General features: G+C 39.7%; 14 protein-coding genes across 47 annotated transcripts; 4 read left to right on the plus strand and 10 right to left on the minus strand.

The window, feature by feature from the left end:
* Nucleotides 1-1,325: 1,325 nt before the first annotated feature.
* Nucleotides 1,326-4,310, plus strand: foxe1 (forkhead box E1). Its single transcript, XM_086157286.1, has 2 exons — nucleotides 1,326-1,452; nucleotides 1,610-4,310. The coding sequence occupies exon 2, from the start codon at nucleotides 1,623-1,625 to the stop codon at nucleotides 2,718-2,720; it is 1,098 nt and encodes a 365-aa protein (XP_086013412.1). The 5' UTR covers nucleotides 1,326-1,452; nucleotides 1,610-1,622; the 3' UTR covers nucleotides 2,721-4,310.
* Nucleotides 4,311-4,422: 112 nt separating this feature from the next.
* On the minus strand, nucleotides 4,423-15,980 carry spag5 (sperm associated antigen 5). The gene is made up of 24 exons (XM_086157285.1): nucleotides 15,899-15,980; nucleotides 15,696-15,812; nucleotides 13,410-15,613; nucleotides 13,067-13,259; nucleotides 12,844-12,960; nucleotides 12,514-12,606; nucleotides 12,301-12,435; nucleotides 11,924-12,043; nucleotides 11,724-11,816; nucleotides 11,326-11,460; nucleotides 11,139-11,232; nucleotides 10,789-10,936; nucleotides 10,623-10,673; nucleotides 10,267-10,441; nucleotides 9,290-9,423; nucleotides 8,181-8,349; nucleotides 7,522-7,657; nucleotides 7,004-7,235; nucleotides 5,633-5,765; nucleotides 5,406-5,486; nucleotides 5,133-5,282; nucleotides 4,927-5,001; nucleotides 4,728-4,808; nucleotides 4,423-4,594 (listed from the first exon to the last, which is right to left on the minus strand). Exons 1-24 carry the CDS (start codon nucleotides 15,935-15,937, stop codon nucleotides 4,523-4,525), a joined length of 4,977 nt encoding a protein of 1,658 aa, XP_086013411.1. The 5' UTR covers nucleotides 15,938-15,980; the 3' UTR covers nucleotides 4,423-4,522.
* An 862-nt stretch (nucleotides 15,981-16,842) lies between these two features.
* On the minus strand, nucleotides 16,843-20,781 carry trmo (tRNA methyltransferase O). Of its 2 annotated transcripts, none has more exons than XM_086156197.1 (6): nucleotides 20,604-20,781; nucleotides 19,832-19,968; nucleotides 19,535-19,709; nucleotides 18,827-18,984; nucleotides 17,568-18,143; nucleotides 16,843-17,370 (listed from the first exon to the last, which is right to left on the minus strand). In XM_086156197.1, the coding sequence occupies exons 1-6, from the start codon at nucleotides 20,690-20,692 to the stop codon at nucleotides 17,135-17,137; spliced, it is 1,371 nt and encodes a 456-aa protein (XP_086012323.1). In that variant the 5' UTR covers nucleotides 20,693-20,781; the 3' UTR covers nucleotides 16,843-17,134. The 2 variants fall into 2 exon arrangements, with proteins under 2 accessions (XP_086012323.1, XP_086012324.1); XM_086156198.1 differs by lacking the exon at nucleotides 16,843-17,370 and having other exon boundaries at nucleotides 17,705-17,838; nucleotides 17,919-18,143.
* A 799-nt stretch (nucleotides 20,782-21,580) lies between these two features.
* hemgn (hemogen) lies at nucleotides 21,581-24,927 on the minus strand. 5 transcript variants are annotated; one of them, XM_086156260.1, is made up of 6 exons: nucleotides 24,801-24,913; nucleotides 24,500-24,554; nucleotides 23,610-23,720; nucleotides 23,227-23,305; nucleotides 22,203-22,804; nucleotides 21,581-22,065 (listed from the first exon to the last, which is right to left on the minus strand). In XM_086156260.1, the coding sequence occupies exons 3-6, from the start codon at nucleotides 23,671-23,673 to the stop codon at nucleotides 21,953-21,955; spliced, it is 858 nt and encodes a 285-aa protein (XP_086012386.1). In that variant the 5' UTR covers nucleotides 23,674-23,720; nucleotides 24,500-24,554; nucleotides 24,801-24,913; the 3' UTR covers nucleotides 21,581-21,952. The 5 variants fall into 5 exon arrangements, with proteins under 5 accessions (XP_086012386.1, XP_086012385.1, XP_086012382.1 ...); XM_086156259.1 differs by having other exon boundaries at nucleotides 23,215-23,305; nucleotides 24,496-24,554; nucleotides 24,801-24,912; XM_086156256.1 differs by having other exon boundaries at nucleotides 23,215-23,305; nucleotides 24,801-24,911.
* A 989-nt stretch (nucleotides 24,928-25,916) lies between these two features.
* Nucleotides 25,917-32,793, plus strand: anp32b (acidic (leucine-rich) nuclear phosphoprotein 32 family, member B). 6 transcript variants are annotated; one of them, XM_086157289.1, is made up of 7 exons: nucleotides 25,917-26,112; nucleotides 28,514-28,663; nucleotides 28,754-28,876; nucleotides 29,483-29,675; nucleotides 29,863-29,993; nucleotides 30,075-30,141; nucleotides 32,090-32,793. In XM_086157289.1, the coding sequence occupies exons 1-7, from the start codon at nucleotides 26,059-26,061 to the stop codon at nucleotides 32,170-32,172; spliced, it is 801 nt and encodes a 266-aa protein (XP_086013415.1). In that variant the 5' UTR covers nucleotides 25,917-26,058; the 3' UTR covers nucleotides 32,173-32,793. The 6 variants fall into 6 exon arrangements, with proteins under 6 accessions (XP_086013415.1, XP_086013416.1, XP_086013417.1 ...); XM_086157290.1 differs by having other exon boundaries at nucleotides 32,093-32,793; XM_086157291.1 differs by having other exon boundaries at nucleotides 32,096-32,244.
* Nucleotides 32,794-39,335: 6,542 nt separating this feature from the next.
* coro2aa (coronin 2Aa) lies at nucleotides 39,336-70,497 on the minus strand. Its single transcript, XM_086157288.1, has 12 exons — nucleotides 70,234-70,497; nucleotides 49,393-49,593; nucleotides 46,631-46,747; nucleotides 46,120-46,269; nucleotides 45,544-45,723; nucleotides 44,442-44,558; nucleotides 43,192-43,296; nucleotides 43,015-43,111; nucleotides 42,134-42,246; nucleotides 41,948-42,038; nucleotides 41,077-41,336; nucleotides 39,336-40,273 (listed from the first exon to the last, which is right to left on the minus strand). Exons 1-12 carry the CDS (start codon nucleotides 70,246-70,248, stop codon nucleotides 40,154-40,156), a joined length of 1,566 nt encoding a protein of 521 aa, XP_086013414.1. The 5' UTR covers nucleotides 70,249-70,497; the 3' UTR covers nucleotides 39,336-40,153.
* Nucleotides 70,498-72,798: 2,301 nt separating this feature from the next.
* uso1 (USO1 vesicle transport factor) lies at nucleotides 72,799-89,997 on the minus strand. Of its 5 annotated transcripts, none has more exons than XM_086157296.1 (26): nucleotides 89,784-89,990; nucleotides 88,968-89,054; nucleotides 88,705-88,769; nucleotides 88,334-88,410; nucleotides 88,027-88,038; nucleotides 86,634-86,734; nucleotides 86,450-86,552; nucleotides 86,245-86,300; nucleotides 85,988-86,108; nucleotides 85,692-85,870; nucleotides 85,474-85,614; nucleotides 85,298-85,386; nucleotides 85,032-85,186; nucleotides 84,468-84,673; nucleotides 84,285-84,305; nucleotides 79,607-79,717; nucleotides 79,082-79,200; nucleotides 78,307-78,488; nucleotides 78,092-78,213; nucleotides 77,836-77,974; nucleotides 76,431-76,597; nucleotides 75,578-75,643; nucleotides 74,721-74,813; nucleotides 74,530-74,634; nucleotides 74,150-74,365; nucleotides 72,799-73,680 (listed from the first exon to the last, which is right to left on the minus strand). In XM_086157296.1, the coding sequence occupies exons 1-26, from the start codon at nucleotides 89,847-89,849 to the stop codon at nucleotides 73,612-73,614; spliced, it is 2,868 nt and encodes a 955-aa protein (XP_086013422.1). In that variant the 5' UTR covers nucleotides 89,850-89,990; the 3' UTR covers nucleotides 72,799-73,611. The 5 variants fall into 5 exon arrangements, with proteins under 5 accessions (XP_086013422.1, XP_086013421.1, XP_086013423.1 ...); XM_086157295.1 differs by having other exon boundaries at nucleotides 74,715-74,813; XM_086157297.1 differs by lacking the exon at nucleotides 88,027-88,038 and having other exon boundaries at nucleotides 74,715-74,813; nucleotides 89,784-89,997.
* Nucleotides 89,998-94,335: 4,338 nt separating this feature from the next.
* Nucleotides 94,336-104,476, minus strand: g3bp2a (G3BP stress granule assembly factor 2a). 9 transcript variants are annotated; one of them, XM_086157304.1, is made up of 13 exons: nucleotides 104,288-104,476; nucleotides 102,499-102,617; nucleotides 102,312-102,393; nucleotides 101,681-101,854; nucleotides 99,549-99,639; nucleotides 99,318-99,423; nucleotides 99,039-99,219; nucleotides 98,238-98,339; nucleotides 97,469-97,571; nucleotides 97,273-97,332; nucleotides 96,982-97,113; nucleotides 96,778-96,896; nucleotides 94,336-96,085 (listed from the first exon to the last, which is right to left on the minus strand). In XM_086157304.1, the coding sequence occupies exons 2-13, from the start codon at nucleotides 102,591-102,593 to the stop codon at nucleotides 95,801-95,803; spliced, it is 1,530 nt and encodes a 509-aa protein (XP_086013430.1). In that variant the 5' UTR covers nucleotides 102,594-102,617; nucleotides 104,288-104,476; the 3' UTR covers nucleotides 94,336-95,800. The 9 variants fall into 9 exon arrangements, with proteins under 9 accessions (XP_086013430.1, XP_086013428.1, XP_086013435.1 ...); XM_086157302.1 differs by having other exon boundaries at nucleotides 97,451-97,571; XM_086157303.1 differs by having other exon boundaries at nucleotides 94,788-96,085; nucleotides 96,769-96,896.
* A 3,551-nt stretch (nucleotides 104,477-108,027) lies between these two features.
* Nucleotides 108,028-118,777, plus strand: pkd2 (polycystic kidney disease 2). 2 transcript variants are annotated; one of them, XM_086157310.1, is made up of 15 exons: nucleotides 108,028-109,031; nucleotides 110,062-110,175; nucleotides 110,872-111,005; nucleotides 111,653-111,903; nucleotides 112,098-112,322; nucleotides 113,044-113,272; nucleotides 113,541-113,711; nucleotides 113,804-113,985; nucleotides 114,086-114,206; nucleotides 114,294-114,392; nucleotides 114,482-114,603; nucleotides 114,716-114,833; nucleotides 114,926-115,089; nucleotides 115,723-115,870; nucleotides 117,825-118,777. In XM_086157310.1, exons 1-15 carry the CDS (start codon nucleotides 108,602-108,604, stop codon nucleotides 118,032-118,034), a joined length of 2,718 nt encoding a protein of 905 aa, XP_086013436.1. In that variant the 5' UTR covers nucleotides 108,028-108,601; the 3' UTR covers nucleotides 118,035-118,777. The 2 variants fall into 2 exon arrangements, with proteins under 2 accessions (XP_086013436.1, XP_086013438.1); XM_086157312.1 differs by having other exon boundaries at nucleotides 114,929-115,089.
* A 118-nt stretch (nucleotides 118,778-118,895) lies between these two features.
* abcg2d (ATP binding cassette subfamily G member 2 (JR blood group)) lies at nucleotides 118,896-131,062 on the minus strand. 5 transcript variants are annotated; one of them, XM_086157317.1, is made up of 15 exons: nucleotides 130,717-131,062; nucleotides 129,870-129,929; nucleotides 129,657-129,771; nucleotides 129,419-129,571; nucleotides 129,159-129,316; nucleotides 127,464-127,615; nucleotides 127,254-127,352; nucleotides 126,925-127,175; nucleotides 123,953-124,035; nucleotides 122,008-122,097; nucleotides 121,745-121,866; nucleotides 120,607-120,761; nucleotides 120,054-120,143; nucleotides 119,883-119,950; nucleotides 118,896-119,652 (listed from the first exon to the last, which is right to left on the minus strand). In XM_086157317.1, exons 1-15 carry the CDS (start codon nucleotides 130,926-130,928, stop codon nucleotides 119,505-119,507), a joined length of 1,956 nt encoding a protein of 651 aa, XP_086013443.1. In that variant the 5' UTR covers nucleotides 130,929-131,062; the 3' UTR covers nucleotides 118,896-119,504. The 5 variants fall into 5 exon arrangements, with proteins under 5 accessions (XP_086013443.1, XP_086013442.1, XP_086013441.1 ...); XM_086157316.1 differs by having other exon boundaries at nucleotides 118,896-119,644; nucleotides 119,860-119,950; XM_086157315.1 differs by having other exon boundaries at nucleotides 119,838-119,950.
* Nucleotides 131,063-133,851: 2,789 nt separating this feature from the next.
* ppm1kb (protein phosphatase, Mg2+/Mn2+ dependent 1Kb) lies at nucleotides 133,852-143,489 on the minus strand. Its single transcript, XM_086157318.1, has 7 exons — nucleotides 143,354-143,489; nucleotides 141,987-142,518; nucleotides 141,366-141,466; nucleotides 138,727-138,892; nucleotides 137,593-137,737; nucleotides 137,144-137,278; nucleotides 133,852-136,433 (listed from the first exon to the last, which is right to left on the minus strand). The coding sequence occupies exons 2-7, from the start codon at nucleotides 142,454-142,456 to the stop codon at nucleotides 136,302-136,304; spliced, it is 1,149 nt and encodes a 382-aa protein (XP_086013444.1). The 5' UTR covers nucleotides 142,457-142,518; nucleotides 143,354-143,489; the 3' UTR covers nucleotides 133,852-136,301.
* A 1,062-nt stretch (nucleotides 143,490-144,551) lies between these two features.
* On the plus strand, nucleotides 144,552-166,474 carry herc3 (HECT and RLD domain containing E3 ubiquitin protein ligase 3). Of its 2 annotated transcripts, none has more exons than XM_086157319.1 (25): nucleotides 144,552-144,604; nucleotides 145,786-146,134; nucleotides 147,791-147,950; nucleotides 148,547-148,623; nucleotides 149,170-149,391; nucleotides 149,812-149,903; nucleotides 150,081-150,211; nucleotides 150,600-150,751; nucleotides 151,319-151,374; nucleotides 151,940-152,064; nucleotides 152,474-152,533; nucleotides 154,204-154,315; nucleotides 154,971-155,160; nucleotides 156,278-156,441; nucleotides 156,584-156,697; nucleotides 156,890-156,913; nucleotides 157,034-157,135; nucleotides 157,291-157,461; nucleotides 157,570-157,713; nucleotides 158,863-159,029; nucleotides 160,007-160,073; nucleotides 161,141-161,223; nucleotides 163,011-163,194; nucleotides 163,586-163,688; nucleotides 164,771-166,474. In XM_086157319.1, exons 2-25 carry the CDS (start codon nucleotides 145,912-145,914, stop codon nucleotides 164,977-164,979), a joined length of 3,132 nt encoding a protein of 1,043 aa, XP_086013445.1. In that variant the 5' UTR covers nucleotides 144,552-144,604; nucleotides 145,786-145,911; the 3' UTR covers nucleotides 164,980-166,474. The 2 variants fall into 2 exon arrangements, with proteins under 2 accessions (XP_086013445.1, XP_086013446.1); XM_086157320.1 differs by having other exon boundaries at nucleotides 157,037-157,135.
* A 1,908-nt stretch (nucleotides 166,475-168,382) lies between these two features.
* On the minus strand, nucleotides 168,383-219,385 carry fam13a (family with sequence similarity 13 member A). 6 transcript variants are annotated; one of them, XM_086157322.1, is made up of 26 exons: nucleotides 219,107-219,385; nucleotides 214,292-214,487; nucleotides 212,534-212,740; nucleotides 210,124-210,301; nucleotides 208,406-208,553; nucleotides 204,376-204,453; nucleotides 203,634-203,714; nucleotides 200,856-201,103; nucleotides 194,666-194,707; nucleotides 189,774-189,815; nucleotides 189,459-189,668; nucleotides 187,983-188,166; nucleotides 183,758-183,831; nucleotides 183,537-183,579; nucleotides 177,543-177,702; nucleotides 175,473-175,541; nucleotides 173,761-173,977; nucleotides 173,541-173,682; nucleotides 173,337-173,418; nucleotides 172,977-173,182; nucleotides 172,721-172,804; nucleotides 172,053-172,148; nucleotides 171,120-171,203; nucleotides 169,938-170,134; nucleotides 169,664-169,765; nucleotides 168,383-169,544 (listed from the first exon to the last, which is right to left on the minus strand). In XM_086157322.1, exons 1-26 carry the CDS (start codon nucleotides 219,131-219,133, stop codon nucleotides 169,421-169,423), a joined length of 3,321 nt encoding a protein of 1,106 aa, XP_086013448.1. In that variant the 5' UTR covers nucleotides 219,134-219,385; the 3' UTR covers nucleotides 168,383-169,420. The 6 variants fall into 6 exon arrangements, with proteins under 6 accessions (XP_086013448.1, XP_086013447.1, XP_086013450.1 ...); XM_086157321.1 differs by having other exon boundaries at nucleotides 187,983-188,169; XM_086157324.1 differs by lacking the exon at nucleotides 204,376-204,453 and having other exon boundaries at nucleotides 187,983-188,169; nucleotides 219,107-219,384.
* A 1,461-nt stretch (nucleotides 219,386-220,846) lies between these two features.
* LOC147228954 (ovochymase-2) lies at nucleotides 220,847-240,954 on the minus strand. The gene is made up of 25 exons (XM_086156183.1): nucleotides 240,807-240,954; nucleotides 237,931-238,046; nucleotides 237,297-237,390; nucleotides 235,975-236,115; nucleotides 235,667-235,764; nucleotides 234,061-234,175; nucleotides 233,021-233,191; nucleotides 232,263-232,478; nucleotides 230,926-231,066; nucleotides 229,904-230,149; nucleotides 229,567-229,752; nucleotides 228,349-228,458; nucleotides 227,193-227,293; nucleotides 225,913-226,190; nucleotides 224,964-225,127; nucleotides 224,690-224,873; nucleotides 224,373-224,591; nucleotides 223,517-223,651; nucleotides 223,171-223,392; nucleotides 222,884-223,066; nucleotides 222,487-222,599; nucleotides 222,310-222,404; nucleotides 221,876-222,165; nucleotides 221,638-221,798; nucleotides 220,847-221,166 (listed from the first exon to the last, which is right to left on the minus strand). Exons 1-25 carry the CDS (start codon nucleotides 240,952-240,954, stop codon nucleotides 220,966-220,968), a joined length of 4,128 nt encoding a protein of 1,375 aa, XP_086012309.1. The 3' UTR covers nucleotides 220,847-220,965.
* Between the last annotated feature and the right edge of the window lie 7,749 nt (nucleotides 240,955-248,703).

Below are 248,703 nucleotides of genomic sequence, written 5' to 3' on the forward strand. Positions count from 1 at the left end.
TAGAGCACATATCTACGAATTGCAGTTGCAGTGGAAGCAATTTAGATTTCTTAATGCAATGAAAAAACTTCCAGATTGAGATTTGATATCTGCAGATTCTTAAAACTTAATGGCATGGATTGGAGGTTGTTTTTTTAATACAAAGGATATTCTTGGGTAATACTTTCTTCTTCTTAATAAGCTGCTGGTTCTTGGGTCCTTCAAGCCCAGTAGAGCTGTGTCTAGCCCTCCCCAATGGAGTTAACCTTTCATCAAGCTGTTGTGTGAGCAATTCCAAGTGCTCTCTCTCTCTCTCACCGTGCGCTTGCTCTGACACATGCCCATAGATTTAACCCAGCCTGGTGTTGAGTGTTGGAAGTGGGCAACTGAGTTCTCCTCTGTTTGTTTAAGAGATTAAGGTGGTGAACCCCATCCCTCTGGGGTCCGCAGACTTCATACCAGCTGCTCAGAAAGTCCGCGTTGTTTACATCACTGGTGCTGGTGAAATTTGATAGGTCCTCGTAGCTAATTTTGAAACTAAGCTTTGGCCCATTTCAATCCAGAACTGTTTGTTCACTGCATTAATGAAATTGCCAACACGCAGAAAAACATAATTCAATTCATCCAATAAATGCGATCACTGATCCCTCGAGCGCAGTCGCAATCAAAACATGTATCAGTGTATCATGTAGAAAGATGGTTATTCGGGTCTCTCGGGTTGCTTTCAGAGTTTATGTTGGTGGCCCTGCTTTGCATGCTGAAATCACGAGACAGCCTTCATCTGAAAAACATTTACATCTCTTAACACAGCTGTCTTGCCCTGCCACTGGCTTAAAGCAAACAAGGAAACAACATAGAAAAACAACCCATGTGCACCACCGCTAAAGAGGCCTTTAGTGTTAAGCATCAAAAAGATACAGACCATTTTGGCGACTTCGAAAATAAACTGCGGTCGACTTCGGAGGAGGATTTGAATTTTACAGAACACTATGTTTTGACTGCACCGATCATGATTACAAGAAGTTATACAAAGTTTACCGAGAGGTTCGGCAGAAATGGAATCGGGGGGAAAAAAAAAACACATCGAAACTAAATAGAAAATTCATATTTCCAGGATTTGATTTTGAATATGTTACAATTTACATCAAATTCTGCTGAAAGACCCAAAAGTGAAATTCCCACCCCAAAGTATGCAGACTTAAGTGTTGTGTAGTGAACAATAGACCCTTATACAGCAGAGGTATGTCAAGAGCATGTGATGCTTCAGGGGGTGTGGCCCCTCAGGTGCTCAGGAGAGGTAATCTTCAGGTAACACACTGAATCACTCATTCACACACATATCGCAACTGCCCTGCATGGCACACACACACACAACCACACAACGGTCTCCAGAAATACATTGAATCAGACATCAGCTTGCGACACAGGAATATTTCGTATTTTCAAGTGCTGCTGGACTTGGACTCAAATACAGTGAGTTTTCTTTTAAAAGCAAATGACATTTTTCTAGCGGGATTATCTGCTGGGCACTTCTCTTGTTTTGATCTCGGTTCCCAGAGACTGGAGACGGACCAATACCGCGTAGCTTCGTGAAGTAAGTTTACTGACTTTGTCATTTTTCTTTTTGGAGGGTTTTAGTGACAATGCCCGTGGTGAAAGTGGAGAAGGATTCTCCAACAGAAATGTCCTTGGCTTCCTCCAACCCTCCGCCACAGACAGATGAGCAGCCCAGAGGTCGGAGGAGGAAGAGACCCCTTCAGCGTGGGAAACCTCCCTACAGCTACATCGCCCTAATATCGATGGCCATCGCTAACTCCCCTGACCGGAAGCTGACTTTGGGAGGGATCTACAAATTCATAACAGAGCGATTCCCCTTCTACAGAGACAATTCCAAAAAATGGCAGAACTCCATCCGTCATAACTTGACCCTCAATGATTGTTTCATCAAGATCCCGCGGGAGCCGGGCCGCCCTGGGAAGGGCAACTACTGGGCGCTGGACCCCAATGCCGAGGACATGTTTGAGAGCGGCAGTTTCCTGAGGCGCAGGAAGAGGTTCAAACGCTGTGACTTGAGCACCTATGGTTCGTACGTGCACGAGACACCGACTTTCTCTCCCGTGCAGATCACTAGAACAGCGGCGTACCCCAACTCAGTCTACCCTAGCATGACAGTCAGTCCATCCTACGGGCAGCAGATCCCCTCCGCCTACTACCCGTCTTCATCTCCTCCTGGATTTGGACCTGGTCAGACCCGTATGTTCAGCATAAATAATCTCATAGGACACCCGACCCCGGCCAGCATGCTCGGAGGTCAAGGTCCTGAGGGGATGCAGCAAAACAGCCGGAACTTCAGTCCGGAAGGGCTACCTAACGGATCCAACCACTGCGGTCTCGGGCCACCGGGTTTCCAAAGTCAACCATGTGGAGGGACAGTGCCTTCCCGCTCTACCACACACCCGGGGTTCACCTACTCCGGGCCGAACAGCCACCCGCATCACCATGGCCCCCAGGGCATGTCGTATGGACAACCCCACAACCAAGTATACGGAGCCACTGGACGTCTCCATTCCTCAGGCCACGGGTCTGCAGAATCTGGGGACCACTATGGAAGGGTCTCCCCAGTGCAGCTGGGCACCTTCACTCAGTACAACAGCACTGCAGGTCAAATCGCCAACACGGGGGGTTACCTTAGACATCCAGCATACCCCGGGAACATGGACAGGTTTGTCTCTGCTATCTGAGCGGCTGCAAATACGACCAGAATTGCATTGCGGCATCTGTAGAACGATACATCAGGTACTTGATACATTTTTGTGCACAAAATACATGAGTCCCCTTTTTGACACCATTGAGGACTAAAGTGAGAAGCGTTGTTAAGAACTCCTCTGCGGAGGACAACTGTGATTTTACACATTTAACTTTAATTAGCTTTATGCAATTTTGATGCTATTTCACAACTTAGGTGCAGATTGTTGGTTTTAACTTTTAAAGGACAAGGTCTCTCATCGCATGTGTGTAAAAATGTTGCTTATGCGTGCAGTTGCAAGCATTATTTTGTCGGAATTCAAGGTGCAAGTTTAATATTTGCTGGTGTGTGTGTGTGTGTGTGCGTGCGTGCGTGTAGGTATAATTGGGACTTTGAAGTGTTCAAATAAGTTATTGTGCTTCACGGTCATGTGCTTTGCAATTAGCGGCTTGTATGAAGAACATCAGCTTTTGTACATTGCATGTTTTTTTCGTTTCTTTTGCATAATAAGTTGCCATTTTGAAAATAATAATAGCACTTTTTTCCCTTCAAGAATAAAATATTTAACTGGGCTGAAACATCACACCAAATTAGTTTATCACTTCCACAGGTAAACTTGATGAAAATTAATGAAAACAGGTGCTATCAAACTATATTTCATTGCTTTTACCTTTTTTCTTCAGTTGTTTTCTGGACGGTTTCACCTCGTTCAATAACTGACACCTTGGGAATGTTTGGACATTGATTGACAAATTATGTTCAGTTATGAAAGGTTATCACACTAATAAAGAAAAAAATACTTACAACTGGACATTTTAGCCAATGAAAGTTTTTTTCTGTGAAAATCCCCTTTCCCCACAAAGTCCGCACATCTGACAAGATGAGACTCGTACGGGAAAAGCTTGTCAGAGTGAAACAGTTGGCTTAGCTTGCAGGAGAAAAAGAAAAAAAGTCCTTTGTCAATGATTTGGCATCACATCGTGCTCAACTAAATAGCCTGGAATAAAAGGTAATAATTATTAAGTGTCATGGAATCTCAATTTTCAGATTAAATTGGATAAGAGTAATCAGCAATTGTCAGGAGACTTGCAAAGCATTTTATTTTCATAAGGGATCAAACAGAAGTAAAAAAAAAAACAGACTGTGGAACTTTATATTTGTGGATTTGTTTTTAATTGTACATCAGAAGACAACTAAAGGTATTATATTTAATGTTTATCTTCTTCAACAATAAAGCTTTTCCATTTTGCTGTGACACACGATTCCTGCACAAGATGAAAAGGCAGTACGCAGCAACCCAGCCGGAGCTGTTTCGACCGGGCGGGATTCATTTTTCTCAGGAGCAATTAGATATGTTAAAATGTGTATGGTTATCATGTACATGTTATTATGACCCATTATGACATAAAACTTAAGAGTTTTGTATCACATCTAAAATAATATTTGATCTGTGTGGTCAAAAAAGACAATTATGAGAATATTCATCAACTTGTCTATAGCAATTTGTGTACTGTAAAAATAAAAATAAAAAAAGTGCTGACAACTGAATAACTTGTCTTCACTGTAAAATAAGCTGCATTTAAACTTATGTGACTTCAAGAATGTTGTAAATATTAACAATAAACTGTATACTAAAGAAACTTTGAATCAGACAGTGTGAATGCTGGTAGGGTGAATGGAGCAAAGAAACTTCTGAAAGCTTTAACAAATGTTTATTTAAATCGTACTAAAGATAAGAACCCTTACTTACAGACAAGACAAAATTGAATTATGATACACATAAATACAACATGCATGTCAACCTATGTATTCAACAAGCTGTTGGAGCGGTTCACAGTTCTTCACAACCTCTGGCAAAGACAGCAGCGTCTGTGTTGAAAAAAAAAAAATGTTCAATTACTTAAAACACTTCTTGTATTTTGTATAGTGTGTGTATTCTCTGGGGACAGGAGCGAAAGTGAAAACTGTGAACTTTAAAAAAAAAAAAAAATGCATTTCTCACCTCTCTGACTTTATTGATCATGTTGTTTAACATGTGAAGCTCATTTTCACTCTTTAGTTGGTTGGACTGGTGGATGATTTGCTGTAGAACCAAACACATTTTTCACAAGCTTATTTTATTCAGAGAAAAAATAAACAGAAGTAGTGTATGTGCAAAAAGTGGAATCCTTGTGTGTTTAATGTATAGTTTTTGCCCTTACGTGTCTTTTCGCTCTATCCAGAAGTTTAATTCTGGCCTGTTCCATTTCCTGTAGGTTCGCCTTCAGCCTCTCCACCTATTATTGAATCAAGGATATTTGTGAAAATGGGCACAAGAATACCTTAGGATGTTTGGTAAAGAAGAAAAAAAAAAAAAAAAAAAAAGACACATCTCATTCTGTTACCACAACCACACAGATAGTCATACCTCTTTCAATAACTGGATCTTCTCTTCCATGAAATGTCCTGACTTTGTCGAGTCGCTGCCAGATTTGAGCAGCTCCTTCCGCAAGAACTGACACTCCGCACTGGACTGTTGGAGAGAGCGACGCAGATCCACGACCTCCTTCCAAAGCTCCTGTGATTTGATGACATTGTTTTTATTATTATTATTCATATGTCACTGAGCATGACTTATATTATCATTTCCAAAAAAATTTTTTTTTTTCTTTTTAAAAATAAATAAAATCTTTTTTCTTACATTGTAGTCCGTTTTGTGTTTGGCAACAAGCTCTTGGGCCTCGTTCATTTCTGCCATCAGCCTTGTTACCATTTTCTCATCCTGTGAAGAGATGAATTATTTTTAAGTATTTTAGCCTTTCATTGTTTTTTTTTCTCAGCCTAACAGTCATATTGCAGTGAATCTCATACCAAAGTTGCGTAGCTAATTTCACCTTTGACTTTTATTAAGCACAAGCCGATTCTCACCTGAGCTTTTTGCTGCAGGGCCTGATTACCTCTCTCCACCAGGCCGTTCAGACAGGTGAGTTGATGCTTTAATTCGAACACCTCATCCTCATGTCTGCTGTTTGAAATCTGCCGTTTCATCTCCATGGAATGGCTGGAGGATTTAAAAATGCGTAAGAGCAAGGATAATGCACATAACCTTTTGTATTTATTCATGTAAACGGACTATCACCCTAACACTGCCGAACTCCTCAACAAACTACAAAAATGATCTAAACAAACATTTTGTTTTGTTACCTATATTCATGAGCCGACATATATGAACAAGAATTTATAGGAAAATATTTTTCAGGATTCTGCCACTCACTGCAAGTCATAGTTTCTAACCCTATTTTTTTCAACTTGCTTCCCTCATTGTTCTGAGTCTCATACACATTTGACTGACAGCCCCCTTTGACTGCAATCTTTATCACAAACATGCTTTCTGTTGAGATGTGTGTCATGGTGAATACAGCAAGTGTTTCTGTTGATGGCAATGTGCTGGCTCAAGCCGCTTTTGTTCTGCTTTTCACATTTTCTTCCAGTGTATCTCCAGCTTTTCAGTCTCTCTTCTATTTCACTGCACTCACAGCCACCTCTGAAGAGTTATTCAACTGTGCTCTGTGGGACTAATATTGTTTTTTTTTTTTCTGTCAAGACATTTTTGCAGGTTACCAATTTTTTTGTGTATCATTTAATGATAAAACTACTTGGGTGCTACTGTGCTGCCCACCACTTTATTTCTGGATGTGAAAATTGTAAGTAGTTTGAATGAGAAAAGAACAAAATTTAAAAACTAACTATTGCATTATATCGTTCCTTATAACAAAGGCACCAGTTGAACTAGTGTATCACTAGCGTTCATTGACACCAAACTAAAGTTATTTGTGAAAACTTTTTTTTTTTTTCAAGTTTGAACTATTCACTGCTTCATATATAACCCTTATACAGCATTCAAATTCTAGGTGCTATACAACACCAATGAAGTTAAAAAATGTTTAGTTGATAATCACTGAATTCATTAAGTTTTTTAAGAACATTAATACTTAAAAGATGTCTTTGGGTCTAAGTTCAGTCATTTTCTTTGACAAAAGACAGTCTGACGTCTCACATTCTCCCATGTGAGCTTTACACCCCTCGATAAGAATAGGAACGAAAATCAAACGTGGAATAATCACCTTCGGGTTTTTCCCTTGTAATAATTTCTCACAAAATTATTATCAAAGACCTTAACATCTTTCTGATCATGACGATAAGCATTAGTCATTCATAATATTATCATAAGGTAAAACAAGTCTCAGGTGAAAAAAATGATTTCAAACTAAATTATATGAATGTATCTGCAGCACTTACATGGTTTGGCGAAGTTCTTCCAGCTGACCATTTTTCCGTTCCTGTATCAACTTCAGTGAGGACGCAACCTCTGTGACAGTGCTACCGAGCTCTGCCAGCAGATCAGCCGCAATGGAGTGATCCTCCTCTGGCTCAAACTCCTGTGGCGCCGTCTTTTTCGGGGTAATGGGTTCTATACGTGTAAATGCGCTCTTTGTGCTGAATAAAGGCTCACTTGGGGACTCTGCCACGTCTGTGAGGCCACAAGAAAAAAATTGCACTTTCGGTTCACAAAGTTTTAAAAACACAAAGTCATGAAAAGGATGTTGTTAAGAACGCTTTTAAAATGACATTTGCAATGCAAAGCTGTTGATACGGGGATCTGAAAATCGCTAGAAATAGACAATACAATGTGAAATGTCTGTTTCTCCTGTCTTAAGAGTGTTGAAATGATAGACTTCTTAATAATGTTGAAATGTCAATACAATCCCGGATGGAAACCGGTGTTGACTTTCATAACAAGGGATGAGATTCAATACCTGGTCCAGCAGGTGTCTCCATTTGCTCATCTTCCTCCTCCCTCTCAGTAGTTAATGCAACCATGATACTGTCCACAAAGCTAGAGGGGTGTCGATGTTCCATTGCTGGCTGGGCATTTTTCCTTAGTTCTGGATTCTTATTTAGAGAAGAAGAAGAAGAGAAAGACAAGCTCTTTATGTTATGATAAAGCAGGGTATTGTGGTCAAATGATACATCTAATCCTGGTTGAAAAAAAGGGAGGAATATAGAGACTTTGCCATGCCAATAAATTACAGGTGAGATAGTTGAAAATAAACTTAAACACTTAATCACACTGTGCAACACATTCTGCAAACATAGTCATTTGCATCAGTCTGACCACATGTATGGTTTCACACTGTTCATTTTAAGGCAGCATTATCACAAACTACCCCTAAAGCATATGCTACTCTAGTTGCCTCTTTTGATTCTAAGTGGGAGCATAATTTACTGATTTAATTTACTACCATCGTGTTTAACAAATGACCTAAACTACTCATTAATGCCACAAACCATAAGCTTAACAAAATGTTCTTGTGCTCAAACTCAAGTGAGATGCATGTTTCACCCTCAGTGTTATAAATATCAATGCCTTTTGCTCATTGTTTTTATACATTTTGACCAAAACATGGGGTGTCACCTCATCATTGAGATCCGCACGTAGCTCATTGGCCACGCCTCGCAGTGTGTGATGGAGTAAGGTAATTTCTGTGACCGCATGAGCAAACTTCTCTCCTAGCTCCATTTGGGATGCGCTGGCACTGGATCTCAAGGCTTTCAACTCCTCCTGCAAGTTCTTTTTGTCCAGCCTGTGAAGACATATCAGATATATGTAAGTAGCAGCATACAGGATAAACATTGGGCAGTGTTACGATAATGATTAAAATGATCTTGCTGTGAGATTGGTATGAGAGGTGTTGAGTTTTAAAAGTAACTGAGTTGAACTGTGGTGTCTGCTCAAAATGTAAGCATTCAACAGACTTTATATCGCATATGAAATAGTGACCTAATGAGTTGATCTACAAAAAAAGTTACTGAATAAGATGTTTAATATTGCGTAGGAATTTATTTATGCCACTCTTTTTTGGATTGCCCACCAAACAGTAATCATGGCATGGAAAAGAGAAAACCATTCAAAGTCTGTTCTGTTCACTTGCTTAATGGCTATAACTGCTATGAATGAAAGTGTCATGAGGCAACCATGTTGTGATTTTGCACTATATAAATAATTATAAATCTGACATGTCAAAAACTGCACACTATTCCACTCAGTACTTTTATATGCAGAGCTGTGAAAATATACTTACCGGTATGTTAAAAATATACTAATGTTAACAATCAATCAAATATAGAGAACAAGAAGTTCCCATTGGCGTGCATATACTCCAGGCAATTACACCTTTTAGAGGCTCATGTGCAAATATGTCGGACTAATAAATCGGTTTGGCCTAAGAAATAAAATTTCTTTGATAGAATTTCGATAAATATGATGGGACGGCTGTGCCTCATTTGGTAGGGCAGATGTCCCTCCAATCCAAGCTCCTCATGTCGAGTGCCAAAGGGTCCTTGAGCAAGACACTGAACCCCAAGTTGCTCTCAATGTCCTGGTTACCTCCTTGCATGGCAACTCTGCTGCCATTGATGTGAGTGTTTGTTTGAATGGGAATCTAACGTAAAATGCTTTGAAACCGCAATGTGTGAAAGTGCTGGATAAGTTGAAATCATCTTGAACAATACACTGTAACTTACTGAAGTTGAGCAAGTTCTGCCTTAAGGTCCTCACACTGGAGGTTCCTCTCCCGGAGACCCTGCAGGTTGGTCCTCAGTGTGAGCTCACTTTCTGACAGCTGCTCCCTGTTCAGCTTATTCTCCATCTGTAAAAACTGACAGGAACAACAGGAAAGGTCAACAATAATACCCTACAACACACAATAATTTACCCAATTAACTAACTGCAATGTCAAAAGTTTGACTCTGAGGACTGTGCAATGTCAAATATTCAGCTGGGTTTGGAGTATGGCAATCAACTTCCCCCAAATTGTCTCAAAGCTGCACCACTAAATGAGCACACAAAAAGGCTAATCTTCATCTTCCTGACAAACCCCACAGAAAGAGCAGGTAAATAAATCATTTTGACATGACGGAGAATTGTCGGACACTATTTCAAAGGCTGAAATAAATGTCAGATTTGAAGAAAACCAGTGAAGAGGGAGATAATACACTTGCCGGTGTTTGCTAGAATACAATTCAGGAATTACATTTAACTTGCTGAAAAATTCTTACAACAACGCTCTCCTTTCTTAGGTTCTAATTACATGATAATTTAGATGTCTTTATTCTTTGTTAAAATCTTTTCCTGGCAGCTACAAGAAATATAAGTCCAGTTAACACGAAAAGATTTTGACAAGGATTGACCATGACATGGATGACTGAGAAGCTCCACAGACAATTTGAGATATTGATTTTCCCTCTGAAACTGCATCATAAATGTAACATAAAATAAATAAAAAACAATATATTGCTCTGCAGCAAGGACAAACATTAAAAAACAAGTGCTTTCTCTTGTGACATTAAATATTTACATAAAGGAAGTCTGCAACTTTTTAAAATAGTAAGAAGAAAAATCTGTATGGATAAAACACAATCCTATCAACCCACAACATGCATATTCATAACATGAAACAATACAAATACATTCTAAAGAATTACACATGCTACTGGCTTACCTCATTCATTTCTTGCACACCACTGAGCTGTGTACAAGCATCCTGGAGCTGCTGGATCTGCATGCTCTGAGAGTGCAAGACTGCCTGCAGCTGGCTCAGCTGTTCCTCAGTCTCAGCCAGAGCCTGACTGTGCTGTGACACGCTCTGCTTTGACTGGCAGAGCGACATCTCCAACCTGGACACCAGCAGTTAGTTCAGTGGGTGGCAACATTTCCTTAAGTATCATTTGACATGTATCAATTGGGGGGGGATCACTTATTTATTTATTTATAAATACAGCTTATTTTTGGTTTCTCCATTTTTAACTATCAACCAACTATGTTCCTTATTGAAAACAAAAACATTCGAGCACTTACTGATCAGCCCTATCTTTGGCTTCGCTCATTTCTTGCTGAGCCTCCAGCAACCTGAAACAATATTTTTGAGAAATTAACTACTTGTTTCCTTTATAAACAATTCTCCACTTTTTTGGGGGAAAAAAAAGGCAATCAGTATCATCGAGCAATGTTGTAAAGCTCATACTTTGCAGTCTCAGCAGCAAGGGCGTGCTCCAGGAACGTATGGGCGGCCATTGTGGAAGAAACTGTGGCAGACATCTCGGTCACGTTCCTCTCCAGCTGCGCCCGTTCTTCTTCTCGTTCAGTCAGCTTCTGACGTACCACACCCATCTCTGACACGAAAAAGGACAGAGGTCACAAATTCAAAGAATCTCGACAGGAGATCCACTCATATGATTCATAGCGAGTAATTTTGCTTTAATACCGACAGGGTATAGAACAAATGATGACACACACCAGTTTGAACAGTTAAAAAAAATCTGTATGTGCAACTATGTTATGATGGGTGATCCAAAAAACAAAACAGGTTCTTACCTGAAGTTAGAATTGTAACTTGCAGATTTAAATCACCAATCTGTTCTCTGGCAGTTTGAAGGTTCAGTTGAGTTTCATTTAACTCCTCTTCAAGCTGGACAGTGGATTCAAATTTAAGTAACAGTTCCTATCAAAAAAAACTATCATTGTTGCTGAAAGTGTAAGGAAGTGCACAAAGATTTCTGACCTGCTCTCGCTCTTCAAGAGCTTGGTCTCTGGCAGAGAGATGTTCGTCCCTCTCCCTCAAAGCATCTTCTGCCTTCTCATTCAGCTTCAGAAGAATAGGGGCGGTCTTTTGCAAAAGGCTTCGGACTGTGCTTAGCTGGGACAAAGATAACGATAAATCAATGTGACTACGGTCACATTACCATCACGTTACAGTTAAGTATTTAAGTATTTATTTCTACAGTTACAACTAACTGTATATTGAAATTTTATATTTAGACTGCATTAACAAAGTTGTCTAAAGTTGCCAAATAAACATGCAGAGCATGAAAGTTGTTTATACATATATATATATATATATATATATATATATATATATATATATATATATACATATATATATAAACACACACTACATACCTCTCTCATCAAACTGGACTGTTCCTCAACAGTCTGTGCCAAAAGCTCTGAAGCGGAGTCCAGTATTTCTGTGTGAGCCTTGTTTAAAGCAACCTGGATCAATGGATCAATGGCACAAACATAAGCCAAGTATAAACATTTGTATGGAGATTCTGTCAGTTACAATCAAGTGGTGTCATTTGGCTACTGGCTCTTTGGACCTGTTCTGGGTAAGTTGTGTTCAAGGCTGCCAAGAGTTCTTGTTGAGATCCCACACTTTTCTGCAACTCTTCCATTTCTGTGGAACAGTGTGCCCTCAGCTGGTCCATGGCACTGAACGCCTGGGGATAAATCACAGTTTAAGCTTTCGGAAATGATAGCCATTGCTGAATAAATATATTTTGTGTTTTTAAATATAATTTAGAATCATTTTAAACCAAAACGAATCCCCAAGTTGTACTCTCTTGAGGTTGGAGGTGCTTGCTGCATGGATATACAATACATAATTCTGATGCAGCTTGCCTAAGAGCTGCTGGAGCAAGAACCTCCACAGAAACATCGAGGGACATGACACTTGCAGACAAGCCACTGTACTTACAGCTTCCTTGGCTGTAAAAGCCTCCTCCATCTGAGTTTTCATGTCGTCTTTTTGCTGGAGAGCATCGCTGACCCTCTGCATCATTCGTATTTGTGTCTCCTTTGACTTTTCCAATAAAGACTTCATCGTAGCATACTAAAGAGAGAAAAGTATAAAAATTGCGTGCGGTTCGAGAAACTGTAAAGCAATGTGCTAAAAGTCAGGTTCACATACGTGTGAAACAAGGCTCTGATGATCCTCTCTGACAATATCCTCCATGTGGCGCATGTTTGAGAGTGCAGCATCCGTGTCATGAGACAGAGAATTCTGTTGGGACAAAGTCACAGAAACTGCCATGTGACTATTTTAATATTTACATCATGTTAAGGGTGAGGTCATAATATATATTTTTTCTGCATAACAAGAAAATGAAACAGTTTAATTGAACATAAAATTCAGAATATGGCTAATGTTGCAAGGATTGTGTGAGATCCAGCATCCCAGGTAATTTTAATAATACACTGTGAAAAAAAACATGGATTGGTACAGTTATGAATTTCTCACCATGGTGACCTGCATGTCCCGCATAGACACAATGAGTTGCTGCAAAGAAGTTCCATCGAGCTCCAAATCACTAATCCTCTTTAAGGCCGCCATGTATAGGTCTCTGAACATTGTGGTCTTTATCAAAACACAAAGGTTCAAATCCAACAAATTACAGAATTCATGAAAAATAATCCAGGCATTGAATTGAGAAAATCAGTCATAGCTCTTCCAGTATCCTCACCTGGCTTAGCTCTGTGTGATCCGTCTGCACCAGTTTATCTCTGAGGTCTGAAGGTGAAGGAGGGTCTGAGGAATGTCTTTTTGTTCTAGCGACAGCCAACTGCTGCACCAAGGCCTCTACCACGATCACGCTAGACTTCAATCTCTGTTCCAATTCTTGTTTTGAAAGGCACTCAAGGCTACCTGGAGGTATGCTGAGTTAACATTAATGGGAAGAAGAGAAGGAAGGAAAAAAATAATTAAAACAAATAATAATCCGAAACTTTAGACACAACCTAAATGATAAAGGATAATCACTAGCAATAGAGGAAGTTAAACTAAATACATTTACATCCAGAACTTACCTCAACAGAAGGGGGTCAGTAAGGGTGCAGGCATCAACAGCAGAAAAATCCCTTGATGTATTAAGGCTGTGGTCTATCACTTTCAAAGGAGTGGTGCCCACACATGCACTGCAGGATTCTACACGAGCAGCCTTTGCAGGTGTGACTGATGGAGCAACAACAGGCAGGTCTAGAGCAGGGCCCGCAGCAAGGCCTAGTTTTCCTGATGCTAAAATGAGAAACTCTGCCATCTGCCGCAGCTGCTGCTGCAGCGGCCCATCCTGAATCAAAGGATTATCCAAGACTGGATTCTCAGCTTTTGGCTCCGGCATCACACAGAGCTTCTTGCCCACATCACTAACTGGCAAACTGACTGGAGTCGACTGAGGCTTGTAACTCAGAGCAGTAGAATTGAAAAGAGGACGAGGCATGGGGCTTTCCAAGCGTTCTCTGAATAGCCCGGTGGGATCTATACTAACAGGCGCCAAAAAGCTCCTCTCACCATCACCAAAGGTGTCAGCCAAATACTGATCCATGGGTAGTTCCCTTTGCACAGACTGAGAAGCTCTCCTGAGATCAGGGGTGACAATTCCAAGCTGCAGAACTGATGCTATTGAGGGACATTCTGACAGTAGTTTCAAAGCATCATGGATAGTCTCAGCAACAGGTGTTTCTTCTGAGTTGGAGAGAACGGGTAGATGTCCAGATGAACCAAGGGCACTGTCTTTAGCCTCACTAGCCTGACCAATTTTATTATTTGAATCCTCTTGTAGACCATTTTCTGGATGCTGAGGCAACTGTACCAATATGGGACTCTGGGGTGAAGCCACGACATTGCTGCAGTCCATAGACTTTGATTTCACAGGCGAAGTCACAATGTTGTCGGGGTGCACGGAAAGCTTCTCTAGTGTTTCAAGGACTTTTAAAACAGCTGGTTCATTATTCAAAGTCACTGACGCTGTGTCATTCAGTAGAGATGCATTAGCAACTGATTGATGAGGTTCTTTCTTCGTGTATACGTTTTCTACATTGCTCATCACATGTTCATGGCTCTCTTGCATTTCATCCACAACATTGCAGATCAGTCCTTCCTCTTCAGATAGGCAAGTCTTCTCAAGTGACTTGATTCCACCTGAAAGTTCACCATTGACAGCATCGATATTTTTAACTGATGCACCTTCATGGCTCATTCTATCTCCATTTGGTAAAGTTTGGCTTGGAAGATTAACATTGCAGGGTACTTGGGCAGTGAGTGGGTTTCCACTCGGAGCAGGGATATCACTTTCAATGTTACAGTATGGATGATCTATATGAAAACTGCCGTGTGGAACGTCATAATCACTTGCTAACGTGCTTGAATCCACACCACCACCACCACCACGTGACTCGTTGATTGTTGTTAAATGGTCAGCTGGTAGAGGAACAGTCTCATCTACAGTTTTAATGCCATCTGATATTTCAATCTCACCCCCAGTGCAGTTAAATTCTTTGAGGGTTATGTCTCTCAATCCGTTGACAGATGTTTCAGATTCAATTAGATTTGAAGAGTTGCTGACGACAGCGATAACATTTTCGCCACAATAGTAAGGATGGTCAACATGTTCTGCATCGCACTGCTGGCAAGAGTCAAAGAAATTACTTGAATTTACAGTGTTGTCTTGCAAAATTTCTCCGGGTACTGCAGTTGAAGAAGAAATGGTTTCTTCAAGTGGCCTTGTGACATCTGGCACTTCGACTTCACCCCCATCACAAATGAAAGATTTCCAAGTAACATTGTTCTGGTCAGTCTCAGTTTCTTGGACAACTTTGAATTCTTCTGTGGAACATTTCCTATCCAGGTGACCAGTGGACAGTGAAACATCTGGGGTAACACTAAGCTTTGCTTCAATGATTTCCTCAGAAGATAAATCTTTCAGGTCACTGTTGCAGTAGGGATGGTCAGCGTGTTGACTGCATGATTCTGCTATGATGTTGTCATTAATGACTGCATCCTCAGTTACACTGGTGTTGGTCACAGTTTGGTCACTGTCCAAGAAAATACTCTCTCCCATACAGTCTGAAGATTCTGAAACCTCAACCTCACCACCAGCACAGTTGAATGATTTAAACGTTACATTTATCTGTCCACATTCTGTGTCGTCAACACAGGAAGCACTGGTGTGTATCACTTCACTTCTTGCAGGATCGTGCAAGGGTGCTTCTGGGTCGTAAAAGGATGTACCATTCTGTTAATTAGAATTCATTGAGAGAAATAAATTAGCTGTAAATTTAAAATCGATCAATCTTGATGTATTCGGGTCAACGCACCTTTGTTGATTTGAGAGGATCCGTACTTAGCTTTAGCCTTGACAAGGATGTTGACCGATGCCGGATATCATTTTCTAAACTTCGCAATGGTGTGCGCTCGCCACACCTGCTCGAAAGCTAACACCAAGAGAAAACAAGCCCGATATTAGAAACTTGCTTCATGGTGTAACACAGCCCATAACGTGTAGAAGAGTGAGTCTTACCGAGCTTTCAACCGGGGAGCTCTGCATCGCCGAGGACATGAGTTGAGGACAGCCTGCTCGACAGCGATTAGTAAATTATCCTGTGAAATAATGCGTTTGTAATGGTAATCCTATATGCTCAGTGGTATATGCAACTGTATTAACAAGGACATACAATAAAGAAAGCGGAAATCAGTTAACAGACAGCGTTTTTAACAAAAACAAAGTAACGCTAGCTGTCTAACCTGACCTGTCTGTCACTGAAACTGTTACTGGCAAGTGTCGCAAAGCTAGTCTTCCCATCGTTTTTCCAAACATAAATCAAACGGTGTTGTTTTTGGACTTAACTAACGGGCTCTACCAATAAAAATGCTGCAAATTCGTAAAAAAAATACTTTACCTCTCAAATTCCCTTCCAACTTTACAAATTGTAACGGGAAATGGGATTCTGTGAATCGGCTGTTCAGCTGTCGCCAGCCGCGTTTCATTCAAAAACACAAAACACAGAGCTGCTATTGGTCCGTTTACTTCTTCGCTTGTTGTGCAACGCACCAATCATAGGATGCGTAGTGAACACGTCACTGGTGCTGCCCCCTGGAGGAAATGCTATCAGTCATCCATTGTTTTGTTCAACCATAGAACACAATGAATAACATTCAAGCTGTGATACTCAGTGATGAGGGTCGACTGAAAAGTGATGAAGTTCAATAGCCCAACTAGAAAAAGTGAATATTTGTGCATTGATGATATTGAAAATGCACTAGTGGTCCCTCTATTTTTTTGTTTATAAATGTCCAACTGGATTTCAAAATGAATCTCAGGATTTTTCCTGCTGAGAGCGCTATATGGCAAACAAAAACCTAACAGAGAGCAACACATCAAGGGTCATTGGGTTTGTTGTTTACAATAAAAACAGAGCTAACTCCTCTTTAAACAAGAAGACCATATATGTCATTAATTGCAATTTATTAACAAATACATTTGCTTTTTGATGATATACATATATACAGGCACATATACATATATAGTTGAAAATATTTGTGGGACGCACTTGCCAGCCTTTATCATCAGACGGACCTCAATATACCATAAAACACCTTTGATATAAAATACGTGTAAATAAAATAACAGCTATTACATGTTACAGATCGTAATCCACATCTGCCTTGCTCTTTATTTTTATCTTTATAATACAGACTTATGGTGGAAGCAATAACAACAAAATTTCTCATGACATGATTCCAAGTGTATGGTTTCTCATTTTAAGGCAATTTGGCGCTCCACTGGTTGAACCTGCAGTACTTCCACAAAGTCTTGTCCGAACCAGCAGGTTATATGTGCTGTGTCCAGGGTAAAGAAGAAGAGCCTGTCTTTGCAGCGCTTCCTCCTGTAGACGGACCGTGGATCTGCTGACAAAACCCCTTTGATGGCAGCGGCAGCCTCCTCCAAACTCCGCAGAAACTTGAACGCTATTCTTTCACTTTTACAAGGCTCTGTGTGACAGAGGGTTGTTTGGTTTTTAAGTGATGTCACAGCGCTCTATGTTGATGACTTTCAATGCTAATCTCTGACACAACAGTACCCTCTTGTGGACAAATGCGCGACAAAATAATTTCTATTCTGGTACGATCAGCTTGATTAGATTAACAATCATCGCGATGAAACATGCGTTATTAAAAAAACAGCTTACCTTGCATGTGTGAGGGAAAGAATTCTGCCAATCCCTTCTGAGCATGGGGAGTGAACCGCACATGGAGACTGGTGACGGGAGGATGTCGGATCCAATCCGAAATGGTACTATAGGTCTCCTCACCATAGCTAGGATGCTCCGTTGTCAAATTTTGTGGCTCAGTTTTCTGCTGGTCTAAAACTCTGCACTTGGTCTCACAACTCAAGAGGGAAAAGCCACTTTGGGTAACATAAGTCTTCACTTCCTCAAGCACATGAAAAGGGTCTTCAGGCTGGGAGAATGAATTGGTGATTGGTTTATCAAGTAAAGATTTCTCTTTTTTGACTTGACTCTCAGAGTGAAGGCCCTCACTTCTTGCATCTTGTGGGTTTGACTCTACATCTGTTGCAGGGCTCGGCATGGCTGGTGCCCCGTGTGGCACAGACATTTCCACAGGTTGATCCATGTTTAAATCCTGAGGCTCAAAGTTGTTTATCATCCTGGTGCCAGGGTAGTCATACTCGGGGATGTAGGGTTTAATATCCAAGACTGGAGTTCCAGCAATCATGTCAATATCCGACAGATAAATCGTATCACCTGGAATCAAATAAAGAAAAATTCCTTGGTCTAACAAGCAGATTACTCGAAAACTGAGGCTGAGATCACCCATGACATCCGGAAATATTTAATGTAAGAATTAAAATCCTATCAAAATGTGCGCAGGATTCCCAAGTTTCAGGTCCTAAACGTTGTTTCTGTTGTGTGCAAAACAGATACTACTGATAATTTGTTGTTGCACGTACAATGAGTCTTACTGTTACAACAACAAAATAGCAGCGTTAAGTGTGCAAGTGCGTGCGCACACACACACACACACACACACACACACACACACACACACACACACACACACACACACACACACACACACACACACACACACACACAAACAGGTAATGCTTTGGCAAATGATGCATGAAATGTTCTCATTGTTTTGGAAAGAGTCAAATGAAATCAGCAAATCAGCAAATCAGAAAACCGAATTACTCAAAACACTGTCAAATATCAAAGATATTTAATGATAAAATATTAATTGGTTCTAATTTTGTCAGCAATTATGGATATAATAGGATACTTCAAATAATAAATAAAATCAATTAATTCAAATCAAACCACCACTTTTTGAACCTCATGATAGGAGTCCTCAGCATTTCAGATTACCAACAAAATATAAAGTCAGCTCTTCCACTCTGAAAAGACACTTTATAAGTGATACTCACCAAGGATTTTATCCAGCTTAGCCAGTGTTAGACCTATAACATTGGGCCGGTGCGGGCTGCGCGTGGAGTACACACCAACCCTTTGACCATTCAGTCGAGGGGGCTTCACTTTTGCTTTGTAACTTAGGTGTCCATTTTTGTGAAAGAGAAAGATAATCCTGTATGGACCAAATAGTAAAAAAAAAAAAAAAAGCATGGGTGGCATCTCTTAACCACTTCCATTCCGTGCCGGTAGAATTCAATTGAAAAGAGCCATGTTTATTGTTGATCGACAGTCCTGACAATTTAAAGAGAACTTTTCCTCACAAATTTTTAAGCAGTCTCAAAATGTTTCATGCATATAAAATGTAAAAAAGACACACATTCAAAGGGGAAGAATGACATTAGGAATGGATTTGTAAATAGAAAAATTCCAATATATGAGGGTGACTTAACAGCATTATCAGTGGAACTTTGATCAGACATTTTAATCAACTGTGAAATTAAGAACTTGACATAGTTACAAATGATACCTCCCTCTGTAAACATCCAGAAAGGTTCAATAAGTTGACTATCTATATATATATTCCTGATATAAATCCCTACATTTTGACAACAAATATGAACGGAAGACTGAAAACATTTGATTTGAGTATTAATTATTTAGAAATCTGGCATCAAACCTTGATAATTAAACACATTCATCATTAGGCAAAATATGCAACCTACCAGACATGGGAGTATTGCTCCAGCCCCATAAGAGCATGTTCAGGATTTGCAAATACACTCCGCTGGATGCACAGCTCTGCTCTGGAGGGGCCACAAATTGTTGGTTGTCTGGGTGTCGCATTCTTCACAGAGAAACAGGATTTAATGTAACCAATAGGGACCGTCTGGATGTTTCCTGTAATATATGAAAAACTGCATTAACTGCACATTTGAACGAGTCACAGGGACACAATTAATGCAGTGTGACACAGTCTTTACTCATATGGAAGGTGGTGCATTTGCTCTAATAATGTTTACCCTGCTCTAATGCCGCCTGCGGGGAAGCTGGTGAAGGTTGTGCAGGTGGTTGGGCTTCACGTCCAAGCTTCGACACAGCTGACTCGATGGACAACATATGTTTGCGTTGAGTTCTTGCAGCAGTGTCCAACACTTGCCTGAAAGACAAAAACTAAATGGAAATTCTTCACAAGATAACATCCTGACATGTCTAAAATACATGTGGTCATTAAGCCATATGCTGAGGCTATTTCAGAAGATAATTGTACTTTTGAATCATTAAAAAAATCGGCAGGACTTTTCTTCACTTGAGGATTTTTCACAGTAAAAAGTCTATAAATTTATAGAATAAGCAGCAGAAGATGGATGGATGAAGTCTAGAAAGTGATGCCTTGAGGCAGCATTATTTGTGATACCCCAAATATTTTCTGATGGAATCCAGGTCCAGTTTACAGAGTGTAAAATTCAAGCATATTTTAGCACAAACCCTACAGATTCATATTGTGTATCGCGTTGTTTTTCATTTGTTCATATAATCGATGATTTCTTATGAGGAAGGAGGATCATAGACGTAATAAGAGCATCTTTATAACCAGGTCAAACACAGAATGCACTAGAATATGTTGATTTTAGGGCCAAGTGCTCTCTTGTGTTTTGAGAGCAAGTCGTAAAATGTATATCAATAAAAGTAGCTCGAGTTAAAGCAAATAGTTCAGCAGAGATGTTTGCTTTTGTCGACACCTAAGTTCTGCTCTGGGTAACATGACAACAAGTGGAGAGGTTGCTAGCATACCTCAGGTTCTTTATTTCCTTTCGCATCACAGAAACCTGCTGGTTGAGTTTATTGATAACTCCTGCGCAACAATCACACACGACACTCATATTTCGAAGAAAGAGAAGAACAGATGGCGGTAAAAGTGCCGTCTGTTAACCGTTTCTAGACGCCGTCGTCGTGAATCTGTTACATTGGATGGAGGAACACGTTTGTGACGGCTAACTTCTTATTCTTCGTGTCATTTCCACGAAGGAGATTTTGCCTCTCGACACACTGCTGCCTCCTGCCGGTGGAAAAGGAAACTACCTGTTTACGCTGGTTTGCAGCACAAAACTTTAACCGGGTGCAAGTGAAGCGTTTGACAAGCTTCATTTTTTTGGTGGACCACAATTATGGCTTTTGTCTAGCTGGAAGTCTGTCACTGTATGTTTTATCCATTTTGAATAAGATAATTAGAATACAAGAACAAAGAAAAAAAACATCTCATCTTGACATCCAGTTGTCATTGTCCACTTTTTCTGTCAGGACACAGTTTTAACTTTTTTTTAAATTATGGTCATATCATTTTTTAAATATTTTTTGGCGACGATTGAGAGGTCTTGTTTTGATTCAATATCTTTTAATGTTGCTTGTTTGTTTATGTTTCATGTGATATATTGCTTGGCTTAGGTTTTGGCAAAACAATTACCTTTTGGAAACTATTTTGTCACCCATCATATCTGTAAGTGTGTGTGTGTGTGTGTGTGTGTGTGTGTGTGTGTGTGTGTGTGTGTTTGTCACGGTTTGTGAATGCGACTTAACAATATCGTTCTCCATGCCTTTTTTTATAACAAAGCTGCCTTTTGAAAAGTCATTCATAATTACTTATTAGATTCCAAAATGAATATCAAACTGTTCAAGAGACTCATAGTCTGGAGAACAATTTAGATATTGTTTATGCATCTGATTGAAACTATCTGATAATTCATTGATTATAGCAATTACAAAGACTACTATACCATATACATTTTATTTTATTTGTTTAAAACAACTTTTACAATATTGAACCAACAAAATCCACAACTACAAATGTTATTGCTGGAAAGTAATATAAGATAATTTGATGCACATTAAAATCAAAATACAAGACAGAATCCCTTAGCAATGCACTGAGACACAAATAGAATAAATAAGCCTGTAGATTTGGTTTGAATTAATTCATTATTCAAATTAGCTACATATAAGTTCAGCATCTTTGTGTTCTCTTCAACAAACAGATTGCGCACTTACGAAAATAATACTTGGGCACAAAATGTGACCAATAAAATAAGTAGTCTTGTTTGAATATTTTAAACTTCTGCAGTTTTCTTCCAGTTGGTTTTAGAAAATTACAATCCACTTTCTGGGAGATATTCTTGGGGCTGAAGCAGCGAAGACAGGGATGAAACAGGGAGTGGCCTATTTTGTTCTTGCAAGTCGTTCAAGGGTATCTCAATCACTTCTGAAAAATAGCACGGCAGATGATATTTCAAATTTGAATTCATTATACATTTCTACAGTACACTTTATAAGAAACTTTATGAGATTGAATTGTTTCAAAAGATATTTTTAGCGCTATTCAAACTCCACAATTACTACCTTCATCAGCTGTTTTTTCTTGATTTGGAGGGATGTCCTCTTCCTCATCAGGACCAACATCCTCAATCAGGATCTGATCAGGGGCTTCTCGCCTCTGTGACTCGGTGAAAAAAGTCTCCACCTTTGGAGGATCTGAGGAGGAAGCTGTGTCTAACTCTGGAACATTGGTTTTGGATAGGCCAAAGACTGAAAAAGCAGGAGCTGGAGAAACATCTTGGGCAGAGACTGGAGCTTCTGCTGAAACTTCAGCAGAAAAGGAGGTTGTGGCTGAGGGAGAAACGAGCACCGGAATTGGGTTGACTGGAGCTGGAGAAGTGAGTGGAGAAGCAAAGACCGGGCTTTGCTCAGATGCAAGCGCTGGTAGAGGAGCTGGGGTGCGTTGGACAGATTGTGATTCCAGTGCTGTCAGGTCACCTGATATTTGAACTGGGATGACATCTGCAGGCTCAGCTATCACCACGACAGCTGGATCATACCCAGCCTCTGCCTTATTTTCCTGAGTGACAGAGGTTTCCAGTGTAGGTTCAGTCTTTTTGGGCCTTCCTCTTTTTCTTGAGCTGCTCTTCTGCTGAGCCCTTGATCTTTTCCACACACTCTCCTCTCTGAAAGAGCGCAACAATTATAATCAGCTGCAACAACAGTGGACATTGATACAGCTCTTTGTGATACATTTGAAAAGCTAATAGAACAAAGTCCTTGACCTGGATCTGGGCTGTCAATAGGAAAACCAGAGCAACCTTTGGTAGCTTTGCTTTATACTCGGTACAAACAGAGGAAGCAACAACCATCTCAAGTGGTAATAATGTTTTCACTGCATCATGATACAATGCATGTTCGGGAGCCACACTACACTTCAATATAGGTCTTCTCTCTGGTGGATCATACTAATTATCAACTCAATCATTTAACGTTTAGAGCGCAAGGACGTGCTACTCTACTGAAACACTAATAGCTGCTCTACATGAGTAGTAAATATACTGGACTAGTTTATTTTGCTTTTTGGTGAATTTACCCAAAAACCCACTGGTTAGTCTCCTTCTCTTCTGCCTCTGCCTTTCGCTTCTTGAGAAGGTCCCTGTCCCGTAATCGGCGACGGATCCCACCTTTTTTAACAGAAGAAAGCTTGTTGGTGAGAAGCAACACAACACTGTCAAACATGTTTTGTTAAACATTACTGGTTAATATGAATGACTGATCCTTTCTCCAAGGCCAGGCCTTTGAATATACGACACACTTAAGTTAGATACACTTGAGGCTTATTTTCATGAAAACCTCTCGAGACATGTTCGAAATCAGCTGGTCTGAAGATAACACATACAATTGATGTCCAACACATTCTAATTTTATTTTCTGGCGTAAAAATATGGAGGTACTTGATTTAAAAGATAGTTAAAAAATAAAAGTTACCTTGCTCCTCATTTGGACTTTTATATTCTAACTCTTTGGTCTCCTGCTGCAACGTATCGTCCATTGTAAGTCCTGGTGCGGTTTGAAATCAACTCATTGAAGGCGGGCAATCTTAAAAAAAGAAGACAGAGTAACGTCTGACTGTTTTCTGTTCCCACCCCTAAATGAATTATCAGGTTAAACATTACCATACAGCTGGGAGAGTTCCTACAGTGTCAGTCTTATCATATTTGTAAAGCTGTAGGAGTTGGCACATCACTGGTGAGTTGTGGGTGGGTTGAGTGAGTAATGGATAAAATAAGAAGTTACTGAAGGAAATGCTGGATTATTTGGGTGGTCAGCTTCTGAGGTCAAGAAAGGACTTTCTTTTGACACACTAACTAGCAGACATTAAAGAGATGTGAACATGTGCATTGTAGACTGATGGTTAGTACAACAGTGGCTTTTCAACAGAAAAAGGGACATAGCCGATGTTTTTAAATAATGTCTTTTATGTTCAACTGTCAAATATATGTTTGGCTCAAGTATTAACATTTCATCAAGTTCTCAATAAGATCTAAAGAAATACTTTGAAATCTGTTTTCATTTAAATATAACTTTTTTTTTCTCAGTCTGACACTACTTGGACTATAGTGAATATATGTGGCAAATATGCATTAAATTGCCACAACACATGGGAGAAATGTGGGGCATATTCATCTTATCTCTGAGAGGGAGAGCTGCTCAGTTGGGGTGTGTTCTCAATCTTCCCACAGCATACCGACTCCCAATATGTGTGTTTGAGCTACTCAAAGAGGGAGGCTGTCCAGCAGAGTAAATAACACACAACTGCCAATTGCCTCCAGCACTATCTTGAAAATGTTGAAGGTCCCCTTGTTTAACTTACTCACTTCTGCATTGAAGATGTTCTCTTTTCATGCAATCTACACATTCTCACAGGATTATCTTTCAATTCAGGATCAATAATCATGCAAAACCATTCATACACACACACACACACACACACACACACACACACACACACACACACACACACACACACACACACACACACAGAGAGAGAGAGAGAGAGAGAAAGAAAGAGAGAGAGAGAGAGAGAGAGAGAGAGAGAGAGACATAAACACAGTTGTGTAAGAAAAAATCAAATCCAAAAGTGGCTTGAAAACATCTTAAATGCCTTAAATACCATACTGGGTACAGTTGATTCTTCCACCAGCAATAGGACGGGCTCCTTCCATATTCATTTATTTCCAAAACGACTGGTTATTAACGGTAATACTGTTGCAACAAAATGCAGAGGTTATTATTCTCTCACACACACACCCCTACTGTTGCACAACAAATTTTGAGGAATGTCAAATCAGACAAAATAGTGCCATCTTCTGGTACACTAGCAAACGCTTATTTAAAAACAGTTGATACTGTATGTACTGTACATGTTATCTAACACAAAGCAAAAAGGAAAATAAACGGGATGCTGGATAATGTGCCAGGGGAAACCTCGTAGCTTTGTTATAGGCTTAATTAATTGGAATTTTTTTTATGTGGGGGGGGGGGAGGTTATGATCTAAATAAGTCAAGAGCTTCAGAATGTGATTTAAAAGATATCAACAGCCCATTCTAGGCAGAGCTTTTTGAGGAAGCCGGTGTCTCTGGAAGTTTTGGGGGGCAGGGGCACAGGAACCCCTGCCTCCAGGCATATACAATGATCTCTTTACTCCAATCTAAATAGTCCCATACTTTTCCAGCAATGTGTGTAAACAGTGAGAATAATGTAGAGATAATTAAATACAACAAACTTCATCGGTTATGCAGTTTATTGATCAATTTCCCACCATAACAATACATTCAATAAATATAGAACCACAATTACAATATTGTGTTTTGTTTACAAAACGAGAGAAGTTGTCTGTAACTGCTGTGCTTTATTCCTTTTTATTAAAAACACAGTCATTCCATACAGACATGTACTTCAAATATAAATGGACAACATTAAACGTATCAGAAGTTTCCAACTTTATTTACTTGTACAGATAGTTAATTGTATTATCAAATTGACTGAATAGTTTCTCGTCAGATGTATACTTTCCAGTTTCCTGTGCGGTCTTTTAATGACATTCGAATTTCAAAGGCTCCTATGTTTATAAAAACACATGGTACTTTCCTTGCAGAAATGAATTGCACCAGGAGCTGTGTCGAGGCAGTGTCATGTTTTGTGACTGCAATGCCTCTTTGGCGGCGATGGGCGTTTCTGGACGCAGATGGCGCTGTTGAGCATATATTTTGTTTCAGTCCCGTTTCCCTCCATGGTTTCTCCTCTCCGACAACTTAGCGTTTGGCTCAGTTCATTATACAGTCCTATATTCTCCCTCCATTAGGGCATCTCTGCCTTTAGACTGAAGATCCCACCAAAACCCAAGAGAGAAAAGTTTAACTTTCATTGGGCAAGATGGAAATGAAAAGGAGGATCCACTTGGAGCTAAGAAACAGGACACCGTCTGATGTGAGTCGTGCTTTTTTAAAACCAACCATTAGTTTTCTGGCTAGCCTCGCTAGCTAGCTTGCTACTTTTTTGCTTTGCGAGTGACCTGTGTGGCTAACGTAATGGTGACCACATGGGCTTTAGACACTGTTTCTCGTCTCTAAGTGTGGAAACACTCGCACTATTAACACGCTTAATCCTCGATACCGTTCCGACTGGGGCGTACAGGGGCGAGGAGACGAAAAAACCTACATTCAATCGTTACTTTGAAACGGCAATTCCTCCGCTTGCTGGCATTATTGCAGTGCCTTAACCGTTTCGCAGCCTCCCTGCTCAGTGGTGCACACAAGAATCTGCTCGCATCCAACGTTCGGGAACAATTTCGTAAACTTATTTTTTTCGCTGATATTCGAGGAAATTTCCTCCCCCCGTGTCGCGTTTGGCATTCACTTAGCGGTATATTTTATATAGACCCTTGGAAGCCATGTTTGCTGCTAGCACAGCGTTAACCATTAAACGGGGCGCTTTTTAAAAATCACAAATCCGCTCCCCAACTCCAGGCTTTTCGAGGTTAATTGTAGTTTTGGAGGCGTTAAAACGGCCGATTGCCGAGCACGAGTTGCGTCTGAATATATCTTTACAATCGCCTTCGTATCAGCGACCAGCTTTCAGCAACGACAACAAAAAAAATACAGACACTTGGTTCACAAGTCACCCAGTTACCACTCAACGGGGTACTTCTAGTCGTCGCCTGTTTATATTAACGCTCAAACTATGTCAGATAGTCAACTATTCCCCCCCGATCAATGTGTTGAAAGTCTCAGTTAAAGGGGAGTGTACACCGGTTAATGCCCTAAAATAGCGTACACGCTTTCACAGTAGCGGTATTGCCCTTTAATATCCTTGCAATTATCACAAGTGTAAATATTTTATACTTAACGTTGTTGGATGGGAGTCAGGCGATCGGGCGACTCGTGTTGGAGCCGTGCACACAGTAGCCACCTAACTTACTATTTTTGTTCCCGCCATATTACCCTCTCCGCCACAAATGCTCAAAAGACAACGAAAAGCACCGCGCCGTGGACTCGGGCGACAGATGCAACGATTAACCCCCTCCCCTCGTCCTCTTAACGACGGTTGAACAACATTCGGCATTGTTTTTGCCGTTCAACTGATCGATGTGTTAATCGGCGGCTTTATTAACCGAGTCAGCCTGCCGGGGTGACGCGGTACACAGCTCTTGCTGCGTGGCCGGCCGAAAACTCGACGCCCGGCGGTTCCCCTCTTCTCATGCAGTAATAATACAAAAAAATCGAATAAAGATTGTTTTAGTAATGTGTGTATACCCACAATCGCTCGGCTCGAACCACAGCTTTCGCTAACATAAGAGCTCAGAGAACTGCATACTGTATCTGAGGAATCGCCATGTTGTCATTCTGTCGTCTTTGAAGCGCTGGAAGAAAGGAACTGTCTCCATCTTTGTTTTTACTAAATTTCCGTTCTCAATATATTTCCTTCGCCACTTCGACACGAAAACGACGCGCTACCCTGTAACAAACCGCCAATATCGGTCGTTCGCTCGACGACAAGGAATATTCCACTTCCCGAGTGAAAGTCGCTTTTACGAAAAAAGAAAGGGGAAAAAAAAGAAAACGGAGTCTGTACTATGGGTGTATTCGCAATCCTTTCCGTTGCTGTTGTGTTGGCTAATGGCGGGCAGACAGACTTCTCTAGCTGCCAGTCTACCGCACGGCAGCGTTTAAAAGGGGCAATGGCTAGCCTTTAGCGAGCTAGCTCGCCAAAATCATTGCATTTGTCATTAGCGGCTACATGAGCGGGCCGTTGGAAGCTACTGTCGGGCTCTTCCTCGTTTCGAACCCGCAGAAAACCGCTCCGTGCCGGCAAGGGTATATAGCGGCGGGGTGTTTTAGGCGGAGAGAAGCGTCGCTTTCGACGTTTTTTACTGGGGGAATCGTGATCTTTTGACGCCTGGCAACAACTTTTAGCATCATCCTTGTCCCACGTTGACTAGCGCAACCGGTGTTAGTTTAAATTGACTCAAACTAAACCCCGCCTTCGGAGCCGTTTTTATAGCGTTTTGCAACAAGTACAGAAGCATTTTGATTATTTTATTCACACTTTAGGGGCGTTTTGGTGATACACAAGATCCAGTTTTAACAGAAACGTATCATTTAGCAGGATAAAGTTTTGCTTCAGTCGCGTTTATTAGACTTGACAATTGCTCGTGTTCATCTTATTTGACAGAAGTAAAGCATTTTGCGCACCCACAAGTTGACGAGTTGCACTCAAGCAAATTTTAATAAAAAAACAAAAAAAAACACAAGGTCCAATTGAAAGGTAACCTGCATAAAGATCACTGAAGAGTCACTTTCACACCAAATCCCTATTTCTATCCTTTTAGGTACGAGAACTTGTCCTTGACAATTGTCGTTCAGCCGAAGGGAAGATTGAAGGTCTCACACCCGAGTTTGTCAACCTGGAGTTCCTCAGTTTGATAAATGTTTGCTTAATGTCAGTGTCCAACCTTCCCAAACTAGTAAAACTCAAAAAGGTAAGATCCTGTTTTCACCTCCACATGTCCCTTCAAATGTTTGACATTGCCAAGCGCGGTCTCTTGACATCCACCCTGTCTGCCTTTCAGCTGGAGTTGAGCGACAACAGAATTAGCGGTGGCCTCGACGCTTTAGCAGAGAAACTACCAAACCTCACACATCTAAACCTGAGTGGCAACATATTGAAAGACATCAGCACGTTGGAGCCCTTGGTACGTCTCGCTGAACGCGTTTGCATGCCCGGAGAATGCAGAGCCGTTATTCCTTTTCAGTCATATTCGAACTTAACGCAGCGCGTATTGTGTAAAACCTAAAGCGAAATGTGTCGAACTGGCGGTGTGTCGCACACGACTGTTTATAAAAAGTGTGAGTTGAATGCAATAGCCAAGGAAATCCGTGATTCAAATAAAAGAGGTCTTTGTTTTTTTTTCCCACTCCGACTTATTATACAATGACACTGCTCATCATAAGCTATAAAGTGTCAGGGTGAAATCAGGTAGGGGGTCAAATTGAAATGTATCAACGGTCAACTCTAATTGTTCAACAGTACATTTACACGAGACCAATTATAATTGCCTGTACGAGTTTTCAGGTTATTCGCGGACATGACAACCCAATGCAAAAGTTTATTCAAGTCTGAAATATCAAACCACGCTTCACCATGCCGATACTAAATTATGCAAGGCGGGTGAATACTCGAGATTATTGGTCATGACGCAGGAAATGTAAAGCCTGCTCAGAGGGAACTCTGTAGCCGAACGTCCACCTTCGCCGTTTTTGTGTGTCTCATCGGTGTCTTTTCTTCATTTGATCATCAGAAAAAGCTGGATAACCTGAAGAGTTTGGACTTGTTCAATTGTGAAGTGACGGGCCTGAATAACTACAGAGAGAGTGTTTTCAAGCTCTTGCCTCAGCTCACCTACTTGGACGGCTATGACATAGAGGACAGGGAAGCGTCCGACTCAGACGGAGAGGTTGACGGCGATGGTGTCGACGATGAAGATGATGAAGGTAAAGAATCGCTCGGAGACGAAGACCGACGCTTGATGGCTAAATGCGGTAAAAAATATGAAAAATATGGGGTTCTGCAGCTTTGGAACTCATGATTATAGGGTGATGTAATGTACTTCACTTATCTACTCAAATGTGTAAGGTACATTTGTGGTCCTTTAGAGTCGACTTCCTTTTTGCATTGCAGAGGGAGAGGAGGAGGAGGAGGAAGACGAGGACGGAGAGGAGGAGGACTTTGACGAGGAAGAGGAGGACGAGGAAGATGAAGAGGAGGTAGAAGGGGAGGAGGACGATGAGGAGGTTAGCGGAGAAGATGAGGTAAACAGAGTAAACGTTTTGCCTGCCTGAAGATGAGACGACTCCTTTGATTTATTTAACTCTTTTTAAATTTTTACTAAGGAGGAAGAATTTGGACAGGATGGAGAAGTCGATGAGGAAGATGAGGACGAGGATGAAGATGAGGACGGTATGTAGCGTTACTCAATGCAGTGGCGTATATTAAAGTGAGATGAACACTGAATTAATCATGCTTTTTATATTTAAAGCACCTTTTAACCCATTTCCACCTTTTTTTCATCAATTATCACCCACAATGAGTTCTGCTTATACTTAGGTATTGGTCAGAATCATTACTGCCTCTATAAAACACTGACGGTCAGATGAACCATAATATAACCTTTTAAAGGTAGTATAGTCATTTTCAGATGTAATTTGAGCCCAAAACCTCTGTGTGTTACAAACAAAAAGACCACATACCTGTAAGCCTTATTCAGACTCACCTCCCCGGGCCGGGACCTAATCACTCCTTCCACTTGTGCACATGCACTGATGTGTAGATTGAGGAAAAAGTAGGGCTTTATTGGGATAAAACGAGAGGAGGTGTGGAATGAACGTGATTGCGCATATGAAATCACAGCAGAGAAAATTTAATTAACATTTTGTATGAATACTACAAACACACACAAAGAAAACATTCACACATCTTCATGTTAAGATGACTGCCCACTATTGTTATATATGGCCTTTTTTTAATTTAGTCAGCTAGATTCAAACAAATCAGGGCCAGTTTTATGTCTAACCAGGACATGAAATGGAATTTTACCACTGGAGTTGGGGTCAGGTGTCCTCTCCAGTTTAATTACAGTTGGAGGGCAGTAACACGCTACTGACACCATCAGCTACAGCCGAGCGCACTAAAGATAAAGTGAACATCACCCGCACCCTCTAAAAGACCAGTAAAGACGCGCGCTGGTTTCTTAATTCGTGCAGTTTTTTGTTGATGGGTAATAATTTAAAGTTTAAAAATATTTGGTTTGCAGAGGAGCCTTTGGACGTCCGGCTTGTCCTTGTACACATCATTTTTTTATGGAGCCTCTTATACCCATCTGGAATTTTGTGGTTATTGCATTTATGAGCCCTGTGATCACTGGATGAGAATAACCTGGAGAATTCTTGCAGTGTAAGAGTAGAGGTCCTTTGTAATCTTAATCCCGTACAAACCAACCATGTCCATAGTTTGTCAAAAAAACAGGCTCTAGTTCCATTGTGGGGTTTCAGGGAGTCCCTCGCCAAGTAGTTAGGGTGCAAACCACATAGCAACAAGGTGCCAAGCAATGTGTCTGAACCAATCTTTACTGCCTGAAAATTATCTTTCATCTTTTGCCAAAATAAAGAGTGTATGCGTATGAATTGATATATCTGCTGTTTCCCCCTCCCCTCCATCAGCCAACACAGTTCCCACTGTGTTGCAATTTGTTTGTGGGAACAAGAGATCCAATTGTGACCCGAATAGGCATCTATATCTACATCCACCTTTTTGTTAAACCTGAGGTTTCATGTTTTTTTTTTTTTTGCTGTTTCGTTAATAAGAGAAGTGTGACAGAGGCTTGACATCATGGCTTAAATTGCCTTTTAGTGAGACCGTAATAACAGGGCTGGATTGTATCGTCCTACACCATCACATTTGTTTTTATATGCTTATTCCGAGTGTTAATATTAATACCGCAGAAAAAAGGGGTACATGCTTACAGAGGATGTTATTAAATTAAGTGGTGGACATATCAGGGGGGGCTGTGCCCCATCCAATAAATAGCATTTTAGTTTTGTTTTTTTTTTGCACTTAATTTAAGGAAAGTTATTTGCCCCGTCATCATTTTCCTGCACTTCCAGTTGAAGAGTGCAAGTGACGCGATTTCTGAACATGATTTGTTGTCAGTTAATTCTATTTCCAGTGCACTTGATAAGATTTGCTGTTTATTAAATTTCTCTCTCTTCCTCTATATTTATTTATTTATTTATCTATTTCAAACTTTTGCTTAGCTTTCTGGTTTCCTTAGGGGTCACAATATTCTACCATGTTACTAATTCACCCCTTGTACATTTTATGACCTTGACACCCCCCCCCCTTTACCCAGAAGCAGAGGCTGGCAGAGGGGAGAAGAGAAAGCGGGACCAAGAGGATGAGGACGAGGACGAGGACGATGAAGACGACGATTAAAAGCAAAACTGAAAACGAGAGCCGAGTTACCCTCCCCTACAAACCTGAACATCCGCCGTCTTACGACTCACACCCCCGTTATACCCCAGGCCTACATATCCCCCAGCTCTGAGCTCTTTCATGGGGCAAGACTGTACCGGATGGGTGGACCGAGTGGAGCTGCCCTCTCCTCAACCCCCTCACCCTTTTTTAAATTTTTTTTTTTCTCTCCCCCCATGGAACTGGGAGCCACCCCAACACCCATTTCACCCAACCCACGGCCCCGAGTTTCTCAGGCAGCCCACCACTCAGCATTCCACATTTTCACTGTCAATCCCTAATCATGTATTCCCGTGTGAGGACTTTGGGACTGGTATCTAGTTTTGGGTCTGTGCTTTTAATATTTTGTTGGAAGAATTATTTTTTGTTGTTGGGTTTGTTATTTCTCATTTTTTGTCTGTTCCTTTTTTTTCTCCCCCCAATAAAATTATTGCTATAGCAGCTGTGCAACAAGTGAGCCATGATTTTTTTTTTTTTCTTATTTTTTCGGGTGGCCACCTGTTGCACAAATCAAGGTTGTAGCTACATTTTTACTTTCTGTATGACAAGAAAACAACTTTGTAAATAAAATGTTAACATTTACTTTTCTTTCTTCTCGCCTCGCTTTTTCTGGTGTCCAAAAATCATCCTAAAGTACTGACACGATGGCTCCAGCTCTGTGTAACATAGTACCTTGTTAGGTCACATGCCAGACCGGAGTAAATCTTGCTCAGTGGAATTCTATCTGCTCGTCAACCGGCCACAAAGTTCATTTGTTGTCTAAGCTTTCAGATGAAAATCCTCTGTTTCGAAAAAGGGGTCTCATAGTCAAGTAAAAGGGTTCTTGAAGTTTTCAAGACCCCGTTCAGGGTTGCTGGAATCTTAAATCTTCTTGTGCATGTGGATTTCGTCATCTTTTTTACTTCATAGTAACAGGGAGTTATTTCTAATTAATTGCCATTTTAAGGAGGCTTGTTGCTCATACGTCCTTTCATGCAAATGTATTTTATTTTTAGGTTCTGTTGTATTTATATATGTGGTACATTTGGTGGTATGAGTTCTTATCAATTATGTATCACTCTGGTGATTTTTAGTATCATCACGTGAATTTGTAGAGGAAAACAAAGCACTTACCAATTAAGAAAAACATTGGCATTTTCCCCTGATCATGCAGCGGAGCAGGTGTCTTCAGGGTCTTGTTTTCCTACCAAGACAGGGAAATGAGATGATAAGACATAGTCGTACTCATTTATACACACACGTAAGCCTGGACTTTTCAAAAACTGTAACGGTCTCGTATTGGTCAAATTTTATGTGTGATCAGGGATCAGGGATCTTGGTCTCCAGGCCATCCCGGCACCTCCTGTATGGACCGGTTGGACGGTCCAAGCTGTCCCTGTCTTGATATTTTACTCAGATTTGTGTTGCTATCATCACCATTGTCCGTCAGAAACGTAAAGTTTTATTTTGAGAGCATTTTTTTAAGGATTGAACTTTTCGATACTTAATGAAAAACAAGACTATCTAACCGTGTGTAAGGAGTTTTTGTTTCCGCTTGTTCCCTTGGGATGTAAGGCGATTACCTGTGTAGGATTTTAACTTGAGGTCAAATGTCTAAACTTCTCCACTGTGATTTAAGGCACTTGAACTTGTTTGCGGCTGAAGCTTGGGAGCTGCAGTGTTACTCAGGGTCATTTCTTTGCAATCATAATGTGCAGAAATGAATAATACTTGCGTAAGAACATTGCATGGTAGAACAGAACATTTAAATTAGCAGAACTGCTAGAATAAGCCTTGTGCAAGTGAGTGACACCAGGTTTATTTGTTCTATGTGGTGGTCCGTCAGACAACGCATGGATTTTCATAATCCTTTTTTTTTTTAATTAAAAAAAAATTTAAATTACAAGAATAAACTTGTTCAAGTTTTATTACATTTATTGACATTCAATGACATCACAATAATTGCTTTAAATACATCTATATCAGGCACGGTGAAGCTCATGAACTCAGCAAAACCCGCAAAGGAATGGTTCATTAAATCATACATGTTTGTTGCGGTGAACGCTACCGTTGACTCTGCAGCTGCGTTATTGCTCCAGTATAACATAAGAGTGTCAGAGAGTGCACACTATAACACAGACAGATTGTTATTGTTTTTCCTATTAGGTTTGTCGAAGAAAAAAAAAAGAGGAATTGTTATTGGTCACATTTATAATGGAGAATTTTTCTGTGCTGTAACACAATCATCATTGTACCACGAGGTTGTAATGAAAAAAGGCGAAGAAAAAAAAGGAAAAAAGGAACACTGTTAAATAATTATCCATGTACGATGTGATGCAATCACACACTGATGAACCACCACAAGAATCAAAAGGATATGACCGGATATCTGTTCCAAATGTCAGAGAGTATTTCTCTCAACTCACCCAGAACTATGAATATAATGAACCACAAACAGGTACTATCTTTTTGCAGCTATGTAGCTTATGATATTCTGACAATCAGTTGCAGGCCTTAAGCGCCAAATGCCATATCCTACATTTCCCATAATGCCTCCAACAGCATCTCTCCTTTGGAAACTACCGTAACTTAAAACTGGAAGGGCCTCCACTCAAAGTTTGGAATGTAGGTTTAGTTTAGTCTGGAGCTGCAATAATTCATATACTGATCATTTGCATAACGTCTCCACGCTAACATATCATTTTGAGTTATATTGCACAAAAAAAAAAAAAAAAAAACAATTATTTGCTTCTAGCTTTTGAAAAGGCTATTGCAGAACATTTTTTTACTCTGTGCGTGCACTCAAGAGGGACGGTTTCCCACGTTTCGAGACTGAGTAACCACGGCTTCATCATTGAGCGATGTAGGATTTGAACCCGGGAGCCTGAGTCAGTTCCTGTGTTCCATCACATGCAGTTACACCCTCATCTTACACCCAAAGACACCCCAGTGTTGCGTCGCGAGTTTACCCGCCTCCTCGGCAGTGAGTGGATTCAGACTGGGAACACCAGGAGCTTGAGCTTCTACTAAAACTCCACATAGAGGGGCTTCACTTCATCAATGCGACTATGCTTGAAAACCGAAGCCATTCGGTATCTTGGTCTTAATAAATAAAAATGAGCATTCCCACCATGCCCTCTCCTGTCATGGACCAAATGACAACCTTCAAACTTTTGATCAGGTTCCTGAATACCTACCATGTTCACAGTAATGGTTTTCTTTTGAAGCCAACACAAACTCAGTAACCAGGAGGTATCTTCATCACTTTTGACCATATAAGATATGTTAAATAAGTGAGTCCTGAAACATATATTGATTTTAAACTCAAGAAATATCTGGAAGATATATTGAAAAAAAAATCCCCCAAATCACTATGCAAATCCAGTTTCACACATTTTGGCTCTTTATTTTGACAATCATGTAATATTCTTTCACCTCCCTTCACTAGCTCCCCGATCAAAGCAGCAGGAACCTCCCTGAGGAGGCCCGGCGTGCACTTTGAAACCCTCTGACTTGCAAGTGTCATAAACCGGTTCGCACAGGAGTTTTTCCAAAGTCTCCACAATATACTCCTTATTTCAAAGACAAGTCTCTGAACTCAAATGAGATCAGTTTTATCAGAATAATCCAGACGACACAGGAGGGGATTTTTTTTTTTCTTTTTTTTGGTTTATGCAGCCAAGGAAATGAAATCAAACAAAAAAAAAACCCGTTCCAAGAGGAGAAAGTTTCCTCGTGAGAAATAAACCAGTTATGATGTATACATTCAGTGAAATGTTGCCTTAACAATAACCCTGTATACTACAACATGAATTCACATATTTTAAACAGTGTGCTATAAAAGTTGTGCGTGGTGTGTGTGGCCAACCCCCCCTCAACTGGCACAGGTAAAAGGTAACACATCTACTACTTGGGTTGGTTTGTTAATTTTGGTCACCTTTAAATCCAGCAGAGCTCCTTCCTGAGCACAGGTCAATGAATAAATCTAGAGATTCAAAATGTGTGTGTGTGTGTGTGTGTGTGTGTGTGTGTGTGTGAGCTCAGCATGTATAACACCAGACAGAACATTGCAAATCGCCAATAACTGCAAGTGGATTCATTTTAAATTGTTAGAAATCAAGAGCCTTTTTTTTTTTTTGCTGAGGCAAAATTTCAAGCGTAATAATGCCACACTTTTTTGCAAGCTCGTACTCCCGTGCACATCCCGGTGATATCATGAACGGGGCAGTCACATTCAACCACATATGAAGAAATAACTGTCTCCAATCGACAACTTGATCGCTGTAAATCACTGTGAGAGAAATGGGCTCAGTTGGCATCTGCTGTTACTGCAGAGAAAGTGGTTTGCAGTTTTTTTTCCTACAGCACAATTTTGTCCTGTGATCAATAATGCTGAATTTAGTGCAAAACTTAAGATTAAATTCTATAGTATTTCAGGGATGCAACAACCTCTTGCTGATTTTTAGGAAGCCTTTAGATAATTAGACCCTTTTCTAAGTATTCAAGAAACCTTTTGTTAATTGTGAAAATATCTGTTGCATAAACACTCTGAATTTTTCCCATTTTTACCAGCATATTGCTAAAAAAAATTATAAAAACTAAAAATGTTACCATGACTACATGTCTGGATGCAGGGAATTAAAGTATCCCCAGTGCACTTTTGTATTTTCTTTATAATATTTATAATATTAAAGTTAGATATCCAAAAATATAACACTGGTAGGCCCATAAAAGGCCATAATTAAAATTCAGTAAAAAACGTGGACATCGCAATATTCAGTCAATTACATCAATTGAGTATTATCTATTGAATATGAAAAATAGAGCCTTGAGCAGGTGGACTGCAGCCACCAGTGGGGGCAGGTTGAGACTTGTCTACCAGCGGGGTGAGGATTAGCTTGTCCTGCCTGACCTGCTGTTGCTGCTCCTGGACAAAAGTCAGCCCGGGATGAAACTGTGCTGGAAGCGTCCAGCCGGAGGTCAGCAGGGTCAAAGATCACAATTGTATTGAGGCCAGTTAGTCTGTGTGTTCTGTGGGTTGACGTGGCATTTTCCATGTGAAACCTTTCTATCCCCTGAGAACTGCCGACGAAATTTATCACAAGTCTAGAGAGCTGTTACGGCAGGGTTTCCAAATTGGGGGTGACAAGTCTCAAACTGGACAGTTGCAGGGTCATTTTTATACAATATGATTATAAATAGTCAATTTGTGGTAATTGTTTTGAAAAGATCTTTATCTGAAATCGTGCATCAAATCGTATCATTTACAAGAAATTCCCCCAAGATTGAGCGATAAAAAATTAATATTAAGATTTGACCTGAAAATCAGCAAGAAGCCACACCCCTGCGTGGCGAGGTTTGCCCCTCTACCTCTCTGTTTTTATCTCGGGCAGAAAGCGGTCATTTCAATTCGTGGATCAAATTCTCTCGACAAGCAGGTCAGAGACCAGGGATTGTGTTCTCTCCAGTCGCTGCTGGAAGTCTTGGTTGGCCATCGCAGCCCTGAATGCTATGAAATATTAGAAAGTTGTTTGATGGCACCCTGGAAGATAGAAAGTGGCTACTGAAGCACCCTGAGGGGAAACACGTTCCCTTTTAAAATGAGTAGAGACATCTCCATCAGCCTGATGGTCATTCTTTTGAGGAATAACAAATTAAATGTTTCACATTTTCCTCTATTCCCCTTATCTTTTTTTTTTTTTTTTTTAAAGCATTTTGGCAACGCATTTAAAAAATGAACAAAGCTGTAAATCACTCACTGATGAATATGCCAGCGATAAAAATGCAAAGCTTGACCAGCTCTTGGAATATCATTTTGAATGAAATCTCCCATCAAGAATTTTTATTTTTGTTATCTAATGGTGAAAGTAGAAGCAATTTAAAAGTCTCCTCATTTAGTGAGAGTTGCTAAGTATTGACCTTGACAACTCCTACAGTCAAAAACAAAAGTATTCAATGACACTTCTTTTCATCTATACTCCATTGTGAGAACACCTACAAGCTTTGGGATTATGGATAAAACTTAAAAAATGTATTCAAAGATTGGATTGCCATAAAGCTTAGTAAACATAATAAAAAATATATATGTGAATGATTAAAACCATTGTGGAAAGTTGCTCTGATCACAGATTTCATGAAAAAATGGCATATACAAAAGGATTGTAAATGTATTAGTAGCATATAATGGCTTAAAATGAATTATCAGCATGAACAGGCTGATTGATATTTCTTTCATACACACACACACACACATATATATATATATATATATATATATATATATATATATAGGCAGAAATATTCTGCAACATGGTATCTGAAATGTGAAATGTATGCTTACGTTTTTGTTTACCAGGGGAATGTTTACATTTTGAAAAGCCACTGTATATTATATATTCTATGTTAGTGTTGCTGGGCATCACGAGAGCAATGTGTGTAATAACATCTTCATCATAATGTAGAGGAGACTTGATGTTCACTGTACTTAAGTGGGAAAAAACTGTCATTAAATCAGTATGAGTATTGATCATTGGCAAAATATTATGCATTACCTTCCAGCACACTTTCCCAGAGCCACATATTTTTATGTTTTGAGCCATCTTGGTTGAAATGGAAAGATTCTAACCAGACAAAAATGAACGCTGGTTTGAAACGCCACTAATAAAGTTATTGGCTTTGAGTGAGCGTGCAGGTGTCACTATTTCCATGAATGCTGGTTTATCGGGGGTGTTCATCTCCATGAAGTGCCTTCTAACTACTTTCCCTTTACATTCCTGATTCAGTGAAAAAAGTTCTCTTTAATCTGTCTCTTTTGCCTCAAAAGAAGTCCTGCTCATTCATGTTCAAATTTGTGGATGAAGTAAAGTGATATTGCTGCACGGTTGTGTGACATACATTTATCTGGCAGTGGAAACATTCATATATTATGCTCATCCTTATGCTAATCCTCAGTGATTAGAAATCTCTAGAAGAGGATGGGCCACAGAATGTTGCTTTTGTAGAATAAGTATTTCATCATTGTTTCCTTTTCAAATGATTTGGCCAAATGATTTCCAGAAAAACCTGAGGACTGCAAAAGTAGATCAAATATTTCCGCCTATTTCAGTTGTCGATAGAAAGTCTAACTCGGAGGTGGAGCTTTGCAATGGCTTTAAACAGTTTATTCACAGTGACTCCACCTGAGTAAGTAGCAAGTTGTCTTTAAATGCGCTGTATTTTTGAGCTTCTGAATCAGAATTACAACCTCTTCACTAATAAAACTGATGTTTCTGTCAATACATTTAAAAATAAATTAGACATGAAGACTAAAACAGCTACACGGCATCAGGTAAAGACTTCTGCTATAAAAGGGGTTGATTATCCAATAAATTTCCCATTGTTTAAAAACAAAAGCTAAATGGAAAGCCAGCCTGAAGCATGACGATGTCACTCGCTCACTGAACTCTCATCCAAGCACACTGAAGTCTGTCATCATAAGCACCACAGCCGTCTCAACTTACAGTAGTTTAAATATCAGGGGGCGAAAAAAACCACCAAGCATAGAAAATAAATTCTGTGTTATCGTACAATCACACTGGGCATCTGCTTCTACCCTGTAATAACATTCAAACAAGCAGACTGGCGCATCATTCAGTTGAGACAGGCACAAACACTCGTTTTACCTCTGCTACCAAGAGCATAGCAAAGCTAGAAATGACAATAAAACTTGCATAGCTGTGAAGCATAGAAAAAGAAATGGGAGAAAAGGTGCAAAAAGTTTTCAAACAATGCGGGTCGTGGTCGGTGTTTGAGTACATTTACACCGGAAACGATAGGATGGAAACACAAAGTCAATGGTGATGGTGTGTTCAAAGAGCCCCTTAGAACAAGTGTGTGCTGGCGTGAACAGGGTAATGTGTTTGTACAGAAATGCACGTGTCCTGCAAAGACATGGAGGTGGCAGTCCTTAAAGTGAACTCTGAGGCTAGGAATTTTTGATGTTCTTAATCTCCAGCTCCAGCTGCTTGATGCGCACGTCTCTTTGGTTTAGCAGCTCCCTCAGCCGGCGGATCTCCTCCTGCTGCTTGTGGAATTTCAGACGCAGCTATGGGAAAAGCACATTGACAATGAATTGGGGTGTATCGCAGGGATGATGTGGACAGGACACTGAGGATGGGATGGATTCATAACCAGGCGAACCAGAACGGGCTACTTTTTGAAATCATAATCGTTAAACAATATGACCTTTTACTGATGGTCAAACATTCTCACTAAGATAAGAACATAGAAGCCCCAACTGTGACCACCTTTAAATCAGAGCGCATGTCATTCACGTCATGTCGTATCATACCATGTCATTTAAAAAAACATGTAATGAATTTGAGTTGTAATATGTCATTGTGTTTTAAGCGCAGTCTCAAACAGATTTACTTTTCCCCCCACACTTTTTATCCCAGAGTTCTTTCTGTTGGTTTAATATTGCATATGAATCTCTGGTCTACATCTCTAATTTACGATGATATTTTTGGTGCATCCTGAAGTATAGAAGTTAACAGCAGCAGAGAAACTGTTTCTTGATTTCTCATTTTAGGACTTTCAGTTCTCTATAAATAGGTTTATATTTCAGGGATTTTTTTTCTATAAACCTCAGATTCCATTGATGTATTTGATCACTTTTATGGCGTTGCGCTTCTTCATTTTAGTTTCCATATTTGGTTTTCTGTTAGCAATTTTATGAATCCTAAGCTGGGTCAAAAATAATCATGCACATAATAAATGTTGCTTGTAAAATTTGGCTGAAAACTCACAAGCTTTATATTTGAGTATTTCAATGATTTAAGTGATCAGTGGCAGGAGATAATTTCAGGCGAGGATTTTGTCAGTAATCTTATAAACACTGGTCAGTACCTCATTCTCTGTCCTTGGAGGTGAGCAAAGCCCCAGGTCTTCTCCGTTGCTAACAGTCACCGGACTCCTGTCGTCCTCAGCGACACCGTTGCCCTGATTGGTGTCTTTGGTGCCCAGTTGGTTCTGGATGTACTCCAGCTGCAGCAGGCCGGGTCGGCTCTGAGACCGGCGGGTGTCCAGAGAGTGTGCGAGCCCTTTGTTCTGCTCTGCATATGATTCTGCTACTTGATGTCCAGGCTTAAGTGACATCAGCACCGGACCTGGGAGATACAGATGAGTTTTTTTTTACTCATTCACTCAGACCTGCATTGAGTAGAGTAAATACAGTTTGCAGTAATAACGTGGAATCCAATATCTTGCTATTTGTGATACTTTCCGCAAAGATTCAGTTTTTACCTGCAAAAAATGTGATCTAAAAATGTATGAGTATTGAAGAATACTTGACTCAAGAATAAATGTTGAGTATCAAGATCCATTTGCATATGCTTTAACTCTATACAATATTCTGAAGATTTCTACTTTATTCTTTTAATGCGAACTTAAGCAATTGGTCTCAGTTGTTGTTTTTTCTTTTTCTTGGATGTCACAGATAATGAAAGTGTTAGACTTTATTCTGAGTTCGAAACACACACACACACACACACACACACACACACACACACACACACACACACTCACACACACACTCACACACACACTCACACACTCACACACACACACACACACACACACACACACACACACACACACACACACACACACACACACACACACACACACACACACACACACACACACACACACACACACACACACACACACACACACACACACACACACACACACACACACACACACACACGGTTCTGACCTTTGTCGATGCCACTGAGCCACTCCTCTGCAGTCACAGCGGGCTTATTACCAGCTGTCATCGGATAGATGTCTTCCTGGTATGACTCCGACTGAAAACACACAACAATGATTGTAATTGACATGGGTTTTCATTCAAATCTTTCACGATATCGGGTCATATGTTGTGTGTTTCATGTGTTCTCACCCGGCGGGGAACGATCATGGACAGAGGCTCAATGAGACTCTTGAATGTCACTAATTTGTAGAACCTGAAGACCTCACACGAACTCACATCCAGGCCTCTCTTTGGCATCACGCCTGTTGGAGCACAATGGTGGAACAATACCGGCGTTTAAACTTTTTATATGCATGGCCTGAGCTCCCAGAACAATGTGTATGTAAGCGTTTATAAAAAGTGCATTAATGTTGTCTCGGTCTCTTGTGTGCAATTGTCTTTGTTATTTATCTTGTCGTCATCTGATATGTTGACTTTCAGGATTCTTTATATTGAAGTGTGTAACTGTGCTGTGTATTGTATTGTATTCTTTTTTCCAAGAAGTACCATGCATATCTGTCTTGTAGAAAGAAGAAAAATATCATCATTAAAAACACTAGTAACAACAAAGGAATCATTATAATGAGTTAATTAATAACTTCAATGTTCAATCACTGAAATGCCAGTCCCACTTTGCAATAGAGTGGAACAGAATTGCTGCTGATGTTTATCACCCAATTACTGATTAAAAATAACAGGTGTAAAGCTAATCCTCACCTGAGCCCTAAGAATATCATATATTTTATTTTCCTTTTACCAAATAATTAGCTCTGTCTGTGTTTGCAGCAGTTGGCTCTTGCGACACTGTACATGATTTTGCTTTCATCAGCTGGTTTGGCTATTCAAATAGAGCAGGCTTATTTGCACAGCGGCTTTGCCTACAGGTGTAAGGGTGTCAGCATATCCATAAGACAGCCTTAAAAGTTGTTGTTTTGGCACGTTACGCAGTGAAAATTTCACTTTATCTTTTGGTGTTATTCAACCAGAGTGGGATCAATTTATGCATATTTGTGTTTGCATTCCTCTCTTACCCATCCCTTTCTGAGGCACGTTGGAGCGGTACTCTGTTAGAAAGTGAATGTATGGTTTTTCCGAGCTGATCTCGTAGTACCGGATGTTCCCATCACCCTAAAGAATGAGAAAGGGGGCGTTCTGTTCCACCTCGTTTTTGAATTTGTCACATATTATGTAGGTCTTCAGAGACTAACCTTCCCAGCAAGGTAGAGCATGTGTGTGTCAGGATCATAGAAAGGAAAAAGGATCCCAGAGGAACCATCCAGGTTATCTTCCAACAAAGGCACAGACAGATCATCCTGCAGACAAATCAGAAAGTTCGCATTAAGAGCAACGCTCTGTGACAATTTCTGCAGATGTCCAACCAAAATATCACGAGTCACAATTAATACAATTAACCCATTGTTTCCTCATCAAATGATCAAGCAATATGTAAATATTACCTGAATATCAAGAAACTACCCAAAACTAGGCGATTATCAGTAAAACATAGATATAATATTAACTGAAGCAATAACTTGGCAGAGAATGGCAGAGTAAATCTCAGGAAATGATGAAAAAACACTTACAAAAATATATTTACAAGCCCTAAGCCCTAATTCAGCATCACTTAATATTGAGTCCATGATTTAAATCCATAGCGGCATAAGAAGTACTCCCCAGTGCGAATTAAAACATTGAGCACACAATCTCTAATCCGAGCTTCTGCCATAATCTGCCAGCCGCAATGGACTCATCAAAACACATCAGCTGGCCACACCAGAGCAATTCTAGACCAACGTGGATGTTTATCTGAGTTCCTTGCCATAAAGAATAAATATCTTTGGTTTAAACTGAGAACATTTTCGAGAATTGCAAGAATCCTGGTCGGGCTTGCTCAAAATATGTCCACTAGATGGCAGAGTTGTGCGTAAGAAGTGCCGCAGCCGTGACGCTGAAATGTGTGTGCGTTTCAAAGATGAATGCACACTAAATTCCAGCATCTTTAATAATTCCTTTCTATTTGTATCGATATTAGGGGTGGCTTAGTACTGTTATATAGTTCAAACAAAAGGACATAAAAATACACTTGTATAAATTCACTTGTTGAAAATATATCTAGAATCATCACGGTGAAACTGGAAAGTCTTTATTTTGCCAACCTGATAGAAAAAACACACAGCAGGATTTTCACATCCAATTGAATCCAGAAATTTTGAAAGATAATTTCAGAATCTTTATGAATGTGTTTTTGAAAACCTATTTTTCCCCCTTTTCTTTCTAAAGACAATGTAACTTCAACCATTTGCTCAGTCGAATATGACAAAAACGTGATATCAAGACTGATAATTTACACTACTGACCAGTTCCATTAACTAACAAAACCATTAAATCTACAGAAAAAAACATGTGATTAAATATCTCTGCATTGTTGCTTTTGCTGTCAATATGTTGCATCTCTCACCAGATCCCATAGAGCTATCTGTCGATCGTTCCAGCGTGAAGTGCCTGATGTAAGGAGCAACTTGAGGTTCCCCAGGATCAGCACTTTATTAGCTTTGTGGGTTTTGTTGTTAGCCTCCTTCACATGAGAAACACAACACGCATTGGGTCAACTGCTGAGGTAAACGTGCAAATACAGTAGGCCTATGCATTTTTAAAGTAACACCTCAATGACAACAGACACGACACATTGTCCATAGGGTAACACAGCCATGTTCTTTTTCGGTCTACACGGTTGCAGGAGCAGACAGACTCAAGGAGAAAAATAAGTTGCCAGTTAGTGGCCCAGAGGTCTGTTGAGTTATGCCGAGGGCCAGGACAGGCAGGAGGTGTGAGTTTTGGCTGTGTGGTGCTGGATGAGAGCCTCGGTGTCCTTGCAGTGATGAGGTAAAGGAGCAAAGCATTGCTACTCATGCGAGATTGGCTGACCTTTCTTGGTTCCCTTCAACAAGTGCTCATGACTTTTAGATTTGGGCTTTTTATGGAAAAATGAAGCAGATTTTTCAAAAGGGTATATCAAATTAAAAGTATCAGTCGTGTTCAAAAGAACTGTGTAGATTTTTTTCTTTTGGTATGGAAAGTTGAGTTATATCACAACTAAGGTCTTTGAGAAGTAATGCAAACGATGAAAAGGAAAGTAGAAACAGACAAATGAAAAAGGGCTCAATAACAATTTGGAAGGACTGGAAAAACTATAGAAATAGTAAAAAGGACAACATAAACTCACATAAATGGGGAAAGCCCTAGTCCAATATTTTGATATTGGCGATGGCAAACAGATACGCTTCAATTAAGAAGAGACCGAAGGTAGAGGTGAAATGAGAAATTCACATTGGCTGAAGATTATGCAAGACAGTATCAAACTATTTGCGCAACAAGGGTGTGTATAGTCACTCAAAACATATTTTGAAATGGCCAAAAAATGTTAATGTCTTACACAAAACAAACAAAACATTGCCCTTAGAAATAAAAGAAAATGATCTTGTTTATTAAGACCGGCATTACATTGCATTCCCTAACTTTGCACACCATGAAGTACACCTTGAACCGGCGGACTCCAGTACCTGCAGTAAGTTCCCTGAACGTGGCTCCATGAGTCGGACTCTCCTGTCTTTGCATGTGGTGGCAAAGAGGCTACCATCTGTGTTGAATGACATGGACAAGACCACGTCTGTGTGATGGCTGATGGTCCGGACAGGATTCTTGATCACCTGCTCGGGACAGTCCAGGTTCCAGATCATTACCTGGAGATAGAGCGCTGGATTTAACTTGATTTTACCCACTAGTGACCATAAGCAAGAGTAAAAGTGCCGCAACAAACGGTGTAATAAATAATGTGTCCAGCTCGAAACCAACAAAACGAACCATTGGTATTAATGTTAAGTATATAAAGATTATAACAAAAACTCTATAAAAAAAGTACAATTGAAATAAAAGGAAGGTAGGGCTCGATACCAGCAAGATCACACGCTGAAAACAATGGTCCAAGACGTCATTTAATTTTTATTGGAACATGCCTGGTCTCTAGGGGACTATAATGTGCAAACAAATGCAACTTGTTGGGCTGCATTGTAATATTCACTTACAATGTATCTGTCAGATGCAGTCACACTGTGTGTGTGTGTGTGTGATTGTATTACCTTGTAGTCATAGGCTGTACTGAAGAGAATGTTGTTAGCAGTTGGGTGCCATTCAATGAGGCCCACTCTGCGGCTGTGACCCTGGAGCTCCTTCAAGGGAACCGTGATGTTCTTCAGCAATCCACGTGGAGGGATTTCCCATACTTTTACCTTTGGCCACACATGCAAATTCACATCAACACAAAGATAAAGTGGTTCACGTCTCTAAAGATATGACAAAAATGCAAAACAGTGCCTAAGTCTGGAGGAGAAACTCTACAGCCCCTTGACACACTTTAGAGCGAGCGCCAAGAAGAAGCAAAACCTGTCAAATCTTCTATTCTCTCTTTGTCACTGTGCAGTGATTTGCTCTGAGCTTTCCTGCCATGTCAGAGCTGAGGAATGTATGGAATGCCCTCTCCTAAAGTTCTTTTCGATTTCTAAAGCGTGAGCCAAAATAAGTTTTTTGCTGTGGAAAACATATTGGAGGAAAGATAGTCAGTGTAGAACTGTAACCATGTGATTCACCAACCGTCGTATCCTCGGAGCAGGAAGCGATGCGGTAGTCATTGAAGGGATTCCATTTGATGTCTAAAACACTGCCTCTGTGGCCTGAGACTCGAGGGTGGTGAGGGTCCACTTTTCCGGTCTGCCAAAAAATGAGAGCGATGATTTGAGTAGCCCACTAAGTTGAATTACAAATAAACCTTGAACTACTCAGACCATGCAAATCAAATTTATGTTTGCTAAATGTTATAAGATGCACTGGCATAATCAAAAGCTGGTCATTTGTCTTCTTCTGTTAGATACATTACATGTCCCATCTGCACACAAAGGTTAAGTTAAAGAATAAAAATGCAGGGTATGACACAAACATTTGACTGAACAATGGGACAATACTACTTGTTGCTGAAATGAGGCCTTGAGTCAGAGGGTCATTTTTTTGTGACAGCCTTCAATTAAACACATAAAATAAATACATTTTGCATCAGGAAGTCTCTGCATGTGTCTTTGCTGTGGGGGATGAGGGGCTTCCTATGATAGAGCGAGCTCAGATGTCACGGGGGTGGAAACGCACAGGGGGGAGCACTGGAAAAGGGAAGCCATGCCCATCCCCTGCTCCTTGCTTCCTGCTATGTGTTCAGCTGAGTTATTTGATACCGCTATTAGCTAAGCCAATACAAGATTCCATCGTCTTAGAAGTTGCAAACTCAGCTAAGAGACAGGTGAGTATTACTCGACAGTGGTGCTTAATCTATAAGGGGGTTAGTCTCTACCTGGGAGATAGGCACTGACAGGCTGGTGGATTAGTGATGCACAAAATGTAGGTTCGCCTGGATAGTTTTTAAAAACTCGGTCAGACATTTGCCCCTTTCAGAGTAGAAATATGAAAAACATTTTTAGTAATAACATTATATGAACAGACAAGAGCTCAAATGAGACATTTTAGGGTGGTACAATATTTAAATAAATGGTTTTAGATTGAGAAAAGCATTCATAAAAAGACTAGCCATTGCATATACTTTACACCTGTACACAATTATGTAGCGCAGCTAAGGACGGGAAGGACACTAATCAAACTAAATTGATACTGAATTACACAAAATGTGTGCAATGACAGAGACACACACACACACACACACACACACACACACACGCGCGCGCATACACACACACACACACACTCATTCACTCACCCAGCCACTCGCCCACTCAGGGTGTTTACAGTGTAGGGAAGGTGTATTTGGACAGACACATAACAGATTGGACTTTGGTACAAGAGGATGGTGTAGTGGTTATCAGAAATTCCAGTAAAGCTAACAAGTTTATATGTGTGTTATCTGCTTTTGCCATCTAACAATAGTCCATTTGTGTGTCCACAGATTGTGGGATGCAAAGGTGGTGGTTATGGGACTGCTGACGTTTCACCTCTTCCAGACAGGAAAGGGGAGGAGGTACCGATGAGTTATGTCATTCCAAAGCATGTATGCAATTCCTGTCAATGCCAGGAAGGTGGTGAAAACCGACCAGGAGGTTGTGAATATAGAGACAAATGTACAGAAGAATAAAAAGGGTGAGATACTCAGACTGATGGCTTTCTCTGACAAAGATACAGCTTGACCGAAAAATAAAATCTGTGCTGACCTACATTGCTATAAATAACATTTAGTGGCTCAGATGATATGCACAATACTGTCTCCAGTGTATGTATAGTATGTAAAATCTATTCTATAAAGAGATTTCTGCCATTGCGCTATCTATACTCTTGACAGAGGAGATGTGTGCTTTGTATCAACGGTCAAAGACAGTAGTCGATCAATAGTCAATCAATGTTTCTTTAAAATCAAAATGCCATTTTTGAAAATGTACTTGTTCTGTTGTTCCTGACCAGTTAGGATGGGGAATAGAGAACCAGTTCTTTTTACATGATTCCTTAGAGTCATATACCCCAGAGTTTATGAAGTATCAAGTTTAATGAGGGTACATTTTACATAAATTATTACGTAAATCAGGGGCGGCACGGTAGCACAGTGGTTAGCGCTTTATTCCCACAGCTCAAAGGACCCTGGTTCGACAGGGAGACCTTTCTGCGTGGAGTTTGCATGTTATCCGGTTTCCGCAGTCCAGATTAATTGGAAAATATTAGGAAAATTGCCACGAATGAATGAGTTAATGGCTGTGTCTCTATGTATGTGGCCCTGTGATTGACTGGCGACCAATCCAGGCTGTAAAACACCTCTCGCAGATGACGGCTGGGATCCCCCGCCGCCCTGAGTGCAGGATAAGCGGCAGAAGATGGATGGATATTACGTAAATCTATCTACCTTTGCTGTAGCCCTGACAAGGAATTGTAGAGGACATAGAAGGTGACTTTTATTGCTGCATCCTATTTTGAAAAGAGTTATAATACCACATGTCTATCCATACATTTAAGACTGTATACACAACACCTCAACAATAATTGAGATTGGTGATTTCTGCTTCTTCTAAATAACAACCAGCTGCTGGATCAACCTTGAGTTTGATCTCTATTCATTTTTATACAATCATGAAAAAAAGAAAATCAGGATGCAACTTAAACTGTCCTGATTGGAGTGATACTGAGACATCAACAAAGATGATGATGACGATGACTATGACAACGATAGGGGACGATTACAAAGTAAATTCCAATGGACGGAATTAATCACAGAGACTCTTTAAAATACATGTCTGAAACTGCTCCTATATTTTGACTAGAATATTGCACACGTCACAAAAAGTGAATGAGATGAAATCCGTAGAGCAACTCACATGATGCATAGATAGTACAAGGAAGGCCCCTCCACCCGCACACTCAGTGATGACTGCCAGGAACAGGGGGTTGACAGCACAGAAGTTGTTATCCTGGACATTGCGGGTGATGGGCACGCCATCATAGCAGCTCTCTTTGGTAGCAGCTTTACCAAACACGTGCCGGAACTTGGAGCTGCGGTACTGAGGACGCCATGTCATCTGAGAAGGAAACAGATATCAGAGTACATTCAAGGAGAATCATCAGTTACTGTTGACGGGCTTGTATAGGCTATATATTTCTGCTAATTCCTCACAAGCAAAAAACAAGTTGGACAGCGAGAGAATTCTGTAAGATCTGACGGATGTATTCAATTCTTTGCAAATAGAAATTTAGCAAGAAAAAAACAACAGTTGACTAAGTATCACTCTGGCATTCCTCATTAAAAAAACAAGTTATTTTGAAATGCTTTTTATCTTTTATAAAATCACTTTTGGCAGCCCATGTAAATGTCACAAAATGAAATTAGAAATGACATTTAAAGAAATTAAATTCCGTGCTATGATAATGATTTTCAGTAATTACAAAATTTCCAGCAACAGTATTCGTATTTGAGTTACAAATATTTGACATAATTCAGTTGGGTGTAGCTTTGTAACTTTTTGCTGGATTACTATTATTTTTGTTGAGGAGGAGTGGTTTTAGGAACATTTTACTGATAAAATCAGTTACTCAGTCAACCACTGTAGATAATAATCAGGGAAAGAGACATCCAAAATTCAGAGTCTGTTTTTAGCTACTTTTCTTAAGCTTGTCGATGCATATGTCATTATTGTGAGAGATAAGTGGCTCTAGTCCATTGGGACCAAGCCTGGCGAGCCAGCATGTCTGCACCACTACTCTGCCTGCCTGCTGCACCGTCATTACTTATGAATTAGGGGTGGATGAGGCTGATGGACAAAAATAAAATGTAAATGTAAAAAAGAAATGTAAATTCATAGGTAAATATAAAAATGCAGCCTAACAATTGATTACACACAGAGAAAAAAGAACTTAAAAGACAAGACAAAACAGCCATTACATGAGGCAGAAATCTGCCAAGAACAAGACCATACATTTATTTCCAAAGTACAACCTGTAACAGTTCCATCAGTTTTCCTAATTTAAAAAGCAAGCCGGCTTGCTTTAGTTGTACTTAAAAGATAGAATGGCATCTGAATGAGTCAGGTAGGAAACAGGATTTTTAGTTTGATACAGGTGCAGCAGAGATAGCTGGAATGTGAAGCACTGTAAATGCAAGTTTATAATACTAAATGTGTTTGAGGAAAAATAACACACTTTCAAAATGACACAAATAAGATGGGTGTAGGACTCTTCACATTTCAGTTTATGCAACTACCTCTCACTTTCATTCCCAGCAAACTCACTAACTGTGAGGTGTTTTTAATTATATAGCGTTAGTTAAATAAGTGAAATACTTCCAAGGACCATGTCCATCATTTGTACAATGTTTATTTTTGTTTCCTGAAGATCCAGAACTTTTAATCTTGAAGGGTTTTTTTTTCCACCCGACGAGGTCACACAGGAATGCCTCATCACATTACAGAATAACCATTTTATCTGTCCTCATTAAGTAGCTTTGTCTGTAAAATGTCAATGAACACTGAACATTCTCCGACCGAATTCTGCAATTTCATCCAAGGATTTGTCCTAAAAGGTTTGAGTCTCATAAATAATCCAACATCCCAAATATTCAGACTATATCCTCTTAGAAAAAAAACGTGTGGAACATTGATGTTGCTTGAACACCCAATAAATTACTGTTGAAAGTAAAGTCTAAATTTTGCGGCATTCATCTTATTAATAATGTTAACCACTCCCTTCATCACCACCAAGCACTCCTGCTGGACACAATCCGAGCGGATATAATCAACAGTCATGTCTTGCTGTGGCTTATAAGACCAGAAAGAGGCTTTCAGGGTTGGAAGCCAAGTACACATTGGACATCTTTCAAAGTCATCTGATGACCGTAGTGCCCAATCTGCCCAATAAGTTGTCAACATCCAGTCATCTTAACAGACCAAATGGCCATATAGGACATTGCCTCATTCGTTTTTTTTTAAACAAACCTGAGAATGTGTATAATGTTATGTAAAAAACAAACAAACAAAGCTGAGAGAGACTGGTTTGTGATGTCTTATGCAAGCGTTTACAATCTATAGCTTATTTACAAATGTGTTTCGTGGATTTACAGCCTGTGCTTTGGGGTTAAGCATCAGTGGTTTGCTTGACAGTACAAGTCTAGAAACAGCAATTCCTATCACCTCAGATGACCTTTGGGTATGTTTGCCCTCGCTCTATGTCTAGTGCTCTACTTAGCCTGAAAAATATTCAGGATGCATTGCGACCCATTGGCGAGTCTCTCAGCTTTCATCTTTGAGAGGATCAAGCGAGCACTCAAACACAGATTTTTGACTGCTGAGTTTGCACTGCCTCAATTCTGATTTAGATCTTTTATGCCACAGCACCAAAAGCACTGGTAAGAAAAGAGATGACAGAGAAATATGAATCTGACTTTAGTAAGTCAGCTTCGGGTGTCTGTCATGGACATGGTTGATTGACAGCTACCTTGAGCGGTTCTGTTTGACACGGTACACAACGGGCACAAAATAATGTAGAACCTGTGTTAGAATCCATCCAGTATCATTTGTAGGATAAATGCATAAAATCCATTAAATGTGCTGCAGCAAAGCAGCTTGTAAGTAATCTAGCCTGCAAACTGCAACACACTCTTCCATGGTAAAATTTTGTTGTGGTGGCTTTTAAGTAAGCTTAGAGGCAGGGAAACACATATGTTACTGATTGTACATTATTTAGGAGACTTTAGCGGATAAGCTACAATAATGTGGGTTGATCAGAGACTGGCTTTTATACAGCAGTTGCTGTCCTTCTTGGTATGACGTCTGTTCAGCCAATGATAGGAAGCTGCAATACCACATTGAAGATTATTTGATTTTGTGGCCTCCAGCTGTTTAAGAACAACATTTCATCAAAACAAGGTGGGGTATAAATCACAAACAAGGAAAACACATGTTTATGATATTCACAAATATCTGCATAATGCAGAAGAGATTTTGCATTGAACAACAAGGCAGGCCAGTTGCAGCTTCCTTTCAGCTGTGTTTGGCAGCAGGTACACAGCAGGCAACATGGTGGGTGGTTTCTCTCTGTTCTATGCAGCACAGATGACGAAAACAATATTCCAGCTATTTTTACACTGGATTCCAGCTGATCAAAAGAAAGTCACTCACATTCAGTGACAGTCGCATCTTTGTTAATAACTGAGAAAGCCGTTTTTCATGAGGGGCTTTAGAAAGTGTCTGACAAAACAAAGAAAGATCTTGTCTTTAACGTGAGATCGAATTTTATTTTTGTTCAAGAGCAGAGTCAAAGCAGTAACTGTAGTACAGTCTAAACTAGAATTGAATTCAAAACACAGGTAGGACTTTCAAAAAGCAACATATGTTACATCTGGTGTCCAAAAAATGGGAGTGTGATATATATTTTAGCCTGTGCATGGATGCACATGCACATGATGCATGTCAAAACACAAACATATTCCACACTTGGAGCTGACTCAAGACCCTCATCATATTCCAGTGCCATCAGCCACTCCTGTCTCTTCTCACCTCTTCCTGCACAGAGTTCAATCTCTCCTTGTGACTAAGATATCAGTTACTGCGGGAGCAGAATGCCCAAAGCTATGACCGGCAAGAATTTTAAAGCTTCAAATCTACTAATATCATCGCATCCACTGATCTTCATATCAATGTCTTCGTCTAGTTTTTTGACTTCAAACTGTCTTCTGTTCTAACAATCGTGATCTTGCCATCTAATCCGAAGGCCCTAAACCTATAAATCCAAGCACGCTCTGTAAGAACCCACGGAGTATGAAAATGGGATGGCTTTTTTGTCAACTCTCAAAGTGAAATTCAAGACGAGGAATGTACAGGTGTGAACAAATGTTGATTTACCTCATGTACAAAAATGAATAGCGAATCTATGCATCTTTCTGTACTTAGAAAGGACTTTAAAAAGGGGTTTTACTAACTGAATGTGAACATTTGGGGATAATGAGATTGTTATGCTAATGTACTACTTACCATGACTTTCATGTAGTTCTTATTAAGTTTAGGGCTAAGTTGTGAGTTTAGGTAACATGAGGTTAGGCATAAATTGGTTCAAGTAAAGGGTAAGAAAAATCGTTAAAAAAGTGCAACCTTGATAATGTCATTGTGAGATGTGTTGTCATCTTCATCGTCATGAAAGACAGTCGAAACACGTTGATCTCACTCACAGAAAAGTTGTTTTTTATACAACTACAAGTGCTGCTGGATACTTGACCTCTTGCAAAAGGATAACAGCCACATTGGTAATCTAAGGACTTGGTCACCGCGATGGAGTACATGTGAATGGGTGTAAAGTCTGTTTACCTGAAGAGCTGCTTAGATTTCTGCAGAGCATATATTACCAATGAAATGAAACAGAAAGCAGCAACAGTTAGTGCAGCATCTACAAGAAGATTCCTATGTACTGTACAAGTACTCACGTCATCAGGCACATATCCACAAACATGCTTTTTTTTTTCCAGTTTCTGTTTCATCAAATCAATGCCAGAGAACTGTCTATAATCCTGCCAGAGTTTCATGTACATCACTTCAGGGTAATCATTCAGTCAGTTAAGCTTTAAATCAGTTTTTGCAGATGTTTGCCATCAATTTAGATTATCAGATGAGTTCAAACTATTCCTTTACTATGGGAGGTTGTTTAAAAGGTGTATGGATTCAAACTCAAGTGGAATTAACGGTAAAATGGCTTTACTGTGGTATTTTTCACTATATCTTGTCGGAAAAGCTGTAACAAACAAACTACACTGGTTGACCATCATCGAAATGAACATATCACACCTTCATTAGTCTCTAGTTTGGAGTTCCTGTTTGGTTGCTGAGGGACAATGGGGACTATGATACAGGATGAAACTCAAATGACATCCAATTAAATGGTCACCGAGTTCAAAGTTGCTCATCACTTAAAATATTCTATAGCCTGTAGTGTCAAAGACAACCATTAGAAATACCAAGGTAGGACTTTATTGAATTAATCTCCCTGTGGTGGGTTCCCATATTTGAATCATATCATATTCATACATTTTTCCAAACTTATAAACAAAAAAAGATTTTACCCCAAATCTCTTGTCATAAGCCAGAAAAAAAGTTTTCACTTTAAAATGTACTTCTATAAATGAGCCATACATTTTCCAATTTTGTATAAACAGTTTTGAATGTTTCTTTGTGAGTTGTATCATCAGCACAAAGTTGTTTTCTTTCCATCACACATATTCAATTTTTTTTTTTTAGTTTCTTCACTGTAAGTGCATTACTTGGATTACAAAAGTGATCAATCGGTCGCTTATTCATGTTATCATTCCTGTTCTCTCACGAGTGATACCTCTCTCACGTACCCTCCAACACCACTAAAAAAGCAACAAAAAACTGACAGACTATCTGTGTAGAAGGACACAAGAAGGGAAAACTACATCACCCTGAAACTAGGTGTGAAGCAGAAGAGTGCATGTTGCTGAAATACAGCCAGGAGATGTGAAATATTTCTGCCTGCAGGGCATCAAAAGTCATTGCGCTGCCTCGCAAATAAGCTGAATAGATTTTACTTTGCCCAATCTTGTCCAATTTTCCACTTTCCTTTTAAGATGAATGAAGAGCAAAGCATTTTTCAACTGGGTATACTTGCTTTACACTTCTATAATTTTTTTTGAAAAATACATGCATGTCCACAGGAAATAAAACACAAATATATAATTGACGAATAAAGACAGATGTCATGACTCATAGTGTAAGCCATCAATAAGAGGGCTTACTTTAAATAGAGATGTATCTTTGTTTCTGAGGGAGAAACTGTAAGCTTAAAAAAATAAGAAAGCAAAGATTTTTGTGACCTTACTCAAGTGCTGTAATTTGCCTGGTGTAAAAAAAAAATATATGATCAGAAAGGACTTATAAAGCCTGATGTCATACCTGACACAGTCACACACATCATTCATTACTCAACAGCGTCAGAATTCAATACTACGTGCAATTTATTTGGGCTCAGTATACACACACACTACACCACATGCTCGAAGCTAAAAAAAAACTAAACAAGGACCAGAAGACAAAGGTTAATGAAAAGACCTCAAACTGACTGTGATTCAAACCCAAAATCACATATTTCACTCAATGGTAGTGTTTTACAGGGTGGACGCCTCCTTAAAAAGACATTTGAGGTTTGAGATGACTAGACAGGGACCGCAAATGATGTCACTATTACTGTTGTGGAACAGCTTCAATTTCATATTGACCTTTTATTTTTCAGCAAAAATAGAAGATACGTCCACGCTTATGGCAGGGAATGAGTAGCTCCTCATCCAAGTTTCAGGAAAAGCAGTTATGAGAATATGAGAATGACTACAATTCAAGAAAACACGCAGGGAGAACATTCTAAAATATGCAGACTCAGGCAAAATTGTGTGTAAAGAAGAGATTCATCTTGTTCAAGCCTGTCTCGTCTACGTGCTCAAACACCCCCCAACCCGCTGTATGAATTGCCAGGGGGAAAGGTGAGCTCACACACACGCAATTGTGGACTCCAGAGTTGAAAGACTAAAAGATCAATGGTGGAATGTTAAGTTCAAGAGAACACTCAAAAACAAATGGACTCTGGAGAAATTAGGAGACAAATACGGATACGAGAGAAAAATGCAACTGATCAAGCGGAAGTGTGGAAAAGGCATAACTCACCCTGACGAGAAAGTCAAAACTGGGAGCAGGTTTGTGATATTTGTCCTTGAGTGAGGAGGTACCACGGGAAAGATGTAAAAAAAATAACAAAAAACCTCCAATTAAAAAAAAAAAGAAAGAAAAAAATGTTGCAAAAGTACATACAGTAAGCCAGTTCTTTACCACACACAAAAGCTAAAAACCAAAATTAGCTCCTCTTCTGTGATGTCCACAGTCCTGGAAATCATAGAGGATGGTGTGTGTGTGTGTTTGTGTTTTTGTGTGTTTGCGTATGCAGCATGGGGATGAATACATGTGTGGACAAGCAGGGTGAGAGAGCAGGAGTGTGTGTACACTCCCTCAGAGGGGAGGTGACTAGAAGGAGAGAGAGCAAAAGAGCAGCAGGTAATCACATTCCCGCTCCTTCTAGGAGTGCCGTTCCCTCTCGTCACTCCTCCACAGTTTGCTCAATCAGGATTTCTGACTCAGTCCATGGATGGGTCAAGAGGGCGGGAGGGATAGAAATACTAAGGCTGCACTTCAAACCTTGTTGCACAAGAACAAAGACTTTTTAGTTAAGATTAACGAAGATATTCATCAAACAAATCAAAAAGGAATTCAACTGAAGCAATCATGTAGAGTGGTATGAAGGTGGATTTAGATGCAAATGGCGTAATCACAGCGTACCGTGTTTCCTCTCTCAATTCTCGTCCTTGTTTTATTGTTCTGTTAATAATTGATAAAATGCATTAAATGGTGAGTTCCAGAATGGCTTTTACTGCATTTCTCATTCATCAAAATGTTGGGAGTATATAGTATGCTCTTTTAACCAAACTATACCCGTACAACTGCACGACAAGGAAAGTAGTAAATTGTTTTTACAAACCGGGTTTCCATTCTGCTCCATTATATTCCAGAGTGAGCAGATTTCTCAGCCTTGAGATTTTTCATTTTTGGCAACTCACACCAACAGATCCCATTTATCTAAACAGAGATAATCTGTCTGATGGCAATGAGACCTCAGATACTGCATGGATACCGGTGTTGCCAGCAGAAATTTTCATGCCTTTCCCTCCATACTCTGGTGTTGACCAACATGGACCGTTTACCTGCTTGCAGTGCAAGGGCACTCAAACATGACGGGCGGACAACAAACAGAAACCATAACGTTTTCAGCTTTGCCATCTTGCTGCACCAACAGATACTATACTCATTTGTAGATGATATGTCCGTCTTTACATGATAGATGTGTTAATACTAATGAACGCTAAGGTTTTTTTTTTCCACAACACATTCACCCATTTCCCCTGACAACCTCTAAATGCTGTCGAACTTGAAATTCCTAAAACTTAGCTCTATCAATTGGAAACAAATAACAGTGCATAATGATAGATTGGCTCATTTGTATGCCAGAATAACAAACAGCCATACCCCACTTACTTGGCTTCAGTTTGACAATGACAATAATAAATGTAAGTCAGAGTGAAACCTTATGTAATGGCACATTTGCACTAGAGGTTAGAAGCGCTCTGTCTGACAGGTCGATAAGAGAGCAATCAGTCATGGGGGAAAAAAAACGGTTGCTGACAGCTGGCCTTCACGTGATCAAACAGGGGTGGAGAGCAGAGGCTGATCAATTCTTGATGTTTCACAAATGTGCATGCCTGTTTGTAAAAGGCAAGATACAATCACAATATTTGGAGATCTGTAAATGATTATGTCTGACAAGCATTGGAGTTGCTGAAAAAAATATTAACATACAACGCTACAACTTTAAAATGCCACGGTTAATCTATTTACACTGTTTATATTCTTTTATTTTCTTTATTGTTATACTTTTTCAGATATTTCTATATCTTACTGCTTGAACATTATTAACCACCTCTGCTCCACTTTCTGCTGCATGAATTGAAATATCCTCACTGTGAGATGATTAAATGATTATTCTATTCTATTTAAAAAATGCATGAGCATACACATATTTTTCATTTCATGAAAAGTCTTTCCTATAGACTGACCGGGTAAAATTGGCACTATCCTATCTCAATGTGACACAGTCTTCTGGTTTGGAACTTATTGTGTAGTGTCCTACACAACCATTTATCTATCCATCCAAACATTCAAGAGGGAAAAGGGGAGGGGCGTTGACAACTTCGAATCGAGCTAGAAATACCAACTGCACCAAAAGGACCTTAAATGAAGCACCAAGACCAGTGTTATGAAAGCAGAAACACTAAAGTTAATGGAATTTATCCAAAACATGCACTTCACCTCCACACAAAGTTGTGAGTAGTTTGTTTGCAATTCTTCTGATGCAAGTTGAGCACTCAAAGTGCAAATTTCTGTTATTTTATCCCTGAGATGCTCATCAACTGAACAGAGGTAAAAAATCACTTGAGACCAAGAGGTCTGTAACAAAGTACTCCACATTGTACTGTATTATAATCAATGCAATTTTATTTTAACAGACTGTTTAAAACAAATTGGCTTCAAAACTCTCTCAAAACAATCATAAAAATATTCTTGCACTGCTTCCAAATTCCTAAAAACAACTTGCAAAAACTTTTTACAAGTGGAAAAACCTTTACTTAACTTCTCAACTGTTCTATATTTCATTTAGCATTATTTTGAATGCAGAAAAAAGTACTTCACATGACAGTGACTAACCATTAGTGTAAAGAAATTATGTAGAAACACAATGTAGCCATAAACTGAGACGCCCTTATCATTTTACCAAAAGATTTGTCAAGAAACAATCAGCCACAGACTAAGGTAGTTGTTGTTACCCAGTTTCCTTTCATTCAAGCCACTTGTTTTGAGTCAAAGTTGAGACTGCTGATCCATAAAGACAGGGAGAGAGTCCTAATAGTGTCTGTCCAAAGGGGCTTGCTCTCTAATCACACCTGCGCAGACTAATATTTGGCTGCTCTTTGAAAACACAGCATTGCAGTGACCTTCCTTTCTCACTCTGTCATTTCTATTTAGCTGTCTGACTGGGTTGTGACTGCAGGACACCTGTATCACTGTCATGTGCAGTCCTGTGCTTTAATTTAAATGGCTCTAGTGGGGATTAGGCATTTTACTCAAGTACACTGAGGGGAGTAAACAATCAAGTGCTCTTCAAGTGATCTAATAATGCAGGGCTATAGACAGACATTTGCCCAGACAGATTCAGTCAATAATTGGATAGGTCATCAGAACCCAGAGTACACAGGATGGTCATTTGGGAAGCAAATTCAGAATGAATCGGGAGACACCTTTTTTGTCAAGTGAGTTCCTAGTTCGTCTCAAAATATGAGGCAGATAACACTTTAAATGTTTCCAATAATCAAAAATATTCACATTTCTCCTGTTCAGGTTTCTATGCTTCAGTGTGTGCAGATTAGAAGCCATAATTTCTTCATAAGTTTTCTATGCAAACAAGGGTGGCTTCTGAAATATTCCATCCTTCTTGGATAGGACATATTAGTACTTTCCAACAGAAAAGCAAGTGTAAAACCTGTATTTTTACAAAAACTAAATGAACCAAAATTTATCTCATAGAATTGTTGGAGAGAAACGTTATATCATGCAAACACTAGCCCAGCTCTCACAATAAAATTCAGTTGTGGTAGCAACCAAAAGACAAAAGATCAGTATTTAATGTTTTGAATATTATTATAGACAGAAATACAATCAAATTATATATTTATACCATTTATTTATTTACTGATCGAGTAATGAAATAACATGTTGAAAAACATCCCAAGAATGGTTACAAAAGTATGACTAAAAGTCCAGCGTTTTGGTCAAAACGGCACGGACGTCATAGAATCTATCTCACAATATGATATCTATATTGTGAGAAAAAAAGACTGTCTCTTTTCAGATTTATACAGTTGACCTTTTTTTTTTTCTCAAATAAAATTAAACCAACAATGTTTTTTTAGGTTGATAGAGAAGATGGTTTAGATGTATTTTTTTACTTTTGATGTTTTCACTCTTTCACACTGAAAATTAACACTTGTTGTATGTACAACACATATTGTATGTATTGGATACATTAACAGTAATCTGAATCAGAATTCAATTATTTTTCAATTAATGTAATCATTAAATCACATTTAAAATGCAATATATGTATGGCACTCTCTGTTATCTGCTTAGTAAGAGAGTAGCACCACTGAAACAGGAATGAATCCCTAAGTCCTGTATATCTCATGGTCGAGTTGTAGCTACCTACTTGTGTTTCAACAGTAAAGGTGTGGTACTGAGTCACCCACAAAGTACCATCTTTGCCAAGATGTCAACCCTTTAAGATTTTTTTTTTTTTTTCAAGATTTTATATAGCAACATGAGACTGAGAACTGATAAATCAACAGAGGAGACTGGAGGGACTAGGTAATTGGACAATAATCATGTCTGCAATGCTTTATCAGAAGGACAGCTATAGGACATGATGATCTCAGCTCCATGTCAAAATGCTTGTACAGTGCGAGCCATTCTTTCGTGCCTGCTTCACACCAATAATGTCTGAAACAATTCCCAAGTGGTGATATCACAGCCTTACCCACCTGCTTACCTTCACTTTGGCACAGAGTCTAGGACATACAGCCAACAACTGCTGGAGTTACATCAGAGAGAAATGCTTCATTTGCTTTGGTGAACATAATAAAATCTGTTAGGACTTTATTACTTTTCTTTGTTTCACACTTGACAATTACATGAAAAATTTAACATCTAGCAGTCAAAGGATCAGTCAGCATACAAGTCAATCGGGGCCCTAAGCATGAATCAACTGAATAATTATAATCATGTGGGCAAGTCCTTGGATATTGTATTGTATACTCCTGAATATTGTCTGGGGCTATAACTAATATGTGTGTATTTCTCTTGTATTAATTAGACCAAGTAAAGAGACACAGTCAGTGGAGATTGCAGCTAAAGCGCCAGCTAAAAAGAATTAGGTTCAAAGGGAAAGGAACATGCCAAAGCACAAAATAAGGGTTGATGCGCTAAAATTAGCTCAAGCAGCTCTGCCAAAGGAAACTAAAGACACACATTCACCAGAATCTATTTGTTGAGTGTCGTTTATTTGATATATGTTACATGACGGAAAGGCCAGATAATGATATTTAGCAAAGAGCTTCTCCAGAAAACAAAACAAGAAACAGTGATCCTTGTCACTTCAATTAATAGTGTCAGTGAGCCTCACCAGATAAAGGTAGTCCATCCCTTCTAACCATAGTAACAGTAGTCAAGGTGAGTTTCACTTTCTGGGACTCAAGGGGATTAGCTCGTCTTTATATGGGCTCAGCTCCTTTATAAACAGTACACAGACGCAGCACTGTTGCAGCGTACAAGCTACTATCAAGCAGAGGGAGGCCACGGCTAATCAGATCACTGTATTGACCAACAGCATTAATGTGTTATGATACTCAACACACAGGACGTGCAGCTCGTGAACAATAAAGAGTCGATGCACTCAGCAAAGAAAGCATTTCTGTAAATGGAAAGGCAGTCATTCAAAAATAAGACAACTTACTTGTAATTTGTTTTAGCACCTGTGATACAGTCTTCATATCTGCTTTCAGGCCACTGTTCAAACAATGATTCATGCACACATCTCCGCAAAGATTGTGCCTATACATGACACTGACAGAGAGCACTGCAAACAACAGCTGGCTTTTGTGCAGGAGCAGATCACCTCCATGGTAATTTACAGTATTATAGAGACAGGGTGATATAGGTGTATGTGATCCCATTAGGTTGCTTTTTCTTCATCAAAGTGGCCCCACCATAGTCCGCTGCGAATATAAAGTGGAAGAATATGACAACTGCATGGAAACAAGACCAGATGGTGCTGAAATAAGTCCTGCAATTTATATAAGGTTATGTTAGGGAATAGTTCAATGTTCTACGAGACACAGATGGGCTCCATGTGCCACTTTTTTCACTGAGCTGATACATCAGGTGATCACAAAGGATAGATGCAGCAGAGCCTTACTATTCAGTAGTCCATTCTCATGTATGTGAGTGGCAGAGTGGTAAGTAGTGCACAAATGACAAAAAACATGTATATGCGGCAGACCATTTGTCTACCCAAATAATTGTATATAGGGGAGATTCTCTCAGATGTCTATGTTTTTTTTTCTGCACGTACAGATGAATTGTCACATTGGCTCACTTTCTGCTACAATGCAGTGTCACAAGCTGAATGAATGATTGATTTCTGAAATATATTCATAATTGCTGTGTGATTTGAGTGAGAGATAATGTGATTTAAAGTTAAATAAATACATATTAAGCATAAAACCTACATAAATTATAACATTTTATCTTATTATCTTACATGTGGGCAGATATTTTGTTTAAATGTGATCATCATCGCTAGAAGGGGCCAACTCTTAAGGTAACCTCCCAGAATTAAAACACACACAAATGTAATATTTATACAACAGAAACTCAACTAACATGATAGGCAATAAATATGGTTTTGTTTTGTGTCATGGGCCAAATTGTTGGACAACTTGCACTTGCTCTGAAAGTACACTTTATGAACTACAGACAGAAGGGCCACTTTGGGTTTCAGGAATCAATATTGGTTAGCGTTTACATGCACACATACACACATGTTCGCGCACACAAATGCAAGTGTGTACATGCACAGCAGAGAAGGTAGCCCTCCACTTTTCCCCATGAATAATGAATCAGACTTTGCAGACCCATCTGCCTCATGATCAGGACCCTTAAGAAACAACAAGGTCTGAAAGGCTTGAATAAATAACATCCTGTCACTAATGATTTACCTCAATAAAAAAGCGAAACATATATTGGACGTAGGACTGGATGAAAAGGGAAAGGAATTAATATTAGGATTTACAGAGGCCCTGTTTTGGAGCGGATCTAATAAGTTAGATAATCAATTCTACATTTAGCATTTATTTGGACACCATAATGGTGTATCACAAATGATACGGAAAAAAAATCCAAAGCATTATTGCTGTTGTGAAATGTTCCATATTAAAATTTCTGTCACCCTTAATTAGAAATTTCACATATCTAATTCAGGGAGAGGGTTCAAACAACAACTCATTTTGAAACCTTTAATTTGTTTATATTTCTAAATTTTAACGTTGGAAACTGAAATAACTTACTGCACATCGTAATATCTTGCAGACAACTCAGGATGCATTATTTTCTTATTAGTGCTAGATTAAAATAGATTTTAACACTTATTTAATGTTTACAGTTATCTGTACTCCTAATAATTCTAAATAATATGAAAGGAGTATCCAAGTAATTTAAAGTTGGGGGACTGAAATTCTGGGGGTATTATAATTTCCAGATTAATTTAACTTTAAATGAGTTCTGGAAAAACAGAAAAACCTAGTCCCGTTGTCTGCATCACAATCAAATTTACAGGTAAATCATGGTATGGCAAAGCCAATGTGCACTTATACTCACACTTTTATCTCAACAGGGTATTGAGATAAATCAGTACAATTATAGAATCTAAAAAAGCTGGCTTGGCTTAGAGGTTTTATTTTCAATGCTAAACTTCCTCAAAGCATATTGTTAACATTGGTCAATGTACTCTGTACATTGCTGGTTGTCTCGTGTGTCAAAAGGATGTGACCTTGTAATCAAGTAACAAGGGGGGGGAGGGACAATCTTTTTAGGGTGTCGTCTTTTATACATCTGATACCAGCCCCCATTTACCCAATGAATAGCCAGCCAAGGAGTGCTTGACATTGAACAAATCCACACTCTATTTTTTTGTTTATTTTTTTTCTTTTTACATAATCCCCTAGCTGCGCCCCCACGTGGGAGCAGCAACAGATAATCCGCACATAGACAGCTGTCATGTCAGAAATGTGCAGGACGACCTGCCACGACTGATCTGAGTGACGTAACCATGAATACAAGACGTACAAGGGTGACAGTTTTCCCTAAGCTGTTTGTTTTAAAGTCATTAATGGAACTGCAGTGACAACGGACACAACCAGAGCTGCACCAATAAGGAAGCTGTGTGGTAGGACAATAACTGTGAGAGGCTCTTCAGTCACATGCAGACTCCTCTTAGATAAGAGCATTTTAGGATTTCCAAACCATTGTAAGGACAAGTAGAGTAATCATCCTTAACATGCACCAACAAAATGTTTGCAAACTCCTGTGCATTTAAAGCAGAATTGCTTCCTTTGTGTGCAACAGATGTGCTTATAGAAAGAAAACAAAATCTGTATTACGCAATAAGCAATATTACATAGATGTTTTTTTCTATGTGATGTTTCTAAGGGCACTGAAATTTCATGTGCATGTATTTGTTTTCAATTTTTTTTCTTCTTTATTGAACTCTGTTCCTCCTCAACAAATGTGGAAGATGATCTTAAGATTATATAATGGACTGCATTCAAATGCTAAAAGTTCATTGTAACGTATTAAGGAGCAGAGGGTCTTCCTCTACTACTTGTGTAAAAACAATGTGCAACTTTTTATTGTGATTTTTTTCAAGAATCGATTCAGTTACAACACAAACTGAGAAGTAATTAAATTCAAACACGTGCTGTTAGTAAATGCTGTCTTTACTGTATCTACAATTGTTTACACCGCAAATCAAATTGCATTTTAATCGTTTACTTATTTCAGTTTACTTCACAGAAAAATGTTGAGAAAGCTGGGAAACGACATATGTCTATATCCATCCAAGGATCTATTTAAAAATGGTAGCATGTTTGTTCAATTTTAATTTTGTTAGAATTTATATGCTATGTAATTTCTGCCTTCAATCAATCACCAAAAAATGAAAAATAAATAAAAAGCTGCAATGACATGACTACAAATCGTCAGGAGAACAATTTTCAAATGTACAAAGTATTACCTTAAAAGGCGCAAGAAAATAATCTAAAAATCAGCAAGCAATCAGTATGCAGTTTAATGAGACAATGTTTAAAACTGATGTCATCTTGAGCTCTGTGAACATGTTTCGCTATTTTCAACCTTCTGATTCATACGGCTGTTTTTTTCTTTTTCTCCAGAACTTCATGGTCCAACTGCTGGCCTCTAAACTGGTTCTGACACATCTGTTTGTGTTCAGTACTAATAGTCTGTCAATATGCCAAAGATGTGACACATTCTGTGCCAGAAACACTGCTGATCTTCACTTTGGACCATCACACTCTCATAGTGGACAGACATGCAGGTCGGTTTCTCAGTCAATTGTGTGGTCTGCAAATGAGGGAACTGCTCAGTGTGACATCTCGTAAGAGCTTTCTTTCATGGGGAAAAAAATCTAATTGAGGAACTCTAGTGCTATTGTATATAGAATATGGTGAAGCAACCAGTCCATTTTAGCTTTCAAATTTCTGCACTGATTACAAGTGTGTGTCTGCCGTGGTACATGACTCAAAGTTTGATCTTGAACAACACACTTGTGGCATAATCAACAGTACAGCTTCTACCTCTTAATGTCAGCAATCACATTATTGCACAACAGCAGCCAGACAGAGACATATTGGCTGTAGGGATATAAGAACCAGGACATCAGGTTCAGGGTCATGTTTGCATCAAAGCACACCTTCACTAAGCTGTTATTACAACAGGTTAGACTTTGATACCTTCGACCAGCAGCTCACATCAGCTCAGAAACCTGTCCTAGTTTTGACGTGACAGAACGATATAGTACAAGATAAACTGAGAAGAATGTATCCGTCTCTGAGGAAAGAGATAAGTCAAAGTGGGAAAATTTCAGGTAACAGGTTAACAGTGTGTGGTAACATACCGCGGGTATAAGTTAGTGTGTTGTGACCTGACATGAAAGTGTAACACGGGTTTTACTACAGACTGGGCACGGATAAACAGAGGAGACTAAAGTGTCATCACACACACCACGAACTCCTCATTAAGTCCTTCAAGATGGATTTTCTACAGTTCAAAAGGCACCGACAAGAAATTAAATTTATTTTGGCAGGGAGTTTTCCATTCCCCACAGTGAAAGTGTGTTGAAAACTCATTAGTCTAATGCTTACTTTGGCAAGTGTTTGCCATTAGGATGATCATAGGCCTGAGTACACTGATCCAGTGCTGGCATGACACTGCAACGCTCCGAACAACTCGAAACGTCAAGCCTCATTCCCCAGTAGCGCAGCACACTGCTACCCTTTGCGGAAAAATGGCTCACCTTTGTCAATGCAAAAAGGTAACACAACTAGGAAATATAAAATTACAACATGGACATGGCTTAGATTAGCCCTTCATATATGAGTGTAACAAACTAAAAAAACAAACACTTAATACATTCTAATATAATTTGTGTTATACATTTCTGCACCAATCTTAAAACTCTAAATCTGTATAAAATGATTAAGCCAAGTATCTGGATTTTTTTTTTAATGCAAACTTCTTTTAAGACATTTTTATAATTTTCTAGCAAGTAGCAACTCAGCTCAAGAATAATGCATTATTAGATCTGTGATATAAGCGGATTCCAAGAGACTAGAGACACAGTTTTTAAGCAAATTTTTAATTGCAGATATAAAAACCTGCATAGAAAAGCCAACAAATTCACAAAAACGTGCATTGGTTACATCACCTTTTACCCCTGGAGTTTCAACTTTCTTCGAAAAAGTGGTAATGAGCTTTATGAAAATAAAATGAAAAACAACCCCCAGTCACAGTGGAATATTTCAATGAGGGAGAAAAAACAACACAGATCTACCAACTTTTATTTGAGAGCTGGCTGCTTACAGAAGTCCGTTCCAGCACATTTATACAGCTTGGACTAAAAAAAATTCAGAAAATTAATCCAAGCACATGGCGAGACACTAAGGTGCTCTTTTTTTTTTTCTAATTTAGAGGGCCTGCCATTAACGTGTGGATACAGGGCTCCATTCATTTATGTAAACTTGTTTAGTTATGCTTGAATAACATAAAAATTAGATACATTACATATGACAGAAACTATCATTGTGCAGCATTTTAGAGCAAGCACAAAATGCAAGAGTCAGAGCTTCATGAAATGCATCTAATGTTTTTCAAACCTCCTGTTGAGCCCTTCACTAACATGAATGCAGATTAACTTATTTGTTTCTGAAACTTTACGTTTGTTTATACACCAAGCAGACCAAATTAAGATGATTGTGATGCTCACAAAAATTGAACTTATTTTGCAACAGCTTGTTTCAGAATGTAAGTCCCTGAGAAAAAGTATTTGGGGCCAGTGTGCATAGTGTCAACAACGCCATACTTGAAATTCCACTGATTTGCCTCAATGCCCCAACACTCCTCGTAGCGGCTATGGTCTCCGTGTTTTTTGATATTGAGGCCCATTACCACACTGTAAGATAACAATCCACATTCCGCTTATACATGTTGATGATGCTGAAGTGCTGGTATACCAACAGAATCTTCGTTTTAGGAGAAGGTAAAGTATAGTTGATGATATGGCTCATGCAGAAACATGCATCCAAAAGCATCCAACAAACAGTCATTTGCTTATTTTGTGAGTTCTCTTTGATAAAATAAACAGTTTAATAGCTTTCCATCATCAATACACAATTTAATGATAAAATCAGCCTGCAGGTGCAACCAAGGGGCTGCTTTGGAAGGGATGTGCCACCCTGCTTATCAACAAGAACCACCTGGCACTGAGTCCTCCATTTTCTCCCAATGCTCTACATGTGGTGAGCATTAGACTCGGGTCATTACACTCTGAGCTCTCGAACTGCTTTTTCTTTTGTCTTAAGTTTGTTTACATCCATACAGACCAGAATGATAAAAACAATGGGTCCAAACCATCTGGTGAAGTGGTGACCGGACACAAAACAGCCACCCATGGGGCTAAAATAATAGATTTCACTGACAATTGACAGCGTTTGCAGACATTTCAGTGACATTCAAGGGTTAAAGATTCAGAATGCATCTAAGGATGCTGTTACTTGTTGGGACATGTAAAGCTTTTCATTAGCATTTAATCTGCTATTTATTTTACCTGTCTCTTGGGGGCAGAAGTGCACGGTGATGTATTCACAGGTAGTTTTGAAAACACTGCTGAAGTCAATTTTCAAGACAAAATAAAGAACGGCTGTTGATCACGATCTGTGCTCGGAAAAATTACTTTGCACCCGAATAACAGATTAACCAGGTTTGGGCCATTTTAAAATTTACATCTACAAAAAAACGAATCCAAATGGGGAATTATGTTAATTTTCAGCTAATATAAATAAAGTAATCCAAATGACAAAGATGGAGGTCAAACACGAACAAATAATAGAAAGAGCAGTTTTTTTTGCAACAACAAAGCATACGATTGAAGTCATAATAACAAGTGGTATCATGGAAGACATCCAAAAACATTGATGTTGTCCTTCATTTCCTCCATCTCATCATACAAAAACAAAGTTGGTTAGTTTCCCATGTCGAGTTGGAGCCTTCAATTGATTTCGATTGGGTTGTGTCATTTAGTTTGGAGCTAGAGAAACCTGTTTCCACATTCCAGTCACCACTGTCTGGTTCTAGGTTCATTTGTCATCACATCATTTATTTTCTTCCACCAGCAGAAAATGGTCAAAGATCAGTTTTGGTTTTGTTTTTAACACATTTACTATATCTGGCCTCTGGCTGAAGTCAAACATATTTCAAAATTTGTGCTCAAAAGACCACCATTTTTTTCATTGATTTTCTGATATAAAAAGTCAACCTGTCTACTCTCCTTATCCTAAACGATGGGAAATGTGGACACATTTGGAAGAAAATATTACAAAACAACCTATTCGTTTACTATCATTATACTTTCTGAGCCAGCTCAGGAAGTTCAACCTGCCTCAGGAGCTGTTGATTCAGTCTTACACTCTGCTCCTTCGTGATCGTCGATTCGGCCACCAAACGAGACAGGAAAAATTTGAAAGTGACAATCATGACTACGGAGCAATAGCCAAACTACCCTCTCTTCAGGACCTATACACTCCTCAGAGTTAGGATGCAGGCACAAAACATTACTGCAGAAACCATCACACCAAGGAAATAACACATTCTTCTTTCTCTCCTCTGGGAGGAGGTACAGGTCACTGTACAGTACCAGACATAAGAGTAGCTTTCTCCTGCAAGCCATCGCTCTAGTTCATACATGATCCCCATAGCACCTTGCATTCCTTGTCATGCACTAACAATAGCATTTGTACGTGATAATCGCTATTATTTTATGGAATCTTTAAACAAGTTCACTGACCACATTACTCATATGGCTTATCACCTTATTACTTAAACAAACCTTGCTCACCTTAGTACTAAAACTAACATGGCGCTATGTAATTTGTATTTTGAATTGTGTACAATGTTCTTTGTCCAATCATCGCTCATCTCCACGTCAATGCGAGGTGAAACTGTCAACCATAGCTAAATTCTTTGTATGTGTGAACGACACCACTGGTCAATAAGGCTGATTCTGATCACGACCAGGATTCAAGGAAATAAGTGAAATTGAAATCACTGCGTGCTAAATCATAGGAATTATTTTGAATAGATTTAAAAACTAGGGTAGCATGAAGAAAACAATTGTGTTTATCAGCAGGGCGTTTTAGCGCCCCCTAAAGGTCAGATGATGTATTACATCACTACCTGCTGCCCAATGTAATTATATATTTATCTTTGTTTGTTTTTTGAAGTACGTCGCAGGAAAAACTCTAGGGTGATTATCCAGCTTCGGATAACTGAAGACATCTTCTACCGGAAACTTTTCTTTGCACTTCAAATAAAAATGAGCAAAAACACACCGGCGTGGAGACACAGAGCATCATTCCCACCTGCGTCCCACTATGGAGTTAGTTGCCTTCACCTGCTTCTCGAAGTGGGACTACTTTCGGTGTTTCTTTACGGTCGTTAGAAAGCGAAGCTGCCACGCGGTTCACCCAAAACACACACACACACACACACACACACACACACACACACACACACACACACACACACACATAGACGGCTACTTTCACCCGTCCACTACACGCGTGACCGGAAAACAGGCGAGCGAAAAACGCCGTGGAGGTTTCCACTCACCTTCGAGACGGTCATGCGTTACGTGGTGTGGCGGCGAGTGGTGATTCGGCTCTTTTCGGCTCGGTTCGGTTCGGTTCCCCCTCCGCGAGTGGACTCTCGGTGGAGCTGCGTCAAAACGCCGGTGTCTGTTTCCGCTGCTGCTGCCTCATGACGCCGCTCTTTCCCAGGACCGTCCCGTGGAAAAGCGTCCTTTTTTTTTAAATAACAATTAATTCAATAAAAAAAACCCGAGTGGAAACAGCGGGTCAGAGGGAGAAAAAAAAACACGAGCGGGAGGATGAAGAGGAGAGATGGGAGCTCAGGATGAGCAGGGCGGGGAGGAGGAGGAGGAGGAGGAGGAGGAGGGGCGAGGCCTCAGCCCTCCTCATTCATTGAAACCATTAATCGTCGTTAGACTATAAATTATGACGTGATTTTTTTACTATTTTTTATTATATTTTTCTATATATATATTTTCACAGATTATAACTATTTCTATAGAATATGTCTTATTTATACACTCTGTGGCAATACTTGTGTCCGTATTTCTACAATATTAAATTAGAGTGGCAAATTCTAATTTTAAAAGTAAAATACTTGTTTTTATTCTGAAAAGTATTTAAATTCTTTAGCTTTTTATAATGTAAATTTCAGCACTGTATTCGTTTTTAGTAAATTATAAGATTTGTGTTGCTTGGAATCACGCTTACTCAGAAATCTAATATTCCAAACGGACGAAAACGAGATGGGATGAAAATGAAACTCTGAATGGCAATTTGTTCCTGAAATAAAAAGTTACAAGAAAGAACTTCGAGTCCTGATAACCTTGCCGTAATCTTGAACATCACAAATATTAAGACTATTTAGAAAATGTTGATTTTAATCCTTCTTTGACGGTTATCTGTCGCCCTCTAGTGTTGACTTATAGACACTACAACAACACTGGAGAGGAGGAGGTCTGTCAGGATCTTTAAATCATCTGTCAGAAATTTCCTTGAAAATATTTAAATCGAGATTCTAGGCGAAACTAGGTCAGTCTGAAGATTTTTAAAGACCTCTTTATAGAAATCTGTCAGTTAATACATATGGAAATCACATAAGAAGAAAAGCCAAAGTTTAAATATGTGAACAAATCTTTGCATTGGTGTCTCTATGAGAAGAATCGTTACTCCTTTCTTGTTCTTTTTATGTAACATGGCTACATGTTTACAACTGCATAAACAGCACCTGTTAAATGCCTGTTTCATTTATAAACCACTCAAATAATCAATATAACTTTATTTCATCTACTTTGCTTGTGCAAGGATTGCCCCCGGCTGGGCAGAAGGCCTTTAGACTGTGAAATACTGAGTTTGCTCAAAATGGAACGCATGTACTTCCATGTATTTAGTGGCATTTCTATGCGTGGTTCAACAAAAACAAGTTTAAAAAAAAAAAAGAAAGAAAAAAAACACAAATGTGAACTACTATTTCTGTTACATTTTCTAACCCGCTTGTCTTGCTTGGACAAGTTGTCTCTTCAGGAATCTTGTCAGACGGGACACTTCTGTGCCCACGCATATTTAGTCTTTGCTTTTACAATCCCTCAAAATGTGTTTTCCTAAAGAAACACGTGAGAATGTTAAAAAAAGGTGGCAACAATAATAAATCATGCAATACTGAATGTTTGTTAATGGTAAGTAAAGGATACACTGGTTTTCTAGGACATGGTAGAATAGGAGAGTATGATTCTATCCCCCAAACAATTGGGATTTTAAGTTTTACCCTAAAAAGATGAAACCTGAAAGGTTTTTGTGCACCGGATAATTATTCAACAGTGTATTGAATCACTGTTTTATACAAAAAAGATGCAACTGATTTACACAACAACTTGCAAGCATAAACATGAGTTGTATAGGACACCCTGTCTATTAAAGTTTGACGCACTCACATGTCAAAACCGACCACAGCAACTCTATTGAGTCCAAAATGACAGGTTTTGGCAGGACAGGTGGAAGATCAGTGAGGTCAAAAACTTAAAACAGGTCCACGGGGGGGCATGGGGTCATAATAAAGGCTCTGGTTGTTGTTCCTTTCCAACAAATCATTGAAGTGATGGGAAGATTATGTGGGATGTCATTTATTTATTTTCATTGAAGGCAATGATATGGACAGTTACTCTCTTGAGACCCTAACACTTGATTTCATTAAGTCTTTAATTTGTGACGGTTTTTGATCAACTGGAAAATTAGAACACGTAATACATGGCAACTCATAAAATTAGACATTGGAAATGATTACTGGGTGATGCACTAAATTGTCGTAGTAAGAGCAACCCCAAGAATTGGCATTGTTTTTTTTCTTGACATTAGAATCAGATTTTTCCCCAAGTTCAGCTGCTTAATAACATTTTTAAACTAACCACGTCCTCTTGTTAGTAGGAAAGTCACAATGTTTTGATGGAAGAGTTGCTCAAAATTAGCTTTGCTACTAGAATACATTACATTGCAGCAGATATTCAGAGGTGCCCTCTAACAGATCAATGCAGAAAGTTGCAGTTGATTTAGTAAAATTTAATTTATCTACAATTATTTCTCCATACAGGCATTCAGACCAATAGAATCTTTATTCATTCAATGTGGCTCATAAATTGATAAGTTACACAATATCATACAGAAGCTGGATGCCAGTACTGGACCAAAAGTTGCAAAAATATCATTTTTGTGTCTTTACACCTTTTTCATGTCAGTGTTGTGCAGCATATTGCAGAGCGGTCAGGTGGTGGCTTCGGAGAGAAGTGAAAAACGACTCTGAGCGTCGAGGTATTATATCACTGACTGATGAGGACTTCAGCACAAGGGTGCGGGGCAGTTGGAAGAGGCCACAGTGACGTGTTGCCAGGTGTTCTAATGTAAATAGGTGAGCGTAAGAAGAAGTGAAGTAATGGGGGGAAGCTCACCAGCACATTTATGACAAAAAGAGAGAAAAGACTGCTGGATATATTTGCATTTACGCGACGTTTTAAAAAGAATCCCCTTCTCTAAACACTCCACAGTATTTGTGTTAAAATTAACCTAGCTTCTTCTTTTTCATCCATTATTTATATGGCAATACAAGAAACACAAAAACTGGTCAAATCTATACCAACTGAAGATAAAATGTCGGAGGTGAATGCACTGACAGAGATTTTGCTGAAAACAGTCACTGCAAAGAAAGAACCGAATTTTGGATGAGAATCAACCCAAAAACTATGGTGATGAGACAGAGAAGTAAAATGGAGCAGAGCATGGCAGCTGCAAGGAGAAACTGCTTCACACACAAGTCCTTTCATTCAGTTTCTCATGAGTTTTGCCTTTTCTGGCCGCCGTTCCGCCAGACTTTTCGGTTCTCCTTCCCGCTTTTTCCCTCCTTCAGTGTTTTCTAATCCTCATCTTCCTCCTCGTCTTCGTCTGTTTGGTCCCTAGTGTCGAGGTCGTCTTCATCCTCCACCTGCAAGGAAATTATCACAGTCTAACTAAAGCAAACACGCAAAGCAAAGCTGAGTGTCTGGAGTAAGAAAAAAAAAGAAAAAAAAAAATCACTTTCGGAAAGAAACTGGGACCCTGAGAGGAGGAGAGGAAAAACTCTTCTCTGTCTCTCAGTTGCATCATAAGAAAATGAAGAAAGGATTCACGACTTTTACAAATGATTTTACAACTTCTTTTTAGTTGTTTGTTTTTTTTTCCGAGTTGTTACTTCCTTACCAACAAGAGTTTGCCTTGACATTCCTGGTACCTACAATATCAACCTAGTGCATTGCTTTTCTTTTAGGAAGGTCTTCTTCACTGAAGAAAAAAAATATAACTGCTGTGAAAAAAAATAAGACTCCTCAAGAGCATCATAACCCAAAAGATCTGACCAGACCTATGACTAAATTTGTGTTGGTAACTTGAAAATACCACAGTAAGAGTTAGTATACCGTCTGTCCCAGGCCTTTGAGTCTTTGTTTGAGGCTCAATATATTCTGATCCTGGTCGGCCAGGAGCATGAGAAGGTCATCCTGCTCCTTCTTGGACTCCTGGACGTCGTTTTGCAGCTTGGCTTTCTCCGCCTCCAGGATGGCCACCGTGCTGGTCGCTGAAGCCAGCTGCTGCTCCAGCCCAGCCCGCCCTTCTGAAAGGGTCCTTGCCTCCTCCTGAGCGAGGGACAAGGATGGTGAGGAGGACACAGGGGAACAAGGCATGAATGAAGGAGCCATAAGAGGAGGGTACCAAGGAGAAAAGAAGGCTTTTGGAATAATGTCTACTTATCACACATAAACCAGAATGGGGGATGGTGTCGTACAGATATTGCACACACCTTCAGTCTGGCAATTTCAGAAGTCTGTGCAGAGAGTCTACTTTCCAGCTCTGACATCTTCACTGTGTCTAATGAGGTTTCCTTGCCAACCGTTTCGTCAGAACACTGAGAAATCAAAGGTTGGCTGTTTTAGAATTTGAAGCAAAACAGGAAATGAATGAGAAACTGCAGTCATATTAGCACACATTTACTTCAGCTCTTCGGAGCAGGTCTTGATTTTCCGTCTTCAGCTGGCTGATCTCTGCTGACTGACTCTGGACCTGACTCCTGAGCGCCTCCAGCTCCTGCAACAAACAATAAGCTTACTTCTTGTAAAACTACATTTCAAATATATATTCACTATCTATGAGAAATCCACACTGTAATTTCAAGAAACAAGGCATGCAATACATTACTGACACCACTACTAAGTAAATATTAGTTTTTCAAGTCCAAAGACGATGTTGATTAATCAAAATCAAACCAGTAATTTCCTAAATACAATCCTTGCTTTCAAAAACATTTAAAGGTGACATTCATATGAAAGAAATGTTTGTTCACACCCTTCTTCCATGACGCAATCCTAATTGCTATAATTACTATTTCTATCAGTGTTTGCTTACTGCTCTTTTTATAACAACTCTCCAAAACAGTTTGAAAGTTTTTTAGAGATGGAAAATTTTATCTAATGTAAGACTTGCATCTGAAAAGAAAGAAAATCTACCTGGGGAAATTTTTACAGTATTTCATGATAAAAAATATAATTTACTGAAGTAGCAAATAATGGGACTATTCAAGCAATATGCATTAAACTGTTGTCAAACATACTAGTTGATAACATGTCATTCTATGGTAACATTTTTCATCCAATTTAGTTTTTATACTTATCAAAAATATCCTCTTATGGAGTGACTCATCACAATTATGAAAGAGAGTCCTGTGAATAAATTGAATTAATGTTACGATTTATCTATTTCCAACACCCACAATTTCAAACAACAAACTGAAACGATGACAACAGCAGCACCTGATTCATTAAAAATGCAGGTAAGCGTGTGTTAAATCCTACTTTAAGAAGTTCACCGTTGTCTGTTCCTCCCATCGAGCCTTCGGCTGTCTGCGCTGCCTCCGGCCTCTGCAGTCATGCACAGAAAACGTACAACATGCTTTAAAATGGTTTTTTTTTTTCTGAAAACTGCTTTCCTCTATACTGATAAACAGGTGTAATTCTCATTACTGATGTTGTTGTAACACAATCAGTGTATTTGTTCTTCTCAAAACATGTAACAATTAAATTAAATAACAGAGAACAAAGATGCAAAAGAGAATAAAAAGGAGGCAAGGGAAAAGCACAAAAAACACTGTCAATGAACAACTTAATTCATTGCAACTCTAGACAAAATGTGTATGCTGTTGCAAAATAAATGTCTGAAAGTGCTGCACTAAGAGTTTGTTTGTTACTGTTGTTGGGAGTTTTTGTTTGCCTTAGAGCTGCTGGCACCACCTCTACTCTGTTGCCTGAACACCAGAACTGGTGAGAGCTTTGAAGGGTTGTATATCATCTATTATTGAAAGTCTATCTGTGGTTTAATTGTTTTCTTCTTGTCTGTTTTGGATGTCCAAAAGTACTCACCAGTCCTTACTTGCAAGAAAAAAAAACATCTAACTGTGATTATCTTTTCCCCTACACGTGAAGAACCAGTTGAAAAGAGACACTCTACAGTGTGTGACTGAATTGCACAAGGAGAGTTTTTTTACTTGTTACCCGCAGAAACAAATATTTACATTATAGGGAAGATGCAGATGTTTCCAGGCTCTACAAGGTGTGAGCTCACACTATCAAACTATGCATGATGATGTGAATATTGCCCCAGTTATGACACTCATAAACATGTTTACATATAGAAGTGGAGTGTACTGACCAAGGTGTTGAGGAGTGTGTCCTTTTCGCCGAGCTGTGTTTGGAGGAGCGCATTTTGACTGCGTAGCTCCTCCAGCTCCTCTTGAAGTTTGGTGAGCTCCTCTGTCTGCAGCCCGTTCACCTGCGAGCCATCTCCCTGGCCGTGAGTCTGACCCTGGTTCTCCTTTCCTAGAATCAAGATCCAGCACAATGTTACATTTAACATGGCTTGAGATGCAAAGCTTGAGTATAAAGGAGGTCTGAGCAGTTTGCCAAACTAGCAACAATAAGAGGACAGTAGCACATCAATTAGCCAAAAATACAGCCCCACTGTGATTTTCTCTCATAATCAAAAACAGTGATGCGCATCTTTATTGCTCACATTCAAACATGCATCATTGCTGTCTTACAATCTTATTTGTTACAACTTTCTCAAAAAATTCTCTAATAAAAATAGCATAGCTGAATCTGAAATTGGACAAATGGGAGTTTTGAGGTTTAGAAATTCCCAAGCAATTGCTGAAAAGCAGGCAAGACATTACATTTAAATCAGAATTTATTTGAAAACGATCCAATGATAAAGTATATTACCTCAAAAAAAAAACCACTGAGGCCTGTTATTTGTGTTGTCCATCAGTGATTTTTAATGCTAAAATGAAAACCTGATAACAAAAGGTGTTTCCTGTACATCTTGATTTTCTTATTTTTTGCAAAATTATACAGTAATCGTTGCAAGTTTATGCACCACAGCCTTTCATATTGCTTCCTTGAAGCCTTCATAATTTGCTTTCTGTTCAAAGCATCTTAAAATTTAATATACCTGTGTTAATATATATCACATCCTGACAAACATTTAAAAACCAAATTAGGGTCAATTCTAATTGCATAGTTTTAGATGATACATGTGGTTAGAATAGTCTGAAATAGTCTGTAGAGACAAAACAAGAAAATGCTGATGATGACTAATCCCAAACTGGGAGCTCTTTTCTACTGCCTCTGGACTGCCAGTGGCAATTGTGCAAGACGTGAAAAAAATACTTTAAGGTTTAATAGATCTTAATGTTTGTTTTCACCTTGCATACTTTGAAGTTAATATTCCAAAGTGAACTGTTCATTCCTTCAGAGCAGTGATTAGTCAGCAAGTTCACTAGATAAAGACTCATCAACTTTGGAGTTTTCCTTCTGAAAGCTATTATCCATCAATTCAAGCTGCAAAGAGTGTTGTTACTATTAGCATGTGCAAACAAGCAGAACGGATACTTGTTGAAACGATGTAAAATGTTTTCTCCATTAGGATGCCTTCAACAGTCTGACCCAATTGTAAGGGTTGAGCATTTTTAAACCAAAATGTCCAAAATCGAACTTTTCCAATTCTACTTTTAAACAAAAAACAGCTTTATAACAATATCCATTCCTCTTAGACTGACCTAATTTCACTTTGAGGATGTTGTACTGGTCTTTGTGCTGCTGGATCTGCGACAGCTGCTGGGTGATTGTGGTCTGCATCTGTTCATTCTGTGAGGACATGGTTGCTATCTGCTCCTTCAGCTCCTGGATTTGAGCATCCTAAGTGACATGGCAAGTTATAGGCACATGAGAGATGATCGAATCTCTAACTGATACACAAAAAAAGCACACCCATGATTCCATGGCTGCTGTGTCTGCATTGCTCTATCTCGTTACCTGTTCTCTGATCAGCTCCTTGTACTGAGTTACAATGTTGTCGTGTTGCTCCAGTGTTTTCTTGACCTCCTCTTCCTTTTTCTCCTCTTCACTTGACTTGTGCACTGCTTTGGTTATCACACCTATTTTAAGGAAGAGAGAGATTATTCTCCAGAAATGCCATGACTGTTAGAGAATGTATTATTGTTGGATACAAAGAAAGGTCTCTGACTGACCTTCCAGTTCTTTGACCAGTTTGGTGAACTCATGGTCAAACAGCATCTGCTCTGGTGACAGGAAGACAGGCTGGGGTTTTTGGGCAGCACGCGAGTACAGCTCATGCTTGGTGATGAAGCCAAGCTTCTCAACAAAATTTTCTTTTCCGATTCGCTTCTCAATCAGCTGCTTTAGCTTCTCTCTGGAGGAGGAAACAGAAACCCTTAGGATGCTGTTGCACAAGAGCTATAAAAATCAAGGCAGTGAAGCCCTGGTGTTTAAACCACATACTGGTTAGAGCATGTAAAGTTGAATACCTGGATTTGTTGGAATGCATAACTGATGACTGATGCATAAGTGATGAAGCAGCCTATCGAGTCAATTGGTCACTATTTACTTTCCCAAACCAACTAGTGGCTCTCTAGCTTGGAATGTATACAGAGACGGGATTCCGTGTTCTCTCCATAGCATATGGAGCATGGCTAAAAAGCATGGCCCTCCAAGAGACCATGACCAAATATGATCGTGAGCGTCTTCAAATTCAGTCTATTGATTTGCGTATTCACTGAAGTAACAGTTTGGATGAACCAGGTAGACTTTCAAAAAAAAGGTTTCTATAACCTTTTAGGCATAGCAATCAGAGTGTTGACATTATGTATGGAAAACATAAATTTTTCATCATCTGAGTGCCACTGAGAGATAATTTTTGCTATACGATGTTTTTGTTCTTTTTAAGTGGTTGTGTGTGTGTGTGTGTGTGTGTTTGTGAAAGAGAGAGAGAGACCAGACACCTACTTGGTGTAATTCTCCAGGGAGTTGTCGTTGTAATAAATGCAGATGCCAAGCAGAAGAGCACACAGGCCCTGCACAAGTCTTTCATCCTCTCCCAGATTCTCTGAGATCTGTGCTGTTAGCTACACAATTTGTTCTGTCAAGGATTCATTCAAATAAAAGTTAAGCTTAAAAGCAACATCTCAGCATGAAATTTGACATTGCTTTTTTCTGCAATGACAATAATAAAATCCAGAGGTGTCCCACCACAAACATTTTCAGTAAACAATCGGTAGAAAAAGGTGAAGGCGTCAACTGTTGTGCTAATGTGGGGCAAACATTGAAAAAATAACAATTAAACATTAATCTTCTTCCACAAAGCCATAAAGTACACCAAGATTTCCTACTTTATATCTCTGTTTTACAGCCTTATATTAACAGTTTGTCAACTTTAGGAGACAAATTCATTTTGACTGCCAATGTTGTAATAAGGACATTTACTGCACGAGTCCAGACAGGCTGATTATTTTCAAGGTAGCTCAAGGATACAAAGGGAACGTTTTCCTGATTGTGGAGAAAGTGTGTGACTGCTATTGGGCAATTGTTGATCCATGTACACAGCAGCATGAGGAGGCCCACCCTGGTCTGCACTTTGCTGCCCTGTTGGAACACAAAAACAACAACAAAATAAATAAATAAGTACATTTTGTCTCACTCCACTATGATGTGAAAATCACTGAGCTATAAACTTTCACGAGAAGTGTGATGTAAAAAGGTTGTATGCATCACAGCAAATAATCATGACTTATATCATTTTGAATAATGGACAAAGAAAGTTGCATGTAGTTCACATTGGATTCATTCAATGTCAGATATGTTCTTTGAAACTACATAGAGGCGTAACAGAGGTGGGTGATATGGCAACAACCATCAATTAATTACTTTGCATGTTAGAACAGTACATCATGTTTCCATGTCATAACAGTGACCTTGTTTAGAGTGTGTGAAACTACAACGAAGTAGAAGTCTGTCGCTTAATTACAATGTAGTCAAAATAAAAAATGCAAAATACCTGAAATTTATAGGCTGAGTTCATGTTTTATACGGTGAAAAAAACTAAGTATTTTCAATGATAAAGTTCTTTGAAAAGTTTCTTTACAGTCTGATTCCACTACATAGTATTCATAATTTTTTACCCCTTAAAAAATGCCTTAGAGACTGGCAGCTGTCTGTTGCTGTGGCCCTGAGGGATACAAAGCTCCTTCCTAAAGCTGTAAAAAATTACATTAAAATTGATCTTTCAATACTTGTAGAAGTTCTACTGAATACTGCCCTATAATATCACTTTAGTGTGCAGAATCAGGTTTGAGGGTATCTGACGAAGGCAGACAAAATCTTGTAAACTATAGGTAAAAATTGCCATATCAACCAAATCTACTGTGAAATGAAAATGGAAATATATATATGTATGTATATATATATATATATATAACAAAGCGAAATAAGATTGATTCGGGTTTTGGATTCATCTGGTTGACATTAAAAATCATATTCCACTTAGCAGTTAAATATATGACCCTATTAATGAAATCCTGCACTTCAATCACATCATCCATTAGTTGTTAATTAGGTTAAGACAAAACACAGATAAAAAACAGTAAAGTGAGATATTCAGACAAGGTTAGCTTCAAGAGCATGCCGCCTTTTAACAAGTCCTTGAATCATAAATAATATTTACATACAGTATCAATATCTAAGTTCCCACAAGTTCAATTTCTTCTTAATGCTTTTACTCTAAAAGTAATTTCTGACCTAATCAAACGTTTTTTAAAAATGCTGCTTTTGGCTATGTGTCCATGCAAAGCAAAAGTCACTTTTAAAGATTGAAAATAAAAACAACCCACCCTGAGCAAAAAAACAAAACAACCCACCCTTAAATAATAAAGGCTCGCAAAAATGACCATGCATTTCCATGAAAACTACAAAGGTCAAAAGAGATTCAGAGACTAAGACTTCAGCTGTTTTCTTTTGCCTTCATTCCTGCAGTGATCCAAGATGGCACATTTTCAGGCGAAACTAATGTATCTCAATCTCTTGTCAGGTAAAGAAAGATGGTTTTCATGGAGCGGAAATGTAGGATGATAAAAACATTTGAATAAATCCTGCTCAAAAAATAGTGCAGAGGCCGGTAAAAGCTATAAAATATAGTGTTGTTTCACGCTGCTAATAAGCTGTTGCGTAACATGCTTTACAAACAGCAGACCTGATTCCTGAAGGAGGTCTGAGCAATGGTGGTGGGGGTAATAAACGTATCAGCATTCCATACTACAGAAACTTACGAAATCACCTTTTGAGATTTAGACTCCAAATGGAACGTAATGCAAAGATGAAGAACAAAGGAAAGGGAAATGGTCAAGTATTAATTGTGCAAACATTATCTTCAGGATAAATTCAATACTATGTGGTGTTACATTTTCTTCAGATGACTGTTAAACCTCCAGACAGCGATAATCTGTGTAACTGGAGGGTTGGGCTTTGTATCATTTTCACCTGCATACTGTCTGTCCATAACTCTTTCTACAAACTATGAGGGATAATTTCATCAATTTCGGCTGTGGGGTGGAAAGTAATCCAGGAAGCCATTGTATTAATTATCAATTATATTTGGATGGTTTTAGCAATGTATGATCTCAATATTCTGTTTCCCTCAAAAGTAGAAAACTCATTATAATTAAATTGACAGAGCTAAACAGCTCCAGTGTTAATTTGTGCTTGCAAACATGGTATAAATTACATATAGACAAATTAATTTAATGAAAAGCCAGTTCTTAAAATAATTAATACATGAACTTTCAGTTTTAAATTAATTTCCTTAAGGTTCCTACAGATCCTCCTCAACCCCTGGAAACACCTCACTCAAATGTAGGCACGGCCTTGTTTTCATCAGGAAGGAGTAGCACTCCTATTCCGGACAAACAGGTAAATCAATTATTACACAGCATTTTGCTGATTCGACAATAAATCTTTGTTGCGCCAGGCTTTGCTACCAGCAGCCCTGGTGCTCCTCACTGACAATCCGAGGAAAACCGCAAAATGTTTATTGCTTTACTGTTTCAATTAACATTCATTGCATCCAATAAAACATCCACTCGATCTCAATATAATATATTCTGGTCTAAAGTAGGACTAAAATATTACAAAAAATTACAAAGGGGAAAAAAATGTAACGTCCTGGAAAACAAAGTAAAAACACATTTTCCGAACACACCTGGATAAAATTGCAAGGGTCAAGTATCAAATGTCTTGCTTGTTCAGACAGGTTAAACTGCTGCACCAAACACCAACCATTGATTGCATAAAGTTAAACATCCAAAGTTCAAGTTCAAAGTAAGTGTTGGTGCCATATCAAACCCAAACAATCCACTTCATCTCTTCCACATCTCAGCGGTTCTCATTTATGGCAAGCATGTCTAATGTCTATCCCCCTGTTGGCCCATTTTACAAGTCTCACAGTCTCTCAAAATGAATTTTAATCGGCACATGTAATAATAAAGAAACAATCAGAGCAGAACAGACACCGTCGTAACAGTAAACAAATCGCAATGATTGAAAGCGGTCTGTAACTCTGCAACAAACCAAGCTGCCATCAGAGCGGAAATCACTGAACACTTGGGTAAGAACCCGAAGATACAATGTAATTAGTATAAGCGAGGAAACAAAACTGACGTTGAGGGTTACTGAGTTCAGGCACATTGCTTGTCAGTGATGTCAGACAAAGCTCAGATGCTTTATTTTTTTTAAGAGAAATTTGACATGAATATCTCTGAGGATGCAAAATAACTCCCGAGACAGAGGTGATGTGCCACAGAAAAGCGGTGGCTTGACAACATGAGACTGCCATACAAAAAAGTGAGCTTTGACTATGATGAACAATGCGGATTAGCCCCATTGATATGAAAATTTTGCTGAGTGCAACAACAAAGTTCACCTCCACTGTACAATTCAACAACTTATGCATATGAAAATGTGACTGCTACCACACTGTGAGGTGCAGACAGTTTTTCTTCTATCTAAGGGTGAGACTAAACAGTTATGGACTAAAAAGAGGCAGCCAATGAGAGCATGATGAGATCACTCCTAGCTGTCAGATTTGGCTTTTACCCATTTCAATACCCTACAAATGAAGCGAAAGGTCAATCAACAATATGCTTGCATCACAAGGTTCGAGAACTGTAGTCTTTCAAAACACAGCTATCACCCAGGGAGCTAAACACACTTCCCCGCACAATGAAAGCAACGGACAGGTTTACATGATAAAACACTGCCGAAAGCGGAAAATATGCAGCAGACACATTCCTCCCTGAAGACTTCAAGGACTGGATTCAGTATTGTGCCAACATTGAGAAGTATACACTTGTTTGAAAGGTTTCCTCTTCTATGTGGATTCCGATGATGGGTTCAATAAGCTGCAGGTAATTTTCTACCAATGAGCTCACACTTTTGCTTATTACATAGTCACACAGATTTCTGTGTTTGACTGTGCTCCTTGATAATAAGGATCATGGAAGTTATATGTCCCTATCAACATGGGGTCTTTTAGGAAAATTAAGTTCTTAATTACCGTAATATAACAGATCATTATAGGTTGGGATGCAAAAACTTTGCAATTTGGGATAATTTTTTCTAGAAATTTTACTGGGGAAAAAATAAATGGGGAATACTGTAGATCAGTATTCAAAGATTGAGGTTCGTGAAATATTTTGTTGATACAAGTATTCAAGTATACAAGTATACAAGATTCTGATTCCAATATTGCATTTGACATCCATTTTCTTTCATAGTGTAGAATATATTTATAGATAAACCAATGATCATCAATTGAACAGGTATCCCACAAGATATCTTGAGGTTACCCAAAAAGTTGTGCCCCAAAAGGTTGTCTTGAGTTCAGACATGGCTTATTTTCTCCTCTAATGGTAGCAATTTAAGCACCTCTATTGTCAGCTCTCAACTATGTGGAGAGGAACGCACCACTTGTGAGAAAGAATGGGGTCATAAGCTGCAGGTTAGGAAAAGGAATACAGAATAACAAGAAAGAAAAACCCCCACAAATGGGCCAACAAACCCCTACTTGAAATGCCAAGCCAAAAAACAAACAAAAACGACACAGGTACCGCCCAAATACACAAGCACACACATAAACACAGTGCTTGAGCACTTTACTCACCCTCCGGTTGATCTTATCGCCCTGCAAAACCACAGTAATGTGACACTGTTCTAATCACTGATGTTAACACTGAGCCAGTGACCATTTGTCAAAAAAAAAAATCCCATTCTTTAACACCCTTTCTGCTCAGACACACAGTCTGCATCTGAATCCTTCATAAGAATACCCTCTTTTTTTGCCTACCTGGGAAAGAATGTTGGTGCACTGCTGCAGCAACGACACAGGAGGTTTGCCAAGGCTCGTAGCCAGTTGAACCCTCAACAGTTGCTCCTTCTGGGTGAGGTTGTCTTGCAAAGCGTGAGCCAAAGCGACCGCAGCGCACCAGTTGGACAGGGAATCTGCTGAGAATAGGCCTCCGCAAAGCAGCTGGCCTGCTGAGATGGAGTTAGCTGAGGAGAGAGGTTTAAGTTCCTGGTGAATGTGTGAAATTTAAAATTATAAAAGAAAAGTAATACATCTATTAAACATGGTTCAAAAGAAACACTGGCGTGCTGGTTTGTAATTTTTAAAAGTTTTATGGAGGAGCAGGAATATATAAGAAAACAAATTTAATGTTATTTCTTTACAGCTTGTCATTAGTAAAAAGACTGTAATAAAAGCAGCAATGCAATTCACTTTTTGAGAGTGCCTATCTATCTTCAAAGCTTTTTAAAACTACTAAAATTTAATACTCAAATTACATTAGTAGAAAATGCTAGCTAAAACATGTGATAATGCTTAAAAAGTTCACAAGTTGTAGTTACTGACCATCAATAGTGGAAGGCAGGAGTGTCGCCACTATCTCCCCCTGTCCTTTCTGGTTTTTATAGAGGAAACACTGGAAACAGTAGAGGACTGCGCAGCGAAGCACAAAGGGCTGTCTCTCATTGACCATTGACATGAGCAAGACTACGATGGCAGGGCTAGGGACAGATTAAAAAATATGTTATCATGACTGGAAATATTTTCAGTTGGATTGAACATTTTTCTGTCTCCAGGATATGTACTCCAAAGACTGTTGATTTACATCTTACCGTGGTGGGTTTGACGGTGCATTGACAGATGCAAAGTAGTCCTGGTTGACTTGTGAGCCCCTAATAACCTCTGATACAGTGTTGATGGTCTGAAAGAAAGAAGCCGCAGCTGATTTGAACAAAACTGACCCTGTTGGGGAACTAGTATCTGGTTGCTGGAGGTTGTAAGACATTACCTCAGTCAGGATGTCAGCAGGCACACCAGTGGCCATGAGGATTGTGCATAGTTGCTGCAGAAGGCCACACTGATACATGGACTTCTGACAGCTGGCTGTGGCTCCCGGAGAGTTCACCGGAGACACCATAACACGCACCAACTGGGATTAAAACCACAATAATAACCCTTCAGCATTGACTAGTCACCTGTACAATAACTGGAAGTCATATGTGTTACCTGCAACATCAGGTGGAGGTTGGTGACTTTCTGTGCGGACCAGCCAGAGTTATCATCACCAACTTCAAACCAGGGCTTCATTCTCTGGATGTAAGAGCCCTCCTTAAAGAAGTTCTGGTTGGAGCTGTTGTTTTTCAGCAGATTAAGCAGCAATAGCAAACAATCCTCCACAACGATACCTTTTAGTTGACAAAAAACAACAACACATAATTAGACAAACATTACTTTTATTTACAGAAGTTCAATTATTCTTTTTGTAGTACAAGGCAAATTTCTGCACAAAAGTTTTCTTTTACCTCCATCACTACTGCCCTCCTCAGAGATGATATCTAGAAGACGCTCAAAGGCATTTTCAAATGCCACAATTTTTTGAATGGCAGCATTGCCTTTAGTCAATTGCTGAAGCAGCAGCAAGCCCTGTTGGAAAGAACCTGGTTGTCAGGCAATTACAAATTGTATTTTCTAACATAATAAAGGGCCCTGCATGCAACAGTAAGTTTCAGAAAGTACCACATATGTCTTTTAATTTTGTTTTTATTACAAAAGTACTCACATCATTGCGAATTACTTCTCTAGAGTCTGCCAACAAGTCCATCAGTCTGGAAACCCCTATAAATTAAAATACACATACTTGTTAGGAAAACAAAAATTAAATTGAGAGACAGCCATGACTCCGGCTTCCTCCCACAGTCCAAAAGCATGCAGTACGTTCACTGGAGACCCTAAAATCAATGTTTAGCACAAAGTGAGAAACTCACCCATGGGGCTGACCAGAATGATACCCTGGACTTTTGCACCCTCACTTTTCAGGAGCGCCGTCAGTAGCTTCACCCCAGGCCAACGTACATGGAAGTCGAACTCCTAAAATTATCATTTGCATTGCTCATGTGGTTGATGTTGGCAGATAAGACAGATTCTGCAAGAAAGGGACAGAAACAGTACCTCCAGCAGAGTGAGCAGCAGGGTGATGTGCTCGGAATCCTGAATGAATGTGTTTGTGAACTGGGCTCCCAGGTCATCTGCCTGCTTCTGGGCATTCTCTTCTGTAGAGGGAGGGTAAAACCATGCAGAAACTTCAAAAAACAATTTGTCAATAGGACAATTATCTAGATGAGGCAACCAGTCTGTTTGTTCACAGCAATCAGCCTGAGTGGGACACTTAATGATAAGTAGTTCAAATTCACTAAAGCCCTGTTGGCGGTTTTAAGTATTACAATAATGACTCTGAAATAACTGCATGTTTTTTCCAATACACATGCTCAGGGGGATACTTGTAAACATAGCTTTGGGGGAAAAATAAAAAGATATGTACATCTGTGATCAGTATAACCAGATGTTGAGGTGATTGGGGATAATCTAATGCCACTGTAAGAGCAGTTATACTGCATGTTAAAACAAAGAAAGAAGCAATTCATTTGGAATAAGCTGATAGTCCTTGTGTGGAAAGATTGCTAAAAAAAATAAATGTGGTATACAAGCTGAATACAACCAAGTAAAAACAGTTCGACACAAAGCCTTCAATGGTAAGTATTTGGGAAGCACAAACTATCAAGACAATGGGCTAAGCTGTTTTTGAAGGTAATTTCAATTCACAAAAAACTGCACTTATTAGAACAAAGCAAGTTCATTGAAATCTTACACTGTTTCAATATGATTATGCTCCATTCTTATATTGCTATTACAATGGAGGGTAATGGAACTAGAAGTACAAATGAATCACTTGCTCCACACTTCCCATCAGCTCTGTCAGATAAGGAGGTTCCTCTTGCTACGCTGTTATGGTTTGTACTGCCAGCTGCTCTACTGCTTTAAGTGTCCCGTCTCTCCTTGAGCAATAACTTGAAATTTTAGTGACCAACAAATCTCAATAAACAAACTGTACCATTTCACCAAAATATGGAAAAATTATTACGATCTTCAGCGTAAAAGAGAAACAAGGAATATCATGTTAGAATTCAGGCGTGGCGTGTTGTTAGTGAAGCATTTTGGATTCGAAATGGTGACTAATTTGAAAAAAAAAGTTAGTTGTACACAGAATAAGTGTTTGTCTTATGCTTCCCTGAGACAGAGATATGGGTTACAGTGTCTCGGAGGACAGGTGGAGGGGGAAGTTTGAAGCCTCTCCCACAAATTAGTATTTATTTCAAGAAAGAGTAAGATCAGCAGTTTGTTTCTTAAAAGGACATGCCAACATCATAATATTTGACATTTTTTTGATGTGAAAAGCACGAGGGATGCGCTCCTTCTCAACAACCCAACCAAGAGGAACCTATGACGTGAGGCCTGCTGTTGGGTTAGGGCAGAGGTGATATCATGCACAGTGAAAATGTTTTACCTTCGGATTCATCTGTAGGGTTAAAACATGGAAGAGAGGAGAGAAAGAAGAACATAAAATGGACATTTTCAGTGAGTAGAGGGGGGATGCCAATTGAAAGATTTCCAATTACCACGAATGGAGCTTGTGTACACGTGCAAACATCAATAAGCATCAACATCGAGACATTTTAGAGTAACCACACAATCACAAGGAATTATTTTGGGAAACTTGGAATTAATGCTTTTTTTTCATCTCTTTTATAATCAACAAAACTCTGGAGTGAATGAGAAGATTTACAAAACAATGTTCAAAGGTGTAATAATACCTTGCTCTTCCTCCTCATCATTGCAGATTATATTGTAGAGTGTGTCCAATGCATATCCAAGGATTTCTGAGTCAGATCTGTTTTGACGTACAAAGCAGAAATATCATGAATAAAATTAACCACATAAGTTAAATTATTCACAAAATTTTAAAATTAAGAATTCCAAAGAAGGGTTCATGTTACTTTCAGAAAAGGGAAACAAAGGAAATGGAGGGAAGCTTTACACACAAAATAACACAAATTAGATCAAAACTGACAATACAATGATACTGTTAAACAAGATTCCATTCATTTTCTTTTAAACATATAATATTTTAATTGTTTAAGGCAAATTCTCTTTAGTTAAAAAAGGCTGGGTACTTAAAACACACCTGTCTGTTTGCAGTATGTTAATCAAGTGATCCATCGCCTGTGTGCCAACTTCCATACGATATTTCTAAAAGATAGTAACAGGGACAAACAAACAAGATTCACAATGCATGAAATTGATCACAGCTCTTACAGCTACAATGTAATTGGGAAGAAAAATCCTCTATCCATTTACACAACATCAACAAAGTGATTAAATGAGATTGTGTTGGAACTATTTGACTTGCAACAGCAAAAATCAAGAATCTCCATCACCATAATTTACCTTAGAGAGTGACTTAAGAGCACGGACTGCATCTCTGCGATCTTCTAGGAGAGTGGAGGAGGCAACCCGGTCACACAGTTTCTGGATCTGTCAATCACAGCACCATTATTAACTTTACTAATTAAATATCTGACACAATATAGATATTTGTTGTTTTAAACAAAAATCCTTTTAAAGGGGAATTTACTTTGTCATTCAAAATACTCTCAATGCTCAATAGTGTCTGAAAACAACAGCATCATTGGCAAAAGACATATTATTTGTATAGAATCTCAAACCTGATTGAACTCCAATTTTATGTCACTGTACCTTCAGAAAATGCCACTTATGTTCAGTTTAGTTCTGACATAGGTATCTCTCATATAACATGGGTAACTATTAAAATACCGTAAGTGTTTTGCATCAGTGTGAAGGATATTTTGCGTCAACATTTGATGTCGTTTGGGGACTAGTTTCTGCGAATTTTAATTGTTACAGTGCATGGTCTATTTGTAAGATGCTACCTGACAGCTGGCATTCTCTGCAGCCCATTTTATTCTCTTCTCTTCATTAAAACAAGGATAACAGCTTCACATGGCAAAGACAATCCGACTGCTGACGTGCAGATTTGCTCAATTAGCTTATTGGCCTTCTGACAAGTTAATTCATGTCGTCCATTACGGAAGTCCTTAAGTCTTCTGTGTCGCTTTGTTAAATGTTTACAGAGGTTTTTGTGATCAAAAACAAGACACATGATACGATGACCTGTGGGTGGTGTCAATTTATGAGGCACTGGTAGAGCTAAGCTAACTGCGGCTAGCCGGGCTGTTTCCTTACCGTCTCCGCTCCGGACGGCTGCGGCCCGGCGGGCTGCCCACCCATCACTCCTCTAAAGAAGTTCATCCTCACAGACCTCTTTCTTGGTGCCGTAGTCAAAGTTACCCTCTTCTACAAATCCCTCTCTACGCTGTTCTTGTGAGGAAAAAAAATATGTGGGAAAAGTATGCTTTTTTTTTTTACACTGTTGATACTAACTGCCCGACCCCGGAACTCCACAATCGTGAGGGCACTGAGCATGCGCGCAGACGTGGCGATACGTGGCTGATCAAGTGCGGCCAGTTATTTAAAGGGCAAGAAAATACCTTTGTGTGAAAGACAACACACAATCAATCAAACACATCTTGAATAAAAAAAGTGTGTCCAAGTATATCTAAAATTCTCGGAATGCCACCAACTAATTCTAGATATAATATCACAAATATTTCTTTCATTCAACAAATCTTTTTTGCTGCACACCAGAGATCTCTTACTCCAAAACTTGTAATATTGTACTTTTGCCTGCAACAGTTTGAGATTGGTAATTGTGCTGATTGGATTAACGATAATTGTGCACAAACAATGATGTATCTTACAATTAGACATATTTAAATGAGAAGAGAGTTGTACTTTCACGAACTGAAATTCAAAATGCCATTTTAATATCTGAACTGTATGACTAACCGTACACGGTGATACTGGAATTATGAACTAAAATAAAAGCAGTGGTTTTGATTTTAGAAGAAAAACAATCCTAATCCTCCAGTAACCAGCGCAGGTGATTTTTTTTTAATAATTTCACCAGTAAAACATATCATTATTGTTATTATTATTATTAATGGTAGTAGTAGTTGTAGTTGAAAAAATTGTATTCTTTTTATGAGTTTCTTTTTATTTAGTTTGGTCATTTCTAAATTAGCTTTTTTTTTAGCCCTATATTGTTCTCAACTTATTTTGGTATGTGTGCACTATGTGAATTGAAGGAAAGGATATTTTCAAATATAGTCATGCCGACCGGAAATACAATACAACATTTCTTCATTATACTGTGGGCAATAAGATGCACATTTACTTTTCATGCTTACTAGGTATTAAGTAGTATCTCTCCCGAGCACAAATTATGTAGTTATTCTCACGTACACAAAGAAATATTGTAAGGCCCATTTTCATCGTTGTTCTCAGAATAGTTATTGAATGTGAAAGAAGCTGGAGGGGTTAGAAAAGAGTGTTAAACTCCAGAAAACTTCATCGTAACCAGGATAATAATGTGCAAGTAAAGACAACGTTCTCTGAGTCATACAAGGTGAGCAATTAAACTAATGATTTTTTTGGTTGTTTATAAAACGGGATGTTTAACCAATGACAATACCTGACTGAATCTTTATATACACCTGGTTTGCAACACAAAGTTATTGCCAAATTGATACATGTGTAAGAAGACGCCACTTCACTTTCAAAGGGTGTCAGGAACTTTTCCTATTTACTATGGAACTGATAACTGCAGCTGCTCTGCTTTTTCTGCTGTTTCCACATATGAACATCACAGGTAAGATTAATTTCAGGCTTCATCTAGAAATGGAAGGTTACATACCTTTGTTTCTCCATCAGGGGCATCCCTGCCTTTACATGGGTAATTTTCCAGAAGTGAGAGCGTCACAATTAATTATTTTGTTAAACTATCAATCTAAAGAAAGCTTCCGAGTTGGTTGGTTAATTAACTGTGGAAACAGTCTAATACAGCATACTGTACATTTATCATCATTCACTGAAGCTCAAGCCTTTTATTATATGAAAGTTGGACTAAAGGCTGGATTTACTCAACATGTTTCTAGGAATATTATTCTATATATTTATTGTACTTTTAATTGTATGCAACTTGGTTTGCTATCATTGTATCTGATTAATACTTTTTACACTTATTTCTTCATTACATTTCTCATGCCTTATTAGATTTAATTTAAAATAATAGTTTAGGAAGCTGTCATTCTTTCTATTTAATTCAAATATGCATTAGTCTTGTCATTTTCACAGGGAGAATTATTCTCATCGAAAGAATACACGTTGACAGTTATGACAGTGTTGTAGCGCTGTCTCGTCATCAAGGAGCTGTTCTTAAGAGGAATCCCATCAACATTCATAGAGGATCCACACGAGGAAGCAAACCTGGTAGGAGTTGTAATTCTTTAAATAATATGTTTACCAATTGGTTGAGGTCCCAGGGATTGCAAACTCTTTCTGGCCCATTCTTTAGGTTGGCCAGTGAATGTTCCAGTATCCTTCATGGATGGTTCCTCAAAGACCAGCAGAGATAATCCTCCATGCCAGATTGTTCCTGCCCAACCTAGAGGACCTTTACAAGCAAGACCTCCTATGTTCAACAGCAAACCAGGGCTTAATGTGTATCAGCAACTCATACATCAACTCAGCCATCCCCTTGATGTAATGCTGCTCCTTGCCATGCCAAATTATTTTTTTCCATGGTATCCAAACACTTACTTAGATGGGCAAGATGCAGATAGTGCTTGAAGGCAGGTTTTCCCACATATTCCTTCCAGTCCATGCAGCTGTGCACCAACCCCACAATGGCTTTCTGAATTCCTTCAACTAAAGGCAGCCAGCAGCTTCCTTCAACACGGCGGACATTTGATGGATCCAGGGTATCTAGAACCTGTCCTCCAGCTCAGAAACTTACTTCTTTAGGAAGTGACTCATCATCTGATGAAGAGGGAGACCAAAGAACAAGGACGGTTTGTGACCAACAGAGTTGATTAGTTCTTTGGGTGAACAGGAAGAAAAGTTCATCAGTGACATTGGGAAAAGCTTCAATGTTGATTGCAAAGAAATAAAAGCCAGTGCTATTGAAATTACTTTTTGCTGTCAAATGATTTGGTCATAACCTATTTTAATGAATGGATACTTCAGTCATTATTCAGTTGAATTCTGCGGGCAGATTGAAAAAGCAGAAGTGGCTGAAAGCACAACACGGCCTATGTAGGTCACTAAAGCACAAGCAACATTCACGATACATCGGTCCTTCAGTTTTTACGGCTTACCACTGGACCTGCAGTTTTTTCCCCTTTTGAATTAAAACGGGTGCATCAGTTAACGTCATTTTCTGCCAGCACACCAGTGTAAGCTGTAAAAATGACAAATGGTATTGAGTGGTGCTGATATCAGTAGTTTATTGTATTTTAAATCCAACACATTCAAAATGTTAAAGAAAAAAAAGAAAATAAAAATAAAACATTCTCCAGCTGCAAACGGTTGTATACTAGCAACAATTAAAGGGTAAACACAGTAAATTAAGATGGCAGCCAACTGTTTACCACATCTGCTAAAGCCAATAAAGTACTTCTATTTCCTTCTTTTTTTTTATTTTATTATTCTTAAAGGACTGGAATGATTCACAATGAGGATCCACTCCACTGAAATTTAAACCACAGGAAATTTCATTTACAGCTTTGCCTTTTTCTGCTTTTGAGGATCCTTGAAAGTTCAGACAGGGGTGGGTCAAACCGCAATGTAACAAGAACTATCTGACAAAAAATTGGAACGCTTACATTTTAACACCACGAGGATGTAAAATCAGATTTGCCTGAAAGCACATGGCTCTTTATCACACAGAAAATTACCAGTCAAGTGCCTATGTTGAGAAAATTACCCGACAGACAGAGGGGCAAAGGCCCCGCTTGACAATCTCCAAAAACAATCCAGGACCAAAGCACTGTGATGACTATTGTAATTGGTCAAAAGAAATCCTCACAGATCAAATAGCTCAACTACAAGGAAATGTATCCAAGCAGATACTGAGGGGACAAGCTATTCTAAACAGGTATGTGTGCCAAATCTGATCTTAGCTACAAGAGAGCAGTTGATCCATGCCAATGAGTGCTAAGATTTTTGTTTCATTGCCAGATGAGAAATTTGAAGAGGCTGTGCTCTGAATGACAGATTGTCCCCGAAAATGTTGGAAATAGTGCAATACCACCAGACAAGGAAGACCTCATTAGCATATTTGTCCATAAATTGCTACATCAATTTCACTTCTTCTCAGTGCAAGAAAACAAACAAAATAATAATAAAAGAAAATGTTTTTCAGGTTTTCCAATCCAGCTGAAACCAATCTCTTCCCTCCCTATCAAGTGGTTAAAAAAAGGAGCCTACAAGTATGGCATTCACAATGTAAAAATAAAATGAATAAGCACAATTAACAATCAGCATATGAAAATACAAATGCATGAAAGGCTAGAAAAGTGAGCACAATTATGCGCTAGTCTGTTGGCTGGGACTTCAGCCAGCCACCCACAGATTAAAAAAATTGGTTCTGAAAAAGAACAGTCTGACAACTTGTGAGTTCAACAATTGCTGCCATGAGTCAAAAAAAACAAACAAAAAACAACTATATATAGATATATATATCTATATATAGATAGATATATATAAATAAATGGTCAGGCTGAACTTAAAAGCTCAACCAGGTGAGTGATGTCACTATTGTATGGAGCCATTACTTCTTACACCACGGAGAAAGCAATTCACTGTTGCCACCTTTAATGTACCTTTTTTTGTTTTGAAGGGGTGGGGGTTCTTCATATGCACCTCTTTACCATTAAATATCAAACAGAACTCGAGGCACCTAATGTTTCAACAAAGAGTGAAAACAGACAATATGAAACAGATTTACAAAAACTCACAGCAGATTATCTTAGGTAGTTAAACAGTATGAAGAAAAAAAAAAAAAAGAATATGCACCAGAAAGAAAACGTTTAAAATCTTATGAATACTGCAATCTTTTTTTTCCATCTACTCTCAGTAGACAATAGTTCAATATGAGCAGCTCCATATTTGGAGGCAGCGAGCCCCAAACCAACTCTTTAGTAAGACTGGAAAAGGTGAAATAGAAGGCACCATCGTGCTTGTATCAAGTCGAGAGAAATGAAAGTATACACAGAAAACAAATCATACAGTAAACTATGATTTTTGCTGTACATTTATTCTGTTTCTCCACACTTAAGACAGGGAGGGAGGAAGAGGGAGGTGTCGTCCATCCCACTTTCACGGTCTAGCTGGTAGGGAAAAACATGAAGAGAACCAAACTGAATCAAAAGAAAACAGAGCGAGCCACCATCTAAACCACCACTCCTCAATTCAGCTGCATCTTGTTTGTCCTTTGTCTCCCCCATTCATTTGGTGAAAGTCCAGAATTTTAGCTTCTTTTTTTTTTCCATTATTTATAAATGAGGAAAAATATAATGTAGATTTGCTTGTCATCTTGTCCATCCAGCAGTAATCGAAGCGTAGTTTTGGGTCAAAAGTGTGAAAAGTACATTGGTCACAGCGGACAGGCTGTGAGCGAGGCCTGCCCCGTAAGTCGTATCGCGTTGAGACAAACAGGTCTCTCCAGCTGCGTTCCGAGCGTGGATGTCAATGTAACACGACAAAAGTACCCATTAGTGCATATTGATGAGTGCATTATGCAATTTTGAAGCAGTGGTCTCTCAAAAAAAGGAAAAAAGTAAAAGGCAAGCCTTTCCCCTGGAACTGCACAAATTTTGCATCTCACTCTTTTCCAACAGTAATGGGCAGAAAACTACCGTATAAAATGTGCAATAAGAGGGATTTCATGAAGCAGCCTCCCGGTTAAGTCAAGGCATATAATCTCTTTTCCAAATGATGGGCTGTAATATCGTAGTTACAAGTCCTTCAGTCCCTCCTAATGTGGCAGATTACTCCTGGCTGGTTTGCCTTTTTTTCAGGAATTTACAAATTGATGTTTGTGAATTCGTGAGATACCAAAAGAGGATCCTCAGCTCAGAACTAATAAGCGAAATTTTTTGTTTGCTTATTTTGTTTTGTCTATTTCACAAACAAATGGTTGACAGGCTGTGTCACATTCCAAAGCAAAGAGGGGGGAAAAATAAAAACAAACAAAATAACCCCAAATATATACGTTTATACATGAAGATTTCTTTTCGTTAACGAGAACTGTTGAAAATGAAGAACATGGTACTACTTCCGCAATGAAAGTGGAGCGCTTATCAGCGGCGCTGGGTTGTGAAGCGACCTTCTCCTTGGCCACCAGAGCCTCTTCCGGTTCCCATGCCAGGCTTAGGGGCCATGCCACCTCGAAGTGGCGGTCCTCTCCCGTCGCGTTCACGCATCAATCCACTTCCCACAACACCTCTTGAACCTCCAGGGCCCCGATCATTGCGCCTCATGTCCCGGCGTTCCTCTCCTCCTCCAGTGCGGGTCTCTCTTTCGCGCACTGCCCTCGTTTTCTTCTCTTCCACATTCAGACGCACTTCACCTCGGAACATAATGGGCTACAGGGGGAGAACAAGGACATCAGAGTAGACGTCAGAATTAGAATTTTACCCTCAAGTTCATCTCCTTTCTTTGCATTCTTTGGCCTATTCTAACATCACACAGACTAATAAGTTCACCACAAGAAATACAAGCAGTTCAGTGTTTATGTTAAGCAATTCCCTGCCAAGCGCAAGGCCTCCATCCTTTTCAAAACAACCATTTAGTTATCAATAAAACCTTGCTTCTAAAGTCTTGTAAAGCAAGCAAAGGCACTGACTGAACAAAATGATAGATTCAAACACTTCATTTAAGAAGTAAGCAGAGAAACAGACCAGCACTTGGCAGAATGGCAACTTACACCAATGAAAATGGCAAATATGTTCCAGGTAATATAATGACCTCACATCTATAAAGATAGAACCCTGAGGTTAGTTGGAGTGTCTTGGCAAGTGTTGAGACTTTAGACTACCCTTTGTTATATTTTATCCTTGTACCAAGAGTTTGTGACATTTCTTTAAAGATCCTGTTTACCAGACAGCAGCCAGTTAAAATGTTTTTACGAGCATAGTTTACCCAAATGACAAAAGGAAATATAGCACAGTCAATAGGCTTTGAATACATAAATGGAACTAAACTCTGGTAAAGTTGCTGGTCACCAACCACCACCAAATAATGTGGGTAATGAAATGTCAATACATGCCCCATATACCTTGGCCCCAAGGATTTTTTGCACAGGATCACAGTCATCGAAGACCACAAATCCAAAGTTCGGAAGTTTCCCACCAACACCCTTGGTGTTGATCCGCAGCTCAACCACATTCCCATAAGCTGTGATATGGAAAATAGAAGACAATAAGGATTTAAAAGTGCAAAACGAAATTCATTGAAATGCTTCCACTTCAAGCAAGCATACTCATGAAGAACTCTTTGAGCTCGCTCTCGTCAATGTCATGTGGGAGGTTTCCGACAAAAAGCTGGTGGCTGTCTGGGTACCGCACAATCCGCCGGTTGTCAACTTCACCAGATTCAGTGTCACCCCTGCCGCCTGTAACACAAACAGGCCACATGAATCCTCCAGCTCAACAACCCAGATGCTAGATCCTGGAAACAAAAAAGCTGAAACAATCACTATCATTTTCCAGTTATCACAATAATCTATGATTCGCAGAATTATTGATTCAGATGTGACTAAAACCACAATTACCTTTGTTACCAAAGCTTAGGTGTGTTTTTCCCGTTTGTGACTCTGAGGGTGCAACACCATCTATCAGTGAGAGACATGCAGAGTGAGATAGAACTAATACTTTCTATGAAGGCACACCACCATCAATTTGTGACAAAGATACCCAGAGAAAAATGTAAGCAAATTAGAAATGCTTAACCGTTAAAGCTGGTAGTACCAGGTCTGGGACCCCGTGGTGCAAAGGCTGGTCTGTCACGTGTGCGCTGGTCTCGGGGTCGCAGGGGTGCCGCCTGTGTCTCTGGCTTGGCTTCAGCTCTAGGCTATATGGCGGAAGTAACAAACACAAAAAAAGGACTAAATGAACCATACATCTCTTTCATCATGGCTCAAGAGGATCAGCTAAAGTCAGCCCATCAAAGCTAGCTAGGTATTTTTGCCACTCTATTAACGCTATGTGGTAATGTTCACTGGGCAACTCCATGTGAAAATGTTTAGTGATGCGTTTTGTTCATTTGTTTATTTAATTCATTATTTTGAGAAAGAAAAAAAAAAAGATCTAACCCTAGATTTAAGGCATCCTTAGTTACTGCACCATTCCATTTTTATTTGAATTGCAGTTTTCAAGTTTTAGACAAGCTAAGCATCAGGTTTCAACACAGGTTTTTTTTCAATAAAGATCTTTAGTTACTTTTCAATTAATAAAACAATGGTAGGTGTTACTAGCACACATATGAACAAGCTCTAAACCACAGACCAAAAAAAAGCAGCAGCATTTTCTGCCTGTAATTACTATATGCTTTAGGGGTACACAGCTGCTACTCTCTTGCTCTCACAACAACTTTTAACCGCCATCAAATCCTATATGCCATGCATATTGCAAAAGCTAGACAATATAGGAGAGGTCTCTGACTTTTAACAGTTTATTAGGGATTTTTTTTTAATGGGAAATTTGACCATTTATTTCCATGTCCAGTGGTAGCAATTACCTGTGAGGACGGAGCTTTAACAACATGGGGTGAGATTCCAGAGCTGGGGACTGTGCCAGAGGGAGGCAAATTTTTACTGGTCACTGATGCCCAGGAGAAAGTCTGTGAGGGATGCAGTAAGTGCGTTGTTAGGGCTGCAATGACAAAGCTCAGGGCCACGCTGCAATAATAGTATGTAGACTACTGCAGAGCATGTTACTGCGGTTGTTGAAATGAGCAGATAATGTGTCTAAGGTCGAGGAACCTTTGATCCAAGGGGGGGGGGGGGGGGGGGGGTGTTAAAAATCATTCAGACAAAATAAGTTTCGTGTTTTGATCACACTGCAGCACAAAATGGTTCAGAGTCTGCATAAACATGCAGTCAATACTGTACTGATTTCTCTCTTTGGCAAACCTTTTGTTTTGGGGGTTCATCGTAAAACACTTTACAGGGCGATGATGCTGTATCTTTATTACAATGGATGTGTCAGATGCAGACTGAAACTTAAGTCAAAAGAAATGCTAGCAACAACAAAACTTGTTGTCATAGAGCAAAAATATACAGTTTATTTTATGTTAAACCACACCTGAGTATTTGTATCTCATTTGAGAACTCTTCATTATCTTCCCAATATTTAAGCAGTAGTTCTTGCACTCTACAAAAACTCAATTATCCATTCTACCAAATACATCACAACTTCAGATACAAAAGGATGTAGTAAACACACTGATGTTAGTACTTCATGTTAGGGTACATAAAAGATTTAGTTAATACTAGCAATCCACTGAATCACAAAATATCCAATGTTTATTAGGCCTCACCTTGGGTGGCTCCTGGGTATTTGGTGGAGACTCTACTGGAACTGGTGAAGGAGCCTTTTCCTCCATTTCTTCCAGAACCTTCTCATCGACTTCAGGCTTTATTTCCTCCACTTTCACTTCTGGCTCAGGCTCTGGTTCGGGTTCAGGAGCTGGCTCCTCCATAGGCTCCTCAACCCCATTGCTGGAGAAAACAAATCAGCACATTTTCCCTTTGAGAGACAAATCACATTTTAAAAGGGAGAAATAAAATTCATCAGGTAGTTACAAGTTTCAGCGTACGTGACAGGGTGAGGCTCATAGTACGTGGTGCTGTTTGGGCTTTCTTGCAGTGGCTCAGGCGATGGCTGCCTCTCTTCTGCCTCCTCTTCAACTTCTTCTTCTGACTCTTAAGGAATTTAAAAAAAAAAAAAAAAAAAAAAAAAAAAAAAACAACACAAAACAAAACAATCATAAGACAGAGAGATTATCACAAATAAGTAAGGCTTCACATTACAGATCAAAGCATCTTACCTTCATCAAGCTCAGCTTCTGAGTCCCCAAAAACTTCGTCTTCGTAACGGAAGATGTCATTGTGGACATAAAACTTGTTTGCCACTGAACCCTTCAGAAAGCAACAGGGTCAATTTTGGGTCCCCCAAAAAAGCAAACAGTGAAAACCTAGCAGGTTATGGCTTCATATTACTTTTCTTTGTGATTTCATTTTTAAAGTTTCTCTATCTTAATTGGTCCATTTTTGCATGAGCGAATTAATGTCCTCACAATAAGTGAGAGCTGTAGGTCTGAGAGCAACCAGATATAACTAAAGACAATTCAAAATCAAATTCACAATAATCGACCACATCATATATAGTGTCAGACTGTTGTATTACATTCTGACAAAAAGAGATCATCAACGTATCTGTTGTAAAAACAGTTTGTGAAAAGCATTTTCCAATGCAAAGTAAGGCTAAAGGATAGAGAAAAAGAAACTCCAAGAATTGTAGACTTTTACTATCTTGCTAAATATGCAAAATGTGAGTGCAGAGAATACAGCTCAGCTGCTGCATTCACTTGCATCAAACTCGTGAAAAATTAAATGGTTACATAGATTGATTAAATTAGATCAGTTGATTTTCACCATAATAGACAGACAACTTTTGAACCTGGGTTTAGTGAAATTTCAAGAAAGCTTGCTTTTCAAGAAAAGACAATGCTGTTGGGTCCAATAACAAAATGAAAGATGCATGAATTGAGAAAAATACTTTCGAAACTCTTATATGGTCACATAGATACAGCTAGATAGTTTTAGAAAGATAACATTGTTTAACTTCCATGTAGCAATATTTTCACTTGACACGTCTGCATTTTTAACAAAGGTAGTAAAAGTCAATAGATATGATCTTATGTGAAGTAAACTGCTGCTAGTTACAGATATTCCATTCTGAGACTCTCTTTCAGTATACCCTATGAATGCATACATTAGTGTTTATACTGTAATTATAGGGTCCCAATTTTCTATATCATTCAGCATGCTGGATCTTTCCAAAAGAAAAGCAATTCATCAGTAAGCCAAAATCACCGAAACTAGATGTTCCATAATGAAACTGACTCAGATTACAAAATTTGACTTTGAAAATGGTAGCCAAGTTTGTAACTTACCTATTCTAATGCCCAAGAAGACCATATTTGGCTCAGCCATAACAAGCTCAGCTGGCTTAAGTGACTGATTAAATTTATCATTTTCTTTCATTTCATATTTTTTCCTCAGTTACTTATTTTTCTCTGTGAGAAACGTGTATTCAGGACAAAATATAAGTGTTTCAAAAATAAATTCTCACATGCAATGTGACCAGCCTGAGTCCTGGTAGAAAAGCATTCAAGCTTGGTGGCATCTCGAATCACCAAAAATATGCTGCACTAACATAACATTGGAGCTTCTAGAATGAAGGCTTGGTTCATCCTAGATTTAAGTTGACAAGCCAAAAATATTACACAAATATTATTAGAGCAATATGTACACGGTGTCTGAATGTCAACTTATAAGTAGGACATCAGCAGATATATTAACATGGGTGGCCAGAGTTGCATCTGTAAAGTCAAACACAACTCAACAGTAGTAGTCAGTCGACTGTCATCTTTGCCAAACAAAGGGCTTAAAGCATTTCACTCCGTTGACAAATGAAGTAAATACTAAACTTTCTGTTAGATTAATTTTGTTTAAATGAGGTGAAATTTGCTATAAAAGACACTACAATAGTTTGTGCTAGTGGTGATATGCATCATTTTGAAACAAAATTAAAATCATTGCATTGTGTGTGTCCCTGACAATTTTTTTTTCTTAGAAGCCTGAGATAATTCATTATTGTTTTTCCAATCTGAGATTTTATTTTTAGACCGTATTGCCAAGCTACTCAGTTTGGATATTACAACTACAGTGTGCCTTTGAGAAACACGCACACACTTGGACTCTGCTATGTTAAAAATGTCTTCAGCTGTGTTAAAATTAAAAAGGATCACAAATTACAGCAAGTTTGAATCACTAGTGAATGTGTCTGTAAATGGGCAAAAAGTAAAATTGTGATGAGGGCAAACAAGTGAACTGCATGTAAACTTACTAAATATGAACACCTTGAAACTGAACCCAAATTGAGAGGGAGCCTCACCTCTGGAGCAAGCACAAAAGTTTGCATGAACTTCCTCATGGGCTGACCATTGTTAGACAGTTCTCCAAGGACCTGCACCACCACTCCATCACTCAGTGTGGCATGGGCATCCACATGCCTGATTTTTGTGTGGCACTCACTAAACTGCAGAGACATGACCTTCTTGTGGATTTCCTAGAATAAATTGAAGCAGATGGGAACAAAATGAACAATATAGAGACTGCTTTTCTGACATAATTTACCATGTGGTATTAGATTGAAGGTTACTTCTCTAAAATTTACATTTGACAACACCCATTCACACAAATTCAATAATCATGTAGTTTTTCAGGAGAAGACAGAAATTGAAAGTGTTATTTCAAATAATCAATTATATTATGCTGTAACAAGAAAAAGTGCATTCTAAAATTAAATGTGTTTTGTTTATACATCACATCTGGCCAAAGATATTGGGACAATTGTCAATTGTCCCAATATCTATAAAATAACTGGTACAATGGTGTAATGACACAACAAAGCTAGACATCTCAGGAAGCTTTGGAGCCATCAGGCTCTTTCCTGTAAACCATTCAAAGACTTACCTAACTAACGGAACTAATTAAATGAATTTTATTAGCGACTCCTCACTCACCGCTTGTCCATAAACTGCTTCAGCCAGCTTTCCATTTGGGTCAAGGCCTCCATGGACGTAGGAGGAGTTCCTTCCATAAAACCTATTGTCACAGTGCAATGACAGATTAAATAAGAAAAACAAACCAACACAAAACTCCATGTAGGCCAGAAATCTAGTTGATACAGAATCTGATTTCAGTAATTACCTGTGCAGGAAATCTGGCGCCTTGTTTAAGAGTGTGTAATACTGCCTCACAAACTCCCGCCCTACAAGCAGGGGACTTGGCTTCTCCATCACCATTTCTTTGGTACGCAATATTAAATGCTGGAACAGGAAACAATAAAACTTTTAGCAGATATATCTGCACACATAAGGTGAAGTTTTTTAGATACACCCTATAAATAAGGCTTAAATAGGATAGTCTACCTTCATTGATTAAATTTAATCAAGTTCTTCTGATCTCGATTAAATTTTGGGTCCTGTTGACCACATAACACATATCGACTTCTTATACTCAAATTTCATTCTACAGTCTCCGTCACTGAAATATGTTTAAACTACCTAAATACATTGTATTTTAGGGGTTGAAAATTCTTCCAGAGATGCTACACTGGGTATTTAATTAAGAAATGTGTAATGAACTTCTGTCACAACACGAAATATTGTAAGTCAATCAAATAGGAGCGAATTGTGAGAAACACACGAGATGCCATTGTTAAGGACGTTTAGAAAAAATAATTAGCAATTTCGATGAGCTTAACGACATGGAAGCATCCGAATACTAACAGAATAGAGTTTGCTTTCGACAAATTAGGTTTTAGTTCGTGTCTCAAGGCCCGTGTATTTTTCTACCAAATAAAACCCATAAAACAAGACAAGAGTTTAGCTCGATTGCTAAGTGACTAGCTAACATTAAACTGCGCCATCACGCTCATCCAATGAGACAAAGGCTATAGATTGAAAGGGAAGTGATGCTGCGGCGTTCAAATTGAAAAATGAGACAAAAAAACGTAAATGTTACAAATCTCATTAATCAGACTGCATATCATATACTCGGGGACCGCGCTCTAGATCACTGGCCTTCTGTTAGCATGTATGTGCCTGTACTAGAACGAAATTCCTCGGTGGTGCATAAAACTGTCGCATTTTATTAGCAAGTGGGTGGCCTTCAGAGGTAATTTGAGCCACAAGTACATGCAATAAACTATAGGCTCACTGTCATCCTGCCCTGGCCATTATGCATAGACAGGAGACTTGCCATAATGGCTAATCTGTCAGCTTACTTGCTCGCATTAATGCCAGCTAACGCTAACGTTGCCCCGGGAAGACGACGCCAAGCTATATTGCTAAACAGCAAGCTAACATTAGCTCCATACAGGCTAACTTGTGGCGTCGTCGTTTTTCTTCCAGCCGGTGGTGGTTTGAGCATTGAACGTGACAAATATCTCATTGGATATGGCATTGTATTTGTCCTTAAATTAGTATAAAATGACAAATGATGGATATGTTACATGGGTGCATTTACACACGCAACTTCAAGGCTGAATGAAAATGGGGGAAACGATCGAGCAGACATATCATGTAGCATTGATACACCTATTTCAGTGACAATCGTTTATCATTGATTCTTCTGAAATGAAAAAAAAAACTCCATTTCCAACGAGTCATCACATGCAAAACAGCTTTACAGAAAATTCGCGCAACCAATTTCCTATCACTGTCAATGACAAGTTTGGTTCTATGCTAACATTACCTCAAAGAAAACAAAGGAAGCCAGGCTTGACAACAATGCGTAGTTTTCGTTTTGATAAGCTAATAGCGTTATGTTTACACATGGATATGTAAACTACAAACACAGATTGTTATTCCTGAAGTCAGCCGACTCCTCGTCGAGTAGTTGATGTTTTTTAATAAGACAATGCAGCTAACGTAAACGTTTGTTAGCTTGCACGATTAGCATTACCTGGGAGACGTTAGGAAGATGACAAACTTACCTTGTGAAAGTCCTATCTATGTAGACAGAATATGTGATAAATATGAGTAAACGGTTCCGAAATAGAGAATATCACTGGTGTAGCGTATATCCCCACGGCTTTACTACCTAACAGTGTGTGATCTCTGCTGTATCAGAGATTGAAAATTTAAAGTGAAAGGTCCGATTTATTGTTTTACCCCTGCAATCCGGGGCTGGGAGCCCCCATCGCCGCGATTTAACCAATGAACTGTTTACACTAGGCAACATGGATTATGACGACGAAGAAATATGTCTGCCCAAAATCTGCCAATGCTTTCACAAAACCATCACCAAAAGTAGCAATCATAGTATGTCATCAATGCAACTGTTTTTTTTTTTGTGTTTGTTTTTAGGAAATCATCAATTTCCATGAATTTATGTTGGATTTCTAGACAATTTAAACAATGACACATTGTAGTTTGATCAGATTTGACATTGAAATGTAGTTGATCATTAATTGATCATTGAAATCAATTTAAATCCGATATAAGTATTGGAGGCAATGCATTGATCATGCTGGAATTATGCAACACTTCACAGGTGTTAGAGATTAAATGTCACAGTTAGAACATCTGTATCAACATTGAATGCCGTGATACCTAGAAATACTTGTATTGCAAAAAAGAACAGCAAAGTGAATTATTTATGTCTCATTTAGCTTTCAAGTGCTTGGGTTTATTTCCAAACTCCTCAAGATCCAATTATGATATTTTCACCATGCACCTCATAATTGTAATGTAACTGCATTTGCACTTTACTGTACTGTGGCAAAAGCAATTAAAACTGCACCTACAGTATTTGTTATAATTACTGATAATAGTATTAACTTTTTCTCTCTTTCTGTCTGCCCTTTCTACTATATTGTAAATTAATCAATGTTTAAAATAAACATTGGCAAATTTGAATTAATGGGTTTAAAAAAGGACTGGAATTCCATTTTTTTTTTTGGTAGTATGCTTTCAAAGTTACCCCCCAATGGTTAACTTATAGTCACATCACGACTGATCACTTGAATGGTTAGAGAAACAATGAACTAAGGATTTGTATCTGGTATAGTTGGGGTGACTGAGCTGTTCCTATAAAATATGTCCTTATTACTTTAAAATTTTAAATTTCACGGGTACCAAATTCAAAGCTTATCACCAAAAATCACTTTCCCAGTGTCTTCACCACAAGAGCAGCTTGTGTGATATTATTTGCTATTTAAAATGATCTTGTGTAACAACTGCATTATGACAAGGTTACAATGTCAAATTGATTTTGTCATTAAATCTATTGCGCTACTGACTTGTCATATATGCCCATAACGTTTGGTTACAAAAGTAGTAGGTTTTCAAAAAAATATTTGTAGTGTCATGCAAGTTTGTGCAATGGTACAAAATTTGCAAAATATTGCTCAGGGGAGAAACGCATAATCTAATCATTAAATTTACCATGGTGTATAGTGTCAATTTATTAATTTATTATTTGGATCTATTGAAAACTGATTGGCACAGATTGTGTCTCAAAGCAGAGGTCTTCAACAGGGGGGTAGCGACTCCTAGGGGGCGGTTGCAGTACTGCACAGGGTTCGTGAAATTTTTGGTCATTGGACAATTTCTTGCCATTTTTAAATATCCCCCTTTACCACAACTTAAACATCTTCATACACACTCTAACCTAGATCCAATATGTCGTAGCGAGTGGATAAACAAAGGCAGATGATGTGCTCTTTCAGTCAGAAATGCAAACACAGAGGCGCATAGGAGATCTCTCAAGCTAGGCCATGTTTCACTCAGCACCTGACAAGCCTTAAAAAATGAATTAATACATGAAACTGTCCGTTATTTTAATAGTTCAGTACTGCGCGGCAACGGGTATGTTAATGCATGGTTGTTGCACTGATAGGCCATCACTTATTTCGGTTTCTGCATTAATGTTTGAGTTAAAAGCACCAATTTGAATAGCTTAGATGCATGATTATGGAATATGTTGATAACGGCATTGATATCAGTTGACAAGATAGGTATAAAATGTATGAAGATCCAATTTGATATAAACACAGTTATACACAATACATAGTAATGGATCCCTGCTCCATCTCTCCATTAATTGGACGGTTCTTGGCCTGAAAAACATGAAGACCCTTAATATAAAAGGAAGATGCAAAATGTCCTAGCCAAGTTCAACACATCTGGGCCACAACAGGCCCGCACCATCCTTTCCTTTGCCTATACCTAAACAATTTTCAGATTCGATCACAGTTGTCAAAAAACCATGAACAACAAACTCTCACTGATATAAGTGTATTTATTCTTTAATCTCTTTAATCGCCCGGAGACCTGAGACTGCAAGATGACAAAGACAAACCCATACACTGAATTAACTAGAGGAAAAGCTCAAAACCATACACCAATATTGGAATGTCTGTGACTTTACAAAATCAACAGGCTTTAATCGAAAACCCAATGGGGTTGTGGAAAACAATACTTTGGCCCAGACTTTGTCAAGAGATGTAGTGAGGAGCACAGATATTGGAGGGAGATCTTGGAGTTGAACTGCTGCTCCTTTGTGTTGAAAAAGAGCAAGTTGGGTCTCAGATCAGTCTTTCCAAGTTTTGGGCATACGACAATATAGAACATGTTTGATATTATTGCAAGTCTTTCAGACTTTATGGTGACGAAACACAATCAACAACCAATAGTTGAGCTCTAACAAAACCGGAAAGGGTAGACAAACCAGAACAATATTGGCAGCAGAGACAGCATTTGTTGGAGGTGTGGATAAACAAGAACAGCAAAGGACGTCACGATCAGAATGAAGGGTCCAGAAAGAGGAGCAGATGGTGGAGCTGTGGGCAGAACGGCCCTGCTTGTACGACATCAACACTCCAATGTATCATGACTGAGTAAAAAAGGAAATGTGATATAGCAGAGGCTCTGAAAATATCTGGTGTAAACATTGCATGGTGGGGAAGAAATAGCTGAAAGAATCTAGTCTTGTAATTTGTGACCATCTAAGACTAACAGTCTTTGTAAAAACCCAGTCATAGTCTAGTCTCAGACCTAACGTTCTTAAAACTAAACTCGCTGGCAGGATTGTAATGTGTGCATAAATGGTCTCAACTTGAGTTTCCAGCGCATTGAACCACCAACCGATGCCTGCTCTTCTAACTGAGCCGCCCGCTTAACTCACAGGGAATTCGATTATCACTTAAAGGACTGCTTGGATCATTTGTGGAGTAAGAAACATTTCCGTGCACGTTATAGATATCAGTGTGGTGGTTTTCTGCAAAAAAAAAAACAAACAAAAAAAAACAACAACACCACATCACACCGACCAGCAGAGCAGTTCAGGAGATGTGTCTTGTTGTCATGGCAACCAGGCACCCAAACACGGAGGGTTATGTAACGTCAACATTCATCCAAATACTTTCCAATTCACCGGAGGGGCCGTAAATCTCAAATGATCCCAGAATGTACTTTGAAAGACATAAAGAAACTGCATCTCGAAGTTTATGAAGTTTATAATAGTTCAGATTGGAGAAACATAAAAAATGAGGTATGTATGTATATTTAAAATATGAAATGTGGAATAAATTGGGTTAAAAGTGGTGTTTGACTGGAGAATTTCAGACTTGTTTCCATCTTTACGGTGACGCCATGACTTCCACTGAAACCCGAGAATTGGGATTTTTTTGGGGGGATGGAGGGGAATGAAGGTGGAGGAAGAGGAGGAGGAGAAGAAGGAGGAGGAGAAGAAGGAGGAGGAGGATGAGGAGGAGGAGTAGGAGTAGGAGAAGGAGGAGGGGGACACTTGAAGAACAAGATGGCCGTCCTGGGACAAGGAAAGTATCTTTACACTTTCACGTAAACACTCAGATGTCGCGGATTTCAGGACGGATTGAGCGCGATCGGACAACTTTAACGGTTTAACGGAAACCCATCCAGGGCGCGGAAACGAAGAGCGATCGAACTTTTTCTTTTCTTTTTCTTTTTCCTTTTTTTTTAAAGTTTGCTGAAAGTGAAAAAGTCGATGGGTCCGGGGCATTTCCACGTCTAGACCGGGGTTCCCCCTCACAACATTTCGATTTGTATCATTTGACAACTTTTATTTCTATTTTAACTTTTTTTTTTTCTTTTTTAAACCCACGGTTTGTCCAGATCTCACCGTAAGGAAGTGTTGTTGTCTCTTAGGCGTGATGCCCCAGCTGTTATAAAAGTTTATCTGGGGCTTGATGGTTCTCAAATACCATTAACACTTGCGTAGGCTTAAAAAAAAAAAAATTAAAGGAAAACAAACCCATTTTTGCACCATGAGTTCATCCCGGGTCCGGCCTCAGGAGCTGGCGTTGCCCCCGAGTCAGACCTGCAGGCTGTCCCCGAGGATGGACGCGGGCGAGGGGATAGAGATGGAGAACATCCCGCACCAGGACCTGGGGCTCGGAGGGCTCATCGGTACCCCGTCCCCTCCGTCCAGGCAAGCCTGGAGCCGGGACAATCCGGGCTTCGAGCCCGAGGAGGAGATCATGGAAGCGGACTGGCCCCCGGCCAGCCCCGGGAGGAGGTCGGTGTCCACGGCCTCCAGCAGCAGCTGCAGCAGCGGCCTGGGGAGCTACAACGGCGGCGGGAGCAGCACCCACATCCCCCGGGGAGGGCTGTACCCGACCCCGACCCTGGATGCCCGGCAGCAGGGCCGACACGAACACCCCGGCTGTCTGAAGCAGATCCTGCAGAAAATCAGAAGTGAGTGCATTCTCAATTCCAGCTCGACATGCTTTATCAATGATCGATGACAACAAGATGACATATAGGGGTCAATTTGCATGTCACACTTTTATTTTCCATGACTTGAATTTACATTTAATCTAAGATTTCAGACGTTGAATTTAAAAACAAACAAGACTTGCTCTTCGCTCTTTTGTTCAGGAATTGACTGTCAGTTTGTTTATCAGGATTGTTGATGCCAAAAAACCCATAGTTATCTAACATATTGTCACCTTTTTGAATAATTGCCTAATCAACTTCTTATTTAGCATATGGCTCATTTTTTGGTGTTTTCTGAAAAAAATATTATTTTAAGAAGGCGACGATACACTGGTATATTTGTCACATATTTGCAGATTAAATGTAATTCATTGTTAATGAGTATACAAAAATGTACATCCCATTTTTTTTAAGTCTTTTTTGAACTATGGCTTTGAATAATTGAAAAATTATTCATTTCAATTTGCACTCTTTCTTTCAACTTATTCATACTGTTGAGATTCAAGATTCAAAGCGTTTATTGTCACATACACAGTGTAGACGTGTTTCCCTGTACAGTGAAATTCATTTGGATATGTACTGATGGGAGGAGTGTAAACATTATTATAAACATGATTATAGATATGAATATGAACAGTGCAATCGAACAGTGGCAGTTATAAGAATGTAATTGTGCAGAAAAACACATTTTGAGACTGTTCAATAAACACTTTGATTCTTTGACTATTGAATCTTGAAATGGTGCACTTGATGAAGACATGCATAAAAAATACAGCTGTTCCCCCAAATGGCATTATGACCTTGATAAAGATAGTTTGAAAAACTAGCTGAAAAAGCTTATACAATTAAGATAAACTCCCAGAAAATGCATAAAAAGCAGAAACTTATAAAAATAAAACAGCTTTGGAGTGACCAATAAATTAGACATGCATCAGTATTATAAGTCAATATTTATAAGTCAATATTTGTTGAGTAACTGAGACTATAGATGCTCACTTTCCTCTCGCAGTTCTGTGGGGCACAGAGCTGATGGAGGACAGCGGCAGCAGCCGGGAAAGGTACCTCTGGAATGTACTGAGAGAGATGCTCACATATGTTGCGTTTCTCATCACTGTTTGCATATGTAAGTAGACAACAAAACAGAACTAATGCATTTTTAGTACATTGTGTAATGTCTTGGTTTTCATGAAGATGAAAAACGATGAGAGACCCCTGTGAAATGGATCACTGCTTGCGTCCTGGTTATTAATGACAACAAGAGACATTTTCCAAACAATTGCCCTTACTGCACAAAGCAAATGGCCACATAATATAATTATTCTTGCTGTTATTGCATTAATCCACCATTTCTAAATTTATTTTCTTTAAAGTAAGTTGGACAATCAAGATATTTCTGTGGGCATCATTTGAGAAGCATTTGCACATATAGCTGACAACTCACAGTGTGCGTTTTATGACTGTGGCAGCTGGTGTGGCAACGGCTCTCTGCTTTTTCTTACTTTTTTCGCTGTGCTAGAAAAAAATGCCAAAGTGTGGTTTTGGGTGGATGGGGAAATGATTTCCTGGCAGACAGGAATAAGCACCATTTTGCCAACAGAACCTGAGAAATAAAACTATTTTCGAAAGCTGCTCTCAATAGCTACCATCATTGCAAACGATGTGTTATTTAGAAAGCGAAGGCGATGTTGGAAAAAAAGCACAATTATATTAACAAAGTGTTATTTTTCAGTGTGCACAATGTTTTTTTAGATGTAGCTTATGTTAACTCCTGCCCAAAAACTGTCAGTAACGCTATGTTATTTTGTTATATATGCTCCAGTGACCTATGGAATGGTGAGTGCCAACATGTACTACTACACCAAAGTCATGTCTCAGCTTTTCTTGGACACACCGCTGTCTGCTGGTAACCCTGCAACCTTTAGGAGCCTGTCAACAATGGAGGAGTTCTGGAAGGTAAAGTGTGAAGCCGAACTATATTTGGACCTTATAATCTAGCGTTGTGCTAAATGCAGAACTATAACCAGTAGAAGGTAATCTAAGCTCAGCATGTAGACAGAAAGCATTTTACTCATTCCATCTTACTATTATAGCGATTTTCTGTACACGTATTTTTTATTTTGACTGCAAAGTATAAGTAGTCCACTTTTAATATATTCTGATAAAAAAACATCAGAAGTAGAACTGAAATCTAGGTCACATTCAAGCAGTTAGATTCATCCTCTCTAACTGTGACAGAGATTTGGGCATTTGATGCATAACCCGTCTGTGAATTATGTTAATTTCAGTCTGTTTTCCAAATAGGGGCCTAAATTAGTAAATCAGATGTATCTCACTGTAACAAAAAGTCAGCTATTGGGTGATATAATCAATCTTTGGAAAACAATACTTATATGTGTCTCGTGATACCTAAAAAAGCTGGGAAACGAGGGACTGTATTTCCGCTAAGAATAACACATGGTGAATAAAAACACTAACAACTAAAAAAAAAGGTGTGGAAAAGTATTAAAACTTTTGCACCCTATCATCTGAAAATGATGATACTGACATATCAGGCTTTTATTCAATTTAACGCTCCTGTTTTCTCCCCTCCAAACCTTTAGTTCGTAGAGGGGCCTTTCCTCAACGGCATGTACTGGGAGGTGTGGTACAACAATAAGAGCCTGCCAGAGAACCAGAGTCTTATTTACTACGAGAACCTGCTGCTGGGGGTCCCCCGCCTGCGGCAGGTAAAGGTTCGCAATGAGTCCTGTTCCGTCCATGAAGATTTGAGAGATAAAGTTCACGACTGCTTCAACATGTTCACCCCGACCAACGAGGACACCAGCTCCTTTGGCCCCAAGAATGGAACGGCGTATGTCAATATCAGCTTGTCGCTCATTAGATATTTTTGATTTTTATAGTTACTGAGAAAAAAAAGATAAGCAAATTTGGAGGAACTTTTAGCGAATTTTCAAAGAAACAAACAGAAATGTTCTTACATTCATAGGGATATAGTAATACATTCGCCAGCTCTTCCTGATATGGTTTATCTTGTGGTCTCATCAGGTGGATTTACTCGACAGAGAGTGTTATGAATGGGAGCAGCTATTCTGGTCAGGTGTCTAAATACGGAGGCGGGGGTTACTACCAAGACCTGTCTCGTACAAAAGAGGAGTCGGCAGCACAACTGCAGTTTCTCAGAGATCACCTGTGGCTGGACAGAGGAACCCGGGCCGTCTTCCTGGACTTCTCCGTCTACAACGGCAACATCAACCTCTTCTGCATAGTCAGGTGAGAAGCAGAAGCAGAGATTTGTCGTAGTTTTCCTTGGCAGAGCATCCTTTTCCCCCTTTAATCATTCACTTTAAAAAAAAAGTTATATAAAATTGGATTTAAATATTATATTATAGTTCTGTCTGAAATTGGCCTTGCACATCATAGAACAGATTATTTGCTTTTAAGAATGTGGTGGCTCTACATATATGACATGAAATGACATAGAAAAGCAAATTCTTACATTTCAGAAGCAAATTACATTGAATATTTAAAGTTTTGTTCATCAAATCTCAAAATAATAAAGAAAATACCAATAAATATTAATTCATATGAACTGCAAATTAATAATTACTCAGCTCCATATCATGGAGATTCTTTTTAATCTCACTGTCATCTGTGCAATATTTATATTATACTTATATGTTTTATATATTATATACTAAATTCTATATTTTCCAGGATACCTTATCATTTCTGTACACACATAATTTCTATAACCATTCCCTGCACAAAACATTTTGTCTATTCCTTTTTATATTTTTATATTTTGTACGAATTTGTACCCATGTCTGTTATTTGGGTACTTTTCTATTATTACTATTTGCACACTTTACTACCCTGTAATTCTACTGACATTTAAATGTCCCCGTCATGTGATCAGTGAAGTCTCTTGTCTTATCTGATCTGATCTTATCTTATCTTATCTTATCTTATCTTATCTTATCTTATCTTTCAGGTTGCTGGTGGAGTTCCCTGCTACAGGAGGGGTGGTGACCTCCTGGCAGTTCCAAACAGTGCGCCTGATTCGATACATGTCCAGCTGGGACTACTTCGTGGGCTTGTGTGAGGTGACGTTCTGCCTATTCATTCTCTACTACGTTGTTGAGGAGGCCCTGGAGATCCGCATCCACCGCCTGCATTACTTTAAGAGCCTCTGGAATTGCCTGGATGTTCTCATCGTGCTGGTGCGTATGAACAGAAAAACTCGAAGCGTGAAGTGTGAAATGAGGTTGAGATTCCAAAAGTGGGGGCTGGGATCTTTAGCAAAATATATTTATTTTAAATAAAAAAAAATGCATGTTGTTTTACTTGTCGGTAAAAAAAATATTTTCTGTTTTATATATACATATATATATATGATAATTGGATAATTATAGCAGCGACATTTTTCACTCATTTTGTAAATATAAATTCAATGAACATATTTTCTTTTTTTTTTTTCTTGATTTTCAGCTGAGTGTTGTTGCTATCATCATGAACATAACCCGGACAGCCATGGTTAGTAACCTTCTCAAAGGTCTGTTGGAGAACCACACCGCTCACCCCACCTTTGAGCCTTTGGCCAACCTACAAATTCAGTTCAACAACATTGCCGCGGTCATCGTGTTTTTTTCCTGGGTGAAGGTATACATTTTTTTCCCCGGTTTCAAAATCATCCATGACGGCGACATGCCCAAACGCGTGCTCGACATTAATATCATCTCCCTTCCTCTCAGCTTTTTAAATTCATCAACTTCAATAAGACCATGAGCCAGCTCTCCGGCACTATGTCTCGCTGTGCCAAGGACCTTATAGGTTTTGCCATCATGTTCTTCATCATCTTCCTTGCATACGCTCAGTTGGCCTACCTGGTGTTTGGGACCCAGGTCAATGATTTCAGCACATTTCAAGCCAGCATGTAAGAAAACAACCCAAATGTGTTGAATGAATGTTATTTTTGTTTGTCCCATAATAGAGATCGTCCTGTCTTTGCTCATGTTATTTTGGCGCTTCTGTAGTTTCACTCAGTTCCGAATTATTTTGGGAGACTTTGAGTTCTCCGAGATCGAGAGCGCCAACCCAATCCTTGGACCCATCTACTTCACCACATTCGTCTTCTTCATTTTCTTCATTCTCATGGTGAGTCTGGTGTTTTCAAAATTCTTCTTTTTTTTTACCTTTGCAGTTTTAGTCTGACACAGAAACCACTTTTTTTTTTGTGCGCAGAACATGTTTTTGGCCATCATCAATGACACGTACTCCGAGATGAAGGCGGACATGTCCCAGCAGAGGTCTGAGATGGAGATGACTGACCTCATCAAGAAGGTATGGGGCTAAATATGCTCTTTTTTTGTTTATCATATCATACAGAAGTTGATGTTATTTTAAAATGATATTTGTGTGAAACGCGTAAGGGTTGTAACAAAGCCTTGATGAAGCTGAGACTGAAAAAGACGGCGGTGGATGACATCTCGGACAGTTTGCGTCAGGCCGGGGGGAAACTGAACTTCGACGAACTCCGTCAGGATTTGAAAGGGTGATCTAATTTTAAATTAAATCCTGATAAAATGTAAAAAAAAAAAATAAAAGGCAGGGATCCCAATGCTCTGTCAAGTCAAAGCTCAATATCAAATTGATTCTAACCTCAGGAAGGGCCACACCGATGCAGAAATTCAGGCCATTTTTGCAAAGTACGATCATGACGGAGACCAGGAACTGACGGAGCACGAACACCAGCAGATGAGAGATGACCTGGAGAAAGAGAGAGTGAGTTATGAGTCCGACAAACTTGTTTTAAAGACGTCAACTCGTGCTTGACAGACCCAGAGATACTCAGTGTGTTTCCGCTTGTTCGCTAGGAGGACTTGGATCTGGAACGCAGTTCGCTGGCTCGACCCAGCAGTGGCCGGAGCTTCCCTCGGACTCAGGATGACTCAGAGGAGGACGATGATGAAGACAGCGGCCACAGCTCTCGCCGCCGGGGCAGCAGCTCAGGGGGTGTCTCTTATGAGGAATTTCAAGTGTATGCAGTTTAAATCTTAATGATACTTTACATAACTTAATGTTATTTCATTAATGAAACCAAAATATCAATTAACCTTGGAACCCTTCAGCTATGAAAAGCCTTCCCGTGTAATCGTCCGATATATAAACTAGGGCTTCCTTGTTTCCATAATTATAATTTGGGGGCTGAGCGCTGAGCACAATTGCTATGAATGCAGGTGAACTGAGAAGCTAAATCATCACAAGATGATGACAGATGGATCGTAAAATCGCTTTCTACATACCCCGTGGAAACAATGCCATCATTGTCATCATTGGCTGAATCCATTGGACAGATTAATAGATCGCATTGCATGTTATCTAAAGTCACAATCTTTAGACAGATTGTTTCAGTTGGACCAATTTTAAAGCAATATTTACTTTGTATATCAAGTGTCATGTCATGTCAGGACACACAAGTAAAGCCAGAATGATATCAACATTGAACTTTTGACAGATTCGAGCTCACAGAATTCTCGGTGACTGCCGTGGCCTAGTTTGCACGTCAGGAGTGTCTTACTTATAGTAGCTGGTAAATTTTATACCTCCGTCTTACATGGCAGTGTGTATATTTTATCCAGTGGACTTACAATGTAACTGTTCTGTCTCCTAGGCTGGTAAGACGCGTGGACAGAATGGAGCACTCCATCGGCAGCATCGTCTCCAAGATAGACGCGGTGATTGTGAAGCTGGAAGCCATGGAGAGAGTTAAACTCAAAAGAAGAGATGTACTGGGAAGGCTGCTGGATGGAATCATGGAGGTGAGACGCAGCTAATCTTCTTTTCCTTTCAGCTTTTCCCTTCAGGGAGAAATTTCACACTAACTAACTTTATATCCTCTCTCACTACGTCCAGAAATCTTCTCTTTGGTCTTCCTCTAGACCCCCTGCCTGGCAGCTTAAATTCCTGCATCCATCTACCAGTATATATATATATATATATATATATATATATATATAAACAAATACATACCTACAAGAAATAAACTGTGAATAGTAATCTAATGAATTTTTGAGATGGATTCCAACCATGACCACAGGAATTTGATATTAAGTGGTTGCATTTCTTATGTTAATCCTGCAAAATAAGTGGTGGTCTGGAGGCAGGTATGAATCTCCAGTCTATATAAAAAAAGATACTGAAACCAATTATTGATACCAAATGTGGATTTCAAACGCACAACTGGAATTTCTTAATCGCACACACTTTATCTTTTAAGTCTCCAGGCGTGTCCACACTCATCACCTTGGTCCGAATCCAAATGATAATGTGTATCATGCTTTTTTTCCAAATCGGGGAGAGGATCAAGGCTTCCTCTGTGCCGATTATTGATTTTTAAAACCGAAATCAATTTTGACTTGACCTTTACACCATCCCTGAATAATCATGAGGTATGTTCACGAGCCACCGCTAATCAGTCTCATATAGTACGCCTGACACTTTTCTCCACCCCTTCCAACCTGCGTGAACCCATTTCTTTACTGCTTTTCCACACTCTCTGTTGCTCTTGACTGTTGACCCTAAGTACTCAAAATCCTCCAACTTCTTGATCTCCACTCCCTGTAGCCTCACAGTTCGACCTGGGTTCCTCTCATTCACATGCATATATTCTGCCTTGCTGTGACTAACTTTCAGTCCTTCTGACGCAGCTAATCCAAACACAAAATAGCAAAACATGGATGGTTGTTGATGCAAATGATTATTATTATTAATACGCAGCGATACTTTTCCACCACAATGGCTTCACTTTGCATTTGCTTCATGGATTTTATTTCCCATGCCGCTATGCAGATGTACATTATAGCAATGCAATGTGCAACTGCCGTGAGGACCTCTTGTATGGAGAACATTTTCAGGAAGGATGTGTCTGTCTGTCACAGAGACACATATTTTATGTTGTTTTTTTTTAATGTATGGAGGTTTTTTCCAATTGTCCGAAACGTTTTCACAGTAAAGACAAAACTGGGAGCCACAAAACCCTTTTGAAATTAAAAATAAATTAACACGGCATATAACTTCTTTTTTTTTTTGCCTTTGTGCTATATATAAACAAAATATCCATATGTAAATATCCAAATGTGTGTTGCAGAGAAAACAAAATTACATTTCCGCATGAACCAAAACATTTTGAACTCTGAAAAAGTAAGACATTTGGTTGAAAGTTACTTTTAAGCAAAATAGTCAACGTCTATTTTAGTCCTTGTGAAAAAAAAAGAAGCCGAACTTAAATTATCCACTGGCAGCAAACCAAAAATGCTGTCCTCTCTCTTTGTGTTGTCATCCTTTTACTGGTGCGTGCAGTCGCTTATTAAGAGTGACAAAAATATTTTAACATGTTGTATTTAGATGTTGCAAGATCACCATAATCTTCAAATTGAAAACTATTTTAGAAATTAATGCACTAAAATCAAATATATTTTAATGAAATACCCATTCATTATTTTCAAAAGCCACAGGGAGCTGCATCGGAGGGATGAAAGAGCCGCGGGTTGCCGACCCCTGATGTAGACGCTCGGTTCCCACAACCGGATCTGAGTGGGATTACCCTCATAAATATCAAACATGTTGGATCGTTTAGATTCAGTATCAGGATGGGAGTCCAGTCCAAGACTGGAGCAGTTGGGGACATGGAGATTATTTCTGTGAGCCCCTCACAGGAGGGGATTACCGGGCCAGATAATTGGTTCTCTCAAAAACGGTCACTTTGTTTTCCAGGATGAACGTCTGGGACGCGACTCCGACGCCCACAGGGAGCAGACAGACAGGCTGGTTAGAGAGGAGCTGGAGCGCTGGGAGTCGGACGATATGGTCTCCCAGGTCAGCCACCCACCGCCGGCCACTCCCATCGGTCTCCGACCACGCCCGTCCTCTTCCCTGTCCGCCGATGGCCTCGAAACAAGCACAAATGGGAGCGGGCATGTATAAAATGCTCGCAAGTGTGTATAGTTAACCTCTTGAAGGAAATTCCACTCTGACTAGAAAATGTAGCCTGAAAGGAAACTAAAAGTGAAGAGAACAATACATCGTTATCATTCTGATTGTTTGACGTACTACCGATGAGAACAAGTACTCTCCTCAAATCATTTTTTTTTTTGCACTGAAGGTGAGTGAATTTTTTTTTGCAGAGGATATTTATGACTCACATGGAATAGCCTGATATAAGCGCGTGAAGGAAATTGAGGAGATAACAGTGGATTATGAAGGGCTCAGACATCACATTTAAAGTCACAGTACACCAGCTTGCAAGCTTATTCTATTATTTTGTATATGCAGTATTTTAGTACTACCTAAGAATTATGCCCACTTGCGTTTGATCACGATACTCACACGTCTTATCATTTCAGCAAATACGAAAATGCTATTTCGTTTTGGATGGTACATATTGCTGATTGTATAAAATCATTTTCATCAACAGTAATGAGAAGTGTGGGCCTTCCTGACATACATCAATTAAGCTTCAAACTAAGTAGCTTATTATTGTTTATGGTACATATTGTAACTTTAAACAAACTTCAATTTGGAGTGCATCTAGTCTTCATGGGAAACCCATGCATTTATATATATATATACATATATATATATATATATATTTTTTTTTTCTTCTTCTTGTGCCTTTTTTATAATCTGTTTTTTATCTGTTATACATAATAAACTTTTAAAATATCAAACTGATTGTTTTTTTTTCTCCTTTTAGCATTTTTTATTTAAATGTTAGGAAAATAATCACCACACTGAACAATGATGTTAATAAACCTTATGTTTATATTTGGGATTTAATAATCTGAGAGTAAATGGTGAATATATAAAAACAGATCATTTTCCAACATTGGACAGATCCAAAATGACAACTTATATAGTGGTGAAATAAGTGTAAGAAAAAACATTTCTTTAACATACTACCACCAAGAGTTACTTCTGTTACATGTATGCATATAATAAGAATTCTTGTAATAGTTGTAATTAATTTGAACAGTACCATGTAATACAGACAAATACCCTAGCTAAAATTATGTTTCACAATTATGCTGTACACCTAAGTTAAATGTATTACGTCTAAATGCAGCTGCAAAAACAAGTCCTCCTAAATTTTTACACACTCAAATAAGTGAATACAATCTTGCTGTAACATCATAGAACTGTTCTATCAGATTTTACTGCCTACAGTAAAAAATAATTACTAAGGTTAAATAAAAGAACAATTCACGTATATGAAACTGTGCAAAAGATGAATAAAACAACTAATGAGAAGTGCTGAAAAAGGCATTTCAAAATAATGCGCAAAATGTTAATATTCATAAATAACCACAGGTTTTTTAGGACATTCTCGCAGTACCTGAAAAATACAAACAAACGATTCTAGCCATTATGAAATGTAAAGGGATCGAGGCCGCAGTTTTAAGTGAACTTCTTAATGTAACGTAGTTTCAGATAGGATATGACGAGGAATACGATGGACATGGTGGTCAAGGCCACATGATTCTCCCACAACCCCCAGGTGGTGTATTGTATTCCTAGGTAGTCCAGATACTGTTCTCCTGTACATCTGAAATCAAAGAAATCCACATTGGTAATCCCAATTTTTGTTTATATTTGCAAAGCTGAATTTTTATAATCTGTAAATGGTTTGAAAGCCAACAGGTTTGAGGTGTAAGTTGCTAACTCGTAATGAGATGGGCTTATTTTAATAGATAGCAGATGACGCAAGATCGCATTTTGAAGTTGACTCACGTCAAACCAGCGGCGTTCACACTGCAGTTGGTCATCGCGGCAGACGTGTTAGTGTTTCGGATCGCCGTCTCCTCACAGAACCTCAAATCCACAAACTCGTTGATCTTCAAGGCCTGAGGATACAAAGCGCATACAAAGAAAGCGAACACAAAAGATACTCAGGGACACCCAAATAAATAAATCAATAAATCTGGTACTCTTGCATGTTTGACGTACCGCAAGGCCGTAGCGAGGAATACTGAAGTACTTGAGCCAAGCCAGCCAATCCATGATACTGGGGAGATTCACGAGGAGACCTGAGAAAATCTTAAAGCGCACACGTGATAAAGCAGAAGATTATTTGAGAGAAGGAAAAAACAAAACACCAGCAGAGTCATAGAGAGGATATTTGATGCAATTCGAGCTTGCATTGTATTTTAGTTGAATCCGTACGCCTGACTGCCAGAGATCGCTAAGTATTTCAGGGGTTATATTGGCTCAGTTTGTGATGCTGCTCCACACGTGCACGCAATTTGCACAATGAGATTAAACAGCAGCTAGGAGAAAGCCGCAGAGCATTCTCCGTCCCGCAAGTCTGGCTTGTGTATATTGCAGGTGTTGTACATTGCATTTTATCATGGGATTCCACATAAAAAAATGGTAGTTACAACCCAACATTTTTTTATGAAAAATGGAAAAGCAAGGTTTAACCACATCTGCACCGTCAGATGACTTCCTATACAGTCTTCCTTGAAACTGAGTTTCATTCACATTATTCCGTTTTCCTCACCATCATAAAGACAAAGGTGATGGTCATGAAGATGTTGGCCAGAGCCACTACGGTCTGGTCGGCGGAGATGGCCATGGTCATGGCCGTGGCGGTGTAGGCCACCAGAGTTACGGTCAGTGTGAAGATCAGGAAGGCCGTCACCGTGGATTTGAGCCCTGTGTGGACACACAAACATACAGGCTGACTTTTCTAAATGTTCACCCTTATATCTGCAGACAACCTGGCTGTCGTTTATCAGTTTCTCCTATAGCTGACAATTTAGCCATTTGTTTTATTCTTATTTGGATCCTTAGTTGTACTCGTCACGTTGCAGATAACAGTGCTAGTTTTCTGTTTTTCACTTTGTTGCTCAGAGCCGGAGCTTATCAAGGCTGCAACTGGGTGAGTGGTGGGTTTCGCCCTGAAACGTTCAAAGGGCCATATAAGGATCACAAAGATGCGCAAACAATTCACGCGTCTGGGCAGTTTAGGGTCTTCTGCGTCATTTTTTGGGGGGGAAACCTGACGGAAACCCATGCAGACACATGGAGACTCCACACAAAAGACCCGTCATCTAAATCAAACCAGGAACATTTCGCTGTGAGACACCCTGTTTATTGTTTTGTGGAGTAAAAAAAAAAAAATTTACAAATTGCTGATTTTCTGGTAAGAGTACTGAATTATTACACACTCGAAAAAAGTAATCTTCATTTCTCTTCTTTCACTTCTCAAAGTAATCTCTTCATTTCCTGATTGACCCCAAGGATCAAATGGAGCAAACTTTTGAGAATCCCCACTTTCAAACTGTTACAGTTCTGTTGTCAAACGGACAAATACAGAAGATCTTTCCCGCCACATACCATAAACAACAATGCACTTTAATATTTAACCACACTGCTGACTTCACATTGCCACATTGCCACTTGGCACATCGCTGTCTTTCCTGCTGTATATGAGAAAAATATGTATGAATATTTTTATATAACACTACTTTTTTACACCCCAGATTTCATTTATTTTATTTTATTACCTGTTTTTTCATTTTCTGTTCCAGTATATTATGCTGCTGCTGCCAAATAATTTCAATAAAGTACATCTCATCTCAAAATCAACATCTCTTTCCGCCAAAAGTCCACAGAATACAAGGTGTTTGTCTCACCGATCATAAAGTAGACAACGCCGCTGAAGATGACAGAGGTGATGGTTCGCAGAGTGATGTCAGACAGGATCTTGGAGAGAAAGTAGACCGACACTCTGTAGTAGCCACTGATATATTCGTGCCTGTCGCAAAAAGCAAAGAAGAACGGACACAACTCTCCCCTCAGATGTGTAGTTAATGATATACTAATAAAAAAAATGTTTATTTGGCAAGTTTCCCCTGAGTTTTACTTTTCCTGCGGGGCTTCTGAACAGAAAACCTACACGAAAAGTTTCCTTTCAATGATGAAGAGCTCAGCTGCAGACACTGTGCTGAAACACTGGTTGGTGGTGATGAAGAAGAGGGCACCCATTCTGCGGGAAGAATGGAGGAGAATCTTGTCATGGAATATCCAATGGGAGAAACAATTTCACACCAACCAAAAGTTCAATCTCGGCACTAAATGAGGCCACCAGTGGTCAAGGGAGGCAGTTGAGGCAGTGCCTCACCTTGAAAACTAAAAATGATAAAATAAATATTAATATTTGTCTATCGATCTGTGTTACAAGTGTATTTTCTGGATGATTTTGCTATTTTTCAAGTAAAAATTGCTGAATTTACGTAAATCCCCAATCAGACAGTGCAGAAACGGGAGGTGCGGCAGTGGCAAGCCATGCCTCAGGTTTGAACAATCCCCTACAAACTGCGTTTTCTGGGCACATACTTGGTTCTGATTCTCAGCATTAATCGATATCATGTTTTCATATATTATATAGACCGCAACTTTCTACCACCTCTGTAATGTCTTTAATATAGTGTGACGGAATTATTAATACATATTGGGAAGAAACTGCAGAGAAAATTCATGAGGTGAGGCAGACAGTGCTATGTCACACCTGAAGGGGGCGTAAGTGAGCGGACAGGTGCTCGTTGCTGCCGTACTGCTGTAAGCAATAGGGTAAAATAAATAAGATTAATAAAAGAAAATATAGAGGACTTTTACAAAAAAGTGACAGAGCTTTTCATGAAGAATGGTAGGCACGGGGATTTCGTATACAAATAAAAGTAAGCCCAAAATGTTTTTCAGTATTATGAAATATATATATATATATATATATATATATATATATATATATATTTTTTTTTTTTTTTTTAAGTTGAAAAAAATCAAGTATTTGACAAAATTACTTTGACGCCAAGTGAATTATTCTTTTCTGTTACTGTTAGATTAAAGCACCAGAATTTAACATTTTAAAAACAGCTAAAAATTGAAATTATGTTACACACCACACTACACATTTATTTGTTTAGAATGAATATCATTTGTTGGGGAGTGCGGCATACATTTGCCCTGTCCGTTGTCTAGATGCCATAAAAGAAATGTTCTTTCTAGGCCAAATATGTTCCTGTGTGTGTGTGTGAGAGTGTGTGTGTGTGTGTGTGTGTGTGATGAGAGAGGAATACTGATGAGATATGAAAACATTACCAGCAGTCAATATGCATACTGCGAATTGAACGAAGGAATAACATACATTTTGAATCCTTACAATTATAAAACTGCATCCAAACGAATCAGTGCCTCACCAGCCATTAACCCCACTGCATGTCACTGGACCCCCCCCCCCCCCCACACACACACACACACAAACACACAGACACACACACACACACTGAAGTTCTGATACACATCCATTGTTAATGGAGCGTAGGGTAGACACATTTAATCTGCACGAACTGGTGTCTGCAATACTGGCTATGTATTGACTACGAACATAATGCCATTAGGTGCTTATATTCCATTGAAGCATGGTCAGAGAGAAAGAGAGGGACCATTGAGGTTTCTGACTTGCCTCAATGAGCTTGTGTGTACCAGCTTGTGCCCAATAGAATATGGTAAGAGGATTAAACAGGCAGGAATTTACACAAAGGTTAATGCAAAGTGTTCCATATGTGTAGTGTGAGGCACTTGAACACTTGAGTTTGCTCTGTGACATCGAGGAACATTACACAGCAGGTATGCAACAAGTACAATCGGGTTTCCTGAAGAACAAAGACTGTGTATGTGCAACTCAGACTGAAGACGTAGATCTATTCTTGAAGATTGATTTATTGGATTTTGCTGCCTTTTGTATGAGCGCATCTGCAACTCACGCAGCATTCACAGGTGAGGAGCAGATGTATGCAAGACATCACTACGACACTATTTCTACTACAAGACGGGTCTCTTACCTGTTTTGGATACCACTTTGATCGTCTTTGACCTGAAAGAAAATGGCCCCCACAATGACAGCGAGAAAAATGTGGACTCCCACCTGCAAAGAAACCCATGAAATGTTTTACATGTGGAAACTGAATCTGCAAAAAATATTTGTTATCAGGTTATATCAGGATAGTTGCGCTTGTACATGGTCAAAAGTCCCGGTTGAGCCACAAATAACAGCCCATAACAGTGGAAGAAAACATTTATAGATCTATTTAATAATTTTCTGACAAACGTACTCAAGTATCCATTTTAGCCCCCCGTATTATTAGAGCATATATTTTTTAACAATTAGGTATAGCCAGCATATGCAGCAGTGTTTTATTTTAAATGTAATTTTTTACAGTATTTAACAAGATTTTGGGCAGGAGGGTTTGATTCCAACACTTCCCATGTGGACTTTACATGTTTTCCCAATATCTGTGTGGGTTTCCTTCGGTTTTTCCGGTTTCCTCCCACAGTCCAAAAATCAGTCAGTGAATTTGGTTCATTGTGGCCCTAAATCGCCCATATGTGTGAAAGACAGTGAATGATTATATGTCTCTGTATGAGGCCCTATGTGGCCCCAGTCGTGGGTGACTACGACCTCTCGGAAAAGATTTCAACACATCTGTGATCCTAACTGCAGGATAAGTGGTCTTCTTCATTGAAATTGTTCGGAATAATTGGATAGTCAATATAAATGCTATTGCTTGTTGTTAAATGGGCATTTAGTATTTCATATAAATTGCAATTTCCTGGAGGAAAATAAAAAGAAATTTATTAAAGGGAAATGTTACATCACCTGCTTCTGTCCAAAAATTACATTTGATATGATACTACAGTAAAATATCAAAAAATTCAGGTTTGCAATATTCACTTGCTTTTAGTGAATTCCCATTAAGCACAATGATCCATAAGAAAGGGAGGAGTAGTTAAATTTTGAAGAAGAAGTCAGATGTTCATAATGGAATAAACTAAGCAGATAGTGTAAGGCAATTCAATACTTCGGTTGTATCAACAGCAACCTGTCATTGACATGAAAAGTTAACTCAAAAGCATTGTTTCATAAGCAGACAAAAATATCGTGGAACAAAACAAAAAACTGTGTTCCTTGGGATCAGGGGTTAAGTGGGCGCCCTTCCTCTGACGGCCCTTTCCAAGAAACTTGCCGAGCCGGTGATGGGGGGATGACAGAAGAAAGTGAGAAAAGCGAAAACGACACAAGTTTTAATCCTAACAATTTACCGATTATGACAGGCCTAAGCGGTTCCCAGGGTGAAGGGATCAGCTAATAGGGTTGAGCCCTTTTTCTGCTCATTCCCCCCAGCCCCTCATGTGAAAGCAGGGCAGTGGAGTGATAGGTCATGATGCCATCATGTGATGAGTCCCGGACCGCAGCCAGGGGGGCTTTAGCCAGATATGATATCAGTTCAGATCCTGGCCCAAAGAGGCAAGAGTCGGGTCACAACAGTCACCAAAGCCGATTACAGGCGCCCACGCCACCTAGAGCCCCACTTGTAGGATTATTGTGACTTATTTGGGGCCAATTAGCTGTTAATAATTCTTAAAGTGAGGAGACTTCTCAAGGCATTTTCCTGCCATTGGATGACTAATGAGAGTTAAGGCTTGACCCTTCCAAAGTGCTGTCCGTCTACGATGACAAGAAGCGACACTGATCACTATCTCTCTCCATTCTTTGAGTTTTTGCACAGAACACAAGCGATAGAGATGCAGCCTGATGTTAGAAGCTCTATTCTGTGTATAAAGAACCCAAAACAAAACCCGAATGCAGAAAACCGAAGGTAAACCAACTTAAATCAACTTAAAATAAAGTCTTCATGAATCACATTCAATATCATGTAGTTTATGAATGCAGGACAGTTCTATCTGAGTGTCATGTTTTTACTGTTGATAATAAACCTTACTTTGAGAAAGTAAAAATCTAAATCTAGGGGCGGAAACCATCTCTTTGTCTAAGAACAAGTTTGACAAAGCTTATAGATTTGGCCAATCTGCCAATACAGGCTTACTCTGCTGAGCAGTGACGCGCAGTCAAGGGAGGCAGGAGAGGCCGTGCCTCACTTGCCAATCTTTGACAGCAAAAAAAAAATGTAAAATGTAAAAAATAATGGAATGGTTATATTTATCGGTGATTTGCACTATAAAGGTATTTTACATTTAAGTTCACCAGTTTTAGATTGTTTTTTATTCAAATTCACTGGGGTTTCACTGAGAAGGGATGTGCAGTGAGGCTGTGGACTGTTGAGCCTCGATGTGGGCCGCGCATTTACGGCTGACTGCTGGCGTGCTCTGCACTAAGACCGTACCGCAGTCTCGATGTCGCAATGAAAATGTTTAACATTTTGCTATACAAAAAAAAAACACTGTACATTTCCAAAGTACATAGTTTTTTAAGTGTATGTGGTCTTTTGCTGAGTGATCATTAAACAGCTGCAAAGAGCCTCCAAGTGAGGCACGCAGTACTCCTGCCTCATGGTAAGAGGCGCTCCTTGCTGTTAACTGTTGCCAGTTACATGGTGAATAAGCTACTCTGTAGGGTTCATATGTTATTAAATCTGATTATGATGAAGTCAGTGCCTCACCAGCTATGAACCTCACCACACACCACTGGTGCTGAGCATCATGATATCCCATGATGCTCTTTCCTCATTCCTCCCACTCTTCCTATCACGTCTGCTCTTCCCGTTATTCAATAACTGATCATAACCTCATATCGTCAACCTCGGCTTTCTCGTTTCACAGGTTCAGGCGTGGCTGTATTTCCACCATCCACCATTGTCATTACTTTTATAATTCCAAAGCAATTACAATGTAAATGTTGGATTTCTGGAAATCATTTTAAAAAACAGCAGCCAAGACCTTCTATTCACGGTGTCTGACATTGTTGTGGTTTGATCCTGTATAAATAAAAATCTGACTTGACTTGATTAACTCTCACCTGGGCTACAGATGTTTGTGGATTCAGCATGAGGTTCTGGAAGGTTCTCTTGAGGACCCAACGTAGCTGATGGAGGAACGAGCTGTTGTAGGTGATTGTGCGAGACTTTGGGCGAGGAATACATTCCTTATCCTGCACGATTCGCCCCAGCTCCGCACTGGTGTCACCGGCGTAGCTGCTGTTCCTGAACTCCTCCACCAGGCGCTCCTCCACGCTCTGCCTGGAGCTGCGGAGCTCCTCAAAATCCAGATCTGCACCCAGAACACAGTGTTTTCTGTGTTCTCGTAAATACGTACATAACCACATCCATAATGACTCCGTGGAGTTACCTTCAGAGCTGCTCTCTTTCAGTGATGTGATAGTGAAGTCTCCATTGATGACATCCAGGAAGAAGTCAGCTGGATTGTTGTGGGGCTCACAGGAGTATCCTAGAAATCACAGTAAATGGACATTTATTATTTTCACATTTTCAACTAAGCTCAAACATACATGGTATTTATGAAAAGACAAAAAATAATGAGTATCTAAAGAATGATCACCGATGTTTGCAAAGTAGTCCAAAGCATTAGGCGCTGGTCCGTGGTATACCATTTTGCCATTGACCAGCAAGGTAAGAGTGTCGAACAGTCTGTAGATGGAGTATCGGGGTTGGTGGATGGACATTATTATGGTTCTCCCATGACTGGCCATTCTGTGGAAAAGCATAATTCGAATCCATAAAATAATAAAACAAATGAATGCCCATTCAATAGTTATTTTTTTTCTAGTCTTTCATTTTTTTCAGACCAGGCTAAGTTAGTTCCAGGCTATTACAGAAATTAAATTCCAGGCACTCATGACCCTCACTATTTCAGGAATGATCTTTAGCATTCAAAGGTTTTCTACAGCAAGGACACACACACATACACACAGACACACACACAATTTTAAAGTAATTCTCATGGAAAATGTGTCTGCCTCTACTTACTGAATGGTCACAGAGAGATCTTGTTCTTTAATGTCAAGTAAAACACATCTTCTGCTGCTGCTAAAAAATATCCACGGTCATATTTACTGGTAGCCTTCTGAGCCAATGATACATTTTGTTGTTCTGTCGCCACAATCCAGGATTCATGACTTATCATTTAACAGGGATTGAGACAAATTTATGTTGGTTGTGCCTACACACACACATGCACACACACGTCACCAAAATACCGTCAAACTGAGGTTCAAAAAGCGACACAAGACGCCCGTCTCGTGGGATTTTTCAAATGATCCATTTTCATTATAAGGTAAGCTTGGTAATTCCTGCACAAACACAATTCTTCTTGTTCAGTCTATAGAAAGCCAGTGAAAAATAGCCCATTACACTCCTGATATGTATTTATTCATTCATTTATTTTTTTGTCAAGTGGCGTTTTTTAAAACCATGATAGAAGCATCAGCATGTGTTAAGTTCCCTAAGTACCTCCATTTCAGTCAGTGTTCAGTTCATTTGAAAAAGCAACAACAAAGCCCAAAACCAAACAACACAGCAATATTTCTGTATTTTTCGCTGTGCTGTTTTTAATCTCGTTATTTCTTGGAAAACAGTTTTTTATCTTTAAATTAATATTTATTAAATATAACTGCCATCGTCTTAAAGTCAATAAGATCCTGAAGTTTTAGAGCTTGTATTTTTAAGGATAAGTGATTCATGTGTTCTCTCTTACCTGCATTATTCATCAGTCTAAGGGCACCTCTGTGCATCTTACTTATCACCTCCATAATACTTTTGACTGTGTTTCCCTGCACAGTAACTTAAATACGGTAAAAGTAAAGTACAGCAAAAACGTTGGGAAACATACTGAACATTTTTCACTTCCTCTCTCCCAGGGACACGCTATTTACAAAAATGTATCAGTCAGCCAATATTGTTACATCTTTGCAGATTTTCAGGTAATTTCTTGAGAATTCTAGGTTGTCAACTAACATTGCTGTAAAAAAGGACATGAAATTAATTAAATTCATTAAAGATTATTAAAATAATAATAATAGTTATAATAATAATAATCATCATCATCATCATTATTATTATTATTATATTAATGATTAAGTACTATGTTATTATCATTGTTGTGGTTATTGTTATAGTTATTTTAATAATTGCAGAAAAGGTGACATTTTAACATTTAAAATTATAAAGCTGCAGAATCCTCTGTGGATACCAAGAAATGTAACATCAGACTTTGACAGGGAAACCACATAATAACCTTCTCAGCAGCAGCAGAACAGAGTTGGCAGTGCTGGCGTCCAGTCCTGTGGTCGGTTCATCCAGGAAAAGAACGGAAGGATCAATAATCAGCTCCATGCCGATGTTGGTCCTCTTCCTCTCTCCTCCCGAGATCCCCCGGCTCATCTGAGTGCCCACCTTGGAAGACAAAAAGAAAAAAAAAAACAACAACCCATCCAGCGAGGGATCAGGGACCAATTCATACCCGCGTTTCAGATCTGATCCTGCGCGATCATCCACCTTGCAATCGGCCACTTTGGTGAGTCCCAGCTCTTGGATGAGGTGGTTCACCCGAGCCTCTTTCTCGGTCTGGGGCACCGAGCTGGGCAGCCGCAGGGCGGCGGAAAACCTCAGGTTTTCCCTCACGGTCAGAGTCCCCATCACCACGTCTTCCTGGGGAGGGGTCAGAAGTCAGGCGCAAAGTAAATAAAGCCATGCAATCATTAAGGGTTGAGATCCATACAAAATGTAGACACACCTGGACCACGTAGCCGGAGAGGCACTTGAAGTTTTCCGGTTGCGGCGCCCCATCAATGAGTACTTCTCCGGAGAGACCCGAGGGGTCCTTTCTCGCCGCCAGAATATCCAAGAATCTGCAGAGAGAAATTGAATAGGTAATTAAAATTGTACCAGATTTGCAACATTTCCAATATGTTCATAATGAACATTTTTAATCTGGGAAGTTACTCACGAAGACTTTCCACTTCCCGTTGGGCCAAGAATTGCATTCAGGCCAGGTCTCATAATGCCACTGCAGGAGGCAAATTCAAATAAAGGACGTATAATTTTAAATCAGTTTAAATTGCAATTAAACATTAAAAATCTTTAGACGTCACTGCAGACTGTGATAGAAATATGAAGAGAGAGAATCAACGGGTGGATTAAGATGTTTCTTTGACAGAAAACGTGTCTTTTGCAAAGTTCCGAAGCTTAGAAACCTTCTTTTCCTACATCGCTAATGAAATAATGCGACAAAAATGATTTTTGTTCTCGATCACTGCGCACACAAGGATCTATACTGTGGCGCAAAAGCACCGAAAAGAAAACTTCAGAGAGAACTGTTAGAAAAGAAGAAGAAAAAAAAGCACAAGAAAACGTCTGTGTTATAAAATGGAATTAAAAGATTGAATAAAGGCCGGAGAGAACATCACGTGACGCTGTTTAATTCGTTTCCCTGGCAGACTGTTCTTTAGTGCATCAGAGAGATTATATGCAAGAAACCATGCTTAATATCATATAATTAACACTGAGGCAGGAAAAAGCCCAAAATCAAATGAAATGATTCATTCTTCCATGGGAAATGTCAGGCACATTTAATACCATCAGAAAGAAGCCAATGTAAGGAGTCTATTCACTATTGTCCATTATTGCTTCAAAAAACGAGAAATCATAATTAAAAAGGGAACATTTCACAGTCCCATCCAAATACGTTGTTCTTTTTTTTTTTTATGGACATCAGAAAAAAAAGCAGCATTTAAGTTGGAAATTGAAAGGCAAACAGTGTATTTATCAATTTAACTTGACTGTTATAAACTGACCTGAGGTCCACTAAGATTTCCCTGAGAGTTGTGGTCCTCTTGCACAGGAAACCGCTCTTCAGATGAACTTTGTATCGGATGTTGTGGAAGCTCACGGTGGACCCACGAGGCTGCTTGGCCTCGTCCATGGCAGCGATCACCTTGGACCCGACAGTCCCGTTGGTGCCGATGTCTTCTATCATCGCGATATTGGTGTGATTGGGATGCTCCATCTTCCTATGCGGCGGCTACACTATTGAAAATAAGGAGAGAACACATCAGCGGTGCTACGGGTCTGCAGGAATTCATGTTATTTTCTGTTTGTAGTTAAGGCTCATGAAGCAAAATATATATGTCGGTTTTATTTAAAAAAAATGAATAAAAAAATTTCCACAAATACCTTTACTTGTAGAGACAATCGATTTGATGATCGGTTTTCGCACGATTGAGCAAAAATAGTATTTCCCATGAAATGTATGATTTATTGAATTGAATTTGTGGCATAAGTACAGATAGTTACTGCAGATACTGTTAAAGTCTCATTTTTGGAAAATTTGCAACTAAAGTGACAGGAATTCAACCGTACAAGAATGAGTGAATAATTGCATTGTGAGTAATATCAAATAATCATAACTGAAAGACTGAAATCAAGAAGTCCACAAAACCTACATGATAAAATATCTTGAAATCTTGTCAGTTATTTAGGACTTGCAGTGAAACAGCTTTAATATATGTAAACATGCGTCGATAAAGTCCTCTAGATTCATGACTTAGTTTATGCATTTTTAATAAAGGTTTTTATCTCATTGGGACACATGCAAGATACCTAAGTGTGATTGTTTCAGTCATGGCTTATGCCAAATTTAAAACCATAGGTGACAGAATGTTATGATTTTATCCAACTAAAATAAATAAATAAATAAATAAATGAATAAATACATTTTTTAAAAACCATTAAAAAAAAAACATTTTTTTTAAAACCTTTGCCAACTATGTCAAAGGAAAGCCAGGAAAAGCCTCATCTTACTTGAACTAAATCACTCCAAGAGCGTGGTTTCCCAAAGTCACAGCTACGCACCCAACTTTGCATTCTTCCTTTGGAATTTTAAAGTTATTTTAAATACCTCTTCAAACCCAGTAAATCGGACGTCTCAGCTGACTCCACTCCCCAAATTCCATTTAAATCAAATGCATTCGGCTGAAGAGTAGAACTTGTAATAATAAAGCTGTTCTGACTTACCAAGCTGAGTGAGAATGAAAAGGCTGCTGGTTGGAGTCCTGCTGCAGCCGTCAGGAACAGAGAGAGGCCAACTAACATCTCATGACAGCAGAGACAGGTGCCTCACCACACACACACACACACACACACACACACACACACACACACACACACACACACACTCAACTGGGATCCCACAATGCTTTAACCCCTTATGCCACCCGATGTCTTTTCAGGTCTGCACGGTCACTGCACTTCATGTGACAGAATATCAAGACTGCATCTGAAAAATACATCTGGATTACTTCTTATGTGCTTGTATGACACCGTGCATGAACATAGTTCTCCAGGAATTTAGATAATTTTAAGGAGGCTGTTTTTTTCCCTCCTTTTCTTAGCACATTTAAAGTGATTGCCCTAGATTTTTCTAAAAAAAGAAGACAGTTTTATGAAAATATCGATTAGCCTGACATTAACTAAGGCTAATCTGAGTTGGGAATTTGTACTTCCAAACAAAAAGTAGGTTGGAGGCAGATGGGAGCGGAAGATCCTTTCCTGAGTGAGAAACTGGCACAGGGTCGCACGGGTGGGATCAGGAACTGGCAAATTGACCGGCTCACATGCAAGACCGATCAAAGGGCCGGGCCGAGACGGAGAGAAAGCGCAGAAGTGAAGGCAAGCATGGGGCCGACTGATAGAGCGAGCAACAGAAACAGGACGGGAAATGGGGCGGGTGTTTTGAGAGTGGCGTCTATGCATGGAGCCTCATCATGGGGCGAGATCAACAGATGAAAATCTGTTTGGATTTATTTTTATGTCTAATTTCCTGCTGGTTTTGTTTCAAAAGCTTCCTTGTTTTTGATCAATATCTTCTCGGTGACCTAATGTTGGTTTGCTAATGGCATTCATTTGTTGAGAAAACAACTAGGGAAATTCAGAAGCTAATTATTAATAAGGAAAAATTGCTTGAAACGGCAGGTTTCCTGGTTCAATTCTGACAGGGACCTTTGTGTTTGGAGTTGGCCGCGTCTGCATGGGTTTCCTCGGGTTTCCCAAATTACTCAGGCATGTGAATGACAGGTAATGGTCTCTATGCAAGTGACAGAGTGAATGGTTGGTGTTTCTATATGATGTGTGAATGACGGATTGAGTGGTTGTGTGTCTTGGTATGAGTCACTGTGATCGATTGGCGAACGGTCCAACATGATCACATTTATAGCCAGTGACGGCTGAAATAAGCTCCCTCTGTTTGAGTGCAGGATAAACAGTATTGATGATGAATGAATCCTTTAAAAGCCACCTTGTTTTTGGGGACCCGGATAATCGGGCAAGACTTTTTTTTAGCAGATCTGCAATGTTCCATAGGGGCCACAAGCATTTCTCATCTACACCAGCAGCCAGTCAAATGGACTGAGTTTAGCGCTCCCCGGATCAATGGGAGTATCTCCACATATGCTCAGGCAAAGCTGATCATGTTTAAATCATCAGGTGGAAAAGGAGCGGTATGTGGAGGGCAGCAGAAGGGAATAGGAGGTGAAACAAGAGGCTAAAAAGTGATGTGGGGAACACAAATTAGAGGTTGACAGAAGGCTTGGGGGGGGGGTTCTGCAACTGTATCTGTCAAGAGAATGGCACTGATCCAGTCTGATTATTGTATTGATTTTAGATTTTAAAAGCTCAAGAGTAGCTTTGTAGCTCTATAACATTTCAACTGTCCCCATACCGTCCCATAAGTGCCCATGCCACACAGGTTTTGGGAAAAGTTGTGTGACAAGCACCTCAAAAAACAATGGTTAAAAATGTAATGCATTTTGCTGATAGGATTTTTTTCTCTTGAGGTAAATTGGATGAATAGTTAAAACTTTATTGGTTTAATTTCAATTCACACCATGGTAAAATGTGCATTTTGAAATTGACTACATTTTGAAGCACAACAATTTTGATGTACTTTTTATTGAGTGTCACAAACCATTTAAACAAAAATAATACAGTACTAATAGAGGGTTTCTGAAGAAGTCACATTTCGGTCCCATATGTAGGTCCACAGCAAAGAGGGTGAATAGTTGAATGGAAATGTAAATACAGTAAATACAGAAAAAATGAAGACTGGCAACAATCACAGATCTAAGAGGTTTGTGAGGAGGACGTGTTTGTATTAAAGCAAAGGTCCTTATCATATATGACAGTTTGATTCAACAGTAACCGAGGGGAGTAAAATGTAACATTAACAGGACAGTTGTGAGTGATGAAAAACAAACGGCTGCGTTTGCAAGTTTCACATATCGACAGTAACGCTGATAAATATGAGGTGGTTTGTCCAGTTTTTTTTAGCAACCACAAAAATGAACACTGAATACAATCTCCGCTGTACATCAGAAATAGTCTTCTACGTCAGCCAAGAAAACTACACAACTTCAGTTTTACACCCTATGCGGTTTGATAGATTTTTTTTTTTTTCCCCAAATCATGGAGGGCGTTCTGTCAAACATTCACTTTGTCATACATGGCTCTCAGCTGAAAAGGTGCTGCATTAAGCGTGCTTTGCTCTGTCACACACACACACACACACACACACACACACACACACACACACACACACACACACACACACACACACACACACACACACACACACACACACACACACACACACACACACACACACACACACACACACACACACACACACACACACACACACACACACACACACACACACACACGATTCCAATCTGAGCGACCATCACAAAGACGCAAGCACCTACTCCCAAAGTGTTGTGTGCATGAAATTTCTGGCATGAGAAGTTCGACGTCAATGCATGAGAAATATCAGGTTTTTGTCCCAAACGTACATAAATAGAATTATTTACATGACATGAACTGTACATTTCAGTACACCTAAGCTTATACCGATAAGATATTACAGAAATGAAGACATACAGAAGCTTGTGCGATGATTACGAAACGGTGAAAATTATTATTTGAAGGTGTGTGATAGGCCCACTGTAGCTATGCCATACAGTGGTGCACAAATACAACACCGTGACACGAGAAGCTAAAAAGTGGATCTCAGTCTCGGGTCAAATCCATCTGTGACACCCAGAACACCAGAGGGCGTGGTAGGTTTATCAGTAGCTTAAAAAGGCAAAACTTGTACAGGACTTTAATCTCACGAGCACATTACATTTGGCGATTCACTGGATTTGCTTGTGGTGTTAGGCAGCACACGGGGACATGATTTGGTTTTTTTATGTAAGAGAGAAAAATATACAATTGAAATTCAAAATGAACTGCCACATTCTGCTTAGGAAAATAGCATTTCATTTTCTTTCATGTAGGTTTTTTTCAAGCTCTGAAGTTGAAAAAGTTCACACTTTAGACTATGATCAGTCTATAAGATTCCACCCCTGTCCAACTTTGACAGCAAGTGGAATTTTTACTATTCTTGCCACTTTACCAGTTTCCATATTTCACTTTATCACACATGATTGTCAAATATATAAAAATGCCATCTGTTTTGTTTCACATATGCAGTCGAGCGAAAATACAAGGATGTGACCTAATTAAATTGGGGAAGTCATCACTGATCTAAATGCGATTAGAAGAAAAAGTAGGTCTCTGAGATTTAATAGGACGACTGAAACTTATTTGTTCACTGTGAATCATAATGCGACAAGGAAAAGACCAGAACTGATAAACTAATTGGCATGTATTTCCAAAAGTCTAAAACACTTTCACATTTTGCTTTCGTTGTACCAGATGCCATGAGCTTTAACGTACATCAAAGTAGATTTTTCTATTCAAATATAATTCATTACATTTGTTACAATTATTATCAATTATACTAATTTAAACTAATAGACAAGTTAATGTTGTGTTGTTTTATATATTTTCCTGTTCAACACTAAGAAAAGGATCAAAATAAAAAGACTGAAGACTTAAATGAGAACGTTTAAAAATACAGTCTAAGAATGTATCTGAAAATGAGACATAGCCCACTTAATTTAACCATGAAAATTTAAATAAGTGCAAATTTAAGCATTACGAACAGCTGAACAGATAAATGAGAATATCTGTACAGCTGGGAAAACTAAAAAAGAAAATAAAATAAAAAATCCCCTTGCCATTCGAACACTTTGTAGTTTTCAACACCAGTCAGGATGACATTGGTTTAGAAGTAGATAACAGCTTGCATGAGGCTAATTTCTTATTCCATTTAGTGCACTTCATAAATTGATTGCCTCATTTTAATATCATACTACTTAATCATGTCGTAACCTTCAGGTGTTATTTCTAGGGCATAGCACACATGAGCAAAGTTGTTCATTAATATTGCACACAAAAATAAGGTGCGAGGACGACACCTCCTGATCGTACACCCTTCTGGCTATGCCCAGCGACCACTGGACACGAAACTTCGGCTGAAGGAGAAACTTGCATCCGTACTTGTATGTTTTCCCCAAGCGCCGAAGGGCACCACGATAATTGTGCTGTTGTCTTCTGAACCGTACTGAAGAGCCTGTGGGAGAGGAGGTGGATGTCTGTTTATTACCGACCTTCCCAGGAGCAGAGATTTGAACATTAGCTTTGTAAACAGGATCACCAGTCAAAGAGCTCAATGACCTCTTTCTTAGTTAAAGCTAATTTCGTTTTGATTCAATCTACTTCTTACGTCAAAGTTACTTACACTTAAAGATAGTTCATCAAATATCTAATGTTTTAATCTATTAAATCACCATTTTTTGATATCACTCCTACGTCACTCAGACCACATATAATGCCTGTCTTGAGGCAGAGAGAAAACAGTAAAATTCCCCAAAACTCCTCTATTTTTGGCATTCATCACATTACTCCCATTAAACCTGCCCTGATTACTATCAGTTTTATAAGCAGTATAATGTAATGTAATGCAAGGAAATACTTGTACATATATGTTCCACTAAAGATTACCAAATAAAAAGTTAGAAAAACCCATGTTTGAGACTTTTTTGGTCAAAGTTCCAGAAATATTGAAATCCTTTTGAATGTGATCTGGAGCTGGACCACGCTTGGCTTAGGATGCTCAAAGTGTCAACACCTAAGTTGATGTTTCTGTCTAGGAGTCACTGCCTGATTAATGGATATAATAATGTACTGTACTTCCATTAAGTTGCAGGATTGTTGCTTGGGGAAAAAAAAAAAGCTCTCATACCTAATTCAAATTCCACATCCGAAATAACATTATCCTACCTGTTCAGATATTCTTTGTGCTGCCTCTTTGGGGTCGTGGCACTGATTGATAACGTTGCAGATCTCCTGGCTGTTCATAATGAAGTTAATACCATCTGTGGTCAGTGCCAAGAATGAGTCATGCACATGTGTCAACTGTGGAAAAGACAGCAAATATTTAGCATCTAAAGAACTACATAATATGAGATGTCACTGAATTATCTTTAGGAGTATGAAAAGAAATGTAGTTACTATTTCATTTCAAAACCTGAGAGGAATCTTTTTAAAACTCTTACTTAATTGTTGGGAGAAAATATACATTTCATCAAATATTGAGGTTTGTGACTATACATTACAATAAACGTAAAGTATATCTTTAACATGAAGTATATTTACCACTATGAATTAGCTTTTAACATCTGGTGCATCAATGGGAGAAAACTAGTAGAGAATTCATTTTATAATCTTACTGATATTCTCTTGGTCTCGGGCTCTGCAATGACCCCCATGTTCTTCAAGTCAAAGTCTCCAATGCTCCGCGTCATGGCCAACCTTCCATTGACATTTGGCTGTCCGAGACTATTCCAGGTGATAAACCCTCCACTCTTCTTTATTCTTTGACCGAGTTCAAATAAACAGACAGGGAAACCAAGGGTTAAGACACAACAGAAAAGGCCAAGCTTTTGGAGACTGTTTTCTTTTGGAAAGAGAGCTCTGCTGCTTCTCTTGGCATCATGCACAGTTGAAGATTGTGCCTATCACTTCACTCAAGAGCACAAACTATTTCAAATTTAAACTTGTTTGCTGTTGACCTTTCCAAGGGAAGCCTATGAGGATAGTGACGTGTGAACAGAAGTGAAAAACAGATGCAGAGAAGAGCAGAGACAAGGAATGAGACGCTTTTCACTTTGCCACTGCGCCGCCAGCAGTGAGTGGAAGAGAAAAATCCCTCAGCATAAGCCAGTTTTTCACTGTCTGCTTATTGTCAAGATTGACCTTTTTATGTACTTGAGGCAAAATTAAGTCCGTGTCAAATCTTGTTCTGGCAACTGGACTTCGCGTTTCTCTCAAACAGATTTTACGTCTCATTTGAAAAGTCTCTTCAGCTCTACTGGACTGTGACTAGTTTCCCGTATAGAACTGCTGGGATTGGGGGCAGACCTTGATACAGGTTGAAATGGCTGATTATGTTAATGAATTCCAGGGACAAACCTGTGGTAAGAATCTGAATTGGTAATTGTATGGCTGATGAGTAAAACCGAAGAAACCTGTTAGATTATTTGGGCAGAGCCTAGAGGGATAGTCACCCATTCCAATGAATGCGAGTCCCTAGAATTCATACCTTTGTTCCTGAAAAGGCGCCTGCATTTACATTATAATTCTGCTCTGCAAAACAGCTCATTGACATAACCAGCCATCTCAACTTGGAAAAAGGCACCAACTGCAGCTGGTATATACAAGAAATTCCCCCACAGGCTCGCGAAGCTTAAGAAGTGTCTTGGACGAAAGGCGAAATGTCTGATAGAAAATCAGGTCCGGTTGCCGCAACCAAATTATAGAAGGATTTATCATAATATGGACAAATGTGACAAATATGAAAGTACCTCTCTTTTTCGTCCTTCCTCTCAGGCGTATGGTCAACAGTGAGTTTAAGCACCTTGCCCTTGCGGCACAGCATGGCGCGGCTGTCACCCACACTGGCTACCACCAGCTCAATGCCGTCCCTCAGCAGCGCTACAGTGGCAGTGGTTCCTGCATTCATCCCAGATACTATCGAGACATGAAAAGAAACATTAGGATCGGAACACGCCATTGATTGGTCAACACAAAGAGTCACAGCTCACATTCTTCACAGTGTGTCTCACATCCACACACTACCACATGGAAGGGGGGAGGGAGGGGGGCGTCATAAGGTGGAGTAGAGGTGACACACCAAACCAACAGAGGGGGGAGGTTGTCATACATGCAGGCAAAACTGGTTCTGCAGAGTTGAGGTCCAGAGCAAGTCTGGCAGCAGAGTTCAGTCTACAGCTTAGCATGCTAACAAATTGCAACTGACTGATAAAAAAAACTTTAAATACTTCTGAATGCTCAGACAAACATGTTTAAAATGATTTTCTTTTTGAGAAAATCAATCCATCGAAGAATGACTATATCAAATGTAATCATCTGTTTTTTTCATCTTGGTATAATTGCTACATGATGAAATCAACTGCATCTACGATGAAGGCAATGCTAGACTCATTTTCCAGATTTTTTTTTTCCTGTATTTTCTAATAACCTTAAATGAGTGAACAACAGTGACCTGAGAACTGACCATTTCAGGTCATCACATGGGAATGCGGACGGGGAAAGAGGAATGTAAAGTTGTAAGTATCTTCAGAGATATCAACTTTATGAACCATTAATTCACCACTGACCAAAACCATGCCTCTTGGCGACCATTATTGGGTAAAAGATTTACAATGTATTAAATAGGCAACGCTGATCTCGGTCAACTCGGTGACATATTAATTTCTAATTTCTCTCTTTTTCAGAAGAATGGGACCAAAAAACTTCAAACAAAAAGGTATATTTACCACCATGAGTCTTGATTTAATGTATGGATTTGTCTGGTATACTTTTGACTATGTTGTCAAATATTTTCCTCCCAACCAATATTTACCTCAAGGCACCAAAGGACGATCTAAAAATATAAAGACTTTTCCATGAGAAACCTGATATCAAATGGAATTAGATTCTAGTATTAGTGAGACTTTAGCAATCAATTTCATAGGTGATGTGGCTATGAAAAGGTCTGTGCGGCAGACATGCAGAGACACAGACATACTGAACTGAACCCTTTGAATTTTTTATGAAACGGCATTTAAGATTTATCTGATGAGATGTCTAGGTCCACTTTCAATATTCCTGACGAGACGAAATTCTAAGTAATAACTTACAAGAGATTGTGTGTGTTTTTAGTCTATTGACCATATGAAACATGCTGCATCCAATGGTTTAAATCTATAATTGGCAACATACATGTCATACATCTTGTCAAACTGTCTCACAAGAAGCTTTGCACACACTTGTTGACAAGAGTCAAGGAAGAGGGAAGAGACAGATAGATAGAGAGATATAGGTAGATAGATAGATGGATAGATAGAGACAGAGAGAGGAGTCAGAGAAAGATAGGGAACCTTCCAGTAGTCCAGGATTTAGGAACCGCTGGACTCTCCTTCAATATCTAGCCTCTCGTCATCCACATTGGTGCCAAGGGCCTCCAGCTCTTAGCTGGGTCTGCAGCTGCCGTAGATAACATGCACACACACACACAGGCATATTGGGACATTTCACACAGCGTGGCGGCTGTAGGCCACGTTACAGGTAAACTAGCCTTCACATAAAAACATACTCTAAACAGATATGATGCGAGCTAAGTAAAATGAGCTTAACTTGAAAAGGAAACATCTATATGACTAGGGCAATCCTAAATTGTATGGATTTGTCAGACATGATGAAACGTGATTTAAATGATACTGAAATTAGCTATAATAAATTTCAAAGCTATAAAGTAATCTCTACAGTATGGGGAAAAATAAACAGATGGGTGACATAAAAAGGAAAAGCCAACGCTGAATGAAAATGTATTTGAACCTGACTTTTACATGCCTCTGGGTGTTATTTCAAGTGCAAACTGTTGCTGAGATTTTTCTCTCCTTTTGTGTTTTGACGATAATGGTGAGTAAGGCGGCATTGAATGCCAAAAACACATTTGAACACTAATTAAAAAAAAGTTTACATACCTCTGAGGCTTCACTTGAAGTGTAAAATGTTGCTCCAAAAGATATTTTCTACCTCAGTGCTTTGATTATGATGGTAGAGCAGAATTGAGCACAAAAGTGTACTATCTCCTAATACTACCAGTATTAATTCTGATTCATGTTGTTTTTAACTGGTCAACCCATTTAATGTACCCTTAGGCTCTATAAAGGAAAATTACAATTTTTGTTATAATGAAATTAGGTTTTTCCTTTGATTTGTCCCCCTTCTGTGTGTCATGTGACTGAAATAAAAAAAAAAATTAAAAGAAAACTCTTGTAAGTAATTTAGTACAATGGGACCTTAGTGCTCAGGTCATGCCATTCGTTAAGTTCAAGACGTTGGAACAGTTAGGTTTGGAAGTGAGGAAGAAGACTCCCTATTTTAAAACAAGATTATAGAGAGAATGTCCATCTACAAACAACATTCAAGAACCTACCATCTGGATGGAAGTGTAAGTGCTTTGCGAGAGCTTTGTCTACTTCAAGGAAGGCTTTAGTTAATACGATCTCTAGATTTTTCTCCTCTGCCACAAGGTTCCTGAATAAAAAAAAGGGCAACAACGGTAACTTGGTATGTGAACTGTGACTTGATCATGCCTTTGTCTAAAATCTACACACATTCAAATGATCGGGCCTTTGCAATAGGATCACAATCTTACTGTCCAACAATTGAAATTTAATCTTCAGGAAATTAAAGATATGTAAAACCCTCTGTATATTCCATGATGCAATTTGAGATTTGTCTGGGGATGAGCATCAAATCATAAATAAGGACCGCCCCCTTTAAATCACACCCTTTTAATAAAATTGGACTTCAATGACATACATTCCTGGTTTTTGTTTGATTTTCCCCATTCTCTCCTCCAGATCACCAGAAGACTGAGTAACAGAATAAGTAAATTCATGTATAAAAAAATCATCGAGTATCCACTATATTAAATGACAATTTTCTGTCACCATATAATATGATCAGACTGCAAAACCCTTCTGTTGAGGATTGGTATAATTTACAATGACAAACGCTACGCACGAGTTTATGTATTTAATGATCCTCTTACTTGATGTACTCCTCCATGTATTTGTTACAAAAGTCAGCTGCTTCTGGACCGCCATGCCCATCAAACACAGCAAAGTAGAGGATATCATCAGTCATTTGAGAAACCTGGAAGCGGTCTTCGTTCTCCTTGCGTTGACCGATGAGCGAGGCACAGCCTACCTTAGATAGACTGACTTTGGGGATGGGTTTGCCATAGCGGATACTTGGAGGAAGGAGAATGGGCTCATCAATACGATTGTCCCAAATTCCAAATGAATCCCAAGTAGTGGGGCGGCCGCTGCTGTCAGCATCAAAGCGTGTGTTGCTGTATTGTTTTCCTGAGGGGCTGTAAATTTGCCTCCTGGAGATTGTGAACTGGAGGTGGCTGTCCTGCTGGAAGACAAATGGGGCTTGGGCCAGTTGTGACAGACCACTGCGACCCATATGGGGCCCACCACACCTTGCCAGGCGGGCAAGACAGACTGCTGACATCACACAAACACCAGGACACTGGGAAAGCACTGGATGCAGAGGAGGGATGCGCTGCCCAAACACTAAGGAAAAATACATTTATTAGAATGAATTAAAATTTCATCAAACAGTCAAAACACCTATCTATTCGAGGGGAGCTTGAACAGAAACTTGAACAATTGCAGACCCTGAGGTGTTTTTTTGTTTGCCTTGTGGGGAGTGAGTGCAAACATTGAGCAACATGCTTTGGTGAGAATATACTTTAGCTGCACCAATATAAGAGATTTCAAATATTGTCAATGATTACTTTGAAGGCTCAGGTTTGTGATGTAGTCAACCATTATGAAACTAAAGGGGTTTCAATCGGATATCATATATTTATATTCGTAAACTCCAGCATACTATACATATTTATACCTCAAAATCTGAAACTGTGATTAAAACAGGCATATGTTTACAATCATATGTTACAAATCAAATAAACACTTTCAGGCATTTTTGTTCATAAATATGTAGCTTGATATACGATACTTTAGGTCGTCATCCAAATTAATACAAAATAGTTAATATAGAACAGAAATTATTATGTAAGACCGATTATCATTGCTGTCTCAGTTAGCTGCCATTGGCTGTCTGCAACAACGATAATAATATGTTGTTCAAACACATTGAACATGATCGGCCATAAGTTTTTTCTGCATATTTGAAATATATTTATCTACCGTATATTTGGGCAATAAAAACAAGGCAAATATCCGTCTAAGGTTTACTTTGCATTGGAATATAATCTTGCTAGCTCCAAAGTGGCGCTCTTTAGCCAACCAGCTAGCTAATGGCTGGCAGTGCATTCGCAGCTTATCCAACCGTAACGCGACAATTCCTTTGTCTATACTCTTGTCTGGTAAGGGAAAGTCATACCTTCGATGATTCAAATTTGGTAGTTAGGACTGGTCCGGACTGGACTCGGTTCGAAACGTCAAGTGTCTGAGTACCAAACGACAGCCACCTCCGCCCTCTCCCTTTCTCCAGTTCTTTCTGTGCTTGTGATCCTGAATGTTATCAAACTACTTCTGTGAGGTAATCACACCAATCAGCATGCTAGGAGTGTCTACGCCTCCTTTGTAAGGTGACATGGTTGGTCAATGAAACAGTCAATCACAGCAAAAAGCACGAATCACAGGCCAGCTACGCTGGCATGCGCAGCCAGCCACATGAAAAGCAGTTGCCTTTCGTTTGTTGGCTTGCTCAGCCACTGGCGTCCTCGCTGCTGCAGTATTTTAGAAAAGATTTACTGCTGACCTGAATATTTGGACCCGTGTCTCCTTTGTATAGTCAAATAGATGCGCAATCAAGACACCGATGTAAGCGTGGAAATATTTTCATGCCAGTGAAAATGTGCAAACATGTGTTTACATCCTAAATGAATATAAATCCCTACACTCGGGTTGCTGTTGAACTGAGCCTAAGTCCTGGACACTTGGCACTGGCACAATAATATTTCTATTCGACGGTGTGAAATCATTCGCGTTTTGAAGGCCATGAGAGACTTGTTTACATCACCGGCCGTGAATCTCACCCATGTGACTCAATCAACAGGGAAACACACACACACACACACACACACACACACACACACACACACACACACACACACACACACACACACTATGCATTTCAGACAAAAATTAAAATCTACAAAATTAAAAAACCTCAAGCCACAAAATTCAGCCTACTTGACTTACATTTCTCCTCCTCAGTCGTACTTTTGATGTGAACATGTCATAACAGGTTGAACGTGTTAAAACTATTAGCAGTTTCATTTTCTCTGGTTTAAAGTAATCTAATTTCAGAATGCATACTATTTTAAGTGATTCGTCAGAGAGGGGCTTTGAAGTCGAGATACCGTAGCCAGAAAAAAAAAATCACATTTCCATTGCCCCTCCGCTTCTTTTTAATAAAAGTTTCCTGACTTTGGTGGAAGTCGCTAAAATTAAAGGTCACAAAACCGTGGAAGTCACGGATACCGTCACTTTACCCTCCTGTGCGGAGAGCCAATCGCTGCTTCCCTTCTTGTGACGTCAGAGAAACGTAACCTGTGTAGCACTTCCTCGTTTGTTTTTCTGAGCTCAACTGGGAGCAGACGCCCGTCAGCAGGATGCATTTCTCCAGGTAAATCCGTCCTGGGATTTTGAACTTTGTCAAATAACGCATCATTTGCATTTGAACCACTTATGTCTTGGCTTCCGGTTTGTTGTTTGCTCTTAAGCCACAACATTTGCAGTCAGCGTTATTGCAGATCGCTACGAGTATCGTTAGTTAGCTAATAATAAACATGTAATATAGGCTTAGTAGCTTGTGTGCGACGACAGTCAATGTTTTTATTACGTTATTAAATTGTCTGACAAGATAGTGACAGGCTATTTATCATGCATACACAACCAATGCCATCTGTCGTTTACGGATATAACCAGCTGCAAATGTAACAGGATTCACAACGAATTCATTATACTTACTACAAATTAATATATTTGTTTCCTACTGATTATAAACTAGATATCAAATGAGAGCCTAAAATTTTAAAACCTATTGTAACGTTTATGATTTATCTTTGAGGTTTCCGTAATTTGGAGTAGTTTCACTTAGCCAACTACAAATACCTGAATGCTACTACAAACACTCAAATACATCAAAATTACAAAATTTATCCTGAGCCCGAGGTTGTATTGCCTAGTTGCCAAGTTTCCATGTCATCCCTATTAGCAATTTTTGAACATATTCTGAAATCTGAACATTTAAGTTGGTATGTATTTTTTTTTGCATCTTGAATATGGATGTATAACAAGGTCATAAAACACTCAGAAATTTTGAGAACAGCTTTCAAATTCGGCTCGGAGTGCCTATACAGTGGTTTGATAAGGGAATGAGTTATTTCTTGAATCTTGGTCTCAAATGTCTCCAGTGAGGTGATATGTCTAGGATTCTAAGTGAGTTATTGCATGTTGCATGCAGCTCTCAGCCAGCATCGCTGGTGTGAAGTCTGTGTTGTTTTTAATCTGTTTAACCAAATTTGTTTATCATCTTTGGTTAACCTTAGTGAATTTTATGCACATTGAGAGTGGATTGGCATGGCGGTAGGTCTGTTCAGGGCTGCTTAAGCAGGGATTACTTGAGAGGTTTATTTAAATACTGTCTGTTCTTCTGTCACAGCACTTACATCATTCTCAGATGCAACCACGCCCATTGTGCAACCATCTAAACTCATTTTTAGATGTTGGTGTTGACACAGGGATAAATCTTAATTCTAAAGAAAGTAGCATGACCTAATCATGGTGTTGCTTGTTTTCTTGCAGGTTTGGAACTTATGTGAAGAGAAGGAAGCGGGGCTGCTCTCAAGCCTGAATAATCCTGTCTTCCTCCATCCAAACATCACTGTCTCAGCCTCCTCAGATTGGTGGTCACCCCCGTCCTGCACCACAATGCTGTGTTGGGGTGATGCAAAGGATGGGCAGTTAGGTATCGGTGTGGAGAGGAGCCCCACGTTTGAGCCCCAAAACTGCCTGATTTTCAGTGGTAGAGGATTAAACGAGGTTGCCTGTGGAGGGCAACACTCCATGTTCTTGCTACATGATGGTAGCGTGTACACATGTGGCTCTAACAGCTGCGGACAGCTAGGCCATGACAAACCTGGGACTTCTCCAGGTAAGCTTGCGATGTGAAGAGTCCATTCTCTGACCATTGGTTAATCATTATAAATTAGAATTTTGATGCATCATTCCACAATGCTGATCAAAGTGTGAGAAAGTATCAAACATGGGAGAGTGAACATGATGATGTACTGAAAAGGGCTGTTTTAGTAGCTCAATGTACTAAGTATAGACCTTATTCTTTTTATTCAGTCTGCTAATGATGTGACACAAAATATTCTGACTTTCTAGTTAAATCTTATGTAATAAGACATTGAACTTTCCAAGGGATGAGAATTGGAGCTGTCCATGGGGTTACGATAAACAGAATACAACAAAAAGCAAATAATGATCAATTGATTGTATCAATGCTTATGTATGTGCAATGTAAATCACAGCATCAACATTAGCCACACTCTTCGCTCTGGAAATGTTTATACTGTTGGAGGGAGACTGCAATGTACATTCTGCAGGTTGGCATAAAAACACTGCTTGCATGACAGTCATCATGTTCTTCATCTAGTTTGTTTTTATTTATTTGGTTGAAGCAGGTGGCTGTATTTGCACTTATCAGTATTGACTTGTGTGTTATACGTAACTGGGAAGCTGTCATAATAACAACTGTATTTGATTTAACTAATTAAAAGCTCAAGTAATATTTTGTTTGCATTTATGAATTCAGTCAAAAATATCAAATCATCTGAGGTTTCAAAGCACATTTTCACCTGATCTGTTTTTGTATTGAATATCATCTCACCCTTGGAGAGTGAATTGCCTTATGACAAAATAAGCGAATGTTGTAACTGAGTAGCAGCGAACTGCAGTGGTAGAGTCACATGCCCGTGTTCGTGTAAAACTGAAAATACGTAGAAGAAATATCTCCTAGCAGGTCTTTGCAAGCCCAGATTTGTTTATATTTGGCAGATCTGGCATGGCCTGGATGACTGAGCCTCAAGATACAGATACCAATCCCAATGCAGTGATGAGAAAGACTGAATTTGGAATATATTGTAAATACATGTTGATATATGTGTCTACATTTGAATGTTTTACACTAAGAATATTTAATTTTAATACTAGTCTAAGAAGTTACTGTTCATTTTTGCTATTTGTTGATTATAACACATGTGAAAGAATAATTCATCATCTTCAATATGAAGTCCTTGCATACTATAAAATGCTTAGTACAAGAGAAAAATTGCTTAAATATCGAATGTATGCTTCCGAATTGGTCCATATGTAAGTACAAGTTGTTTTGTTCATTAAAGCAAGTCAGACAAGCTCTCGACAGATAACTGAAAAGGGAAGGGCGATCAGTTTTTGTATTTTAAATTTAGTCATAATATTTTGTTTTTATGCTTGCTATACGAATTGCACCATACGCACACACAGTACTATTCTGTTGTTGACTGTCAAAAGTGGGAGTATCTTCGCATCAGCAATAGACAGCAGATACTAAATGCCTCACATGGGTTGGGTTCATCTTGAGGACATTCCATTTATGATACCGTATCATCAGATAAAATAACTACTTGGACTTAATTTGCCCTCTAACTGGAAATACCCTAGATGTTACAAGGAAAAAATCCAAGTGTGGCATGAATTGTGGTGGCTTTCTCTTTCTCTGGGCTTTATCTGCATCAGTCTAACCTGCTCTTCCTTCTCTCCACAGAGTTAGTCGGAGCGCTAGACACACAGAAGATAACAATGGTTTCGAGTGGTCGGGCTCATTCAGTGGCTGTAAATGAGCAGGGTCAAGTGTTTGCGTGGGGAGCCGGTGAGGGGGGCCAACTCGGCCTGGGAACTGCAGAGGTGGCTGTTCGAATCCCAAGGTGACTGTAGTGGAATATCTCAATTTTAATTGTGCTAATCACTACTTGTTTTCAGTAAAATTTAAGCCACCATAAAATATAAATAGAAATCAAACATGCCATTTGCAGTTAGAGGCAGGATGCTTATTGTCTTTTTAACTTTATTATATAGCTCAATTAATACAATTTAAAATGTAAAAGACTTAAAATACTAAAATGTATAACCTTTATCAAGTATTGGATAGTATCCATCCATCCATCCATCCATCCATCCATCCATCCGAGACAGTGACTATTTGTTGAATAATTTCAGTTACAGTTGGACCAGAATCAATATTAAAAAATGACAAAAGATTAAGGTAAGTGAATTAAAAAGAGATGAATAAAATATATGTAAAGCAGATAATAAAATCGTAAAATTGCAAGAGGTTGTATTCTATGAAATTAATAGAATAAAAAAAACACGGTAAAATCTTAAACCAATCGTGAAAATAGAATCAGAATAAAAATTGAAGAAATCTGAATACACATGAAAATGCTGTACAAAATGAGGTAAATTAAACAGAGGGGGATCTTAAAATCACAAAATGTCTTTCTTTTTGTCCCCCCCCTCACAGGTTAGTGAAGAGACTGTGTGACCACCACATCTCCCAAGTAATGTGCGGGAATCAGCACTGCATTGCACTTTCCAGAGGTATCCAAAACAGCCCCTTCAGAACGATACTATTACTGATCTTGTTCAGCACAAGTTACCATGGCAACATGTCCAGTTGAAAATTGAACCACCTATGAGATAGGGAAAAATCCCGAGTGGAGCTGAAGTAGATCTGATGCTTCATGAAATGCCCTTGAGTACTGTACTGCGCACACACACACACACACACACACACACACACACACACACACACACACACACACACACACACACACACACACACACACACACACACACACACACACACACACACACACACACACACACACACACACACACTATATCCATATCCCCAGCCTCTTAAATAATGTCTATTTATATCATATGTATGATTCATTTAAGGTGGCGCATGCTTTGTTATCTGGAATTAAGAGCTGGATATTCATCACACTTATTTATGCGATTAAGCTCAGCAGTTGTTACGTAGCAAAAGCGGGACGAAGAGTTGGACATCACCTTCACCAAAAATAAGACAACAATTGGGAAGCCTTGTAAGCCTGGTCTCCTGTGTGATTTCTCCCTTAGATGGTCAACTGTTCACATGGGGCCAGAACACGAGCGGTCAGCTTGGTCTGGGGAAAGGAGAGCCCAGCAAGCTCTTCCCCCAACCCCTGAAGTCACTGGCAGGAATTCCTTTGGCTCAGATAACTGCCGGAGGAGACCACAGCTTCGCGCTTTCTTTGTCTGGGGCTGTGTTCGGTTGGGGAAAGAACAGGGCAGGTCAACTGGGTCTTAATGATAAACAAGGTAAACATCTGTGCTGAGATAGGATATATATAATTTTTTCAGTCACTGAGATTAAGGCATTCAGAAAAAAAATCCTTTTTAAAGATACAAATCTTTTGAGGTGAGCACCTGAGTTTAGTAGTTTTTTGTGATGTCCAATTGATGCTACTTCAAAAATTGTGGCGAACCAACTACATTTGAAGCATTTAGAGAATACAATCACTCAGAAATCACTAACTTTGGAGTAACATAGCTTTAATTTTGACAGTGGTTAAAGTGAATGGTTTGACTAATAAGATAGCAGTACAAATGCATGTAAATAGCTGCTCAGTCAAAATTGACAAAATGTTCACTGCACTTTAATTAAATATATGCTAAATAGCTTTTCCCAATTTTTGATCATCTACTCTTGACCTGTGTCACATATGTTCCCTATGTTAGATCGCGCTGTACCGTGCCACATCAAATTTTTGAGATCTCAAAAAGTTGTTTACATCAGCTGTGGAGATGAACATACGGCAGCCCTCACAAAGGTATTTTTCTATCAAATTTATACTGATACTTTTTTTCTGTTATTGTTGGTGGCTGTTTTGAACAGCACACCAAAATCAAAACAATTAAGCGACTTTTGGACAATTATAAGAGCAGATATTGGAAAATTCCTTTCTATGCCGTAGTTAAGAAAAATATCAATCAATGATCTCTGACAGGATGGTGGCTTGTTTACATTTGGTGATGGCTCCTGGGGTCAGCTGGGTCACGGCTCAACCAATAATGAACTGTTACCCAGACGAGTGCTAGAGCTTATGGGCACCGAGGTGTCCCAGATCACCTGCGGAAGGTACTTGGGAGTTTTTTTTTCTAAAATAATTCTATGAGGAATATGTATAATCCAGTGCAAATAGATACAAGAACTCTGTAAACAGGTTTATTGTTCTGAGGCATAGAATAGTCATTTAAGCTCTTTCAATTGTAGCTGTATCACCAAAACTTAACCAGACAATGTCAATTCCTCTGATTTCTTTAGACAGCATATGGACACTTCTTTCCCATATGTTTACGTAACTGTTTGAAAACGGTACTCCTTTTCAGCATGAACAATTAATATATTAACATCACATATACATGATATGTAATAAGGAAAATATGACGGATTCATTTCAGGGGGACTGAACTTTCATAAATTTGTCTTTTGTGTCATAACAAGTAATCATGCTCTCTCCTTCCAGGCACCACACACTGGCATTTGTGCCTTCCTCCGGTATGGTGTATGCATTTGGTTCCAACAGCTATGGCCAACTGGGAACAGGAATAGTGGGAGATGCCAGAAGCCCTTTTCCTGTCAAAACCAGTTTCTTGACTGTAAATGTCCATAGATCAGGTAAGCAGAATACTGCCTTATTTGTATTCATACTACAATTATGGTTGATACTCAGTAACTGAAACCGCATATTTGTGGATTCAATCTTTTTTTTTTAATGTCTGACCACTAAGTTGAGGATTTTCCACTTGCTGGCAAGAACCTACATCTCTTTAACCATTTTCTTTAAATTACAGAGAAGGAAAGTTTTATAACCTACAGCAAAGTACAAGTGGCTCAAGATTATATAGTCACTTTGTTTGGCCTCAAAAAATTAACAATAGAATTCAACTTAATTTTAATGTGAAATTATGAATTTTGGAAAAAGCTCCAATGTGAAGATTTATTCTAGTCAAACAAACCCTGTTCCCTCATGAGGGTTTTCAGTTACTGTTGTAGCCTTGTGTTGCTCAGGCATCTTTCTCTCGGTAATATGGTGTAAGCAAGTGTACAAGGGTATTGCAAAATCTTTTTTTGCTGTCAGAACACGAGTAAGCAAGTGAGTAATTGTAAGTGTGATGTAACTGTTTGACACATGGTCGGAAAGGCTGGTCGGCTAAAGTCTTGTTTGTTTCTGACTGAATTCAGTGAGCAAAATCATCTGCGGAGGAGACCACAATTTTTTATTGTACTCCACTGAGCAGGTAAATGCCCAATTTTCATTTTATTTTTATTTTCCGAAATGAACAAGTGTGATTTCCACATTTTATACCACTTGTTACATTTAACCAAAACTTGATATATTGCACGTTCCCCTGTTTAGTTCCATAATAAAAACCCACAACATTAAACAAAGTCACAGTACTTATTAATGAAACTTTATAATATTATGCATATTTTTTCTGTGTCAGATAATTGCTGCTTTCAGTGAATCACTAGCAGTGTTTCACCACAGGATGGCATTCCTCCCAAAGATTTACCAACTCTTTTGCAGACCCCAGGGCATGTATTGAGGGGCTTCCTTATACAAATATGCAAGAAATTGTCTGGAATGTTCACTGATAAAGACATAGCACACATTACATTGCCACTACAAAAATATTTAGACTAGAGGCACGGCCTATGCATTTTATCTTCACAGGGGCAAGAGACCCACGACCAAACAGTGCCGTACAGTACCACACGCAGTGGAAGTGCCAGTACAAACACTCTCCCGAAATGTTTGTATCTGTCTTGTTATGTTGTCTCCACTTGCCTTCCTCTTCCCAGAGTTTTGTTCCCCCGGAGGACTTCAGAGCGATTAATATCAGCAAAAGTGTTTCCTTCATCAATTATGAAAGATTAAATTCGTGGAGGCTAAAACTGATGCATAATGCAGATTCTAGTGTCAAAAAGTAAGTAATAAGTAAATGAGTAACAGCATTTTTTTGGTATTGTATTTCAAAGCGCAGAATTTCCTTGTCCTTATTTTGATTTTGTCCAAACCATTCTGTCTAAATAATAAGTAAATGAGTAGCAACATTTTTTTGTATTGTTTTTCAAAGCGCAGAATTTCCTTGTCCTTATTTTGATTTTGTCCAAACCATTCTGTCTAAATAATCAGTAAATGAGTAGCAACATTTTTTTGTATTGTTTTTCAAAGTGCAGAATTTCCTTGTCCTTATTTTGATTTTGTCCAAACCATTTCTCTCGATTCATTTATTTGTTTATTGCTTTGTTGCTTTGCTCTTTATTTATCTGTCTGTTTCTAGCTACGCCCTTCAGTGAAATAGTGATTCATTGTTTTCTTTTTATTATGCACAGTGACATCATAGTTCAACTCTCCTCCACGGCCTGTTGGAATGCCAGTTTCTTGGACCAAAGGTACAAATAGGGTTTCATCCCTACAGAAATATGAATCGGAAACTACTTGAAATGTCATTGGACCAGTCCCATTGGCACTAAAATGTAGCACTATCATAAGAAGAGTTTATATTAAACATACGTAGGGATTTACAGCAACAGTGAATAGCAGCCAACCTCTCAAAATTTACCAAAAGAACATCCCATGAATAGTTTGTCAACTAATACAGTAAAATATGCTGATCATCTTTCTGGTCACTTTTATTTGTGAGTTTCAATGTTTATTACATTGGTTTCCACACTGCAGTGACAGCCTCTGTATACAGACTTGTCAAGCCGAAACATTTTTTTTCCATAAAAGAACTAGTGTTCTCCATACGCTCCTGAGACAGTTGCAACCCAAGGGGAATGATAAATAGTATTTTGACAATATCCCTTTGTGTGGATGCTGACTATGCTGAGAAAGATGGCAGAAGGAAGTACTATCATTTGGTAGTGGTGATTATGATCTGTGGATTTTAAGATAATTCGGGAAAACACGAAGATGCTTGTCATCCATGCAACCAGGTTTTCTTGAAGCGAATTGAAACCAGTGTTATTTGTAAGGCATTGAATGGTACCGAACTCCCCCATCAAGTTTCGTGCGATCTCTTGCTTTCTTTTTTAAGTTGAAAACAGAAGTTGGTCACATGCAACGTGCGTCATATTTTTATTTTCTCTTTCAACCCAACCAGTCCAGGCAGACAGCCACCCATTCCTGAGTTCTAATTAGATTTCTTCCTGTGGAAAGGGGTGTTTTTCCTCATTATTTTTCTGTGGTGCATGCTCATAGACGAAGATTGGATATTTAAATTTAAGTCGAGAGTGTAGTTTCCACCTGTTCAGTAAAAGTGCTCAGAAAAAGATTCTGTTATATTTTTGCTACCAAAAATTGGACTTGACTGGATCACCTTCAGGGCATGGGCATGTTAAAATTCAGACTACCACCGCTATATTTAAACGCCAAAGCAGGAGCATCATCCTAGTGTACTTGTAAATCATATATATGATATTCTTAGTTTAATACGGAACTTGAAAAGCAACACGAGATTGTTCTTTCCGTTGAGATGCGCTGTTGTTTCCATCCACAGCAAGTCCTCGTGCAGTCACTTCATCGGAATGTAGCACAAATAATGTACTATCTGCTCCAGGGTTTTTGTTTGGCAAACAGTCTCTGCAAGGTCAGACCTAATGTTTGTGTTATGACTATGAAAAAACCCTGTGGCACAAATATGTAAGGATAACACTGTAAATAGTTGCTGTCCCTCATGTTGTGGGTTTATTGGCTTTTTTGGTGCCGATGCTGTGTGTATATCAATCATTTTGTTCACACTCGCAGCTCAAAGGCTCAAGCAGAAATCTGCTTAGGGACTGACTTAAATACCCATGGTCTATGTGTACATGTAACAACTGTTGCTCGTGTTGTGTATGTTTTGGCCTGTGACCATTAAGCACATGCACACTTACTATTCAGTGAACTTGGCTCACAGCCGACCTGTCACATGACGGGAGTCATGCTTAATCCAATGCCACGTGCACCTTTGAGTCAGGGCTTTACTGTGTTGTTGTCCCCTGAATTTCTTTCTGTCCCGTTGGCTATTGCTGAAACCATGGAGATGGTTGAGAAAAGTAATACTTGTTTGTTTTCATAGTGACGATGCCCACTTCAAAACCAATCCAAAGATCCCAGGCATTGACCTCAACTCTGTCAGAATTTTATTTGAGATACTGAGCAAACCAGCTTTCTCTGAGCTTCTGGACCAGGTATTATCTCAATCATAATTTTGTGTATTCGTTGGACATGGGGGAAATAGGTTGTCTTTCAAAAGAGAGATTGATAATAAACAGACTTTGTGAGTCTTAAACTATCCTTATACTTTCAAAAGCCTGTATTTTCTTCATGATATTTACATCTGAAATCGGATTTTTCAAAAATATGTGCGAGATAGTGACTGCAAAGTTAAATTATGTTGTGTCTCTTTAAGTAGAAACACCAGGATGTTATACAACTCTGACAAAAACATCCTTGTCCTGCTTAAATATTCAGCATGTTTTGGAGCAAATCAGGTTCGACCACAGCGCCATGGCGCAAACTGCAGGACTGAGTCATAAGCTCTGGCCCAGTAATATTTGGTTTGCAGTCCATGTAGCTCAATCCATCATGATTTATAATCCACGTGTAGACAGAGACCTCAATCCAAAAACAGAAAAATTGATATTTTAGACTTATATTTTCCATCCTTTGCTGAGTTCCTCTGAGTTATTTTGAAGCCAGAAAATATGTTAAAATTACAGTGTATTCCAATGAGGTCACACTCTGATCAATTGCATCATTTGAGCAATAAAATGGAAAAGTTTTAGTTTCTTTTTTTTTCAGCTGTACGTGTTCTTGTTTCTTTCCATCTGAAAAAATGTTCAGGCTACAAAGAGTTTTGAGAGTCTGCTGATTCCCCAGTTGCCAAGCTCTCCTCCAGATGTTGAGGCCATGAGGATATATCTTATCTTGTCAGAGTACCCGGCCCTGGAGGACTCCAAAAATTATTTTCGCCTCACCATCCCTCTTGCGATGGCTATCCTCCGGCTAGATGCCAACCCCAGCAAAGTATTGGGTATCACATCAGCATGTACACACTGAATGTGTCAAAAATATATTAAATATAGCTTAATTTCACATACAGTGAATATAAAAGGGGGCAAATAATGAAATCAGAATAAATAATATGGAAAATAAATGATTAGGTTTATATTTAGAGAGCATAAAATAAAGCAACAAACTACATTTTATTAATCTGTATTTTTAAGTTTCTTAATGTTTAGGAGTATCTTTTTAACTGGTGGACAGTGAAGATGAACCTCTTAACTTTAATAATCTGAGTTTACTGCCTGATCTTTGTATTTCCTATAGACATAGATAGATACAGATATAGTACTCATGCTGTAACCAAACATGGTTAAATTTTGAGGTTTGAATGACTTTTAAAGGCTTTAGAATTTGATATTTTTATGAATTCTTGCTTGCCACTTAAAAGAATGGAAATGAAATATGCAGATGATTAGAAATTGTGGGCAATGTGGCTGAACCAATAGCCAACATTTTCGTAACATCCAAATTTTAAGATAATGAAGACGTAGTTTTAACCATTGACCTAGTTAGTCATCACAATTTTAATATCACTTTGATTCTTAGGTGGAAAAAGTGAACCTGTACTAAAAAGCTGACTTAGTTGTCTCCAAGGTTCAATGAAAGCCATTAATAAAATCACAAATTATTACAAAATCTGCATTGCCGCCTGCTAAAAATAAAGCATACATCATATATTTCAGAGGATGTATCTGATTTGGAAAATAACAACCAACTTACTCCATCAGCTCTGATTTGGGAAAGTTTTATGCAACAGACACATTCTCAAACTCACACTGTCCGTATTGTGCAACCCAAAATTTCCCAGCTTTTTCCACATTACTACCCATGTGCAGGAAACACGTGCTTCCACTGAGTAGAATGGATTCTACCATATACATAAAAAAATCTATAGTTACACATAGTTGTACATAGAGCAGACAGAACAATTTGATTGTAATTTCATGGAATTAAATACTCAAAAATGACTGAAGAAACAAATTACTTCTTATCAGATTGCACAAGTACATCAATCAAAGGGGCATATTTGATTGACACTTACAATATTTTTGGATTTAATTTAACGCTGTTCTCTCTCCCTGCAGATAACTGGTGGTGTTTTGTCGACAGCGGCGTGTTTAAGAGAATGGTGAACATATACAAGAGCATCGTCGTGTTCATGCTAATGGGTGGCAAGACTCTGCTCGTCCCCGTGTTCTATGAAAACTATTTTAACGCCACGTTAAGGCTGCTGGAGAAACTCCACAAGGTATTTGCCATGTCACCTATTAATATTCAAATCAGGCCATCAGTTGAGGTCATTAGTTTTTCCTTATAGCTTTACAATGAGCATTACTTGGAACCGGTGCTCTTTCCTCAACTTATGACAGACATTTGATTCATATAACCAGGTGAACTCAAAGGCCCACCACGTGGAGTACAACCACTTTTATATCCCAGACATCTCTAGCCTGGTAGACATCCAGGAAGACTACCTCAAGTGGTTTCTGAGTAAAGCTGATATTGTGAGTACGGAGATGATGACATTAGATTTTCCGATATTCTGATGGTTTACAAGCACAAGTTTGTAATTGAAATAGCACTACTTTTAAAGTTTCTACAGTGACGGATAAGGGTGTTTCTTTCTTTCAGCCCTTGTGATTGAATGAGCATCAACTTTCAAACCATTTACTAAATTCTCTCCTTTTTCATTGCAGAAAATGGGATCATCCCTTTCACAGGTATTTTTAACACTCAAATTTTAGACTTTTAAAGATTGATATTTTTCAAATGTATCAGTCCATTTAATGTTTATGAGTGCCATATATATATTCTAGGCTATTATTTTTCCCCCCTTTAAGCAGAAAGACTTCCCCTCAGTGAACCTATGTGCCTACCCGTTCATTCTGAACGCTCAAGCCAAGACAACCATGCTGCAAACAGATGCCGAACTGCAAATGCAGGTATGAACTCGGTTGAAGTCGAACCCTTTATTTTCTTTATTGCGATGTTATATATTTTTTTCCTTTCACGAAAATACGTTTTATGCGTACTTAGTTAGTCATAAAACAACAACGGTAACTGTTCATTTCTCTTGCTCCCTGCGTCCATTACCAAGATGGCAGTAAGTGGTGCAAATCTACACAATGTTTTTATGCTGCTAACATTGGAGCCCCACCTGGCAAGGAACCCTTACCTAGTGCTGCACGTGCGCAGGGATCATTTAGTGAGTGACACGCTGCGTGAGCTAACCATGTACTCAGATGTGGACCTGAAGAAACCACTTAAGGTGAGAAGAGACGCATTTATCATTATTCTTTGTAACTGCGTAATTTCTTTTTTTTTTCAGTTTACAAACAACCAGATCACATCTGTCTCTCTCTCTCCCACCTCACAGGTTATCTTTGACGGGGAGGAGGCAGTGGATGCAGGGGGAGTGACGAAAGAGTTCTTCCTGCTCCTGTTGAAGGAGCTGATGGATCCAGTGTATGGGATGTTCACTCTGTACAAAGAGTCTAACCTGCTGTGGTTCTCAGACAAAGTGAGTTTGTTGTCGTCGAAAAATGCGAAGGACCGACAAAGCCACTTTGCACTTTTTGCGTTTCAATGTCAGTTAATCAGAAACCACAGAAGCATCATTGAACCAGGCTGAATTGGCTGATAACGCCATTTCCTGCAGCTTTAGAGTCCAATCCAGCTTCCGTATTATCAAACACAGCAGATGCAGAAAACGACATTCCCATATTTTCTCAAAACGCTGGTATTTCTGCAACAGTACACACTGGCGAAATAATCACCAGAAACACAGTGTCATTGTTTGTTGAGCATTGAACGCCAGAGCATTGAATGCCACATTCGGAAAACATTTTGTTTTATATCTAAATTTTCCAGTGGGTTGTCATAATAACAGTGGGTTAGGTAACATGTCAATTTTACCAAAGTAGTGTTCCCAAAATGGTAATTGTGATAAATCAATATTATCAGAGGTGATTTTAATTTTTTTTTTTTTAATTCAACTATAACATTGGGTCAACTTGACATGACAAATACTGTAAGCAATTCTGTGTCAGATATATTTGCACAAATATAACTTTATATCTTTGGCCAGGACTCCCTTGAAAAAGAGGTTTTTAATCTCAATGTGACTTTCCTAATTAAATAAAGGAGAAATAAAAAATATCTTTGATGCTCGGGAGTGGCAGGAGTTCTACTTTTCTCTGACAGAACCAATTAGATCCGCGGCAGGTTTATTAGAAGCTCAGGACGCATTTAACATTTGTTTACTCCTGGCAACTGTCAAGTAAAGTTTTTGCTTTTGCACTTTATTTCAAATACTTAGTAGTCCCCTGAAGTTTTTATTTTACCTGATGCTGTTTCTTGTTTTCACAAAAGCTTTTTTCTTCTGGTATTATGTTGTAGTAGATCAGAGTGGACATTCAACAAAACATGTACAAAACTCATTTACTTAACTCCCTGGTTTTTAAATGATGTAACAAAAAAACACAATTAATGAAAATTGAATATATTGAATATACCACCTTGTATGTGCTAATAATAGACATGCATCAGGGGATTTATCAATCGTTCTCTTAAATTACTGCAATTAGTCAGTTGACATATATAGCTGAAAATGTTAGTATATTTCTCAAGAACCTCCAACTGGAACAAAAGCCAAACGTTCTTTTTGCAGTGTTTCGTGGAGCAGAACTGGTTTCACCTGATTGGGATCATCTGTGGTCTGGCCATCTACAACTCCACCGTGGTGGACCTCCATTTCCCTCTGGCTCTGTATAAGAAGCTGCTCGATGTAGCCCCAACACTTAATGACTTCAAGGAGCTCTCACCCACCGAGGCCAGGTAGCTATGGTGACCGCAATGCTGAATTTCATTCATGCAAGTTTGTTTTCTGTTAATCTCTACGGATTGCGATTTTCAGTCACCCTGGTGGTCCATAAGTAGGAACATGAGGAGGGATTTGTTTGTCGCTTTCTAAGTGAAAGCCTCAAGAGGAGTTTCTGCTGCCTTTTTTTGTACAAATTTAGCTCGTTTGTAATTTTAAACCCACAATTAGAATGTTTGTGGTTGCACTCTTTCACAGGGGAAAAAGAAGAAAAAAAAAAGAAAAGCTCAGCAAGTTTGTCATCAAGGCCCCCCAGTGTGTCATTCACTTACATAACCGATGTTTTTTTTAATAGCAGCGACCGCCACCGGAAATACCTCCCCATCGAATTCAGAGCAGGAAGGATCAACGTTTCCTTCTGGCCTAATTATCTTTACTTGTAAACACAAAGAAGCGTTAGCAGTATTGATTTTTAGATTATACCTCTGCAGTGGGCCGAAAGCTTTGCCTTTTGAGAAAACACACGGCTGTGTTTCTAAGAATAACTTAACAGGCTTTATTCATATTTTCAATGAACTGATGACATTGGCCTCACACTCACAGAATGCTTGTATTTTGATCTCAAATTCCTCATGATACATCAATTTGTATTGTTGAGATTGTTTACTAAATATCATTTAGTATTAATTGATATTCATTTTCTAAGATAATGATATTTCATCCTCTCCTTTTTAAGCATTTCTTAAGTTGGCCTTTTTGGAAAAGAAAGTGTAAGTAAACATGGATTGATGCTTTAAAAGAGAAAGGGACGCTTAGATGTGAGATGGAGTGACAATCTACAATGAAAGAGAACACACCTTAGTGTTTGGCCAATTTTGTTGTGCTTATTTTCTTAATCATTTTACTGTGAAGCTTTATAGGGTGATATGTTTTACCTTTCTGATTAAATACCATTATTCCTCTCCATTAATTTTTTTTAATTATTCTACCCCAGGAGTCTTCAACAACTCCTTGACTATGAAGGATCCGATGTGGAGGAGACGTTTCTCCTCAACTTTGCTGTAAGTGACTTATAATCTGAATTATCACTTTATGAAATCTGAGTGAGAGCGACTCTGTGGGACAGTGGTTCGATTCCGACAAGGTGCCTCTTTGTGCAGAGTTTGCATGTTGCATCCCTGTGCCTTTGTGGGTTTCCTCTGGGTTTTACTGTTTCCTCCTACAGTCCAAAAACATGCAGTGGGCCCAAAGCTGCTCAGATGTATGAATTAGACAGTGAATTTGTTTGCCCTGTGATCGACTGGCAGCTGGTCCAGGCTGAACCCGCCTCTCGCCCAGTGACAACTGGGATAAATTGCCAGCCCCCCCGCCACCCTTACTATAGCATAAGTGGTATAGAAGATGGACAAATAATAATAATAATAATAATAATACATACGATTTGTATAGCGCTTTTCACGGTACACAAAGACGCTTTACAAGTTGACGACAGAAAAACATAGAACATAAACATTGTTAATGGGAAGAGCTGTAGGTGTTGTAGGTGGTTTGGAAGAGGTGGGTCTTGAGGTTATTTTTGAAGGAAGACAATGAGTTTGACTCTCGAATGGCTGGGGGGAGGGAGTTCCAGAGGGTGGGGGCGGCGATGGCGAAGGCTCTGTCTCCCAGGGTGCGGTACTTGGATGCGTGAATTAAAAAAAAGGCCAATTCGTGGCCCCCTCCAGATTAGGATGAACATACTTCCTACTCGATGAGAAAATGAAACACGTTTTACCATTTCATTTGATTTCAGTTATGTACATTAAACCATTCAAGGCGTCAATGTGCCAGAATTTCTATCATTTGAAAAATAACATTGAAGTTTGTGATCCAGAAACAGAGCCAAATGTGTTATTGTCATGGAGCGAGAGCTTGCATTCACTCTGTGCCGAAATATCTCGACGCTGTAAACCATTGTTTAATTCTTCATAAAAAATGACCACTTAAGCGAAGGTTTTTCTTTCACAGCAAGGCACAGAAAGCTAAAGCAATGGGGTCTCTGAGGGATCTTGAGAAGGTGGTACTTATTAAGCTGCTTTGCAAATGTCAAACTCAAAAAAAAAAAAAAACCTCCTCGTGTTAATTCTAGATCACAAGGGAGAACTATGGATTGACAGAAGTCAAAGAGCTTGTCCCTGGAGGAGAAAGCATCAGCGTGGACAAACACAACCGGTGAGCTTGAATGACTAATTCTATACTAACTTCATTTAAGATCTTCCTACACTGGATAGTTTTGAGCACAATTTGAGTCATCCATGTTCTTGTTTCTATCAGAGTTGTTATTGGCACTGAAATTATTACGAGTTTGTGGAGCTGGAAGCTTTGGTTCCGTAGTTGAGGCCAGTTTGGAGAAAAAAAAAAACAAATCGCAAAACCTCTTTCTGTCATTTGTGAGATAATCCCAGACGTTCCCTCCTCATCTCTGGAGCCTGTCCATGTGTCAGCGCCACTGACTCCAGTGTAGAAATGACAGAGTCCACAGCGAGTTGTGGGCACGGGGGTGTCACATGTTTGGCTTGCTGGTGTTGAGCAGATGGCGCGAGAGGCGGCCGCCCACGCCGTGCCCGCAAAATCCCCTCAACGCTAAGATATAAAACTGTCACCACAGACAAAATCGCCACTGTCCTGTAAAACATTATGATGAACTCAAACGACCTTTTGTCCCCGCACATCGAGACAGAGATGCAGAACCACAATTTGTGTCAAAATGTGTCCTCGCACTTGCACCAACCGTTTGTAGGATTCCGAAGGGAGCTTTTAAGTTAAGCACTCAATTCACACACACACACACACACACACACACACACACACACACACACACACACACACACACACACACACGTATATTTATTTATCCCATATGAAAGAAACTGTTTCACACACCATCTACCTAAAAATGTTATTTGACAGCTACTGCATCAATAAAATCAATGTCTTCATTCATTGACTTTGACCCAATTCATGCAAAGGCAAATCATTTTATCTACATATTTTAGAAGTCATAATTTAAACACTTTGTCTGTATCGCCATTAAGAGGTCTGTCATATTTTGCTGTTTTAATGCGATGCTGGGGACTCTAATATAATTTGTCAACTTTTTATAAAAGAAAATGACACACCCATAACAGGGGTAAATCTTCCCTAATGCCATATTTACGTTTTTTATGTTTTATTAATTGCATATTTCTTGTATTCAAGTGAGCGGTGACAGAGCTGTCCACACAAACAGAATTGCGAAGTCCAGAGAAATGTCTGATAAAATGGATATGTGTTATTTATTTTTCTTCATTTTCTATGTTTTAAAAAAAAAAAAAAAATTCTTGCCAGTGGCTCCGCAATATCATGTTATTGATGAATCAAAGACTCCCCACAACGTCCAAGTGTCCAACTTGAATTCTTCTAAATAGTATCATGAGTAAATTTCCATCTGGAACAGGTTTTGATAATGTTTGTAAAGGTTTTGTGTGCTGGAGTCCTTGAATTTTGCTGCCAGACAGATGGTTCTGTCATTACCTAGCTTTATGTGGATATTTCACGTTCTCTATTATTCTATTGTTTTCTCGGTGTGTGTTTTTGTGTGTGTGTGATACTTTACTGAAATGTGTGTTGCTCTGCGAGAAAGTCTTTATTTCCACATTTATTAGAAAGTAACGCTGTGTACATTTCATCTTTCGGAAAAGTTAAACAGGAAAATTCTGTATATTTTGTCTATTATATCTGCATATATCCAAAGGTCATCCTGAATTATTTGAGTTATATTTTGGCCAAATAGGAATGCGCGTATACAGACGCACCCACACAGACATTAATGAACAATGAGGGAGGAAATGAGTGTTTACAGTCCTGTCTTGAAGTCTGATTGAATGATTTCCTCATGAAGTGACCGTGGCCGAGGACGCGGCCACTTTGAAAAGCAAACCAATCATCTAAATGTTTGTCTAATTTTGTGCGCGCTGCAGGAAAGAGTTTGTGGAGGCCTACCTGCGCTACGTGTTCTCCGACTCCGTGAGCGAGCAATACGCCGCCTTCTCCTCAGGCTTCCTGAAGGTGTGCGGGGGGGAGATCCTGTTGCTGTTCCAGCCCTCAGAGCTGATGGCCATGGTAGTGGGAAACAACAACTACGACTGGGAGGAGATGGAGAAGGTCAGTGAGAGGTTTGGCACGTTAAACACTGTTGTTTTGTTGATATTAAAATAATTGTTTGCTCGGGATGTGTTTAATCTCATGTTGTGGAAAATAACCCAACATTGATATATCGCCTGAAGATCAGCTTTTTCGTGTCTCGCGTCCATTTGTAAGGCTATAAAAAGAAAATTGTTCTAAGTCCAGTGGTGGGTCGTCATCACCATCCATCTCAACACTGCATACACCTATATTTCTTTGTAATATAGTATTTTTTAGTATTTTTCTCTTTTTTTTAACCTCATTGCATCAGCCGGCTAAAATGCCTCAATGCATGAGAAATTAATTTAACCAATTAATTTCGTGCCAGAAAAATCTTCTCACCACTCTGTCCCCTTTTTTTTCCTTGCAGAACACTGTTTACAAAGGGGAATATTCAGCTACTCATCCAACAGTCAGATTGTTCTGGGAGGTATTTCACGAGTTCCCTCTGGAGAAGAAGAAGCAGTTTTTACGTAAGACTGTTGGCACCCCTCTGGGTTTGATCTGTGTGACAGTTTTATAGCGGAGCCGTCACCCGCAGAGATTGTGTAACTATATGTTGTGCAGTTTGCACCCCCCGCTTGAGAATCTAGATTCCGCACTTCCTTCTCTAAACAAGCACGTATGACTACTGGCCAGATAAGGCCGCTGGTTGTTAAAGCTGGCCAGTGACGGCTGCGGTTCTCATGACAACATGCATCAGGTGTTACTGAGATAAAATGTTTAAATCCAGGAAAGCACTTGTTTTGTTATTCAACACCAGGAGGTTTTAAGTCAGTGGCGGTGACACCTGCCGTAACAGTCATTTTAAAGAATGAATATCACCTAACATTGGCACGCATAGTTTTGTTTTGTCAGTCCATTTTGTAGCTGATCAAACCGCGGGTCCGTCCAAGCTAATCATTTAATGAATTCAATTCTGGTGTGAGAGTTTGTTTGAATTGCTGCAGAAATGTGATAGGCCTGTAGCCACTTGGTGAACCAAAACCAAAACATGTAAATTCAGCTGCCTGGAGACTGACCGTCAGAGACATCCAGCAGGCTGGGTCGGTCACTGAATATACATGTTAGATATGAATCTATCCTTTCCTTAGAAATGAATCTATCCTCTCCTTCGGTTTTTAGTTATCAGCCCTGGTTAGCTGTAAAATTCTGTCTAAAGGATGTGTGACATCTTGCACATTTGATAATGGAGGAGGAAGGAAAGAAAATATTTTCTGCAATACTAGTTTGTAATCATTTTTTAAAAATATATTTATGTATGAATTAGAGATAACCTAGATTCTTTATAACCAGTTTGTATCTTTTTTATCCACAGTGTATGTCACACAGGGTCAAATATGGATTAATCTGTCAAATGAAAATAGTCCCAAACTAAACTAAACGCAAACACACAGTTAGAAAGCAATATTCAAAAAAATCTCTGCCCTTATTCTAATGAGATGGTTTACCCCTAAACCAAAGACCCTCCTCAAGCTCATCAAGCTCCGTCTTTATTCTTTAAATATTTCGATACTATTTTTACGGCATCATTCAAATCATATCTGTTCTGCAGTGTTCCTGACGGGCAGCGACCGTATCCCAATCCACGGCATGGAAAGCCTCCGTATCGTCATCCAGTCCACTACGGCCGAGGAGCACTACCTGCCGGTGGCCCACACCTGCTACAACCTGCTGGACATGCCCCGTTACCAGACCAAAGAAATCCTGCGCCGCCGCCTCACGCAGGCCGTGGAGCAGTATGAGGGCTTCAGCCTGGTCTAACGGGAACGCCTGCAGCCATATTCATGCACTTTGTCCGCTGTACAGCCGCCCGCAACTTTGTCCAAAGGGTCACCGGCGGAGGTTATTTTGTCTTTATATGCTCTTACAAGATGATGCATCTTGAATTTCAAAAGGTCTATCAATATAATGCAGAGTATTATCATTTGTGATTATGGGAGTTTCTTAACCTCTCAGGACAATTTGAAGGGAATCATGTGGCATTTCGACAAAGTAGAAATGAACTGACAAACACATCATGTGACTGACAGGAATCAAGGGATCTTCAGTATCGTAAACGGCCGGAGAAAGTTGAGAAACTCTTGACTTTGTTTGCATATGTTTTTCTGTTTTGTTTTGCAAATTTGTGTATTTTATATTCCTTAAATTCTATTTTTTACCTTAAATTAATGTTATTACCTTGAGACAATATATCTGGTTTTGTTACTTTTAATTTATGAAAGAGTGGTTATTTTTTTGACAAAATGAAAAAAAAAACACGTGTGTGTGTGTGTGTAAATAGCACTTTGAAACTGTTGATGCTTGCGGTGGGGAGGGGGGGGGGGTCGACTGTCGCGCTGATCCTTTTAAATCTGGACACCAGCATGTCATCTGCCTGATGTTATAAAAATATATAGGTCAGACTTTGGAAGCTGAAAGGCAGACAGGAGGGTTCAGGATGAAGGATGACAAATATCATCTGCAAGCCCTTGTCGTTTTGAGGTGCCAACTTCATCCCGAACCTGTGATCGGTGTTGCCTTTCGCAGCGAGATCCCTCTTAGAACCGACATTTTAACGTCGATTTTTATTGGATGTCGTCCGTGTGCATGTCATTCAGTGAAAGCCAAAACCACGATTGTCATATAAAGCTAAATATACAAACTATTAAGAATAACTGATTGTAATTTGTTTGATATCTTAAGTCGCAATTTAATAAGATTGTGAAATTCGTGACAGGACACATTTAACAGAGTGGACAGAACTATTGCATAAACTAGTTATTTATAGTCAGTTCTAATATATCTGTCTTTATCAGTTGCCCTGATGTGCCATTTATTCCTACAAACTTGATCCAGAATGACATCACGTATGAAAATGTCTTGCATAAAGTACATTGTTTTTGGCTTCATCCACGACATCGGCGATCGGTCATTTCCGTCCAATGAATGACTGGATGTGTCCCAATTGACAAGCAGCATCTTTTTAGCAATAAACTGAAAGAGCCCAGTCGTTCCCACTAAATGTCAGAAACACTGGACCCTTCCACCGGTTCATCTTGCCTCGCTCTCAACTGCATGAAGGTGTTTTCCATGTTAATTCGATATTCCTCCAGCACAGTTCATTCCTATGCAAAAGTTTGTGCAGCTCTTGATGTTTTCCTCTTTTCTTTTGCACCTTTTAATCAGATTTTTTTCTTCTGCATTATCTACGTGAATTATGCACAAAACCTTTCTGTTCAAGCCAACTTTTTGAATAAACAAAGCAGTGTGAAAATAATACTTTCTGCATCTTTTATTATTTTCATGCTTGTCTTTACAAACACCGTCTGTGTGTGAGTCGGGGGTGTCTGTGGGGCAGAGATTTAAAGTTGATTATCAACTTTGGAAACTTTGGTTAACACCTGAAGGTCCCTCTTTTCATGACAGCATTTAATGTTTATCAGAAAACAGGTTTAAGGATGGTTAAGCAAATGTTTCTTCCATAGGAATTGAAAACAAATTAGCTTTACAAGAAAATTAAAACATAAACCCTTGTATGCCAGTACAGTTTCTTTTATGTATTTATTTTATTTTATTTTTTTACCAACGAGAAGAAATCCTGAATTGATTAGGGGTTTTACCAGCATAGTTTTAAAATCTAAGTTTGGATTGAATACAATTTTCTACTCAGAGATCCCTGGTAACCATGACATTACTGTCCTATTTCATCAATATTTGTACCAGCTACATACAAACGACAACACAATTTTCCAAAATATCTACGTTTGTATAAAATTATATATTTTTTATGAAATTATACGTAAAAAAACGTTCAGGCCGCTATCGTTGGAGCGCAACACTGTCTGTAATGACGTCACAAGGTTGGCTCTTGGCTCGGTCCCGCTCATTTCTCCGTGCGCTGCAAAACATGTCATCTGTGCAACCCTTCCCATTTGAACCCGAGAGAGACGTGAAAAGGGAGGATAATGCTGAAGGCAGACATTTAAATGAGTTTCAAAACGAAGACGAACAAATAAGCGAAGAGGCAAAATTTGCTGACGTGTGCGGTGACTGCATCGCTGTGCTAATAGAAAGAGCGGCTGTTCGTTGTGTACCTATGGACTGCTGTGTTCCTGGTCTTCCGTCATCAGATGCTACTTCTGTTGTTGGGGGTTGTTGACATCCTCGCAGGGGAACATCCAGCGGGTCCACTTGTATCCCGAGAACATATGCTCGTGAAACAAAACTGTCACTGGTTTTAGTGTCCTTTTAAAACTAGCAGCACCCGTTAGCGCTTCCAGTAGCTTAGCTCAACTAAATGCATACGTAGAGAAGCCGCAAGAACGCGGCTCCACAAGCTATTTTCCACAACTTTCTTCTCTTCTTGTTTTGAGCATTGGAGAGCTGCGTAGACTAGCATCAGTCCATGTGGACTGGAAATTGCATCGAAATGCTACAAATGTTGAGTTATTACCGTACATACCGTACCTCGCGAAAGTTTACACTCGCGGAAAGTCAAAGCTAACATGAGCAACCCGTATAGGTCATCAACCCAGTATGCATTGCGCCTGTAAATCAATGGTGGGCTTATCCCCGGGTCAAACTATGTGTTACAAATTGCCATTTTTAAAGAAATAAAAATTCTTTGTGACTTTTTTTTTACAACACATATTTGTATGAGACAAACAGTAAAGCGTATTTATGAGTATTATTGTACCAGGCGGGGTTCCCATAAGGTTATCAACTCTAGGAAACCTATGCTAACACCTTTTCATTACAGCTTTACTGGCAAGTTCAAAGTTGTTTGTAAAAAAAAAAAATGATAAGAAGTTTTAGCAACAGTTTCAAACGGCAAGTTTGGATTAAATTAAAAAGTTTTAAATTTATCTTTTGTAACAGTGACACGCGAAGACATTTGCAGTGGTTAGCACGTCCACCTCGCAATAAGAAGGTCCCTGGTTGGACGTTCTTCCTGTGTCTTCGTGGGATTCCTTCAGCTTGAAGGAATGAAGAAAGTGAAGAGTTGTGCATTTCTATGTAATGTGAGAATGAAAGTAATATGGTTGTATGTCTCTGGATAAGTGGTATCGATAACTAAATTAATAAATGAACGGTTAAAGAAAGTTTGACTCATTGCATCAGCAGGCAGATGTCTGTAAAACCGCCAATGGAAATAGCACTGAAGTATAAAAGTAAACAGACCAAGTCAGTAAAAATATGATTTCATTCATATTATATACAAAATACAATACAATTTATGTACTAAAATGTACACACTCATAATTCATTAAGCCTGGCCAGTGTTTACATTCAATAAAAACAAAATTCACACTGATTTTTAGAGGAGGAAAGGAGAAATGAACTTGCTTACAGAAACGTAAACATACAGTACATAATCCTCTGTATTTACAAAAAGAGCAAAAGAGGCTCTGGAGTTGAAAGGAAAGCGGCCTGGATTCTCAGTCGGGAATCAGTGAGGGGCACAAACATGCCGGTGATTTAAGAGTGAGAAATAGCTTATTTGGCATAGAGGAAACAGGAAAAAGCACATAAAGTATACAGTCAATTGCTAACAAGCACTAGTGATCACAAAGTACACAGTTTCTATGAAAACAATCGAGTTCTGTGTCTTTTTTTTTTAAATTCTTTTCTCTGTTGCTCGTGTCGCGAGTCACAGTCTTTGGGTCACGTTAAAAACAAGAAAAAGCATTTCTTTTTAGTGAGTGAGAACTCGATTTGACTTCTAGAGAAGCGACGCAAGAATTTCAGACAATCCGTTGGGAGGGAAGGTCAGAGCCAAAGCAAAGATGGAGGCTCATTTAGTGAACACTGTTAACAGGACTGTACAGCTCCCTTACAAAAATACACGGGAATCTCATTCTCTAGATCCTTTAAAAAATATCGTCCGTGTCTATCATACAAGGTTTATTAAGACTTCTACAGTAAAGCAGGAGGAAAAACTACTGCTCTGCTCTCATACAAACGCTAAAACGGATACAAATAAATTATTAGTGACACAAGGATTATCCTTTATGCTTATTTATCTTGCTTAAATTCCAGGTGAAGCAGGTGACTTGGTGTTGATTCAGTCATGGCTCTAAGGTTGCAGAGAAACCCCCACCTCCCCCAAAATCTGTCTCCATGCCAAAAAGACACCACACAAGATGATGTTTGCTCATGGTGTCTGGGGGAGAAAACAAGCACCAGTCCTTCTTTTAGAGTCTTTCGGAGATGTGGTTTCTTCTCAGATCAGCTTGGTCGAGTCTCTTTTGCTGATGAGAACTTCCAGCAGCCGCAGCTTGGCTTTAACGTGTTTGTATTCGTTGTATTCCGCAGCTAACGGGGAGCGGTCCTCCTTCTGCACGTTCCTGCGGGAAGCCGACACGGGTGGAATAACATTAGGGAACAGGAGAATGTTCGGCCGTGGAAAACCCGTGATGTGATTATCATCCCGCCGCTGCAGCGCGATCCAGTGAATTCACTTTACCTCCCATTTTGTCTCAAGAACTGGTCCTCGAACTCTTTTAGATTCTTGCGGATTCTCTTCTTCTCCTCCCTGGTCTCTTGGAGTTGCTCCACCAACTCTTGCCTTAGAAAGAGAAACCATGTATGACTTCACAGTGGAATACTCTCGCCCTAGCCACTTTTCCAACATAAATATACATTACAACATGTGTTTATACTTGGCAAAACCAAAGAAGATGTATCGAAATAGATTGTGCTTTTTTTTTTAATGAAAATTTGCATCTCTTCTTGCTTACATGGTGGCGGAGTGAAGGTTTGACAGCCGCATGTCAATGGTATTCTTGGAGGGAGACAGCTCGTCCACGGGCGAAATGAACCCGTCTCCTTCCTCATCCATGTGCTCCAGGAAGCCTAGCATGCTGAAGTCGGACCGGACCGTCATGGTGAACTGTGTCTTTGAGTCCCCGTCGTCCTCCGAGCCGTCCTCTTCCTCCTGCGAGGAGGAAGGAAGGAATCGGTCAAATAAGAGGCGAACTCGGGCGGGGGGGGGGTGGGGGTCCCTGCGAAGCATCATGCAGCGTCAGTAATCGTCTCAGCCCAGTGCACCTCCGGGTTCCTCGTTCGTGATTCAAGGCAGAAATCATTAGTAGTTCCAGTCCGAGTTAATGAATGCAATCAAACTAGAAGATCCACCGAGAGCTCAGCTAGAAATCCAAAACCATCACTCTGTTAGAAAACACTTCGGTGGCAGACATGTTTGCCGGGGTTTCTCACTGATGATTACTAGTCCCGTGTCGACGAAAACATTCGGTCTGAGAGACAATGCCATTCAAACAGATGGTGAAACTGACTTTATATAATAGCAATTATATCAATTGAAATAAAATAGTTCCCCTGGGTTCGATTACAATCTAAATTTGGCTCTGTGATTGACAGGCAATCGGTCCAGGGTGAACCCCACCTCTTGTCCAGTGACAGCCGGGACAACCCTGAGTGCAGGATAAGCGGTTTAAAAAGTAACAAAATGAATGTGAGAATATTATAGTCATTTGTGTTCATACCAGAACTTCAGACTTGCTTTGTTTTGTAGGACATGATCACATGTCGGTATTCTTCCCATGTATTTAAAGTCAGTCCCGGAGCTTTGCCAGATAACTTTGAATGAACGACACTGTAAATCAGACCAAACTAACCTAATGCATCTTTTTTTTTCCCATCAATACATCCTTTTCACTCATACATTTGAACACAACCATTCAAATTGACAGCAATTCAAAGGTCAGATCCAGGCAGCTACGGATCAACATTGCTACGGGTCTCCTACAGAAGCCGGGGGCAGAAAAACAAAACAAGCAGCTGCCAAATCAACAGGCAGTAATCAAACTCAGTATAGGCTCGAATGGTAGTAGATGGGGGATGGGGAAGTGGAGGTGGGGAGGTGGGGATTGCTGATTATCGAAGCTGCAGCAGCTCTTCACCTTGATGTCATCGAAGAAGAGCGCTGTTTCGCCCTCAATAATGGGCTGAAGGAGGGGACCTCTGCGCTTGCTGGAGGGAGAGCCCTGTGTGACGGTTAAGAAGCAATGGTTAATCAGGCGGAGACTCACGCCGGCGGGGTCACGAGAGAATCCCTACTCTTCATCAGAATCCCACGCCTGTGGGGTTGATCTGAACTCCTGTGCAATGGAGCTACATTTTAAGCGATATTTTCCTGTATTTCTCAATTCATTTTTGGCAATGAATGGGCCCTTTATTTCGGGAAATAATTCAGACAGAACTGTCTGGGAGTCACGTGACCTTTCCTCGATAATGAAAAGGCTGCGCTGAGCCAACAATTTGAAAGGAATGGTCAACAAACGGGGTCCCATTTTGCATTATAGGGATTAGATTATAATGGATTATATAATGATATACAGTGTGTCCATAACGCAAATGATATCTTATATAATAATGCATCATTAATTATTAAATATTTGAGTACAAGATGTGAGACAGTAGCATTGAGCGAAGCTTAATCTTAATTGTAGAAAAATACAGAAAATTAATATTAAAGAGCTAAATTTTGATGGTAGAAATACAGAAAATGATTAGAGATTTTAACTGTAAAAAACATTTTTAGGGATCAGTCATAATATTAAATTTAATATTTAGGTTTCCTTTATTCGATTAAAATCGAATGATGTCATCCTGTAGAGTTGAGAATTTACAGCTACCGCCCATGCCATCTATTCCTTCAGGACTGTGCATGTGGCCACCTGAAGCCTCCAGACACACCTATGAGCCAAAGCCCCCACGTGTATTGGGGGCGGCAGACATTTTGTGCCGAGCTTCGTCGCGCGTCTGTCAGGGACAAGGGTTGATGCCGTGAAGCTGCGGGAGGGAAAACGAGGCAGGAAGAAGTGCTAACTTACAATGACAGGGATGGTGGAGGCTCGGCACAGGATCTGCTTGACCAGCCGGTATCGGTCGTACAGTGGCTTCATGACCTGCCGCTCACTCTTGGTAACCTGAGGCGGAATCCAAACAAAGACCTCGTTAGCCCCAGTTGTTTGTAACCTTCTTCTTCAACCCGCTAATCACCAAGGCTTGTTCTCTGGATCAGAAGTGCATTAACCAGCAGCCACGAGGGCGCGGAGCGTAAGGGAACGAGGTGACACCGGGATCAGACACGTTCCCTCACACGAGACAACAATGGCGGGGATTAGAGCATTTCATTTCATATTACAGTTGCATTGCAGTGGAATTTCAATTTAACTTCCGATTAAGCTTTTTGTGATTTAAAAATGTTTTATTTCACAGATCAGGATAGAAAAGCGATTCATAAAGCCTCCTGTTGAGTGCACACACATACACACACATACACACACACGCACCCACATACTGGCTTGAGAAATTATTCACCCTTGACTAGCAATCTGGGTCACAATCTAGTGGGAAACAAGACATTCAATGTTTGCACCCCAAACGGCAGGCAAGAGATCGGATGGAAGGTGTTGGGGTGGGGGTGGGGCTTGACGTTTCAGTATTTGTGAACGACTTTAGAACGGGATGGTTCGGCGGTGGGGGGGGGGGGACTTACAGGTCGGCCGTGTATGCTCTCGTAGTAGAGGAGCGATTTCTGCAGGGCCACTTTCTCCGCCGCGATCTGCTCTCGTGTCATATCCTGCGGGCACGTGACAGGAAGTGAGTCGACAAAATGTCAGACGTGACCCGAATTCACGTCTTGTTTTCGTCCTTCCGCTATTGCAAATTAAATCCCTGCTGCCGACAGACATGCACATTCAAACATCTCGGTATATCGAGCCATCCCTGCACGACGTTACGAGCGGTCTTACCTTGATGTCCTCCGGCCGGTTCACCTCCTCCCTTTTCTCCTGCAGCTTCTTCAGGATTGTCTCCAGGGTGCTCTCCACGGGCGGCTTGGGCACCTTCTCCTGCTGAGGTTTCTTCTCCAGCTGAGAGCCAAAGCTTTTCGGTAGCGTGTTGCTGCGTTGACGGGTCAGCGGCGGCAGGTCCTCTTCGGACTTTATCAGCTTGTGTTCTGATGAGAGTGCGGGGAAGGTGCAGGGATAAGTATACATAAGCGTACACACAATACAAATATACACACATAAAAGCTTTGTTTTTCCATTTTCTGTGCAAAATTCATCAGGCTCTGTAGAGGTGCTTGCCAAGCGGTCACTTTGTGACCCTACCTTTAAGCTCTTTTCGTAGCTTGGCCAATTCTGTTACCCATTTTAGCACTTCTGGATTTGCAGCTTTATCACTGTGCGACGGCTGCGTGGGAAAACAGAGAAAGGACAAATAATAATTCATCGTCAATTGGCGACACAATCAAAACTCATCATCCTTTATTTGATCAGGATTCGCTCATGAGGAGGAGGCCATCGACGACCTACCCTGTACTTCCGCTCGTCCTCAAACTTCTCCTCGAATCTGTGGATCTTCTTCTTCAACAGATGAATCCTCTTTGTGAGTTGAGCGGATGTCAACTCCTCTTTCTCGTCGTCGCAGGAGCCTAGAGACGAGCTCCTCCTGCGACTGGAGAGAAACGTTAGGGTTAGCGCGTTTGTCAACGCGTGTCAACTGCATCTCGCCGTTCGACCGCCGCGTGTTTACCTGACAAACGAGTGTGCGTTGGGCGGCGACGGGGGCACTTCGGTGTCGTCCAGGTACTGCTGGCACTGTCCGTAGGCGTAAAAGCGAGGGGACAGCATGGGGTCGCTGTCCTCTTCGAGAAGCTGCCGGATCAGGCGTCCTCCTGCGTGGGGGGAGAGCCGTGCCTCCTCGCGGTCCATGCTCTCCCTCTGCAGCAGTGGGAATGCTGGCACCGGTTCTGCAGGAAACAAACACAACCCCCCTTTCTGTTAATACGATGATGTCAAAAATGACTTTTAATAATAATAACAATACGTCATAGCCATATTACGAAAGCTGATTCTACCATCTCGGTCTAAAATAATTAGACAAATGATATTAGAATAATCCAGGTGTATTATGATATTTACGGGAGTTTTATTTAATAAAAAGCTCTGTCGTCCCCCCCCCGATTTCTGGTTTTTGAGGAGGTTGCATCACTGGTGAAAAGCACACAAGGAAGTACAACGCTATCCTTGTTTTCCAAGAACAGGCCCGCAAATCTTATCCTACAGACACAGGAGGGCTGTTTCTTTCCCCCCGGGGACGTCTTATGTCTCCACTGTGAAAGTCACTCGATGTGATTAAGCTCTTCTCCCCCTAAACCGTTACGAAGAAAAGAAAAACTTCCACCGGGATTCGGCAGACACAGATGTTCCTATGAAACACACCCTAAAGTCGCTCTCTCCGGTCACTGTCTCCACTCCTGCAACAATTATGTCTGGTTAAAAAAAAAAAAAAGAGCCGAGCAGATACCCTGACAATCCCCCGGCTATTAATAATGCCTGGTTCTCTGTGGGATAATGTCAGGGCACGACCCCTGTTTAGCGATAGGGTGATGAGTTTGTGTTTTAGTTTCCACTCTGCACGGCGAGTGTCTGTCAAAACATGTACGCATGACAGAAAGGGTGGAGCGAGGAACGCGGCCGTGTTGAAGGAGGTTCACTGTTTGGTTAAGGAGAGTAAACTGTTCTCAGGCTTAAAAGTCCGAGAGTTTTGATAATGCAGACTTCATGGAAAAAGGGAAGACCTAGATCATCAGATGTCAGGCGACCCTAGAAAATGTACAGAGTCGCCGCCGCACCGGGGGGAAGAAATGGAGGGCGTGAAAACAGCCGGCCGAGGGACACCAACAGTCAGGGAAAACATTGAAGGTGTCAGTCTGCACCCAGGGAAAATATGCATGCCAGTCCCAAACTGCACATGCTTATTTTTCTTAGCTCGTGTGAGTTAGGTTGCTACGAGGCATCTTAGCTCAGATTCCAGCTCTGGAAACCCTGGGGGTTCCTCCTTTGCTCCTAGGTACGTGCAGTTTGTCAAGTAGCCACTCCGACGAGTCGGGGCTCGTTCACAGCGGCTGGCGAAACCCTAAATCACGCCGAAACGTCTTCCGAGGTCTATTATCGAGCTCGAGAGTGTAGCGCGGCCCGGCCAGTGAGGCTCTGTGGCATTTGAGATTAATCCTTTTAAATCAACTGCTCGTTGATGCTTCAGGATTAACTAGCCTAATGAAACAAAAACATGCCAGTTTGCCATTTCTCTAAAGGTTGTCCAGTGTGATGCTTGGCCACAATGTTCTAGACCATTCAAGCATGTTGCCATGCAGAGGAAAAGGTCAGTCAGACAGCCTGTCTCCTTTTCAGATGTGTTATTTTGGCGAAGCGAGTCAGCGCAGACGGTGATAATGCACTTACCGTCGTAACAACTTGAATAGAAAATGCTTTTGAAATCAAGGAAAGGAGAGTTTAAGAAGGGAGGAGGATCTATGGGAAGAACAAGAAAATAGAAAATTATAATGCACGCTGTGCATCACTGTCTCCTTGTATCCGCATGGGTTTCCACTGATGCTGGCAGACAGTCGAGGACAGAGCGGCAGGAAATATCAGGTCACCATGACAGGCACTGGCACAGAGTGTACTGGGACAAAGGTCTCACAATGCAGCCAGTTTGTACAGTATTATTCCTCGTGTACAGTACGCATCCCATAACAACGCCATTATAGTAATTTATAGGTTGGCCGAGTCAATTTGGACATTTAAGCCAGGACATAAATCCCTCTTTGGCTCTGCTCTGAGGAGAAAAAACAGGCTCGGCAAACAGAGGAAAAGTTCACAATCCTTTTTTTTTTTTTTTTTTACACAATTGATCCTGTGGCCCCGCTCGCTCTTGTGCTTCAAAGGGCCGGATGGATCTGATCACCATCTTGGGCACCTCAGGGGACCGGCGCGTGTGCGATGTTCCTGTCTGGGTCAATCGCACAGGCTTCCTGTGGTGGGAACTCAACCGTCGATTCGCATGCATTCAGGACAGAATGTGCTGGACAGAGGCTTAAGAGGAGGCGAAACATAACCGAGCCCGTAAAGAACAGCTGCGGCCGCCACAGCCTCGCGACACCGACTGCACACTAATCGCTGACTCAAATATAAAATCTGGACAATTTCAGGCTCAGTATTTTTGTGACTGAACGCTGCACAGGAAATCAACCAACAACTGTCTCCAGCCCTGCTGTTTTCCCTGTTCCAGGCATGACCACCAGAGAGCTCCACAAACACACTCCTGAGCTAATGCTCCAAACATGTGGCAGTGGAAGTTGATAGCTTTGTTATACAGAGCGGAGCAAATATGATTGATGATATGATTTGGAAGAGGAAGCTGAAGCATGTGCTGCAACATGTCCTTTGGATTTTTTTTTTCCCCCTTAATTTAGGAGCGAACCTATCAGGTACCATTCCAGCGTGCAGTTCAGTGACTGTTTTGATGGGACCCGAAATCCTCCGCCCAGTCCTGCTCTGTCGTCCAGCCCTTCAAAAACAATCACAAAGTCTCAGGCCGCTGCGATTGTGCGCGGTTTCCTCTCTACACAAACGCCAACACAGCGTGGACAAACACGTTAATAACAAATTCCAAACAAGCTTGACAACACAGGGAAGGTGGGGGAGTTGGAATGATGCAACGCCCGTGCCAAATTCTGCAAAGTCTGCATGAGACATCAATAATTCTACCAGGCAGATTTGACTTAAAAGGTCATTTTAATAAGATTACGATTCACCAAATGGTCAACATTCATGGAATATTGACCTGGAGCTCTCCATAAAGTCAAATACAACCTAACCTTTTAAAATGTATATCAACCGGAATTGACTGACAAGGCATCCGAGCCGCGGGTGAGGTTTCTACAGCCAGTTATCTCTTTCACTTTAATGATTAATTCTGGGATGGGAATTACAGCAGCGGTTTGTCTGGAAACAGTTCCCTTGCATAATCGGAAGGAGTAACGCATGGTTTTTGGGGGTAAAACAAGCCATTTAAAACTCTTTCACAACAGCAAGGAGACACACTTAGTTTAGATTTACATTCCTTTTGATGCTGTGATAAGAAATTTGAAAACAAATAAAGGTTAAAGTGGAGCAACTACAGGCAGTGCTATGTTCTGTGCAGCGAAGTAAAAAAAAAAAAAACCCTCCTGGCAGGGTTTGTCCTCCAGATATAGGTGGCTAGAGAACTTAAGAGGATCTTTTACAATTAAATCCAGCAGCAGAGGCAGAAGGGGCTGCATAAGGAGGAGGAAGAGGCAGCAGAAGGTGTGCAGCTGCTACCCAGACAACCATGTGCGGGGCTCAGTGGGAGGACAGTGAGTGGGTTGTCCTCCCTGGGTGAATGTGGTTTTGAAAAAGGTGGGTCAGCAAATATCAAAATCCAGAGTCAAGCAATGCAAGAAATAAACCATAAGCACAACAACAGCTAGAAGAAGGGTCTGGCCTCACCTCCCCAGTTGTTGTCCTCGGTCAGAGCTGTCAGGTCCAGCCGGGGAACGTCCTCGCAGCCGCTCTTCTCGCAGTCCGGATCCGAGCCTCTCACCTCTCCCCCGCCGACCCTCCCCATGTCACAAGTGACGGGCGACTCCTGGATCTTCATCCTTATTGTCTGCACAACCATGAGAGAAAGGCAAAAGGCTCTCAAAGACAACAGCCAGCCTGTGAACACACTCTTTAAGTTGAGCCACACACTCCCTCAGCCTGGCCCTGCCCCAGCAGAGGGGGCTGCTCCCAGCCTGCCATTGGCTGCATCGGCTGGCCAAAACATCCGCCCATCTGCCTTTGGCTGAGAGTGTGAGGGTTGGAACAGCATGGCTCCACCCACTGGAATCCCTCCTGTCTCCCTCTCTTGTTTTTTTTTTTTTCTCTCTCTCTCTCTCTCTTCTCTCAACTGTTGCCCTCCTTGCTTTCTCTCCCGCCAGCCGTGCACTTATTTCCCACCCCAGCACCGCCCTAGACTTGTTTGTTTCACAGCAGCCAAAGCAGAAGGGGGGGAGTGGGGGGGGGGGGGGGGGGGGGGGGGATCAGGGCATTGGGAGGGAAGGAGGGAGCGAGGGAGGGAGGAAGACGTGAACAAAAAAAAAAAAAGGCAGCCAGCACACGTAGGCTGACTGGGTGTTTTTTTTTTTTTTTCTCTTCTTTTCTAATCCGTCTATATGTAGGCAAACATTCGTGTGCAGAAGAGGAACTATGTGCAAATTTCCTCCTCCATCACTTCCTCTTAATTCTCCTCTTTTCACTGATAAGACTCCCCCCTCCACTTCTCCGCATAACCTAATCTATGTTATGACATTTTTTTTTTTGTAGATTGTGAATAATAAGGGAAAATGACACAGTCCGAAGGTTGGGTATATTTAGAATGCGATCATGGATCACTAACTTCTGAGCCCACAGGGTCCCATTTCCTCTGTCTGGCCGTGGGACCAACCTTATTTTAGGAAACCCAGATAAAGACAGCTACATGTCCTTCCCGGACCCCAGAGATGCTCATGAATCCAGTCACCACACTGTTTATTTAGTGTATAATATTGAGTTGTTTTCATTGGCGGTTTTTAATAGGAGATTTTTGCACAATAGCTTAAGTCTCAGATGTAATTGCGTGTTCTTTCGCTGAATGAAATTGGAATCAACAAAGTGGCATTAGTGCCCGGAGAACAGCCAGGGGCCATGGCGGGAAATTCCCCCCTAAGTGGCCCTTACGGTCAGCGATTACAGTCAAGACTTCCTCAGTTGGTACAAGCTGCATGGCAAGCAGCAGCACACACACACACACACACACACACACACACACACACACACGCACACGCACATACTTTCCTATTAACACCATTCACCAACAAGTCATAGACACACATAGCAACATTAAAATAAAAGAGTGAATGTTAAAATATGAGAAGATGGCAAAGACCTAGTATGGAGTTTTGAGCCAATTGTAACACATCAATGTCACCATTAATTAACGGCGATTTTGCTACGTTAATACATTTAAATGTATACAAAATAGAAATAATTCCCTTTTTTTTTAAATCATTGAATTATCATTTTAAGATTTCAAGTTTCATCATTGACGGTAATAATAGTTTAGTGATACACAGGTGTAAAAACGATTCTGCCTCCAGTAATACTTGACGTGACCGAGTGTGACAGTAAGTCAGTTCTCAAAGTAACACAACCCTGAAACCAAATCATTCAGCAAGGTTTGGTAATTAGAGAATATATGGGGCAATGGTTTTAATAATAGCCAGCATGGGAGCCATATTCTCACGTGAGCTCATAAACCAGCAACTGTTGTGTCTGCATGGTAACGTGATTTGAAGAAATACTTCTGGATCGTATTTAAAGAACAGTTACTCAGCAACCACGATGAATTTAAACGAGACAAAGGACAGCTCACCGATGACAACCCCCAACAAAACCTAAAAACCAGATGTTAAAATACAGATCAGGGGTGAATGGCATGAGACCTCTTGCCGGAAAAGAAAATAAAAATTAAGCATTTTATAAACTAAATTAAAATTATGATTATATATTTTCAATATAATAGTTGTGCTTGCATTTTATTTTGTGTTAATTTCAGGACATGAATGGATGTGGATGGATTACATGGTGTTGAGGAACCTTTTTGGCAGGTTCAGGGACGCCTTTTCATCCCCAAAACTTAGTACCAAATATCAGTTTTGAACTGAAACAACCCTTTTGATTATTTTGAGTTATGGGCAAATCCTTCTTTGTATGTGTAGCGAAATTATTATTTTGTTCAACATTAATATTTGTAATTAAATTATTTTTGTCTGGTTAAAGCATAGCCATAAATTGCATTGTAAATAAATGTTACTCTTATTTGGCCTGCAACTCGGGTAAGGTTTTTTAAGTTTGGCCCCTTTTGTTATTGAGTTCGACACCCGACATACTGTCTCGCGATGAATAAACGGTGATATAAAGAAAAAAAACATTTAGGCAATCAAGGGCTGTGAAAAGTCTCCTGATTCAAAAAATAAACTGCATAATATTTCTGCACATTTCTTGGAATGAATCAAGAACGATGGGAACTGAATGCAAATTTAAAAACAGTAATAAGATACTAGCTAATGGGAAAAATGTCAGTCTGTTCTCTAAACCGCCGATCCAAGACAAACATTTTAGCAGTGTAATTCGCAGCGAGCCTCTGATTTATTCCTCTGCCTCTCCACAAGAACGACGGCGCTCTGTTTACCATCTTGTTAAGCGTTGATAGCAATCGTGCAATTAACATATGGACTCATTAGGCGTCTGCTCGGTCACTGAAGGGAACGTTATGCAATGCTATTTCTCCGAGGTAAGATGTAACGGGAGGTTGCCTTGACAACACCCCATCTCGTACGCCATATTCGTATGAAACTGTATACTTATTCAAGCAGAAAGCCGCTCTCCTGCAGCTATGTCCTTTTCATGTGTTTCATTTTTTTTAATTGGATTGAAAATCAGTCAACCCTATAAAACCTGCAACAGAATCACCCTGGCTTCGTTGTGGCGGAACAAGATGCTCCGAGGAAAATCATCCCCGGATTAACATGGGCACAGATGTTGCTGTAGTCATGCTCCGTGCACGCGGGCAGGCACGCTCGCACACACAATGTTTTCCTAGAACATCAGGCTACTGTGTTCACACACCAACACACTTAGAGCATGGTTACGTCATCATGGTCCAGCTGGTGCAACGGTAGGGTGGAGCAAGATGGTCCTATGTGGTTTGGTAAGTGTGTGTGTGTGTGTGTGTGTGTGTGTGTGTGTGTGTGCGCATGCTTGGATGTTTATATTTCTCAAACCAAACCCTCAAGAGTGAGGGCATACTAGAATATTGATTCTAGGCAAAACAGATTTTTCAAGTCAGTTTGGTGTGATAACATTTTTCAGTATTCTTCAATATTAATATTTTCAAGCAACAGGGAATCGCCAATAGTGCCACATATTTTTGTAATGGCCGATACAAAGCAAAGGCATGGAAAACAGTTGATCACTGCGGTTTCCTTCCTACCTTTAACAATGGCAAATATTCCCAGTGAGGCCTGTTGCTCGAAAAACCTATAAAAGAGGCTTCAGTAAAAATAGTGCTGTTATTTGTGTGGATGCATGTTTGACGATTGTTTGGATTAGAAAGCAAGTCATATTTCAAAGGGAATTCCTGTTTTGCACAGGGTTTAGAGCAACTGGGTTAAAGAAAACATTCTGAAATGAATGTATAAATAATTACAGAAATATATATGAGTGTGTTTGTTGTGTTTTTATTGATGTGCAAATACATAAAAAATATGCCCCTTCAATGAAAAAGTGATTTTGAACTCTTTGTTAAACCCCCCAAACTCAGATTAGTGATAGTCTAACCCAAACCCCTTACCAGTTCACACACACAAACACACACACACACACACACACACACACACACACACACACACACACACTAATGCAATTTCTGGAGAAGCTGGCTGCTTCTGCTTGTCCACAGGCAACACACACACACACAAACAGCAAGTTTTTCATCATCGAGTAAAACACGTCATCTGCTGCTGCACAGTAATGTTTACTGTCAGCATTTTATGTCAAGGAGGTTTCACCTCTCGCGATCCATTTCCTTATTCTGCAGGCACAATCTGTTCTGACAGGATTCATGACTGTTATCAGTCTACTGGGACTGAGACAAATGAATACTGACTGCGGCCTCACACACACACACACACACACACACACACACACACACACACACACACACACACACACACGCGCGCTTCACCAAATATTGGCAGACTGAAAATCAAGCTCCTGGTTTTCGGTGTATTTCAAACAATTACCCATTATTTTCATTATCATTTTAAAACATGCTGATGTTGTACACATAGCAGGATTGCTCTTGTCGAAGAATGAAATGTCATAGCAAAAAAAAAAAAAAAAAAAGTCATAATCCCGGAGTCCAAGGTGACTTTCCAAATTCAAACAGCAAGCTGAAAAGTTATTTTTGCATCCATTTGGTTGATGCATAAAAATACGGGCTTTGTGATATCAACCGACGTGTGTTCAATGTGACAAGAAGCCTAAGCATAAATAAGGGACTGTTTGCGGAAAACCATTTTTTTTTCTCCTCTCCCGAGGCGACCATATTTTTCTTTTTTTTTTTTGCCAATTTAGTTTTTTCATTCAATGGAATGGGAGTGCCGGGTTTTAAAACCATGACACAAGCACTGGCAATAATGACTCTGGCTGACGGCTTAGAGTTGCATAAATTTTACAACATTGAATAAATCACTCTCATTTTCACGTTCAGTCACAGGGGAGCGGTGGGTCAAATAACACAACGACCAATGAGAACCCATGAAAGCCCCTGCCAAAATAATCCATGTGTTTTCGAAGAAAAGAACTTTTAACCCACTATATTTTTTTATCCTCTATGGATACGGTTGGGTTGAGAAATGAACTGCATCGAACTGAACACAGACGAGTGATTCAGCCTGTATTTTTTACAGAGGGAAAGACCCGGCGCTTTTATTTCGATATTCTACATTATTCTTCCAATCACAGCAAGTAAAGTATCTCAGATGACAAAGGACGGTAACCCCCAAATGGTCAGAGCTTGGGCCAAAGAGTTAGTCAGAGGAGCTCATGGTATTTTCAATGAGGGAAAAAAAAGTACCCAAAACACAAAGCAACACTTATCTGACTTATCATTGAGATTGGTGACAGAAGATGAAATCAGCAAACTGAAAGGATTACTATAAGTTGGTGAGACTCATCTCAGGAGGAAGACAATACAGACTTGATGGCATTACCGGTGGTTTTATATATGTTTTGTGTGTGTCATACAATGGGAGGCTACTCCCCGGCTCCATTCCGGCGCCCGGCTGGCCCCAGATGGCAACCCGGTGCGCCGGTGGCTGAGCGGCAACCTGAGCTGCAACCAAAAACCCATCTGGGCCATCTCGAAAACAAGATTCCACCATGTTGCTGCAGAGCCACATCGCCGTGTGGTCCAGATTTAAACCGGATAGCAGCAGGGCTATTCACACCTACAGTGGTACTACGATCCGAAATAAAGGATGTTTTAAAATATCTGACTAAAACATTACTGTATCAGCATGAAAGTAATATGTGGTCGAACCCAACTGTAAATAGCCTCGTCCCATTGTCTTTATGTCAGTGTGATCTAAAATTGTCTCTGTTGTAGAACAATAAACCGAGAAGATGCAACAAAGATGCATTTGTCAGTAACCAAAACGATACTTATTCCTGTTACTTCAAAATATTGAGCCTGTGTATTCTCTTTTTTTTCCTGATTAAAAGGCCAATTACGACACATTATCATGTACTCAGTACTCAACAAAGCAGGCACAAAAAGGTAATGAGGATCGGAATAAACATCTGCGACAGCTTTCAATTCAGAGACGCTCAAAGGAGAGAAACCGAACTTCAGCCTACCTGCAGGACAGGAGGAGGGCAGTCTTTTCTCAGAGTGTCATTTCTGTGAAAAAAATAAAGACATAAGAATACAAATAGAGAATCCATAGTAAGTTTACAGAAGACCGTGCAACTGTTGCACGGTCATTGTCCATCATACCCTCCAGGTCTTACGAGTTGCCAGAAACCAGTCATCTCTCCACTACAACCTAAAATGGGTCAGATATTTTGGTAGATCTTACCCATTCTTCGAAATCTCCATGTGGCCAACTCCAGGCCTCGGGTTCGTTCCTGACCCGCTGCTAACCTGATGGAACTGGAGAACACAAAGAGCTCGTCATTGATCTGACCAGTAGAAGCATTATCTAACCTATCTAATGGTTCCCTTTAGAGTTAGCATTAAGTAACTGCTCCCAAAGATTTGTTCAGTTTTAGTTTTGAGTGTAAAAGTATTAATACACTGGCAACAGTATGCAGTGCATAAATATTCATTAGTGCGGAATGTAAGTCGTGTAAAACAAACAAAAATGTACGACATTGACCAATGGATCCTACAAGCTTTAAAGTGAAATAACTAAAATAATACCCATTTCCTTCAATAACAGCAGGAGTTATGAAATAATACCAATGGGAAGCATTGAAATAGGAAATCTAAAAAAAAAAAACACTGTATTTTTCGGATTATACGTCGCTCCGGAGTATAAGTCTCACTGGACAAAAATGCATAGTAAAGAACGAAAAAAAACATATACAAGTTGCACTGGGGTATAAGTCCCATTTTTGGGGGAAATTTATTTCATAAAATCCAACACCAGAATAGACATTTCATCTTGAAAGGCAATTTAAAATAACAATAGAATAGAGAACAACAGGCTGAATAAGTATAGCCTATATGACGCATAAACAACAAACTGAGAATGTGCCTTGTAGGCTCTGTTAACTTAACATATTACGGTACGAGTCATTCAAATAACTATAGCATATAGCACATGCTACAACCAAACAATCTGTGTCACTCTTAATCACTAAATCCAACAAAATATTCTTCTTTGGGGTCACTTCTGAACAACTCCACCAACTCCAAAGGTAGAAAACACGCCGTTTCCTCTTCTACCAGTACGTGGCTTACGTCAGACTCATCGTCAGTCGCAGTTCCAATTATTCCAGCCGTTCTGGATCCCGACAGGATGGCGTCCTTGCCCTGATAGAGGCGATTGCGCTGTATGATGCAGTAACACCAGGAAGGTCCTCCCGCAAAGTCATTTATATTCATCTCCTTGGCAACTACATGGGTGTGAAGACGCAACTGTACTGTTGACAAGCCTCTCCCGGCAGCACGTTGTTCAAGCACCAATGTGTGAACTCGTTCCTCTAGCCGTGGCCAGCTAGCTTTTAGCCCGCAATTAGCCTTTTTTAGTTTTCTTCATTTCAGTAAGAGTATCTTCCGCTTTTCACCAGTCCCTCACAGGTTTCTCACTAACTTCAAATTTTCTTTCTGCTGCTCGTTTGCAGTTTTCAGCTGCATATTTCACTGCTTTTGGCCTGTAACCTGCAGAACATGATTATCTTTTCGGTGCCATTTTTGTTCAACCCTTCTCAGTTGTTTTTATAAGTTCATTTTATAAGATCATTATAAGTAATCATAGGTACAGAAGTAGCAGGTAGCATCTTTTTTCTTTTTTTCACAACGCACTTCTGCCACGACCCGCCCCCGCTGCATTTTGATTGGTTAGCGTATGTGTGTGTGTGTGTGTGTGCGCGCGTGTGTGAGGATTGCTGATATAAAGACACACACGCAGACACAGACAGACACACATCAGAGCAAGAGAGCACAATAATTTCACACATAAGTCGCTCCAGGATATAAGTCGCACCCCCGGCCAAACTATGAAAAAAACTGCGACTTATAGTCCAAAAAATACGGTAATAGTGTGCGCGAATTGTCATCGAAAAGATTTTTTATGGAAATAGAGTTAAATACATATCAAGATTTTCCCATTGGTCAAGTTGACCGGGGTATAAATATTCAAATATTCCCTTTAGAAAGGCATTAGCCAGATGAATGGTTGTCCCTTTTCGATAAATTCATATAAATTGTTCAAATATTATGAAAGTGGAAGTCAATAAAATAAAATTATTAAAATGATTATTTTATTAAAATAAAATTTATTTCTATCAATAAAATAAAATAAAAAAATAATAAAAAAAATCTGGCTAATCAATTCGGCCTTAACCTTCACACAGTAAACCCACGGAATCAAACGAGCGTTTCGTTGTATGAAAAATATAATTCTCGATGACTTAATGGTATAACACAAAAGGATGATTTAATTAGTGGGAAATATCTCAGCCAAAGTCCTGTATTATTGTTTACTGCATTAATTAGCTCCAGAGATGCTACACCGAAGTCTTTGCGAGCCTCTAATTACCCTCGAGGGGTTTAAACATAACAAGCCCCACACTGATGGAGACGGTTGACACTGCCAGAAATGCTGACCCTCTGGAACATTGAAACTTGTTTCTCTGCCACTCCGTGTCACACTTGCTTCGCCAAACCGGCTGTTGCCAGCTCCTAACGAAGATCGCACATATTAAATGCGCGCCAAGCAGTTGTGGGCAGTAACTCAGCAGAGCTATTGCAATTAACAGTCATTTCCTGAGTGTCTACGCTTTGCTTTTACTGTGCTGGATGCCCTTTTGATAATAATTGGGTGTAAAAATGGAGGATGTGTATTTCATACCTCATTAAATTTTCCCTAAAATGGAACATTACAAAATACCGCCTCGCTGAAAACACCTTTTGTCCCCTAATTGCTATTTCACTATCAATTATTATGGGATGCATAAGGTCTGAATTGCACTGTAGGTTCTTGAAAATATACAACGAAGGTGCGGTTTTATGACTTTCCTAGGATTCCTTTAATACATTAATACTTAACTAATGCTTGCATTCAGTCTCCCCGGCAACAGCAGAGACTTTCAGCTTGTGACTTTGTCCAATTCTGGGGTCAAGGTGTTATGTTGCTCCTGTACTGTTATGCAACACACTGGCACGGCAATGCCAGGGGAAATCAAAGAGCGTTGCCGGACGGGATTCTTTCTCGAGTGTATACACCCAAGAAATCTATTTTCAACCGTCAGCTAGCCATCCATCTGGACATTAGATTGGAACATGTTAATTTACAAGCTAAAATTCAGTTGTAGTCCAAATTGTTTATCGGACACTGAAGTCCTAGATTGGATCATGTTGCAGGAACGACTGGCCTCAGTCCTTTACCTCGATGTGACTTTGACTGTTTTTATACGCTCGCTGTGCTGGAATACTGTAAACATCTCTTAATCTTTACTAGCAAGTCTGGGGTTGATTTCTTGTTCCCTCTTCATCCAACACCTATCGGTATACTGCCAGGCATCACACAGATAAGCCTTCTTTTCAAAGATAAGCCTTTTTTAAGGACATTTTGCATATCTGCGTGTGTATCTACATAAATACACAAACATATTTATATAATTTTATTTCTCACTTAGTTTTAAATAGTCTAGTACTTACATTGTTCAATTGATTATGTATATTTAACATATGATAATATTAGAGCCGTTTTCAGAAAAATAAAGACAAAATTTCACCAGAATAAAATCTTAATGTTTATGAGTAAATATCTGTGGATACATGAGTAGGAAATGTGAGATGGGCGTCCATTATGTTTGCGGAGGATCTTGTTTTCACAAATAAGAAAGTGCGTCCTCATTTAACCTGTCAACATCACATTTCAGGAAAAAAAACAGCTTAAAAGACAACAAAGAGGAATAAAGCTGTACCTCCTAATTCATTTCACAAAGATGATTGTGGTTTTTTTTTTTTCCGTCAAAATACTGCGCCTTGATAACTTGATTCTCTGTTTTCTTCCCTCAATGGGGTTCTGATATTATGTCATAATAATATCTGACATATCTGACAATAATATCTGGCAGAACCTAGTTTGGTACACAAGCTGATAAACCCAGTAATTTAACAATCCAAACTGTGATGCTTCAGAAAATGAATTTATCAGTACTTTACTGTGTTTGAATGCTTTCTGCTGCCGCTACTCAGCCGTGCGACCAGAATGTCCAGGAGACCACAAGGCAGCTACGCCGCTTCCCATCCTCTCCACTCTCACTGCTGAATACATTTACCAATTCATTCTAACTGCAGCTGACATTTATGTGCAAAGTGGGGGAGACAAGAGCTGCACTGAATGTTTCAACGGTCTTTCTGCATCGTGAGCCCGTTTGGGGAGAATATCTGAGGAAAGGCTAATGCAATATGGTGCATAAGTCAAAATAGCCCACGTGTTGTTGAAAAAGAAATTCCACAAAGCTTCTACTGGAAACCAAGGACTGAAGAAGAACGTCAGGATGAAAGGAAACAATAACTAAGCAACGAAGAAAACACGCGAACAAACTCCTATAGAGACGATGACTCACTGTGTGGGCGCCCTGCTGGAGCACGAGCTGCGCCAGCGTAGGGTTGTGTTTCCACTTCCTGGGTGTTGGTGTTCGCTCTGAGTTGCCGCTCTGGCCTCCCAGGGAGTCCCGGCTGTAGCTGCTCAAGCTGCTTGCGCCGCTCGATGGTATGTTCTCCTTGTTGGTGTCTGCTCCGCTGGACAGGCTGCTGTTCCCAAAAACAGAGTGAGGGAACCAGACATCAGCCTATCATCTTTGTTCCTCTTACACTTTTGGGCAGCTTGATGTTAAGCAAAACACTTTAGGATGGCAAATCCCGCACTAATCCTCCCTTCTCACTTTCCTGCACCTTTTCGCCAAGCTGATGCAACATTTAGTTTGAGCGCTTATTCTATTTATTGTCTCTCAGGAGTCATGCCCTTCATGCCATTTCCCATCTTTGGATTAATGCACACCTGTAATCCACGTGTCAGGGATCTTTCAGACTCCACCAGGTGTCTACCAACAGGGATTAGCATCTTACCGCAGCGGCTTCGATTGTTATGACTGTACGATGCCTGGATGCCTCAGAGGCTCCTGTGTAGGAAGGAACACCATACATACTCCTAGTGTTACCACAACACCAGATGTAAACAGGGTTACCAGTGGTAACACTTTGTTAATAAATGGCATCTTATATAATATCATTTGTAAAATAAATGTTATGAACTACATCAGTTTAAAATTCAGATAACTGTATTTCACACCATCTAGTTTTAAGTGTATTCATTGTAAATGTAATTGCCTTTTTAAGACGCCAATGCAAAATTTGAATTCCACGTGCAAACCTTCTGTACAATTTGCGGTTGAGTTCAACATAACATTTGCTTATACTATTAGCATCCTCACATCTGTCTTTCCCTTACTGGGATATAGTGACCTTTCTTGTTTGTCTTAAGTCAGCGTCCCCCAAGGGGATTACTTGTACTTCAGCTGAGTCTCTTTTAATTTTCATTGAGCAACAATGATTGTTTTGGGTATTGCTTGCTGAATCTCTCATTGCGACATTTTTCTAGAAAACCAACCAGCTAGAATGACGCCTTTATATCTCTAAATTTATTAAGCTAATTTATTAAGTTGGGTTCACCCTGTTACAGGGTTTATAACATTGTTCAGTGGGTAAAAAAGAACGTGGGACTTCTGTTTTTTTTCGAGCAAGGACCTGGATGATTTCTTCTGTAAAAGACACAAATATATATTACAATAAATATAAATAAAATCTGAGAATATGTACATTAAAATAATATAAATAGTAATAATAATAATAATAATAATAATAATAATAATAATGCAATATTATTATTGTGATCCTATAATATGCTAGTATTATTTGAAGATTATTATTACGATTACTACTGATAATAATTACCACTAATAATAACAATAAAAACCTGGAGGCAAAATCTGAAATTAATGGTGTTGGTGCCCTAAACACGAGGCTGACATCAGACCCACTACCTGCTTCTCTCTTTGTGTCTCAAGCCCTCCTCCTCTTCCTCCTCCCGCCGCTGATCTCTGTAGTGTCGACGTCTCTGTCTTGCAGTTCGTGTCACTCTTGGCGATGTCTGACACGAGGTCAGCTCAGAGTCATCCGAAATTTGATCTCCAAAAGGGTTGGTGTTGAAAAGGTGTTGTTCCACTGCTGAATGTATTGTCCTGTCCAGGATACTGTATGGAAAAGGGGAGATATTTAAAATAACTGTCGTGTGAACAGATTAATCCCCAGTTTTTAAATTTTTTTTTTAACATTTTAAAAGACATAGGCATACGTACTTTACCACATCTGGTCGGTTGAGGACGGGGGAAAGGTGGTTACTGAAAGACAAGTGAAAAAGTGAGTTAATGTAACAAACAGGTGGTCACAACGGGTCACTGAGTGACGCTTTGGACCGTCCCACCACGCCATCCCAGCCTCTGGTGGTTCCCGGCCGAAGGTGATCATAGTGCTGAGCGACGCACAGAGAATGTAAATATTTGCCTCGGTATGTAAATATCAGTAATACATGGCATCAGTTAGATATGTTTTTAAACTAATTTCTGAATGCTACAGTGAATTTCACTCCTTCAAACAGGACTGAAATGTAAAGGTCTTTGAAAGTCAGTTTGATGTTGCCCAGTTTACATCTAGGCTCTTGGGATTGATTGATGTGTGATGAAAGTCTACTAACAGATAAATAATCAGCCTTCCAGAGTGTGCCAAGTTCAGATCTTTGCTGACTTAATAATGTCCGTCTCAATCATTCATTCGACAATGAAATAAAAAGAAGCTGATTAAGTTGATCTGTTAAAGGGGGGGGGGGGGCATTGAAGTTAGGGTGAAATTTACACTTGTTATATCGTCTCCATCAATGTATATGAGGGTGACGCGCGCAAAAATCTTCCATAAACAGCGGTGTTTACAGTCATAGCATAGCTTAGCAGAGGCCCTGCGCACTGCACCGATAAAGAGGGTGAGATAACGGAGTGAGCGCGGCGTTACGAAGGTGACCATAATGATTTTGACATTATCAAAACTGTAAGCAAACACAGTGACTAAGAGCAGATGATCGTGCACACCGGATATCTCACAAATTATTATCCGATACCTGGGAAAATTAAGAAAAAAGGAAGACAGAGGAGCTGAAGTTGCCTTGAATATTTTGGATTGTCTCCGGGGCACAGTTGGAAAAACATCAGCCCGTTCGCTAATAATAGAACTGACACTTAATATAACAGGTTAGAGCAACAGAAAATGGTTTAATGGCTTACTAGTATTGACTTAACCTTACACCTAAAAGGTCTTAAAATGTCAAAAGGGAAGATTTAGAGCGTGAAATACAGCAGAGGTTTATGCGCGCACCTTTCGAGGACCGTTTTCCATAATGCGATCAATTATACAGCCGGTACATGAGCAGGGGGGAAAAATTAAGATGCCGGAAGAAATAATTATAGGGCATCTCCCTGCTAACAGCTTCCCCTGCTCTGAAGTATGTTGCAATAGCTACTAATACTGCGATGAAATGAATAATTAAACATTTTGGTCTTGTGATCCTTATAAAACTGAGTATAGATTTCAAGTCACTTTTTATTGTTTATGGCGTTTCACCGGGGGATTTTTTTTTTTTTTAAGCCTCATGTGGTCCATCCATATTTCACAAGTGAAATAGTTAAATATTTTCTAAATCTTGAATCATCCTCTCATTTACATAGAAGTCCTATCTATCACACATATGAAACACATTCAATTAAGACCCTCATATGTCAACATATCCGGCTCAATAAATTTGATTTTAGGTGTTTGGGGTGTGTTTGGAAGTTTTTTTTTTGGTAATTTCTACCTTAAAGTATTCCTGTGTTTTGTCATTCCACTTTATAGTATGAACTCCTCTGGTTTTTTTTTTTTTTTTTTTTGGTCAGTGACACCCTGAGATACGGTGACTTTGTTTTGGAATAAACATTTTATACAAGTTGGTTCGTGATGACAAATCAGCTCACTAATACGTCTCCCCATGTGCCACATTTAGACCGTTGATTTAATTCACAGCTGAGCATGTCTGTTGTAAGAAGTGTCAAATGTAAAATATCTGGTAATAAAATATCTTACGGGAGTAATCATGGTTCCAAATAGCTCCATTGGGTGGTGCATGTAGTTAGTCGCTTAAGGAAATGACATTGCCATCGGAAAAAAGCTCTTTTCCACCACCTTCGTGTCAGCTAAATGCAATGGTGTGCAACCACTCTGGTATGAAACAGGTTTGTTTCCTGGCATGTAAAGGTGACAGTCTGAGCAGCTAAAGGAAAACTAGGCCTGAAGGCACTGTGTACATGTGTGTGTGTGTGTGTGTGTGGGGGGGGCGCATTAGAAAAACACCACAAATATTTTTGACAGAATGTCAAACACACTCACACAGGCCCAAAACAATACAGTAATGGTAAATAACCAAAACCAAGTGGTTGATCAAGTTAATTTCCATATAATGTCTTTGATGGCTCAAGATATACAATAATAACTTGTTCCATTTCTTTTATCACTATTTAATAAATACGATCTGAGGCAAACTTGTGATGACAATGACCTGGGGACACAAAAGGGAGTTTTTCAAGAACATCAGTCTTTGGTTACATTGCATTGCGAAGGTAAATATTGTGAGAGCAAATATGAACTTCGGTGGACGTTTATGTGTTACAGAAAGATAACGATCTGTTCCTCTTTCACTTGTCTTCACCGAGCGATTGGGTATGCAGAAGATGTTTTTTAATTTTTTTTTTTAGAATTTTTTGAGAGCAGCCTCCTGAGAGGGTTAGTTTCTAAGTCTCATCACGAAGCTGGTGCTCAATTCAACTAGTGCGGTATTCTTGATTTTAGGAGCAAGACCTTTCCAATGTCATATGTGGAAAGAATTCCATGCAAGAAACCACTGTATAATCTGTAGCCTATGGCCACACCAGAAATTTGTTTACTGTGAGAAAGATGTTGGGACAAATGTCTTTCTGTTCATTCATTTTCCATATTCCTTATCTCACACAGGCTGGAGCAAAATCCCAGAAGACGGTGGGCGAGACGGAAGGTTAAAACTGGTCAAGTTGCCAATTATTCGTGGGCCCAAATGAAGAGACACAACCGATCACTCTGTCAAATGCGGCTAGACGCAATTCAGAGTCGTCAGTTAACTCGTGGCATGCTTTGGGGAAGACAGAAATGTTTGCGTAAATAAAAAACAAGAGGGCCTTCTTGCTGCTCTGCAGCCTTAATGCAAAAGACATGCATACTTCCACATATTGTTTATCTATTCATTCATTTATGATGTTTTTTACTCATCTGTATCAATTGTCTGGCATGTTTTGCTGATTTTGATTTTAAAAAGGCAAAAGTGAAGAATCCAGAGGTCACAGGAGTTTCTGTATGCTTTTAAAATAATTGCTAGTTTTTGGGACTTTTTTTCCTGGGACAATTGGTCTGCAAACAAGATTAAGTCAAAAATAATATGACTGTGCTGAATATTTTTAAGTCAAAGTCAACTCTCGCGGAGGGGATAAAAAAAAAACAAAAACGAGAAGGAAACAAACCCAAAGCTGGTGCAGTCAGAGTTTATAATATTTAAATCCCTGACTGTGTACTGTGTACCCAGAGGCATACGTTAAGATAATCCAGTATTACACCACAGTCAGATATTAGCCACGACCCAGACTTTTTAGTCAACACTGGAGAGGAAAACGATGTTGATCTTTCATCCATTTGACGGAGCTCAAGTTAAACACCACTTGAGAGTCTGTAAATAAAGAAGTGCAAGGTGAACCCAGCACAGCTCTGTATGTTACGTGGGTGTGTGTGTGTGTGTGTATGTGACAGAGTACATGTAGACCGCGGAATTAGTCACCGATATACGTGAGGAAAAAAGAGAACTCTTCAGCTGCTGACACATTTTGTGCTCAGTCATTGAGAAATGTCGAATCACTCATGATTGTTTTCAGCTCAGTGATTGATCTTTTTGTGTGCATGATCTGAGAATGCCATCCCCGAGGTCATTACAGACACAAATAAGGATGACGAAATGAAGAGGACGGCCGTAAATCTTCATTACTCTCTCACGGAGATTACTGATTGCTTTTCTATAGTAGTTTGATATGTTTATGTATCGCATACCTGATTTGTTCTATGCTTAACCATAGATCCAGTGCACTTGTTGGGATCTTCAACCTTCTGCTACGGTTGTTATACTACATTACAACCTGGAGAAATATCCTCCTTTTAAAGATAAAACAAAGTATCTGTTTCAACTGCAAAGCATTAAAAAAACCTACAATGTTATTATTTATGTGGGTTTCTTCATCTACTTTTAACCTGTAAACCTTTCCTGTGGCCCTTTGAATCAGACAGTTATCTGAAAATAATTTTTATCCTTGCCATTTTTTTCTCGCTCTTTCAAGGACAGAGAGAGAGTGATGAAATGCTGGATTATGCAAAACAATCATTCACATGTCTGGGCACACGTTAGGGTCTCCTACTGCATGATTTTGGACTGTGGGAGGAAAATAGACACCTGTTGGACACCCATACGGACACAGGAGGAACATGCAAACTTCATGTAGAAAGGAAAATAGGAATCCAACCAGGGACCTTTGTGGTGTGAGACGGATGGAAGTGCTCACCACTATAAGCTGAAAGGCCTTTGCAATTTGGTTCTGAGGCTAGGAAGACATTTCAAATGGTCTTTAAATGAAACGACTTGCATTAATTCATCAGAATCAATCACGTTTCCATGTGGCTCAATTAATGATAACATTTGTGTGGTCTGCCGACAACAGCACTATGACTGAGGATTTGGTCAGATGGTGTTGAATGCTTAGTTTTGCCATTTTATATCGTCAATTATAATTCAGATCCACACTGAGATTGAAACACAGCACTAAAGTCAGTAAGTAGAAACTCATTAGGTGTGCCTTTTAGTTAACTGACGTTTCTTAACCCCATGCGGTGGCTGCGTCCACCACATTTACCAATCAGCGGTGGAAAATAACTGTTGCACGCATGTCGTCCACTTTCCCCTCTCACTGGTGGGTTCCATTGTTTCCAATGATAATGCACTGAGGCGGCGCAGCGCCACTTCCCCCACACCTCCAGTGCAAAACAACGCTCACACTGAATCAGTTCCATCAGATTTTTAACAGTCGGACCGGAGGCCTACCTCATGTAGAAAGGAGATATCGGTCTCTCTTCTTTTTCGGAGCTGAAACATGAGAGCAAACGGAAACAATTAGCAAGCACAAAGTTACCATAATTTGCTTTGGCATAAAAACATTCCTCCCCCGCCCCCCAAACCACCACTGCCCCCCTCCTTTTGACTGCTACATGTTACTGAGGCTGAAAATAGGACCATACGGCTGGCTTTTGTCTGCAAAATAACAGCCGTGCAGCGCTACAGATCATTGCCTTTGTGGAACTTGTCTCAGTAATTATTATGAACCACAAGAGAAATAGGCACTGCTGTAGAATATAGGCCAGCTGCCGCTGCCACTGGATATGGGACTGAAACACATGATGAAATTATGCAACGATAAGAGGAACTTTGCGTTGGCACTGACTGCTGAGATTGCTTAACATTTGCATATCTTGGCACTTAGAGAATGAAATTTCATAACCACTGAGTTTTGTTTTCCTAAGCGGAGCTGAATACTGTATTCTCTTCCCTGAAGTTAGAGTGTGAGGAAAAACACTGGCAACTACTGTTTGATCTTGGAGAAAATTTAAGAAAAAAGTCATAAATCAAGGCGGTCTTGTTTTTACATGCACAGTATGGTTACTTCTTTCATTGAACCTTTTACTTTCACTGAGGCTACAAGGACGGTGTCTTATTACACTACATAAATGATGGTTATTACTAAATGAACATTTCAAATTCTACAATTAAACAGTCAGGATTCACATGCGAGTACTGAATGTGCTACAAGTCTATGGAGATAAATCTATGAAAGGTTCAACAGCTGGAAACCCATTGCAGTGTGGTTACTGCATTCATATGTTCACCTGAATCCAAAAGAACAGTTGCCAGGGTTACAAGACCACAAACACAAAGAATTTACAACCACGGCTTTAAGACCTGGAAAAATCAGACCTTTTCGGGTTGAAAACTGCAGTAACTGGGCACCTTTGTCGGCACCTTTTCCCCACATTCAGTCATTCATTTTTCCCGATCGATGACAAAACCAATCTACTTTGCAGAAATTTTTTTTTTTTTCTGCAAGGTAGGCTAGTTCTACTGATTTTTCATATGTGTCTTTACGCTGCCTTTTTGTTTGATTGTTTAAAAAAATAAATAAATGAGTAGATGTGCAAAAACCTGCTCTCGATATTATGATGCAACAAATCAACACAGGCCCTGTCATATGGTTTTTAATTGGGAATATTTACCTTTTCCTGTGTTATACACATGGATTTCTAGTAGAGTGACAATACGGAGAAATGTCAGTAGACTGTCACAGCATTGTGCGTGACATTTTATCATAAACATATCTATTTAAATGTGGTTTACCTTGTGTCTGTGTTTTCTACAATACACAGCTTAGCTGAAGACAGATGGACTAGTCACCGTCTGGTAATAAATAGGGCAGCTCACTAAAGGTGTCTTCCTGCTTTTCTTTAACATTTTAAATTGGAAATGTGAACAGAAAATCAACACCAACAAGGGGGTTATCGATTCCCGGTTTAGCAGTAAAACAATCAAGCCTGCCTGCCGGTCGTAAACACGTCAAATCTCAGATGTTCTAAAAATATTTGGAGGTGGAAAGCTGACCAAGTGCTTGGTACCCTTGTTTTGTTTTGGAACATGAGGTGCCTTCGTGTTGGCTTATTGTAAGGAGAAGGTGTGTCGAGGGGAGGGGGAACTGTGGGGGAAGCATGTTGTCCGTTCAGGTTCCACTTCGGTTCAAAACAAAGGATTTAGGTTTCGAGTCACGCAGGAGTCAAAATAGGTTAGAGTTCGCCTAGCTTTAAAATTAAATAAATGCAGCAAACGTGCACTTGTGCCCCGGGCTCAAACACAAGTTCAACACGAACACTTCCGAATTCTTTTAAGTAGCAGGTAGCGAGTGTTTTTCCTCTTCCACTCCGCTGTTCTCAAATGGTGTTACACTGTCTGGCAAGCGTATTAAAATAATGTGTGCTCTCACTACCGCCACTAATTGCAAAAGCGGAAATCCTGCTTACCCACTACCTTAGTGAGGGTATAACAACCAGCTTTGCAGGGGTACTCAGGAAAGGCTTGATCCCTTCAGGCCGAGCGGAAAACTACCCAAGACAAGTTGGTCAATCTGGATACGCTCCAATTTTTCGACATTTTAAAACACTGTAGACAAAGCTAGTTTATCTAAGCGGACGCTGGTACTCGAATAACAATACCACTCCCTCTTCAGCTTGCACCTATAAATCAGTGAAGTGTTGTCCTGTTTAATTTCCTTTCTGTATTGACTATTTTAAATGTAAACTAATCACACATTGATGATGTCAAACAGGATGATGTAGGTTATTAATCAGTATCATTATTTGTACACACACACACTTTGTTCATGTGCCAGGAATGTTTTGATCCACTACTTTACAAGTTAGGGTAGAAAATTTAACATTTAACAAAAATAAAATGTACAGTTTTATTATATATTATAATTATGAAACAAAAAAATATATGAAAAATATGTTGAAATTATATACATATATATTTAATTTTAGTTGCTGATTTAACAGGATTAAATGCACCACAGATAAAGTCTAACCACCTCACCAATCTTCTGTGCACTAAAGACCCCCTAACCATCAGCTGGTAGACAGCTACTGAAAATTCCGAGAATACCGCAATACTGCATGGTGGTCAGGGGTCCGAAATATTCCCTGGTCAATTCTGTCTCCACATTTGCATCAGGGCTGCAAAGCACTGACTTGTGCTGAAAATGAGCCAAGATTACTTTTGCATGGAAAACATTATTTTGACAGTTTGATCATTTAACTTTAAATCTTTTACAATTGGGTATAACTGACAAAAAAAGAAAACAAAACAAAAAGAACCCAAAGTTGTCCCTCACACACACAGGTGTATGATATTGTTTTGGGTGAATCTCTAAGAAGCTAAACAAACACATCTTGAGTCAGTGTTGAAACGGAAATATTAGCAACAATATGGCAGCCTTCAATACAGTTAATAATAAGCTTCAATACAATTACGAGGCACATATATAATAGAGCTCCAAACTGGTCTAATCGGCCCCTCAGCCAGGAGGTATGTGCTGTCAGACACTTGGGCTGATAGATGACACTTTCTGACAAGCTGCCAACAATGCCGTTACTGCTTACACTCACACCACACCACAACGTTCCTCACTCCCACCTATCACCAATGGGCTTCTAAGAAATCCAGTGGTTACATCACAAGATTCACTGAACCATGGTAACTGCACACAAAACCAGTATGCGTCCCCTATGTGCAACTACGCGATGCTGAGAGCCTAATAAGTTCACATGGCAGTGCTATATTGGCTCAAGCGGTCTGTGCGATGAATGAGGTCAGTGTCATATTTCAGGTTAAGGTGAGACTACTATGGCATTTATTTGATAAAGAGGGGCACAACATTATGCAGCTTTCCCATTTGAATTGGTCACGGTGGGTCTCGTACTGTTGTCCACCAAGATCTGATAACCTATACGAGATCGGAAAATGGATGCTTGAAAAATAAAGGTTTACTTCAAATGATGTATCATTAAAAAAAAAAAAAAAAAAGTCTAAGTCTGTCACAAATGAGAACTCGCAACCTTGGCTTCCGTTGAAATTTTCTATGAAACCATGAATCCCAAAGAAAGGGGAATTTGAAATTGCACTTTTATTTCAAATTGGTCTTTCAAGTAGTGTCAAGTTAAGTTTGAGCACTTATGCCACTGTTGCAAAATGTTTAAAATCCCCTCATGGAAAAAAGATCATAAAATTAGTCAAAATGACTATGCGATTGTGCAACCTGTAAACCATGCCTTCGTTTTACTCCCAAATACATTCAGCCAGTGACTCAATTTTGAATTTTATGATCTATGGTAGTAAGTATCCGCTACACTCTCTTCAAGTTACCGAGAGTTTGGCCTTGTGCAGGTGCATGTTAGTAAATATCAGCATGTCAGCAACGATTGCTGACGCACATCGGTCAGTATCCCTGTCATTCTGTCTGTACATCGGTAACCCAATACGATCTGACAGGGGGGATTCCTGGATGGGGTGTCGGTCCAACGGACAATTTACAGACACCCCGACTGGGTGAGGAAAGCTGTTAACCCACTGGAAGTCAAGCTGTTGCTTTGAACAGGCGGGAACATCTGTTCCAGGAAGAGCTACAGGTATGCCGGGGGGCTGTGAATCAATTTTCACCCAAGCAATAAAAAGCGATCAATTTCTTTGGGGATAAAGATAAAAAATATATACATTTTAAAGCAAAGATCATAGATTTTTCACATCTACACACGCATATATATATATGCGTGTGTAGATGTGAAAAAAAAAAAAAACCATATATATATATATATATGCGTGTGTAAATGTGAAAAAAATATGTATATGTAAGTTTATATATATATATAAACACGCATGTATGTACATATACAGCAGATGAATATGAAATATTCTTTCCTATTACAAAATTAAAACAATTCCTTGATAGAAGTACGGTTCATACAGATTTGTAGGCTCCCTATTAAATGAAGTAAAATAATTATAATTTCACGATCTGGGAGTGAGCAAACACCGATAGGTGTCATCCTAAATTTTTATGTCACTTGTCAGTGTATCTAGTGACATGGATTTAAACTCTCATTAATGTCATCGAAAAGGTCACCGATGCTCTCGCCAACTTTTAGTCAACGCCAAACCAGTGTCATCACTTCTCATCTTACTGCTTCACATCACACATATGATATTTATCACTTTGCTCCATATTGTAAGTTCTTGTTTGTCACTAGAAGCGGCACATATGGCTCACAGTCAGTTAACAGAATTGAAAACGAGTGGAGGTTCCAACAGTTTAACACGTAGGTGTGATCGTGACAGAGGTTAACGCCAGTTAATCCAGATGTTCCGTATTCGCTCTCCATTTAGTCTTAAAATGCGTCTTAAACTGTGCCTCAAGTGAGTTTTCCAAGTCAGATCTCACTTCCCTGCTGTTAAAGCAAGTCAAGAAATACACGATTTTCTCCTGAGTGGGAATTTAAAGACAAATAGGAGTTTTCTGTGGAGAAACAAAATCTCCAGCGATGCTAGACGCCATTTTAAGGGTATTCTTAATAATCATTCCTGTTTTGATCAAACAGAAGTCACCAGTTTATGAGGTATTCCTATGATATGTTAAGCGATAGAGTTTCAGTCACACAGTTGAAAGAATGCAGACACAAAAAGCCAGACTGTGAACCATTTGGTGTGAGAAAACCGATCTAATCGCATCGCGGGCGTCTCCACACCTGGACATAGAGCCGTCCATCTGAAAGTGGACACATGTCTGCAGTCAAAGCGGCAAGACACCTAACAACAGACACAGCTGTAGCCTTGCTATTCACGGATCGACGACACTCGAAACGAGGTGGTTCAAGTTTCGACTTCTTATAATAGGCTTCTTTGCATGCCGAAGGTGCACCGCGCAGAGCTTTGGATCTCTGACCGCTGTTGGATATTCACCCTGGTTCTTCACGCCCTAGCTCATGGCATATCACCTATACAAACAGTGTTCATAACCTATTTACTGTGGCTGACTCTCCCCTGATACCCACTATAGAAAGTTAGTTATGTTGTTCTTCCTATAATTAATTATTCTAGCCCTTTTCTCTTTTTGCTTGTCGTCCTTTGCGTCCATTGTGTTCATACAGTGACTCTGTGTTTTAACTTTTTACCCATCCTTGTAACAAAAATAAACAAATAAAAATAAAATGAATAAATAAATAACATATATAAAATGCAACGCTGTCATGTATGTTATTTTGCACATAAGCCAAGTTGGCATCTCCTTTGGAATCATATGACCTTTGATTTTAAATCAACAGGCCATAAAACACTAGATAAGGTCACAACTCATTCAGTGCCGTGTTTTTTCATGCTGATTATTTGCTTCTTATCTAACTGTATCATAATTATTTATTTCAGACCTACGTATAATGTTTAGTCATTTATTTACGTTACGCATTCAAACTAATTTCCTGTCATACAACAGGAACTGTAGACTATAAATGTGCGTTTTAGTATCTGAGACAATGACGGCCATTGATCCAGCTTTCATCATTATACTTAGTAAGACAATATCCACAAAAATGATGTTTATATAGGTGCTAAATCTTGCTAAGATTCTTAAATCGGACATACGGACCTGCTGAGGGCCTCAGTGCTTTCCGAGAGGCTGACATCGAGTTGGTTGGGATACCACACACTTTGCGGGCTCTGTCTGTGAGCAGAAGGACTGGGAGTCGTCTCCATCGCCTCAGGGCTGGGGCTCCTAATCTCAGACGTTAGAGGCAAAACTATGGGTATGGTGAAAGGCCTGTCCTTGGGTGAACCAGTTGAGCGGCATGGATGAGGGATAACTTCAGTCGCACCGTCACTCCTCCCTTTCCTCACCTGTTCGGGAAAGGGAGATACCCCGACAGCAGGTTAGCCTCGCGACGGGAAACATGAGAATGCATGCAAGGTAAATGATACATGAGTGCAAGGACCATTTCTGCCCCATCAACCAAATACAAAGTACAAATGCAAACCACATAAGCACACACACACATGCACGGAAACACCAAAACACACACTTGCTATAAAAAATGCATCTGAAGCTCTGGTGAAGTAGGACAAAGCCAGAGAATGCTAGAAGGGGTTGGCATGTAAACCTGGAAGGTTTAAGTGATGTTTATCTTACCGTGCTCACCTTGAGTGGTTGTAAGCTGCATGAACCACCGGCTGTGGTGTAAGAGAAGAACCTTAACCTAATCACGGCCACATTTCTTAAGGTATTTTCCTGCATTTTTAACAGGGTTAAAGATCTAGAAAAAAAATATATTCCTGTGTACTGAGTTGTCTAATGCAAGCTTGTCTAGAATGCAGAAAAATAGCTGGGTGACTGGGCGAGGATAAAATGGGTCTGACGCCAGTAGATGAAGTATCGATACTGGTCGAAAGGCTCAGTGCTGGACAAAAAAAGGTTTGGGTCCTGATAAATGTTTCTCTGTTGAGTTAAAAGCCCCCCTTTTTTTTCTTTATACCTATTACCAGGAGGACATTTCCATTTGGATTTTAACTTAATGGGTTGTTCTGAAATCTATGGCACTGACTCCATTTGGACACGGTCTCTGGATGAATCTTTAGGGATGTAATTAGCGCCGCAATCTCCTTTAGCAAGACCTGCTATGGATTTTGCCTCCGGGCTTTGCAATTGATCTTTAGTTAAATTTTCCTTTACAATAAAAGGGAGCAGATTTTTTTTTTGTTTTTTTGAGGATATTACATCACAATAAAAAAAAAAACAAGCTTGTTTAACAGACCAGATTGAACAGAGTGCCATGACATTTGACTTCAGTAAAATTTACTCTAATGGCATTAAAATCCTTCGTTTGACCTTACACTTATTACTCAATAAAGAATCAGGTGCCGAACGGTTAACATTGACTGATCAGAAATAGGACTCACTAACCAGGGCTCTACATTGTGAATTTATCAGTATTTTTACCTCTTGTGGCAAAAGGAAGCCAACAATATGGTTCTCAATCTAAAATACTGTGAGTTAAACAGAACTGACAGTTCAGAATCTTTCGGTCTTCCCCTCAGTAATATAATAAACTAAAAGAGTAGCTGAAGGTGACCTCAAAATAAGCTATATCTATTGTATGTTTGCTGATCTCTATTTACTGACCGCATTTTTTTGGCTCTATCGATGTAATCTGATCCAACCTTTTTTTTTTTTTTCCGCACACAGAGCCACGTTTTTTCGTGGAGTTCTGGGAATAAAACATTTATTATCGACAGAAGGTCCCACCTCAAGGTGACACGGACCGAATAATGACTAATTTAAAATCCATCCCTGCTCATTTACCATTTGGACTTTTGGAATCCAGAGATTCGTGAGTGAACATAAAATGTTAGCGCACAGAAAAAAACACATATTCCACCTTAAAGGCATGCTTTGTATTGGAAGTTGCGTCGTAAATTCCGACACGTCAGAAATGGCGCGGGTTTTCCCCGTTCAAATGTTATGATCTCGTATGCGACTGCATGTGTGAGTCTCTGCAGTGGAGACCCTTTCCATTTTCAGTGTTATTCAGCGTTTGCCTCAGGTATCACTAGTAGTTGGATGACAGCAAGAATTTAAAACATCCGCAATCTCCACATAGCTGGTCTGCTAAGAGTAGAATATGTTTACTTGAGTTCTAAAAGAAGTACACATTCTGCCACAGCGGAAGTTCTTGCCCTTCTATGAGTCAGCCATCAGTCTGCATTTATTTTATCTCTACAGTAGAGCAGATATGAACGCTTTATGGCTTGTCATCTTGGGTTAAAAATTGTCCTTGAAAACTGCTGAATGCTTATCTGCCCTTTGCTGGCAAACTGAGGCCACATAAAATAAACAGTGTTCACTACGCCATGTAGATAATGATGAATCGATATTCATAAATCAATAGATCAAATGAGTACAGAGTTCAATTTTCAGTTATCCCAAGCATGTTGCTGTCAGTTTCATGTTTCATTTTTCAATGTAAATAACAAAAAAAATATATCTGCTGGACATAAACAAGTAATGTTTCATAATCTAGCTCAAATGAAGTCATTGATAAAGCCGTATATAATTCCTGGTGCAATTCATTCAACCAACGGTTGAAAGAGCATTCTATGCAGACCACGTTTCTCCTCCACCGCAAATAAGCATGTTGTTATTTCCTGCAGCAGATTGCCTTTGTCAGATCACCTCATGTGATCGAGCAGGGAGATCATACACAGCAGAGGTTGTCTGAGAGATGACCATAAGCTTAATCAGAGGCCAGGCGTTACAGCTGATAAACAGTGGGAGGTATTTATTGGAAAGGGTGAGAAATACACTGGAGTAGACCATTATGCCCGGCCCATAAACAAACAATTCATCATCAGGAAAGTAAGTTATTTCCTGTACCTTCCCTTTCCTCTGCCTTGGATGTTGAGGTGAAGAGCTGTTTCGAAGCTCTTCGTCATCTGGTGGTGGTTTTTGTCCAACCTTTGAGGAAAAATGGAGATGAGATTTACACCGTGTGTGACATTCATGCAACTCTAGAAAGAAACGTAAAGGCGTAAAACAATGCTAAGGATTTAATCAGAAATTTTTCTAATAGATAATCCTGATAAATCTAAATGTTGTTCAGTTCAGTCAGCTTACTGATGTCTTAATATTAGCAAATATGATAAAAATGCTGTCACCTACAAAGAATTCAGTACCTTAAGAAACTGACAATAGTAGCCTACAATTAAGAAGGTCATTGACTATTTACACCGAATGACCTGCCATTCCAGGCAGCATAAACAAGTCAGCTGACACTGATAACATCTTTAGCTTAGAGAAACTCACAAACGCACACAGAAATGGCTTTGGTTTCAGAAAACAGCTTTTCCAAAACATACCCATGCTATGTTAATCACGTCACACACATCACATGGTGGGTCTTAAAAGGACTATGTAAGGGAATTTGAAGGGTTCAAGCAGGTCTTTATTGTCACGCATAAACTGCATACTGCAGATCCCAGGGAGACGATGGCGAATCAACACGTAAACAAAAGATGCGCGTGCATGCATGCACACAAACGGACAGACACACACACACACACACACACACACACACACACACACACACGTGCACTTCGCCTACAAGCAAAGCCCGCACCTTCATCCTGGGAACTGGTGTTGGTGTATTTGCACTGATGTGGCCGGGTAATTCACTTGTGTTTACCACGTGTGCCCCCTGGGACCAGGAAGAAGACATACAAGATGATCCTATTACTCACATTTACACAGAAGAATGTGAAAAAGCATGAATGTAGCCTCATGTATTCCCTACAATTTTTTTTTATTTTAATCTGAGTACTAACAGAGGTAAAACTCTGAACTTTACCTTTAAGTTTTTGCTTAACAACAGTGTCCAGAAGAGAATCAGAGAGCTTTCCAATCAGATTCTGCATCGCACGCACTCACATAAACACGTCTTACTCATCGGCGTTTTTATGAGAGGGAACAGCAGCACGGTCATGTGTGCTGTGTTAAATGTTATTAACAAGAAGGTCAGAATGCAAGGGGGGGGGGGGGGGGGGGGCGTGGGATGCACAGCACAGTAAGCATGCATTTGTGCATGTGCTTGTTGCTCGTGTGGTTGTATAGGTGCATGTTTATGTGGAAGATGATCCTATTCTGACTGAGGGGTTTCCCATAGGTCAGTGGGGGTCTCATGTGACAGTGCCTCTAGACGCATTAACAAAACTGCAAACCTGAAATATTAACACAAATTCTAAGGCAAATCTATTATGGATTCTTGTTGGGTAAAGCTACTCTTATCTCAAACGCTATAATAAAAAATCTCTCCTGCTTTTCAGCAAAGCGTAACATAATATACTCCGTTGATAATGTTTAACACAAGATACCCTGACTGTAGAGGTGAAAGGTCGAGCACACTGGAGGAGACAGAAGCTGTGTTCATTACCTCGTCCCCGCCGCGGCATCGGGTGACACATGTCACGTTTCCTACTAATAACGTAGCCATCAATCAAAAATCAAGACTTTGTTGTGAAGGGTGCATTTCCAAAAAAGGAAAAGCAAACATGGTTTTCTAATGACACAAGTAGTTTGATAAATGAGAACTCACATGCACAGCAGCTGCCAAGAAAGTAAATATTACTCTAATTTTTACTCTGATATAAACTACAAGTCACAGTTTATATCGTAATTTCATGCAATAATCTTATTTAATCTTTGCGCTAGAAGTATTACAATCTATAATTATATGCTGGTTAAATGCCTAGGTCTCTTTTAGCTTGGTCTTGACATGGACAAGTCTGTTGCACTGCTTGTCATTGTCACATTGCTAAAAGGGTTGATTTTTAGATTTGATGATCTTTAATAAATAAATATCCTAATGCAGGAACATTTATACATTCTAAATAACCCCAACCACCATAGCAGTAAATTCTGAGTGGAAACATCTGCTTGGCTTACCAAAATGATGCAATGACTCAAAGCTACAAACAGTGCTTCTTTTTTATAAATAACAAAGACCATCAATTTTGGCGATGACTGACATCATTACCCAACACCCCTGAGGGGAAATGCATAAAAAATTTAAACACTACTTCTACTTCTCTCTTGATTTATTGATGATCTCCTTTAAAAATAAAAATGCCTGAAATTATTGCAGACTTGACATTGTAGAAGGGGAGCTTGGTTTCTACGAACGTGGATTTATTCAATGCGTCATGCATTTGCACCATATCAAGCATTATGAAACATATACTGATATATGTTAAAAAGATGATTCTTGGTGTGGCGCTTGAGTTCACTTTTGTTACATTCTCATCAGGAGGCTTATGATGCTGTAACATGTTGCTTCAAGCAAAACCAGCAGACCGCACAAATCAGCTAATCAATAATGACATCTGCCATCAGAGTGAATATAAATCAAAAAACAGATACCCAAGCCACCTGTGGAGGAACTGTTCCCGCTGTGATTTGAGATCAATACTGAGATCAAACTGAGATCCAAGTTATATAATCTGTATTTATAAACCACCAGTCCTCCAAGGGAGTGAGGTCACAGTCCAGACGGGCCTCGGTTTTGTGCATCATATAACTATTTCCTTATTAGCTTCACTACAATTTACATCAGGAAAAAAATACAATATAAATTCAGAAACATCCAGTTTCCTCACACAGTCCAAAAACCTGTAGTAAGTTCATTGGTGACCCTGAGTTGTCTGTACCGATTCTAAGTCTCTACATGAGTTCTCCGTCTTCTTCCCATAGTCCAAAAACACGCAGGAGGTTCATTAAAACCATGGATTGCAAATACTTGTGAATGAGCGAGTGAATGGTTGCATTTCTCTATAGGCTGCCCTGTGATCAACTGGCGAGCGGTCCAGGGTGAACCCCGCTTCTCGCCCAGTGACAGATGGGATACACTGCCCACCCCCATGCACAACCTAGAGTACAGGATAAGCAATAATGAATGAATTAATAAAAATGGGACAGGTGACAAATTGAAGTTTCTTCATTTGGCTTAAAAAGAGCTTGGAGGCTGTGACAGACACAGGCAGAAACATATTTTAACATGAGGTAGAAAAATGACTTTTGGCTCTTTGGCGACGTCCCCGTGTTCATGATTGATCTCATTACTGTGACTGTCCAGCTGGACCCCCGGCTCAGACTGGCCATCTGGCAGGTCTGGCAAATGTCACAGGGGCCGGCCCAGTTAGCGGGCAGCGATTCCGCCGCTGCCAGCAGCAACAAATTGTGGGAAAAAAATGAACTGCCTCTTGATGTTGGAACGGCCCCTGTCTAATTAGAGGTTTCACATGCAAATAGGCTGTTGTAAATCAGGTACAATTGTAATATAATCGTCCCCTGTCACATCAATACCCTCACTTCCTTCTCGTTTGAGAAAGCAAACAAAGGCTGGTGAGTGGAGAATTGGATAAGAAGAGCAAGAAAGAGATGACAAATTAGCAAAATGATTTCGGATTAGGCCAACTGTTATTCATTACCGCATTTTCACGACTATAAGGCGCACATATAAGTCTTAGATTTTCTTCAAAATGTGCGGCGCACCCTATGGTGCAGTGCGCCCTGTGTGTGTTGTTGTAAGGCGGACGTAGTAGAGAACACCATGTGAACGTTAAAGGGGGAAGTGTGGGTGTTGATTGTACATAAAAGAACGGGTATGTGCGTTACGCAGAACATCGTTGTTTAACAACCCTGAAAACATCGCCAACAAACACATCCAGCCCGGCCACATCACCAACACGGATGAGGTGCCGCTCACTTTCGACATCCCGGTGAGAAACACTGTGGAGAAGAAGGGGACCAGTACGGTAGCGATACGCACAATGGGGTACGAAAAGTCTTCTTGGAGACCCGGGCGAGTTACGCCACAATTTGCGAATGGATTGTAGATGCTCGGGCTAACGTGTCTCCCGGCACTGTTGTTCGAGCTTTCGCAAAAGCCGGCATCATTTCCGAAGAGCCGCACAGCACGAAAAGTGACTCTGACAGTGAAGAAAGTGAACCTGGCGTGTTTGATGGAGATTTAGCGCAGCTGTTCAAATCAGAAAAAGAGGATGAGGACTTTGACCGGTAAAAAAAAATGTGAATACCAAACTCAGTTTTCCTCCCGCTCTTTTTTTAAATACACAAACTTTTATGCTTGTGTGTGTGTTGTTGTAAGGTGGACGTATTGAGGACACCATGAGAACGTTAAAGGGGGAAGTATGGGCGTGGATTGTATATAAAACCCTCGCCCTATAATCAGGTGCACCTTTTGTGTGTGTTAAATACAGTAATGCCACACATAACTGAGACTGGGCCTTTTAGTGCGGTGCGCCTTATGGTTGTGAAAATACGGTAATTAACCAAATTTAACAGAGAATCCCGATGGGGGCCTTTTGCCCTGATGTCAGAGGAAGCTGATGTAAACACACCCCAAGACTTTCCCCATGGGCAGCAGTTCAAGAGCGAAAAGACATGTTTCTGAGAAACCAGAGAGGAATTACATGAAAGCTATTTTGCAGGGACATTGAGTCAGCCTATGCTGAAGACTTAATATCAAATACTTGGTATCTGTTTCCATATGAAAAATGCTAGGCAAAATTATTGAATGGATTCAAGTAAAAGTTCGCATAACACTCCTTTGAAATCAGCATCTAAATACAAACCTTCACTGTAATAATAGTTGGCCCGTCTTCCGTCCACCTTTCCTTTTCTGAGCTGCCCTCGAAGATATTGCTGTAGTTCTGGATCAGCTTGGCCATGATCTTATTGCAAATATTTTGGTGCACTATAGCTTCAAAAGCGGGAGCCACGCTGGTCAGAATAGAGAGAAAAAAAAAATCAATCAATATGAGAAGACGTTATACAGGAGATAAGAAAGGAGTATCGATTCTAATTTTGGATTCAAATATATTCTCATCATGCAGCAATGGAACAAAAAAATGGTGCTTGAATGAAAGATTAGTCATCAGTTGAGTGACCTGGTTCAGGAGAGGAGCCTCTCAAGTGTTGGCCAACAAAGTTTTTTACCCAGCAACTGTGCCAGATTGTACACTGGCTGTAGGTCTTCTCATTGGTTTAATTATACAGGACTGTCTCAGAAAATTAGAATATTGTGATAAAGTTCTTTATTGTCTGTAATGCAATTAAAAAAGCAAAAATTACTTTTTCATGATACTCTAATATTTTGAGATAGGATTTTTGAGTTTTCTGAAGATGTAAGCCATAATCAGCAATATTAAAATAATACAACTCTTGCAATATTTCAGTTGATTTACAATGAATCCAGAATGTATCAAATTTTTGTTTTTGTAATTGCATTACCGAAGATAAAGAATTTTATCACAATATTCTAATTCTCTGAGAAAGTCCTGTATAACCCCCTGCCTCTCCCCTATGCCTCTGCACTCGAATCACCGAGACCGTTGAAGGAACAGAACAGGTCAAAGTCAGGTTAAAGGTCAAGAGGTGAGTGAGCAGGATTTTAAACGCATTGTTTGGTGAAGGGTGTTCTGAGTACAGCAGTTGTGGGGTGACGCCATTTAGAGAATTCACTTACAATGTCACGCATATCATATGTAGCCTTGTTGCTCTTTGCCTGGATACTGCAACCTTTTATTCTTAAAAGTCTGATCACCGAAATTAAAGCTACTTCTCATTCAATTTCTTACCGAATAGCAATTCGACTTCTTGTCTGATAGAAGAATTACTTTTAAAAAACAAATCTTTTGGCATTACTATGTGCACAACGGCACTCCCTGCTGGCCAAAATGTCTGAAAAGAAACTAGTTGAAAGCCCATTAGAAGGAGCCACATTCTCCGATACACCCACTTTAACTCTTTGACATCGATTGGTGTTTTTAAACAACATGGAGGTTGTTTTTTTTATCATTGATTTCAGGCACAACTTATCGAAAACAGCTACAAAATCAACTCGGACGGTCTGAAACCTTGCCTTGTTTCCTTACTGATGACACACTTCAGCTTCAGTGCAATCACGCTTTTAAGTTCCCTTTTCTGATGAAATGAAAGCCCAGTCCAGAATCCATCTCAACCAAAAATAGAGGAAACATCACTAGATTCCCTTGTTGTGTTTGCCTTCTGTCCCCCAAGGATTACAGAGATACAGAGAAGTTGTCTTCTTTCAAGTATTTAATGTGTAACTCAGGATTAATAACTTTATAAGAATGCTGAAGACAGACACGTATGTCTGGAAAACCTTCATAGAGGACAAGTTATGGTTTATTGGGCTAATATACCCTCTTAAACTTTGTGGGTGATTTTTTTATGACCCACATTACCAAGTCTTATCTTCAGAGGGTGCTACTGTTCAACATATTAAAAAAAATAAGTGACTTTTCGGGACGTGAAAACGTGAACTCACTGGAAGACACTGGGTCCGAACACAGTGGCGAGGTTGAGGGCCGTCATGAGGTTGTCCTTGTGGTTTCTCTCCACAAGGGTGAGGAAATGACAAAGGTAGCGCAGCAGGTTATGGTGGACGTCTGGAAGCTGCTGAAGAAGTTCCTTCATATCTGACCAAGAACTGTCATCACCACTCTCTAAAGACAAACAACATGTCACAATAGGTTAAAGGTGTCTTCCTGTTTAGCTGAAAAAAAAAAAGGCTGACCAGTGTTATTCCAGTGACCAACAGCATTCACAGCAGGCACAATTCAATCGTTTGTGTTTTGCTTTGATTGTTTCAAGAAATACAATATACTGGGTGAAAAAAGCTTAATTTTTTACATCCTGTTCCCCATAGATATGGGCTGCTCCATTCACCCTCTCTTTGTATAATTCAATTGGGAGTTGTGGGAACTTGTAATACGTGTGATACGTGAGCATTAGAGCAAAGAGCTTGCAAAAATGTTGATAGTATTACGCGGAATACATAATTGGGTCAGAGTTGGCTAAACGGATATGATTACTGATCCTGAATGACTGAGTGACGCAAGTTTTGTGAGCGCGCGCGTGTCCCTCTGAAGGTATGCGACTTTGTGTGCGCATTTGACAGAGAATGTGTGTTTGTGTGTGTGTGTGTGAGAGAGTGTGTGTGTGTGTGGAAGGGGGCATTATGGCTGCAGTGAGTGTGCACAGATGCTCCCCTGCAGCCCAGAGTGTGATGTGTATAAATGTAGGCACAGATGGGTCAAGTGCTTGGACACTTCCTCAATTGTTGAGGCTGTTTCTGTACTCATTTGATACACTTCAGTTTTCTCTTCTTTTTTTTTCACAGAACAAGAAATATAATGGCAAAATAATAGAAAGCTATTACACGAGGCACCAATTGTACTCAAAATGGTTCGATTGAGCATTGCAGTTAAATATATGGTGAGGGGTTAGAGATTTGGATGTATGCATTGAATAAAATAATGAATAAAAATAATATACATTTATCTACTGAAGTTTCTCTTACTGTTTATAACTGGAAGAAATCATTTGTGTATTACATGAACAAATATAGGAAGAAGAGGAAGTCCTCAGAACTTTCTCTTCTACTTTGACCATCACATTTCTGCGGTCCTGAAATTGTGAGTGATAAAGACATTGCGCAACAAGAATTTTTCCATTTGTAAAATTTAGAGGAAAGAACTTCATGTATCTCTGGATGGAGCTTGAGAAAGACAGATCAGTGCTGCATTCACAAACATCTTGTGGGAGTTCGCAGAAGGGACTGCTGTTGACCCAGAGTCTGCAGCTCCTTTGCTCTGCAGTGACCGATTATTAAACTCTGAGCTACTAAAAAGTGGTATTTCAAGAAAAGACGAACAAGAGGCAGCTTATTTTAAAGATTACTAAAAGAACCTTTTATTACACTTTCAGGTCAATAAAATATAATGAAGACTAAATTAAATGTATCATCTTTGCAATGGATCTGGGAATCTTTCAACAATTTAAAAGTAGAGCACCATCCAAACCCAACATTTGTCTACATCCCATCTACTGGGACCAGAAACCATATTCCCCTGATGATGCTCTTTATTTTGATCTCACTTCAAATGGCTGAATTATAAAGTCATTCAAGTTATGCCCAGTGTCTTTTCATTAAAGAAAATTGAGTGTTTTTTTTATCCAGCTCCTCATATGACGAACTGCTTGGCAGCTGAGTATATTAAATGCAGCTTTTGGGACTCGTTCACGATGCAAAACATTCATTCAACACTTCATATGTTTTTTGGATTTGCCAAACACTGGCAAGGGCGCCAAAGTACACGAAAATAGATTTATATAGCATCTACTGTCAAGTCTTTTACCAAAAGAGCAATTTCCTAATGCACTGTCTGGCCCTCAGCCATAAAAAAAAACAAAAAAAAACACAGATATTTATGGTGTCCATGCCACACTTTATCAGCTAAACTACTTATTTTGCCTTTTATGACCTTACAGATTATTGCTAGTAATACACAAGTTCACCACTCTTGATATCACATCCACGAGTGCGCATGCGTACACACACACACACAGTCACACACGCTCACATACAGTAATTTAGCTGTCTTTTAACGGTCTCCCAGTTGTAGATGCTACTAGAACAGTGTCATCGGCTAGATATAGCTTTGTTGATCATCCAGTTGGAGTCATGATCCAGACGTTGACTGGGGAGGATATTAATATTTCATTATGGGTTCGGGAAGCTGTCTCCATGAATTAGCCCATTACGGTTGTAAAATGTAGGTCTTAATCGTGGAAGATCAAATTGAGATAGCACAGAAATAGATACCCATCAGCAATCGGCACTTATGGTACTACCGAGAGAAGTCTGTTTGGAAACAAACACATTTTCCTCTCACCTTGGTAGTGGTGTATGAGCTCCTGTTGGACTGTTGGGTCAACCAGGCCTTGGGGGAGATCCCGGAGGTACTTTTTGAGCAGGCTGGCAACCGTACACGTTTCTGACTCGGAGAAGTCGGCATCGTCCCCGTTCTCCAGCCTCTGCTTCAAGGTCTCTACAGTTCGGACATTGCCGTTCACGCGAAACAAACCCTCCTGATGCAAGCCTGTTCCAGGCAGACAGAAGCAAAGCTCAGTCACATTTAACACAGACGATAAAAAAACCCTGCTAAAGTTAAGAGAGGCTGTTTCCCCTTTAATCGTTTTATTAATGTAAAGGTGGGAAATAGCTGTGTTATCAGTGATTTGCTAGAATTTAAAGTTTAGTCATAAATCATGTTCATATCATATGTTTACATTTTATGACAAATCAAATAGCCATTTAATGTTATATTTGTAGTATTGGATTTAATTGTCTAGCTCCTGATCGTAATTGACAAACTACCCATGGGCTTATTATTGTAACTAACGCTCCATTGATATTTTGCCACAGAAATGTGGTACTTCAGTATATACGAAAAAAACATGATCTATGTGTTAATATGTGAGCAAATAACATATGTTTTTGCACTTAAATATGAAGTCAAATCACATGTGATTTCAATATCCTGCGCTGCAACGACACACCGAGTTCAAGTATACTTTAAATAAGTTTATGGTGGCTATGTGGGATATGTACAGTATGTTGTGGCTTACAATCTTACATCTACAAATACATAAGTGGACGCTGACTCTGGTATCAAACATGTATTTGTTTTCAAGTCGCATCACTGGCCATGTTTTAATGCCAAGTTCCTGTGGCGGCCATCCAAATGCATTACATTTCTACATATCGTTTCTTTCGGGGGACGTGGTTCAACAAAAATAGATAAAAAAAATAAGGAAAACAAATACAGAAGAAAAAAAAGTTCAACTGAAAATTTCTGAGGAAGTGTGTTAGTTTTAATAAATGCAAGCTCCGCGAACAGAATTACATACATATCGCACTCGGGGAAACTATTCTAAATATAACATAGTTAGATACTGTGACTGCTTAGCAGACACATTTGGGCCTCGTCTGGGACTTGGTCTCAATCACAGTACACGACCCAAATGCAACACCTCCCTGTGCTATTTTTGCTTGTTCTTTGTATTTATCTTTTTTACATGCAGTTTGGGAAGTCATAAGTTACATGTATACAACAGGTGTCGCCTCTGCAATCAGTTGCAGAGAGTCTAAACTGGTTTCTTTACTTTCTTTGCTTTTCTTGCCAAAAACGTCTTCTAGTGGACTAGATTTTCTTCCCTTGAAGATGTTTCAACTCTCATCCGAGAGGCTTCTCGGATGAAATAACATAGCCTTCCCCTGAGTGAATTGGCGAGTTACAGATAATTTCTTATGTGATCAGTGTTTTTTGTGATACAGGCGCGGTAATATCGAGTATATAATGCAACTGGAGAAGCAGTCTTTTCAACCCAGCATTGAGGTCATGGGTTTGAAGAAAAAGACAACGCTTGCCTTTGCTGACACTAAGTGGTCAAAAAGCAGAACTACAGAAATAGGTCAAAAATTGGCCAATAGCATTTACATTTTTTTATCTCATACTGTGATGACTGGAAAATTTTTACTTAGGTTAAAAGAACTGAGATGTATCTAGTTGTACATGGTCACAGACATTAAATGTGTACAGATTAATAAAATACCTTGCAGAGGCTGTATTTTAAGTTATTGCACTCACCATGCTTGCAGAGATGCTCCACCATCCTCCGCACCACCTGAGGCACGCCGTCCTCCATGAGGCCCTTCTCATGCAACTCAAATAGGGACGCTCCAAACAGCTTGTTGGGCTTTGCAACTTCCAGTTTTGGTCTCAGTATGGGAATCTGGACTATCTTCTTCATGTCTTCTTTAACCTGCACGGCTGTCTTGTTGTGCTGCAGACAGAAAAGCAGAAAATAGCAGTCAGGCAAAGACACTATGGGGACAGAATTCATTGCCAGCTTCACGTCAGACGTTTCTAAAGATGCTCCCTATACGCCGCACATTCAATCAAAAGCGCAGTGAAAAAGGAGACAATTCTGCGTGTGGCATCCATGTCATGCTGTCACTCGCAAAACAACGTACCCTCAGACTAATAACAAAAAGGGGAGAAAAAAAAGGGAGGATGCAACACATGCTGTGACTGCGCATGTGTTGCTACGACAAATATCAGGTCTCCATGCAACACCTCAGGCTTAAAAGACCGCACTGACAGTGACAGGCGCACCTGCAGGAACAGACACAGAGTCACAAACAGGCGCAGGGGGGTGAATGTCAAGTTGCAACTGCATTTCATTATAGAGGGCAGGTTTTCAAAAGTGATTTTAAAGGTGGAACTGAGTCGGTACAATCAAGGTCCTGAAGTCTACGGGTTGCTCCACAAACAAGGATTTGGTTCTACGCCTGTCAGAATACAGTGGTTCAAATAAATACTTTGGGGCAGGTTCACAAGGGAAGATCTTCAAATAAATCAAAAACAAATTAATATAAGGATATAGGGTAATGACATTTTTGCCCCTTTTTTTTTTTTTTTTTGCAATTTGAAGAAATTGTGCAAAGTCATACCTGCCATTACAAAAGTATAAAAGCATGAGTGATGCTAACAATGTCGATACACTTTATTGCATTCGCAAAATCTCTCAGGCAGTTTAAGCTTAATTACTTAGACTGGACTTGTTTTTGTATTTGTCTGAACCGAGATCATTTAAAAGCCATAACTTGGATCACGTACTCTAAATAATGAGGGGACTCTGGCCGAGACACAAAACTGAAATGTATATTCATCTCATGGATTGTGTGTGTTGTCACTGCCTGGACAAACATTGACCAGCTGTACAGTATATCTGGCCCAATATTTTATTTGAGCAAACATTGCCACATGTTGTCTTTCAGAATGTCAACACACAGAACGTGTTATTATCCCAGTAGAAACATAACACAAGGCAGGATGAGTTAGCCAGTGTAATTGGCATTAAATCATTTCTGTCTCAAGGAGCAATGAAATTAAGTCACGCTAACCGTAAGCAGGTCGCAGAAGCTGCACAAGGAGGAAAAGACTTCCGGCACTTCAGCAAGTGTCTCTCCTGTAGCCATGACTACAGCTAAACCATGTGACTCCTCCTTGTTTCAGAGTTCACCCTTTCGTACGGGTGAACTGACCCACATAGTAAAATGAGAGGCCCCTGCCAGGTATTGGTCACGATGAGCTGCACAACGATGCACGGGAGGGAGGGGGGGCTGACTAAAATAGACATTTGTAGGACGTTAAAAGTTTTTCCCCAATTTGTCCGATTGTTTGTACAGAATGAAAATGGGATGCAACCTCATGTCAGCCGATTAAAAACCCTGCTCACAGATGGTGCTGAGGGGACTAAGGAGACAAGATCTTTACTGTGGCAGATGCTCTGGCGGCATTAATACGACGTACATCCCCCTCAGAGTCATTTGAATGCAAATTTTGCTCGTTCATGGATGGCTCCGCGGCAGGTTCATCAGATATGTCCGTCACACCTTCCTGATGAATGTGAAATGGTCATGAAGCTGAACTTTAATTCAGACGGCTGTGTAAGATGTAAGAATATGAAAAGGGCAAAACTTTCTAATTCTAGAATATTGTTTAGAGCTATATATATATATGGACCTGCTCAGGTAAGAACTAATACAAATCCACTGTTAATAACAAAAGCTCATATCTGTTTTATCTGAAATTTATATAGGAGAGGGTACATATAGAGCTTAAACATACAGGGAATTAGTTTTCATTTATTTATTTTAAAGGTTGAAAAAAGTTTCAGGGTAAGATCTAAAAATGTATAATAATAAAGAATAGAAGTGTTGAAGTAGAATTTAGAGATTTCTGCAAGTATGCTTTATTTTATTTTATTTTATTCAAGAAAATAACAAAAGGAATAGTTTTACTTCAACACCAACAGGGCAATATCAAAATAAAATTAAAACCTCAAGTTGATATCCTGTAATCCTGTAAGTGTTCTTATGTCCTGGTATATCTAAATTACATTTCTTTATCTCGTATTGCATGTCTCTATTTGTGGTCCTGCGTTTATCTCAGATGAGCTGATTACCTCGCCTGAAGCTAGTGTAGCTCATATAATGTTATGCTGTCACCATGCAAATGATCTTGGAAGGAAAAGGATATATGCAGCCAGTCATGGGTGACACACACACACACACACACACACACTTAAAACACCCAGTTATGAGTGCAGTAGATGCAAAAAGCAGATATAGTAACTACTATATATGTTCTCGTCACTTGGCAGTGAGGTATTGGGAGGCACAGTGGCACAAGTGGTTAGCGCTTCACAGAGAGGACACTGGATCAATTCTGACAGGGGGCCTTTCTGTGTGGGATTTGCATGTTTTTTCCTGTGTCTGCGTGTTTTTTCCTCCAGAATCTCCAGCTTCCTTTCCCAAAAGTAGAATCATTGGAGACCTTTAATTGCCCAGACTTTTGAATGACAGAGTAAATGGTTGTATGCCTATATAAGTGTCCCTATGATCAACTGACTAGAACCCTGTCTCTCGCTCAAGACGGCTGGGATAAGCTCCAGCACCACGGCGGGCCAGACTTCAGAGTAAACTGGAATGCTAATGAACAAATGAATGTGAGGTATTGTCTGTCTTTAGTGTTACTGAAAAGAAAAGAACTAATTGGCAGAAAAATATTGATATTTCCTTTTACAGTATTTGGTTACACTTGCGGCAAGCATTATTATTCTTTAGCATCCAGCACCGATTATCCATAGCCATTAGGCCCTGCCAGTCAGGTGAGTTTACTTCACTTGATTCGTCTCATTTTCTGAAAGTAATTTTAAAATGCAGCATACTAATTCACACTATCTGCTATTTTTCCTTCTGTTGTTTTTTTTCTCCCTTCTTACATTACACTGACAGTCATTCATTTATTAGCTATACCAATTATTCTGCACTCAGGGTTGCAGGTGGACTGGAGGCTACCCCAGCCATCATTGGGCCAGTCGAACGTCGATCCAGAGACACAACGATTCACTCTTTCATTCACACATCTGCACGAATTAGAGTTTCCAACTGACCTCCTGATTGCTTTGTGACTGTGGGAGGAACCTGGAGGAAACCCATGCAGACACCTGGCAAAACATGGAGGCTCCTCACAGAAACAACCTATATTAAAAGTATCATGCTACTCATATATAAGACTATCGATAATATTAACTAATAATTATTACCTTTATTTTTGATCAACTTATAGTGGGATAACCCAAAATAAAGTACAAATATTGCTATTTTTATATAACAATTTTTTGTTTTCTTTTTTATATCAATGTTCATATCCGTCCTCTGTGAGTCAGAGCCTTTGCAAAGAAGAGCGGTTTCCCCCACAGGGATCAATAAAAAAATTCGGACTCCGATTTTGAATCTGATAGTACTGTGAAGTAATCTGTGATTTTTCCAGTATCAGTGTTTACACTTTTGCAAAACACGCACCAAACTCCAGATTCCTGCTTTAAAATTAAACAATAAAACTTCAGAGAAAGGTGATACACATATCAGTGAATCATCTAAGCAGCCAAAAACAAGAGCACCCTCTTTTGTTGGTCGTCTTCTGCGATTAGCCTAATCCTGACCTTTTGTTCCCTTCCCCCATCCTTAAAATGTTTTCACACCACAACCTCTGACACTGACAGCGGGGGAACCTACTGTCAAAAGGGGCTGTTAAGAAACTCTTCACACACTCTCCAGTTCCTTCCTGTAGTTTTCTGGAGTACTTTGAATGAAGTGTCGGGTGATTTTCTTGAGGAGTTGCTACTCGATGGAGGTACAGAGGAAACACGTCTGCGCCTTTAAAAATGTGCTCGTGGGACAGCAAGCCCCAGCATGTGTCCTCTCCCGCTTTCTCCAGCCTGAATGTGTCCCTGTATGTGGGTGGCCGCTGAAGCAACTGGTCGCAAAAGAACCCCCAAGAAACAGCTGCCAGGCCAAAGTGACTTCAGCTGGGGTTCTCGAGATCCGAAAAGAAACCTACAAGTTAGGATTTTGGTTTTTCTCTGCGCTGACCGAGTCACTTTTTCCAGTTTGCAAAGTTTATAGGAGGGTGATCTCTCTGCAGCCGTACAGCACTGCAAGGAAAAATGTCTCAGTTCTAAACAGAACCTCGCGGTCTATCCTCATTACGGGGTTGTTTCTCCACTATTGCCTCAGTTTAAAGATGGCAGGCCCCAGACAGATGAGGTCATCTGAAAAAAGTAAAGGCCATTTCTTCTTGTGCCAGTAGCTGGTGAAAAAAGCAAAGTTGTTTTTCGGAAAAGTAAAGTTATTTTTGTTTTTTGTTTTTTTTTTATGAGAGGGGACACTGGTTCTCAAACAGCACTGGAAAATATCCAGGATATCAGTACATCAAACACACATAAACAAACCATCAACAGTGAACTTGGGTGTGTGTGTGTGTGTGTGTAAAAAGGCATTCTTCAGCTCTTAATCACAGACTGAATGCAGAGCTTCTACAGTGTCTACTCACACAGATGGTCATAGCTCCTGCCCCCATTCTTCCACAGGAGAAGAGCCTGCCGAGGCAGATGAGGGGAAATCTGCTGCTTCCCTCCCTCCTTTCCTCCTCTCTTCACTCCGATCCGGGGCAGAACACCTCAATCTTCACCATTTCAAAAAAAAAAAAAAAACATTCCACCTTCAGATATGTCTTTAAGTTTAAAAAAAAAACCGAAACACACACACACACTTTTTGTAAAAATCTAAACTAGTGCAGAAGTACTGTCAGTGCCGGCAAAGTATGTTTCTCTTCTTCCTCCCTCTTTATCCGCCTCTCTCCTCCTGTCCTGAAATCCGAGCTGAGCTCTCCCATTGGTGGAGATGCCAAGTCACGTGACACGGGAGGGGGTTTAAATACCCCCCCAAAATTCAGAAACCGTGCTTGCAGGAATCACCGGGGCATGGAAAGCCTCTGGGAATTGGACTCCAGCCCAAAGAAAAAAACAAATAACAAGAAACAACAGGGTTTTTTTTTTGTGTGTGAATCATATCTGCCTGTGTTTGCTGCTTTCAACTGATACATCTATTAGAAATATTTTTCATTCTATGACTGATGGTCATAGAATGTTTTCATGCTTTTAACGCACAAGCACATTCAGCATTTTGTAGACTATATTCAGTGTTTAAAAAATACAAAATATTCAAAAGCATGCAGTATGTTTACTGGGGACCCTACATTGATGTGTAAATGAGTGAGCAAATGGTTGGGTGTTTCCATATGACCTGTGAATGAGAGAGTGAATGTTTTTAGGCTCGGCCGGTCTTTCCAATGGTACAATTTGCACAAATCTGCATAGTATTTATCATACCTATATTATATATATATGTATATATTCACCCATTTATTTATCGATGTTCATAATTTGATGCTGCTACCCTTTATGGCCCCCAATATCCCTCGGGACAAATACATTTTTTTCCGATTCTTATATATGACCAGGTGCTATATGCTAAGCTATCAATTTTTTTTCTTTCTTTTTTTCCTGTCAGTGCTTATGTGCACGTTACCTTTCACATATGCCACAGGGGGAAGGGGGGGTCAAGGAGCAGTGATTGAATGGGCACCGTATTCACCTGGTCAACGCGGCAGGGAGGGCGTCATTTTTTTGTTGACTGCAAAATTTAACTACAAACTGAGCATTTGGAGCAGCCAGTAGTGTCTTGCCTTGTTCTTCTTGTTTGTTCGGCGTCGGAAATAAATATGGACACAGTCACAAACATGGAAGTGGATTTTCTTATTTGTGCAGCGAGTAAGCAGTGCTCGTTCACTTCGACCCTCAGTGACTTCATTTAGTTGTTTGGAGTCACTGCAATGATAATATGATGTGTGAATGAGCGAGTGAATGATCGTATGTCTCAATATGACCTGTGAAGGGTCGTATGTGTCTATTTGAGGCCCTGCAATCAACCGATGACTGGTTGAAGACTCTCTTCTTGCCAATAACAGTCAGGACAGGCTGCTTTCTCCTTTGCAAAATGTTGGTAGGTAATTTCAAATAGAAAAATCAGACATGGTTTTAGAGAAAATCTATTTATTTATTTGCACTTATAATAAAAAGATACTAGGTATGGCAGTCAGCCGCAATCTAGTGCAATATTTATATTTTATTTATTACTACTTATATATTTTTTTCTTTACAAATGTACTTAAACTGCTTTGAAAAGGATGGCCATCAAACAGAACATTGCTGTACAGGAATGTGCAATTACAATAAAGAATCTTGTTCTTATTAGTCATTCTTTCTATGAAATTAATATTTAATACTGTCTTCAGCTGGATGGTACACTTTGGCTCATTGATCTCTCTATAAACAGGATCGAAAGGTTGATTTAAAAATAAGCTTTGGTTGGTCCGGCACTTTCATAAATAAATTTCTTGATGTTGTTATGAAGCCACTTGCTGAAGGATGAGACCCGGGTAAACACCGAGGGCTTTTTGTCCTTGATGCAGCCCCGAGGTCCGAAGCTGACGATGCCATGCACTTCCCAGCCTGTGCTCATTTCACAAGCAAACGGACCGCCTGAGTCTCCCTGCAGGAGACACATACAAGTTTAAAAATGCATCGGTAACATTTGTTTTTTTCATTTCATTTTAAGTCAAGGGAACCCTAAGGATTCCTCAGTTGAAATACTAGTGTTTTGTCTCTTAAGATATAGAATAAAAAGATACATTTTTGAGGTGCTTTTCCAAATTTCTAATCTTCCCATGGCCCTGGCTATGCTGTTTCAATATGCCCCCCTCCCAAATCCCCCCGTTATTTTTGTCCAATTATGCTGCAAACAAGGCAGACAATTGCAATCAAGGCTCAGCGGTCATAAACAAAACCACTGTTACATAAACGGCAACCAGATCATTGAGGGAAAAGCAGTCTTATGTAATGCAGCGTTTGCTTACTCTGAAGCGTGAGAAAGTTTGCAGCTCTTAAACGAACTGCATTTCACATTGCAATTCCTCTGTAAACAATTCACATTCTGATGAAAAATTTTCCAAAGTCCTCTCACCTGGCAGGCGGATTTCAGCTCATCTGGTGACTCATAACCGGCGCAGATCATGGAGGGCCTGACCGTGTCCCACCAGTAAGCAGGCTTACTGCAGGTCTCGAAGTCAACTACAGGGAGCGCTGCCTGATTGAGCTTCTTAGACACTTCGGGTATCAGGCTACCTATGGTAGATTTCAAAGTAATTCATGAGAAGGTCCCGATTTTGGGGTCAGTCCTTAAAGCCGAAGATCTCCTCTACCTTTCTCATCCCCCCAGCCTGTCACAAAGCAATGGGTCCCGGCAGCCACCACATCTTCCGGCTTGGGCAGACAGACAGGGCTGACTTCCCTCGTCATATTTACGGGCTGTTTCAAATGCACCAGGGCGATGTCGTTGGTGATGTCGGTGCGATCCTGCTCGTAGACGAAACCCTCGTGGCGGATGATGCCGTCCACCTCATAGCACTCCTCTGCCGAGGGTATATCCATGGAGGAGTTCATGTGGTGCTTCCCCAGACACATTCGCCAGTAGGAGGGTTTGTTCAGTGGTCTGCACGGCAAGAAAATGATAATAAAAAAATGTGAGAGGAACAATTGTGATAGCTGGTACAAAAAAATGTTGCAAGACGTGCGTCTGGAACATGCACGGTCGTGTTTGGAGTTCATATGTCCGCATTGAAATCTTGCAACGTACAACATGAAGCAGTGAGCGGCAGTCAGGACCCATTCTTCGTGAATCAAAGAGCCTCCGCAGGCGTGCATGTATGGTATGGGGAACATCGGTGAAGCCTCGGGTAAAACAAAGTTGCTGTTATGCAAAATAAGAGCCGTCATCTACGTCTTTCATTTATGCACAGAGATTTTGACATACCTGCATGGACACTTGCCAGGGCCAAGAGTGAGGGACTGCCGCCACTCCATTCACCACCCTCATGATGCTTGTGTTGGGTTTCACTGCTGGTTTTCCGCAATTTTGTGGCCAACCTGGCAAGAGTGAATAAGGGTAATAGTCACTCAGATCCAGCTATAGTATTCTTTGGAGATTGACGTTATGGAGATACGAAACTTTAAACCTGCACGTGACTCTTTCAGATATTGTCGGCTTCTTAAAATAATGGCCTGAGTCATGTTTTTTAGAAAAGCAAAAAAGTGAGCCATACGTTGAATAAGGAGTTGATCAAAAAAAAAGTCAAAAAATTGACTCTGGCGTGTATTTTAAGAAGGTGACGATATGCAGGTGACGTGCGTCTGGCAAGGTCACCACTCACTGATCGTAATGTTGTCCCACGGGTTGGGATTAGGAGGGGGTAAAGTTGGGATAACGTTGGAATGGATGGTCCAGTAACCTCGGAATCCCTTCTGCTGATTGACGCCACTGCTGAGGAAACGAATTACGACTGTATTTCCGGTGATTGTCATGTTAGGTGGCAGAGAAAAGCCACAGAAACGACCTGCAATTAAATTAAAAAAAACACCACAGCGTACATCATGAATGTAAAGGACCAGAAAAGACGGATGATTAAATAGAAACAAATAATCTCTAACGGACTCCAACCTTGTGATGCCAGGCTTTGTCCATGGAGGATCTCCACATAGTCCACACAGTATCCTAAAGCGTTGACAGCTTGGAGCTCAAAGTGAGTGAAGCCAATATGGATGCTATTCGCTGCCGGTACGTTAATACGCCATGTGCACACAGATTGGGCTGGGTAGTCACTGGGCCAGAGAGGGGAGATGACTTCACCCAGTTCACTGCTGAAAACTCCTCCACATGGAGCTTTGTGTGATCAAAACAATATGTAAGAAAGTGAGCGGAGCATCAGGAAGCATGATCATACCCAGACGGGGAGAACATTTCATCCCGGCTTGATCCTCGGTTTCCTGCCAGGCATGTGACGTACCTTCCACAGGGTCCACGGCCTTCCAGCTGGCTCTGAAACCCGTATCGACAACCTTGTCATTGGAGGTGAATTTGATGTCCAGTGTGTCTCCATCGCTCACCAGATCGTTAGGGGGCTTTTGACTACAGAAGGTGCCTAAAGAGAAATAAACACAAACCCTTATGCTTCAAGCGCTTGTGGATCACCTCTCCCACAAGGGCTCTTTTACTTTAACATTATTCAGGCGTTATTATGATAGATGTATACAGTATGCACATAATATAAACATGAGTAAACATGTAGGCTGAGATATTGGATAAATGCAAGTGTTATACTAGCTCTTTTATAATTTTCCTCTGGAATTATTGAAGTCTATCTATCTCCCTATAAGAGAGCATTTTGAGTCAGTGAGGTAAGCATGATTTGTGCATTATGCAAAAATGTTTCTTTATTGTTGCTGGATTTAAAGGTGTGATCCAGACTTTCATTTCCTTAATGAAGGAAAGGTTTGGGCTTTTTAGATGGTTTGTTTTTACAAATGCCGCTCACATTCATGTTGGTGTTAGTTTTTGCTCAAGGTCGACAGGCACATTTTTCATATTTTATTGTAATTCGCTGTGTTTTATTCGCCTCTTGAGCCTTCTTTTGGCCCCTCCAGTCGACTGATCCGTCACAGGTTATATGAACACCTGACTGGTGACTCTAACTTTTGTCCTGATACAACCTGGCCAATCAAAATAATAACACTTATATAATGGACCGAAAGAATGACTGGAATGACCACAGTGGTGTTCATGTATTTATAGTGCAGTCACACCACGGATTTAGAAATGATCATTTTCAGCCGGAGTGATACAGGGAGCAAACGATCTCATACCCAGACTTCCGGTTCTGTCGTGGAGGCTGACTTTGTCGTTAAAACACAACTGACTCTCCTCCAGGGAGAAATTGTGGAAGTGGAGGTGGACAACTTTGCCGGCGGGAACCCTGATGGTCCAATGGCAGTCGGCGTTGTTGCTGTAGGCGGCGGGGAAACCCATCGATGAAAAATCGCCACCTGTGCCAGTCAGGTCCTTTGGTCCGCCACAGCCAGATGCTACACGGTGACGGGAGAGAATAAAACCAGCATTTACGTTCATCACGTTTTTATTTCTTGTTAAAAAGTAGACCGGTTAAAACTCGATTGAAACATACTGTGCATATCGTAGATGTCTTTACGTATAACATTTTGGATCCAGGGAACGTAGGCAGAGGCACGTGTGAACACAGACGGCTTCTTATTCATAATACATCCAATAGGGCCAAAACTAGTGATACCATGAACTTCCCAGGGGCTACTAGGGGTGTCCTGGCACACAAGGGGGCCGCCCGAATCTCCCTGTCGAAGCCATGAATCGTTAGTTGCCAAAAAAAATCGGTGGATCCGTAACAATTCAATGTTAGTGAAGAGTCACGTGTTATTTCTCACCTGACAGACAGACTTGAGCTCATCAGGCAGGGTGTAACCGCAGCAGATCATAGAGGTCTTGACCTGGAACCACCAATAATCCATTCTCTTGCAGGTGTCATAAGGTACAACAGGCAGGGCTACCTGGTTGAGGGCCTCTGCAACTTTTGCTTTTTGTGGATCGCCTGTTCAATACCAACAAAAGAACAACAAAAAAAACAATTTGTGGGTCAGTTAATATGTCACAGCTTGAACTCCTATGAGGGAAAAAATGCTTCCCGAAAGGATATCTGAGAATAGGAAATGAACCAAAATAAGAGGAAAAGCAAAACCAAAATTTGAAACACATGTAATCCTATTTTTGAGTAAACGAAAAATATTAACTCAATTGTTTACTTCTTGAATCCAAGGTTGGAGCTAGAGAGAGGGAGTTATAAATTGCATTTAAATGGCATTTTAAAAGCTGAAGCCATGAGACCTAAACTCTGACACTTAAACCACATGTACTTGGAGAAATAGGACATGCACTGAAGGCAGCATCACTTTCATTTCTGTTCTGTTTTGTTTTATTTACACTTGTATCTGTATACATCATGGCTCTTCCAGCTGTTCCATAATTTGTAATCTTGTAATTCTATTGTTGTTGTATTCTAAATAATACAACTATTGAAACACTAAGTTCTTGTTTTTTTTTTCCTTCAACATCTTCCGCTGTTTATGTCATTTGATTTGAATGAGGCTGTCTTTTTGTCAAGGGTTTGGTGATTAAAAAGGAAAAAGTTAAAAACAAGCCCACACTAAATGAAACAAAACGACAAGGTATTAACACATCAAGTCCAGAAGAGGGCATACAAAGTACACAACTATTTCAAGAGCATCGTTTGACAGAGTAAGTCTTATGAATTAGTGGAATTTTAATTGCATGAATGAATAAAATGTTCTTTTTTGGATTAAACTATAGAGGTAGCACCTGTCTCATCCCCCCAGCCTGTAGCGTAGCATCTCTTGCCCCCGGGGAGGATTTCCTCTGCAGTTGGGAGGCAGGCGTAAGAGATCTCCTTTCTGGGTGTCACCTCGCCATCCAACCTCACCAGGGCAATGTCAAATTCCACTGTGGGCACCGTGGGATACTTGAAGCCCTCATGGCGGTAAATACCAGTCACAGGGAGGCAGATCTCGCTGGGCTCGACGAAGGTCATGTTGTGCTTGCCGAAGCACATGCGCCAACGGTCCAGCTGATCAGCATAGCTGGATAGGATATCAGATAAATGCATAATACTTATACATCCCATGATACTCTAATGCCTCACAATCACAGGCACCCTAAGCTGGGGGAATTTTAAAAAACAGCGTGTTAAGGAGGAGCTGAAGAAAATTTCACCTTTTTGCCTCAGCAAAATGAGCAAAATTATTTTCATCATCATAATGACACAAATACTTGAAAAAAGACTTAATAACATATTCAGATTTTTCCTTTTTTTTTTTACTTTTATTCAATTCTGATTTCTTCTTTTTTTTTTCTTTCCATTTTTCATTGCTGGGTAGAATCATGCTTGTTATTTTTGAAATTTAATATTTTCTTCTATATTCTAATTTCTAATTTTCACATACGCAATTGTTCATTTTCATTTGCTATCGCCTTGACAAAAACCAGGCATTTCTTCTATTATTAACTGTTATTCTAGTTTTTCTGCTTTCATTTCTTCTATCAATGCCAACTTTCTTAAATGTAGCAGCAGCATTATGCTATATCGGAGCGCATTTCTAACAGCACACTGACTGAGCCTCTCGAAAGAATGAAAAACGCTAGTTTTTTCACAGTTTACTGGGAAATGACGTTGCATGGTGTTCCCTTAAAGACATTAGAGAAATTGTTCATGCAAAAAAAGTACCATAAAATTTATTATGGGATAACCCTCCCACACTCAAGACAAACAATGCACAATACACGCTACTCCGATTTGCTGCATGGCTCCGAGGGGAGCAGTAAACCCAACAAGGCATTGCCTTGTTGGGTTCACGCTCCCTAAGCTAAATGCACGGACCACTAACTGCCCTCTGAGATTACATAAATGGGCCTCCTGGACGTCTGACAAGACTTGAGAGAAAAAAATATTAAGACACTAAAAGTAGCACTCCAAATGTAGAAGGCTGACTCGCATGTAATCCTGCTGCAACTTAATGAAGGACCGGCAACTTCCTTAGGATTATGACTAAAGCATTTTATAATAGTGTCGGGAGATCACTCACTTTATGAAGCAATGAGCGGCCGTGAGGACCCAGTTCTTGTGAATGAGAGTCCCGCCGCAGATATGGCGGAACGTGGGATTGGCCTGACTCGGTGGCCACACCTGAGAACACAATAAACAATGCATGTCCACCTCTATTTGAAGAGTCGCTTTTCTACTTGTACCTCTATTGACTCAGCGTCAACATTTAGAACAATGTATAAGCTGAGTTTGACTCTAGAAAGCAGTTTTCTATTTGCTTTTCTGGTGTATACTTATTGAAAATAAAATTACAAAGGTCACTTGTCAAATTACAAATATGCTGCGACTGGTCCTTCAGAATAGAAATACACTCAATTGACTTTTTCATTTGAGTAAAAAACATCAGTTCAGCTCTGGAATAGAAAAGACATTTGGATATGCAGCGATTGTTAAATGTTTTCTCTGAAAAAGCATTATGGCTGCAAGAACAAAAATAACTATCTAAGAAAAACTCACTACTGAATCAGAAATGATGTGACCATAAAGAAAATGTATATAACAATAAATATCACTCAAATCAACTCTTTCATTATTTCATTTTCATTTGAAACCAAATGAGTGAAATATCTTTGAATGTCTCCTCTCATTACATTAACAGACTATTTTTTTTTATTTAATTTTATTTTATTTTATTTTATTTTATTTTATTTTATTTTATTTTATTTTATTTTATTTTATTTTATTTTGATTCATTTTGATTCATTTTGATTCATTTTGATTTATCTTATTTTACTTTATTTTATTTTATTTTATTTTATTTGCATTTCCAAAGCAACATTCTTCTGATTTATGACTGTGTACCTTGTAGCTTTGGCCTCTGAATCCCCTGTGGTATTTCATTCAAATTGATTGTTCCAGTAAATCAGAATTCATACAATAAATTAAAGTTATCCTCAGAGGCTATTTCAATCTTCTATAGCAACAGTAACTTTTCAAAGTCTGACCTCAATATATGATATACATACAGTATATTCTCTAAAAAGAGAGAGACAGAGAGAGATGTCAGAAAGTCATAACCCACAATCACCTGAAGCAATGGTGAATATTAATGTTGTAGTCTCACACACACACACACACACACACACACACACATGCACATTTTGGGAACTCCCTTTTTTCATAGAGAAGTGCCTCACCTGCATGGACACTTGCCAGGGCCAGGAGTGCGCCCGAGCTCTTTCTCCATTCACTATGCGTGATACAATAGTGGGAGGAAATGCTGGTTTCCCACACGTCTGGGGCCAGTCTGAAACGTGAGGAAGACACTGACGTGCGTGTTGGATGAAAGCATCTTTGCATCACTTTGTCTGTTACTACGGTTCATATTTTAAAAAAATCATTCGCTGTCACACCGAATTGACAAAGGTGGTTATAAGTTCATTCACCCCGCTGCTTTTTGGCTTTCCTGTGGCTACTGGTAGGCAGTAATGCATTCAGGGTGTATGTGTATGCGCAAACACAATATCATATCATGCGAACAAAGGGCTGATTCAAAACCAAATAAAAAAAACAGACCCAACATATCATTTCAGCATTAGAAAAAAAAAATCAAATTAGCCCTTCAGTCATCTGAGCAGCTGGAAATAAAATCCTACATTGTCTTCTGCTGCCTGTCTTTCATCTTCAATCTCTTTTCCCCTCCTTCAACTGACATTTAGGACACCTTTGGTGGAGGCCTCTATCGCTGTTTATAAAACTCTATTTCAGCAATTGGGTTGGCAGAGGCCTGCGCCACCTGGGGCTCATCCCAGGGTGAAGAATGGGGATTGGGTGACGCTTAGCTCCGAGGGAAAGTAAAGCATTTGGCCACTTCACTTTGTGTTCTTAGCATATCAAATCACTTTGCTTTTTTTTTTTTACTGCACATCTGGGTACAGGATGAAGTGAGAGGTGTGCAGGAGGAAGGAGGGAAAATGTGAGCAGGGGGGAATCAGATGAATAGAGGGCAGCCATCTGTGCTTCTTTGTAAGGAGGAATATGATATAAGAAGCAGGTCAAAACCAGAGAAATATATTATAACAAACTGAGTGTTTAACATCCCTCACAAGTTTTAATATAAAAATTAGAACTGATTGGACTTGTTATTTTGAGAAATATATGTGAGATTACTTTGTAAAACAATTTATATAGTTCCGATAATTTGAAAATTTGCTTTTGCTAAAATGTTTTTTTCATCAGAGGGTAGTTTGTTTGACTGAAATGCCAAAGCAATTTAGTAAAAAGCCTCCAATCAAAAAAGTCACTCCACCTAAGTGTTTTTCGCACCATGATAAATTGTTAATAGGAGAATACTACATGGTGTCAATTTGAATGTATGTTGATCTAATTTGGTTGAGTGAGAGTAGATACTGCACCTATTTGGATGTCGTCCCATGGATTGGGGAGAACAGGCGGCTCCGTTGGTACGGGCAGACTGGGATTTGTAGTCCAATAGGCCCTGAAGCCTTTGGCCTCAGTAAACATGTCTGAATGAAACCGGATAACCATCCTGTTGCCTTTAGTCTGAATGGTAGGAGGCAACTTAGCCCCACAAAATGGCCCTAAAATATATGCAAAATGTTAATTTCATTTGCTACAGTGATTAATACCACTTTCATGGGTTTTAAAAGTTTGAAATTCTTTATTTACCTTCATGTGCATGAGAATAAAAAATTGCATTTTAATGTCAGATTTTGAAAACACTCAGCTCACCGCGCTGCTGAATCAGGCCGTTGGTTGTGCCGTCGATGTCGTACACCGTTACTTTGTCAAAGCATTTTGAGAAAATGAAAGCTTTGTCCTCAAGATCAAAGTGGGTGAACTTGAGCGTGATTCGTTTTCCAACAGGCGACTCGATGTTCCACATGCACTCCGAATTCGCCTTGTAATTCATGGGCCAATTCTGGGATTTAATAACCCCTATTTCCTCCTTGGATGAAACTCCACATCCCTGGATTTCTGTAACACGGAGACGGATTAAGAACGCATTGAGGTCGGAGATTCTAGAGAGTATTTTTTAAAGCACAACTCACAGCATGACAGTTTGCACAAAGCCTTATTTAACATCTGTGTTATTTGGTCAGAAAAAGCCAGACAGGGCACTATAAACAGGGCACATTGGTTGTGACAATATTAATTGATTTCAAGGACGTTGTGTGTCCTGACAGATAGACATAGAGTTTGCGATTGCCATTATTTCTACTTATAATTCACACAGCCAAGACTTCACTGAGGGAATTGACAGTTACCAGATAAATAATGGCATAGTGTCATTATAAGTACAGCGTTCTACCATTTCCAGCAACAAATTGCCTCTGCATGTAAACACGAGAGATAAGTCACAAATAATAACTCTTGATAACTTTGCCTGTTTATTACTTTAACCTATGCTCATTTTATTGACCAGCATACCATTCAACCGTTGCAAGTTTTTTTGGGTGGTGGAAATGAACGTGTCTCTCTCGTCATTGTTTGCTTAAACATGATACTGGGAAAAAACGGAAGAGGAGATTTCTCTTTTAATTTAATGACTCAAACTGTACTCTGACCTGTGATTTGACAAAGTTAATACTGCTTATGCAATGACTTTGGGGATTTTATAGCTGTGTGATAAAGGGCTGAGATGTTTTACCATTAGTCTTAATGAGCTGCTTCAGCAGTGTCCGCCTCAGGTACAGCACGTGTGTGTTTTGTGAAGTTGCACATAAGCATTGGTGCACATCAACGCTCAGTACCTGCAATGTCCTCCGGATACACAGCCAACCATTTGGCAGAGAATCCTCTGTCTGTGAGGCGACTGTCAGACTGGAAGGTGACAGATATTGTTTCGCTGGCACTGACCACCACAGGGGGGAGGGTGTAGCCACAGAATGTGCCTGAGAATGAGGATGGAGGGAGGTGGAGAGAGCGATTACAGAACGGTTCAGCAGATACCCCCCAAAGGACAACAGGGGCGTGAATATGCACCATTGGGCATATGCAAGCCTGTGTGTGTGTGTGTGTGTGTGTGTGCGTGTGCATGTGTGTGATGTGTCACCAGCTGAGCGTGTCAGGTCATGGTCAGCCGACGGAGTGGAGGTGCAGATGGGGATGAATTCTTCGTTCCTTAGTCTTACACAATTATAATGCCTTGTTTATTTAGCATTTCCCAAGAGAGAATTATTTTATGTTTACTGGAACCTCTTTTACTGGCTGTGCTTTACGGTCAGTAATTTCACGAAGAAAACTATTATCAATATCATCATCATTTTTATTATGATGATGATGATGATGATAATAATAACAATAATAATAATAATAATAATAATTGCTATATATTATATTATATTATATAACACCAACAACAACAACAATAATAACAATAACAACAATAATAATAATAATAATAATCATAATCACCATTATTGTTATTATTATTATTATGTAATTGATAACAACAACAACAACAACAACAACAATAAAAATAATAATGATGATAATAATAAGAATGTATCTGTCTGTAATAGACAGAGAGCCAGAGGCTATTTCCTTCTGATCTGAATAGACCGACCAGGGATGGTGAAACATAATGACTTCAGCTGATAGGGAAGTTTCCTGTTCTTATGCACTGAAGGCTGGAAAGAAGTTTCACATGAATCGCCTGTTGAAGCTTTTAACAGCATTACACAATGTTAAGCTGCTTCATCCCATTTCTGCATCACATTTCCTTCTCCACTGAGGAGACCCTCCCCCCACCCCAATTAATCCAAATCACCAGCCCGGCAATCTCATTCCCTATCTTTGTGTTTCACTGAAACTTGTGTGTTTGTACTTCAGTGCTTTAGTCCTTGAGAGCTCAGCAATAGATAAAGTCGCATCAGCTTTACTACAGGTACTCAAGTGAATAATAAGAAGGCGTAATTTATAGTTTGCTGAACTCCTTGCGAAGACGATCCTTATCAACATTTCTACAGGAGTGAAAAGATACCGAGCTGCTTAACTATAGTAAGTCTTTGTATTTGATTCGGAGTAAAACACATACTTATCGGATTATTAATTGAGTTGTCCGTGTTTCATTGGAGTTATAGCTTACCTATAACGCTATAATCATCTGAGATGATCAGTTTGTCCTCCTTGCACTCTCCCATCTCCCCTGGCACGGCCATATCAGTGATCTGCAGTTTGGCCAGAAATCCATTGGGGACGCTTATCCTCCATGAACTCTTCAGATGAGCCGGATACGAATGTGGGAAACCTGGCGACTGGATCACCCCTTTACGTCCATTAAGAATAACCGGACCACCGATTCCTGTCAAACAACAGCACACGCATTTGATTCTCGTGTGATTTGTCACATTTGTACTTAACCATGAAATGCTCTTTTGCGAAAGGGAAGCTGATTTTGATATACAGATGAGGCTCATCTTATTCTATAACAAACAGTTCATTATGGCATATCTTAACTGGCTATTGGAAAGAACCTTTCTTTCTGCCAATAATAAATCTGTCTGATTTAATTCAGTGATGAATAGATAAAACTCAGATGGGGGTGGGGGTCCCTGCCCATGCACAGAGCCACAAACACTCCTTATTTTAGTTGATGATTTGGGCTGATTCTGTGCCGTGAAGCTGCTCGGGAAGATGGGAAAAACAACCTGTATAGGGAAATCCCACTGGCAAGCAAATCCTATTAAAATTTGGTGGATACGTTTACTAGATAAATTGATAAATACGATTTCGAGTCAGGTAAACAGGTTATTTATGGCAGCGTCTATTTGGAATCTGCTTCGGTAGTCCTATTGATAAGAAAATGGTACAAACATATGAGAGTAAAATATGGAATCTGCTCACCTGGGGATGTTGGAGGATTGGGTGTCGTAGGAATGACAACCGGAGGACTGATCTTGGTGTAGGTTGCACTGAATCCTTTGGAGGTCAATATGCTGTCGGATTTGAAGCGTACCACCATGACATTGGAACTTGACTCCAGCGGCTTCGGCATCTTTCTGCCACAGAATTTTCCTTGGTGAATGATGTTTTAGGAAAGATTAGCGGCTGCGGTCGAGTCAAACATTCCCATTATGTGTCGTCACCTTAAAATAATCACCTACGTTTTTGTTCAGGTTTTTTCAGAAACTCATAAATCTGAGTAATGCGTTGAATAGAGAGTTGATTTAGGCAAAAAAAATCTTTTTGGTCAAAAAATGACTTAGGCAGTTGTTTCAAGATGGTGACGATATGCACGCTGAAATACTTCTGATATATTCCATATGTGATATGGTTTTTAACAGTACATGGCATTCAAGTTTCTGTTAGTGTACTGCATTTTGGGACAGGATGGACTTCAAAACTCATAAATCTTTATCTTTGATTCAGATTCTCAGATAGGACACAGAAACTTGATTCATTCATTCACTGAACATGTTTACATGTAAACTATTAAAGTGACCATCAGAATTATGGTGGCAACGGATTTTCCATGTGGCCTCTTAAACAGAATTCCAACGCCGCTGAGAGGATAAAAGTCATTATCAGATCATGAGATATCTGATAGATAAACATAGCATTTGCCAATTTTTTTGTTTACACTGTGTACATAAAACAGTTAATCTGATTTTCTTTTTTTTTTGTAATCTTGCACATGTGCAAAATAAATAGATATAAATAAACCAAGGAGTCAGATTATTGCCAATGGCTGATTATTCCGAGTTCCTGGATTATTAGCATGAAACAGCATTTAATGATGAAAGTCAAATACACGTGCGCATAGATCCGTGGACAGCAAATTACAAATACTAAGCTGCACGAACAGAACAAAAACAGGATGAAAACGGGTTATCTTTCACAGAGGGTCATGTGAATTGTGATTTGGCGTGTGCGTTTGTTCTTACCTAATGACACAGAGTCGTCATACACTTGAACAAAGTCTCCGCAGACCTCTGGATCAAGGTTGAAAGCTGTGAAGCTCAGTCGAACTCTGTGGCCCTCTGGCATGGTGATCTTCCACTTATCAAGGGAGAAAGCAGTGTCAACACAACAGTTATCTCTACCACCACACGTAGATTCTCCTTTTAATATTCACGTCAAAGTACGGACGGTCCAAACCGAACCGATGTCTCCAGATTTAATAAAATCAAATAATCACTCATGAATTTAGAGACGATAATACTCTTTCGTGCCTCTTTCCTGTAATTTAACGGTTCTAACATGAGTTGCATTTTGACACAGGATTACTCGTGAATGGTTTTATCGCTGAGTCTGCTCTTGTTTGAACAGATGGTGACCCGTCAAGCCAGAGCAAGGTGAGATGAAATCATGATGACAGCCAAGTAACCACCTCCCAAACTCGGTCAAACCCCCAGATCATATGTCTTGTTTAATTAATTGCTCATTAGGACAACAAACTCTGTCGCCATGACAGCTTTTATATCTGACTCTTTTGGTCCTTTTATATTCACAGGCCGATCACTGCTAAAGGAAGTGAACACAAATGTGTAATAGACATTTTTATGTTAATCGAGTAGGATTTACGGGATATTCTGAATTTTATGAATTTTAATTTTTTTTCTTAATTTTCAAAATTCATCATCAACACATCTGATATGTATTCTCCATTTACTGTATCTGTGAAACAGCAGGGTCAGGAGCACTGTTAAAAATGAAAGTAATGTAACTTTTAACGATGTTGTACTTTGACAGATAATTGGAAAATGGGTGTATTATGCCTAAATTTAGATTTGGTTCGTTTTCACTGCCTGTGGCGCTGGTTTTTACTTATTGCCAATGTTCCGCGATGCCATCACCAACACCGATCATGTTCAGCGTATCTTTCTCTGAAACAAAAATAATCAACCCTGTGACTCCAGCTAGATATAAAGAATAAAGTACATATAGTATGCGTATTTTTAAACTGCTGCCACCCAGATTCTCCCTCTTCCTGCTTAGGAATTGAAATGATATGAGCAATACGTTTTGGGTAAGTCAGGTAGGGGTGCAGCCGAAACCAATTCCGCAGGGTATTGACATTTTGCTTGTTTAGACACTCAACAGATAAGGAACAGGCTGTTTTTATATTTCTGCATTTTTTTTCTGGGATGTTCTTTTCACCGGCTAGCTGCTAAGACTGACTTTCTGCTGATTACAGATTTGTCTGATAAGAGCAGCGAGAAAAATACAGCTTATAATAACAATGTTTATACAAAACATCCCAAAGAGATGAAGCAATTCTCAGCCCCTAATTCTGTGGGGGCTGTCATTCCTCTCACTTGGAGATCCATATGTAAATATTTTCAATATACTGATTCAAATCAGAAATGTTCTATTTCTGAAGCTGAATCAGCACAATTCACTTTGTGCACAATGTGTATAACGCACAAAAGTGAGCGCCAAACTGCCACAATCTGCACCCAGGGGGTCGCAGTTCAACCGAACTGATAGTGGGATAGGTCTTTTAGGTCCGGATGCACATTGTCATTTTGTTGTCATTAATGGCGATACCTGATATAATGCTCCGTTCGAGTAGTTCTGCGTAGGATAGCCAGGGGTCATCAGATTCCCCTTGTCACCTTGGAGAAACCCACCAGCTCCAGCTATTTCTGGTGGCAGAGATGGAGGACTCTTCACTCAAGGATATGCACAATCCTACCCCTTCTCCCACCTCATTTATTTCACCCACCATCCTCCCAGTTACTTGGGAACCCATATATATACTCACATGCAGTTATTAGGTCAATCACATGCATTTATTACAGACATCCTGCATTTCGGCGGGGTTTCTCCAAGACGGATTATAGTCGAAATGTTACCTGATGCGAGTTCTGGAGCCACAGCCTTATAATGAGCTTTGAATCCTTTCTCTGTTATTCGCTCATTGGTATTGAAGTAGACCGTCAACTTATTTGTCAATGACACAATTGGCAGGGGCTTGACGTGGCCACAATATCTCCCTGCAATAAGAAGCCGACTTTAATGCTGAAACCCAACATTGGAGAAAAGCCCAGGGTTCAGTTAACATATCACATTTTTCCTCTGGAGATCACACACAGGGGGCAAAGAACTGCTCCAGGAATCAGTGATGCGTTTTCAAACTCTGCTGCTTTAAACTCTGCAGTTTGGATAGAGAGAGCGTTTGTATGTGTGTGTGTGTGTGTGTGTGTGTGTGTGTGTGTGTGTGTGTGTGTGTGCTGTGTGTTACGTGGAGCAGTGTGCAGCATACCAGCAGGACTGTGTGGCTCAGTGACTGAGTGTGGCCATGGAGAGGGTGGTTTAGGCAGCACATCAAAGCTCAATCCCCTCAGCCTTGGACAAGCACATAACACAGCACTGCAGGCTGAGGAGGCTGATGTATTCACATTATGAATGCCTATGTATGTATGGTTGTATATATGTATGTATGTATATATGGACGTGCATATGCATGCATGCATATCTATGTGCATGTATGTATGTATTCATGTAGGTATGCATGTATGTATGTATGTACGTACATACGTATTTACGTGTGTACATACGTTAATGTTTATGTATATATCCATGCATGGCTAAATCTATATATGTATGTATGTAGGTATGACAGTATGCATTTATCTATCTATCTATCTATCTATCTATCTATCTATCTATCTATCTATCTATCTATCTATCAATGTGTGCATGCATGTATCTATGTACAGCTGATGTGTTCACATTATGAGTACCTGTGTATGTATGTTTGTATATATGTATGTATATATGTACATGCATGTATATATGTTGACATGTAAGTATGCATGTATGTATCTATGTATGTACATACGAATTTATCTATGTATGCATGCATGTATTAATTTATATATGTATGTATGTATGTCGGTATGAAAGTTTGCATTTATGTATGGACGTACATACATATTCATGTGTGTATGTATGTGTGTGCGTACGTATTTAGGTATGCATGTATATCTGTATGTATGTATGTATGTTTATATGTATACATTCATGTAGGTATGAAAGTATGTACAGTATAAACGGGTCTATGCTTGTATCTATGCATGTACACATGCAATCATCTATCTATCTATCTATCTATCTATCTGAGAAAGAGTATATGACATTTTATCTTTTTTTTTCTTTTTTTTTTTTCTTTTACCAATATGTCCCAGTGAGTCCTGCAGCAGAATGTAGTCTGAACTACAGGTTCTCGTGTCTTCCACAGCCAAATCCTCGAACGTCAGGGAGATCACCTAAAACAGAAACATGGAAACTTGTCTTGGGGGTCGACAGACATGCAGGGAGAGGCAAGATTGGCGATTTGAGTTGCTGGTCTGTGCCAGTGCATACACGTGCCACTTGATTTATGTTTATGCTTGTTTGAAAGTAGCAAAGGAAAACGAACAAACATAGGGTGATTTGGCAGACAGGAAGACAGCCGTGCTGCCGAAGGTGGAGGACTGGGGGGTTTTTGATTTCTCCTGTTGACTGTTTGGAAAAGACTTGAAGAAAATGAGGAGACAAGCCTCCCATCTGTTTGTGATGCTGCTACTGCATTCACCCCAGCTGTCTTCCTCTGCTTAGCCTCACATGAGACAAGAGCAGGAGGACAAACTCTATTATTGGTTTGGCAGCGAATTGTTTGGCGATAAAAATGGGCCTCTTTTTCCTTTTAATGAGCGTCTCTCTGATACATTTTATTACAATTTGCGTTATGATAGAAAACGAATATACATTGTTTTTAAATTTCACATTGTCTAAAATTAGATAAACGTTTTACCACGTCATGTTACCTTGTTGGGGTCCACATCGATGTTCCAGACACAGCTTCTTGAATCTTCATAGTTACTCGGGTAGTTCAAGCTGGCAAAGGTGCCTGATTCCCCGGAAAGATGTTGAGGTCCACATCCTGCATTTAATTGGAGAGCGTTATTGTGTCTGTTTGCAAACCAGAGCCGAAACCTTGAATAGTTCATAGGTTTTGATGGTTAGAGGTAACATGCTGCGGGTGAAGAACTTTATAAAGGTGAACTTTATAACATTGAAAACAAGGTGATGCAGGATATCCTGTTTTGTGAATATTGTGTGACTATTAAGAAGCCTACTAACTGCTGGATTCTCCTCAGCTCCAACCAACACAGGCATCCAAGCTGTCTGATTTTGCTTCACTTAGTATGAATAGGCTAGTGGTTCCTCTCTGAGATCATTAGTGCTTCTCTGAGCCTCAGCCCTGCAATCCTGCGGGTCAAACTAATTTTACTGCTTCTTTTCCACAATCTTATGCTTTCATCGTCGGCCGAAAACCCGTGACTTTAAGCCTCGGAACGTGAACCGACTGCTAATTTAAAATCTGCGCTTTTCAGCTCATCTCTTTTCCTCAATGTATAGCTTGCATATTTGAGCTCCTTTGGTACGTCGGCGATAACTTATTTTCCACCCATAAAATCAATTCAACGTTACCTGTCAGAAAACCATGGCCTGGCAGGTGGCCCTGTCATAGACATCAAACACGGTGCAGGAAATATATATATTTAATCTAGCAAGGGAGAGCTGGGAGAGACAATGATGGATGGGTGCATACATGCAGCTCACGATGGCTACGGCGACTCATGAGCAATCTCATTTTCACATTCACTCCATGTGGCCATGGGGCCACATGTGAGCGTCGGGGTGTAAATCAACTTTCAACTTCTGTGTGGACCCATCCAAAATGCGGTTGGACAATAGAACAACACACCAGGGTACAAATTTGGAAACACAAGGTTTCTCAATGCCGTTGTCACTTTCAGGGTTGATGCCGAATCCTCTAAATGAATCATTGTCTGTTTTTCTAATATTTGCCAGTGTCGGCTGCTTCTTTTTTCTGGGGAGGGAGGGGGAACTCTGAGAAAACTGAGGGCTATGAGGGAAATAGTTTTCCATGAAAAAAAAATGATTAAGCATGACTGAATGGTATCTGCATCGCTACATTCAAATCAATTGAGGTGCCTTGGAAACAGCATTGATTAAACAGTGTGTTATCATCAGCGGTTGCGGCAGGCTTTCCCTTGTGGCTATAGAAGCTCTGCATGTTGGGATCCTGATGCATTGTCGCGCTGAGCGGCAAAACCTGTATCATATTTTATCATTTAGGCAGAACATTACTGTCGTTATAATCACATCATCGTTATTATGTAACACAAGCCACCATATTTTGAGGGTAATGATCCATTGAATTCATGGAGACAGAGGGAAAATGTGAATAAATCAATAGGATGGAGCCTCAGACGGCTCCACACACCTCAAAGTGCCTTTCATCCGCCGCCATGAAGATGTACTCTGGAAGACTCTCATTAGTTCTAAATGCTTCAAATGAAATGGCTCATTGGATGCTTCTTTCCCCACTTGAATCACCTCCTCGTGCAAACCCACACTGTTTACCTATTTCAATTTCAAAATACAAATACCATGCCCAGGAATTGCCTGGGATCACGTTTATGTTCATCTGATTTAATTTTTATGCTCGGGCCAACTAGGTAACATGTAAATTGAACAAAATGAAAATTGCAATATTTAATTTTTGGGCATTTTATTTCAACTTTAAAATCCTTCATGATCATATTAATGTACAGACATTATTTTGTATGTACGCAATCATCCATACAAAATTAAACAAAAGGGAAAAAATAAGGAGTTTCTTAATTCAATATTGATTGAAAATACTTATTAAAACATTCAAAGAAAATAGTTTGACGGGCCGGATAGAAAAGCAAAACGCCCTGGTCTGATTTAGAGGAAATTGATGATTGATTTATAACTGCGTGAATGTCCATCATTAATGAAGGTACTGTATCTAAAAATTTGATTAATTTAAAAAAGCAAGCTTATTATGTTTTATTAAAAATCAAATTATATTTGGATTCTTATTTCATTTTATCATTTTACAAATTACACCCATATAGTAATTGATATACTGAAAGTACAGAATCCTTGCATTATAGTCAAAATAGTCACATAAGGTCACATTGGGTGGTCACGTGCTAAACCTAGAAAAAAGTCACACAGTGAGCCGTGACAGCGGAGCATTAGATCAGCATTTTACAAGGATTACTGTGTGCACCTTAATGATTCTCTTTGAGAGAGTTGTTGCTTTGTTTTAATGGTCATTTAGCTTCAATTGTAACGCCAAGAAATTATCTCAGTGTTCCCCACACAGCTCGACATCCTTACAAATTACAAACTATTACTATAAACCCACAATTTGCTCAGAGATGTTAAACAAGAATTGAACTGTCTGAGTATAGGAGATAACATTACATTAATTTTATTGAAACAGACCCTAATACATTTGTGAGTATATATTCAAACGTTCTTCCCCGCTTCTGTCTTCTCTTTTACATTTCCCATGACAGCTGAACCATCAACATCATTTTTTTCAGGTTATTTGTCCTTGCGTCAAAAGGAACAATGGTTATTATGTTACCATAGTCGTCTTTGAGGGAACAAAAATGCATGTTAACCCTTATAAAAACTTCCAAAATTAATGTTTAAAGGCAATCTTGAAATCATCGTAGGTTGTTTGTATATTATGATTTTTTTTTTATTGCATCCAAACCGGTAACGACAGGTCAGAGCAGATTAAAATAATCAAATGAATAATCCTGAAAAAGTTTATCTCTTACACACTTACCATAATCATGAGTCGAAGTGTCGGATTCATCATTGAGGTACAGCACCAAAAGGGCAATGGAGACTCCAGTCATGGAGAGGAAGAGAAAAATCAGGCACTTTTCTAGGATGCTGAGTTTTCTGGATCCACCGCAAGAACTCCCCGCCATTGTGGTCAGTGGAAGAGACTGGGCAGAATGTGCCGCGCAAAAGTTCACCGGCAGATCAACAGCTCTTGCGGGTTCTATATATCTGTATACATCTGAACTTTGGCAGTGGAAGGAACCTTGAGCTTGCTCACATCTGCGATTGCGGCTACGAGCCATAAACTGCACGCTATTGTGATAGTGTTAGTGTTGGTGCGTTAATGAGTATTGATTATGATTTGGCCCCGATTGCGGGGGTCATTAGGATATCTTTACAAGGATCAGAAATAAATGGTAAAAGTCAAATCTCCCACCACACGTCTTGTCCAGCATGATCAGAAGCCACTCATTAGTAACACTAATTCAGATTAAGAATCACAATTATCATGTGATTCTTTAAAAAAAAAACTGTACATATCACAATTGTACGTCATAAATTGCTTTCTTCTGTTGTCTGTTTTCATGCAACTGACAGCAGGTGTCTTTTTCATGATGCCGATGATGAATAGGTAGTAAAATGTGATAACTGATGGCTGAATATTTTAATAATTGAAAAACAAACACGCGGTTTGTTTGTCAGCAGTTCGATTATATTTTGCAAATTATTTGAATACTTTCAATTGTTTGGGGCCTAAAAAGCAGTAAATGCACAAGCGATTGATTCTTTATCGATAAGATTGCAATCGTTCAGTTCCCTTTCTTACAGTGAAACACAGAGATTTAACTTAAATGAAAAATTTGTTTGACAAATAAGTATATGTACTGTACAAAGGGAAACAGATGATCCATATGTAGGAAAGAATTTTAAAACTTCCATGCATTGAACAAGTGATAATGCAAGAAAGTCAGAAGAGTAAGGGATATGCAAGGAAATAAGTTTCAGTGCAATTGAAAATGCAAAACAGAAGAAGAACAATCAGACTTTTCAAAATTTGAATTGATAGATCGTAAATTTTGCTTAAATTCACAACATTTTAAACGTCGACGCTGTTCTTTTAATGTTATAATCCTTTTGACAGATCTACAACAATTCATTTTCATATCCAGGTAGAGTAAACAGCGAGTGTCGCTTGAGGTCAGCCGTTGCATCCTCAGGATCCAACGATTCATCAAAACCATCCCCCCTGTCTCACTTATTTAAATATTTTATAATGTTCAGACTTAAAGGAACCGTCTGCAGAAACAAAGAACTGCAGTCATTACATGCTCGACCCAAGGCAGAGAAACTTTGTTTCTCTTTTTGAAGAATTTTCATTATTGTGAACCTCTCATTTCATTCTTGAAGCTTTGAATTCTTCTTTCTTGGACAAAAGGCAATGCAACCGAAGCGGCTTATCACTCGTCTACAGGGATGCTGAAGATGGAAGGGAGAAGATGAAATCCTAATTCGGCGTTTCTTTTTCAAGAAGCACTGTTAAAGATATCGCCAGCAATAGGAGAAGGCTCTGTGTGAATACTTCAATGCCCAACCCCCTCTTTCTCTCTCTGTTGTTTCTTCTGTTTCACCTTAACTGTGTTCAGTTTGTTTTGTATCTTCTCATTCCACCTGGGGACGTATGATTTATGGGCACATCTGTCAGCCTTAATAAAGCAGCGTCTAATGAAGCCAAAGAGGGTGACCTTTGTGTGTATTTCTGGGTGTTTCCCTGCACACACACATATATATATATATATATGTGAAGTATATTCACATATGAAGGTGCTTATCCACTGTGCATTTTGCACATTCATAACATACTGCAAGAGGTTAAAGGGACTTATTTTGCACGCCGAGGGGCCGATGATGAGCTCGGAGATACTGGATACATGTCCGTGTGTCTGTCCTGCGGGGGAAACGGACGCCTAGCCGCAAAATGTCGAATGCACAAATAGAGAGTGGGGTTATAACACCGGAGTTGTTTGGCGGAGGAACACACTCACTCAGCCTTGTGCTGCACCACAATAAATGTAGGCCACATACTCCGCTGGGAGATGAGCGGCCATCAGGAGGACGAGCATGACTTCTAGCTATCTCGCTAATACAACATCCAGGGTGAATTAGCAATAGAAGTAAGAGAGGACTGTTTTTAATTTTTTTTTTTTTTTTTTTTGCGAATATTTGTGATATCGTTGTCAGAGGAAGGCTCTGTGAAAAAAAAGAAAAAAAAAGGGAGAAAAGGAGGCTTATGGAGAAAATGGGGAGTCGACAGTCGGAAAGGCAGGCAACAGAGAGGGAAGAGCAACACAAAAGAAGAAGGATGATGATGAAAAACTTTACAGATATAGTTGAAACTGGATATATTCAAATCCTGAGCTATTAAATCTCAAGGGCGATTTTAGAAACTTGGATTACCGGGGAATGAAAGACAAAATGATGATCGCCAGTCGCCGCTAATTACCCGCCCCCCAATCGCAACATATGATCTGTAAACAGCGATTAAACGCTCATCCTCACGATATGAGTGCATTGAATTTGTTGAAATTCTGATAAAGGTCTGGATAAATCCACCGGCTTCTGCTCGAATTTTATGAATTAGGTGTGTGTGTATGAATCGCTTCATTAAAATAAACTCTCAAGTCTTTATTTCACAAACTGGGCCGGAGCAAGCGGAGCTTAAATCCCCCAAAATCAGCGCGGCAACGTCTCTATTGGAGGTCAATGAAGGCAACCCCCATCCAGATATATTAAATGATTTACACATTAAGAGTATTTACACTTTGAAGAGGAAATAAATCTCTGGTGACATCTAAATGGACCAGTAGGTCAAGACGAGATATATATTCCCACTCAGAAATGGGGCCGCAGAATATAAAGATGTACATCGGATGTCGTGCCATTTTGACATACTATTGTGAAAAAGTCTTATAGATTGTATTTATTTTAAATATGTCTTGGAGTCCAAGAGTCTAAGAGTCTAAAACAAGATAGAAACCAGCTAGGTTTAAGAAAGAATTAGTCAAATTTAACATTCAATTTAACATGACTTAACCATTACATTACCTAAAAATCAGCAATTGTAACGATTCATGTACATTCGGGAGAAATCAATGAAATCTGATTAAATGACTATTTTATGAAGTTCCAAGCAAATATATATATAATATGATATATAATGTATATGTAATACATTTATATATTGGGGCATATATTGAGAGTAATTTAAATATATATATTACTCTTAAAGGCTTCTGGGCAGCATTCAGAGGTGATTCACATGATATTTGAATAACAGCATAACCCAAATGCTTGCAATTTACTTGGCCAATTAATCTGTGAGTATCTGAATCATCATTCTTTGCATATATTTATTTCATATATTCCAATTTTTCTGCATGAAAAACCCATAAACACATTTAAAATTCATAGCTGACTGTAGAATATTCAAATGAGGGACGGTTTTGTATTCTAAAGTGAATATAGCATTGGGGATTAAGAGACTGGCATCTTTTACATTTACCGTAATTAGATTCACAGTAAAAATTTGCATTTCCATCCATTACACAACAACCAAGTATCCCTCCGAAGTAAAATGTCAGGATATATTCCGATATTTCCGTTTCGAGACACACTGTGTCTGTCCTGCTCTCTCCACGTCTTATTCATATCAACGGTCAATCGAATCCGCACCGAAACAGTTATTTTTTACACCGCAGTGTCCCTGCGGTCCTGCTGATCTCCAAGCAGAAGCGCCGTTGGTTTTAACATCTCAGCGGGAGTCGGAGGAGCAGCAGGAGTAGGAGTGCCGAGGAGCACCGGCTCCCCTTCACGTACCATCGCTCTTTCATTTTAGCCTCTGACAGCCTGGGAATTTCCTTGTAAGGTAGCAGCACTTGAAAGATTATTATTTTGCTCTCATGCTGGGCATTAGTGCTGCGCTGTCACGGCTGGGTGTTGGGGATTTGTGTCAAAGCCCCTGTGTTTTAGAGGTTAGTAGTTCTTTTAAAGAACAAAAGTAATCTGGATCGAGTCACCAACCAATTATGATGTTAAATTATATATTTTATTATCTATACTACTTCAGAATTAGTCACGATGAACTCTACCCCAATGTGATTGGGCAACAGTTGAGCTTCACCTTGGACCGGTTGAACCATTCACATGTCCTTCATTCATTCATTCGTTCATTATCAACCACATAGCCTATAGTTAAGGTGCTGTAGCGTATCCCAGCTACCTTTGGGCGAGAGGCGGTGCGTCCTGGAGCGGTCGCCTGTCGATTGCAGGGCCAGATATTGAGACAAACAACCATTTCCCCCCCTTATTCACACGCGAGGGAAATTTTCTAAGGCTCTCCAATGAACCCACCGCACGTTTTATACGTCGAAAGCGAAGCAGGGAGAGGCGGAAGCGCTGACCAGCACGGCTAAAGATATGTTTTAAAAATTACATTTCATGTGTGTTTGAAAGTCCTTCTTCTTTCATCATAGGTATTTCACAGGCAACCAACTCCGCTGACCCGTCTTTTACATGAATCGACCCAATCCCGAACAAGATCTTTACTTCTTCACTCATATCATATTATCAACAAAACTAATGATAACAAAACCTGACCTCAGATATCAACGGTCTAATCAAAGTCTGTCAACTTACCCAATAGTGAAAACACATCTTTGGGTCACACTGTTGTCCTGTGTGGCACGATTCTTCAGCGCAGACATCTCACTATTGAAGGAATTGACAGCAGCACAGAAAAATCACTGATGTTTACATTGTTTCCTGTAATGGTTGCGTTTGTTTGTTTGTTTGGTGTTCTAGAAGACACTGGAAAAATTTTACAGAAACGGTTTCCTTCAGAAGACACAACATCGAATCCTCTTCCGCTGTCTAACTGTTCATCCTCTTTTCCTCACTCTGACTAACTCCCCTCTCTGATCTTCCTCTTGTCCTCCTGGCTTGCGGATCAACCTTCAGCATCCTTCTATCTACATCTCCACCATCGTTCCTGCACACATGTCTAACTTTTACCTCCAGAAAATCTAACGTGCCGTTCCATCAATGGACTCCTCCTCACTCCCAAAGAGAAACGTCAACATCCTCATCTCTGCTGCCTCCAGCTTTGCTTCCTGTCTTTAGGGAAGATTATACAGACAAACAGATTAAATAAGGAAAGTGGAATATTGCCAGTGTTTTTTTTCAAGGGGACATGAGAATAAATCCCAGGCAAAGTTGATGAGCCTCGAGCGACTATGTCGATACTGCAGCTTTTATTTATTCCACGGGTATTTTAACCAAAGCAGAGTGATCAAGGAGACGTGGATGCAACGACCACGGCGGCGATTTTCATCGATATGCCTAGAAAATTAATCTCCATGTTCCTCGCCGATGGAATAAATCTGTCTTTGCAAACCGCGGACGGTGGCCGAATCTCAGCCGTACTTCAAAATGGAAACAGTGGTGTCGGCAGAAGGAGTTTGGAAGGGGGAGGGGGGGGGTCATTAAAAATTTAAATCCAGCTAATTACGGCGGCGGGTGAAAGAGTCTGAATTCAGGCTGTGACAAGGCAAACAAAAAAAAAAAAAAAAAAAAAAAAGGGAGAAACGGTGAGCCTTCCGGAGGAGGAAGCGGATGTCGTCGCCTGCGGGAACATCTGCGCTCGCATCGAAATGAGCAGGTAGACAAATAAAAAGCAGTGTGACCTTTGGCCTCCAGTGACTCAAAGATTTATAATATTTTGAGGCCTTGAAGGTGGTGTTCCTTAATGGATTGTGACATTTTGCGACAAAGAGGTGAAGCCTCCCCTCCCCCCCAATATCAAGTCTTGACACTGAGAGGAAATGACACGCTTGTTAAGATAATAACAGCGGTCTTGTGAAATCAGTGTCGCGCCGGCCATGACAGCGAACTGGTGCAGAGAGGCGGCGTTGACTTCACCCCGCTCACGCCATTTATGCACAGAAACGTAAACGGATGTGAAATAAATGCTGGAAATGGAAGGGGTCTTCGCTCAAGCGGGGTGAGTCATCACCCTGATGAGCGCGAGCGCAAAGATAAACTGATTCCGATGACGACAGCGAGTTTCAAAAACGCTGATCATCCGTATTGTGTTAATCCCGGTTAACGCTCTTAAAACTGCAGCGGTTGAAATTTCAGGCGGTTTATAAGCCGTTTTAAATCTTTTGCCAAAATAAATTTGGCATTATTATTTTACATCATGTCGGTAATGTGGTGTACTCTGGTGGATGTTAAAACAATATTACTCTATAAATCCATCAATTCATTAATCGTCTATACAGCTTATCCTGCACTCACAGTTGTGGGGGAAGGAGAGGGCTGTAGCCTATTCCAGCGATCATTGGGCGAGAGGCGGGGCTCACCCTGAACTGATCACCGATCGATCGCAAGACCAAATACGGACACGTGCAACTGCTCACACATTACAGGGAGATGCAAACATCTACTCTCTCATTCACAAGTCTGGCCAATGTAGGGTCTGTAGTGAACCTACTTGCTCGCTTTACTGTTAGAGGAAACCAGAGAACCTGGAAGAAACCCATGCAGACACAGGGAGAACGTGGATCTCCCGTCAGAATCGGACAAGGTTTCTTCTAGCTTTGCGGCGGAAACATTAAAATACTGCCGCATATATGGCTGCCCTCTTTAAATCAAACATTAGAAAATGAATAAGTGAATGTATTGTTTTATTCTATATATCATATCTTTAATACCTGCTGAACACGCCCCCACTTCTTTTGTATTGCAGCTTTTGAATCCTGTTTCAAATCCTTCAATCAATAGCTTGTGTACGTCCTCTTCGTCACACACCTGGATCTCCACTCTCGTGCATGAATAGTGGTTGATTAGTTTGCTTGACTGTCTTCCTCATTACTCAGGCGATTCATCTTCCCATGCCGTTTGTTTGTCTGTCTTTTCGGCAGGATATTTATCGGTGTAGGGCAGCTGGAGTATTGTTATCCTATTGCTTTTCAAATTTAAACGGAGTGGTTGAAGGCATTCCGTATTCCCCCCCCCCCTCCCCCGGTCTATCGCTGATTTTCATGTCGATCAATAAAACATTTTATTGACTAAAAGTGAGGTTTAACTATCTGAACCCCAAATCCCTCCAGTGGGACCCAGTGGCCTTTTTCCTTGAATGAATAATAAATAAATCATGACATAATTTTGGCAAAAAACATACCCAAAATAATCACGTTATTCAGTGCAGGGTTGACTGAACTGAGACCAGCAGCTACAAATAAACCTCATCAAATATTCACTAAACTGCTGGCTACATGATGTAATAAGACAACGCCATAAACAGTTGAAATAACTTGTTTTTCAGAGGGTGTTATGCTGCAAACAAAATAGAAACATAGGAAAATTCAATATGGGATGCGATACTACTTATGCAGATTTTTTTGGAGACATGCTGAACATCTAACAATGGAAATATTGAAAAAAAGGAACGGGACGGAAGCAAAATAAAAAAAAGCACTCGAGGGCTCGCGGGGGGTCAATGAAACTGAATGTTTTTTTCTCCCCGATTGAAAATGACTCACAAATGCTTGGTTTTCAGAAACATCTGTACTAAGATTCCCACAATAGTTATGGTGAGCTGCCCATGCTGCCGACTGCTTTGACTTTAGGGTTATGAAGACTTTCCCCCTCCATAATTCACGACAAACAGAGAATAAGACACACTTTCCTCTATTTAATGCAGAAAATCCGCCCTTTCAGACTAGATTGACCGATTGCCCTTCTTTCAGGTGTATCTGTACTGTAAATGTGTCCTTCCAAGATACACTTTCAGATGACAGAGCTTCCGCTGATAGTAAAGGAGCCCCTTATTTCATGTC

Source organism: Fistularia commersonii, chromosome 12 (assembly GCF_037954325.1).
Source record: "Fistularia commersonii isolate RoL2024-O1a breed Wild chromosome 12, RoL_Fcom_v1.0, whole genome shotgun sequence".
Taxonomy (NCBI): Eukaryota; Metazoa; Chordata; class Actinopteri; order Syngnathiformes; family Fistulariidae; genus Fistularia; species Fistularia commersonii.

Coding starts and splice junctions, on each gene's coding strand:
- foxe1 (XM_086157286.1), top strand. CDS start 1,623: ATGCCCGTGGTGAAAGTGGAGAAGGATTCTCCAACAGAAATGTCCTTG.
- spag5 (XM_086157285.1), bottom strand. CDS start 15,937: ATGTCCTCGGCGATGCAGAGCTCCCCGGTTGAAAGCTCG. Junction 8,350..9,289: donor GCAGAACTTGCTCAACTTCA/GTAAGTTACAGT, acceptor ATGTCTTCACAG/GCTGGACAAAAAGAACTTGC. Junction 5,283..5,405: donor AACACAAAACGGACTACAAT/GTAAGAAAAAAG, acceptor ATCAAATCACAG/GAGCTTTGGAAGGAGGTCGT.
- trmo (XM_086156197.1), bottom strand. CDS start 20,692: ATGAGTGTCGTGTGTGATTGTTGCGCAGGAGTTATCAATAAACTCAAC. Junction 18,985..19,534: donor GAGCAATACTCCCATGTCTG/GTAGGTTGCATA, acceptor TGGTCCATACAG/GATTATCTTTCTCTTTCACA. Junction 17,371..17,567: donor CTTTCCCTCACACATGCAAG/GTAAGCTGTTTT, acceptor TCTGTCACACAG/AGCCTTGTAAAAGTGAAAGA.
- hemgn (XM_086156258.1), bottom strand. CDS start 23,673: ATGGACGATACGTTGCAGCAGGAGACCAAAGAGTTAGAATATAAAAGT. Junction 23,306..23,609: donor AAGTCCAAATGAGGAGCAAG/GTAACTTTTATT, acceptor CTGTTAAAAAAG/GTGGGATCCGTCGCCGATTA. Junction 22,805..23,214: donor ACTAACCAGTGGGTTTTTGG/GTAAATTCACCA, acceptor GCGCTCTTTCAG/AGAGGAGAGTGTGTGGAAAA.
- anp32b (XM_086157289.1), top strand. CDS start 26,059: ATGGAAATGAAAAGGAGGATCCACTTGGAGCTAAGAAACAGGACACCG. Junction 26,113..28,513: donor GAAACAGGACACCGTCTGAT/GTGAGTCGTGCT, acceptor CTATCCTTTTAG/GTACGAGAACTTGTCCTTGA. Junction 29,994..30,074: donor AGGTTAGCGGAGAAGATGAG/GTAAACAGAGTA, acceptor ATTTTTACTAAG/GAGGAAGAATTTGGACAGGA.
- coro2aa (XM_086157288.1), bottom strand. Junction 46,748..49,392: donor TTGTACTATCTATGCATCAT/GTGAGTTGCTCT, acceptor ATTTTTTGGCAG/ACCGGAAAAGTGGACCCTCA. Junction 42,247..43,014: donor CGTGCCTCAGAAAGGGATGG/GTAAGAGAGGAA, acceptor GTGCTCCAACAG/GCGTGATGCCAAAGAGAGGC.
- uso1 (XM_086157295.1), bottom strand. CDS start 89,849: ATGAACTTCTTTAGAGGAGTGATGGGTGGGCAGCCCGCCGGGCCGCAG. Junction 88,411..88,704: donor AACATACTGCAAACAGACAG/GTGTGTTTTAAG, acceptor ACGTCAAAACAG/ATCTGACTCAGAAATCCTTG. Junction 75,644..76,430: donor ACACACTCCTCAACACCTTG/GTCAGTACACTC, acceptor GCATGACTGCAG/AGGCCGGAGGCAGCGCAGAC.
- g3bp2a (XM_086157300.1), bottom strand. CDS start 102,593: ATGGTGATGGAGAAGCCAAGTCCCCTGCTTGTAGGGCGGGAGTTTGTG. Junction 98,340..99,038: donor ATACCCAGGAGCCACCCAAG/GTGAGGCCTAAT, acceptor CATCCCTCACAG/ACTTTCTCCTGGGCATCAGT. Junction 96,897..96,981: donor GCTCAAAGAGTTCTTCATGA/GTATGCTTGCTT, acceptor TCCATATCACAG/CTTATGGGAATGTGGTTGAG.
- pkd2 (XM_086157310.1), top strand. CDS start 108,602: ATGAGTTCATCCCGGGTCCGGCCTCAGGAGCTGGCGTTGCCCCCGAGT. Junction 113,273..113,540: donor TGGATGTTCTCATCGTGCTG/GTGCGTATGAAC, acceptor CTTGATTTTCAG/CTGAGTGTTGTTGCTATCAT. Junction 113,712..113,803: donor TGTTTTTTTCCTGGGTGAAG/GTATACATTTTT, acceptor CCTTCCTCTCAG/CTTTTTAAATTCATCAACTT.
- abcg2d (XM_086157313.1), bottom strand. CDS start 130,928: ATGGAGCATCCCAATCACACCAATATCGCGATGATAGAAGACATCGGC. Junction 124,036..126,924: donor CACAAACATCTGTAGCCCAG/GTGAGAGTTAAT, acceptor GTTTCTTTGCAG/GTGGGAGTCCACATTTTTCT. Junction 120,762..121,744: donor CGTTGTCTACTTTATGATCG/GTGAGACAAACA, acceptor GTGTCCACACAG/GGCTCAAATCCACGGTGACG.
- ppm1kb (XM_086157318.1), bottom strand. CDS start 142,456: ATGTCAGCAGTCTGTCTTGCCCGCCTGGCAAGGTGTGGTGGGCCCCAT. Junction 137,738..138,726: donor AGGAAGGACGAAAAAGAGAG/GTACTTTCATAT, acceptor ACTCGGTCAAAG/AATAAAGAAGAGTGGAGGGT. Junction 137,279..137,592: donor CCGAGACCAAGAGAATATCA/GTAAGATTATAA, acceptor TCTTTTCCACAG/TTGACACATGTGCATGACTC.
- herc3 (XM_086157319.1), top strand. CDS start 145,912: ATGCTGTGTTGGGGTGATGCAAAGGATGGGCAGTTAGGTATCGGTGTG. Junction 148,624..149,169: donor CTGCATTGCACTTTCCAGAG/GTATCCAAAACA, acceptor TTTCTCCCTTAG/ATGGTCAACTGTTCACATGG. Junction 156,914..157,033: donor TGGGATCATCCCTTTCACAG/GTATTTTTAACA, acceptor CCCCCCTTTAAG/CAGAAAGACTTCCCCTCAGT.
- fam13a (XM_086157321.1), bottom strand. CDS start 219,133: ATGGGGGCAGGAGCTATGACCATCTGT. Junction 173,183..173,336: donor GCTACGAAAAGAGCTTAAAG/GTAGGGTCACAA, acceptor CACTCTCATCAG/AACACAAGCTGATAAAGTCC. Junction 171,204..172,052: donor CCTCCACCATCCCTGTCATT/GTAAGTTAGCAC, acceptor ACCGTCACACAG/GGCTCTCCCTCCAGCAAGCG.
- LOC147228954 (XM_086156183.1), bottom strand. CDS start 240,954: ATGGCGGGGAGTTCTTGCGGTGGATCCAGAAAACTCAGCATCCTAGAA. Junction 234,176..235,666: donor CGAACGGAGCATTATATCAG/GTATCGCCATTA, acceptor TCCCTTGATAAG/TGGAAGATCACCATGCCAGA. Junction 228,459..229,566: donor ATGGGACGACATCCAAATAG/GTGCAGTATCTA, acceptor CTCACGTTTCAG/ACTGGCCCCAGACGTGTGGG.